The sequence below is a fragment of the Daphnia pulicaria genome, chromosome 1 (genome assembly GCF_021234035.1).
Source record: "Daphnia pulicaria isolate SC F1-1A chromosome 1, SC_F0-13Bv2, whole genome shotgun sequence".
NCBI classification, from domain to species: Eukaryota; Metazoa; Arthropoda; class Branchiopoda; order Diplostraca; family Daphniidae; genus Daphnia; species Daphnia pulicaria.
In genome coordinates, this window is record NC_060913.1 from 3,571,827 (window position 1) to 3,812,975 (window position 241,149).

Consider the following 241,149-nt stretch of genomic DNA (forward strand, 5'->3'; position numbering starts at 1 on the left):
GATTGGGTCAAAGACTCTGGCTGAAATGCTGAGAATCTTGCGTTTGGTGATGAATTCGCTTAAATCTTCGACTGCGGTGACGATGGTTGATGGATTGAACTTGAAGGTGTCGGATTCCGTATCCCAGGAGATTCCTAGGACCTTTTGCTGGCCATCCAAGGTTGGAGAAAGAATGCCGACTACTTTGTTGCTGAGTCCTTTCTCCGTCAGGAACTGGCGTGTTGTTTCGTCGTTGGTGGCCCAGCTTCGCATGTTAAGTTGAGGCTCCTTGAAAATTTCGTCCGTCTCTTCGACTCGTGTGATCGCGGCTGGTTCGTCGTTGGCTCCTCCAAGATCGTCGTCGACGTAAAGCTGCTCTCTTAACTGCTCCACGGTTTCTGGGAAACGAGATTCGACTGAAAGCAAATGCTTATTAACAGTAACTCCTAATAAAAATGGACTTGAACTGAGGCCAAACGGCACTCTTTTCCATTTGTATGCAATTAAAGGGGAGCCAGGAATAGCTGGCTCCTTTGGCCACATTAATCTGACGGCTTTGGAATCTTCCGGCTGCAGCGCGACGTTTAAAAACACTTTTTCGATGTCTGCAATTCACGCAATTATGTACATACGGAATCTCATCAGCTTGACAAGAGATCCGGGTTTAAATTGGGTCCAGTTTCTAAAACGTCGTTGAGGCTCGGACCGAATTTGGATTGTGCCGCTCCATCAAACACTGGACGAATTTTGGTGGTGTTTTTATCCGTCTGGTAGACTGGATGATGTGGAAGGTACGTGTGGAGTCCATCGTAGTTAAAATCGGCTTCTTCAATAAAATATTGATTTTTCAAAAGCTCGATCTCCTTGGTCTTCAAGATCTCCAGGTACTTTTCGTAATTTTCCCACCATACTTTCCAATCTGCCAGCTGCTAAATGAAAATTTCTCTCTAATCTCCACCGATCTGTTGACCATGGAATTGGTGTGCAGTATCTTCCGTCTTCAAGGCGATTGATTTCATCACTGAAGGAGTCGAATCGATTTTCCGGCTCTACTGCTCTTCCATCGTCTAGATTTGCAAAATTTTCTAATCGCCAAAATAAAGATAGATTGAAATTAGTTTGCTGTTTCAATTCAATTTTGAAGCTTTGTCCTTGTCCTTTTTTGTTGTTGGAGTTGCTGAGAAGTTAACATGCTCCTCATTGTAGTTGACTGCTCCAATTTCAGATCTTGAACGTTGGAGACTGTAAATTTCAGTTTCCTCGTGTCCAGGTAGGACTTCGGGCTTTCTAGAATGAACTTTCGTTGAACTGAAACTAGTTGTCGTGAAGGTAGTTACCAGTGGCATCGGATGATTTTGAACTTGAATTAGCTGCTGAATGACTTTCTGTCCTTGAATAGATGGCTTTTCTTTGGAGGGACCGGCAATCATTCGGCCAAGCTTCGTGTTGTAGGCTCTTAAACCACACGGCCTTTGAATGGCAGGTTCGTTGGTAAGAATCTCGAACATTTGATCGATGCCAACCAAAATTTCGACTGTGTCATCTTTTTTTTTCCTCTCAAAGCGATCGTCCGCCATTTTTTCATCCAGCATCCATAATTTTCTTGCGAAATTTTTCGTTCCGTACGGGCCTGCATCGGCTAAATAATCAGACTCTAATGCAGTGATTTTTAGCATTGGGGCTCCGAACCAGGTGCCCCGCACCGACATTTCCACGACGTTTGTGATTTCTGCCGGATTGATTTCCTTTTTCTTGAACACTCGGGTGGCAACATTTTTTACTGCAACAATAATCAGATTTAAACGTCGAGAGATTTCTTTGGTCATCCAGGAGCGATGACTCCCGTCATCCACGAATAAGATGGCGCGGGTTTCCTCTCCGTTCGGCCCAACCACTATCACCGTCGCCGTTTTGACTTTAAAGTCGGAAAATCCGTTGGCACAAGCGGTTGTGGTGATGGCGCTGCTTCCGGTCACTGTTGCGCCTGAAGCTGGCTGGCTGGAAAATCTCGCCTGTTGTTTGTCGCACAGGGCGGTATGATGACTGCCCTTGCATCTTCTGCACTCGTTGGTTGACGTGCAGTTGATTGTTTCATGCGTGTAACTGAAGCATTTGACGCATCTTTTCATGGCTGTGATGATGGCTTTTTTCTCTTTTAAACCCATCGTACAATGGGAAGGGTAGTGAATTTCCCCACAGTAGATGCACGGCCTGCTGCAATCCGGATACCGCTTCGGTCCAGTTTTAAGCGCTGCTGTGTTGTTCCAAGTCTTCTGTTTAAAAGATTTGCTGTTCTGTGGAGCTGGATCTGTTCTGGCTCCTGCCGCCAGTTGCGATGCTTTAACTGGATGCGATATGACGGGTTTGGGGTGCTGTGGAACTGTGGATGACTTTGTTTTTTTCTGGTTTCATCCTGCTGAGTCTTTCGACTGCCTCCACTTGCTCTCGGATGATTGTTATCACGCTCTCGATGTCCGTTGCGTCGTTGGTTGCTGACTTCACCCATTCCGCTTGAAGGTTTTGGGGGATCAGTTTTATCAACCTTGATCCAAGGAGACCTCCGAAGGTGGCTTTTGCTACTCCTAAAGTTTCCAAAGCATTAATGTTTGATTGAATTTGTAAATAAAACATTCTTAATGCTGCGACGTCCGTTCCATCCTTCACTGGTTGTAAGGAGTCCAGCTTGTTGAAGTGGGCATCAATAAGGACTTTTGGCTGACTTAGTTTCTCTTCAGTTCGGCAATGGCGATCGTGTAATTTGCATCTGTCAGCTCCAGATTTTCTACAATTAAATGGGCCTACCCTTTGAGATTATCCTTCAAATAATCAAACTTTTGCACTGCTGTTAGTGATGAACCGTGAATTGCTGCATTGAATGATTCCCAAAATTGGGTCCACTCAAGAACGTCTCCTTTAAAGTGCTTCATTTGTCTTTGTGGTAATTTCGTGGTGGCTGTTGTTGCTGGAGTGTTTGGCACTCCTGGTGCTGGATTGGCTGTTGGAATGGCGGCGATCAATTGCTGCATAGAAGCTGCATGTTGTTGCTGTTGTAACTGAAGAGCGGCTGCATTCTGCTGTTGTTGTTGTTGGAGAATGTTGAGGAGTCTCTGCTCCCTTCCCTCCTCCTCCCTCTTCTTTTGTTGTTCTTTTTCTTCTTTCCTGGTTCTCTCTTTTTCTTCTCGCCATTCTTTTGGTTTGTAGTCAATTATAACCTTTGCATCGCTTACTTCCTCTTCTGTGGCTGCGACGTAATCGATTTCAGCTTGCAATTCTTGATCTGTTGCTTCTTCCGTCACCATGTCTTCTTGAACCTACAGTGTTAGAGTTTTGAATGATTCAAATTTTTCTCTGAGCCGTTTCTCTTGTTCAGTCAATTCACTCGAGGCTCTTTCCGACATAGGGGTGGATTGGTAAGCTCTGATGAAGTTGATGATGCGGGTTACATGTCATTTTACTCCTTTTCTTGTGTTTTTGGCTGTTGGAGCCATTCTTCGATACGGTGGCTCCTAATTAGCTGATGCGATGAGAAATGTGAGAGAGAATTAGGTTTGATTTCTGACTTTACTGGGTTGATTAGCCTTTTGCTTTGTTGCTCTGCTGAATGCGTGCTGTATGGCGGTCTTCTGTTGGCTGCTTACAACTAGCAATAAGTGGTAGATCAAGCTTCCACACTGAACAAATAAGCTGCTGTTGGGTTCTCAGATCAAGCTGCTACTCCAACTGTCCGAGAGATTTGATTTGATTTTGATTTGATTTGATTTGATTTATTTATAACGCGCATTATCCAAATAAAGTTCTAATGACGCGGAAAGTACAGTCAGGCTAAGAGTCACAGAAAAAGCATAAGACACATCAATCGAAAAGGTGCTTGAATAAAAGAGAACGAAACTTGGGGAGTGTGGTGGCATTACGAACAGCAAGAGGGAGTCGGTTCCAGATGGAAGGAGCGACCTTTGCAAAAGATCGATCACCAAGATTAACATGGCGAGTGCGAGGAACGCGAAGTAGAGCAGATGAAGATGAGCGTAGGCTGCGTGAGTTTTCAAGAGGAATGATTAGACGAGTCAGGTAAGTAGGTGCGGAGCCATGTAAACAGCGATAGGTCAGGGTGGCAATACGAAAAGTGATTCTGTCGTTGACACAGAGCCAATTAAGGGAGCGCAGATGGGAACGAATGCTGTCTCTCTTCCTCACACGAAGAATGAGACGAGCGGAAGCATTTATCACGCGCTGCAGCTTAGAGAGCAAAGTGCCAGGAAGACCGGCGAAAAGAGAACAGGCATTCATCAGGCAGATTTAAAAGGAGTCTCATTGAACAGACTCCAGTTAAACTATAACTACAATGTTAGTGAAGACCGGCAAATCCGTGCTCTTTAAAAGAATTTTTTATGTGACACTTATTAAGCTTGAAAGCTAACAAACGTTTTTTTTAGGGAGTTCTATGGGATTTAATGGAAGAGCATAGTACTTTGCCGAAATATCACTTACACGCCAAACTTCTTTTTGTTTACTTAACTCAGAAGCACGATAAATGAAATAATCTGTGCTAACATACGGTTTACGAAAACCAAAATCCAGATTCATAAATTTCCGTTCAACTACTAATAGCGTATTGTTTTGAAACTCGAAGTCGGTACAAACAACCGCTGATCTATTTTTGATCAAACAAACATTGTTCGGAAATTTATTAGAAAGAGAATAGTTTTTGAAAATTAATTTTTTGGGCCATTTGTCACCATTATTCCAATACTTTGGACTTTCATCATCACTGCTGGAAAACCTTTTTGAGGCTTCAAGATCAAGTTTTATTTTGTTGTCGATAATAAGACCACAAGAAGTAGTTGGCAACTGATATTTGGATTTCTCAACTAGTCTATTTCTAATTTGTTCGGGTAGTAAAAATCCATTTCGAATTATTCTACGAAAGAAACTCAAAAATGATTCAAACTCAAATGCACTATTGGCTTCTACTGGGTTCTGAAAATTTGTCAAACCTTCATGTAAATGAATAATTTGGTGACTTACAAATCTGCAAGGAATACCCAGGCCAGTCAATTCCGAAGAATATCTCTTCAAAATAAATTCTGCCTTTTTTTATATCAGAAGGGTTTATTTTTGTGGAAGTTTTGTAAGCACCAAGTAACATCATTGCATATTGAAGAAGCATTATATGCTCTAGTTCGTCTTCTTCAACAATCCCATCAAAAACAGGGTACAACAAGTAATAAAGAAATTGACGTAGGACATGCCCTTTATACTTTCCACTTTGAGAAAATGAACCAACGTAACGATCAAACTCGTACGCTGCGGCAATGGCGATAGAATTTCAATCGCTTTTCTACTTGTGCTAATTGAGTTGAACTCAATTTCCCCTCAAGAGGATTCGATGCGAAACCACCAAGTTTTCTTAAAAATGCCGCAGATATCATAGTGTGCATACCTAGTATCATCTCTACATCTTTGACGTGTTCATCAATAGAAAATTCATTGGTGTGATAACTTAGGAAATCATCATCAGTACGAAGAGGAGCATCTACATCTGTCATTATAATAATTTTTTTAACCATTTCTCCCCTTTGGATGCACCTGTCACAAGCCCAATAACCACTATGGCCTTTGGTACCTTTTAAATAGCTTCTCATTGGGCTGTCGGCTATAACGCATCTTAGGCTGGCAGTGCAAGAACGTAGAGGAATAACATCGTCAATGTCAGGGCAGAGTCTGTCAAATTCATTCAACATTGGTTGCAAAAAAGAATGTACGTTTCGTGGTTTGTCCCGCCCATGATAGAATCCGATAATAAATGGTGTTCGTCTATCGTCATTTGGGTTGCTACCTGAAAGAATATTTAGTCCTTTTTGTTGCTTCAGGTTCATATGATTCAATCTAAAATATAAGTATTTGTAGACTATTTCATCAGACGTATACAGTATTTATGGATTTTTATATTAGCTTATACCTTTTCTCGGAATGGAATCGGTACCAATGGTGGATTTTCTCTGAAAATGCTGACAAACTGAAAGAGATTTGCGTCCTTGTGCAAAACACCCGGAGAATCACAGTTTAATGCGCTTTCTAATCCAAAATGGATGTACTTTCTTCCTTCCTCCAACTCCGTAGATTTAGGCAAAGTTCTAGTATTATTACTGCCATTCAACCAGTCCCGACCATCAATTTTCAACAGTTCTTGTCCAGTACGTGGCAGACAATCATAATTTGCTGGTGGTTTGTAATAGTTCAGTAATTTTAATAAATATGTCAAATGACTGTGTTTTTGATTGATGTATGTGGCAAAATGACGAAGAATTGTAAGCAAAGACAATTTCTCTTCTGTGTTCTCTTGCATTGCAATCAGCTCTTCGTCATCGTTCCAAGCGGTATATCAAAATCCATTAGTTCATCGTCCGAAATTGGCTCTAGCTGGAAAATGTCTTCGGTATTTTCTGTTTCAATTAATGGTGATGCACAGGCTTCATTGTTGTTGACGCGAATGCAGATGTTGTAACTACTGAGTAGTGATGGGCATTCCACCAAAAGTACCTCCCATTGGAGTTGCCTCGCCATTTTCACGCCATTCGCCTAGTAAACTTTCTGCCGTCTTGCGAATTTTCGTTTCATAATTAGGCATCAAGCTACCGAGTTCCCGTTTTCGACGACGCTTATTATTTCCACTAGCAATCAAAAATTGCGTTGACCTCTTCATCAAGAAGCTTGCCAGAGGGAAGAGGCATATTAATAGCTTAAGTTAAATTATAACGGTTAGTAAGTTCCTGTCACAGTGGAAGCTTGTTTGTTTAGCTATAATTTACTTCTAAATAACCGATATCCGTAAAAAAAGTTAAAATAAAGATATATTTCGTAACACAAATTTATTTACAATTAATACTAAATAAACTGAGAACAACGTAGAAACAATACGGAATGTTTTTAGATCTGTCAAATATTCACCGTAATATTAGGTTACAAATTGAACTGTTCGGAATTTACTTGATTGTCAAAAGTCAAATAAGGCCCGATAAATATATTTGTAATTAATTGTAAACATAAAGAATAATGCTTCTATCCGCTCCTATTATTGCTCAAATTGATTATGGTGACAATGTGCTACCCTCTATGAGGTATTTTTAAATTTTTTTATGCACCTGCTAAATTTTGTTGTGATTAGACCTAGCTGGGCAATTAGCCTATGTCAGCTAGGCTTCAGTACTTTCTCAGAATCTATTTAAAGAACAGATTAATTACAGTAAACCGGCCGCGTATCAACCATCATCCTATTTATAAGGTAAGCAATTCCCCTTTGATATTTTCTGAATTATTGAAAATTGCCAATATTTGATACCAAGCACATTCTAGTCATAATCATAACTAGTAAACGGGATGGAAACTTTATGGTAGTCGTGGGGCAAATTAAGGTTTCAGGCCGTTTTTTTAAATCAGTTGTCAGGACTAATTTTGCGAATGTATTTTAATTTTCTGAATTAATTCTTTGTAAAACTAATAAGAAAAAAAGATTGCTATTGAAATGCAAATGTCTTTGTATTGAATGATGTCACTGGTTATTAAAAGCATAGCCTATTTCAAACACGTTTTTATGGTTTACAATGTGGCCAAATGCCGTACAATGCTATCCATGCTATCCTAGTTAGGTCTATCCGATGTCCGATTAATTACTTTTTTCGTCCACAATATTCCAAGTTACCAAAATCAATTGACAGCAGCAGACTACACGACTAATGCACATATGCAGTCACTCATGAGTGTACACACAGCAGGTAAGGATTAGTTGTTTTCCCTCCCGCTGAGTGACGCATGCATCGTTGTAGTATTATTTGCGTAAACGATTTAATACTGCACCAAACAAACGATTTGAGTACTGCATTGAATTTTATAATGACCTCCACCTAATTTTATTTATATAATGAATGATATGATAAATATGATTTGTGTACTCTAAACAAACTTAAAAAGCCTTTTACAAGTAGTTGCAGAATTCAAAAATGGTGCGCTGGGAAGGAAAATATTATAACGTAGACGGCACTGGGAATGTCAAAGACCCTCTACTCTTTTTTATAGTCAACAGTCCTATTCATACAGCAAGTGCTCGTGGTTCCCATGACCGTCTTTTTTCCATACCCACTACCTGGATGAGCGACGACAAGTCGACTTTTCTACATCCACCAATGGATCTGAAGGTTGGAGGAATCAATTTTTGGGACTGGAGTTTAATAACATTGAAAAAAAGAAGGTTTCCGGAATCCAGGACCGAGCTTCAAATGTCAGACTTTTTAACAGAAGTTGACTTCCCAAGTAAATATTATATTGTATATTATTAGCTTGAGATATTAAAAAAATAAATATATTTTTTTCAATTTTCACCTAGATTCATTTGAAGATTCGAAAAATGAGATCTCGTCCATATTGAATCTCTCTCCGGTGGAATCAATTATGATTTAAAAGAGCGTACTACAACTCGGGAATACTCCCAAGCGTAAAACCACCAGCCCAGGAAACACCAAAGCCAGTGGAGAAGAGGAAAAACAAATATGAAGTTAACTTAGCTTCTCCTAATCATGGACCTTTGAGCAAGAGATTGGATAACACGTCCACTCCTATATTGGCGATCAAAAATTTTCAGAATCGAATGGCTGCGACATTTAATGCTAATAGTAGCGACTCAGAAGAAGCATACAACGAGGATTCTCAGTTTATTGGTAATTAAATCCTTTTTTGAATGCCTCGATTGCTTCTAGTTGGCTGTGTTTTAATCATATACTTGTATTGTACTTGTCATATTTGTAATTTTTTATCAAGAAAAATCCAAAGGTGAACAAGAGGGTCTCAAATCTGCTGCCAAATCAAAAAACATTTTCACATATCAATAATTCAGGCGATTCGGGTATGTCATCATATTTCGTTGATTTAAACGATCGTGATCTTGATGATATAGGTGATAACATTCTATTGGACCTGAATGTTAAAAGTAAGCAATTATTGTTCAATATTCCATATTGCTTTTTATAATTTTTTTTTCGTTATATAGCTTTACCCTCGGCTTTACCCAAAGAACCGTCGGTGAGTTTGGATGACGGAAACTTGACAAGTTACCGAAAACTCCTGTTTTCTAAATTAGACCTGATTGTAAAGGGGCTAAATAGTTTGCAAAGCGAAAAAACACGCAATGCCGTTATTTTTTAAGGGAATTTAGTCAACTTTACCAAGACTTTCACTGATTCCGTAACTCTGCCTTTGAACGATTATTCCGAACTAGTCGCCTTAGATTTGGCGCTTGGAAGTGTCGAGCTTTCCGTCAGCATGGTATGTTTTCCCTTTTCAATTATTTTACCACTTCAAATTTCTCATTTTTCTTGTTTTATCTAATAGGTTGGAGTATTCGTCCAACGCTTAAGAACTTACAATACAGAAAGCGGAGTTTCCAAAAAGTTGTGGAGTTCGATTTTGTCCGGAACCTTGGCTATAGGAATTACATGGAAAGTTAGGCTTAATGATGCCCGTCCAGCTTATGGGCACATGATAAATCTCGTTGCCGTCTTAGCTGGTTCGTTTCAGAATTCTATGACTAATAATGTGCTACATCTTAGTATAACCTTTTATTTTTTTTTATTAGTAATAATTCAATTGATTATGGAATCAACAGAGAAGACCCCAATTACAATATTGAAGATGATCAAAGTTATCCAAGATGGGCGCAGAAATGTTGCCTGGTCTTTCAATACAAAAATAGGAAACAAGCAGCGTAATGACCCCGTTCCAATGCGGGAGAGTTCTCTCAAAGATCAGCTTGACTCTGATACTGTCACCAAAATAGATGCACGGATTACAAAAATTACAAAATCCTTTAAGACGTTTGGACTAAATTAAATCAAATTATGTCCTACTGTGTTTCTTTGTTTCAATACATATTTGAAACTGAATCTATGTCTGTTCTTTGTGAGTTAACTTTTTTCGGTAAACCTGGCAACCGCGTCAAAACATCTTGAGTGAGTGAAGAACAGACGAATGAAGAAAAAGTGTTACGTTGTTTGATTTTGTGATTGTTTAAAGAGCAGAATTATACTAGTTAAAAAAACGAGTGTTTATAATTTACGCCATAGGTCCCTCGCTATTATTGTCATGAACTTGGGAAAATTTCTTCTTCTCTTTGCTGTTGGGAAATCTGCTGAGAATGGATCTGTTTACATTCAATTCAAAATCTAACTTCATTTTTATTGACCATATTGACATTTCTTTTCTTTTTCATCAAGTTACCCTACCGAACAGGACAACAAACATGACATGCACGTCAAATGGTGGAACAAAGTATGGAGTGTCTCATCCAAATCAGCAAATTTAAATTTTCTCTTGTGATATCAGGACTTACAAAGATTTTACAGAGGGTCAATGAATCAGTAAGTTTGACAGATTTCTAAATATCACCAAGCTCAGAAAATAAGCAAAGAAATCATGTTAATATGTCTATTTCGAACAGAGAACACATGGTCCTGACTATGAGAAAAATTATTATGAATCATTGCTAATTGTATTAGAAACTTTAGAGAAATTCCTAAGTGGCCAACCAAAAGATACAACAAGATTTGATGAAGCCATGAATGTTAAACTGTTACTGCGATAAATCTGCCAATTAATTGGTAAACAAACTTTGAAATTAAAAAAATATAATAATAATCAAGTTTTAACTATTGATGCAGTTTTGCCAAATGAAAATCCACACTCACCACCAACTTTTCACTATGTCCTTGTTGCTTCCCTCTACAGGTGAGTTCTACCCGTTTTTAGTGTTTTTTGGTTTCGTGCTCATAAAACTAAAATTTCACAAATCTTTTCTGTAGAATTATCACACAACAACTCTTTCATCCATCATGGACATATGTGCAGTTATGCCAGGTAACCGGCTTAATGTTGTAATTTTGTATCAAATTTCATGTGTATTAAAAACACTGTTTATAATACTGTTAATCGATGTAGATACATGCCGTTCATCAATTCACATCATTCAATGTTCACTAATGTTTGTTTTTCGTTTTTACAGAGTTTGACACTAAAAGAAAAAGTAAATCCACTGAAGAACTTCAAGGAGAAAGCGTCGGAAGAGGGTCCTTCTTACAAAAACTTGTTATTGTCCATGGTCCGATTGATTCACGCTAATCCACTGCTCATGTTAAACGTAATTTGTCTCATTTAAACTTAATTTAAAGAAATATTTCATTTATGTTATTGTTTAGAACCAAGGGAAAGCTGGACACGAATTTCAGAACTCTACACTAGAATGAATCAATGGTCTATTCTCGCTGGTTCATCAACCTAATATGACTGACATGGCACAGGAGGCCATGGACGCTTTACTAGTGCTTCATCAGCCAGAAAAGATTGAAATGTGGAATCCCACGTCCAGTTTTATCATCAACGTCTAACCCTTCAGGAGGAGTAATTGATCGCAAATCTAATGTATAATTATATAATTTGTTGTAAGATCAAATCAAATTGTATCAATATCAATTAACTTTTCTTTTCGTTCTAGCTTGTGGTGAACAATTTAAGTCAAATGCAAGATAATAATCAGTACTGCCCAGTGACTTCGTTTGTGGGACATCTCTGCGGCAGTTGTTGTGTGCCAACGAGAAATTAGGCAGAAAAATCCTTGAAGACGTTTGGACTAAATTAAACTATAAATGATGTCCTACTGTATTTCTTTTGTTTGAATACATATTTGGAACTGAATTTATGTTTGTTCATAATTTATCAAATTTAATCGTGAAATTCATTCATAATTTTTTATTAAAAAATAATCTTGCATAATGTTTCTAAAATAATAGAAATTAAAAATAACAAATAAGCGAATCATAAAAACTGCGTCCCAAAAATGCATATTTAACGTAATAAAAATTATTTTCGTTAAATAACCACAGCAGGAATTTACGATTAAAAACATAAACTAGTACAATTAATATGAAAATTAAACGGTTTTCTCCTTGAAACCATAAAATGGAATTTTCAAGTATTCGTACCATAAAAAACGGAAATTTTTTTTGAATCACAATGGAAAAAAATGGCGCGTTTCTGCTGGAAGAAGGGATTTTAACGTTTTCTCTAGACTGAAGGAAAATTTCCGCTCTCTAAATGCAATTTAGGGGTAAAGGGAACCCAATGCCAATGCTTTCACGTGATTCCAGAGAAACGAGGTATAAGAAAAAATTAGGCAGCTTTATCAAGGCCGTCTGACACGAGAAGGATGGGACAGAATGCTTGATATTGGTAGACTTTGGCAATATGACAATATTTAACGAATCAGGGCACTCACGTTTCGTGAGAAACGAAAATTCAAATAGCCCTTATTTGTTAGATACACAAAGCTAGCAACTGTGGTCCGTCCGGTGGGTCCGTTGATCTCTGGCAGCGCTTCTGCAGCATCATTTCACGTCCGTAAAAACTCCACGAGCCGAGTAAGCGACTGCTACTACTACTCCAACCACAGCATCCGACCCGGAGCTGCCTATGCGCCTGCCGCAGTCGCTCTGGTCGCCCGTACTTCAAACCTACTTAACGTTAGCAGCATAATCGAATCGACATTTCTTCCTTTCTTTAAAGTTCGTGGTATCGTGAACTTAGGTATCGTATCGTTTCTTTCACTTGTTTTGTCATAACGCAGTTGTTTGCTGGAACCTCTTATTCGTACTTCCACCTATCTTGTTTTTCATCTCTCGTTCCTATCTCCCAATTACCGTCACTCGTCTTTACGCTTTCAATCCCATACTCACATTCATTTGTCGTCATTCATCTCACATTCATATGTCGTCATTCATTATTCATTTGCATCAGCATTGTTTATCTTGTTCTTCTCATCCTCATTTCCCTCATGGCTACTGCCTCTCTCATACCTGTGCTTGTTTTCCTCTACTTGTTTTACCTTCACTGTTAAAAAAACCCACATAATACAATAAAACATAAGAATTTATTGATGATCGCCTGTATAGTCGAGTTATGAAACTAAGATACAATTTTCGAAGGCTGTACACAATATTGTTTAATTATGGCCTTTTAATCCTGTATCAGCTTATTCATTCTTCAAACCTGTCGGTGTGCTAGTCCGAGAATACAGTGGAAATGGCTCTTAAGCAACTGATTACTTGTAGTAGTTTATTGCAATGTATGGGAAAATGACACATGCTACCTTCGACAACCTCCTACGCATAGATGGTTACACTGGCTACCTCTTGCTCCTTCTCAAAGTATACTTAACACAAGAATCGTATGGCTTTTTATTTTTTGGTTGGCTTCAACACGATTCCGAAATGACCATTTAGATTCTGCTTCACCAAAAATTTAAATTCATTTTCTTTAATTAGCAGGAATCAAGTAGGTTAACATTTGGGAAGGATCGTGTAAAATGATTTGATCTTTATCCAAATAGGTTATGTGGATAGTATGCATGTAGGTTATTTGGCAGTATGCCAACTGAACATACTGCCAATTATTTGAATACGATATCCTTCTTTTATAAAATTATTTGAAGCAAATAAATAAGAAATTCATAGTCAAGTGAAAATATTTTGATATTCATGTACATTTTAAATATTATAGACCAAAACATACTTGGGATATTGAATGCAAACAAGAAGTATAGGGCTATAGGCATACTACCAATTTTTTGAGAGCGGTATTTTAATCAATGATTTGAACCAATCAAGTAAATTCAAAGCCACGTTAAAATATTTGGCAAAAAGCCTGTTCGTTGGATCGCCAAAATTTCAGCGTTGTTAGCAGCATTGTTCTATTCCGTTGGAGTAGCAGATTCTACGTGATGACAATCACGGCAATTTTAACAGCCAAATTTGGATCGGTGGATTTACATGCTCCACAAGATCAGCAGGATTAACAAGCTCCAAAGAAGGAACATGTCTGGATGAACCAGCTACATGTTGTTATCGCCTAGCCGGTGCCACAGGTTGCACAACACCCTCGAGTTGGTCTTGTTAGACTTAAACAAAGGCTTGGTCAAAGGCTTTCTTTACTGGAGTGGTGATGCAAATAAAAATAAACATTTAAAATAAAAATGCCTTTATATTAACATTTATCATTTGTTATTCACATCAGGTTTCCTGAAAGTTCTATCCCTAACGAGAAATCTACGCAACTTTTCCGCATTTCGATCCGACGCCATGTATACAACCTCTTGTTAGTCAGCAGTTTGGGAATTCCTTCGACGATGAAATGGTGTATTTGGTTTGACGAAATCAGTCCTTTAATTTCGTCTGCATGGTAATCATAATTTTTTTATTTTATAAAAAGTATAGTAGTTCAATAATTGACTTATAAATAAAATCCCGTCTGTTCAAATGGCTACCTCCACAGCGTTTATTAAACCAACGGTGCCATTACTCTACGATACTTTTGGTGTGGTTGGACATTTGGAATAGGCTAAATCCTTTCGGAATAGGCTAAATCCTTTCGGAGTAATGCTGTCAATTCAATAGTTGAATTACTAGTCCGTAAGTCGTTTGACCACTGTCTGGATCTCGATCGATTATCTCCTTAGATCTTCTTTATAAGATATTCTGCAAATAAAAATGCATTGTTGTTGCCGTTGGGATCATGATGCGATGAGTTTCATATCGACAAGTACACACATTCCAGCTATGGCGGAAAAAATGGGAGATTTTTTTTTTAAAAAATATGTCTTAACATCATGTTACCAAAGTTTTGGCATTTTTTTAGGGGTAGCAAAGTCAAGAGGCAAGTCGGGAGGTATTTAATTTCGCCATGTATAGGTAGCCAGTGTCGGCTGTATGCGTAGCCAGTGTCGAAGGTAGCGGGAGTGTTTTGGTGTCCAATTCATAGCTATAATTGGCCGTTTCCCGTATTTGGTGCAAACTGTCGGTTAATTTTTCGTTGACTTTTTCACGGAGCAGTCACCATTTGAACGAGATCCACAGTCTAAGGATGCGTCTGGCCATTTCAATGTTACCGTGCTATTTTGCCGGAATGGGACTTGGTGGCCTATCTTAATCGTGGTTTCAAAATTAAAATGTCGGAAGACGGAGAATGAATCTTCTTGAAGGTGATGACGGCTACGAGTATTACGATAATGGTCCACTCCCCCCACCACAAAAAAAAATAAATAAAATGGAGTGGTTCATGAAAAATTGGTTAACCAAAGCCCCATCTCCATCGAAGATGGAATCTCTGAGGACTGGAAAAACAACAGTCACTCAACCGTTAATCCGTTTCCCATTATCTGAGAGAATTCTTTTATAATGTTTAGATGACTGGAGAATTTCTGCTGGCAGCTTGGCTATAAGTTAAACGGTCGACAGCTGTTTAAGCCAGCTGTTAGCCTACAACAAAATTTGTTAACGAGAAGGAAAACAAGGAAGGAGAAAAAAAGAAAGGTAAGTTAAGGCATTAACTTTATTACAAGCAATCACACCATCAATTACTAATTGCATGTAAATCGCTCGACCTTAACTTAGTGATTTCAAAGCCAATCAACCATAAAGTTACTGACAACCGCAAATACTTGGCTTGTCACGCTTTCTTTCTCTACTGGCCGACTGTATAATGTTTGGCGAATACGCTGACCGAGCGTAAAATTGTTTCGATTGATGAGGAGGCGGCGAAGGCATTACAGAGGACGAAATCCTGGCCTAATACAGTTCTTACGTCAAAAGGCAATCATTTCGTTGTAACGTACATAGAAAATATTAGATAACGGTGGCCGGACTTTCGTATATCAGTTTAATTCGCCGTAGTTAGTAACATTTTTGGGCCGAAACATGGGGATTTCGTGCTACTTTCGTAAATTCCACGTGGTGGGATACGCCCCTATAATGCAATATATCTGTGAGTTTCGTTTAATAGTTACTATGCTGGTTCTTTAACCTTGTGGACGACGTGATGTAAAGAGAAAGGCCGCACAAGTTGCGAGGCCGTCTCTAACTGGAACCAATAAAAAATATATAATTATATCCTAATTATATTCTTGCTGTAGTTTGCAACTATTTTGATGAGAAACGAAGTACATGTAAAGTTAATATCTGGGGGTGACCAACTGCACCAGATTTAGACGGATCGTATACCTATGGTTTGAGAGCCATCCACGAATGGTGCTCTGGAACTCAAATTGCAAATGTGAGAATATTGTCACTGTCACCTTACGAGTACACTCTTCGAATAACTAATTCAGTGGAAGTACTCAAACTGGAGGAGAGAATACTTGTATTTACTACTATAACGTTTATAGAGCAACTACAAGAGTATCCTATTGAGGCTAGCGTAGGTCTCGCAAGGCAGTAGGCAATAGGCAGACGTGACTACGAAAGGACCACGTGGTCATTACATGGTCAAACAGATATCCATCTGTTTGACCAACCAGAAGAAGTGAATCGGAAGTAGACAAAGTCTACTTCTAGGCTGAAAACAACATGTGTTATGCCTGTATTTAAGTAAACTGGCCAGAACTACATAGATAACCACTAAACTCCTTATCCTACATGACAACATTATGTTTAACATTAAAGGTATAAAACTCAGATTATAAGTTGGTTTAAGTTGGCTAGAAATTTTGAAAATTTCTTGTTCATAATTCGAAACCGAAATGCGTGAAAGATCGACTCGATAATGTTAACTCGAAATAAAGCCACATTATAATCGCTTCTGAACGTCGTTCAAATTCAAATCTGCTGATAAATAACCTTCCGACTCGATCAAAAGAGGCAACCGTTGGGATCGTCAACAGGCGATCCTCAGTTGAATCGAAGTATTTTTAATTTTAACTATATGGTCGCTCGGTAATATTAAGAAAACATGTTCGCTTCTCAATATTGTTTTGGAAATTCGAAGCCAAAGGGCAAAGAAGCCAAGGCAACTGAATTTGATTCAGAAAATCGTGGACAGATACCGTAATATCAAGCGAATCTTAAATTCGCTGTGGTAAAATAACCATTTTAGTTTAATCATTCAGTAAATAAATTAACCGGTTTGGTCAACTTATGATTACGCTAAAGGTGTAGCGAATAATAAAGGGAAATGCGATCCAGCGAAAGTGACGCAGGCGCAGTCGATCCTAAAGTTGCCTTTGCAATTTGCACGATGGCGAATCGCGCTCATACCCAAAGAGCAAGTAAACTGAGCTTCTTGATCGAACAAGCGGCCTCTAATGAAGAAGTGGTGGTAGCTCTAGCTTGTGCTTGAAGAAACCTATGCTGAGGTGACTAAATTGAACGGCAAATACAAGCAAGCTGGGAACCTGAGCGAGCGAGGAGCAACAATTGGCAGCCACTCAATGGACGGCAGAGGTGTAAGAGCTGTTTAATGGATGCAAACATGTGGCAAAAGAATATCTAAGAAAGGAGAAAAGGGACAAGACGACAGATGGCGACGAAAGGGCGATAAATGCCAAGAAAAGAAGAATTGAGTTTCAAAATCAACGCCAAAAAGTGTTTATTAAAGAGCAGTCAGTGTTCATTAAACTGGCGGCGTAAAAGACGTGCGCCAACGAACAAGGGTAAACAATAAGACCATACCTTGCAGATCGAGTTCCAACACCAGCTGGAAGACTTTACGTCCACATTTACGCCGGGGTTATCATCAACCAGACTGCATTTTTAGCCGGATAAAGAGAAGATACCAAGAGGACATTTGCCCAAGACTACTACCAAGCCGTTCAACAGGGACCCTCGGAAATGGCGCGAATTTTCACTGATTTAACGTCATTTAAAAAATAGCGAAACTTTGACGTCATTTAAAGCTATCGTTCATGACAGTTACATGCCTGATGAAAATGATTGCACAGCGGGATTACCAGAGGTTAGGAGGAGAGTGTCAAATATATTCAATACGTCGGTCGTTTATAACGTAATTTAGGAAACACTCATTCGTCGATTCGGTAACGTACAAGGAATCATTCACGAGTACATTCAAGAATTGCTAGCGTTCTAGCCGTTTAATGCAGGAGATTTATGGGCTCTTATTAACATGGCTGCATTGTCAAAGAAGCAGTGACGATTGTTGATCAACAAGGTGGATCATCGTAAAATATTGTCAGCCAGTTGGTGTGAGTACTCCCAAATGAGTTTCAGAGAGAATGGGGCAGATTCGCTTATCCACTTTGACCTAGTATCCCTGGATTGGCAGAATTAGACAGATCAAAGGATCAAAGTAAGGTCCAGTCTATTTCGTGTACGCATGAAAGTGTACGTACCGTCTAAACGCGTGGCAACTACCGTGTATTTTATCATCTCCTCCTTATAGGGCCGTAGGGGAAGGGGATTTACATCACTAGACGACAACAGAAACTGTTTAAATCGTGTACTCTATGTTATGTTCAAGTTATTTAACCAATATTTAGAAGAGATAAACGATTTTTTTATTAAAATTTTTAGATAATCGAAATTAATAAATATACAGGGTTTTAATTATACATTAGAGTCCATCTTGCTTTTATATATAATATGTACCATTTATCTATATTATATCCTGTATACGATGTATATAATGTATAAGACGACATATGGAGTTTCATTCTGGAAATGCAGTTCTCTTTGTTGAATGTATTTCCTAAATCCATTTTGTTGAAAGGGAATACAACAAGACAAATCGAAACTCTCTTGAATTGCCGAGTGAAGGCTTTTACAAAAAGAAACTCCAATTTTCTTATATGTCTCTGTTGGTCCATATTTGTCCACGAACCACTTGTAAAGACCCCATTGAGCACACCACCCCAACCTGTGTTTGACGCGTTCAAATAGATAGTCAGATCCGGATCCTTAGCAACATCGGCCTCCCGTTACATTTCTTTAAATTAGAAAACCACATGGCATAAATCTTAGAGCAGTCATCTAACGAAATCAGTGAGCTTAAGTTATTTTTGAACCGGAAGAGACCGTCAATATACAACCTTTGCAATTCTATTTAATGCGGGTGGACAAAAGGAACGTTTGCCCTAATCGCCCAAGCAAAAATACCAATGACTTTGGCTATCTCCCATAGAGGGGACAAATTAAAAAAACATTAAAAAAGACGAATAATTTTGTCCACTTTCTCCGACCACAAGGAAAGTCAAAGGTTTTAATACTGCCATTCTCACAGGATGGCTCACGTTCTCACCATACTGACTTAACTTTATGTTTACCATTTTCCAGAGAGGATGCCAAATATAAACCGCGAGTTTAGTTTTTATCCGCTTTATTCAGGTTTGGTTTAGTTTATGGGAACACTTGAATACACATACTGTGAAAAGGCAAAATTGGAATATAAAATAGTTTCTCATTAATGTTTGTTAAGTAATCTTTTGGTAAATCTTTCTAAAAGTTCCTTGGTAACCAAAAACTCTCGCTTTGCCTCAACTTTGCAAGAATTCAAAAGCAAAATATTGCCCAAATAAATAAAAAGTCAATGACTGTGATTGAAGGAAACTCACAAGGTTTGTATTTTTTTTAATAAAAGGGGGTGGATGCAAGGCTAGCGCTTTGAATTGATAAAGCTTCACCCCACCTGAATTTGATGAATTTTTTGACTTCCTGGTGAAGAGGCACGGTAAGATACGCGTACGTCAGATCAATTTTTGTAAAAAATCCTTGGAACGAATTATCTCCTAATTAACTAACGCCTTCCGTTTGAAAATGAGGCTAACAGAGATATTTGTTTAAAGCCTTTAAATTTACTATCAGCCTTAAACCACCCGATTGCTTGTGATAATTAACACTCCACTGACAAAACACTGCTCTGAGTCCTCGACTGGCTCAATGGCTTCTTTTGTTACAAGGTTCTAAATTTCCTGATTGCAGAGGGCCCATTGACTTTCCGACATTTTTATGTTGATTTGGCTACTAGCCTGAAACGAGCTGACAAAAAATTCTAATTTCGTTCCCTGACTGATGCTCTGTAAGATCAAGGGAACTTTCGACAGTCATTTCCAAGATTCATCAAAATATCGTAATCTACCTCTCATAATAGACGGAGTACCTAAGGTACATTTCGGAAAAGTTAAAATTACTGGCCTGGTATATGAGTTGTTTTCTCTTTTCCTGTTGAAGGTGAAAGTTTATCCTCCATTATAGCCTTTGCTATAGCTTCCTTGTCCAAAACTTCCTCCACTATGATATCTTTAATTAAGTGCCACATTAACCATTGCCGCTCGCTCAAGGCCTTGATGAGATCCATGGTTGCTACCACTATTACTAATGCTTCTAAGGGTTTTGTTACCTCATTTACCATGCTCTGGATGAAGTGGCGATGATGAAAAGTGAACCGCACTGCTGAGGTTTGAAACGATCGGTCTCTTTCACAAAGAGGAAATTTAAGGTCCAAAACTTTAAGCAAGTTTTCCCGTCAACTGATGGTCACGTTGTGAAACGTGTGGGACAGAGACGAATAGGCGTAACCGCTGCTTCCGCCAACGGAGAATTAAATAACTTTCAAATCTGCAAATGCAGCGATTTTTCCTCTCAAAACAACAGAGGCCTCACTATATCTTAAATCTTGTACTGCTTTGCTTTCAGAGACCTTTCAGAATCTACTCATGCTTTAGATATCCTAGGAGTTTTTATGTATTTGAAGCGAAAAGAAGAAAAATAGATTGTACAGTGAAATCAATTTCGCTAGACTCTAAGGGTGTAGACACAATATATTCAGCTCTATAAAGATAAATAAAAAAAAAATGCTCTCTTCCTTAGACCTGGGCACGCCCCCTCATACTCAGACTTATTTCAGCTCTCGTAGAAAAAGGATGTCGGCACCTGGGAATTTCAATGGCAGGCATCAGAAAATTTTGATTGACCCACGTGCCTTGAATTACGTAGATAAAGAACGGGATAGAGATCGACAGCAACGTTTTCATTGGCGTGAGCATTCACTTGTACATTTCGAGACAGGGCAGTTTATGGAAAGATCAAGATCTCCTCTTCGTTACCCGCCGCGTGATTTCTCCCCCCCCCCAAGTGCGCCCTTTCACCAACGTTTTGCACAACCAGATTACGGTAGGCCCAGACTATGGGCGATACGAAGAAGACGGGTTTCGGAACGAGCGGGAGAGAGATTTTCGATATTCAAGGGAGGACTATGGTTCCCATTGGAACTATTTTGAGGCGAAGCCGCAGTATCAAAACGATTATGGACGAGACAATGAGAGGCCTGTCAACTATATCCAACCAGATTCGTTGGACTTTGAGCAGGGAGAAGAAGAAGAAGGGGAGGTGTATGTCGACGAGGAAGAATGGAACTGACAGCGGCAGTCAAGGCGACCGTGGCTACTGAGCAATCAAGGGCAAGACGAAAAGCGGAGCGATCAGCAATCGGAACAGAAGGCAGGAACTTCAACAGAGCAGGATGGGGCAGCTGAAGTCTTCCCTCCGTTAGAAGAGTCAAGTCATTCGAAGCCAAAAAAGTCGCGAGCTCAATCCCCGGAAGAAGGCAATGATAATGCCACGTCCCGTTCTGTTCGCCTTACTTTTGCTTACCAGCCTTGTGTCGCTTGGCGTCCTTAGATTTAGTCCAGATCTTACTTCACTTCTCGTCTGCTGAGCACGCTGAGTGGATGCTAGTTCTCTCTTCTCCTGTGTGTGAGTTAATCTCTTGCTTGTGTGCGTGTTAGCTCTAGCTTGTGTCTGAATGTGTTAGTTCCACTAGGGCACTATTGGTTAGGTTAGTGTAGTGTTTAAGACAATTAGTGTAGTTAGCCAATGGTGAAGGCCACCGTCTTGTTCTGTGCCGTGTCGTTGACCAGCATTATGGTGCTTTTTACAAGTGGTTTTCATCAACAAGTGTACTGAACTAGATTACCCGTGACAATGGTGGAGATGCAGGGTACAGTTAAACTCGTTGATTGAGAACAATTTACATTTGATTTTGTGTGTGTGAAACAAAACTTGAACAAATTTGTGTTGGAAGATTGAGGCGTCCCATAGTTAACGTTTATGTTACGTTGCATATATCGTTCGCCCGTTCAACATAAACACTTCGCTGCTTTTTGTGGTCATGTATCGTTCCAAATTATTTGTGTGGCACGATTATCTGTTTCTTTTTAAATTTTGTAGGTTCGTCATTGTGGAAAATTAAATTGATTGGAAATTTGGGAATCGACGTATCAACGTTGAGTACGTTGGCATGCTGCTGAGTCATCCAAGGGAGTTGGGCCATCCAACGTTTTTCCCAATTACGTCTTGCCGACGTTGGCCTTGTGTTGCGAGCGAAGAATTTTTGATTCATAAATTCTTTGATATTCGTTTATTAATTCTATTCTGCTTTTTATTAAGATTTGAGTCGAAGATTATTGGCTTTTGGGTCTTCTTTTTGGAAGTGGATAATCCCGTTTTGATTTGTTCGTGAACCAGACCCAAGGGCTGGTAAGTTGTGTCCCCTAACCCTCATAGACTTTTTCTTACAGGTACTTGAGGCTTGATAGCCGTTTTGATTGAGAGTGAGAGAGCATTGGTTCCTGTTTGTTTGTGAGTCTTTGACTCTTCTCTTGTTGATGGCCACTTGTTGAATACCCCCCACAAAACTTATTGATTGCGAGTAGCTTCCTCCCTATTTTCGACTATTAGTTGGGATTGGAATTGGGTGGCGTTCGGGGCGAATATTTGTCACATTTCCTTTGCTACAGTAAACGAATAAAATGACTGGTCAGGACCAAGCGGGTCACGGGGAATTTGTACTACCAGATAACGGGCCAGGCAACGACGTTCACCCTCCAAATCTCGAACAAAACGTTCCGCAAAACGTACTAGGCGCTCCCAACGTATCTCCAGTAATTCATGTGGGAAATTTTAGGGAGCGGGACCCTCCAGTTTTCCGCGGGTTGCCACACGAGGACGTGATGGAGTGGATCCATAAGTTCCAGCGGGTGTCGGCTTTTAATCAGTGGGGCCCTGTCCAACAACTTCGACACATTGAATTCAGTCTAGAAGGGTTGCGGCAACATGGATATCGGGACTACAACCTCGTCCACAAACGTATGACGGGATGATAGCAGCTTTGCAGGGAGCATTTTGGCACCACAACTATGCGATGGAATTAGAATCCCGATTGCGAGCTAAAAAACCCGATGAGCCGGGTCATACTGTTATGACATGATCTATCTATGCTCAAGAGTCGACCCGGGGATGACCGAAGAGCGTAAACTCCAATTTTTATTCCAAAACATGGAACTGGCGTTGATGCAAAGAGTGTTTCCCCAAATGGACCAGTTAACAACCAATGAGCTGTTCCGGCGTCTTCAAGCTCATTGCCAGGCCTCGCTTATTGCGGAGTGATCCATCCCTGTAAACAATATCGTCCCTGTGCCACCCGTAAACTCAAAGGAGGAAATCGAGAAACTCGTACGGGACGAGGTATCAAAGAGTCTGGATCCAATTGTACGTAGATTGGAGCAGACAACGCGTACAATGGGAACTGCCGGGGGATCGGGATTTAATTCAAGGATGCGGACACCAGAGAAAGGGCGAAATTCGCAGTGGAAAAATCGGGATTGTCCGAATAAACGGACATTAGACGGGCGGCCAATTTGTAACAATTGCGGGAGTCCAGGGCACCTCGCGCGTAGTTATCCAAAAGGGAAAGGCTGTTACAATTGCGGGGATCCCGGGCATTTTTCACGTCAATGCCCCAAACAAAAAAAAGATGGTGGGTCCCCAAACAAGCAATAGCCAAAAGATTTGACCCAAAAACCGGCCAATTCCCCTAAACGTCAGTCAAACTAGAACCGGTGGCAAGGGGGGAGCGTGCCACCGTTGTTTTGAATTTTCCCCAAACTGATTCTCGTCGCCTTATTCTCAAACAAGTTGATTGCCAGGGGCAGGGTGTTAAAGCCATCATTGATACGGGATCCGGAGCTTCGTTAATTTCTCCAAAATTTTTGCCGAGCGTTGGGGATTGAAAATTTTAGAGAATGGCAAGGACCTCGATTGTAACTTATGGATGGGAAGACGTTAGAACCGAGCGGAATGGTCAAGTTGAGAATCCATGTAGAAGGGCGTTTGATTTGGGTCATAGCGGCGGTGAGTGAAATGAATGGGTTTGATCTGTTGTTGGGGAATGACGCGTTATCGCAGTTGGGTTGCTTCTCGGTCCAACACAACGATGCTGGGGTGGGGTCCTTCTCGATAACGCCCACAACTAGCGAAGAGAGTCCAAGGGGGGAGGAAGGCTATATTGTGAATTCTGAAACTCTAAGCATCCCTGCGTTCTCAATGATGCACGTTGACGTTGTCGTTCCACAGTTGGGCGGGCAAAATCTAGGCCATATGGTAGAACCATCTCCGAAAGTGATGGCGGATCAGGGGTTTTCGATTGGGCGGATCTTGCTACCATCGCGTGTAACTGGTGGGACGCATCGTTTTCCCTTAACTAATTTCTCTTCGTCTACCCAATTCATTCCAGCGGGAATGTTCGTTGGAAAAATCCTGTCCGTTGATCAAGTCTTGGATGAAAATCGTGAAGGTGATCCCACTGCTGTCCCCACCGAACCGTCGTTACCATTCGCGAGTCGAGTCAATAAAAATCTGGGAGATGAGGATCGGGAAAAAACTGTCGCGTTGCTGAATCGATATCTGCGTTGTTTCGCCGCATCACCGCATGAGTTGAGTCGTTCGAACGTATTAGTTAGACACGTAATTGATACTGGGAACCATTTGCCCGTCCATCGGGCCCCTTATGCTAGTGCGTGGCGTGAGCGCGAGTTGATCAACGATCAGACTCAGACCATGATGCGGGGTAATGTTATCGTCCCTTCCAATAGCGCGTGGGCTGCACCAGTCGTTTTGGCCAGAAAGAAAGATGGGGAATGGCGTTTCTGCGTCAATTATCATCGGTTGAATGCGGTCACAAAGAAAGACGTGTATCCCCTCCCAACAATTGATGATGCCCTTAGTCGAATGGAAGGTTCGCGCTATTTCTCCATCCTAGACATGCAGGCGGGGTACTGGCAGGTCGAGGTCGACGAGCAGGATCGGGCTAAAACCGCTTTCATCACCGTGGATGGGCTGTTTGAGTTTCATGTGATGCCGTTCGGGTTAACAAATGCGTCGGCAACGTTCCAACGAATGATGGATGTCGTCTTGGCAGGCCTCAAGTGGAATTCTTGCCTTGTCTATTTAGACGACATCGTCGTCTTCGCGCCCACTGTTTCTCAACATCTAGAGCGTCTGGAGTCGGTCCTCCAACGTATTGAATGGGCGGGGTTGAAACTGAAGTTGTCAAAGTGCTCATTCCTAGAGCAATCTCTTTAAGTCTTGGGCTTTATTGTAAGTGGCGAAGGGATTTCTCCAAATCCCGAAAAGATCTCCGCCGTGCGTGATTTCCCTGTTCCGCAGAGTGTAAAAGAAGTACAAAGCGTCCTTGGTCTTATTACCGGAGATTCGTCCCTAATTTCACTGTCGTGGCCAACCCTCTCTCGAATATGACCAAAAAGAACCAACGTTTCTCCTGGGGGGGGGGGAAGAGCATCAGCGTAGCTTCGACGCTATGAAAACCATCCTGATTTCCCCTCAAATCTTGGCCCACCCACGGTACGATTTGCCGATGGAAATCAATTGCGATGCCAGTAATTATGGGGTGGGAGCCGTCCTTGTACAAAAAACGGAGATGAAAAACACGTCGTTGCGTACGCGAGCCGCCTTCTGAGCAACCCGGAAATTAATTATTCAGTATCCGAGAAAGAGTGTCTCGCTCTTGTCTGGTCCGTCCGTAAATTTCGATCCTACATCTGGGGGCTAAATATAAGAGTGGTGACGGATCATCATTCTCTTTGCTGAATATTGAAGAAACGGGATTCGTCTGGGAGGATTGCGCGGTGGAGCCTTCAGCTCCAAGACCTTGACATTGAAATAATGCACCGTAGCGGGCGCCTTCACTCCGATGCAGATGGGTTGTCACGGGCTCCAACGGGTTGTCCCAAGGAAGAAGAGGAGATTCTTCTCCTGAATGTCACTGTGGTTCCGTTTGCGTTGGATATCGGGTTGGCCCTACGGGAATCTGTGGTGGGAAGGCATCTTAAGAGGGATGAAAGATACACCGCCCACTCTCGGGATTAAAAAATTGATTCAACCCTATGAGCTGAGGGGGGATGTCCTTTATCGTCGTCGAATTCGTGGTGGGGTGGTATCGAATCAACTCTGTCTCCCCAAAAGCCTCATCGAACAAGTGCTTTTAGCCTGCCATAGTGACGTTACCGCTGGACACTTGGGAGTGACGCGCACGACGTATAAAATCCAACAGCGATATTACTGGCCGGGAATGCGACGTCAAATTACTCGTTTTGTGTTCTCATGTGTCGATTGCCAAACAAAAAAAAACAGGCTCAGGAAGCGCCTGCTGGTCTTATGCGTCCGATACGCGTTAGTCAGCCGTTTGAGAAAGTGGGGATTGACTTGATAGGCCCTTTCTCTCTCACTAGCGCCGGGAATCGACACGCCATTGTGGCTGTTGATTACTTAACGAAATGGACAATTTGCAAAGCTGTTCCTTCTGCGTCGTTCAAAGAAGTCGTCGACTTCTTTGTACGGAATGTAGTCCTCCAACATGGTGCCGTGCACCTGTGTTCCTAATCTCCGATCGCGGAAAATGTTTGACGGCCGATTTCTCTGAGGAGCTTTTCAAAGCCTTGCAGACCAATCACTTTGTTACGGCTGCGTATCATCCCCAGTGTAATGGGTTGATCGAGCGGTACAACCATACATTGTCGGAAATGCTCTCGATGTACGTAAATTCAGTCCATAACGATTGGGATGGGTTCATTGATTTCGTCACGTTCGCCTACAATACGAGTCGCCAAGAGACGACTGGGTTTAGTCCATTCTTCCTCTTATATGGGTGGGAGGCCGTACTGCCGATTGATGTTGCGTTAGGAAATAATCCAGAAAAAGATTTAGATGTTGGTGATTCCAGTGACCGTGCCCGTACGCTGACGACGAAGCTCTCCGCTATCCGTGAAAAGGTGAAGAAAAGGATGGCGATTGTTCAATCAAGACAGAAGAAACGGTATGATCGCCACCGCCGACAAGTGAAGTTTGCTGTAGGCGATCCGGTGCTCGTTTATTGCCGTATTCGGAAAAAAGGACGCACGACGAAGTTTCTGCATCGTTATTTTGGCCCCTACCGTATAGTACTGTACGTCGAATAAGCGATCTCAACTATATCGTAGAGCCACTGTATGGGAAGAAGAAGAATCAAGATTGTGTTCATGTGTCTCAACTAAAGCCGTTTAGGCATAGTGCGCCGAGTGGAAAAGTGAGCGTTAAATCACCTGTAGTCAAGACACCCGTTTCAATTATCAAGAAGCAGACATCGGAAAATCAAGTGAAAGAAAAGACGCCGAAAGTGGTGCGGTGGTATGATTAGCAATCTCGAGCTGTGGATCAAGAGCAGCATTGCGAAAAAGACACTTCATCAACAACTGGATGAAGTGACGAAAGAGTGGGCGGTCATGTTCTCCGCTCCCGCCGAAGATTGAAGTCCCCGACTTGAATTGACCTGTAGTTTGATTGTGTGATTTGTCGTGTGGCCAAATTAACGTGTTGATTGTAGTATCATGTATGTTTGGCTTGTTGAAATAATTTGATTTTGTTGTGTCGTGAAGAGGTTGGACCGTCACGACCGAGTGAAGCTGTGCCGTGAAGTGGTTAGACCGTCACGGCATAGGCTTTCACTGTGGGGATCCTGTGAGCGCGCGTGAGAGGTTGGAAGGTGGTTCCTTACAGTAATACTGGGAAGATGGTAACTTCCAACAGTGTGCGGAAGCTTCCGAGGAGGATGTGTCTTCCTGTGTGTGTGTGTCTGTTAAGTAAGATGTGCACTTAGTTTAAGCTAGTTTAAGTTTATGATAATTTCGGTGGTTGGGTAAAAAATCAAAAAAACAAAAAACAAAAAAATGGGAACTAAGATCATTTGCTTTTCGGTCGTATCCTCTATGTTCAATGATCAGGACGATCATTTTTTCGTAAGGGGGAAAATGCCACGTCCCGTTCTGTTTGCCTTACTTTTGCTTACCAGATGAGCGCTAGATGGCCTTGTGTCGCTTGGCGTCCTTAGATTTAGTCCAGATCTTACTTCACTTCTCGTCTGCTGAGCACGCTGAGTGGATGCTAGTTCTCTCTTCTCCTGTGTGTGAGTTAATCTCTTGCTTGTGTGCGTGTTAGCTCTAGCTTGTGTGTGAATGTGTTAGTTCCACTAGGGCACCATTGGTTAGGTAAGTGTAGTGTTTAAGACAATTAGTGTAGTTAGCCAATGGTGAAGGCCACCGTCTTTTTCTGTGCGTGTCTTTGGCCAGCATTACGGTGCTTTTTACAAGTGGTTTTCATCAACGAGTGTACTGAACTAGATTACCCTTGACAATATTCAAGAACCGTTAATTAATCCGTGGGAGGTCAGTGAATTAGTTGCCGGTTTGATGAGGAAAGGTGTCACGACCGAACAGTCAAAAGCTATTTCAAAAAAAAACATCCCCTGAATTTCAGCGACGAGTCATTTTCCCTTAGGCCGCCCAAACTCGATGGTTTCATGCAAAGGAGGGCTAAAGACAAAGATAGGTTGAAGGCGGTTTATGCGTCGGAAGAGCCGTTGGTCACGACTCAATTGAAGATCATGGACATTGCGCCTCCGCTGATCGATTTGTACACTCGAGTCTTATCCTTAGACGAAGGTGAAAAGAAGTCTATTGCGACGGAGAGTTTACTGGCCGTGTTGCAGCAGTGGGCACGAGCCTATCACCACATCACTAAGCAAAGAAGACGGGCGGTGGTGTCTTTGATAGAACCCAGCTTTGACTTTTTTTCGGCCGATCCTGAGGCCTTTGCAGCGGAGAGGGAGGCTCAAAAGCTCCTTTTCACCCAGAAATTCTTGGAGAGCATGTTGAGAGAGGCATCCCAGGATGCAACACTGGCCGCCACATCAAGGATTAGATCAGTAAAAAGGAGAATGGCGGGGCCACGTTCGGCCGATCCTGAGGCCTTTGCAGCGGAGAGGGAGGCTCAAAAGCTCCTTTTCACCCAGAAATTCTTGGAGAGCATGTTGAGAGAGGCATCCCAGGATGTAACACTGGCCGCCACATCAAGGATTAGATCAGTAAAAAGGAGAATGGTGGGGCCACCCCAGTCCAATCGTGGTCCGGGATCGAGAAGACCAGAGCAGCCCCAGCAAGACAGTCACGATGGCATTGGCAGCAGAGGGGGACGTCCGCAATACAGCAATTCGTGGTTAAGAGGTGGAAATAGGTAGGTCTTAATTCCCAAAGTAAGAATAGAATCAGTTCCCGTAGAAAAAGTAGGGGCCCGTTTATTGTTTTTTGCGGATCGATGGAAGGAGATAATGGATGACTTGTGGATTTTGGAGGGGTTGTCAGAGGGGGTCAAATTCTATTTTGCTAATTGTCCAGTCCAGCGTAGTGTCCCATGCCCAGTAGCTAAGTCAAGGGAAATGAAGAAAGTCTGCGACACGGAAGTAAGGGAGCTACTAGCTAAACAAGCAAAAGTAAAAGTCACAGACGGATCGCATGCGTAATGAAGCGTCCGCTTAGATAGCGCGCGCTGAATTATTATACTATTTTATTTGAATTTTTTTTACACATACCATACATAGTCATGTGCGAAACAAGCACTATAGTTATTTTGGCCAAGCTTTTATTGTATATGCTTCATGTACTGCGTCTTCCATTATTATAATTTTATTGTGCTTAAACCAGCTTAATTAGAATTATGAAGCTAGATTTAGAGCTACAAACACGTTCATTTGAAGCTGCCAATCTGGAATGTTTCTCACCTTTGTTCTCAATTTGCAAACATTTATCTATCTATATATAATAAAAGAACAAGCTTTTTTGGGGAGGAGCTTATTCATGTCACGGATAATGTGTCAACACAGGCTCCTCCCTCCAAAGCATTTGGGGGAGGAGCCTGTGTCTGTCACGAACATTTGGGGGAGGAGCTTATTCATGTCGCAATGCGAACGCTGTGATTGGTCAGTCGCAAAACACCAGATGTCTATAGCATCGCCGTGATGACGCAATCTTTGATGACGCAGCAACCAGCATCACCACCAGATGTCTATAGCATCGCCATGATGACGAAATCTTCAAGTAAGGTACTGGGCAGATTTCCCAAGATAAAATCTATTACGGGCAGATGATTAAGCTACAGAAAAGCGAATAGCAAAACAGTCCGACTTTACGCTAGACCAAAGTTCCCCGGATTTGACCGGGGTTCAGGTTACTCGTCTATATAATAAAAGAACAAGCTTTTGTGGGAGGAGCCTATGTCTGTGTCAACAATGTGTCAACACAGGCTCCTCCCCCAAAATAAAACATGCCCAAACATGCCCAAACAAATCACCACCAGATGTCGTCGCCGTGATGACGAAATCTTCAAGTAAGGTACTGGGAAGTTTTCCCACGATAAAATCTATTACGGGCAGATCGTGCTACAGGAAAGAGAATAGCAAAACAGTCCGATTTTACGCTAGACAACAGTTCCCCGGATTTGACCGGGGCTCAGTCTCTAGTCTATATAATAAAAGAACAAGCTTTTGTTGGAGGAGCCTGTGTCTGTGTCAACAATGTGTCAACACAGGCTCCTCCCCCAAAATGGAACATGCCCAAACATGCCCAAACAAATCACCACCAGATGTCGTCGCCGTGATGACGCAATCTTTGATGACGCAACAACCATCATCACCACCAGATGTCTCGCCGTGATGACGAAATCTTCAAGTAAGGTAGTCACTGACAGGTTTCCCACGTTACAATCTATTACGGGCAGATGATTAAGCTACAGAAAAGCGAATAGCAGAACAGTCCAACTTTACGCTAGACAAAAGTTCCCCGAATGGACCGGGGCTCAGGTTACTCGCTATTTAGCTATAACTACAGCTATACTATATGTTCCGGAGAAATTCTGTCTTTGAGCCGATTTATTGCAATCTGGCAACGTCCTCGCCTTTATTTCTCGCTATCACTATATTTTCCTATTAGTCGTCTGCTTCTTGCACGTTTTGAAGTCGAGTGTGACATTCTGTTCTCGAAAATCACCGTTACTTGTCTTTCTTTCTGTGATTTCTGTTCGGTCTTTGTCTCACAAGGTTAGTCCAACGTGTTGTGTTGTACAGTCCCCTCCATAAGTATGGGATCACCCCGCGCCGTTCCATAAGGCGGCGTGTATTTTTCATATGGGTTTTTCGGGTGGCAAAAATCGAAAAAATGACATAAATTCACCAAACTTGGAATTTATGTCATTTTACGTTTTTTCTATTGTCTGAATTTTTTTCAGATTTTTTCCCCTATTTTTTATGCCTAGAAAAGTGGCGCACAAAGTATCGGATCACTCCGACGCCGGCCGTGTTGTCTTATGGCGCAAATGGGCTTTTCATATTGCTTTTTATATAATTAATTTTCTAGAAGGAATTTTTATTTTCAAACCGTGTATACTATACCCTTTCATAAATTTACTGTCAGTTTTTCATGATGATATGAATTATTTTCGAATTTTCCCAGATTTATTCGTTTCCCGAGTTTCTGAAATAAGAGACTGCAGAAGACTTCATTTACGGTTTACAACCTCTATCAGCTGGCGTAGGCCGGAAAATTAGTGGCGCTCTGCTTCCTTTTTTACTTAAGGGGCGTATAGAAACGACACTAATTTTCCGGCCTACGGCAGGCGATAGAGGTTGCAAACCCTAAATGAAGTCTTCTGCAGTCTCTTATTTTAGCAACTGGGGAAATTAATAAATCTGGGAAAATTCGGAAATGGTTCAGATCATAATGGAATTCTTACAGTTAATTTATAAAAGGGAAATGTAAAAAGGGTTTGAATATAAAAATTCCTTCTTAAAAATTAAATATATAAAAAGCAATATGAAAAGCCCATTTGCGCCATAAGACAACACGGCCGGCGTCGGAGTGATCCGATACTTTGTGCGCCACTTTTCTAGGCATAAAAAATAGGGGAAAAAATCTGAAAAAAATTCAGACAATAGAAAAAACGTAAAATGACATAAATCCCAAGTTTGGTGAATTTATGTCATTTTTTCGATTTTTGCCACCCGAAAAACCCATATGAAAAATACACGCCGCCTTATGGAACGGCGCGGGGTGATCCCATACTTATGGAGGGGACTGTATGTACATACTATTTATTAATTTCGTGTCATTTTCTTATCGCAGTTCACTCTGGAACTATTCTGCCTTGCCTTATTTCTGTGGTCAAATAGCCTGTGAGCCATTTTGTTCTATTTTCTGCTTTGCAGGTATTGCCCTATTCTGTTTATCATGTTAGTCTTATTTTCTAAAATCTGTCTTTGCCTTTCAGGCACCATCGCTTATACCATTGCTACGTCAACATCGTTATCTCATGCATACAAGCATCCTGGCATCAAACATTTAACTCGCAATACATCCATAGAAAACCCCACTGCCAATTCCAGCTCTAATTTAGCTCCCGAACATTTTGGTCCTTCGAACCGGATCTTTAGTGAACCATTTGGAGTGGAGTTGTCACCAAGAAAGTTGATGCCATTCCACATGCTTCTGACTCGTTTACCCTTCTAGTCAAAGCATTCCAATGAGCTTGTTGTCAGCACTTGCAACGTTAGCCAGGCATTCTTCTGCTGTTCAGGTCTTGGTGGTCAGCTTCTTCTTCAGCCAACACCATCATCGTTGGCCAGTCATAATCCCGCTACACGAGTGTCGTAGCCAGCCCTCCACAGCCAACATTTACATAGTTGGCCTGTCATCATCCCGCTGTTCAACTCATCGTGAGCAGCCATTCAACCTTATTCAGCCATCATTTACATAGTTGGCCTGTCATCATCTGCTGTTCAACTCATCGTGAGCAGCCATCCAGCCTTATACAGCCAGCATTTACAACGCTGGCCTGACAACATCCTGCTGTTCAAGTTCATCGTGATAAGTCATCCAGTCCTATTCAACATCCAGCATTTACAACGTTGGCCTGACAACATCCTGCTGTTCAGGTTCATCGTGACAGTCAGCTTATTCAGCCATCATAATCATTGTTGGCCAGCCAGTAATCGTGCTGTTCAAGTTATCGTTGGCAGCTCTCCTACACAGTTCATCAATATTGAACCAAATGTTTTGACTCGTCTACCTTTCCAGTCAAGGCATTTAGCTCACCGATATTGAAACAATTGCTTTCGGATCGTCTACTCTCCTAGTCGAAGCATTCTATTCAGCATGACACCAGTATTATAAAATTTCAGTTTACTCATTCAGCCGTCTACGCCTCTAGTCATCTGCGGTTCATCTCTATTCGGCTCATCAATATTGAACCACTTGCCTTTCGACTCGTCTACCCTTTTACTCTTCCAGTCAAGGGCATTCAGTCCATCAACTGCTTGACTAGTCTACACTTCTGGTCATCCACAGTCCAGCTCTTCATGTTTCAGCCTCCTGGTTCATCAGTAAACCACTTGCCTTTCGACTCGTCTACTCTTCTAGTCAAGGCATTCAGCTCGTCAATATTGAACCAATGCAGTTGACTCATCCGGTCGTCTACCCTTCTAGTCATCTGCAGTAAAGCTCGTTCAAGTTTCGTCTCGCTTCGTCAGCTCTACTACTTCTACTTCCGTCAACGCAGCTCGAGCTTCATTTTAGTCGTTCCATTCCTCTAGTCAATCGCAGTCTGACTCGTCCTCTCTCCTACTCTACTGCATCTTGACTCGGGAACAATTCACTAGATTATCAGTCTATTATTTTTCTTCTGTCAATATCACCAGTCTATTATCCTACACTTCTGTCAGCGTGATTTGTGTTTTGATTTCAGTCACATGCCTTATTCGATTCAGCCAATTAAATCAGCTCAAGCCCAATCAGCCCAAGCCCAATCAGCCAAAGCCCAATCAGCCATGCCTAGTCCCGGTTTTAGATCCAGCCAAGAAGAAGAAGAAGGCCGAAAGGTTAATCAATCTGCTGGACATGTCGAGCTCACGAAGAGAAGGAGGACAAGCGTTCGCAGTCAGATCACCTCAACGATTCGTCAGATCCGAGCCAACATCGATCAGTGCGGATCACGGGGAGGTATAACCGGTCTAGTCAAACACCTCCAGGATTTAGCAACGACATCTACACTCTTGCATACCCTCTTGCTAACAGTAGAAGATGCAAATGAGAACGACAGGCAAGAGGAGAGGCATCGGTCGTATGTTCAACAGATTGGTGAAGCGGTTGCCGAAGCCGAAGAACACCTGAAGTCCAGAGCTGGGGAATCCCCTTCTGGAGTCAATAACAGTATCAATCAAGATTCGAAACGTGGAGTAAGAGCATCGTAAGAAGAAATCCGTGGGGCGCAACAGACCCGCACACAAGCAGAGCAGTCCAGAAGAAAAGCAGAAGATGCTTTACAGAAATTGCAGCCAGCCGATTCCGATCTCGACAAACTCTCTTCAGTCAGCAACGGAGGTCAATTTCAACCCTTTTCAAGATTGGCGGCTGAACCGACACCACCAATTCAGAAAGCCAGCGTATGTTTTGCTGCTCGTGTCAATCAAGTCTCTTCCAAACACTCGTCAATGTCACACATTTCATCTAAATCCGCTTCACACCCGTTCTGTTTCAAGTGTGAAGGGGAGCAAAGCCTGGAGAGCCATGGAGCTTTCAAATCATCTTCTGCAGGAGAACGTGTCAGCTTTCGCGTAAAGCATCGGCTGTGTTTCGGTTGTCTGAAACCAAGTCAGTCGATTCGTGTCTGCCATCCACGGAAGCTCTGCAGTCAATCCGGCCGCGCCTTACTCTGCGACGCGCTACTACCTGACGTCAAGCGAGTTAATTCCCACGCCTCCATCGTGGTATATCCAGCTACTCTACTCAGCTACAACAAAGGCTCTCAACGAGTGGAGATGGAAGCAACTCTACTTTAATGCAGCAAGGATTTCCCAGCCTCTTGAAACTTTGTGATGATCATCTTATTCTTTCCCGTTCGTCTCCTATCCTTAATGTCATCAGAGTTAGAAACGTCATAGACTACCCTTGCAGCGAAGCAGTTTCAGTATGGGAGGCTCAGTTCATCCTACCACATCCATTGTCTGCTCAATTCTGCCAACGGTGGCCACCGATACATCCATCACCGATTGGCCAGTTCCGAAGAAACATTGGAAGGATCATTTCAATCTATCAGTATCAACGACCTGTGGTATGGTAGCCATTTTGATCGGTGATGGTCTTCTTCCCCTAGTCACAGCTGTCAGAGCCAACACAATCATCAGATCAACCCGATTGGTCCAGCCTGCCGACGCGATGAATCAGTCCCGAGAAAAAGATAATTTCGACACCGAATACCAAGTCACGGGAATGTCCGAAGATCATCGAAAGGCCGTCTCAATTTTATATGGTGGAACCCGAAAGTTTAGTGCCGAGGTTTGCGTCAAGAGAACGCTGTCCGATGACAACCTGCTCCTCCAAGACTGGATTACAAATTCATCCGAGTTCATCCAGTCAGTCGTAAGAGAGCCACACATCCCCTGTATCTTCTGGAATGTGCGCTGAAGAATTGCTGTGCTGTGCTTTGCTGTGCTTTGCTGTGCTTATCCTTTTCAAAACGAAGCACAGTTTAGTATTTTGCTCTGTCTAAAGCTGGACTTAAATTTTTTCAAGAGGTAAAATGAAACAAATGCCCCGAGTGAGGTTCGAACTCACGACCTCGTGATTATGAGACTCGCGCGCTGCCTACTGCGCTATCGTGGCGGCCATCGTCCTTGAACGCTATAACAAAGTGGTACCAACTGTCTTCCTTGAAACGCAAGCAAATCGAGCTGCCAGGAGGCGAACCTGGGATCTCCTGATCCGTAGTCAGGCGCGTTATCCATTGCGCCACAAACCCATATTTTGCAACGAACAATACTAATTGAAAGAAACAACTACTTGTTTTGGAAAGAAAGCGATCAGGTTTGAATCATGTCTTTACTAGTGAAGTCATCTTTTAAGCCTTTAAACAAACCCCCTGTTACACGACGAACAATACTAATTGTAAGAAACAACTACTTGTTTTGGACAGAAAGTGATCAGGTTTGAATCATGTCTATACTAGTGAAGTCATGTTTTAAGCCTTTAACAAGAATTGAATTTATTATTACTGTTCATACGATCTTCACTGAATTGTTGATAGGGAGGTAATACAGCCGGGTTAGCTCAGACGGTAAAGCGCGGGACTTTTAAACTAGAGGTCGAGGGTTCAAGTCCCTTATCGGGCGTGAAACGTAGGTTGTGTACTAGATATGTGGTGGTGTTCGATACGGGATAATTATCCTGTAATTCAATGGTGCAGATAAACTGAGATAATCTGGCTTTAGATGAAAAACGTAAAGGGATAAGAGGTCGACGAGGTTACCGAGCGGTTAAGGTGATAAACTGCTAATCCATTGTGCATTGCACGCATGGGTTCGAATCCCATCCTCGTCGAAAGGAGTAGTTAGGGATATTGGCAACTGTAACGCACTCCAATTGCTATGCAGTGATCAGAGGTTCATAGCATTTCAATGTAGAAACTTAGTCTTCAAGCCACGGTAGGAAATTTATCAAGGTTCTATGGTGTAATGGTTAGCACTTCAGACTCTGACTCTGACAATCTGAGTTCAAATCTCAGTAGGACCTATTTTACTACATAGCGAGATCGTTGCAAGAAAGGCCAGTCAAGACTTTTTCCCACAGTGCAACCCTCTCTTTTATAGTTTATGCACTGCGTTGCTGATGGATTAGGGTACTTGATTATGGTGAGTTATTGTACAACAGTACGTTATTACGCCAGGCTGTCGGAGGGTGCTGTACATGTTCGTTGCAAATCGTTATTTCTTCAAGTCACCGCCATTGCCACTTCAAAGTATGTCTGTTTGCATCCATCCCCAAATACATCCGAGGGACACTATATCTTGCAAACAGCCTACAATAAGCAAACAACACTTTCGTAGTGGCGAGCACAACCCCATCGACGTAAAAACCATAATCGACGTAAACACCACAACCCTTTCTATCCTTTTCAAAACGAAGCACAGTTTAGTATTTTGCTTTTTCTAAAGTTTGACTTGAATTTTTTCAAGAGGTAAAATGAAACAAATGCCCCGAGTGAGGTTCGAACTCACGACCTCGAGATTATGAGACTCGCGCGCTGCCTACTGCGCTATCGAGGCGGCCATCGTCCTTGAACGCTATAAAAAAGTGGTACCAACTGTCTTCCTTGAAACGCAAGTCAATCGAGCTTGCCAGGAGTCGAACCTGGAATCTCCTCATCCGTAGTCAGGCGCGTTATCCATTGCGCCACAAACCCATGTTATACGACGAACAATACTAATTGAAAGAAACAACTACTTGTTTTGAACAGAAAGTGATCAGGTTTGAATCATGTCTTTACTAGTTAAGTCATGTTTTAAGCCTTTAAACAAACCCCATGTTACACGACGAACAATACTAATAGTAAGAAACAACTACTTGTTTTGGACAGAAAGTGATCAGGTTTGAATCATGTCTTTACTAGTGAAGTCATGTTTTAAGCCTTTAACAAGAATTGAATTTATTATTACTGTTCATACGATCTACACTGAATTGTTGATAGGGAGGTAATACAGCCCGGTTAGCTCAGACGGTAGAGCGCGGGACTTTTAATCCTGAGGTCGAGGGTTCAAGTCCCTCATCGGGCGTGAAACGTGGGATGTGTACTAGATATGTGGTGGTGTTCGATACGGGATAATTATTATGTAATTCAATGGTGCAGATAAACTGAGATAATCTGGATTTATATGAAAAACGTTAAGGAATAAAATGTCGACGAGGTAACCGAGCGGTTAAGGTGATGGACTGCTAATCCATTGTGCATTGCACGCATGGGTTCGAATCTTATCCTCGTCGAAAGGAGTAGTTAGGGATATTGGCAACTGTAACGCACTCCAATTGCTATGCAGTGATCAGAGTTTCATAGCATTTCAATGTAGAAACTTAGTCTTCAAGCCACGGTAGGAAATTTATCAAGGTTCTATGGTGTAATGGTTAGCACTTCAGACTCTGACTCTGACAATCTGAGTTCAAATCTCAGTAGGACCTATTTTACTACATAGCGAGATCGTTGCAAGAAAGGCCAGTCAAGACTTTTTCCCACAGTGCAACCCTCTCTTTTAGAGTTTATGCACTGCGTTGCTGATGGATTAGGGTACTTGATTATGGTGAGTTATTGTACAACAGTACGTTATTACGCCAGGCTGTCGGAGGGTGCTGTACATGTTCGTTGCAAATCGTTATTTCTTCAAGTCACCGCCATTGCCACTTCAAAGTATGTCTGTTTGCATCCATCCCCAAATACATCCGAGGGACACTATATCTTGCAAACGGCCTACAATTAGCAAACAACACTTTCATAGTGGCGAGCACAACCCCATCGACGTAAAAACCATAATCGACGTAAACACCACAACCCTTTCTATCCTTTTCAAAACGAAGCACAGTTTAGTATTTTGCTCTTTCTAAAGTTTGACATGAATTTTTTCAAGAGGTAAAATGAAACAAATGCCCCGAGTGAGGTTCGAACTCACGACCTCGAGATTATGAGACTCGCGCGCTGCCTACTGCGCTATCGAGGCGGCCATCGTCCTTGAACGCTATAACAAAGTGGTACCAACTGTCTTCCTTGAAACGCAAGTAAATCGAGCTTGCCAGGAGTCGAACCTGGAATCTCCTGTTCCGTAGTAAGGCGCGTTATCCATTGCGCCACAAACCCATGTTATACGACGAACAATACTAATAGAAAAAAAAACTACTTGTTTTGAACAGAAAGTGATCAGGTTTGAATCATGTCTTTACTAGTGAAGTCATGTTTTAAGCCTTTAACAAGAATTGAATTTATTATTACTGTTCATACGATCTTAACTTAATTGTTGATAGGGAGGTAATACAGCCCGGTTAGCTCAGACGGTAGAGCGCGGGACTTTAATCCTGAGGTCGAGGGTTCAAGTCCCTTATCGGGCGTGAAACGTGGGATGTGTACTAGATATGTGGTGGTGTTCGATACGGGATAATTATTCTGTAATTCAATGGTGCAGATAAACTGAGATAATCTGGATTTAGATGAAAAACGTTAAGGAATAAAATGTCGACGAGGTAACCGAGCGGTTAAGGTGATGGACTGCTAATCCATTGTGCATTGCACGCATGGGTTCGAATCTTATCCTCGTCGAAAGGAGTAGTTAGGGATATTGGCAACTGTAACGCACTCCAATTGCTATGCAGTGATCAGAGTTTCATAGCATTTCAATGTAGAAACTTAGTCTTCAAGCCACGGTAGGAAATTTATCAAGGTTCTATGGTGTAATGGTTAGCACTTCAGACTCTGACTCTGACAATCTGAGTTCAAATCTCAGTAGGACCTATTTTACTAGATAGCGAGATCGTTGCAAGAAAGGCCAGTCAAGACTTATTCCCACAGTGCAACCCTCTCTTTTAGAGTTTATGCACTGCGTTGCTGATGGATTAGGGTACTTGATTATGGTGAGTTATTGTACAACAGTACGTTATTACGCCAGGCTGTCGGAGGGTGCTGTACATGTTCGTTGCAAATCGTTATTTCTTCAAGTCACCGCCATTGCCACTTCAAAGTATGTCTGTTTGCATCCATCCCCAAATACATCCGAGGGACACTATATCTTGCAAACGGCCTACAATTAGCAAACAACACTTTCATAGTGGCGAGCACAACCCCATCGACGTAAAAACCATAATCGACGTAAACACCACAACCCTTTCTATCCTTTTCAAAACGAAGCACAGTTTAGTATTTTGCTCTTTCTAAAGTTTGACATGAATTTTTTCAAGAGGTAAAATGAAACAAATGCCCCGAGTGAGGTTCGAACTCACGACCTCGAGATTATGAGACTCGCGCGCTGCCTACTGCGCTATCGAGGCGGCCATCGTCCTTGAACGCTATAACAAAGTGGTACCAACTGTCTTCCTTGAAACGCAAGTAAATCGAGCTTGCCACGAGTCGAACCTGGAATCTCCTGTTCCGTAGTAAGGCGCGTTATCCATTGCGCCACAAACCCATGTTATACGACGAACAATACTAATAGAAAAAAAAAACTACTTGTTTTGAACAGAAAGTGATCAGGTTTGAATCATGTCTTTACTAGTGAAGTCATGTTTTAAGCCTTTAAACAAACCCCATGTTACACGACGAACAATACTAATTGTAAGAAACAACTACTTGTTTTGGACAGAAAGTGATCAGGTTTGAATCATGTCTTTACTAGTGAAGTCATGTTTTAAGCCTTTAACAAGAATTGAATTTATTATTACTGTTCATACGATCTTCACTTAATTGTTGATAGGGAGGTAATACAGCCCGGTTATCTCAGACGGTAGAGCGCGGGACTTTTAATCCTGAGGTCGAGGGTTCAAGTCCCTTATCGGGCGTGAAACGTGGGATGTGTACTAGATATGTGGTGGTGTTCGATATGGGATAATTATTCTGTAATTCAATGGTGCAGATAAACTGAGATAATCTGGCTTTAGATGAAAAACGTTAAGGAATATAATGTCGACGAGGTAACCGAGCGGTTAAGGTGAAGGACTGCTAATCCATTGTGCATTGCACGCATGGGTTCGAATCCCATCCTCGTCGAAAGGAGTAGTTAGGGATATTGGCAACTGTAACGCACTCCAATTGCTATGCAGTGATCAGAGGTTCATAGCATTTCAATGTAGAAACTTAGTCTTCAAGCCACGGTAGGAAATTTATCAAGGTTCTATGGTGTAATGGTTAGCACTTCAGACTCTGACTCTAACAATCTGAGTTCAAATCTCAGTAGGACCTATTTTACTACATAGCGAGATCGTTGCAAGAAAGGCCAGTCAAGACTTTTTCCCACAGTGCAACCCTCTCTTTTAGAGTTTATGCACTGCGTTGCTGATGGATTAGGGTACTTGATTATGGTGAGTTATTGTACAACAGTACGTTATTACGCCAGGCTGTCGGAGGGTGCTGTACATGTTCGTTGCAAATCGTTATTTCTTCAAGTCACCGCCATTGCCACTTCAAAGTATGTCTGTTTGCATCCATCCCCAAATACATCCGAGGGACACTATATCTTGCAAACGGCCTACAATTAGCAAACAACACTTTCATAGTGGCGAGCACAACCCCATCGACGTAAAAACCATAATCGACGTAAACACCACAACCCTTTCTATCCTTTTCAAAACGAAGCACAGTTTAGTATTTTGCTCTTTCTAAAGTTTGACATGAATTTTTTCAAGAGGTAAAATGAAACAAATGCCCCGAGTGAGGTTCGAACTCACGACCTCGAGATTATGAGACTCGCGCGCTGCCTACTGCGCTATCGAGGCGGCCATCGTCCTTGAACGCTATAACAAAGTGGTACCAACTGTCTTCCTTGAAACGCAAGTAAATCGAGCTTGCCACGAGTCGAACCTGGAATCTCCTGTTCCGTAGTAAGGCGCGTTATCCATTGCGCCACAAACCCATGTTATACGACGAACAATACTAATAGAAAAAAAAACTACTTGTTTTGAACAGAAAGTGATCAGGTTTGAATCATGTCTTTACTAGTGAAGTCATGTTTTAAGCCTTTAAACAAACCCCATGTTACACGACGAACAATACTAATTGTAAGAAACAACTACTTGTTTTGGACAGAAAGTGATCAGGTTTGAATCATGTCTTTACTAGTGAAGTCATGTTTTAAGCCTTTAACAAGAATTGAATTTATTATTACTGTTCATACGATCTTCACTTAATTGTTGATAGGGAGGTAATACAGCCCGGTTAGCTCAGACGGTAGAGCTCGGGACTTTTAATCCTGAGGTCGAAGGTTCAAGTCCCTTATCGGGCGTGAAACGTGGGATGTGTACTAGATATGTGGTGGTGTTCGATACGGGATAATTATTCTGTAATTCAATGGTGCAGATAAACTGAGATAATCTGGCTTTAGATGAAAAACGTTAAGGAATAAAATGTCGACGAGGTAACCGAGCGGTTAAGGTGATGGACTGCTAATCCATTGTGCATTGCACGCATGGGTTCGAATCCCATCCTCGTCGAAAGGAGTGGTTAGGGATATTGGCAACTGTAAAGCACTCCAATTGCTATGCAGTGATCAGAGGATCATAGCATTCCAATGTAGAAACTTAGTCTTCAAGCCACGGTAGGAAATTTATCAATGTTCTATGGTGTAATGGTTAGCACTTCAGACTCTGACTCTGACAATCTGAGTTCAAATCTTAATAGGACCTATTTTACTACATAGCGAGATCGTTGCAAGAAAGACCAGTCAAGACTTTTTCTCACAGTGCAACCCTCTCTTTTAGAGTTTATGCACTGCGTTGCTGATGGATTAGGGTACTTGATTATGGTGAGTTATTGTACAACAGTACGTTATTACGCCAGGCTGTCGGAGGGTGCTGTACATGTTCGTTGCAAATCGTTATTTCTTCAAGTCACTGCCATTGCCACTTCAAAGTATGTCTGTTTGCATCCATCCCCAAATACATCCGAGGGACACTATATCTTGCAAACGGCCCACAATTAGCAAACAACACTTTCGTAGTGGCGAGCACAACCCCATCGACGTAAAAACCATAATCGACGTAAACACCACAACCCTTTCTATCCTTTTCAAAACGAAGCACAGTTTAGTATTTTGCTCTTTCTAAAGTTTGACATGAATTTTTTCAAGAGGTAAAATGAAACAAATGCCCCGAGTGAGGTTCGAACTCACGACCTCGAGATTATGAGACTCGCGCGCTGCCTACTGCGCTATTGAGGCGGCCATCGTCCTTGAACGCTATAACAAAGTGTTACCAACTGTTTTCCTTGAAACGCAAGTAAATCGAGCTTGCCAGGAGTCGAACCTGGAATCTCCTGTTCCGTAGTCAGACGCGTTATCCATTGCGCCAAAAACCCATGTTATACGACGAACAATACTAATTGAAAAAAAAACAACTACTTGTTTTAAACAGAAAGTGATCAGGTTTGAATCATGTCTTTACTAGTGAAGTCATGTTTTAAGCCTTTAAACAAACCCCATGTTACACGACGAACAATACTAATTGTAAGAAACAACTACTTGTTTTGGACAGAAAGTGATCAGGTTTGAATCATGTCTTTACTAGTGAAGTCATGTTTTAAGCCTTTAACAAGAATTGAATTTATTATTACTGTTCATACGATATTCACTGAATTGTTGATAAGGAGGTAATACAGCCCGGTTAGCTCAGACGGTAGAGCGCGGGACTTTTAATCCTGAGGTCGAGGATTCAAGTCCCTCATCGGGCGTGAAACGTGGGATGTGTACTAGATATGTGGTGGTGTTCGATACGGGATAATTATTCTGTAATTCAATGGTGCAGATAAACTGAGATAATCTGGCTTTAGATGAAAAACGTTAAGGAACAAAACGTCGACGAGGTGACCGAGCGGTTAAGGTGATGGACTGCTAATCCATTGTGCATTGCACGCATGGGTTCGAATCCCATCCTCGTCGAAAGGAGTAGTTAGGGATATTGGGAACTGTAACGCATTCCAATTGCTATGCAGTGATCAGAGGTTCATAGCATTTCAATGTAGAAACTTAGTTTTCAAGCCACGGTAGGAAATTTATCAAGGTTCTATGGTGTAATGGTTAGCACTTCAGACTCTGACTCTGACAATCTGATTTCAAATCTCAGTAGGACCTATTTTACTAGATAGCGAGATCGTTGCAAGAAAGGCCAGTCAAGACTTATTCCCACAGTGCAACCCTCTCTTTTAGAGTTTATGCACTGCGTTGCTGATGGATTAGGGTACTTGATTATGGTGAGTTATTGTACAACAGTACGTTATTACGCCAGGCTGTCGGAGGGTGCTGTACATGTTCGTTGCAAATCGTTATTTCTTCAAGTCACCGCCATTGCCACTTCAAAGTATGTCTGTTTGCATCCATCCCCAAATACATACGAGGGACACTATATCTTGCAAACAGCCTACAATTAGCAAACAACACTTTCGTAGTGGCGAGCACAACCCCATCGACGTAAAAACCATAATCGACGTAAACACCACAACCCTTTCTATCCTTTTCAAAACGAAGCACAGTTTAGTATTTTGCTCTTTCTAAAGTTTGACATGAATTTTTTCAAGAGGTAAAATGAAACAAATGCCCCGAGTGAGGTTCGAACTCACGACCTCGAGATTATGAGACTCGCGCGCTGCCTACTGCGCTATCGAGGCGGCAATCGTCCGTGAACGCTATAACAAAGTGCTACCAACTCACGCAAGTAAATCGAGCTTGCCAGTAGTCGAACCTGGAATCTCCTGTTCCGTAGTCAGGCGCGTTATCCATTGCGCCCAAAACCCATGTTATACGACGAACAATACTAATTGAAAAAAAAACAACTACTTGTTTTGAACAGAAAGTGATCAGGTTTGAATCATGTCTTTACTAGTGAAGTCATGTTTTAAGCCTTTAAACAAACCCCATGTTACACGACGAACAATACTAATTGTAAGAAACAACTACTTGTTTTGGACAGAAAGTGATCAGGTTTGAATCATGTCTTTACTAGTGAAGTCATGTTTTAAGCCTTTAACAAGAATTGAATTTATTATTACTGTTCATACGATATTCACTGAATTGTTGATAGGGAGGTAATACAGCCCGGTTAGCTCAGACGGTAGAGCGCGGGACTTTTAATCCTGAGGTCGAGGATTCAAGTCCCTCATCGGGCGTGAAACGTGGGATGTGTACTAGATATGTGGTGGTGTTCGATACGGGATAATTATTCTGTAATTCAATGGTGCAGATAAACTGAGATAATCTGGCTTTAGATGAAAAACGTTAAGGAACAAAACGTCGACGAGGTGACCGAGCGGTTAAGGTGATGGACTGCTAATCCATTGTGCATTGCACGCATGGGTTCGAATCCCATCCTCGTCGAAAGGAGTAGTTAGGGATATTGGCAACTGTAACGCATTCCAATTTCTATGCAGTGATCAGAGGTTCATAGCATTTCAATGTAGAAACTTAGTCTTCAAGCCACGGTAGGAAATTTATCAAGGTTCTATGGTGTAATGGTTAGCACTTCAGACTCTGACTCTGACAATCTGAGTTCAAATCTCAGTAGGACCTATTTTACTAGATAGCGAGATCGTTGCAAGAAAGGCCAGTCAAGACTTTTTCCCACAGTGCAACCCTCTCTTTTATAGTTTATGCACTGCGTTGCTGATGGATTAGGGTACTTGATTATGGTGAGTTATTGTACAACAGTACGTTATTACGCCAGGCTGTCGGAGGGTGCTGTACATGTTCGTTGCAAATCGTTATTTCTTCAAGTCACCGCCATTGCCACTTCAAAGTATGTCTGTTTGCATCCATCCCCAAATACATCCGAGGGACACTATATCTTGCAAACGGCCTACAATTAGCAAACAACACTTTCGTAGTGGCGAGCACAACCCCATCGACGTAAAAACCATAATCGACGTAAACACCACAACCCTTTCTATCCTTTTCAAAACGAAGCACAGTTTAGTATTTTGCTCTTTCTAAAGTTTGACATGAATTTTTTTAAGAGGTAAAATGAAACAAATGCCCCGAGTGAGGTTCGAACTCACGACCTCGAGATTATGAGACTCGCGCGCTGCCTACTGCGCTATCGAGGCGGCAATCGTCCGTGAACGCTATAACAAAGTGCTACCAACTCACGCAAGTAAATCGAGCTTGCCAGTAGTCGAACCTGGAATCTCCTGTTCCGTAGTCAGGCGCGTTATCCATTGCGCTAAAAACCCATGTTATAACTACTACTACTACTAACAACTACTTGTTTTGAACAGAAAGTGATCAGGTTTGAATCATGTCTTTACTAGTGAAGTCATGTTTTAAGCCTTTAAACAAACCCCATGTTACACGACGAACAATACTAATTGTAAGAAACAACTACTTGTTTTGGACAGAAAGTGATCAGGTTTGAATCATGTCTTTACTAGTGAAGTCATGTTTTAAGCCTTTAACAAGAATTGAATTTATTATTACTGTTCATACGATATTCACTGAATTGTTGAAAGGGAGGTAATACAGCCCGGTTAGCTCAGACGGTAGAGCGCGGGACTTTTAATCCTGAGGTCGAGGATTCAAGTCCCTCATCGGGCGTGAAACGTGGGATGTGTACTAGATATGTGGTGGTGTTCGATACGGGATAATTATTCTGTAATTCAATGGTGCAGATAAACTGAGATAATCTGGCTTTAGATGAAAAACGTTAAGGAACAAAACGTCGACGAGGTGACCGAGCGGTTAAGGTGATGGACTGCTAATCCATTGTGCATTGCACGCATGGGTTCGAATCCCATCCTCGTCGAAAGGAGTAGTTAGGGATATTGGCAACTGTAACGCACTCCAATTGCTATGCAGTGATCAGAGATTCATAGCATTTCAATGTAGAAACTTAGTCTTCAAGCCACGGTAGGAAATTTATCAATGTTCTATGGTGTAATGGTTAGCACTTCAGACTCTGACTCTGACAATCTGAGTTCAAATCTCAGTAGGATCTATTTTACTAGATAGCGAGATCGTTGCAAGAAAGGCCAGTCAAGACTTTTTCCCACAGTGAAACCCTCTCTTTTAGAGTTTATGCACTGCGTTGCTGATGGATTAGGGTACTTGATTATGGTGAGTTATTGTACAACAGTACGTTATTACGCCAGGCAGTCGGAGGGTGCTGTACATGTTCGTTGCAAATCGTTATTTCTTCAAGTCACCGCCATTGCCACTTCAAAGTATGTCTGTTTGCATCCATCCCCAAATACATCCGAGGGACACTATATCTTGCAAACAGCCTACAATTAGCAAACAACACTTTCGTAGTGGCGAGCACAACCCCATCGACGTAAAAACCATAATCGACGTAAACACCACAACCCTTTCTATCCTTTTCAAAACGAAGCACAGTTTAGTATTTTGCTTTTTCTAAAGTTTGACTTGAATTTTTTCAAGAGGTAAAATGAAACAAATGCCCCGAGTGAGGTTCGAACTCACGACCTCGAGATTATGAGACTCGCGCGCTGCCTACTGCGCTATCGAGGCGGCCATCGTCCTTGAACGCTGTAAAAAAGTGGTACCAACTGTCTTCCTTGAAACGCAAGTAAATCGAGCTTGCCAGTAGTCGAACCTGGAATCTCCTGATCCGTAGTCAGGCGCGTTATCCATTCCGCCGCAAACCCATGTTATACGACGAACGATACTAATTGAAAGAAACAACTACTTGTTTTGAACAGAAAGTGATCAGGTTTGAATCATGTTTTTGCTAGTGAAGTCATGTTTTACGCCTTTAAACAAACCCCATGTTACACGACGAACAATACTAATTGTAAGAAACAACTACTTGTTTTGGACAGAAAGTGATCAGGTTTGAATCATATCTTTACTAGTTAAGTCATGTTTTAAGCCTTTAACAAGAATTAAATTTATTATTACTGTTCATACGATCTTCACCGAATTGTTGATAGGGAGGTAATACAGCCCGGTTAGCTCAGACGGTAGAGCGCGGGACTTTTAATCCTGAGGTCGAGGGTTCAAGTCCCTCATCGGGCGTGAAACGTGGGATGTGTACTAGATATTTGGTGGTGTTTGATACGGGATAATTATTCTGTAATTCAATGGTGCAGATAAACTGAGATAATCTGGCTTTAGATGAAAAACGTTAAAGAATAAAATGTCGACGAGGTGACCGAGCGGTTAAGGTGATGGACTGCTAATCCATTGTGCATTGCACGCATGGGTTCGAATCCCATCCTCGTCGATAGGAGTAGTTGGTGATATTGGCAACTGTAACGCACTCCAACTGCTATGCAGTGAACAGAGGTTCATAGCATTTCAATGTAGAAACTTAGTCTTCAAGCCACGGTAGGAAATTTATCAAGGTTCTATGGTGTAATGGTTAGCTCTTCAGACTCTGACTCTGACAATCTGAGTTCAAATCTCAGTAGGACCTATTTTACTAGATAGCGAGATCGTTGCAAGAAAGGCCAGTCAAGACTTTTTCCCAAAATGCAACCCTCTCTTTTAGAGTTTATGCACTGCGTTGCTGATGGATTAGGGTACTTGATTATGGTGAGTTATTGTACAACAGTACGTTATTACGCCAGGCTGTCGGAGGGTGCTGTACATGTTCGTTGCAAATCGTTATTTCTTCAAGTCACCGCCATTGCCACTTCAAAGTATGTCTGTTTGCATCCATCCCCAAATACATCCGAGGGACACTATATCTTGCAAACAGCCTACAATTAGCAAACAACACTTTCGTAGTGGCGAGCACAACCCCATCGACGTAAAAACCATAATCGACGTAAACACCACAACCCTTTCTATCCTTTTCAAAACGAAGCACAGTTTAGTATTTTGCTCTTTCTAAAGTTTGACATGAATTTTTTCAAGAGGTAAAATGAAACAAATGCCCCGAGTGAGGTTCGAACTCACGACCTCGAGATTATGAGACTCGCGCGATGCCTACTGCGCTATCGAGGCGGCCATCGCACTTGAACGCTATAACATAATAGTACCAACTGTCTTCCTTGAAACGCAAGTAAATCGAGCTTGCCAGGAGTCGAACCTTGAATCTCCTGATCCGTAGTCAGGCGCGTTATCCATTGCGCCACAAACCCATGTTATCCGACGAACAATACTAATTGAAAAAAAAAACAACTACTTGTTTTGAACAGAAAGTGATCAGGTTTGAATCATGTCTTTACTAGTGAAGTCATGTTTTAAGCCTTTAAACAAACCCCATGTTACACGACGAACAATACTAATTGTAAGAAACAACTACTTGTTTTGGACAGAAAGTGATCAGGTTTGAATCATGTCTTTACTAGTGAAGTCATGTTTGAAGCCTTTAACAAGAATTGAATTTATTATTACTGTTCATACGATCTTCACTGAATTGTTGATAGGGAGGTAATACAGCCCGGTTAGCTCAGACGGTAGAACGCGGGACTTTTAATCCTGATGTCGAGGGTTCAAGTCCCTTATCGGGCGTGAAACGCGGGATGTGTACTAGATATGTGGTGGTGTTCGATACGGGATAATTATTCTGTAATTCAATGGTGCAGATAAACTGAGATAATCTGGCTTTAGATGAAAAACGTTAAGGAATAAAATGTCGACGAGGTGACCGAGCGGTTAAGGTGACGGACTGCTAATCCATTGTGCATTGCACGCTTGGGTTCGAATCCCATCCTCGTCGAAAGGAGTAGTTAGGGATATTGGCAACTGTAACGCACTCCAATTGCTATGCAGTGATCAGAGGTTCATAGCATTTCAATGTAGAAACTTAGTCTTCAAGCCACGGTAGGAAATTTATCAAGGTTCTATGGTGTAATGGTTAGCACTTCAGACTCTGACTCTGACAATCTGAGTTCAAATCTCAGTAGGACCTATTTTACTAGATAGCGAGATCGTTGCAAGAAAGGCCAGTCAAGACTTTTTCCCACAGTGCAACCCTCTCTTTTATAGTTTATGCACTGCGTTGCTGATGGATTAGGGTACTTGATTATGGTGAGTTATTGTACAACAGTACGTTATTACGCCAGGCTGTCGGAGGGTGCTGTACATGTTCGTTGCAAATCGTTATTTCTTCAAGTCACCGCCATTGCCACTTCAAAGTATGTCTGTTTGCATCCATCCCCAAATACATCCGAGGGACACTATATCTTACAAACAGCCTACAATTAGCAAACAACACTTTCGTAGTGGCGAGCACAACCCCATCGACGTAAAAACCATAATCGACGTAAACACCAAAACCCTTTCTATCCTTTTCAAAACGAAGCACAGTTTAGTATTTTGCTCTTTCTAAAGTTTGACATGAATTTTTTCAAGAGGTAAAATGAAACAAATGCCCCGAGTGAGGTTCGAACTCACGACCTCAAGATTATGAGACTCGCGCGCTGCCTACTGCGCTATCCAGGCGACCATCGTCCTTGAACGCTATAACAAAGTGGTACCAACTGTCTTCCTTGAAACGCAAGTAAATCGAGCTTGCCAGGAGTCGAACCTGGAATCTCCTGATCCGTAGTAAGGCGCGTTATTCATTGCGCCACAAACCCATGTTATACGACGAACAATACTAATTGAAAGAAACCACTACTTGTTTTGAACAGAAAGTGATCAGGTTTGAATCATGTCTTTACTAGTGAAGTCATGTTTTAAGCCTTTAAACAAACCCCATGTTACACGACGAACAATACTAATTGTAAGAAACAACTACTTGTTTTGGACAGAAAGTGATCAGGTTTGAATCATGTCTTTACTAGTGAAGTCATGTTTTAAGCATTTAAACAAACCCCATGTTACACGACGAACAATACTAATTGTAAGAAACAACTACTTGTTTTGGACAGAAAGTGATCAGGTTTGAATCATGTCTTTACTAGTGAAGTCATGTTTTAAGCCTTTAACAAGAATTGAATTTATTATTACTGTTCATAAGATCTTCACTGAATTGTTGATAGGGAGGTAATACAGCCCGGTTAGCTCAGACGGTAGAGCGCGGGACTTTTAATCCTGATGTCGAGGGTTCAAGTCCTTTATCGGGCGTGAAACGTGGGATGTGTACTAGATATGTGGTGGTGTTCGATACGGGATAATTATTCTGTAATTCAATGGTGCAGATAAACTGAGATAATCTGGATTTAGATGAAAAACGTTAAGGAATAAAATGTCGACGAGGTGACCGAGCGGTTAAGGTGATGGATTGCTAATCCATTGTGCATTGCACGCATGGGTTCGAATCCCATCCTCGTCGAAAGGAGTAGTTAGGGATATTGGCAACTGTAACGCACTCCAATTGCTATGCAGTGATCAGAGGTTCATAGCATTTCAATGTAGAAACTTAGTCTTCAAGCCACGGTAGGAAATATATCAAGGTTCTATGGTGTAATGGTTAGCACTTCAGACTCTGACTCTGACAATCTGAGTTCAAATCTCAGTAGGACCTATTTTACTAGATAGCGAGATCGTTGCAAGAAAGGCCAGTCAAGACTTTTTCCCACAGTGCAACCCTCTCTTTTATAGTTTATGCACTGCGTTGCTGATGGATTAGGGTACTTGATTATGGTGAGTTATTGTACAACAGTACGTTATTACGCCAGGCTGTCGGAGGGTGCTGTACATGTTCGTTGCAAATCGTTATTTCTTCAAGTCACCGCCATTGCCACTTCAAAGTATGTCTGTTTGCATCCATCCCCAAATACATCCGAGGGACACTATATCTTACAAACAGCCTACAATTAGCAAACAACACTTTCGTAGTGGCGAGCACAACCCCATCGACGTAAAAACCATAATCGACGTAAACACCAAAACCCTTTCTATCCTTTTCAAAACGAAGCACAGTTTAGTATTTTGCTCTTTCTAAAGTTTGACATGAATGTTTTCAAGAGGTAAAATGAAACAAATGCCCCGAGTGAGGTTCGAACTCACGACCTCAAGATTATGAGACTCGCGCGCTGCCTACTGCGCTATCCAGGCGACCATCGTCCTTGAACGCTATAACAAAGTGGTACCAACTGTCTTCCTTGAAACGCAAGTAAATCGAGCTTGCCAGGAGTCGAACCTGGAATCTCCTGATCCGTAGTAAGGCGCGTTATTCATTGCGCCACAAACCCATGTTATACGACGAACAATACTAATTGAAAGAAACCACTACTTGTTTTGAACAGAAAGTGATCAGGTTTGAATCATGTCTTTACTAGTGAAGTCATGTTTTAAGCCTTTAAACAAACCCCATGTTACACGACGAACAATACTAATTGTAAGAAACAACTACTTGTTTTGGACAGAAAGTGATCAGGTTTGAATCATGTCTTTACTAGTGAAGTCATGTTTTAAGCATTTAAACAAACCCCATGTTACACGACGAACAATACTAATTGTAAGAAACAACTACTTGTTTTGGACAGAAAGTGATCAGGTTTGAATCATGTCTTTACTAGTGAAGTCATGTTTTAAGCCTTTAACAAGAATTGAATTTATTATTACTGTTCATAAGATCTTCACTGAATTGTTGATAGGGAGGTAATACAGCCCGGTTAGCTCAGACGGTAGAGCGCGGGACTTTTAATCCTGATGTCGAGGGTTCAAGTCCTTTATCGGGCGTGAAACGTGGGATGTGTACTAGATATGTGGTGGTGTTCGATACGGGATAATTATTCTGTAATTCAATGGTGCAGATAAACTGAGATAATCTGGATTTAGATGAAAAACGTTAAGGAATAAAATGTCGACGAGGTGACCGAGCGGTTAAGGTGATGGATTGCTAATCCATTGTGCATTGCACGCATGGGTTCGAATCCCATCCTCGTCGAAAGGAGTAGTTAGGGATATTGGCAACTGTAACGCACTCCAATTGCTATGCAGTGATCAGAGGTTCATAGCATTTCAATGTAGAAACTTAGTCTTCAAGCCACGGTAGGAAATATATCAAGGTTCTATGGTGTAATGGTTAGCACTTCAGACTCTGACTCTGACAATCTGAGTTCAAATCTCAGTAGGACCTATTTTACTAGATAGCGAGATCGTTGCAAGAAAGGCCAGTCAAGACTTTTTCCCACAGTGCAACCCTCTCTTTTATAGTTTATGCACTGCGTTGCTGATGGATTAGGGTACTTGATTATGGTGAGTTTTTGTACAACATTACGTTATTACGCCAGGCTGTCGGAGGGTGCTGTACATGTTCGTTGCAAATCGTTATTTCTTCAAGTCACCGCCATTGCCACTTCAAAGTATGTCTGTTTGCCTTCATCCCAAAATACATCCGAGGGACACTATATCTTGCAAACAGCCTACAATTAGCAAACAACACTTTCGTAGTGGCGAGCACAACCCCATCGACGTAAAAACCATAATCGACGTAAACACCACAACCCTTTCTATCCTTTTCAAAACGAAGCACAGTTTAGTATTTTGCTCTTTCTAAAGTTTGACATTAATTTTTTCAAGAGGTAAAATGAAACAAATGCCCTGAGTGAGGTTCGAACTCACGACCTCGAGATTATGAGATCCGCGCGCTGCCTACTGCCTATCGAGGCGGCCATCGCCCTTGAACGCTATAACATAATAGTACCAACTGTCTTCCTTGAAACGCAAGTAAATCGAGCTTGCCAGGAGTCGAACCTGGAATCTCCTGATCCGTAGTCAGGCGCGTTATCCATTGCGCCGCAAACACATGTTATACGACGAACGATACTAATTGAAAGAAACAACTACTTGTTTTGAACAGAAAGTGATCAGGTTTGAATCATGTCTTTACTAGTGAAGTCTTGTTTTCAGCCTTTAAACAAACCCCATGTTACACGACGAACAATACTAATTGTAAGAAACAACTACTTGTTTTGGACAGAAAGTGATCAGGTTTGAATCATGTCTTTACTAGTGAAGTCATGTTTTAAGCCTTTAACAAGAATTGAATTTATTATTACTGTTCATACGATATTCACTCAATTGTTGATAGGGAGGTAATACAGCCCGGTTAGCTCAGACGGTAGAGCGCGGGACTTTTAATCCTGATGTCGAGGGTTTAAGTCCCTTATCGGGCGTGAAACGTGGGATGTGTACTAGATATGTGGTGGTGTTCGATACGGGAAAATTATTCTGTAATTCAATGGTGCAGATAAACTGAGATAATCTGGCTTTAGATTAAAAACGTTAAGGAATAAAATGTCGACGAGGTGACCGAGCGGTTAAGGTGATGGACTGCTAATCCATTGTGCATTGCACGCATGGGTTCGAATCCCATCCTCGTCGAAAGGAGTAGTTAGGGATATTGGCAACTGTAACGCACTCCAATTGCTTTGCAGTGATCAGAGGTTCATAGCATTTCAATGTAGAAACTTAGTCTTCAAGCCACGGTAGGAAATTTATTAAGGTTCTATGTTGTAATGGTTAGCACTTCAGACTCTGACTCTGTCAATCTGAGTTCAAATCTCAGTAGGACCTATTTTACTAGATAGCGAGATCGTTGCAAGAAAGGCCAGTCAAGACTTTTTCCCACAGTGCAACCCTCTCTTTTATAGTTTATGCACTGCGTTGCTGATGGATTAGGGTACTTGATTATGGTGAGTTATTGTACAACAGTACGTTATTACGCCAGGCTGTCGGAGGGTGCTGTACATGTTCGTTGCAAATCGTTATTTCTTCAAGTCACCGCCATTGCCACTTCAAAGTATGTCTGTTTGCATCCATCCCCAAATACATCCGAGGGACACTATATCTTACAAACAGCCTACAATTAGCAAACAACACTTTCGTAGTGGCGAGCACAACCCCATCGACGTAAAAACCATAATCGACGTAAACACCAAAACCCTTTCTATCCTTTTCAAAACGAAGCACAGTTTAGTATTTTGCTCTTTCTAAAGTTTGACATGAATTTTTTCAAGAGGTAAAATGAAACAAATGCCCCGAGTGAGGTTCGAACTCACGACCTCAAGATTATGAGACTCGCGCGCTGCCTACTGCGCTATCCAGGCGACCATCGTCCTTGAACGCTATAACAAAGTGGTACCAACTGTCTTCCTTGAAACGCAAGTAAATCGAGCTTGCCAGGAGTCGTACCTGGAATCTCCTGATCCGTAGTAAGGCGCGTTATTCATTGCGCCACAAACCCATGTTATACGACGAACAATACTAATTGAAAGAAACCACTACTTGTTTTGAACAGAAAGTGATCAGGTTTGAATCATGTCTTTACTAGTGAAGTCATGTTTTAAGCCTTTAAACAAACCCCATGTTACACGACGAACAATACTAATTGTAAGAAACAACTACTTGTTTTGGACAGAAAGTGATCAGGTTTGAATCATGTCTTTACTAGTGAAGTCATGTTTTAAGCATTTAAACAAACCCCATGTTACACGACGAACAATACTAATTGTAAGAAACAACTACTTGTTTTGGACAGAAAGTGATCAGGTTTGAATCATGTCTTTACTAGTGAAGTCATGTTTTAAGCCTTTAACAAGAATTGAATTTATTATTACTGTTCATAAGATCTTCACTGAATTGTTGATAGGGAGGTAATACAGCCCGGTTAGCTCAGACGGTAGAGCGCGGGACTTTTAATCCTGATGTCGAGGGTTCAAGTCCTTTATCGGGCGTGAAACGTGGGATGTGTACTAGATATGTGGTGGTGTTCGATACGGGATAATTATTCTGTAATTCAATGGTGCAGATAAACTGAGATAATCTGGATTTAGATGAAAAACGTTAAGGAATAAAATGTCGACGAGGTGACCGAGCGGTTAAGGTGATGGATTGCTAATCCATTGTGCATTGCACGCATGGGTTCGAATCCCATCCTCGTCGAAAGGAGTAGTTAGGGATATTGGCAACTGTAACGCACTCCAATTGCTATGCAGTGATCAGAGGTTCATAGCATTTCAATGTAGAAACTTAGTCTTCAAGCCACGGTAGGAAATATATCAAGGTTCTATGGTGTAATGGTTAGCACTTCAGACTCTGACTCTGACAATCTGAGTTCAAATCTCAGTAGGACCTATTTTACTAGATAGCGAGATCGTTGCAAGAAAGGCCAGTCAAGACTTTTTCCCACAGTGCAACCCTCTCTTTTATAGTTTATGCACTGCGTTGCTGATGGATTAGGGTACTTGATTATGGTGAGTTTTTGTACAACATTACGTTATTACGCCAGGCTGTCGGAGGGTGCTGTACATGTTCGTTGCAAATCGTTATTTCTTCAAGTCACCGCCATTGCCACTTCAAAGTATGTCTGTTTGCCTTCATCCCAAAATACATCCGAGGGACACTATATCTTGCAAACAGCCTACAATTAGCAAACAACACTTTCGTAGTGGCGAGCACAACCCCATCGACGTAAAAACCATAATCGACGTAAACACCACAACCCTTTCTATCCTTTTCAAAACGAAGCACAGTTTAGTATTTTGCTCTTTCTAAAGTTTGACATTAATTTTTTCAAGAGGTAAAATGAAACAAATGCCCTGAGTGAGGTTCGAACTCACGACCTCGAGATTATGAGATCCGCGCGCTGCCTACTGCCTATCGAGGCGGCCATCGCCCTTGAACGCTATAACATAATAGTACCAACTGTCTTCCTTGAAACGCAAGTAAATCGAGCTTGCCAGGAGTCGAACCTGGAATCTCCTGATCCGTAGTCAGGCGCGTTATCCATTGCGCCGCAAACACATGTTATACGACGAACGATACTAATTGAAAGAAACAACTACTTGTTTTGAACAGAAAGTGATCAGGTTTGAATCATGTCTTTACTAGTGAAGTCTTGTTTTCAGCCTTTAAACAAACCCCATGTTACACGACGAACAATACTAATTGTAAGAAACAACTACTTGTTTTGGACAGAAAGTGATCAGGTTTGAATCATGTCTTTACTAGTGAAGTCATGTTTTAAGCCTTTAACAAGAATTGAATTTATTATTACTGTTCATACGATATTCACTCAATTGTTGATAGGGAGGTAATACAGCCCGGTTAGCTCAGACGGTAGAGCGCGGGACTTTTAATCCTGATGTCGAGGGTTCAAGTCCCTTATCGGGCGTGAAACGTGGGATGTGTACTAGATATGTGGTGGTGTTCGATACGGGAAAATTATTCTGTAATTCAATGGTGCAGATAAACTGAGATAATCTGGCTTTAGATTAAAAACGTTAAGGAATAAAATGTCGACGAGGTGACCGAGCGGTTAAGGTGATGGACTGCTAATCCATTGTGCATTGCACGCATGGGTTCGAATCCCATCCTCGTCGAAAGGAGTAGTTAGGGATATTGGCAACTGTAACGCACTCCAATTGCTTTGCAGTGATCAGAGGTTCATAGCATTTCAATGTAGAAACTTAGTCTTCAAGCCACGGTAGGAAATTTATTAAGGTTCTATGTTGTAATGGTTAGCACTTCAGACTCTGACTCTGTCAATCTGAGTTCAAATCTCAGTAGGACCTATTTTACTAGATAGCGAGATCGTTGCAAGAAAGGCCAGTCAAGACTTTTTCCCACAGTGCAACCCTCTATTTTATAGTTTATTCACTGCGTTGCTGACGGATTAGGATACTTGATTATGGTGAGTTATTGTACAACAGTACGTTATTACGCCAGGCTGTCGGAGGGTGCTGTACATGTTCGTTGCAAATCGTTATTTCTTCAAGTCACCGCCATTGCCACTTCAAAGTATGTCTGTTTGCATCCATCCCCAAATACATCCGAGGGACACTATATCTTGCAAACAGCCTACAATTAGCAAACAACACTTTCGTAGTGGCGAGCACAACCCCATCGACGTAAAAACCATAATCGACGTAAACACCACAACCCTTTCTATCCTTTTCAAAACGAAGCACAGTTTAGTATTTTGCTCTTTCTAAAGTTTGACATGAATTTTTTCAAGAGGTAAAATGAAACAAATGCCCCGAGTGAGGTTCGAAATCACGACCTCAAGATTATAAGACTCGCGCGCTGCCTACTGCGCTATCCAGGCGGCCATCGCCCTTGAACGCTATAACATAATAGTACCAACTGTCTTCCTTGAAACGCAAGTAAATCGAGCTTGCCAGGAGTCGAACCTGGAATCTCCTGATCCGTAGTCAGGCGCGTTATCCATTGCGCCGCAAACACATGTTGTACGACGAACGATACTAATTGAAAGAAACAACTACTTGTTTTGAACAGAAAGTGATCAGGTTTGAATCATGTCTTTACTAGTGAAGTCATGTTTTAAGCCTTTAAACATGTTATACGACATGTTATACCATGTTACACGACGAACAATACTAATTGTAAGAAACAACTACTTGTTTTGGACAGAAAGTGATCAGGTTTGAATCATGTCTTTACTAGTGAAGTCATGTTTTAAGCCTTTAAACAAACCCCATGTTACACGACGAACAATACTAATTGTAAGAAACAACTACTTGTTTTGGACAGAAAGTGATCAGGTTTGAATCATGTCTTTACTAGTGAAGTCATGTTTTAAGCCTTTAACAAGAATTGAATTTATTATTACTGTTCATACGATATTCACTCAATTGTTGATAGGGAGGTAATACAGCCCGGTTAGCTCAGACGGTAGAGCGCGGGACTTTTAATCCTGATGTCGAGGGTTCAAGTCCCTTATCGGGCGTGAAACGTGGGATGTGTACTAGATATGTGGTGGTGTTCGATACGGGAAAATTATTCTGCAATTCAATGGTGCAGATAAACTGAGATAATCTGGCTTTAGATTAAAAACGTTAAGGAATAAAATGTGGACGAGGTGACCGAGCGGTTAAGGTGATGGACTGCTAATCCATTGTGCATTGCACGCATGGGTTCGAATCCCATCCTCGTCGAAAGGAGTAGATAGGGATATTGGCAACTGTAACGCACTCCAATTGCTTTGCAGTGTTCAGAGGTTCATAGCATTTCAATGTAGAAACTTAGTCTTCAAGCCACGGTAGGAAATTTATTAAGGTTCTATGTTGTAATGGTTAGCACTTCAGACTCTGACTCTGACAATCTGAGTTCAAATCACAGTAGGACCTATTTTACTAGATAGCGAGATCGTTGCAAGAAAGGCCAGTCAAGACTTTTTCCCACAGTGCAACCCTCTATTTTATAGTTTATTCACTGCGTTGCTGACGGATTAGGATACTTGATTATGGTGAGTTATTGTACAACAGTACGTTATTACGCCAGGCTGTCGGAGGGTGCTGTACATGTTCGTTGCAAATCGTTATTTCTTCAAGTCACCGCCATTGCCACTTCAAAGTATGTCTGTTTGCATCCATCCCCAAATACATCCGAGGGACACTATATCTTGCAAACAGCCTACAATTAGCAAACAACACTTTCGTAGTGGCGAGCACAACCCCATCGACGTAAAAACCATAATCGACGTAAACACCACAACCCTTTCTATCCTTTTCAAAACGAAGCACAGTTTAGTATTTTGCTCTTTCTAAAGTTTGACATGAATTTTTTCAAGAGGTAAAATGAAACAAATGCCCCGAGTGAGGTTCGAACTCACGACCTCGAGATTATGAGACTCGCGCGCTGCCTACTGCGCTATCGAGGCGGCCATCGTCCTTGAACGCTAAACCAAAGTGGTACCAACTGTCTTCCTTGCAACGCAAGTAAATCGAGCTTGCCAGGAGTCAAACCTGGAATCTCCTGATCCGTAGTAAGGCGCGTTATCCATTGCGCCACAAACCCATGTTATACGACGAACAATACTAATTGAAAGAAACCACTACTTGTTTTGAACAGAAAGTGATCAGGTTTGAATCATGTCTTTACTAGTGAAGTCGTGTTTTAAGCCTTTAAACAAACCCCATGTTACACGACGAACAATACTAATTGTAAGAAACAACTACTTGTTTTGGACAGAAAGTGATCAGGTTTGAATCATGTCTTTACTAGTGAAGTCATGTTTTAAGCCTTTAACAAGAATTGAATTTATTATTACTGTTCATACGATCTTCACTGAATTGTTGATAGGGAGGTAATACAGCCCGGTTAGCTCAGACGGTAGAGCGCGGGACTTTTAATCCTGATGTCGAGGGTTCAACTCCCTTATCGGGAGTGAAACGTGGGATGTGTACTAGATATGTGGTGGTGTTCGATACGGGATAATTATTCTGTAATTCAATGGTGCAGATAAACTGAGATAATCTGGATTTAGATGAAAAACGTTAAGGAATAAAATGTCGACGAGGTGACCGAGCGGTTAAGGTGATGGACTGCTAATCCATTGTGCATTGCACGCATGGGTTCGAATCCCATCCTCGTCGATAGGAGCAGTTAGGAATATTGGCAACTGTAACGCACTCCAATTGCTATGCAGTGATCAGAGGTTCATAGCATTTCAATGTAGAAACTTAGTCTTCAAGCCACGGTAGGAAATTTACCAAGGTTCTATGGTGTAATGGTTAGCACTTCAGACTCTGACTCTGACAATCTGAGTTCAAATCTCAGTAGGCCTTTTTTACTAGATAGCGAGATCGTTGCAAGAAAGGCCAGTTAAGACTTTTTCCCACAGTGCAACCCTCTCTTTTAGAGTTTATGCACTGCGTTGCTGATGGATTAGGGTACTTGATTATGGTGAGTTATTGTACAACAGTACGTTATTACGCCAGGCTGTCGGAGGGTGCTGTACAGTATCCACCAAACTATTAGGTACACCCCCCTATTTTCAGTTTATTCTTATGGCACTACGTGTCCTAGATAAAATGCAATAACTCTTGAACCGCTTGGGCTAGATTTTTTCCCTTTGGCCCTGAGTAGATCTAATGATGATCTACATTTTTTCTACACATGAAGTTGTCGTAGGATTAACCCCCACGGCGCTACGGTATCGTTCAGTTTATTAGGTACACCCGTTTTCCCCCATATGCGCCGTGTTAAATACGGCGTTTTCAAAAATTTATAAAAAATACTAAAAGTAAAGCTAAAAATTTTTTCTTTGTGCCAAAAGAACCACAGTTTTTCACTCTATACGAATATAAAGAATGATTTACAATAAAATCAACTCAGAGAACCCTTCGCTATGCCTCAAAGTTTTCCACTTCAAAATTTGTCGAAATTTCTAATGCCTATGGGGGCGACAGTGCAAGTGTGTAGTAAAAAGTAAAAATTTTGAAGTGGAAAACTTTAGGGTATAGACCTTTTTAAGATTGCTCGGTGTAAGCAGAGCGAAAAGTCGTGCGGCTAGTCGACTAGTGCGCACCATGGCGGGGGATAGCCGTAACTAGCTGCAGACTTGGCTTGATTCTTCGAATCACCTTGTTGTTCTGCTCTATGTTACTGTAGTCTGCTAGTGTATTAAAAGATAAAAATGTCCGTTTTCAAGTTATTTTGTAATAAATGTGGGTGAAAACAATTTTGTTCATTCTTTATTATTTATTTAACACCCGCAATGCTTTTCTTTTCATACCGAGGCGGCTTACATCACTTAGAACATTTGGAGTATCACAGGCTTTATTAGGAACACAACCAACATTAGGACGGTTTGATAGACTTAGATTCACTAAATTACTTTCTGTGTTCTTATTTTCAGTTATCTTCTTTGGTCTTCCTCTTTTCCTAGAAGGATTTGGCAGCATTTGAGGTGGGACATTCTCCTCACTAAAGTGAGATTTAGATTGAAGTTGTTCGGTTGTGGAAGTATTATCAGGAACTACCATAACATCACAGGATGCAGTCTCACATTCATTCATGGTGTCTATGAAAGTCAAAAGAAAAAGTAGGGTAATGTAGTTAAACAAAAGAAATAAACTTTTTTAAAATTTACCATTCACTCTTGGAGATTGATTTAACGTATTATCTGTCAACTTCATGGTACTTGCACAACTTTGCTGATTGATTGGTCCACTTGTTCTTTTCCTTGTAGCTGAGTTGAGACTTTTCCTTGAGTTAGATTTAGATTGAAGTTGTTTCGTTGAGGAAGTATTATCAGGAACTGTCATAACATCACAGGATGCAGCCTCACATTCATTCATAGTGTCTGTGAAAGTCAAAAGAAATATGTAGGCTAATGTAGGTAAACAAAAGAAATAAACTTTTTTAAAATGTACCATTCATTCTTGGAGCTTGATTTAAGGTATTATCTGTCAACTCCATGGAACTTGCACAAGTTTGCTGATTGATTGGTCCAGTTTTTCTTTTCCTTGAAGCAGTTTCTTTTTTACAGAATATGCACATCCAACTTTTAGATAATCTTTTTGATCCGGTACAGGACTTGTGGAATTCGTTAATTACACAGAATGAACTTGCACAGATAATTGTTTCCTCAATTTTTTGTGGATCTTGACAATAACAAATAAATTGGTTTAAGTGATCACTGAGCGCACTTTGTTGAGAGGATGTAGCTGGTTGTGGAATGTCCTTCACGTAACTATATCTTTTTGCTACGAGTTCAGGAAGGATGAAGTTAACAAAGAAAAGTTTGCCTTTAGCTGCCATCATTTCAATTACATCTTCATTCCTTTGCACTGTAACGTATTCGACTACTTTGTTGCCGTTAAACACAACAAAAAGTGCAAGGGGCAGCTCTGATACAAAAAGCTGCAATTGAACCTAAGAGATTAAAAATAATTTAACATTGCAAAAAGTGTGAAATTTTGTTTGAAATTGTTGTACCTGAGAGTAATACTCATGATTGTGATCTAGGCGTAGTTCATTTGTGCTTTCGTCCAACAATAAGCAGAAACCTTTATTATTCTTAGCGTACTCCCTGATACTTTTCCCTTTTACTAAATAAGGACATTTTACTTCAACTAAACCACGGCCATGGCAGATGCAAGCGAAGATTCTATCAGGAGACGCAGCAAGATAGGGATGACTTTTTGAAATAATTAATCCCACAGGTTCGCACAGAAAGTTTTCGTGTGTCTTCCTTGAATTAATTGTACTTTCTAGCAGGCTAATAGCCTTTGGCTCATTTCGTTGACCATATCTAGAAAAAGAAAAGATATCAAACACCAAGTGCAATAGAATTGTAAATAAATGGTTTACCTTGTGTACATGTTTCCTTTAAATGTAATAATTTCAGGGTAACACATTTCTAAAAGGAACTTTATTTCCCCACCACTCACTTCTTTACTTGGATCTCTTTTTAAAATTTCGTGGATCTTAGTACCCGTAATTCTTCCACTTCGCTGCTGCTCCCACTCCTCACATTCACTTTGATTTTTGGTTACGATCTCAACTGAACGCTGTTCTTCAATTGAAATTCTGATCTCTGAAAATATTCTTTCACATTCTTCATTCACTTCAAGCTCATATTTTCCTTCAAAATGAGGATTGTACAATTCTGACAGTGCTTTTGGTAAAATATGTGTTTCAGCTGGAGGCTGAAATGAATGTGCGTACTCAGGTACACAGGACAGTACAACAGGCAACTTTTTTAGCTTTTTGAGAGCTTCATTTGTACGTTGATGTTCTACATCAGTAACCTCTAGGATATCATTAAGTGGAACTTCTTTCTTTCTGGGAATGTGTACATCTAAATCAGCTATTTTCCCAATTGTAACCTATGTTGACAAAAATCGAATGAGGCTTTGAATGAAATATATGTTAGCTGTCAACTTACTGGTCCTTTCCCAGGCTGATTCCAATAGCATGGTAGTGATGTAATCGGAATACCAACATCATTGTCATCAGCAGTGGTTGATGAATCCTGTCGTGCTGATACTGCTAATTGTAAAAGGGCACTTACATGGATACACACACTACCTAGCCTGAGAATTAGATTGTTGTCGGTATCAGTTAAATACAAACACAAAATTAGTACACAAATCAATAACACAATAACAAAAAAGTGTAAAGTTACCCAGCAGCACAATCACAAAAAGCACGAAGGATTTTTCCAGTTTGGTGAAGAGCTACCCATGGCCTTGCAGGTTTATTTGAAAGGGACTGTGAATGAGTAACATGTGTGCGTATAATCACAACACCACTGCAAAGAGGAAACACTAACAATTTGTCAGTAAATGTGTTTGTTAGATACTGTTCAGAATCAAGATTTTTGTAGGCCTCGTATTTTTCACTGTCAGTTATATCGCGTTCGTAAACAAGATAGAGTCTCAAATGAAATTTCTCTATGGGGGGAAGATACTTAGATGAAGATTTTCCACTTTTAAATAACTGTAGAGGTATTACGAGGGGATCGTGGCACTTCAGGAACTCTAGTGTTTTATAATACAAATCACGGTCCTCTTCAACTAAAGAAAGCACTAATTGAGACAACTGAAACTTGAAAACGGACATTTTTATCTTTTAATACACTAGCAGACTACAGTAACATAGAGCAGAACAACAAGGTGATTCGAAGAATTAAGCCAAGTCTGCAGCTAGTTACGGCTATCCCCCGCCATGGTGCGCACTAGTCGACTAGCCGCACGACTTTTCGCTCTGCTTACACCGAGCAATCTTGAAAAGGTCTATAGGGAAGGGTTCTCTGAGTTGATTTTATTGTAAAACATTCTTTATTTTTGCGCTATCGAGGCGGCCATCGTCCTTGAACGCTTTAACAAAGTGGTACCAACTGTCTTCCTTGAAACGCAAGTTAATCGAGCTTGCCAGGAGTCGAACTTGGAATCTCCTGATCCGTAGTCAGGCGCGTTATCCATTGCGCCACAAAACCATTTTATACGACGAACAATACTAATTGTAAGAAACCACTACTTGTTTTGAACAGAAAGTGATCAGGTTTGAATCATGTCTTTACTAGTGAAGTCATGTTTAAAGCCTTTAACAAGAATTGAATTTATTATTACTGTTCATACGATCTTCACTGAATTGCTGATAGGGAGGTAATACAGCCCGGTTAGCTCAGACGGTAGAGCGCGGGACATTTAATCCTGAAGTCGAGAGTTCAAGTCCCTCATCGGGCGTGAAACGTGGGATGTGTACTAGATATGTGGTGGTGTTCAATACGGGATAATTATTCTGTAATTCAATGGTGCAGATAAACTGAGATAATCTGGCTTTAGATGAAAAACGTTAATGAATAAAATGTGGACGAGGTGACCGAGTGGTTAAGGTGATGGACTGCTAATCCATTGTGCATTGCACGCATGGGTTCGAATCCCATCTTCGTCGAAAGGAGTATTTAGGGATATTGGCAACTGTAACGCACTCCAATTGCTATGCAGTGATCAGAGATTCATAGCATTTCAATGTAGAAACTTAGTCTTCAAGCCACGGTAGGAAATTTATCAAGGTTCTATGGTGTAATGGTTAGCACTTCAGACTCTGACTCTGACAATCTGAGTTCAAATCTCAGTAGGACCTATTTTACTAGATAGCGAGATCGTTGCAAGAAAGGCCAGTCAAGACTTTTTCCCACAGTGCAACCCTCTCTTTTAGAGTTTATGCACTGCGTTGCTGATGGATTAGGGTACTTGATTATGGTGAGTTATTGTACAACAGTACGTTATTACGCCAGGCTGTCGGAGGGTGCTGTACATGTTCGTTGCAAATCGTTATTTCTTCAAGTCACCGCCATTGCCACTTCAAAGTATGTCTGTTTGCATCCATCCCCAAATACATCCGAGGGACACTATATCTTGCAAACGGCCTACAATTAGCAAACAACACTTTCGTAGTGGCGAGCACAACCCCATCGACGTAAAAACCATAATCGACGTAAACACCACAACCCTTTCCATCCTTTTCAAAGCGAAGCACAGTTTAGTATTTTGCTCTTTCTAAAATTTGACATGAATTTTTTCAAGAGGTAAAATGAAACAAATGCCGCGAGTGAGGTTCGAACTCACGACCTCGAGATTATGAGACTCGCGCGCTGCCTACTGCGCTATCGAGGCGGCCATCGTCCTTGAACGCTATAACAAAGTGGTACCAACTGTCTTCCTTGAAACGCAAGTAAATCGAGCTTGCCAGGAGTCAAACCTGGAATCTCCTGATCCGTAGTAAGGCGCGTTATCCATTGCGCCACAAACCCATGTTATACGACGAACAATACTAATTGAAAGAAACCACTACTTGTTTTAAACAGAAAGTGATCAGGTTTGAATCATGTCTTTACTAGTGAAGTCGTGTTTTAAGCCTTTAAACAAACCCCATGTTACACGACGAACAATACTAATTGTAAGAAACAACTACTTGTTTTGGACAGAAAGTGATCAGGTTTGAATCATGTCTTTACTAGTGAAGTCATGTTTTAAGCCTTTAACAAGAATTGAATTTATTATTACTGTTCATACGATCTTCACTGAATTGTTGATAGGGAGGTAATACAGTCCGGTTAGCTCAGACGGTAGAGCGCGGGACTTTTAATCCTGAGGTCGAGGGTTCAAGTCCCTCATCGGGCGTGAAACGTGGGATGTGTACTAGATATGTGGTGGTGTTCGATACGGGAAAATTATTCTGCAATTCAATGGTGCAGATAAACTGAGATAATCTGGCTTTAGATTAAAAACGTTAAGGAATAAAATGTCGACGAGGTGACCGAGCGGTTAAGGTGATGGACTGCTAATCCATTGTGCATTGCACGCATGGGTTCGAATCCCATCCTCGTCGAAAGGAGTAGTTAGGGATATTGGCAACTGTAACGCACTCCAATTGCTTTGCAGTGTTCAGAGGTTCATAGCATTTCAATGTAGAAACTTAGTCTTCAAGCCACGGTAGGAAATTTATTAAGGTTCTATGTTGTAATGGTTAGCACTTCAGACTCTGACTCTGACAATCTGAGTTCAAATCTCAGTAGGACCTATTTTACTAGATAGCGAGATCGTTGCAAGAAAGGCCAGTCAAGACTTTTTCCCACAGTGCAACCCTCTATTTTATAGTTTATTCACTGCGTTGCTGACGGATTAGGATACTTGATTATGGTGAGTTATTGTACAACAGTACGTTATTACGCCAGGCTGTCGGAGGGTGCTGTACATGTTCGTTGCAAATCGTTATTTCTTCAAGTCACCGCCATTGCCACTTCAAAGTATGTCTGTTTGCATCCATCCCCAAATACATCCGAGGGACACTATATCTTGCAAACAGCCTACAATTAGCAAACAACACTTTCGTAGTGGCGAGCACAACCCCATCGACGTAAAAACCATAATCGACGTAAACACCACAACCCTTTCTATCCTTTTCAAAACGAAGCACAGTTTAGTATTTTGCTCTTTCTAAAGTTTGACATGAATTTTTTCAAGAGGTAAAATGAAACAAATGCCGCGAGTGAGGTTCGAACTCACGACCTCGAGATTATGAGACTCGCGCGCTGCCTACTGCGCTATCGAGGCGGCCATCGTCCTTGAACGCTATAACAAAGTGGTACCAACTGTCTTCCTTGAAACGCAAGTAAATCGAGCTTGCCAGGAGTCAAACCTGGAATCTCCTGATCCGTAGTAAGGCGCGTTATCCATTGCGCCACAAACCCATGTTATACGACGAACAATACTAATTGAAAGAAACCACTACTTGTTTTGAACAGAAAGTGATCAGGTTTGAATCATGTCTTTACTAGTGAAGTCGTGTTTTAAGCCTTTAAACAAACCCCATGTTACACGACGAACAATACTAATTGTAAGAAACAACTACTTGTTTTGGACAGAAAGTGATCAGGTTTGAATCATGTCTTTACTAGTGAAGTCATGTTTTAAGCCTTTAACAAGAATTGAATTTATTATTACTGTTCATACGATCTTCACTGAATTGTTGATAGGGAGGTAATACAGCCCGGTTAGCTCAGACGGTAGAGCGCGGGACTTTTAATCCTGAGGTCGAGGGTTCAAGTCCCTCATCGGGCGTGAAACGTGGGATGTGTACTAGATATGTGGTGGTGTTCGATACGGGATAATTATTCTGTAATTCAATGGTGCAGATAAACTGAGATAATCTGGCTTTAGATGAAAAACGTTAAGGAATAAAATGTGGACGAGGTGACCGAGCGGGTAAGGTGATGGACTGCTAATCCATTGTGCATTGAACGCATGGGTTCAAATCCCATCCTCTTCGAAAGGAGTAGTTAGGGATATTGGCAACTGTAACGCACTCCAATTGCTATGCAGTGATCAGAGGTTCATAGCATTTCAATGTAGAAACTTAGTCTTCAAGCCACGGTAGGAAATTTATCAAGTTTCTATGGTGTAATGGTTAGCATTTCAGACTCTGACTCTGACAACCTGAGTTCAAATCTCAGTAGGACCTATTTTACTAGATAGTAAAATAGATAGATTTCCCTTTGGCACTGAGTAGATCTAATGATGATCTACATTTTTTCTACACATGAAGTTGTCGTAGGATTAACCCCCACGGCGCTACGGTATCGTTCAGTTTATTAGGTACTCCCGTTTTCCCCCATATGCGCCGTGTTAAATACGGCGTTTTCAAAAATTTATAAAAAATACTAAAAGTAAAGCTAAAAATTTTTTCTTTGTGCCAAAAGAACCACAATTCTTCACTCTATACGAATATAAAGAATGATTTACAATAAAATCAACTCAGAGAACCCTTCCCTATACCTCAAAGTTTTCCACTTCAAAATTTGTCGAAATTTCTAATGCCTATGGGGGCGACAGTGCAAGTGTGTAGTAAAAAGTAAAAATTTTGAAGTGGAAAACTTTAGGGTATAGACCTTTTTAAGATTGCTCGGTGTAAGCAGAGCGAAAAGTCGTGCGGCTAGTCGACTAGTGCGCACCATGGCGGGGGATAGCCGTAACTAGCTGCAGACTTGGCTTGATTCTTCGAATCACCTTGTTGTTCTGCTCTATGTTACTGTAGTCTGCTAGTGTATTAAAAGATAAAAATGTCCGTTTTCAAGTTATTTTGTAATAAATGTGGGTGAAAACAATTTTGTTCATTCTTTATTATTTATTTAACACCCGCAATGCTTTTCTTTTCATACCGAGGCGGCTTACATCACTTAGAACATTTGGAGTATCACAGGTAAGAACTAAGAACTAAGAACACACTAATTGTAAGAAACAACTACTTGTTTTGGACAGAAAGTGATCAGGTTTGAATCATGTCTTTACTAGTGAAGTCATGTTTTAAGCCTTTAACAAGAATTGAATTTATTATTACTGTTCATACGATCTTCACTGAATTGTTGATAGGGAGGTAATACAGCCCTGTTAGCTCAGACGGTAGAGCGCGGGACATTTAATCCTGAGGTCGAGGGTTCAAGTCCCTCATCGGGCGTGAAACGTGGGATGTGTACTAGATTTGTGGTGGTGTTCAATACGGGATAATTATTCTGTAATTCAATGGTGCAGATAAACTGAGATAATCTGGGTTTAGATGAAAAACGTTAAGGAATAATATGTGGACGAGGTGACCGAGCGAGTAAGGTGATGGACTGCTAATCCATTGTGCATTGCACGCATGGGTTCGAATCCCATCTTCGTCGAAAGGAGTATTTAGGGATATTGGCAACTGTAACGCACTCCAATTGCTATGCAGTGATCAGAGATTCATAGCATTTCAATGTAGAAACTTAGTCTTCAAGCCACGGTAGGAAAATTATCAAGGTTCTATGGTGTAATGGTTAGCACTTCAGACTCTGACTCTGACAATCTGAGTTCAAATCTCAGTAGGACCTATTTTACTAGATAGCGAGATCGTTGCAAGAAAGGCCAGTCAAGACTTTTTCCCACAGTGCAACCCTCTCTTTTAGAGTTTATGCACTGCGTTGCTGATGGATTAGGGTACTTGATTATGGTGAGTTATCCCTGAGGTATATTTATCCCTGAGGTATATTTATATACGAAGGTCCTTAACAATATAGGGTGTGGGGTATAGGGGGTAAGGTAGTAGTAGCTAGTAGTGAAATTCAGAGGGTTTAATGTCCATTTAGTTATCCTTTATACGTTTCTTCCCTGAATGACCAATCGTCACCAAATTTTGTACATAATTCTGTCAAAATTTGATACATGTCCTAACGGGGTTTCATTTGTTTTCATTACTGTTTTAAAAATTTAATTTGCGTACTTGTTACCTAGCTGGTTGCCGAATCCTAGGCAGTGAATTCGCTTTTTTTGCGTAACCTTCCAACTGTCAGTGCATGCTCAGCAGTGTAAACAAAAAGAAAAAAAAGTTTGGATCTTCCCTAGCAAGACAAGTTTTCTGCTATGGGAGTGGAGAGTATTAATTATTTGATTTGGTTTTTGTTGTTCGATTTCGATTTCGTCTTTATTCATCTTTTTACTTTGTATTTTCCCACTTTTATTTTTTTAACCCTTTTTGTTTTATTATTAACTCTTTTTGTTTACTATTTTTTTCTTGATTTTAATAAATTTGGTTGTCAGTAAAATTTCTATGCCTCCTTTTTTAACAGTTAAGTCATCAACCAAGAAGTTGAGGAACATTTTAAAAATGTTAGATTATATTCATTTTGAAGCTCTGGGTCATCTCTCCCTTCTTCCTCTCTCCTCTCCTCGCCGTCCTCGGTCATCAAGATCTTCTTGCGGTCGTGAAGAGTTACCACCGATCTTCCACTTCCATTTACCTCCGAAAGCTTATTAAGAGGAATTTTTCAAAAATTACAAACTTAGTTTTCTTTTCCGACTTGATTGAGATTCGAACCCCGAACCATGCGAATGGCAGCCTGGGTTGATGACCATTAGACCATCATTGTTACATTAATAGAAGGGATAAAATAGGTATGATGGTAGTTCACTATCTATTAGCCAAGACTCATGTAATGCAACATGTGACCGCATGATATAATTGTATTGTTATTATAGTAATAAGTGTTACTTTAACTTAATCTAAACATGAAGTGCGACGTGGGGTAGTGGGGCGAATCCTCCGCCACACCTAAGTCGCACCACTCATAATATTATGAGTGGTGCGACTTCGAATATTACGAATATTATGATAATATTGACAGATTATTAGTCAATTAGTTATTAAGAATCAATTAATTTAAGAGAATAAAGGGAAACAAAATTTTCCAAACATAATAGTATGTATTTATCTACTATTTAACCTTGATTTTCTGTCTCTTTAACGTTTAAAAACATTCCCGAAGGACATTACCGAAAGAATCTTGTATACGAAGGTCCTTAACAATATAGGGTGTGGGGTATAGGGGGTAGGGTAGTAGTAGCTAGTAGTGAAATTCAGAGGGTTTAATGTCCATTTAGTTATCCTTTATACGTTTCTTCCCTGAATGACCAATCGTCACCAAATTTTGTACATAATTCTGTCAAAATTTGATACATGTCCTAACGGGGTTTCATTTGTTTTCATTACTGTTTAAAAAATTTAATTTGCGTACTTGTTACCTAGCTGGTTGCCGAATCCTAGGCAGTGAATTCGCTTTTTTGCGTAACCTTCCAACTGTCAGTGCATGCTCAGCAGTGTAAACAAAAAGAAAAAAAAAGTTTGGATCTTCCCTAGCAAGACAAGTTTTCTGCTATGGGAGTGGAGAGTATTAATTATTTGATTTGGTTTTTATGTTCGATTTCGATTTCGTCTTTATTCTTCTTTTTACTTTGTATTTTCCCACTTTTATTTTTTTAACCCTTTTAGTTTCATAATTAACTCTTTTTGTTTACTATTTTTTATCTTGATTTTAATAAATTTGGTTGTCAGTAAAATGTCTATGCCTCCTTTTTTAACAGTTAGTCATCAACCAAGAAGTTGAGGAACATTTTTAAAATGTTAGATTATATTCATTTTGAAGCTCTGGGTCATCTCTCCCTTCTTCCTCTGTCCTCTCCTCGGTCATCAAGATCTTCTTGCGGTCGTGAAGAGTTACCACCGATCTTCCCCTTCCATTTACCTCCGAAAGCTTATTAAGAGGAATTTTTCAAAAATTTAGTTTTCTTTTCCGTATTGATCGAGATTCGAACCCCGAACCATGCGAATGGGAGCCTTGGTTGATGACCATTAGACCATCATTGTTACATAAATAGAAGGGAAAAAATGGGTATGATGGTAGTTCGCTATCTATTAGCCAAGACTCATGTAATGCAACATGTGACCGCATGATATAATTGTATTGTTACTCTAGTAATAAGTGTTACTTTAACTTAATCTAAACATGAAGTGCGACGTGGGGTGGCGGGGCGAAGCCTCCGCCACACCTAAGTCGCACCACTCATAATATTATGAGTGGTGCGACTTCGAATATTACGAATATTATGATAATATTGACAGATTATTAGTCAATTAGTTAATAAGAATCAATTAATTTAAGAGAATAAAGGGAAACAAAATTTTCCAAACATAATAGTATGTATTTATCTACTATTTAACCTTGATTTTCTGTCTCCTTAACGTTTAAAAACATTCCCGAAGGACATTACCGAAGGAATCTTGTTGTTACGTTATTACGCCAGGCTGTCGAAGGGTGCTGTACATGTTCGTTGCAAATCGTTATTTCTTCAAGTCACCGCCATTGCCACTTCAAAGTATGTCTCTTTGCATCCATCCCCAAATACATCCGAGGGACACTATATCTTGCAAACAGCCTACAATTAGCAAACAACACTTTCATAGTGGCGAGCACAACCCCATCGACGTAAAAACCATAATCGACGTAAACACCACAACCCTTTCTATCCTTTTCAAAACGAAGCACAGTTTAGTATTTTGCTCTTTCTAAAGTTTGACATGAATTTTTTCAAGAGGTAAAATGAAACAAATGCCCCGATTGTGGTTCGAACTCACGACCTCGAGATTATGAGACTCGCGCGCTGCCTACTGCGCTATCGAGGCGGCCATCATCCTTGAACGCTATAACAAAGTGGTGCCAACTGTCTTCCTTGAAACGCAAGTAAATCGAGCTTGCCAGGAGTCGAACCTGGAATCTCCTGATCCGTAGTCAGGCGCGTTATCCATTGCGCCACAAACCCATGTTATAGGGTCATTCCGCTGAAATCGAATTAATTTTGGCGCTCAACATCACCGATTTTTTTAATTTTTTTACAGTGTGTTCATTGTGATCATATACAATTTTCTGTAAAGAGAAAAATTTTTCCCGTTTACAAAGTGGGAGATAAAAAATCCTAAAGTTTTAGTTTTTTTAATTTAAAAAATTGATTTTTTTCGTCAAAATTCAATTTGTTCCGATACCGTTTTTGCTATAGATTTAAAAAACAAATGAAAGATAGAGAATTTTTTTCTCTTTTTAATCATCTATTTGGAATTCAAAATAAATTAAATGAAAGTAAGGATATTGGGGTTTAAACATTTTTTTAAAAAAAGGTCTTAGCGAAGATATGTTAACTTCGATTTGAAAATTTTTTTTACTCATCAATAGCTCTAATGTGTGCGCATCTCGTGTAAAATTTTCAAGTTTTACCCACGCTTTGTTAATTAGTTATGCATGTTTAAATATTTTTTCAATTCTCCGTTTCAATTGCACAGACCCCTTCACTGTCATGGCAGGGTGTCCATAGAGTTGCCACCGTGCCCGTTGAGTGGCGCTAGTGTTCTCTGTGCAAAAGATATGGCGAATAAATAAATATTTAAAAATGCATTACTAATTAACAAAGCATGGGTAAAACTTGAAAATTTTACACGAGATGCGCACATATTAGAGCTATCGATGAGTAAAAAAAATTTTCAAATCGAAGTAACCATATCTTCGCTAAGACCTTTTTTTAAAAAAATGTTTAAACCCCAATATCCTTACTTTCTTTTAATTTAATTTGAATTCCAAATAGATGATTAAAAAGATAAAAAAATTCTCTATCTTTCATCTGTTTTTTAAATCTATAGCAAAAACGGTATCGGAACAAATTGTATTTTAACGAAAAAAATCAATTTTTTAAATTAAAAAAACCAAAACTTTAGGATTTTTTATCTCCCACTCTGTAAACGGGAAAATGTTTTCCCTTTACAGAAAATTTTATACGATCACAATGAACACACTGTAAAAAAATAAAAAAAATCGGTGATGTCGAGCGCCAAAATTAATTCGATTTCAGCGGAATGACCCTATACGACGAACAATACTAAATGAAAAAAACAACTACTTGTTTTGGACAGAAAGTGATCAGGTTTGAATCATGTCTTTACTAGTGAAGTCATGTTTTAAGCCTTTAACAAGAATTGAATTTATTATTACTGTTCATACGATCTTCACTGAATTGTTGATAGGGAGGTAATACAGCCCGGTTAGCTCAGACGGTAGAGCGCGGGACATTTAATCCTGAAGTCGAGAGTTCAAGTCCCTCATCGGGCGTGAAACGTGGGATGTGTACTAGATATGTGGTGGTGTTCAATACGGGATAATTATTCTGTAATTCAATGGTGCAGATAAACTGAGATAATCTGGCTTTAGATGAAAAACGTTAAGGAATAAAATGTGGACGAGGTGATCGAGCGGTTAAGGTGATGGACTGCTAATCCATTGTGCATTGCACGCATGGGTTCGAATCCCATCTTCGTCGAAAGGAGTATTTAGGGATATTGGCAACTGTAACGCACTCCAATTGCTATGCAGTGATCAGAGATTCATAGCATTTCAATGTAGAAACTTAGTCTTCAAGCCACGGTAGGAAATTTATCAAGGTTCTATGGTGTAATGGTTAGCACTTCAGACTCTGACTCTGACAATCTGAGTTCAAATCTCAGTAGGACCTATTTTACTAGATAGCGAGATCGTTGCAAGAAAGGCCAGTCAAGACTTTTTCCCACAGTGCAACCCTCTCTTTTAGAGTTTATGCACTGCGTTGCTGATGGATTAGGGTACTTGATTATGGTGAGTTATTGTACAACAGTACGTTATTACGCCAGGCTGTCGGAGGGTGCTGTACATGTTCGTTGCAAATCGTTATTTCTTCAAGTCACCGCCATTGCCACTTCAAAGTATGTCTGTTTGCATCCATCCCCAAATACATCCGAGGGACACTATATCTTGCAAACGGCCTACAATTAGCAAACAACACTTTCGTAGTGGCGAGCACAACCCCATCGACGTAAAAACCATAATCGACGTAAACACCACAACCCTTTCTATCCTTTTCAAAACGAAGCACAGTTTAGTATTTTGCTCTTTCTAAAGTTTGACATGAATTTTTTCAAGAGGTAAAATGAAACAAATGCCCCGAGTGAGGTTCGAACTCACGACCTCGAGATTATGAGACTCGCGCGCTGCCTACTGCGCTATCGAGGCGGCCATCGTCCTTGAACGCTATAACAAACTAGTACCAATTGTCTTCCTTGAAACGCAAGTAAATCGAGCTTGCCAGGAGTCGAACCTGGAATCTCCTGATCCGTAGTAAGGCGCGTTATTCATTGCGCCACAAACCCATGTTATACGACGAACAATACTAATTGAAAGAAACCACTACTTGTTTTGAACAGAAAGTGATCAGGTTTGAATCATGTCTTTACTAGTGAAGTCATGTTTTAAGCATTTAAACAAACCCCATGTTACACGACGAACAATACTAATTGTAAGAAACAACTACTTGTTTTGGACAGAAAGTGATCAGGTTTGAATCATGTCTTTACTAGTGAAGTCATGTTTTAAGCCTTTAACAAGAATTGAATTTATTATTACTGTTCATACGATCTTCACTGAATTGTTGATAGGCAGGTAATACAGCCCGGTTAGCTCAGACGGTAGAGCGCGGGACTTTTAATCCTGAGGTCGAGGGTTCAAGTCCCTCATCGGGCGTGAAACGTGGGATGTGTACTAGATATTTGGTGGTGTTTGATACGGGATAATTATTCTGTAATACAATGGTGCAGATAAACTGAGATAATCTGGCTTTAGATTAAAAAAGTTAAGGATTAAAATGTCGACGAGGTGACCGAGCGGTTAAGGTGATGGACTGCTAATCCATTGTGCATTGCACGCATGGGTTCGAATCCCATCTTCGTCGAAAGGAGTATTTAGGGATATTGGCAACTGTAACGCACTCCAATTGCTATGCAGTGATCAGAGATTCATAGCATTTCAATGTAGAAACTTAGTCTTCAAGCCACGGTAGGAAATTTATCAAGGTTCTATGGTGTAATGGTTAGCACTTCAGACTCTGACTCTGACAATCTGAGTTCAAATCTCAGTAGGACCTATTTTACTAGATAGCGAGATCGTTGCAAGAAAGGCCAGTCAAGACTTTTTCCCACAGTGCAACCCTCTCTTTTAGAGTTTATGCACTGCGTTGCTGATGGATTAGGGTACTTGATTATGGTGAGTTATTGTACAACAGTACGTTATTACGCCAGGCTGTCGGAGGGTGCTGTACATGTTCGTTGCAAATCGTTATTTCTTCAAGTCACCGCCATTGCCACTTCAAAGTATGTCTGTTTGCATCCATCCCCAAATACATCCGAGGGACACTATATCTTGCAAACGGCCTACAATTAGCAAACAACACTTTCGTAGTGGCGAGCACAACCCCATCGACGTAAAAACCATAATCGACGTAAACACCACAACCCTTTCCATCCTTTTCAAAGCGAAGCACAGTTTAGTATTTTGCTCTTTCTAAAATTTGACATGAATTTTTTCAAGAGGTAAAATGAAACAAATGCCGCGAGTGAGGTTCGAACTCACGACCTCGAGATTATGAGACTCGCGCGCTGCCTACTGCGCTATCGAGGCGGCCATCGTCCTTGAACGCAATAACAAAGTGGTACCAACTGTCTTCCTTGAAACGCAAGTAAATCGAGCTTGCCAGGAGTCAAACCTGGAATCTCCTGATCCGTAGTAAGGCGCGTTATCCATTGCGCCACAAACCCATGTTATACGACGAACAATACTAATTGAAAGAAACCACTACTTGTTTTGAACAGAAAGTGATCAGGTTTGAATCATGTCTTTACTAGTGAAGTCGTGTTTTAAGCCTTTAAACAAACCCCATGTTACACGACGAACAATACTAATTGTAAGAAACAACTACTTGTTTTGGACAGAAAGTGATCAGGTTTGAATCATGTCTTTACTAGTGAAGTCATGTTTTAAGCCTTTAACAAGAATTGAATTTATTATTACTGTTCATACGATCTTCACTGAATTGTTGATAGGGAGGTAATACAGCCCGGTTAGCTCAGACGGTAGAGCGCGGGACTTTTAATCCTGAGGTCGAGGGTTCAAGTCCCTCATCGGGCGTGAAACGTGGGATGTGTACTAGATATGTGGTGGTGTTCGATACGGGATAATTATTCTGTAATTCAATGGTGCAGATAAACTGAGATAATCTGGCTTTAGATGAAAAACGTTAAGGAATAAAATGTCGACGAGGTGACCGAGCGGTTAAGGTGATGGACTGCTAATCCATTGCGCATTGAACGCATGGGTTCAAATCCCATCCTCGTCGAAAGGAGTAGTTAGGGATATTGGCAACTGTAACGCACTCCAATTGCTATGCAGTGATCAGAGGTTCATAGCATTTCAATGTAGAAACTTAGTCTTCAAGCCACGGTAGGGAATTTATCAAGTTTCTATGGTGTAATGGTTAGCACTTCAGACTCTGACTCTGACAATCTGAGTTCAAATCTCAGTAGGACCTATTTTACTAGATAGTAAAATAGATAGATTTCCCTTTGGCACTGAGTAGATCTAATGATGATCTACATTTTTTCTACACATGAAGTTGTCGTAGGATTAACCCCCACGGCGCTACGGTATCGTTCAGTTTATTAGGTACTCCCGTTTTCCCCCATATGCGCCGTGTTAAATACGGCGTTTTCAAAAATTTATAAAAAATACTAAAAGTAAAGCTAAAAATTTTTTCTTTGTGCCAAAAGAACCACAATTCTTCACTCTATACGAATATAAAGAATGATTTACAATAAAATCAACTCAGAGAACCCTTCCCTATACCTCAAAGTTTTCCACTTCAAAATTTGTCGAAATTTCTAATGCCTATGGGGGCGACAGTGCAAGTGTGTAGTAAAAAGTAAAAATTTTGAAGTGGAAAACTTTAGGGTATAGACCTTTTTAAGATTGCTCGGTGTAAGCAGAGCGAAAAGTCGTGCGGCTAGTCGACTAGTGCGCACCATGGCGGGGGATAGCCGTAACTAGCTGCAGACTTGGCTTGATTCTTCGAATCACCTTGTTGTTCTGCTCTATGTTACTGTAGTCTGCTAGTGTATTAAAAGATAAAAATGTCCGTTTTCAAGTTATTTTGTAATAAATGTGGGTGAAAACAATTTTGTTCATTCTTTATTATTTATTTAACACCCGCAATGCTTTTCTTTTCATACCGAGGCGGCTTACATCACTTAGAACATTTGGAGTATCACAGGTAAGAACTAAGAACTAAGAACACACTAATTGTAAGAAACAACTACTTGTTTTGGACAGAAAGTGATCAGGTTTGAATCATGTCTTTACTAGTGAAGTCATGTTTTAAGCCTTTAACAAGAATTGAATTTATTATTACTGTTCATTCGATATTCACTGAATTGTTGATAGGGAGATAATACAGCCCTGTTAGCTCAGACGGTAGAGCGAGGGACTTTTAATCCTGAGGTCGAGGGTTCAAGTCCCTCATCGGGCGTGAAACGTGGGATGTGTACTAGATATGTGGTGGTGTTTGATACGGGATAATTATTCTGTAATTCAATGGTGCAGATAAACTGAGATAATCTGGCTTTAGATGAAAAACGTTAAGGAATAAAATGTCGACGAGGTGACCGAGCGGTTAAGGTGATAAACTGCTAATCCATTGTGCATTGCACGCATGGGTTCGAATCCCATCCTCGTCGAAAGGAGTAGTTAGGGATATTGGCAACTGTACCGCACTCCAATTGCTATGCAGTGATCAGAGATTCATAGCATTTCAATGTAGAAACTTAGTCTTCAAGCCACGGTAGGAAATTTATCAAGGTTCTATGGTGTAATGGTTAGCACTTCAGACTCTGACTCTGACAATCTGAGTTCAAATCTCAGTAGGACCTAATTTACTAGATAGCGAGATCGTTGCAAGAAAGGCCAGTCAAGACTTTTTCCCACAGTGCAACCGTCTCTTTTAGAGTTTATGCACTGCGTTGCTGATGGATTAGGGTACTTTATTATGGTGAGTTATTGTACAACAGTACGTTATTACGCCAGGCTGTCGGAGGGTGCTGTACATGTTCGTTGCAAATCGTTATTTCTTCAAGTCACCGCCATTGCCACTTCAAAGTATGTCTGTTTGCATCCATCCCCAAATACATCCGAGGGACACTATATCTTGCAAACAGCCTACAATTAGCAAACAACACTTTCATAGTGGCGAGCACAACCCCATCGACGTAACAACCATAATCGACGTAAACACCACAACCCTTTCTATCCTTTTCAAAGCGAAGCACAGTTTAGTATTTTGCTCTTTCTAAAGTTTAACATGAATTTTTTCAAGAGGTAAAATGAAACAAATGCCCCGATTGTGATTCGAACTCACGACCTCGAGATTATGGACTCGTGCGCTGCCAACTGCGCTATCGAAGCGGCCATTATATATAAACACTATAACAAATTGGTACCAACTGTATTCCTTGAAACGCAAGTCAATCGAGCTTGCCAGGAGTCGAACCTGGAATCTCCTGATCCGTAGTCAGGCGCGTTATCCATTGCGCCACAAACCCATGTTATACGAGGAACAATACTAAACGAAAAAAACAACTACTTGTTTTGGACAGAAAGTGATCAGGTTTGAATCATGTCTTTACTAGTGAAGTCATGTTTTAAGCCTTTAACAAGAATTGAATTTATTATTACTGTTCATACGATCTTCACTGAATTGTTGATAGGGAGGTAATACAGCCCTGTTAGCTCAGACGGTAGAGCGCGGGACATTTAATCCTGAGGTCGAGGGTTCAAGTCCCTCATCGGGCGTGAAACGTGGGATGTGTACTAGATTTGTGGTGGTGTTCAATACGGGATAATTATTCTGTAATTCAATGGTGCAGATAAACTGAGATAATCTGGGTTTAGATGAAAAACGTTAAGGAATAATATGTGGACGAGGTGACCGAGCGAGTAAGGTGATGGACTGCTAATCCATTGTGCATTGCACGCATGGGTTCGAATCCCATCTTCGTCGAAAGGAGTATTTAGGGATATTGGCAACTGTAACGCACTCCAATTGCTATGCAGTGATCAGAGATTCATAGCATTTCAATGTAGAAACTTAGTCTTCAAGCCACGGTAGGAAATTTATCAAGGTTCTATGGTGTAATGGTTAGCACTTCAGACTCTGACTCTGACAATCTGAGTTCAAATCTCAGTAGGACCTATTTTACTAGATAGCGAGATCGTTGCAAGAAAGGCCAGTCAAGACTTTTTCCCACAGTGCAACCCTCTCTTTTAGAGTTTATGCACTGCGTTGCTGATGGATTAGGGTACTTGATTATGGTGAGTTATCCCTGAGGTATATTTATATACGAAGGTCCTTAACAATATAGGGTGTGGGGTATAGGGGGTAGGGTAGTAGTAGCTAGTAGTGAAATTCAGAGGGTTTAATGTCCATTTAGTTATCCTTTATACGTTTCTTCCCTGAATGACCAATCGTCACCAAATTTTGTACATAATTCTGTCAAAATTTGATACATGTCCTAACGGGGTTTCATTTGTTTTCATTACTGTTTAAAAAATTTAATTTGCGTACTTGTTACCTAGCTGGTTGCCGAATCCTAGGCAGTGAATTCGCTTTTTTGCGTAACCTTCCAACTGTCAGTGCATGCTCAGCAGTGTAAACAAAAAGAAAAAAAAAGTTTGGATCTTCCCTAGCAAGACAAGTTTTCTGCTATGGGAGTGGAGAGTATTAATTATTTGATTTGGTTTTTATGTTCGATTTCGATTTCGTCTTTATTCTTCTTTTTACTTTGTATTTTCCCACTTTTATTTTTTTAACCCTTTTAGTTTCATAATTAACTCTTTTTGTTTACTATTTTTTATCTTGATTTTAATAAATTTGGTTGTCAGTAAAATGTCTATGCCTCCTTTTTTAACAGTTAGTCATCAACCAAGAAGTTGAGGAACATTTTTAAAATGTTAGATTATATTCATTTTGAAGCTCTGGGTCATCTCTCCCTTCTTCCTCTGTCCTCTCCTCGGTCATCAAGATCTTCTTGCGGTCGTGAAGAGTTACCACCGATCTTCCCCTTCCATTTACCTCCGAAAGCTTATTAAGAGGAATTTTTCAAAAATTTAGTTTTCTTTTCCGTATTGATCGAGATTCGAACCCCGAACCATGCGAATGGGAGCCTTGGTTGATGACCATTAGACCATCATTGTTACATAAATAGAAGGGAAAAAATGGGTATGATGGTAGTTCGCTATCTATTAGCCAAGACTCATGTAATGCAACATGTGACCGCATGATATAATTGTATTGTTACTCTAGTAATAAGTGTTACTTTAACTTAATCTAAACATGAAGTGCGACGTGGGGTGGCGGGGCGAAGCCTCCGCCACACCTAAGTCGCACCACTCATAATATTATGAGTGGTGCGACTTCGAATATTACGAATATTATGATAATATTGACAGATTATTAGTCAATTAGTTAATAAGAATCAATTAATTTAAGAGAATAAAGGGAAACAAAATTTTCCAAACATAATAGTATGTATTTATCTACTATTTAACCTTGATTTTCTGTCTCCTTAACGTTTAAAAACATTCCCGAAGGACATTACCGAAGGAATCTTGTTGTTACGTTATTACGCCAGGCTGTCGAAGGGTGCTGTACATGTTCGTTGCAAATCGTTATTTCTTCAAGTCACCGCCATTGCCACTTCAAAGTATGTCTCTTTGCATCCATCCCCAAATACATCCGAGGGACACTATATCTTGCAAACAGCCTACAATTAGCAAACAACACTTTCATAGTGGCGAGCACAACCCCATCGACGTAAAAACCATAATCGACGTAAACACCACAACCCTTTCTATCCTTTTCAAAACGAAGCACAGTTTAGTATTTTGCTCTTTCTAAAGTTTGACATGAATTTTTTCAAGAGGTAAAATGAAACAAATGCCCCGATTGTGGTTCGAACTCACGACCTCGAGATTATGAGACTCGCGCGCTGCCTACTGCGCTATCGAGGCGGCCATCATCCTTGAACGCTATAACAAAGTGGTGCCAACTGTCTTCCTTGAAACGCAAGTAAATCGAGCTTGCCAGGAGTCGAACCTGGAATCTCCTGATCCGTAGTCAGGCGCGTTATCCATTGCGCCACAAACCCATGTTATAGGGTCATTCCGCTGAAATCGAATTAATTTTGGCGCTCAACATCACCGATTTTTTTAATTTTTTTACAGTGTGTTCATTGTGATCATATACAATTTTCTGTAAAGAGAAAAATTTTTCCCGTTTACAAAGTGGGAGATAAAAAATCCTAAAGTTTTAGTTTTTTTAATTTAAAAAATTGATTTTTTTCGTCAAAATTCAATTTGTTCCGATACCGTTTTTGCTATAGATTTAAAAAACAAATGAAAGATAGAGAATTTTTTTCTCTTTTTAATCATCTATTTGGAATTCAAAATAAATTAAATGAAAGTAAGGATATTGGGGTTTAAACATTTTTTTAAAAAAAGGTCTTAGCGAAGATATGTTAACTTCGATTTGAAAATTTTTTTTACTCATCAATAGCTCTAATGTGTGCGCATCTCGTGTAAAATTTTCAAGTTTTACCCACGCTTTGTTAATTAGTTATGCATGTTTAAATATTTTTTCAATTCTCCGTTTCAATTGCACAGACCCCTTCACTGTCATGGCAGGGTGTCCATAGAGTTGCCACCGTGCCCGTTGAGTGGCGCTAGTGTTCTCTGTGCAAAAGATATGGCGAATAAATAAATATTTAAAAATGCATTACTAATTAACAAAGCATGGGTAAAACTTGAAAATTTTACACGAGATGCGCACATATTAGAGCTATCGATGAGTAAAAAAAATTTTCAAATCGAAGTAACCATATCTTCGCTAAGACCTTTTTTTAAAAAAATGTTTAAACCCCAATATCCTTACTTTCTTTTAATTTAATTTGAATTCCAAATAGATGATTAAAAAGATAAAACAATTCTCTATCTTTCATCTGTTTTTTAAATCTATAGCAAAAACGGTATCGGAACAAATTGTATTTTAACGAAAAAAATCAATTTTTTAAATTAAAAAAACCAAAACTTTAGGATTTTTTATCTCCCACTCTGTAAACGGGAAAATGTTTTCCCTTTACAGAAAATTTTATACGATCACAATGAACACACTGTAAAAAAATAAAAAAAATCGGTGATGTCGAGCGCCAAAATTAATTCGATTTCAGCGGAATGACCCTATACGACGAACAATACTAAATGAAAAAAACAACTACTTGTTTTGGACAGAAAGTGATCAGGTTTGAATCATGTCTTTACTAGTGAAGTCATGTTTTAAGCCTTTAACAAGAATTGAATTTATTATTACTGTTCATACGATCTTCACTGAATTGTTGATAGGGAGGTAATACAGCCCGGTTAGCTCAGACGGTAGAGCGCGGGACATTTAATCCTGAAGTCGAGAGTTCAAGTCCCTCATCGGGCGTGAAACGTGGGATGTGTACTAGATATGTGGTGGTGTTCAATACGGGATAATTATTCTGTAATTCAATGGTGCAGATAAACTGAGATAATCTGGCTTTAGATGAAAAACGTTAAGGAATAAAATGTGGACGAGGTGATCGAGCGGTTAAGGTGATGGACTGCTAATCCATTGTGCATTGCACGCATGGGTTCGAATCCCATCTTCGTCGAAAGGAGTATTTAGGGATATTGGCAACTGTAACGCACTCCAATTGCTATGCAGTGATCAGAGATTCATAGCATTTCAATGTAGAAACTTAGTCTTCAAGCCACGGTAGGAAATTTATCAAGGTTCTATGGTGTAATGGTTAGCACTTCAGACTCTGACTCTGACAATCTGAGTTCAAATCTCAGTAGGACCTATTTTACTAGATAGCGAGATCGTTGCAAGAAAGGCCAGTCAAGACTTTTTCCCACAGTGCAACCCTCTCTTTTAGAGCTTATGCACTGCGTTGCTGATGGATTAGGGTACTTGATTATGGTGAGTTATTGTACAACAGTACGTTATTACGCCAGGCTGTCGGAGGGTGCTGTACATGTTCGTTGCAAATCGTTATTTCTTCAAGTCACCGCCATTGCCACTTCAAAGTATGTCTGTTTGCATCCATCCCCAAATACATCCGAGGGACACTATATCTTAGAAACGGCCTACAATTAGCAAACAACACTTTCGTAGTGGCGAGCACAACCCCATCGACGTAAAAACCATAATCGACGTAAACACCACAACCCTTTCCATCCTTTTCAAAACGAAGCACAGTTTAGTATTTTGCTCTTTCTAAAGTTTGACATAGCTAAGGAATAAAATGTCGACGAGGTGACCGAGCGGTTAAGGTGATGGACTGCTAATCCATTGTGCATTGCACGCATGGGTTCGAATCCCATATTCGTCGAAAGGAGTAGTTAGGGATATTGGCAACTGTAATGCACTCCAATTGCTATGCAGTGATCAGAGGTTCATAGCATTTCAATGTAGAAACTTAGTCTTCAAGCCACGGTAGGAAATTTATCAAGGTTCTATGGTGTAATGGTTAGCACTTCAGACTCTGACTCTGACAATCTGAGTTCAAATCTCAGTAGCACCTATTTTACTAGATAGCGAGATCGTTGCAAGAAAGGCCAGTCAAGACTTTTTCCCACAGTGCAACCCTCTCTTTTAGAGTTTATGCACTGCGTTGCTGATGGATTAGGGTACTTGATTATGGTGAGTTATTGTACAACAGTACGTTATTACGCCAGGCTGTCGGAGGGTGCTGTACAGTACCCACCAAACTATTAGGTACACCCCCCTATTTTCAGTTTATTCTTATGGCACTACGTGTCCTAGATAAAATGCAATAACTCTTGAACCGCTTGGGCTAGATTTTTTTCCCTTTGGCCCTGAGTAGATCTAATGATGATCTACATTTTTTCTACACATGAAGTTGTCGTAGGATTAACCCCCACGGCGCTACGGTATCGTTCAGTTTATTAGGTACACCCGTTTTCCCCCATATGCGCCGTGTTAAATACGGCGTTTTCAAAAATTTATAAAAAATACTAAAAGTAAAGCTAAAAATTTTTTCTTTGTGCCAAAAGAACCACAATTCTTCACTCTATACGAATATAAAGAATGATTTACAATAAAATCAACTCAGAGAACCCTTCCCTATACCTCAAAGTTTTCCACTTCAAAATTTGTCGAAATTTCTAATGCCTATGGGGGCGACAGTGCAAGTGTGTAGTAAAAAGTAAAAATTTTGAAGTGGAAAACTTTAGGGTATAGACCTTTTTAAGATTGCTCGGTGTAAGCAGAGCGAAAAGTCGTGCGGCTAGTCGACTAGTGCGCACCATGGCGGGGGATAGCCGTAACTAGCTGCAGACTTGGCTTGATTCTTCGAATCACCTTGTTGTTCTGCTCTATGTTACTGTAGTCTGCTAGTGTATTAAAAGATAAAAATGTCCGTTTTCAAGTTATTTTGTAATAAATGTGGGTGAAAACAATTTTGTTCATTCTTTATTATTTATTTAACACCCGCAATGCTTTTCTTTTCATACCGAGGCGGCTTACATCACTTAGAACATTTGGAGTATCACAGGCTTTATTAGGAACACAACCAACATTAGGACGGTTTGATAGACTTAGATTCACTAAATTACTTTCTGTGTTCTTATTTTCAGTTATCTTCTTTGGTCTTCCTCTTTTCCTAGAAGGATTTGGCAGCATTTGAGGTGGGACATTCTCCTCACTAAAGTGAGATTTAGATTGAAGTTGTTCGGTTGTGGAAGTATTATCAGGAACTACCATAACATCACAGGATGCAGTCTCACATTCATTCATGGTGTCTATGAAAGTCAAAAGAAAAAGTAGGGTAATGTAGTTAAACAAAAGAAATAAACTTTTTTAAAATGTACCATTCATTCTTGGAGCTTGATTTAAGGTATTATCTGTCAACTCCATGGAACTTGCACAAGTTTGCTGATTGATTGGTCCAGTTTTTCTTTTCCTTGAAGCAGTTTCTTTTTTACAGAATATGCACATCCAACTTTTAGATAATCTTTTTGATCCGGTACAGGACTTGTGGAATTCGTTAATTACACAGAATGAACTTGCACAGATAATTGTTTCCTCAATTTTTTGCGGATCTTGACAATAACAAATAAATTGGTTTAAGTGATCACTGAGCGCACTTTGTTGAGAGGATGTAGCTGGTTGTGGAATGTCCTTCACGTAACTATATCTTTTTGCTACGAGTTCAGGAAGGATGAAGTTAACAAAGAAAAGTTTGCCTTTAGCTGCCATCATTTCAATTACATCTTCATTCCTTTGCACTGTAACGTATTCGACTACTTTGTTGCCGTTAAACACAACAAAAAGTGCAAGGGGCAGCTCTGATACAAAAAGCTGCAATTGAACCTAAGAGATTAAAATAATTTAACATTGCAAAAAGTGTGAAATTTTGTTTGAAATTGTTGTACCTGAGAGTAATACTCATGATTGTGATCTAGGCGTAGTTCATTTGTGCTTTCGTCCAACAATAAGCAGAAACCTTTATTATTCTTAGCGTACTCCCTGATACTTTTCCCTTTTACTAAATAAGGACATTTTACTTCAACTAAACCACGGCCATGGCAGATGCAAGTGAAGATTCTATCAGGAGACGCAGCAAGATAGGGATGACTTTTTGAAATAATTAATCCCACAGGGTCGCACAGAAAGTTTTCGTGTGTCTTCCTTGAATTAATTGTACTTTCTAGCAGGCTAATAGCCTTTGGCTCATTTCGTTGACCATATCTAGAAAAAGAAAAGATATCAAACACCAAGTGCAATAGAATTGTAAATAAATGGTTTACCTTGTGTACATGTTTCCTTTAAATGTAATAATTTCAGGGTAACACATTTCTAAAAGGAACTTTATTTCCCCACCACTCACTTCTTTACTTGGATCTCTTTTTAAAATTTCGTGGATCTTAGTACCCGTAATTCTTCCACTTCGCTGCTGCTCCCACTCCTCACATTCACTTTGATTTTTGGTTACGATCTCAACTGAACGCTGTTCTTCAATTGAAATTCTGATCTCTGAAAATATTCTTTCACATTCTTCGTTCACTTCAAGCTCATATTTTCCTTCAAAATGAGGATTGTACAATTCTGACAGTGCTTTTGGTAAAATATGTGTTTCAGCTGGAGGCTGAAATGAATGTGCGTACTCAGGTACACAGGACAGTACAACAGGCAACTTTTTTAGCTTTTTGAGAGCTTCATTTGTACGTTGATGTTCTACATCAGTAACCTCTAGGATATCATTAAGTGGAACTTCTTTCTTTCTGGGAATGTGTACATCTAAATCAGCTATTTTCCCAATTGTAACCTATGTTGACAAAAATCGAATGAGGCTTTGAATGAAATATATGTTAGCTGTCAACTTACTGGTCCTTTCCCAGGCTGATTCCAATAGCATGGTAGTGATGTAATCGGAATACCAACATCATTGTCATCAGCAGTGGTTGATGAATCCTGTCGTGCTGATACTGCTAATTGTAAAAGGGCACTTACATGGATACACACACTACCTAGCCTGAGAATTAGATTGTTGTCGGTATCAGTTAAATACAAACACAAAATTAGTACACAAATCAATAACACAATAACAAAAAAGTGTAAAGTTACCCAGCAGCACAATCACAAAAAGCACGAAGGATTTTTCCAGTTTGGTGAAGAGCTACCCATGGCCTTGCAGGTTTATTTGAAAGGGACTGTGAATGAGTAACATGTGTGCGTATAATCACAACACCACTGCAAAGAGGAAACACTAACAATTTGTCAGTAAATGTGTTTGTTAGATACTGTTCAGAATCAAGATTTTTGTAGGCCTCGTATTTTTCACTGTCAGTTATATCGCGTTCGTAAACAAGATAGAGTCTCAAATGAAATTTCTCTATGGGGGGAAGATACTTAGATGAAGATTTTCCACTTTTAAATAACTGTAGAGGTATTACGAGGGGATCGTGGCACTTCAGGAACTCTAGTGTTTTATAATACAAATCACGGTCCTCTTCAACTAAAGAAAGCACTAATTGAGACAACTGAAACTTGAAAACGGACATTTTTATCTTTTAATACACTAGCAGACTACAGTAACATAGAGCAGAACAACAAGGTGATTCGAAGAATCAAGCCAAGTCTGCAGCTAGTTACGGCTATCCCCCGCCATGGTGCGCACTAGTCGACTAGCCGCACGACTTTTCGCTCTGCTTACACCGAGCAATCTTGAAAAGGTCTATAGGGAAGGGTTCTCTGAGTTGATTTTATTGTAAAACATTCTTTATTTTCTGCGCTATCGAGGCGGCCATCGTCCTTGAACGCTTTAACAAAGTGGTACCAACTGTCTTCCTTGAAACGCAAGTTAATCGAGCTTGCCAGGAGTCGAACTTGGAATCTCCTGATCCGTAGTCAGGCGCGTTATCCATTGCGCCACAAAACCATTTTATACGACGAACAATACTAATTTTAAGAAACCACTACTTGTTTTGAACAGAAAGTGATCAGGTTTGAATCATGTCTTTACTAGTGAAGTCATGTTTCAAGCCTTTAAACAAACCCCATGTTACACGACGAACAATACTAATTGTAAGAAACAACTACTTGTTTTGGACAGAAAGTGATCAGGTTTGAATCATGTCTTTACTAGTGAAGTCATGTTTTAAGCCTTTAACAAGAATTGAATTTATTATTACTGTTCATACGATGTTCACTGAATTGTTGATAGGGAGGTAATACAGCCCGGTTAGCTCAGACGGTAGAGCGCGGGACTTTTAATCCTGAGGTCGAGGGTTCAAGTCCCTTATCGGGCGTGAAACGTGGGATGTGTACTAGATATGTGGTGGTGTTCGATACGGGATAATTATTCTGTAATTCAATGGTGCAGATAAACTGAGATAATCTGGCTTTAGATGAAAAACGTTAAGGAATAAAATGTCGACGAGGTGACCTAGCGGTTAAGGTGATGGACTGCTAATCCATTGTGCATTGCACGCATGGGTTCGAATCCCATCCTCGTCGAAAGGAGTAGTTAGGGATATTGGCAACTGTAACGCACTCCAATTGCTATGCAGTGATCAGAGGTTCATAGCATTTCAATGTAGAAACTTAGTCTTCAAGCCACGGTAGGAAATTTATCAAGGTTCTATGGTGTAATGGTTAGCACTTCAGACTCTGACTCTGACAATCTGAGTTCAAATCTCAGTAGCACCTATTTTACTAGATAGCGAGATCGTTGCAAGAAAGGCCAGTCAAGACTTTTTCCCACAGTGCAACCCTCTCTTTTAGAGTTTATGCACTGCGTTGCTGATGGATTAGGGTACTTGATTATGGTGAGTTATTGTACAACAGTACGTTATTACGCCAGGCTGTCGGAGGGTGCTGTACAGTATCCACCAAACTATTAGGTACACCCCCCTATTTTCAGTTTATTCTTATGGCACTACGTGTCCTAGATAAAATGCAATAACTCTTGAACCGCTTGGGCTAGATTTTTTTCCCTTTGGCCCTGAGTAGATCTAATGATGATCTACATTTTTTCTACACATGAAGTTGTCGTAGGATTAACCCCCACGGCGCTACGGTATCGTTCAGTTTATTAGGTACACCCGTTTTCCCCCATATGCGCCGTGTTAAATACGGCGTTTTCAAAAATTTATAAAAAATACTAAAAGTAAAGCTAAAAATTTTTTCTTTGTGCCAAAAGAACCACAATTCTTCACTCTATACGAATATAAAGAATGATTTACAATAAAATCAACTCAGAGAACCCTTCCCTATACCTCAAAGTTTTCCACTTCAAAATTTGTCGAAATTTCTAATGCCTATGGGGGCGACAGTGCAAGTGTGTAGTAAAAAGTAAAAATTTTGAAGTGGAAAACTTTAGGGTATAGACCTTTTTAAGATTGCTCGGTGTAAGCAGAGCAAAAAGTCGTGCGGCTAGTCGACTAGTGCGCACCATGGCGGGGGATAGCCGTAACTAGCTGCAGACTTGGCTTGATTCTTCGAATCACCTTGTTGTTCTGCTCTATGTTACTGTAGTCTGCTAGTGTATTAAAAGATAAAAATTTCCGTTTTCAAGTTATTTTGTAATAAATGTGGGTGAAAACAATTTTGTTCATTCTTTATTATTTATTTAACACCCGCAATGCTTTTCTTTTCATACCGAGGCGGCTTACATCACTTAGAACATTTGGAGTATCACAGGTAAGAACTAAGAACTAAGAACACACTAATTGTAAGAAACAACTACTTGTTTTGGACAGAAAGTGATCAGGTTTGAATCATGTCTTTACTAGTGAAGTCATGTTTTAAGCCTTTAACAAGAATTGAATTTACTATTACTGTTCATACGATCTTCACTGAATTGTTGATAGGGAGGTAATACAGCCCGGTTAGCTCAGACGGTAGAGCGCGGGACTTTTAATCCTGAGGTCGAGGGTTCAAGTCCCTTATCGGGCGTGAAACGTGGGATGTGTACTAGATATGTGGTGGTGTTTGATACGGGATAATTATTCTGTAATTCAATGGTGCAGATAAACTGAGATAATCTGGCTTTAGATGAAAAACGTTAAGGAATAAAATGTCGACGAGGTGACCGAGCGGTTAAGGTGATGGACTGCTAATCCATTGTGCATTGCACGCATGGGTTCGAATCCCATCCTCGTCGAAAGGAGTAGTTAGGGATATTGGCAACTGTAACGCACTCCAATTGCTATGCAGTGATCAGAAGTTCATAGCATTTCAATGTAGAAACTTAGTCTTCAAGCCACGGTAGGAAATTTATCAAGTTTCTATGGTGTAATGGTTAGCACTTCAGACTCTAATTCTGACAATCTGAGTTCAAATCTCAGTAGGACCTATTTTACTAGATAGCGAGATCGTTGCAAGAAAGGCCAGTCAAGAATTTTTCCCACAGTGCAACCCTCTCTTTTATAGTTTATGCACTGCGTTGCTGATGGATTAGGGTACTTGATTATGGTGAGTTATTGTACAACAGTACGTTATTACGCCAGGCTGTCGGAGGGTGCTGTACATGTTCGTTGCAAATCGTTATTTCTTCAAGTCACCGCCATTGCCACTTCAAAGTATGTTTGTTTGCATCCATCCCCAAATACATCCGAGGGACACTATATCTTGCAAACAGCCTACAATTAGCAAACAACACTTTCATAGTGGCGAGCACAACCCCATCGACGTAAAAACCATAATCGACGTAAACACCACAACCCTTTCTATCCTTTTCAAAACGAAGCACAGTTTAGTATTTTGCTCTTTCTAAAGTTTGACATGAATTTTTTCAAGAGGTAAAATGAAACAAATGCCCCGATTGTGGTTCGAACTCACGACCTCGAGATTATGAGACTCGCGCGCTGCCTACTGCGCTATCGAGGCGGCCATCATCCTTGAACGCTATAACAAAGTGGTGCCAACTGTCTTCCTTGAAACGCAAGTAAATCGAGCTTGCCAGGAGTCGAACCTGGAATCTCCTGATCCGTAGTCAGGCGCGTTATCCATTGCGCCACAAACCCATGTTATAGGGTCATTCCGCTGAAATCGAATTAATTTTGGCGCTCAACATCACCGATTTTTTTAATTTTTTTACAGTGTGTTCATTGTGATCATATACAATTTTCTGTAAAGAGAAAAATTTTTCCCGTTTACAAAGTGGGAGATAAAAAATCCTAAAGTTTTAGTTTTTTTAATTTAAAAAATTGATTTTTTTCGTCAAAATTCAATTTGTTCCGATACCGTTTTTGCTATAGATTTAAAAAACAAATGAAAGATAGAGAATTTTTTTCTCTTTTTAATCATCTATTTGGAATTCAAAATAAATTAAATGAAAGTAAGGATATTGGGGTTTAAACATTTTTTTAAAAAAAGGTCTTAGCGAAGATATGTTAACTTCGATTTGAAAATTTTTTTACTCATCAATAGCTCTAATGTGTGCGCATCTCGTGTAAAATTTTCAAGTTTTACCCACGCTTTGTTAATTAGTTATGCATGTTTAAATATTTTTTCAATTCTCCGTTTCAATTGCACAGACCCCTTCACTGTCATGGCAGGGTGTCCATAGAGTTGCCACCGTGCCCGTTGAGTGGCGCTAGTGTTCTCTGTGCAAAAGATATGGCGAATAAATAAATATTTAAAAATGCATTACTAATTAACAAAGCATGGGTAAAACTTGAAAATTTTACACGAGATGCGCACACATTAGAGCTATCGATGAGTAAAAAAAATTTTCAAATCGAAGTAACCATATCTTCGCTAAGACCTTTTTTTAAAAAAATGTTTAAACCCCAATATCCTTACTTTCTTTTAATTTAATTTGAATTCCAAATAGATGATTAAAAAGATTAAAAAATTCTCTATCTTTCATCTGTTTTTTAAATCTATAGCAAAAACGGTATCGGAAAAAATTGTATTTTAACGAAAAAAATCAATTTTTTAAATTAAAAAAACCAAAACTTTAGGATTTTTTATCTCCCACTCTGTAAACGGGAAAATGTTTTCCCTTTACAGAAAATTTTATACGATCACAATGAACACACTGTAAAAAAATAAAAAAAATCGGTGATGTCGAGCGCCAAAATTAATTCGATTTCAGCGGAATGACCCTATACGACGAACAATACTAAATGAAAAAAACAACTACTTGTTTTGGACAGAAAGTGATCAGGTTTGAATCATGTCTTTACTAGTGAAGTCATGTTTTAAGCCTTTAACAAGAATTGAATTTATTATTACTGTTCATACGATCTTCACTGAATTGTTGATAGGGAGGTAATACAGCCCGGTTAGCTCAGACGGTAGAGCGCGGGACATTTAATCCTGAAGTCGAGAGTTCAAGTCCCTCATCGGGCGTGAAACGTGGGATGTGTACTAGATATGTGGTGGTGTTCAATACGGGATAATTATTCTGTAATTCAATGGTGCAGATAAACTGAGATAATCTGGCTTTAGATGAAAAACGTTAAGGAATAAAATGTGGACGAGGTGATCGAGCGGTTAAGGTGATGGACTGCTAATCCATTGTGCATTGCACGCATGGGTTCGAATCCCATCTTCGTCGAAAGGAGTATTTAGGGATATTGGCAACTGTAACGCACTCCAATTGCTATGCAGTGATCAGAGATTCATAGCATTTCAATGTAGAAACTTAGTCTTCAAGCCACGGTAGGAAAATTATCAAGGTTCTATGGTGTAATGGTTAGCACTTCAGACTCTGACTCTGACAATCTGAGTTCAAATCTCAGTAGGACCTATTTTACTCGATAGCGAGATCGTTGCAAGAAAGGCCAGTCAAGACTTTTTCCCACAGTGCAACCCTCTCTTTTAGAGTTTATGCACTGCGTTGCTGATGGATTAGGGTACTTGATTATGGTGAGTTATTGTTACGTTATTACGCCAGGCTGTCGAAGGGTGCTGTACATGTTCGTTGCAAATCGTTATTTCTTCAAGTCACCGCCATTGCCACTTCAAAGTATGTCTGTTTGCATCCATCCCCAAATACATCCGAGGGACACTATATCTTGCAAACGGCCTACAATTAGCAAACAACACTTTCGTAGTGGCGAGCACAACCCCATCGACGTAAAAACCATAATCGACGTAAACACCACAACCCTTTCTATCCTTTTCAAAACGAAGCACAGTTTAGTATTTTGCTCTTTCTAAAGTTTGACATTAATTTTTTCAAGAGGTAAAATGAAACAAATGCCCCGAGTGAGGTTCGAACTCACGACCTCGAGATTATGAGACTCGCGCGCTGCCTACTGCGCTATCGAGGCGGCCATCGTCCTTGAACGCTATAACAAACTAGTACCAATTGTCTTCCTTGAAACGCAAGTAAATCGAGCTTGCCAGGAGTCGAACCTGGAATCTCCTGATCCGTAGTAAGGCGCGTTATTCATTGCGCCACAAACCCATGTTATACGACGAACAATACTAATTGAAAGAAACCACTACTTGTTTTGAACAGAAAGTGATCAGGTTTGAATCATGTCTTTACTAGTGAAGTCATGTTTTAAGCATTTAAACAAACCCCATGTTACACGACGAACAATACTAATTGTAAGAAACAACTACTTGTTTTGGACAGAAAGTGATCAGGTTTGAATCATGTCTTTACTAGTGAAGTCATGTTTTAAGCCTTTAACAAGAATTGAATTTATTATTACTGTTCATACGATCTTCACTGAATTGTTGATAGGGAGGTAATACAGCCCGGTTAGCTCAGACGGTAGAGCGCGGGACTTTTAATCCTGAGGTCGAGGGTTCAAGTCCCTCATCGGGCGTGAAACGTGGGATGTGTACTAGATATTTGGTGGTGTTTGATACGGGATAATTATTCTGTAATACAATGGTGCAGATAAACTGAGATAATCTGGCTTTAGATTAAAAAAGTTAAGGATTAAAATGTCGACGAGGTGACCGAGCGGTTAAGGTGATGGACTGCTAATCCATTGTGCATTGCACGCATGGGTTCGAATCCCATCTTCGTCGAAAGGAGTATTTAGGGATATTGGCAACTGTAACGCACTCCAATTGCTATGCAGTGATCAGAGATTCATAGCATTTCAATGTAGAAACTTAGTCTTCAAGCCACGGTAGGAAAATTATCAAGGTTCTATGGTGTAATGGTTAGCACTTTAGACTCTGACTCTGACAATCTGAGTTCAAATCTCACTAGGACCTATTTTACTAGATAGCGAGATCGTTGCAAGAAAGGCCAGTCAAGACTTTTTCCCACAGTGCAACCCTCTCTTTTAGAGTTTATGCACTGCGTTGCTGATGGATTAGGGTACTTGATTATGGTGAGTTATTGTTACGTTATTACGCCAGGCTGTCGAAGGGTGCTGTACATGTTCGTTGCAAATCGTTATTTCTTCAAGTCACCGCCATTGCCACTTCAAAGTATGTCTGTTTGCATCCATCCCCAAATACATCCGAGGGACACTATATCTTGCAAACGGCCTACAATTAGCAAACAACACTTTCGTAGTGGCGAGCACAACCCCATCGACGTAAAAACCATAATCGACGTAAACACCACAACTCTTTCTATCCTTTTCAAAACGAAGCACAGTTTAGTATTTTGCTCTTTCTAAAGTTTGACATGAATTTTTTCAAGAGGTAAAATGAAACAAATGCCCCGAGTGAGGTTCGAACTCACGACCTCGAGATTATGAGACTCGCGCGCTGCCTACTGCGCTATCGAGGCGGCCATCGTCCTTGAACGCTATAACAAAGTGGTACCAACTGTCTTCCTTGAAACGCAAGTAAATCGAGCTTGCCAGGAGTCGAACCTGGAATCTCCTGATCCGTAGTAAGGCGCGTTATCCATTGCGCCACAAACCCATGTTATACGAAGAACAATACTAATTGAAAGAAACCACTACTTGTTTTGAACAGAAAGTGATCAGGTTTGAATCATGTCTTTACTAGTGAAGTCATGTTTTAAGCCTTTAAACAAACCCCATGTTACACGACGAACAATACTAATTGTAAGAAACAACTACTTGTTTTGGACAGAAAGTGATCAGGTTTGAATCATGTCTTTACTAGTGAAGTCATGTTTTAAGCCTTTAACAAGAATTGAATTTATTATTACTGTTCATACGATCTTCACTGAATTGTTGATAGGGAGGTAATACAGCCCGGTTAGCTCAGACGGTAGAGCGCGGGACATTTAATCCTGAAGTCGAGAGTTCAAGTCCCTCATCGGGCGTGAAACGTGGGATGTGTACTAGATATGTGGTGGTGTTCAATACGGGATAATTATTCTGTAATTCAATGGTGCAGATAAACTGAGATAATCTGGCTTTAGATGAAAAACGTTAAGGAATAAAATGTGGACGAGGTGACCGAGCGGTTAAGGTGATGGATTGCTAATCCATTGTGCATTGCACGCATGGGTTCGAATCCCATCTTCGTCGAAAGGAGTATTTAGGGATATTGGCAACTGTAACGGACTCCAATTGCTATGCAGTGATCAGAGATTCATAGCATTTCAATGTAGAAACTTAGTCTTCAAGCCACGGTAGGGAATTTATCAAGGTTCTATGGTGTAATGGTTAGCACTTCAGACTCTGACTCTGACAATCTGAGTTCAAATCTCAGTAGGACCTATTTTACTAGATAGCGAGATCGTTGCAAGAAAGGCCAGTCAAGACTTTTTCCCACAGTGCAACCCTCTCTTTTAGAGTTTATGCACTGCGTTGCTGATGGATTAGGGTACTTGATTATGGTGAGTTATTGTACAACAGTACGTTATTACGCCAGGCTGTCGGAGGGTGCTGTACATGTTCGTTGCAAATCGTTATTTCTTCAAGTCACCGCCATTGCCACTTCAAAGTATGTCTGTTTGCATCCATCCCCAAATACATCCGAGGGACACTATATCTTGCAAACGGCCTACAATTAGCAAACAACACTTTCGTAGTGGCGAGCACAACCCCATCGACGTAAAAACCATAATCGACGTAAATACCACAACCCTTTCTATCCTTTTCAAAACGAAGCACAGTTTAGTATTTTGCTCTTTCTAAAGTTTGACATGAATTTTTTCAAGAGGTAAAATGAAACAAATGCCCCGAGTGAGGTTCGAACTCACGACCTCGAGATTATGAGACTCGCGCGCTGCCTACTGCGCTATCGAGGCGGCCATCGTCCTTGAACGCTATAACAAAGTGGTACCAACTGTCTTCCTTGAAACGCAAGTAAATCGAGCTTGCCAGGAGTCGAACCTGGAATCTCCTGATCCGTAGTAAGGCGCGTTATCCATTGCGCCACAAACCCATGTTATACGAAGAACAATACTAATTGAAAGAAACCACTACTTGTTTTGAACAGAAAGTGATCAGGTTTGAATCATGTCTTTACTAGTGAAGTCATGTTTTAAGCCTTTAAACAAACCCCATGTTACACGACGAACAATACTAATTGTAAGAAACAACTACTTGTTTTGGACAGAAAGTGATCAGGTTTGAATCATGTCTTTACTAGTGAAGTCATGTTTTAAGCCTTTAACAAGAATTGAATTTATTATTACTGTTCATACGATCTTCACTGAATTGTTGATAGGGAGGTAATACAGCCCGGTTAGCTCAGACGGTAGAGCGCGGGACATTTAATCCTGAAGTCGAGAGTTCAAGGCCCTCATCGGGCGTGAAACGTGGGATGTGTACTAGATATGTGGTGGTGTTCAATACGGGATAATTATTCTGTAATTCAATGGTGCAGATAAACTGAGATAATCTGGCTTTAGATGAAAAACGTTAAGGAATAAAATGTGGACGAGGTGACCGAGCGGTTAAGGTGATGGATTGCTAATCCATTGTGCATTGCACGCATGGGTTCGAATCCCATCTTCGTCGAAAGGAGTATTTAGGGATATTGGCAACTGTAACGCACTCCAATTGCTATGCAGTGATCAGAGGTTCATAGCATTTCAATGTAGAAACTTAGTCTTCAAGCCACGGTAGGAAATTTATCAAGGTTCTATGGTGTAATGATTAGCACTTCAGACTCTGACTCTGACAATCTGAGTTCAAATCTCACTAGGACCTATTTTACTAGATAGCGAGATCGTTGCAAGAAAGGCCAGTCAAGACTTTTTCCCACAGTGCAACCCTCTCTTTTAGAGTTTATGCACTGCGTTGCTGATGGATTAGGGTACTTGATTATGGTGAGTTATTAGTACAACAGTACGTTATTACGCCAGGCTGTCGGAGGGTGCTGTACATGTTCGTTGCAAATCGTTATTTCTTCAAGTCACCGCCATTGCCACTTCAAAGTATGTCTGTTTGCATCCATCCCCAAATACATCCGAGGGACACTATATCTTGCAAACGGCCTACAATTAGCAAACAACACTTTCGTAGTGGCGAGCACAACCCCATCGACGTAAAAACCATAATCGACGTAAATACCACAACCCTTTCTATCCTTTTCAAAACGAAGCACAGTTTAGTATTTTGCTCTTTCTAAAGTTTGACATGAATTTTTTCAAGAGGTAAAATGAAACAAATGCCCCGAGTGAGGTTCGAACTCACGACCTCGAGATTATGAGACTCGCGCGCTGCCTACTGCGCTATCGAGGCGGCCATCGTCCTTGAACGCTATAACAAAGTGGTACCAACTGTCTTCCTTGAAACGCAAGTAAATCGAGCTTGCCAGGAGTCGAACCTGGAATCTCCTGATCCGTAGTAAGGCGCGTTATCCATTGCGCCACAAACCCATGTTATACGAAGAACAATACTAATTGAAAGAAACCACTACTTGTTTTGAACAGAAAGTGATCAGGTTTGAATCATGTCTTTACTAGTGAAGTCATGTTTTAAGCCTTTAAACAAACCCCATGTTACACGACGAACAATACTAATTGTAAGAAACAACTACTTGTTTTGGACAGAAAGTGATCAGGTTTGAATCATGTCTTTACTAGTGAAGTCATGTTTTAAGCCTTTAACAAGAATTGAATTTATTATTACTGTTCATACGATCTTCACTGAATTGTTGATAGGGAGGTAATACAGCCCGGTTAGCTCAGACGGTAGAGCGCGGGACATTTAATCCTGAAGTCGAGAGTTCAAGGCCCTCATCGGGCGTGAAACGTGGGATGTGTACTAGATATGTGGTGGTGTTCAATACGGGATAATTATTCTGTAATTCAATGGTGCAGATAAACTGAGATAATCTGGCTTTAGATGAAAAACGTTAAGGAATAAAATGTGGACGAGGTGACCGAGCGGTTAAGGTGATGGATTGCTAATCCATTGTGCATTGCACGCATGGGTTCGAATCCCATCTTCGTCGAAAGGAGTATTTAGGGATATTGGCAACTGTAACGCACTCCAATTGCTATGCAGTGATCAGAGGTTCATAGCATTTCAATGTAGAAACTTAGTCTTCAAGCCACGGTAGGAAATTTATCAAGGTTCTATGGTGTAATGATTAGCACTTCAGACTCTGACTCTGACAATCTGAGTTCAAATCTCACTAGGACCTATTTTACTAGATAGCGAGATCGTTGCAAGAAAGGCCAGTCAAGACTTTTTCCCACAGTGCAACCCTCTCTTTTAGAGTTTATGCACTGCGTTGCTGATGGATTAGGGTACTTGATTATGGTGAGTTATTGTACAACAGTACGTTATTACGCCAGGCTGTCGGAGGGTGCTGTACATGTTCGTTGCAAATCGTTATTTCTTCAAGTCACCGCCATTGCCACTTCAAAGTATGTCTGTTTGCATCCATCCCCAAATACATTCGAGGGACACTATATCTTGCAAACGGCCTACAATTAGCAAACAACACTTTCGTAGTGGCGAGCACAACCCCATCGACGTAAAAACCATAATCGACGTAAACACCACAACCCTTTCCATCCTTTTCAAAACGAAGCACAGTTTAGTATTTTGCTCTTTCTAAAGTTTGACATGAATTTTTTCAAGAGGTAAAATGAAACAAATGCCCCGAGTGAGGTTCGAACTCACGACCTCGAGATTATGAGACTCGCGCGCTGCCTACTGCGCTATCGAGGCGGCCATCGTCCTTGAACGCTATAACAAAATGGTACCAACTGTCTTCCTTGAAACGCAAGTAAATCGAGCTTGCCAGGAGTCGAACCTGGAATCTCCTGATCCGTAGTAAGGCGCGTTATCCATTGCGCCACAAACCCATGTAATACGAAGAACAATACTAATTGAAAGAAACCACTACTTGTTTTGAACAGAAAGTGATCAGGTTTGAATCATGTCTTTACTAGTGAAGTCATGTTTTAAGCCTTTAAACAAACCCCATGTTACACGACGAACAATACTAATTGTAAGAAACAACTACTTGTTTTGGACAGAAAGTGATCAGGTTTGAATCATGTCTTTACTAGTGAAGTCATGTTTTAAGCCTTTAACAAGAATTGAATTTACTATTACTGTTCATACGATCTTTACTTAATTGTTGATAGGGAGGTAATACAGCCCGGTTAGCTCAGACGGTAGAGCGCGGGACATTTAATCCTGAAGTCGAGAGTTCAAGTCCCTAGTCGGGCGTGAATCGTGGGATGTGTACTAGATATGTGGTGGTGTTCAATACGGGATAATTATTCTGTAATTCAATGGTGCAGATAAACTGAGATAATCTGGATTTAACGAGGGTCGAGCGGTTAAGGTGATGGACTGCTAATCCATTGTGCATTGCACGCATGGGTTCGAATCCCATCCTCGTCGAAAGGAGTAGTTAGGGATATTGGCAACTGTAACGCACTCCAATTGCTATGCAGTGATCAGAGGTTCATAGCATTTCAATGTAGAAACTTAGTTTTCAAGCCACGGTAGGAAATTTATCAAGGTTCTATGGTGTAATGATTAGCACTTCAGACTCTGACTCTGACAATCTGAGTTCAAATCTCAGTAGGACCTATTTTACTAGATAGCGAGATCGTTGCAAGAAAGGCCAGTCAAGACTTTTTCCCACAGTGCAACCCTCTCTTTTAGAGTTTATGCACTGCGTTGCTGATGGATTAGGGTACTTGATTATGGTGAGTTATTGTACAACAGTACGTTATTACGCCAGGCTGTCGGAGGGTGCTGTACAGTACCCACCAAACTATTAGGTACACCCCCCTATTTTCAGTTTATTCTTATGGCACTACCTGTCCTAGATAAAATGCAATAACTCTTGAGCCGCTTGGGCTAGATTTTTTTCCCTTTGGCCCTGAGTAGATCTAATGATGATCTACATTTTTTCTACACATGAAGTTGTCGTAGGATTAACCCCCACGGCGCTACAGTATCGTTCAGTTTATTAGGTACACCCGTTTTCCCCCATATGCGCCGTGTTAAATACGGCGTTTTCAAAAATTTATAAAAAATACTAAAAGTAAAGCTAAAATTTTTTTCTTTGTGCCAAAAGAACCACAATTCTTCACTCTATACGAATATAAAGAATGATTTACAATAAAATCAACTCAGAGAACCCTTCCCTATACCTCAAAGTTTTCCACTTCAAAATTTGTCGAAATTTCTAATGCCTATGGGGGCGACAGTGCAAGTGTGTAGTAAAAAGTAAAAATTTTGAAGTGGAAAACTTTAGGGTATAGACCTTTTTAAGATTGCTCGGTGTAAGCAGAGCGAAAAGTCGTGCGGCTAGTCGACTAGTGCGCACCATGGCGGGGGATAGCCGTAACTAGCTGCAGACTTGGCTTGATTCTTCGAATCACCTTGTTGTTCTGCTCTATGTTACTGTAGTCTGCTAGTGTATTAAAAGATAAAAATGTCCGTTTTCAAGTTATTTTGTAATAAATGTGGGTGAAAACAATTTTGTTCATTCTTTATTATTTATTTAACACCCGTAATGCTTTTCTTTTCATACCGAGGCGGCTTACATCACTTAGAACATTTGGAGTATCACAGGTTTTATTAGGAACACAACCAACATTAGGACGGTTTGATAGACTTAGATTCACTAAATTACTTTCTGTGTTCTTATTTTCAGTTATCTTCTTTGGTCTTCCTCTTTTCCTAGAAGGATTTGGCAGCATTTGAGGTGGGACATTCTCCTCACTAAAGTGAGATTTAGATTGAAGTTGTTCGGTTGTGGAAGTATTATCAGGAACTACCATAACATCACAGGATGCAGTCTCACATTCATTCATGGTGTCTATGAAAGTCAAAAGAAAAAGTAGGGTAATGTAGTTAAACAAAAGAAATAAACTTTTTTTAAATTTACCATTCACTCTTGGAGATTGATTTAACGTATTATCTGTCAACTTCATGGTACTTGCACAACTTTGCTGATTGATTGGTCCACTTGTTCTTTTCCTTGTAGCTGAGTTGAGACTTTTCCTTGAGTTAGATTTAGATTGAAGTTGTTTCGTTGAGGAAGTATTATCAGGAACTGTCATAACATCACAGGATGCAGCCTCACATTCATTCATAGTGTCTGTGAAAGTCAAAGGAAATATGTAGGCTAATGTAGGTAAACAAAAGAAATAAACTTTTTTAAAATGTAACATTCATTCTTGGAGCTTGATTTAAGGTATTATCTGTCAACTCCATGGAACTTGCACAAGTTTGCTGATTGATTGGTCCAGTTTTTCTTTTCCTTGAAGCAGTTTCTTTTTTACAGAATATGCACGTCCAACTTTTAGATAATCTTTTTGATCCGGTACAGGACTTGTGGAATTCGTTAATTACACAGAATGAACTTGCACAGATAATTGTTTCCTCAATTTTTTGTGGATCTTGACAATAACAAATAAATTGATTTAAGTGATCACTGAGCGCACTTTGTTGAGAGGATGTAGCTGGTTGTGGAATGTCCTTCACGTAACTATATCTTTTTGCTACGAGTTCAGGAAGGATGAAGTTAACAAAGAAAAGTTTGCCTTTAGCTGCCATCATTTCAATTACATCTTCATTCCTTTGCACTGTAACGTATTCGACTACTTTGTTGCCGTTAAACACAACAAAAAGTGCAAGGGGCAGCTCTGATACAAAAAGCTGCAATTGAACCTAAGAGATTAAAAATAATTTAACATTGCAAAAAGTGTGAAATTTTGTTTGAAATTGTTGTACCTGAGAGTAATACTCATGATTGTGATCTAGGCGTAGTTCATTTGTGCTTTCGTCCAACAATAATCAGAAACCTTTATTATTCTTAGCGTACTCCCTGATACTTTTCCCTTTTACTAAATAAGGACATTTTACTTCAACTAAACCACGGCCATGGCAGATGCAAGTGAAGATTCTATCAGGAGACGCAGCAAGATAGGGATGACTTTTTGAAATAATTAATCCCACAGGTTCGCACAGAAAGTTTTCGTGTGTCTTCCTTGAATTAATTGTACTTTCTAGCAGGCTAATAGCCTTTGGCTCATTTCGTTGACCATATCTAGAAAAAGAAAAGATATCAAACACCAAGTGCAATAGAATTGTAAATAAATGGTTTACCTTGTGTACATGTTTCCTTTAAATGTAATAATTTCAGGGTAACACATTTCTAAAAGGAACTTTATTTCCCCACCACTCACTTCTTTACTTGGATCTCTTTTTAAAATTTCGTGGATCTTAGTACCCGTAATTCTTCCACTTCGCTGCTGCTCCCACTCCTCACATTCACTTTGATTTTTGGTTACGATCTCAACTGAACGCTGTTCTTCAATTGAAATTCTGATCTCTGAAAATATTCTTTCACATTCTTCGTTCACTTCAAGCTCATATTTTCCTTCAAAATGAGGATTGTACAATTCTGACAGTGCTTTTGGTAAAATATGTGTTTCAGCTGGAGGCTGAAATGAATGTGCGTACTCAGGTACACAGGACAGTACAACAGGCAACTTTTTTAGCTTTTTGAGAGCTTCATTTGTACGTTGATGTTCTACATCAGTAACCTCTAGGATATCATTAAGTGGAACTTCTTTCTTTCTGGGAATGTGTACATCTAAATCAGCTATTTTCCCAATTGTAACCTATGTTGACAAAAATCGAATGAGGCTTTGAATGAAATATATGTTAGCTGTCAACTTACTGGTCCTTTCCCAGGCTGATTCCAATAGCATGGTAGTGATGTAATCGGAATACCAACATCATTGTCATCAGCAGTGGTTGATGAATCCTGTCGTGCTGATACTGCTAATTGTAAAAGGGCACTTACATGGATACACACACTACCTAGCCTGAGAATTAGATTGTTGTCGGTATCAGTTAAATACAAACACAAAATTAGTACACAAATCAATAACACAATAACAAAAAAGTGTAAAGTTACCCAGCAGCACAATCACAAAAAGCACGAAGGATTTTTCCAGTTTGGTGAAGAGCTACCCATGGCCTTGCAGGTTTATTTGAAAGGGACTGTGAATGAGTAACATGTGTGCGTATAATCACAACACCACTGCAAAGAGGAAACACTAACAATTTGTCAGTAAATGTGTTTGTTAGATACTGTTCAGAATCAAGATTTTTGTAGGCCTCGTATTTTTCACTGTCAGTTATATCGCGTTCGTAAACAAGATAGAGTCTCAAATGAAATTTCTCTATGGGGGGAAGATACTTAGATGAAGATTTTCCACTTTTAAATAACTGTAGAGGTATTACGAGGGGATCGTGGCACTTCAGGAACTCTAGTGTTTTATAATACAAATCACGGTCCTCTTCAACTAAAGAAAGCACTAATTGAGACAACTGAAACTTGAAAACGGACATTTTTATCTTTTAATACACTAGCAGACTACAGTAACATAGAGCAGAACAACAAGGTGATTCGAAGAATCAAGCCAAGTCTGCAGCTAGTTACGGCTATCCCCCGCCATGGTGCGCACTAGTCGACTAGCCGCACGACTTTTCGCTCTGCTTACACCGAGCAATCTTGAAAAGGTCTAAAGGGAAGGGTTCTCTGAGTTGATTTTATTGTAAAACATTCTTTATTTTCTGCGCTATCGAGGCGGCCATCGTCCTTGAACGCTTTAACAAAGTGGTACCAACTGTCTTCCTTGAAACGAAAGTTAATCGAGCTTGCCAGGAGTCGAACTTGTAATCTCCTGATCCGTAGTCAGGCGCGTTATCCATTGCGCCACAAAACCATTTTATACGACGAACAATACCAATTGTAAGAAACAACTACTTGTTTTGAACAGAAAGTGATCAGGTTTGAATCATGTCTTTACTAGTGAAGTCATGTTTTAAGCCTTTAACAAGAATTGAATTTATTATTACTGTTCATACGATTTTCACTGAATTGTTGATAGGGAGGTAATACAGCCCGGTTAGCTCAAACGGTAGAGCCCGGGACATTTAATCCTGAAGTCGAGGGTTCAAGTCCCTCATCGGGCGTGAAACGTGGGATGTGTACTAGATATTTGGTGGTGTTCGATACGGGATAATTATTCTGTAATTCAATGGTGCAGATAAACTGAGATAATCTGGCTTTAGATGAAAAACGTTAAGGAATGAAATGTCGACGAGGTGACCGAGCGGTTAAGGTGATGGACTGCTAATCCATTGTGCATTGCACGCATGGGTTCGAATCCTATCCTCGTCGATAGGAGTAGTTAGGGATATTGGCAACTGTAACGCACATCAATTGCTATCCAGTGATCAGAGGTTCATAGCATTTCAATGTAGAAACTTAGTCTTCAAGCCACGGTAGGAAATTTATCAAGGTTCTATGGTGTAATGGTTAGCACTTCAGACTCTGACTCTGACAATCTGAGTTCAAATCTCAGTAGGCCTATTTTACTAGATAGCGAGATCGTTGCAAGAAAGGCCAGTTAAGACTTTTTCCCACAGTGCAACCCTCTCTTTTAGAGTTTATGCACTGCGTTGCTGATGGATTAGGGTACTTGATTATGGTGAGTTATTGTACAACAGTACGTTATTACGCCAGGCTGTCGGAGGGTGCTGTACATGTTCGTTGCAAATCGTTATTTCTTCAAGTCACCGCCATTGCCACTTCAAAGTATGTCTGTTTGCATCCATCCCCAAATACATCCGAGGGACACTATATCTTGCAAACGGCCTACAATTAGCAAACAACACTTTCGTAGTGGCGAGCACAACCCCATCGACGTAAAAACCATAATCGACGTAAACACCACAACCCTTTCCATCCTTTTCAAAACGAAGCACAGTTTAGTATTTTGCTCTTTCTAAAGTTTGACATGAATTTTTTCAAGAGGTAAAATGAAACAAATGCTCCGAGTGAGGTTCGAACTCACGACCTCGAGATTATGAGACTCGCGCGCTGCCTACTGCGCTATCGAGGCGGCCATCGTCCTTGAACGCTATAACAAAGTGGTACCAACTGTCTTCCTTGAAACGCAAGTAAATCGAGCTTGCCAGGAGTCGAACCTGGAATCTCCTGATCCGTAGTAAGGCGCGTTATCCATTGCGCCACAAACCCATGTTATACGAAGAACAATACTAATTGAAAGAAACCACTACTTGTTTTGAACAGAAAGTGATCAGGTTTGAATCATGTCTTTACTAGTGAAGTCAAGTTTTAAGCCTTTAAACAAACCCCATGTTACACGACGAACAATACTAATTGTAAGAAACAACTACTTGTTTTGGACAGAAAGTGATCAGGTTTGAATCATATCTTTACTAGTGAAGTCATGTTTTAAGCCTTTAACAAGAATTAAATTTATTATTACTGTTCATACGATCTTCACCGAATTGTTGATAGGGAGGTAATACAGCCCGGTTAGCTCAGACGGTAGAGCGCGGGACTTTTAATCCTGAGGTCGAGGGTTCAAGTCCCTCATCGGGCGTGAAACGTGGGATGTGTACTAGATATTTGGTGGTGTTCGATACGGGATAATTATTCTGTAATTCAATGGTGCAGATAAACTGAGATAATCTGGCTTTAGATGAAAAACGTTAAGGAATAAAATGTCGACGAGGTGACCGAGCGGTTAAGGTGATGGACTGCTAATCCATTGTGCATTGCACGCATGGGTTCGAATCCCATCCTCGTCGATAGGAGTAGTTAGGGATATTGGCAACTGTAACGCACTCCAACTGCTATGCAGTGAACAGAGGTTCATAGCATTTCAATGTAGAAACTTAGTCTTCAAGCCACGGTAGGAAATATATCAAGGTTCTATGGTGTAACGGTTAGCACTTCAGACTCTGACTCTGACAATCTGAGTTCAAATCTCAGTAGGACCTATTTTACTAGATAGCGAGATCGTTGCAAGAAAGGCCAGTCAAGACTTTTTCCCAAAATGCAACCCTCTCTTTTAGAGTTTATGCACTGCGTTGCTAATGGATTAGGGTACTTGATTATGGTGAGTTATTGTACAACAGTACGTTATTACGCCAGGCTGTCGGAGGGTGCTGTACATGTTCGTTGCAAATCGTTATTTCTTCAAGTCACCGCCATTGCCACTTCAAAGTATGTCTGTTTGCATCCATCCCCAAATACATCCGAGGGACACTATATCTTGCAAACAGCCTACAATTAGCAAACAACATGTACATAATCGACGTAAACACCACAACCCTTTCTATCCTTTTCAAAACGAAGCACAGTTTAGTATTTTGCTCTTTCTAAAGTTTGACATGAATTTTTTCAAGAGGTAAAATGAAACAAATGCCCCGAGTGAGGTTCGAACTCACGACCACGAGATTATGAGACTCGCGCGCTGCCTACTGCGCTATCGAGGCGGCCATCGTCCTTGAACGCTATAACAAAGTGGTACCAACTGTCTTCCTTGAAACTTAAGTAAATCGAGCTTGCCAGGAGTCGAACCTGGAATCTCTTGTTCCGTAGTCGGGCGCGTTATCCATTGCGCCAAAAACCAATGTTATACGACGAACAATACTAATTGAAAAAAAAAAAAAACTTGTTTTGAACAGAAAGTGATCAGGTTTGAATCATGTCTTTACTAGTGAAGTCATGTTTTAAGCCTTTAAACAAACCCCATGTTACACGACGAACAATACTAATTGTAAGAAACAACTACTTGTTTTGGACAGAAAGTGATCAGGTTTGAATCATGTCTTTACTAGTGAAGTCATGTTTTAAGCCTTTAACAAGAATGGAATTTATTATTACTGTTCATACGATCTTTACTTAATTGTTGATAGGGAGGTAATACAGCCCGGTTAGCTCAGACGGTAGAGCGCGGGACTTTTAATCCTGAGGTCGAGGGTTCAAGTCCCTCATCGGGCGTGAAACGTGGGATGTGTACTAGATATGTGGTGGTGTTCGATACGGGATAATTATTCTGTAATTCAATGGTGCAGATAAACTCAGATAATCTGGCTTTAGATGAAAAACGTTAAGGAATAAAATGTCGACGAGGTGACCGAGCGGTTAAGGTGATGGACTGCTAATCCATTGTGCATTGCACGCATGGGTTCGAATCCCATCCTCGTCGAAAGGAATATTTAGGGATATTGGCAACTGTAACGCACTCCAATTGCTATGCAGTGATCAGAGGTTCATAGCATTTCAATGTAGAAACTTAGTCTTCAATCCACGGTAGGAAATTTATCAAGTTTCTATGGTGTAATGGTTAGCACTTCAGACTCTAACTTTGACAATCTGAGTTCAAATCTCAGTAGGACCTATTTTACTAGATAGCGAGATCGTTGCAAGAAAGGCCAGTCAAGACTTTTTCCCACAGTGCAAACCTCTCTAAAATAGTTTATTCACTGCGTTGCTGATGGATTAGGGTACTTGATTATGGTGAGTTATTGTACAACAGTACGTTATTACGCCAGGCTGTCGGAGGGTGCTGTACATGTTCGTTGCAAATCGTTATTTCTTCAAGTCACCGCCATTGCCACTTCAAAGTATGTCTGTTTGCATCCATCCCCAAATACATCCGAGGGACACTATATCTTACAAACAGCCTACAATTAGCAAACAACACTTTCGTAGTGGCGAGCACAACCCCATCGACGTAAAAACCATAATCGACGTAAACACCACAACCCTTTCTATCCTTTTCAAAACGAAGCACAGTTTAGTATTTTGCTCTTTCTAAAGTTTGACATGAATTTTTTCAAGAGGTAAAATGAAACAAATGCCCCGAGTGAGGTTCGAACTCACGACCACGAGATTATGAGACTCGCGCGCTGCCTACTGCGCTATCGAGGCGGCCATCGTCCTTGAACGCTATAACAAAGTGGTACCAACTGTCTTCCTTGAAACTTAAGTAAATCGAGCTTGCCAGGAGTCGAACCTGGAATCTCTTGTTCCGTAGTCGGGCGCGTTATCCATTGCGCCAAAAACCAATGTTATACGACGAACAATACTAATTGAAAAAAAAAAAAAAACTTGTTTTGAACAGAAAGTGATCAGGTTTGAATCATGTCTTTACTAGTGAAGTCATGTTTTAAGCCTTTAAACAAACCCCATGTTACACGACGAACAATACTAATTGTAAGAAACAACTACTTGTTTTGGACAGAAAGTGATCAGGTTTGAATCATGTCTTTACTAGTGAAGTCATGTTTTAAGCCTTTAACAAGAATGGAATTTATTATTACTGTTCATACGATCTTTACTTAATTGTTGATAGGGAGGTAATACAGCCCGGTTAGCTCAGACGGTAGAGCGCGGGACTTTTAATCCTGAGGTCGAGGGTTCAAGTCCCTCATCGGGCGTGAAACGTGGGATGTGTACTAGATATGTGGTGGTGTTCGATACGGGATAATTATTCTGTAATTCAATGGTGCAGATAACTCAGATAATCTGGCTTTAGATGAAAAACGTTAAGGAATAAAATGTCGACGAGACGACCGAGCGGTTAAGGTGATGGACTGCTAATCCATTGTGCATTGCACGCATGGGTTCGAATCCCATCCTCGTCGAAAGGAATATTTAGGGATATTGGCAACTGTAACGCACTCCAATTGCTATGCAGTGATCAGAGGTTCATAGCATTTCAATGTAGAAACTTAGTCTTCAATCCACGGTAGGAAATTTATCAAGTTTCTATGGTGTAATGGTTAGCACTTCAGACTCTAACTTTGACAATCTGAGTTCAAATCTCAGTAGGACCTATTTTACTAGATAGCGAGATCGTTGCAAGAAAGGCCAGTCAAGACTTTTTCCCACAGTGCAAACCTCTCTAAAATAGTTTATTCACTGCGTTGCTGATGGATTAGGGTACTTGATTATGGTGAGTTATTGTACAACAGTACGTTATTACGCCAGGCTGTCGGAGGGTGCTGTACATGTTCGTTGCAAATCGTTATTTCTTCAAGTCACCGCCATTGCCACTTCAAAGTATGTCTGTTTGCATCCATCCCCAAATACATCCGAGGGACACTATATCTTACAAACAGCCTACAATTAGCAAACAACACTTTCGTAGTGGCGAGCACAACCCCATCGACGTAAAAACCATAATCGACGTAAACACCACAACCCTTTCTATCCTTTTCAAAACGAAGCACAGTTTAGTATTTTGCTCTTTCTAAAGTTTGACATGAATTTTTTCAAGAGGTAAAATGAAACAAATGCCCCGAGTGAGGTTCGAACTCAAGACCTCGAGATTATGAGACTCGCGCGCTGCCTACTGCGCTATCGAGGCGGCCATCGTCCTTGAACGCTATAACAAAGTGGTACCAACTGTCTTCCTTGAAACGCAAGTAAATCGAGCTTGCCAGGAGTCGAACCTGGAATCTCCTGTTCCGTAGTAAGGCGCGTTATCCATTGCGCCACAAACCCATGTTATACGACGAACAATACTAATAGAAAAAAAAAACTACTTGTTTTGAACAGAAAGTGATCAGGTTTGAATCATGTCTTTACTAGTGAAGTCATGTTTTAAGCCTTTAAACAAACCCCATGTTACACGACGAACAATACTAATTGTAAGAAACAACTACTTGTTTTGGACAGAAAGTGATCAGGTTTGAATCATGTTTTTACTAGTGAAGTCATGTTTTAAGCCTTTAACAAGAATTGAATTTATTATTACTGTTCATACGATATTCACTGAATTGTTGATAGGGAGGTAATACAGCCCGGTTAGCTCAGACGGTAGAGCGCGGGACTTTTAATCCTGAGGTCGAGGATTCAAGTCCCTCATCGGGCGTGAAACGTGGGATGTGTACTAGATATGTGGTGGTGTTCGATACGGGATAATTATTCTGTAATTCAATGGTGCAGATAAACTGAGATAATCTGGCTTTAGATGAAAAACGATAAGGAACAAAACGTCGATGAGGTGACCGAGCGGTTAAGGTGATGGACTGCTAATCCATTGTGCATTGCACGCATGGGTTCGAATCCCATCCTCGTCGAAAGGAGTAGTTAGGGATATTGGCAACTGTAACGCATTCCAATTGCTATGCAGTGATCAGAGGTTCATAGCATTTCAATGTAGAAACTTAGTCTTCAAGCCACGGTAGGAAATTTATCAAGGTTCTATGGTGTAATGGTTAGCACTTCAGACTCTGACTCTGACAATCTGAGTTCAAATCTCAGTAGGACCTATTTTACTAGATAGCGAGATCGTTGCAAGAAAGGCCAGTCAAGACTTTTTCCCACAATGCAACCCTCTCTTTTATAGTTTATGCACTGCGTTGCTGATGGATTAGGGTACTTGATTATGGTGAGTTATTGTACAACAGTACGTTATTACGCCAGGCTGTCGGAGGGTGCTGTTCATGTTCGTTGCAAATCGTTATTTCTTCAAGTCACCGCCATTGCCACTTCAAAGTATGTCTGTTTGCATCCATCCCCAAATACATACGAGAGACACTATATCTTGCAAACAGCCTACAATTAGCAAACAACACTTTCGTAGTGGCGAGCACAACCCCATCGACGTAAAAACCATAATCGACGTAAACACCACAACCCTTTCTATCCTTTTCAAAACGAAGCACAGTTTAGTATTTTGCTCTTTCTAAAGTTTGACATGAATTTTTTCAAGAGGTAAAATGAAACAAATGCCCTGAGTGAGGTTCGAACTCACGACCTCGAGATTATGAGACTCGCGCGCTGCCTACTGCGCTATCGAGGCGGCCATCGTCCTTGAACGCTATAGCAAAGTGCTACCAACTCACGCAAGTAAATCGAGCTTGCCAGGAGTCGAACCTGGAATCTCCTGTTCCGTAGTCAGGCGCGTTATCCATTGCACCACAAACCCATGTTATGCGACGAACGATACTAATTGAAAGAAACAACTACTTGTTTTGAACAGAAAGTGATCAGGTTTGAATCATGTCTTTACTAGTGAAGTCATGTTTTAAGCCTTTAAACAAACCCCATGTTACACGACGAACAATACTAATTGTAAGAAACAACTACTTGTTTTGGACAGAAAGTGATCAGGTTTGAATCATGTTTTTACTAGTGAAGTCATGTTTTAAGCCTTTAACAAGAATTGAATTTATTATTACTGTTCATACGATATTCACTGAATTGTTGATAGGGAGGTAATACAGCCCGGTTAGCTCAGACGGTAGAGCGCGGGACTTTTAATCCTGAGGTCGAGGATTCAAGTCCCTCATCGGGCGTGAAACGTGGGATGTGTACTAGATATGTGGTGGTGTTCGATACGGGATAATTATTCTGTAATTCAATGGTGCAGATAAACTGAGATAATCTGGATTTAGATGAAAAACGTTAAGGAACAAAAAGTCGACGAGGTGACCGAGCGGTTAAGGTGATGGACTGCTAATCCATTGTGCATTGCACGCATGGGTTCGAATCCCATCCTCGTCGAAAGGAGTAGTTAGGGATATTGGCAACTGTAACGCATTCCAATTGCTATGCAGTAATCAGAGGTTCATAGCATTTCAATGTAGAAACTTAGTCTTCAAGCCACGGTAGGAAATTTGTCAAGGTTCTATGGTGTAATGGTTAGCACTTCAGACTCTGACTCTGACAATCTGAGTTCAAATCTCAGTAGGACCTATTTTACTAGATAGCGAGATCGTTGCAAGAAAGGCCAGTCAAGACTTTTTCCCACAGTGCAACCCTCTCTTTTATAGTTTATGCACTGCGTTGCTGATGGATTAGGGTACTTGATTATGGTGAGTTATTGTACAACAGTACGTTATTACGCCAGGCTGTCGGAGGGTGCTGTACATGTTCGTTGCAAATCGTTATTTCTTCAAGTCACCGCCATTGCCACTTCAAAGTATGTCTGTTTGCATCCATCCCCAAATACATTCGAGGGACACTATATCTTGCAAACGGCCTACAATTAGCAAACAACACTTTCGTAGTGGCGAGCACAACCCCATCGACGTCAAAACCATAATCGACGTAAACACCACAACCCTTTCTATCCTTTTCAAAACGAAGCACAGTTTAGTATTTTGCTCTTTCTAAAGTTTGACATGAATTTTTTCAAGAGGTAAAATGAAACAAATGCCCCGAGTGAGGTTCGAACTCACGACCTCGAGATTATGAGACTCGCGCGCTGCCTACTGCGCTATCGAGGCGGCAATCGTCCGTGAACGCTATAACAAAGTGCTACCAACTCACGAAAGTAAATCGAGCTTGCCAGTAGTCGAACCTGGAATCTCCTGTTCCGTAGTCAGGCGCGTTATCCATTGCGCCAAAAACCCATGTTATACGACGAACAATACTAATTGAAAAAAAAAAACAACTACTTGTTTTGAACAGAAAGTGATCAGGTTTGAATCATGTCTTTACTAGTGAAGTCATGTTTTAAGCCTTTAAACAAACCCCATGTTACACGACGAACAATACTAATTGTAAGAAACAACTACTTGTTTTGGACAGAAAGTGATCAGGTTTGAATCATGTCTTTACTAGTGAAGTCATGTTTTAAGCCTTTAACAAGAATTGAATTTATTATTACTGTTCATACGATATTCACTGAATTGTTGATAGGGAGGTAATACAGCCCGGCTAGCTCAGACGGTAGAGCGCGGGACTTTTAATCCTGAGGTCGAGGATTCAAGTCCCTCATCGGGCGTGAAACGTGGGATGTGTACTAGATATGTGGTGGTGTTCGATACGGGATAATTATTCTGTAATTCAATGGTGCAGATAAACTGAGATAATCTGGATTTAGATGAAAAACGTTAAGGAACAAAAAGTCGACGAGGTGACCGAGCGGTTAAGGTGATGGACTGCTAATCCATTGTGCATTGCACGCATGGGTTCGAATCCCATCCTCGTCGAAAGGAGTAGTTAGGGATATTGGCAACTGTAACGCATTCCAATTGCTATGCAGTAATCAGAGGTTCATAGCATTTCAATGTAGAAACTTAGTCTTCAAGCCACGGTAGGAAATTTGTCAAGGTTCTATGGTGTAATGGTTAGCACTTCAGACTCTGACTCTGACAATCTGAGTTCAAATCTCAGTAGGACCTATTTTACTAGATAGCGAGATCGTTGCAAGAAAGGCCAGTCAAGACTTTTTCCCACAGTGCAACCCTCTCTTTTATAGTTTATGCACTGCGTTGCTGATGGATTAGGGTACTTGATTATGGTGAGTTATTGTACAACAGTACGTTATTACGCCAGGCTGTCGGAGGGTGCTGTACATGTTCGTTGCAAATCGTTATTTCTTCAAGTCACCGCCATTGCCACTTCAAAGTATGTCTGTTTGCATCCATCCCCAAATACATTCGAGGGACACTATATCTTGCAAACGGCCTACAATTAGCAAACAACACTTTCGTAGTGGCGAGCACAACCCCATCGACGTCAAAACCATAATCGACGTAAACACCACAACCCTTTCTATCCTTTTCAAAACGAAGCACAGTTTAGTATTTTGCTCTTTCTAAAGTTTGACATGAATTTTTTCAAGAGGTAAAATGAAACAAATGCCCCGAGTGAGGTTCGAACTCACGACCTCGAGATTATGAGACTCGCGCGCTGCCTACTGCGCTATCGAGGCGGCAATCGTCCGTGAACGCTATAACAAAGTGCTACCAACTCACGAAAGTAAATCGAGCTTGCCAGTAGTCGAACCTGGAATCTCCTGTTCCGTAGTCAGGCGCGTTATCCATTGCGCCAAAAACCCATGTTATACGACGAACAATACTAATTGAAAAAAAAAAACAACTACTTGTTTTGAACAGAAAGTGATCAGGTTTGAATCATGTCTTTACTAGTGAAGTCATGTTTTAAGCCTTTAAACAAACCCCATGTTACACGACGAACAATACTAATTGTAAGAAACAACTACTTGTTTTGGACAGAAAGTGATCAGGTTTGAATCATGTCTTTACTAGTGAAGTCATGTTTTAAGCCTTTAACAAGAATTGAATTTATTATTACTGTTCATACGATATTCACTGAATTGTTGATAGGGAGGTAATACAGCCCGGCTAGCTCAGACGGTAGAGCGCGGGACTTTTAATCCTGAGGTCGAGGATTCAAGTCCCTCATCGGGCGTGAAACGTGGGATGTGTACTAGATATGTGGTGGTGTTCGATACGGGATAATTATTCTGTAATTCAATGGTGCAGATAAACTGAGATAATCTGGATTTAGATGAAAAACGTTAAGGAACAAAAAGTCGACGAGGTGACCGAGCGGTTAAGGTGATGGACTGCTAATCCATTGTGCATTGCACGCATGGGTTCGAATCCCATCCTCGTCGAAAGGAGTAGTTAGGGATATTGGCAACTGTAACGCATTCCAATTGCTATGCAGTAATCAGAGGTTCATAGCATTTCAATGTAGAAACTTAGTCTTCAAGCCACGGTAGGAAATTTATCAAGGTTCTATGGTGTAATGGTTAGCACTTCAGACTCTGACTCTGACAATCTGAGTTCAAATCTCAGTAGGACCTATTTTACTAGATAGCGAGATCGTTGCAAGAAAGGCCAGTCAAGACTTTTTCCCACAGTGCAACCCTCTCTTTTATAGTTTATGCACTGCGTTGCTGATGGATTAGGGTACTTGATTATGGTGAGTTATTGTACAACAGTACGTTATTACGCCAGGCTGTCGGAGGGTGCTGTACATGTTCGTTGCAAATCGTTATTTCTTCAAGTCACCGCCATTGCCACTTCAAAGTATGTCTGTTTGCATCCATCCCCAAATACATTCGAGGGACACTATATCTTGCAAACGGCCTACAATTAGCAAACAACACTTTCGTAGTGGCGAGCACAACCCCATCGACGTCAAAACCATAATCGACGTAAACACCACAACCCTTTCTATCCTTTTCAAAACGAAGCACAGTTTAGTATTTTGCTCTTTCTAAAGTTTGACATGAATTTTTTCAAGAGGTAAAATGAAACAAATGCCCCGAGTGAGGTTCGAACTCACGACCTCGAGATTATGAGACTCGCGCGCTGCCTACTGCGCTATCGAGGCGGCAATCGTCCGTGAACGCTATAACAAAGTGCTACCAACTCACGAAAGTAAATCGAGCTTGCCAGTAGTCGAACCTGGAATCTCCTGTTCCGTAGTCAGGCGCGTTATCCATTGCGCCAAAAACCCATGTTATACGACGAACAATACTAATTGAAAAAAAAAAACAACTACTTGTTTTGAACAGAAAGTGATCAGGTTTGAATCATGTCTTTACTAGTGAAGTCATGTTTTAAGCCTTTAAACAAACCCCATGTTACACGACGAACAATACTAATTGTAAGAAACAACTACTTGTTTTGGACAGAAAGTGATCAGGTTTGAATCATGTCTTTACTAGTGAAGTCATGTTTTAAGCCTTTAACAAGAATTGAATTTATTATTACTGTTCATACGATATTCACTGAATTGTTGATAGGGAGGTAATACAGCCCGGCTAGCTCAGACGGTAGAGCGCGGGACTTTTAATCCTGAGGTCGAGGATTCAAGTCCCTCATCGGGCGTGAAACGTGGGATGTGTACTAGATATGTGGTGGTGTTCGATACGGGATAATTATTCTGTAATTCAATGGTGCAGATAAACTGAGATAATCTGGATTTAGATGAAAAACGTTAAGGAACAAAACGTCGACGAGGTGACCGAGCGGTTAAGGTGATGGACTGCTAATCCATTGTGCATTGCACGCATGGGTTCGAATCCCATCCTCGTCGAAAGGAGTAGTTAGGGATATTGGCAACTGTAACGCATTCCAATTGCTATGCAGTGATCAGAGGTTCATAGCATTTCAATGTAGAAACTTAGTCTTCAAGCCACGGTAGGAAATTTATCAAGGTTCTATGGTGTAATGGTTAGCACTTCAGACTCTGACTCTGACAATCTGAGTTCAAATCCCAGTAGGACCTATTTTACTAGATAGCGAGATCGTTGCAAGAAAGGCCAGTCAAGACTTTTTCCCACAGTGCAACCCTCTCTTTTATAGTTTATGCACTGCGTTGCTGATGGATTAGGGTACTTGATTATGGTGAGTTATTGTACAACAGTACGTTATTACGCCAGGCTGTCGGAGGGTGCTGTTCATGTTCGTTGCAAATCGTTATTTCTTCAAGTCACCGCCATTGCCACTTCAAAGTATGTCTGTTTGCATCCATCCCCAAATACATACGAGAGACACTATATCTTGCAAACAGCCTACAATTAGCAAACAACACTTTCGTAGTGGCGAGCACAACCCCATCGACGTAAAAACCATAATCGACGTAAACACCACAACCCTTTCTATCCTTTTCAAAACGAAGCACAGTTTAGTATTTTGCTCTTTCTAAAGTTTGACATGAATTTTTTCAAGAGGTAAAATGAAACAAATGCCCTGAGTGAGGTTCGAACTCACGACCTCGAGATTATGAGACTCGCGCGCTGCCTACTGCGCTATCGAGGCGGCCATCGTCCTTGAACGCTATAGCAAAGTGCTACCAACTCACGCAAGTAAATCGAGCTTGCCAGGAGTCGAACCTGGAATCTCCTGTTCCGTAGTCAGGCGCGTTATCCATTGCACCACAAACCCATGTTATGCGACGAACGATACTAATTGAAAGAAACAACTACTTGTTTTGAACAGAAAGTGATCAGGTTTGAATCATGTCTTTACTAGTGAAGTCATGTTTTAAGCCTTTAAACAAACCCCATGTTACACGACGAACAATACTAATTGTAAGAAACAACTACTTGTTTTGGACAGAAAGTGATCAGGTTTGAATCATGTTTTTACTAGTGAAGTCATGTTTTAAGCCTTTAACAAGAATTGAATTTATTATTACTGTTCATACGATATTCACTGAATTGTTGATAGGGAGGTAATACAGCCCGGTTAGCTCAGACGGTAGAGCGCGGGACTTTTAATCCTGAGGTCGAGGATTCAAGTCCCTCATCGGGCGTGAAACGTGGGATGTGTACTAGATATGTGGTGGTGTTCGATACGGGATAATTATTCTGTAATTCAATGGTGCAGATAAACTGAGATAATCTGGATTTAGATGAAAAACGTTAAGGAACAAAAAGTCGACGAGGTGACCGAGCGGTTAAGGTGATGGACTGCTAATCCATTGTGCATTGCACGCATGGGTTCGAATCCCATCCTCGTCGAAAGGAGTAGTTAGGGATATTGGCAACTGTAACGCATTCCAATTGCTATGCAGTAATCAGAGGTTCATAGCATTTCAATGTAGAAACTTAGTCTTCAAGCCACGGTAGGAAATTTATCAAGGTTCTATGGTGTAATGGTTAGCACTTCAGACTCTGACTCTGACAATCTGAGTTCAAATCTCAGTAGGACCTATTTTACTAGATAGCGAGATCGTTGCAAGAAAGGCCAGTCAAGACTTTTTCCCACAGTGCAACCCTCTCTTTTATAGTTTATGCACTGCGTTGCTGATGGATTAGGGTACTTGATTATGGTGAGTTATTGTACAACAGTACGTTATTACGCCAGGCTGTCGGAGGGTGCTGTACATGTTCGTTGCAAATCGTTATTTCTTCAAGTCACCGCCATTGCCACTTCAAAGTATGTCTGTTTGCATCCATCCCCAAATACATTCGAGGGACACTATATCTTGCAAACGGCCTACAATTAGCAAACAACACTTTCGTAGTGGCGAGCACAACCCCATCGACGTCAAAACCATAATCGACGTAAACACCACAACCCTTTCTATCCTTTTCAAAACGAAGCACAGTTTAGTATTTTGCTCTTTCTAAAGTTTGACATGAATTTTTTCAAGAGGTAAAATGAAACAAATGCCCCGAGTGAGGTTCGAACTCACGACCTCGAGATTATGAGACTCGCGCGCTGCCTACTGCGCTATCGAGGCGGCAATCGTCCGTGAACGCTATAACAAAGTGCTACCAACTCACGAAAGTAAATCGAGCTTGCCAGTAGTCGAACCTGGAATCTCCTGTTCCGTAGTCAGGCGCGTTATCCATTGCGCCAAAAACCCATGTTATACGACGAACAATACTAATTGAAAAAAAAAAACAACTACTTGTTTTGAACAGAAAGTGATCAGGTTTGAATCATGTCTTTACTAGTGAAGTCATGTTTTAAGCCTTTAAACAAACCCCATGTTACACGACGAACAATACTAATTGTAAGAAACAACTACTTGTTTTGGACAGAAAGTGATCAGGTTTGAATCATGTCTTTACTAGTGAAGTCATGTTTTAAGCCTTTAACAAGAATTGAATTTATTATTACTGTTCATACGATATTCACTGAATTGTTGATAGGGAGGTAATACAGCCCGGCTAGCTCAGACGGTAGAGCGCGGGACTTTTAATCCTGAGGTCGAGGATTCAAGTCCCTCATCGGGCGTGAAACGTGGGATGTGTACTAGATATGTGGTGGTGTTCGATACGGGATAATTATTCTGTAATTCAATGGTGCAGATAAACTGAGATAATCTGGATTTAGATGAAAAACGTTAAGGAACAAAACGTCGACGAGGTGACCGAGCGGTTAAGGTGATGGACTGCTAATCCATTGTGCATTGCACGCATGGGTTCGAATCCCATCCTCGTCGAAAGGAGTAGTTAGGGATATTGGCAACTGTAACGCATTCCAATTGCTATGCAGTGATCAGAGGTTCATAGCATTTCAATGTAGAAACTTAGTCTTCAAGCCACGGTAGGAAATTTATCAAGGTTCTATGGTGTAATGGTTAGCACTTCAGACTCTGACTCTGACAATCTGAGTTCAAATCCCAGTAGGACCTATTTTACTAGATAGCGAGATCGTTGCAAGAAAGGCCAGTCAAGACTTTTTCCCACAGTGCAACCCTCTCTTTTATAGTTTATGCACTGCGTTGCTGATGGATTAGGGTACTTGATTATGGTGAGTTATTGTACAACAGTACGTTATTACGCCAGGCTGTCGGAGGGTGCTGTACATGTTCGTTGCAAATCGTTATTTCTTCAAGTCACCGCCATTGCCACTTCAAAGTATGTCTGTTTGCATCCATCCCCAAATACATCCGAGGGACACTATATCTTGCAAACAGCCTACAATTAGCAAACAACACTTTCGTAGTGGCGAGCACAACCCCATCGACGTAAAAACCATAATCGACGTAAACACCACAACCCTTTCTATCCTTTTCAAAACGAAGCACAGTTTAGTATTTTGCTCTTTCTAAAGTTTGACATTAATTTTTTCAAGAGGTAAAATGAAACAAATGCCCTGAGTGAGGTTCGAACTCACGACCTCGAGATTATGAGATCCGCGCGCTGCCTACTGCCTATCGAGGCGGCCATCGCCCTTGAACGCTATAACATAATAGTACCAACTGTCTTCCTTGAAACGCAAGTAAATCGAGCTTGCCAGGAGTCGAACCTGGAATCTCCTGATCCGTAGTCAGGCGCGTTATCCATTGCGCCGCAAACACATGTTATACGACGAACGATACTAATTGAAAGAAACAACTACTTGTTTTGAACAGAAAGTGATCAGGTTTGAATCATGTCTTTACTAGTGAAGTCATGTTTTAAGCCTTTAAACATATTATACGACATGTTATACCATGTTACACGACGAACAATACTAATTGTAAGAAACAACTACTTGTTTTGGACAGAAAGTGATCAGGTTTGAATCATGTCTTTACTAGTGAAGTCATGTTTTAAGCCTTTAAACAAACCCCATGTTACACGACGAACAATACTAATTGTAAGAAACAACTACTTGTTTTGGACAGAAAGTGATCAGGTTTGAATCATGTCTTTACTAGTGAAGTCATGTTTTAAGCCTTTAACAAGAATTGAATTTATTATTACTGTTCATAAGATCTTCACTGAATTGTTGATAGGGAGGTAATACAGCCCGGTTAGCTCAGACGGTAGAGCGCGGGACTTTTAATCCTGATGTCGAGGGTTCAAGTCCTTTATCGGGCGTGAAACGTGGGATGTGTACTAGATATGTGGTGGTGTTCGATACGGGATAATTATTCTGTAATTCAATGGTGCAGATAAACTGAGATAATCTGGATTTAGATGAAAAACGTTAAGGAATAAAATGTCGACGAGGTGACCGAGCGGTTAAGGTGATGGACTGCTAATCCATTGTGCATTGCACGCATGGGTTCGAATCCCATCCTCGTCGAAAGGAGTAGTTAGGGATATTGGCAACTGTAACGCACTCCAATTGCTATGCAGTGATCAGAGGTTCATAGCATTTCAATGTAGAAACTTAGTCTTCAAGCCACGGTAGGAAATATATCAAGGTTCTATGGTGTAATGGTTAGCACTTCAGACTCTGACTCTGACAATCTGAGTTCAAATCTCAGTAGGACCTATTTTACTAGATAGCGAGATCGTTGCAAGAAAGGCCAGTCAAGACTTTTTCCCACAGTGCAACCCTCTCTTTTATAGTTTATGCACTGCGTTGCTGATGGATTAGGGTACTTGATTATGGTGAGTTTTTGTACAACATTACGTTATTACGCCAGGCTGTCGGAGGGTGCTGTACATGTTCGTTGCAAATCGTTATTTCTTCAAGTCACCGCCATTGCCACTTCAAAGTATGTCTGTTTGCCTTCATCCCAAAATACATCCGAGGGACACTATATCTTGCAAACAGCCTACAATTAGCAAACAACACTTTCGTAGTGGCGAGCACAACCCCATCGACGTAAAAACCATAATCGACGTAAACACCACAACCCTTTCTATCCTTTTCAAAACGAAGCACAGTTTAGTATTTTGCTCTTTCTAAAGTTTGACATTAATTTTTTCAAGAGGTAAAATGAAACAAATGCCCTGAGTGAGGTTCGAACTCACGACCTCGACATTATGAGATCCGCGCGCTGCCTACTGCCTATCGAGGCGGCCATCGCCCTTGAACGCTATAACATAATAGTACCAACTGTCTTCCTTGAAACGCAAGTAAATCGAGCTTGCCAGGAGTCGAACCTGGAATCTCCTGATCCGTAGTCAGGCGCGTTATCCATTGCGCCGCAAACACATGTTATACGACGAACGATACTAATTGAAAGAAACAACTACTTGTTTTGAACAGAAAGTGATCAGGTTTGAATCATGTCTTTACTAGTGAAGTCATGTTTTCAGCCTTTAAACAAACCCCATGTTACACGACGAACAATACTAATTGTAAGAAACAACTACTTGTTTTGGACAGAAAGTGATCAGGTTTGAATCATGTCTTTACTAGTGAAGTCATGTTTTAAGCCTTTAACAAGAATGGAATTTATTATTACTGTTCATACGATCTTTACTTAATTGTTGATAGGGAGGTAATACAGCCCGGTTAGCTCAGACGGTAGAGCGCGGGACTTTTAATCCTGAGGTCGAGGGTTCAAGTCCCTTATCGGGCGTGAAACGTGGGATGTGTACTAGATATGTGGTGGTGTTCGATACGGGATAATTATTCTGTAATTCAATGGTGCAGATAAACTGAGATAATCTGGCTTTAGATGAAAAACGTTAAGGAATAAAATGTCGACGAGATGACCGAGCGGTTAAGGTGATGGACTGCTAATCCATTGTGCATTGCACGCATGGGTTCGAATCCCATCCTCGTCGAAAGGAGTAGTTAGGGATATTGGCAACTGTAACGCACTCCAATTGCTATGCAGTGATCAGAAGTTCATAGCATTTCAATGTAGTTTAGTCTTCAAGCCACGGTAGGAAATTTATCAAGTTTCTATGGTGTAATGGTTAGCACTTCAGACTCTAATTCTGACAATCTGAGTTCAAATCTCAGTAGGACCTATTTTACTAGATAGCGAGATCGTTGCAAGAAAGGCCAGTCAAGACTTTTTCCCACAGTGCAACCCTCTCTTTTATAGTTTATGCACTGCGTTGCTGATGGATTAGGGTACTTGATTATGGTGAGTTATTGTACAACAGTACGTTATTACGCCAGGCTGTCGGAGGGTGCTGTACATGTTCGTTGCAAATCGTTATTTCTTCAAGTCACCGCCATTGCCACTTCAAAGTATGTCTGTTTGCATCCATCCCCAAATACATCCGAGGGACACTATATCTTGCAAACAGCCTACAATTAGCAAACAACACTTTCGTAGTGGCGAGCACAACCCCATCGACGTAAAAACCATAATCGACGTAAACACCACAACCCTTTCTATCCTTTTCAAAACGAAGCACAGTTTAGTATTTTGCTCTTTCTAAAGTTTGACATTAATTTTTTCAAGAGGTAAAATGAAACAAATGCCCTGAGTGAGGTTCGAACTCACGACCTCGAGATTATGAGATCCGCGCGCTGCCTACTGCCTATCGAGGCGGCCATCGCCCTTGAACGCTATAACATAATAGTACCAACTGTCTTCCTTGAAACGCAAGTAAATCGAGCTTGCCAGGAGTCGAACCTGGAATCTCCTGATCCGTAGTCAGGCGCGTTATCCATTGCGCCACAAACCCATGTTATACGACGAACGATACTAATTGAAAGAAACAACTACTTGTTTTGAACAGAAAGTGATCAGGTTTGAATCATGTCTTTACTAGTGAAGTCATGTTTTAAGCCTTTAAACATGTTATACGACATGTTATACCATGTTACACGACGAACAATACTAATTGTAAGAAACAACTACTTGTTTTGGACAGAAAGTGATCAGGTTTGAATCATGTCTTTACTAGTGAAGTCATGTTTTAAGCCTTTAAACAAACCCCATGTTACACGACGAACAATACTAATTGTAAGAAACAACTACTTGTTTTGGACAGAAAGTGATCAGGTTTGAATCATGTCTTTACTAGTGAAGTCATGTTTTAAGCCTTTAACAAGAATTGAATTTATTATTACTGTTCATACGATATTCACTCAATTGTTGATAGGGAGGTAATACAGCCCGGTTAGCTCAGACGGTAGAGCGCGGGACTTTTAATCCTGATGTCGAGGGTTCAAGTCCCTTATCGGGTGTGAAACGTGGGATGTGTACTAGATATGTGGTGGTGTTCGATACGGGAAAATTATTCTGCAATTCAATGGTGCAGATAAACTGAGATAATCTGGCTTTAGATTAAAAACGTTAAGGAATAAAATGGCGACGAGGTGACCGAGCGGTTAAGGTGATGGACTGCTAATCCATTGTGCATTGCACGCATGGGTTCGAATCCCATCCTCGTCGAAAGGAGTAGTTAGGGATATTGGCAACTGTAACGCACTCCAATTGCTTTGCAGTGATCAGAGGTTCATAGCATTTCAATGTAGAAACTTAGTCTTCAAGCCACGGTAGGAAATTTATCAAGGTTCTATGTTGTAATGGTTAGCACTTCAGACTCTGACTCTGACAATCTGAGTTCAAATCTCAGTAGGACCTATTTTACTAGATAGCGAGATCGTTGCAAGAAAGGCCAGTCAAGACTTTTTCCCACAGTGCAACCCTCTATTTTATAGTTTATTCACTGCGTTGCTGACGGATTAGGATACTTGATTATGGTGAGTTATTGTACAACAGTACGTTATTACGCCAGGCTGTCGGAGGGTGCTGTACATGTTCGTTGCAAATCGTTATTTCTTCAAGTCACCGCCATTGCCACTTCAAAGTATGTCTGTTTGCATCCATCCCCAAATACATCCGAGGGACACTATATCTTGCAAACAGCCTACAATTAGCAAACAACACTTTCGTAGTGGCGAGCACAACCCCATCGACGTAAAAACCATAATCGACGTAAACACCACAACCCTTTCTATCCTTTTGAAAACGAAGCACAGTTTAGTATTTTGCTCTTTCTAAAGTTTGACATGAATTTTTTCAAGAGGTAAAATGAAACAAATGCCCCGAGTGAGGTTCGAACTCACGACCTCAAGATTATAAGACTCGCGCGCTGCCTACTGCGCTATCCAGGCGGCCATCGTCCTTGAACGCTAAAACAAAGTGGTACCAACTGTCTTCCTTGAAACGCAAGTAAATCGAGCTTGTCAGGAGTCGAACCTGGAATCTCCTGATCCGTAGTCAGGCGCGTTATCCATTGCGCCACAAACCCATGTTTTACGACGAACAATACTAATTGAAAAAAAAAAACTACTTGTTTTGAACAGAAAGTGATCAGGTTGGAATCATGTTTTTACTAGTGAAGTCATGTTTTAAGCCTTTAAACAAACCCCATGTTACACGACGAACAATACTAATTGTAAGAAACAACTACTTGTTTTGGACAGAAAGTGATCAGGTTTGAATCATGTTTTTACTGGTGAAGTCATGTTTTAAGCCTTTAAACAAACCCCATGTTACACGACGAACAATACTAATTGTAAGAAACAACTACTTGTTTTGGACAGAAAGTGATCAGGTTTGAATAATATCTTTACTAGTGAAGTCATGTTTTAAGCCTTTAACAAGAATGGAATTTATTATTACTGTTCATACGATCTTTACTGAATTGTTGATAGGGAGGTAATACAGCCCGGTTAGCTCAGACGGTAGAGCGCGGGACTTTTAATCCTGATGTCGAGGGTTCAACTCCCTTATCGGGAGTGAAACGTGGGATGTGTACTAGATATGTGGTGGTGTTCGATACGGGATAATTATTCTGTAATACAATGGTGCAGATAAACTGAGATAATCTGGCTTCAGATTAAAAACGTTAAGGAATAAAATGTCGACGAGGTGACCGAGCGGTTAAGGTGATGGACTGCTAATCCATTGTGCATTGCACGCATGGGTTCGAATCCCATCCTCGTCGATAGGAGTAGTTAGGAATATTGGCAACTGTAACGCACTCCAATTGCTATGCAGTGATCAGAGGTTCATAGCATTTCAATGTAGAAACTTAGTCTTCAAGCCACGGTAGGAAATTTACCAAGGTTCTATGGTGTAATGGTTAGCACTTCAGACTCTGACTCTGACAATCTGAGTTCAAATCTCAGTAGGCCTATTTTACTAGATAGCGAGATCGTTGCAAGAAAGGCCAGTTAAGACTTTTTCCCACAGTGCAACCCTCTCTTTTAGAGTTTATGCACTGCGTTGCTGATGGATTAGGGTACTTGATTATGGTGAGTTATTGTACAACAGTACGTTATTACGCCAGGCTGTCGGAGGGTGCTGTACAGTATCCACCAAACTATTAGGTACACCCCCCTATTTTCAGTTTATTCTTATGGCACTACGTGTCCTAGATAAAATGCAATAACTCTTGAACCGCTTGGGCTAGATTTTTTTCCCTTTGGCCCTGAGTAGATCTAATGATGATCTACATTTTTTCTACACATGAAGTTGTCGTAGGATTAACCCCCACGGCGCTACGGTATCGTTCAGTTTATTAGGTACACCCGTTTTCCCCCATATGCGCCGTGTTAAATACGGCGTTTTCAAAAATTTATAAAAAATACTAAAAGTAAAGCTAAAAATTTTTTCTTTGTGCCAAAAGAACCACAGTTTTTCACTCTATACGAATATAAAGAATGATTTACAATAAAATCAACTCAGAGAACCCTTCCCTATGCCTCAAAGTTTTCCACTTCAAAATTTGTCGAAATTTCTAATGCCTATGGGGGCGACAGTGCAAGTGTGTAGTAAAAAGTAAAAATTTTGAAGTGGAAAACTTTAGGGTATAGACCTTTTTAAGATTGCTCGGTGTAAGCAGAGCGAAAAGTCGTGCGGCTAGTCGACTAGTGCGCACCATGGCGGGGGATAGCCGTAACTAGCTGCAGACTTGGCTTGATTCTTCGAATCACCTTGTTGTTCTGCTCTATGTTACTGTAGTCTGCTAGTGTATTAAAAGATAAAAATGTCCGTTTTCAAGTTATTTTGTAATAAATGTGGGTGAAAACAATTTTGTTCATTCTTTATTATTTATTTAACACCCGCAATGCTTTTCTTTTCATACCGAGGCGGCTTACATCACTTAGAACATTTGGAGTATCACAGGCTTTATTAGGAACACAACCAACATTAGGACGGTTTGATAGACTTAGATTCACTAAATTACTTTCTGTGTTCTTATTTTCAGTTATCTTCTTTGGTCTTCCTCTTTTCCTAGAAGGATTTGGCAGCATTTGAGGTGGGACATTCTCCTCACTAAAGTGAGATTTAGATTGAAGTTGTTCGGTTGTGGAAGTATTATCAGGAACTACCATAACATCACAGGATGCAGTCTCACATTCATTCATGGTGTCTATGAAAGTCAAAAGAAAAAGTAGGGTAATGTAGTTAAACAAAAGAAATAAACTTTTTTAAAATTTACCATTCACTCTTGGAGATTGATTTAACGTATTATCTGTCAACTTCATGGTACTTGCACAACTTTGCTGATTGATTGGTCCACTTGTTCTTTTCCTTGTAGCTGAGTTGAGACTTTTCCTTGAGTTAGATTTAGATTGAAGTTGTTTCGTTGAGGAAGTATTATCAGGAACTGTCATAACATCACAGGATGCAGCCTCACATTCATTCATAGTGTCTGTGAAAGTCAAAAGAAATATGTAGGCTAATGTAGGTAAACAAAAGAAATAAACTTTTTTAAAATGTACCATTCATTCTTGGAGCTTGATTTAAGGTATTATCTGTCAACTCCATGGAACTTGCACAAGTTTGCTGATTGATTGGTCCAGTTTTTCTTTTCCTTGAAGCAGTTTCTTTTTTACAGAATATGCACATCCAACTTTTAGATAATCTTTTTGATCCGGTACAGGACTTGTGGAATTCGTTAATTACACAGAATGAACTTGCACAGATAATTGTTTCCTCAATTTTTTGTGGATCTTGACAATAACAAATAAATTGGTTTAAGTGATCACTGAGCGCACTTTGTTGAGAGGATGTAGCTGGTTGTGGAATGTCCTTCACGTAACTATATCTTTTTGCTACGAGTTCAGGAAGGATGAAGTTAACAAAGAAAAGTTTGCCTTTAGCTGCCATCATTTCAATTACATCTTCATTCCTTTGCACTGTAACGTATTCGACTACTTTGTTGCCGTTAAACACAACAAAAAGTGCAAGGGGCAGCTCTGATACAAAAAGCTGCAATTGAACCTAAGAGATTAAAAATAATTTAACATTGCAAAAAGTGTGAAATTTTGTTTGAAATTGTTGTACCTGAGAGTAATACTCATGATTGTGATCTAGGCGTAGTTCATTTGTGCTTTCGTCCAACAATAAGCAGAAACCTTTATTATTCTTAGCGTACTCCCTGATACTTTTCCCTTTTACTAAATAAGGACATTTTACTTCAACTAAACCACGGCCATGGCAGATGCAAGCGAAGATTCTATCAGGAGACGCAGCAAGATAGGGATGACTTTTTGAAATAATTAATCCCACAGGTTCGCACAGAAAGTTTTCGTGTGTCTTCCTTGAATTAATTGTACTTTCTAGCAGGCTAATAGCCTTTGGCTCATTTCGTTGACCATATCTAGAAAAAGAAAAGATATCAAACACCAAGTGCAATAGAATTGTAAATAAATGGTTTACCTTGTGTACATGTTTCCTTTAAATGTAATAATTTCAGGGTAACACATTTCTAAAAGGAACTTTATTTCCCCACCACTCACTTCTTTACTTGGATCTCTTTTTAAAATTTCGTGGATCTTAGTACCCGTAATTCTTCCACTTCGCTGCTGCTCCCACTCCTCACATTCACTTTGATTTTTGGTTACGATCTCAACTGAACGCTGTTCTTCAATTGAAATTCTGATCTCTGAAAATATTCTTTCACATTCTTCATTCACTTCAAGCTCATATTTTCCTTCAAAATGAGGATTGTACAATTCTGACAGTGCTTTTGGTAAAATATGTGTTTCAGCTGGAGGCTGAAATGAATGTGCGTACTCAGGTACACAGGACAGTACAACAGGCAACTTTTTTAGCTTTTTGAGAGCTTCATTTGTACGTTGATGTTCTACATCAGTAACCTCTAGGATATCATTAAGTGGAACTTCTTTCTTTCTGGGAATGTGTACATCTAAATCAGCTATTTTCCCAATTGTAACCTATGTTGACAAAAATCGAATGAGGCTTTGAATGAAATATATGTTAGCTGTCAACTTACTGGTCCTTTCCCAGGCTGATTCCAATAGCATGGTAGTGATGTAATCGGAATACCAACATCATTGTCATCAGCAGTGGTTGATGAATCCTGTCGTGCTGATACTGCTAATTGTAAAAGGGCACTTACATGGATACACACACTACCTAGCCTGAGAATTAGATTGTTGTCGGTATCAGTTAAATACAAACACAAAATTAGTACACAAATCAATAACACAATAACAAAAAAGTGTAAAGTTACCCAGCAGCACAATCACAAAAAGCACGAAGGATTTTTCCAGTTTGGTGAAGAGCTACCCATGGCCTTGCAGGTTTATTTGAAAGGGACTGTGAATGAGTAACATGTGTGCGTATAATCACAACACCACTGCAAAGAGGAAACACTAACAATTTGTCAGTAAATGTGTTTGTTAGATACTGTTCAGAATCAAGATTTTTGTAGGCCTCGTATTTTTCACTGTCAGTTATATCGCGTTCGTAAACAAGATAGAGTCTCAAATGAAATTTCTCTATGGGGGGAAGATACTTAGATGAAGATTTTCCACTTTTAAATAACTGTAGAGGTATTACGAGGGGATCGTGGCACTTCAGGAACTCTAGTGTTTTATAATACAAATCACGGTCCTCTTCAACTAAAGAAAGCACTAATTGAGACAACTGAAACTTGAAAACGGGCATTTTTATCTTTTAATACACTAGCAGACTACAGTAACATAGAGCAGAACAACAAGGTGATTCGAAGAATTAAGCCAAGTCTGCAGCTAGTTACGGCTATCCCCCGCCATGGTGCGCACTAGTCGACTAGCCGCACGACTTTTCGCTCTGCTTACACCGAGCAATCTTGAAAAGGTCTATAGGGAAGGGTTCTCTGAGTTGATTTTATTGTAAAACATTCTTTATTTTCTGCGCTATCGAGGCGGCCATCGTCCTTGAACGCTTTAACAAAGTGGTACCAACTGTCTTCCTTGAAACGAAAGTTAATCGAGCTTGCCAGGAGTCGAACTTGGAATCTCCTGATCCGTAGTCAGGCGCGTTATCCATTGCGCCACAAAACCATTTTATACGACGAACAATACTAATTGTAAGAAACCACTACTTGTTTTGAACAGAAAGTGATCAGGTTTGAATCATGTCTTTACTAGTGAAGTCATGTTTAAAGCCTTTAACAAGAATTGAATTTATTATTACTGTTCATACGATCTTCACTGAATTGTTGATAGGGAGGTAATACAGCCCGGTTAGCTCAGACGGTAGAGCGCGGGACATTTAATCCTGAAGTCGAGAGTTCAAGTCCCTCATCGGGCGTGAAACGTGGGATGTGTACTAGATATGTGGTGGTGTTCAATACGGGATAATTATTCTGTAATTCAATGGTGCAGATAAACTGAGATAATCTGGCTTTAGATGAAAAACGTTAATGAATAAAATGTTGACGAGGTGACCGAGCGGTTAAGGTGATGGACTGCTAATCCATTGTGCATTGCACGCATGGGTTCGAATCCCATCTTCGTCGAAAGGAGTATTTAGGGATATTGGCAACTGTAACGCACTCCAATTGCTATGCAGTGATCAGAGATTCATAGCATTTCAATGTAGAAACTTAGTCTTCAAGCCACGGTAGGAAATTTATCAAGGTTCTATGGTGTAATGGTTAGCACTTCAGACTCTGACTCTGACAATCTGAGTTCAAATCTCAGTAGGACCTATTTTACTAGATAGCGAGATCGTTGCAAGAAAGGCCAGTCAAGACTTTTTCCCACAGTGCAACCCTCTCTTTTAGAGTTTATGCACTGCGTTGCTGATGGATTAGGGTACTTGATTATGGTGAGTTATTGTACAACAGTACGTTATTACGCCAGGCTGTCGGAGGGTGCTGTACATGTTCGTTGCAAATCGTTATTTCTTCAAGTCACCGCCATTGCCACTTCAAAGTATGTCTGTTTGCATCCATCCCCAAATACATCCGAGGGACACTATATCTTGCAAACGGCCTACAATTAGCAAACAACACTTTCGTAGTGGCGAGCACAACCCCATCGACGTAAAAACCATAATCGACGTAAACACCACAACCCTTTCCATCCTTTTCAAAGCGAAGCACAGTTTAGTATTTTGCTCTTTCTAAAATTTGACATGAATTTTTTCAAGAGGTAAAATGAAACAAATGCCCCGAGTGAGGTTCGAACTCACGACCTCGAGATTATGAGACTCGCGCGCTGCCTACTGCGCTATCGAGGCGGCTATCGTACTTGAACGCTATAACAAAGTGGTACCAACTGTCTTCCTTGAAACGCAAGTAAATCGAGCTTGCCAGGAGTCAAACCTGGAATCTCCTGATCCGTAGTAAGGCGCGTTATCCATTGCGCCACAAACCCATGTTATACGACGAACAATACTAATTGAAAGAAACCACTACTTGTTTTGAACAGAAAGTGATCAGGTTTGAATCATGTCTTTACTAGTGAAGTCGTGTTTTAAGCCTTTAAACAAACCCCATGTTACACGACGAACAATACTAATTGTAAGAAACAACTACTTGTTTTGGACAGAAAGTGATCAGGTTTGAATCATGTCTTTACTAGTGAAGTCATGTTTTAAGCCTTTAACAAGAATTGAATTTATTATTACTGTTCATACGATCTTCACTGAATTGTTGATAGGGAGGTAATACAGCCCGGTTAGCTCAGACGGTAGAGCGCCGGACTTTTAATCCTGAGGTCGAGGGTTCAAGTCCCTCATCGGGCGTGAAACGTGGGATGTGTACTAGATATGTGGTGGTGTTCGATACGGGATAATTATTCTGTAATTCAATGGTGCAGATAAACTGAGATAATCTGGCTTTAGATGAAAAACGTTAAGGAATAAAATGTCGACGAGGTGACCGAGCGGTTAAGGTGATGGACTGCTAATCCATTGTGCATTGAACGCATGGGTTCAAATCCCATCCTCGTCGAAAGGAGTAGTTAGGGATATTGGCAACTGTAACGCACTCCAATTGCTATGCAGTGATCAGAGGTTCATAGCATTTCAATGTAGAAACTTAGTCTTCAAGCCACGGTAGGAAATTTATCAAGTTTCTATGGTTTAATGGTTAGCACTTCAGACTCTGACTCTGACAATCTGAGTTCAAATCTCAGTAGGACCTATTTTACTAGATAGCGAGATCGTTGCAAGAAAGGCCAGTCAAGACTTTTTCCCACAGTGCAACCCTCTCTTTTATAGTTTATGCACTGCGTTGCTGATGGATTAGGGTACTTGATTATGGTGAGTTTTTGTACAACATTACGTTATTACGCCAGGCTGTCGGAGGGTGCTGTACATGTTCGTTGCAAATCGTTATTTCTTCAAGTCACCGCCATTGCCACTTCAAAGTATGTCTGTTTGCCTTCATCCCAAAATACATCCGAGGGACACTATATCTTGCAAACAGCCTACAATTAGCAAACAACACTTTCGTAGTGGCGAGCACAACCCCATCGACGTAAAAACCATAATCGACGTAAACACCACAACCCTTTCTATCCTTTTCAAAACGAAGCACAGTTTAGTATTTTGCTCTTTCTAAAGTTTGACATTAATTTTTTCAAGAGGTAAAATGAAACAAATGCCCTGAGTGAGGTTCGAACTCACGACCTCGAGATTATGAGATCCGCGCGCTGCCTACTGCCTATCGAGGCGGCCATCGCCCTTGAACGCTATAACATAATAGTACCAACTGTCTTCCTTGAAACGCAAGTAAATCGAGCTTGCCAGGAGTCGAACCTGGAATCTCCTGATCCGTAGTCAGGCGCGTTATCCATTGCGCCGCAAACACATGTTATACGACGAACGATACTAATTGAAAGAAACAACTACTTGTTTTGAACAGAAAGTGATCAGGTTTGAATCATGTCTTTACTAGTGAAGTCATGTTTTCAGCCTTTAAACAAACCCCATGTTACACGACGAACAATACTAATTGTAAGAAACAACTACTTGTTTTGGACAGAAAGTGATCAGGTTTGAATCATGTCTTTACTAGTGAAGTCATGTTTTAAGCCTTTAACAAGAATGGAATTTATTATTACTGTTCATACGATCTTTACTTAATTGTTGATAGGGAGGTAATACAGCCCGGTTAGCTCAGACGGTAGAGCGCGGGACTTTTAATCCTGAGGTCGAGGGTTCAAGTCCCTTATCGGGCGTGAAACGTGGGATGTGTACTAGATATGTGGTGGTGTTCGATACGGGATAATTATTCTGTAATTCAATGGTGCATATAAACTGAGATAATCTGGCTTTAGATGAAAAACGTTAAGGAATAAAATGTGGACGAGGTGACCGAGCGGTTAAGGTGATGGACTGCTAATCCATTGTGCATTGCACGCATGGGTTCGAATCCCATCCTCGTCGAAAGGAGTAGTTAGGGATATTGGCAACTGTAACGCACTCCAATTGCTATGCAGTGATCAGAGATTCATAGCATTTCAATGTAGTTTAGTCTTCAAGCCACGGTAGGAAATTTATCAAGTTTCTATGGTGTAATGGTTAGCACTTCAGACTCTAATTCTGACAATCTGAGTTCAAATCTCAGTAGGACCTATTTTACTAGATAGCGAGATCGTTGCAAGAAAGGCCAGTCAAGACTTTTTCCCACAGTGCAACCCTCTCTTTTATAGTTTATGCACTGCGTTGCTGATGGATTAGGGTACTTGATTATGGTGAGTTATTGTACAACAGTACGTTATTACGCCAGGCTGTCGGAGGGTGCTGTACATGTTCGTTGCAAATCGTTATTTCTTCAAGTCACCGCCATTGCCACTTCAAAGTATGTCTGTTTGCATCCATCCCCAAATACATCCGAGGGACACTATATCTTGCAAACAGCCTACAATTAGCAAACAACACTTTCGTAGTGGCGAGCACAACCCCATCGACGTAAAAACCATAATCGACGTAAACACCACAACCCTTTCTATCCTTTTCAAAACGAAGCACAGTTTAGTATTTTGCTCTTTCTAAAGTTTGACATTAATTTTTTCAAGAGGTAAAATGAAACAAATGCCCTGAGTGAGGTTCGAACTCACGACCTCGAGATTATGAGATCCGTGCGCTGCCTACTGCCTATCGAGGCGGCCATCGCCCTTGAACGCTATAACATAATAGTACCAACTGTCTTCCTTGAAACGCAAGTAAATCGAGCTTGCCAGGAGTCGAACCTGGAATCTCCTGATCCGTAGTCAGGCGCGTTATCCATTGCGCCACAAACCCATGTTATACGACGAACGATACTAATTGAAAGAAACAACTACTTGTTTTGAACAGAAAGTGATCAGGTTTGAATCATGTCTTTACTAGTGAAGTCATGTTTTAAGCCTTTAAACATGTTATACGACATGTTATACCATGTTACACGACGAACAATACTAATTGTAAGAAACAACTACTTGTTTTGGACAGAAAGTGATCAGGTTTGAATCATGTCTTTACTAGTGAAGTCATGTTTTAAGCCTTTAAACAAACCCCATGTTACACGACGAACAATACTAATTGTAAGAAACAACTACTTGTTTTGGACAGAAAGTGATCAGGTTTGAATCATGTCTTTACTAGTGAAGTCATGTTTTAAGCCTTTAACAAGAATTGAATTTATTATTACTGTTCATACGATCTTCACTGAATTGTTGATAGGGAGGTAATACAGCCCGGTTAGCTCAGACGGTAGAACGCGGGACTTTTAATCCTGATGTCGAGGGTTCAAGTCCCTTATCGGGCGTGAAACGTGGGATGTGTACTAGATATGTGGTGGTGTTCGATACGGGAAAATTATTCTGCAATTCAATGGTGCAGATAAACTGAGATAATCTGGCTTTAGATTAAAAACGTTAAGGAATAAAATGTCGACGAGGTGACCGAGCGGTTAAGGTGATGGACTGCTAATCCATTGTGCATTGCACGCATGGGTTCGAATCCCATCCTCGTCGAAAGGAGTAGTTAGGGATATTGGCAACTGTAACGCACTCCAATTGCTTTGCAGTGATCAGAGGTTCATAGCATTTCAATGTAGAAACTTAGTCTTCAAGCCACGGTAGGAAATTTATCAAGGTTCTATGTTGTAATGGTTAGCACTTCAGACTCTGACTCTGACAATCTGAGTTCAAATCTCAGTAGGACCTATTTTACTAGATAGCGAGATCGTTGCAAGAAAGGCCAGTCAAGACTTTTTCCCACAGTGCAACCCTCTATTTTATAGTTTATTCACTGCGTTGCTGACGGATTAGGATACTTGATTATGGTGAGTTATTGTACAACAGTACGTTATTACGCCAGGCTGTCGGAGGGTGCTGTACATGTTCGTTGCAAATCGTTATTTCTTCAAGTCACCGCCATTGCCACTTCAAAGTATGTCTGTTTGCATCCATCCCCAAATACATCCGAGGGACACTATATCTTGCAAACAGCCTACAATTAGCAAACAACACTTTCGTAGTGGCGAGCACAACCCCATCGACGTAAAAACCATAATCGACGTAAACACCACAACCCTTTCTATCCTTTTGAAAACGAAGCACAGTTTAGTATTTTGCTCTTTCTAAAGTTTGACATGAATTTTTTCAAGAGGTAAAATGAAACAAATGCCCCGAGTGAGGTTCGAACTCACGACCTCAAGATTATAAGACTCGCGCGCTGCCTACTGCGCTATCCAGGCGGCCATCGTCCTTGAACGCTAAAACAAAGTGGTACCAACTGTCTTCCTTGAAACGCAAGTAAATCGAGCTTGTCAGGAGTCGAACCTGGAATCTCCTGATCCGTAGTCAGGCGCGTTATCCATTGCGCCACAAACCCATGTTTTACGACGAACAATACTAATTGAAAAAAAAAAACTACTTGTTTTGAACAGAAAGTGATCAGGTTGGAATCATGTTTTTACTAGTGAAGTCATGTTTTAAGCCTTTAAACAAACCCCATGTTACACGACGAACAATACTAATTGTAAGAAACAACTACTTGTTTTGGACAGAAAGTGATCAGGTTTGAATCATGTTTTTACTGGTGAAGTCATGTTTTAAGCCTTTAAACAAACCCCATGTTACACGACGAACAATACTAATTGTAAGAAACAACTACTTGTTTTGGACAGAAAGTGATCAGGTTTGAATAATATCTTTACTAGTGAAGTCATGTTTTAAGCCTTTAACAAGAATGGAATTTATTATTACTGTTCATACGATCTTTACTGAATTGTTGATAGGGAGGTAATACAGCCCGGTTAGCTCAGACGGTAGAGCGCGGGACTTTTAATCCTGATGTCGAGGGTTCAACTCCCTTATCGGGAGTGAAACGTGGGATGTGTACTAGATATGTGGTGGTGTTCGATACGGGATAATTATTCTGTAATACAATGGTGCAGATAAACTGAGATAATCTGGCTTCAGATTAAAAACGTTAAGGAATAAAATGTCGACGAGGTGACCGAGCGGTTAAGGTGATGGACTGCTAATCCATTGTGCATTGCACGCATGGGTTCGAATCCCATCCTCGTCGATAGGAGTAGTTAGGAATATTGGCAACTGTAACGCACTCCAATTGCTATGCAGTGATCAGAGGTTCATAGCATTTCAATGTAGAAACTTAGTCTTCAAGCCACGGTAGGAAATTTACCAAGGTTCTATGGTGTAATGGTTAGCACTTCAGACTCTGACTCTGACAATCTGAGTTCAAATCTCAGTAGGCCTATTTTACTAGATAGCGAGATCGTTGCAAGAAAGGCCAGTTAAGACTTTTTCCCACAGTGCAACCCTCTCTTTTAGAGTTTATGCACTGCGTTGCTGATGGATTAGGGTACTTGATTATGGTGAGTTATTGTACAACAGTACGTTATTACGCCAGGCTGTCGGAGGGTGCTGTACAGTATCCACCAAACTATTAGGTACACCCCCCTATTTTCAGTTTATTCTTATGGCACTACGTGTCCTAGATAAAATGCAATAACTCTTGAACCGCTTGGGCTAGATTTTTTTCCCTTTGGCCCTGAGTAGATCTAATGATGATCTACATTTTTTCTACACATGAAGTTGTCGTAGGATTAACCCCCACGGCGCTACGGTATCGTTCAGTTTATTAGGTACACCCGTTTTCCCCCATATGCGCCGTGTTAAATACGGCGTTTTCAAAAATTTATAAAAAATACTAAAAGTAAAGCTAAAAATTTTTTCTTTGTGCCAAAAGAACCACAGTTTTTCACTCTATACGAATATAAAGAATGATTTACAATAAAATCAACTCAGAGAACCCTTCCCTATGCCTCAAAGTTTTCCACTTCAAAATTTGTCGAAATTTCTAATGCCTATGGGGGCGACAGTGCAAGTGTGTAGTAAAAAGTAAAAATTTTGAAGTGGAAAACTTTAGGGTATAGACCTTTTTAAGATTGCTCGGTGTAAGCAGAGCGAAAAGTCGTGCGGCTAGTCGACTAGTGCGCACCATGGCGGGGGATAGCCGTAACTAGCTGCAGACTTGGCTTGATTCTTCGAATCACCTTGTTGTTCTGCTCTATGTTACTGTAGTCTGCTAGTGTATTAAAAGATAAAAATGTCCGTTTTCAAGTTATTTTGTAATAAATGTGGGTGAAAACAATTTTGTTCATTCTTTATTATTTATTTAACACCCGCAATGCTTTTCTTTTCATACCGAGGCGGCTTACATCACTTAGAACATTTGGAGTATCACAGGCTTTATTAGGAACACAACCAACATTAGGACGGTTTGATAGACTTAGATTCACTAAATTACTTTCTGTGTTCTTATTTTCAGTTATCTTCTTTGGTCTTCCTCTTTTCCTAGAAGGATTTGGCAGCATTTGAGGTGGGACATTCTCCTCACTAAAGTGAGATTTAGATTGAAGTTGTTCGGTTGTGGAAGTATTATCAGGAACTACCATAACATCACAGGATGCAGTCTCACATTCATTCATGGTGTCTATGAAAGTCAAAAGAAAAAGTAGGGTAATGTAGTTAAACAAAAGAAATAAACTTTTTTAAAATTTACCATTCACTCTTGGAGATTGATTTAACGTATTATCTGTCAACTTCATGGTACTTGCACAACTTTGCTGATTGATTGGTCCACTTGTTCTTTTCCTTGTAGCTGAGTTGAGACTTTTCCTTGAGTTAGATTTAGATTGAAGTTGTTTCGTTGAGGAAGTATTATCAGGAACTGTCATAACATCACAGGATGCAGCCTCACATTCATTCATAGTGTCTGTGAAAGTCAAAAGAAATATGTAGGCTAATGTAGGTAAACAAAAGAAATAAACTTTTTTAAAATGTACCATTCATTCTTGGAGCTTGATTTAAGGTATTATCTGTCAACTCCATGGAACTTGCACAAGTTTGCTGATTGATTGGTCCAGTTTTTCTTTTCCTTGAAGCAGTTTCTTTTTTACAGAATATGCACATCCAACTTTTAGATAATCTTTTTGATCCGGTACAGGACTTGTGGAATTCGTTAATTACACAGAATGAACTTGCACAGATAATTGTTTCCTCAATTTTTTGTGGATCTTGACAATAACAAATAAATTGGTTTAAGTGATCACTGAGCGCACTTTGTTGAGAGGATGTAGCTGGTTGTGGAATGTCCTTCACGTAACTATATCTTTTTGCTACGAGTTCAGGAAGGATGAAGTTAACAAAGAAAAGTTTGCCTTTAGCTGCCATCATTTCAATTACATCTTCATTCCTTTGCACTGTAACGTATTCGACTACTTTGTTGCCGTTAAACACAACAAAAAGTGCAAGGGGCAGCTCTGATACAAAAAGCTGCAATTGAACCTAAGAGATTAAAAATAATTTAACATTGCAAAAAGTGTGAAATTTTGTTTGAAATTGTTGTACCTGAGAGTAATACTCATGATTGTGATCTAGGCGTAGTTCATTTGTGCTTTCGTCCAACAATAAGCAGAAACCTTTATTATTCTTAGCGTACTCCCTGATACTTTTCCCTTTTACTAAATAAGGACATTTTACTTCAACTAAACCACGGCCATGGCAGATGCAAGCGAAGATTCTATCAGGAGACGCAGCAAGATAGGGATGACTTTTTGAAATAATTAATCCCACAGGTTCGCACAGAAAGTTTTCGTGTGTCTTCCTTGAATTAATTGTACTTTCTAGCAGGCTAATAGCCTTTGGCTCATTTCGTTGACCATATCTAGAAAAAGAAAAGATATCAAACACCAAGTGCAATAGAATTGTAAATAAATGGTTTACCTTGTGTACATGTTTCCTTTAAATGTAATAATTTCAGGGTAACACATTTCTAAAAGGAACTTTATTTCCCCACCACTCACTTCTTTACTTGGATCTCTTTTTAAAATTTCGTGGATCTTAGTACCCGTAATTCTTCCACTTCGCTGCTGCTCCCACTCCTCACATTCACTTTGATTTTTGGTTACGATCTCAACTGAACGCTGTTCTTCAATTGAAATTCTGATCTCTGAAAATATTCTTTCACATTCTTCATTCACTTCAAGCTCATATTTTCCTTCAAAATGAGGATTGTACAATTCTGACAGTGCTTTTGGTAAAATATGTGTTTCAGCTGGAGGCTGAAATGAATGTGCGTACTCAGGTACACAGGACAGTACAACAGGCAACTTTTTTAGCTTTTTGAGAGCTTCATTTGTACGTTGATGTTCTACATCAGTAACCTCTAGGATATCATTAAGTGGAACTTCTTTCTTTCTGGGAATGTGTACATCTAAATCAGCTATTTTCCCAATTGTAACCTATGTTGACAAAAATCGAATGAGGCTTTGAATGAAATATATGTTAGCTGTCAACTTACTGGTCCTTTCCCAGGCTGATTCCAATAGCATGGTAGTGATGTAATCGGAATACCAACATCATTGTCATCAGCAGTGGTTGATGAATCCTGTCGTGCTGATACTGCTAATTGTAAAAGGGCACTTACATGGATACACACACTACCTAGCCTGAGAATTAGATTGTTGTCGGTATCAGTTAAATACAAACACAAAATTAGTACACAAATCAATAACACAATAACAAAAAAGTGTAAAGTTACCCAGCAGCACAATCACAAAAAGCACGAAGGATTTTTCCAGTTTGGTGAAGAGCTACCCATGGCCTTGCAGGTTTATTTGAAAGGGACTGTGAATGAGTAACATGTGTGCGTATAATCACAACACCACTGCAAAGAGGAAACACTAACAATTTGTCAGTAAATGTGTTTGTTAGATACTGTTCAGAATCAAGATTTTTGTAGGCCTCGTATTTTTCACTGTCAGTTATATCGCGTTCGTAAACAAGATAGAGTCTCAAATGAAATTTCTCTATGGGGGGAAGATACTTAGATGAAGATTTTCCACTTTTAAATAACTGTAGAGGTATTACGAGGGGATCGTGGCACTTCAGGAACTCTAGTGTTTTATAATACAAATCACGGTCCTCTTCAACTAAAGAAAGCACTAATTGAGACAACTGAAACTTGAAAACGGGCATTTTTATCTTTTAATACACTAGCAGACTACAGTAACATAGAGCAGAACAACAAGGTGATTCGAAGAATTAAGCCAAGTCTGCAGCTAGTTACGGCTATCCCCCGCCATGGTGCGCACTAGTCGACTAGCCGCACGACTTTTCGCTCTGCTTACACCGAGCAATCTTGAAAAGGTCTATAGGGAAGGGTTCTCTGAGTTGATTTTATTGTAAAACATTCTTTATTTTCTGCGCTATCGAGGCGGCCATCGTCCTTGAACGCTTTAACAAAGTGGTACCAACTGTCTTCCTTGAAACGAAAGTTAATCGAGCTTGCCAGGAGTCGAACTTGGAATCTCCTGATCCGTAGTCAGGCGCGTTATCCATTGCGCCACAAAACCATTTTATACGACGAACAATACTAATTGTAAGAAACCACTACTTGTTTTGAACAGAAAGTGATCAGGTTTGAATCATGTCTTTACTAGTGAAGTCATGTTTAAAGCCTTTAACAAGAATTGAATTTATTATTACTGTTCATACGATCTTCACTGAATTGTTGATAGGGAGGTAATACAGCCCGGTTAGCTCAGACGGTAGAGCGCGGGACATTTAATCCTGAAGTCGAGAGTTCAAGTCCCTCATCGGGCGTGAAACGTGGGATGTGTACTAGATATGTGGTGGTGTTCAATACGGGATAATTATTCTGTAATTCAATGGTGCAGATAAACTGAGATAATCTGGCTTTAGATGAAAAACGTTAATGAATAAAATGTTGACGAGGTGACCGAGCGGTTAAGGTGATGGACTGCTAATCCATTGTGCATTGCACGCATGGGTTCGAATCCCATCTTCGTCGAAAGGAGTATTTAGGGATATTGGCAACTGTAACGCACTCCAATTGCTATGCAGAGATCAGAGATTCATAGCATTTCAATGTAGAAACTTAGTCTTCAAGCCACGGTAGGAAAATTATCAAGGTTCTATGGTGTAATGGTTAGCACTTCAGACTCTGACTCTTACAATCTGAGTTCAAATCTCAGTAGGACCTATTTTACTAGATAGCGAGATCGTTGCAAGAAAGGCCAGTCAAGACTTTTTCCCACAGTGCAACCCTCTCTTTTAGAGTTTATGCACTGCGTTGCTGATGGATTAGGGTACTTGATTATGGTGAGTTATTGTACAACAGTACGTTATTACGCCAGGCTGTCGGAGGGTGCTGTACATGTTCGTTGCAAATCGTTATTTCTTCAAGTCACCGCCATTGCCACTTCAAAGTATGTCTGTTTGCATCCATCCCCAAATACATCCGAGGGACACTATATCTTGCAAACGGCCTACAATTAGCAAACAACACTTTCGTAGTGGCGAGCACAACCCCATCGACGTAAAAACCATAATCGACGTAAACACCACAACCCTTTCCATCCTTTTCAAAGCGAAGCACAGTTTAGTATTTTGCTCTTTCTAAAATTTGACATGAATTTTTTCAAGAGGTAAAATGAAACAAATGCCCCGAGTGAGGTTCGAACTCACGACCTCGAGATTATGAGACTCGCGCGCTGCCTACTGCGCTATCGAGGCGGCTATCGTCCTTGAACGCTATAACAAAGTGGTACCAACTGTCTTCCTTGAAACGCAAGTAAATCGAGCTTGCCAGGAGTCAAACCTGGAATCTCCTGATCCGTAGTAAGGCGCGTTATCCATTGCGCCACAAACCCATGTTATACGACGAACAATACTAATTGAAAGAAACCACTACTTGTTTTGAACAGAAAGTGATCAGGTTTGAATCATGTCTTTACTAGTGAAGTCGTGTTTTAAGCCTTTAAACAAACCCCATGTTACACGACGAACAATACTAATTGTAAGAAACAACTACTTGTTTTGGACAGAAAGTGATCAGGTTTGAATCATGTCTTTACTAGTGAAGTCATGTTTTAAGCCTTTAACAAGAATTGAATTTATTATTACTGTTCATACGATCTTCACTGAATTGTTGATAGGGAGGTAATACAGCCCGGTTAGCTCAGACGGTAGAGCGCCGGACTTTTAATCCTGAGGTCGAGGGTACAAGCCCCTCATCGGGCGTGAAACGTGGGATGTGTACTAGATATGTGGTGGTGTTCGATACGGGATAATTATTCTGTAATTCAATGGTGCAGATAAACTGAGATAATCTGGCTTTAGATGAAAAACGTTAAGGAATAAAATGTCGACGAGGTGACCGAGCGGTTAAGGTGATGGACTGCTAATCCATTGTGCATTGAACGCATGGGTTCAAATCCCATCCTCGTCGAAAGGAGTAGTTAGGGATATTGGCAACTGTAACGCACTCCAATTGCTATGCAGTGATCAGAGGTTCATAGCATTTCAATGTAGAAACTTAGTCTTCAAGCCACGGTAGGAAATTTATCAAGTTTCTATGGTTTAATGGTTAGCACTTCAGACTCTGACTCTGACAATCTGAGTTCAAATCTCAGTAGGACCTATTTTACTAGATAGCGAGATCGTTGCAAGAAAGGCCAGTCAAGACTTTTTCCCACAGTGCAACCCTCTCTTTTATAGTTTATGCACTGCGTTGCTGATGGATTAGGGTACTTGATTATGGTGAGTTTTTGTACAACATTACGTTATTACGCCAGGCTGTCGGAGGGTGCTGTACATGTTCGTTGCAAATCGTTATTTCTTCAAGTCACCGCCATTGCCACTTCAAAGTATGTCTGTTTGCCTTCATCCCAAAATACATCCGAGGGACACTATATCTTGCAAACAGCCTACAATTAGCAAACAACACTTTCGTAGTGGCGAGCACAACCCCATCGACGTAAAAACCATAATCGACGTAAACACCACAACCCTTTCTATCCTTTTCAAAACGAAGCACAGTTTAGTATTTTGCTCTTTCTAAAGTTTGACATTAATTTTTTCAAGAGGTAAAATGAAACAAATGCCCTGAGTGAGGTTCGAACTCACGACCTCGAGATTATGAGATCCGCGCGCTGCCTACTGCCTATCGAGGCGGCCATCGCCCTTGAACGCTATAACATAATAGTACCAACTGTCTTCCTTGAAACGCAAGTAAATCGAGCTTGCCAGGAGTCGAACCTGGAATCTCCTGATCCGTAGTCAGGCGCGTTATCCATTGCGCCGCAAACACATGTTATACGACGAACGATACTAATTGAAAGAAACAACTACTTGTTTTGAACAGAAAGTGATCAGGTTTGAATCATGTCTTTACTAGTGAAGTCATGTTTTCAGCCTTTAAACAAACCCCATGTTACACGACGAACAATACTAATTGTAAGAAACAACTACTTGTTTTGGACAGAAAGTGATCAGGTTTGAATCATGTCTTTACTAGTGAAGTCATGTTTTAAGCCTTTAACAAGAATGGAATTTATTATTACTGTTCATACGATCTTTACTTAATTGTTGATAGGGAGGTAATACAGCCCGGTTAGCTCAGACGGTAGAGCGCGGGACTTTTAATCCTGAGGTCGAGGGTTCAAGTCCCTTATCGGGCGTGAAACGTGGGATGTGTACTAGATATGTGGTGGTGTTCGATACGGGATAATTATTCTGTAATTCAATGGTGCAGATAAACTGAGATAATCTGGCTTTAGATGAAAAACGTTAAGGAATAAAATGTGGACGAGGTGACCGAGCGGTTAAGGTGATGGACTGCTAATCCATTGTGCATTGCACGCATGGGTTCGAATCCCATCCTCGTCGAAAGGAGTAGTTAGGGATATTGGCAACTGTAACGCACTCCAATTGCTATGCAGTGATCAGAGATTCATAGCATTTCAATGTAGTTTAGTCTTCAAGCCACGGTAGGAAATTTATCAAGTTTCTATGGTGTAATGGTTAGCACTTCAGACTCTAATTCTGACAATCTGAGTTCAAATCTCAGTAGGACCTATTTTACTAGATAGCGAGATCGTTGCAAGAAAGGCCAGTCAAGACTTTTTCCCACAGTGCAACCCTCTCTTTTATAGTTTATGCACTGCGTTGCTGATGGATTAGGGTACTTGATTATGGTGAGTTATTGTACAACAGTACGTTATTACGCCAGGCTGTCGGAGGGTGCTGTACATGTTCGTTGCAAATCGTTATTTCTTCAAGTCACCGCCATTGCCACTTCAAAGTATGTCTGTTTGCATCCATCCCCAAATACATCCGAGGGACACTATATCTTGCAAACAGCCTACAATTAGCAAACAACACTTTCGTAGTGGCGAGCACAACCCCATCGACGTAAAAACCATAATCGACGTAAACACCACAACCCTTTCTATCCTTTTCAAAACGAAGCACAGTTTAGTATTTTGCTCTTTCTAAAGTTTGACATTAATTTTTTCAAGAGGTAAAATGAAACAAATGCCCTGAGTGAGGTTCGAACTCACGACCTCGAGATTATGAGATCCGTGCGCTGCCTACTGCCTATCGAGGCGGCCATCGCCCTTGAACGCTATAACATAATAGTACCAACTGTCTTCCTTGAAACGCAAGTAAATCGAGCTTGCCAGGAGTCGAACCTGGAATCTCCTGATCCGTAGTCAGGCGCGTTATCCATTGCGCCACAAACCCATGTTATACGACGAACGATACTAATTGAAAGAAACAACTACTTGTTTTGAACAGAAAGTGATCAGGTTTGAATCATGTCTTTACTAGTGAAGTCATGTTTTAAGCCTTTAAACATGTTATACGACATGTTATACCATGTTACACGACGAACAATACTAATTGTAAGAAACAACTACTTGTTTTGGACAGAAAGTGATCAGGTTTGAATCATGTCTTTACTAGTGAAGTCATGTTTTAAGCCTTTAAACAAACCCCATGTTACACGACGAACAATACTAATTGTAAGAAACAACTACTTGTTTTGGACAGAAAGTGATCAGGTTTGAATCATGTCTTTACTAGTGAAGTCATGTTTTAAGCCTTTAACAAGAATTGAATTTATTATTACTGTTCATACGATCTTCACTGAATTGTTGATAGGGAGGTAATACAGCCCGGTTAGCTCAGACGGTAGAACGCGGGACTTTTAATCCTGATGTCGAGGGTTCAAGTCCCTTATCGGGCGTGAAACGTGGGATGTGTACTAGATATGTGGTGGTGTTCGATACGGGATAATTATTCTGTAATTCAATGGTGCAGATAAACTGAGATAATCTGGCTTTAGATTAAAAACGTTAAGGAATAAAATGTCGACGAGGTGACCGAGCGGTTAAGGTGATGGACTGCTAATCCATTGTGCATTGCACGCATGGGTTCGAATCCCATCTTCGTCGATAGGAGTAGTTAGGAATATTGGCAACTGTAACGAACTCCAATTGCTATGCAGTGATCAGAGGTTCATAGCATTTCAATGTAGAAACTTAGTCTTCAAGCCACGGTAGGAAATTTACCAAGGTTCTATGGTGTAATGGTTAGCACTTCAGACTCTGACTCTGACAATCTGAGTTCAAATCTCAGTAGGCCTATTTTACTAGATAGCGAGATCGTTGCAAGAAAGGCCAGTTAAGACTTTTTCCCACAGTGCAACCCTCTCTTTTAGAGTTTATGCACTGCGTTGCTGATGGATTAGGGTACTTGATTATGGTGAGTTATTGTACAACAGTACGTTATTACGCCAGGCTGTCGGAGGGTGCTGTACAGTATCCACCAAACTATTAGGTACACCCCCCTATTTTCAGTTTATTCTTATGGCACTACGTGTCCTAGATAAAATGCAATAACTCTTGAACCGCTTGGGCTAGATTTTTTTCCCTTTGGCCCTGAGTAGATCTAATGATGATCTACATTTTTTCTACACATGAAGTTGTCGTAGGATTAACCCCCACGGCGCTACGGTATCGTTCAGTTTATTAGGTACACCCGTTTTCCCCCATATGCGCCGTGTTAAATACGGCGTTTTCAAAAATTTATAAAAAATACTAAAAGTAAAGCTAAAAATTTTTTCTTTGTGCCAAAAGAACCACAGTTTTTCACTCTATACGAATATAAAGAATGATTTACAATAAAATCAACTCAGAGAACCCTTCCCTATGCCTCAAAGTTTTCCACTTCAAAATTTGTCGAAATTTCTAATGCCTATGGGGGCGACAGTGCAAGTGTGTAGTAAAAAGTAAAAATTTTGAAGTGGAAAACTTTAGGGTATAGACCTTTTTAAGATTGCTCGGTGTAAGCAGAGCGAAAAGTCGTGCGGCTAGTCGACTAGTGCGCACCATGGCGGGGGATAGCCGTAACTAGCTGCAGACTTGGCTTGATTCTTCGAATCACCTTGTTGTTCTGCTCTATGTTACTGTAGTCTGCTAGTGTATTAAAAGATAAAAATGTCCGTTTTCAAGTTATTTTGTAATAAATGTGGGTGAAAACAATTTTGTTCATTCTTTATTATTTATTTAACACCCGCAATGCTTTTCTTTTCATACCGAGGCGGCTTACATCACTTAGAACATTTGGAGTATCACAGGCTTTATTAGGAACACAACCAACATTAGGACGGTTTGATAGACTTAGATTCAATAAATTACTTTCTGTGTTCTTATTTTCAGTTATCTTCTTTGGTCTTCCTCTTTTCCTAGAAGGATTTGGCAGCATTTGAGGTGGGACATTCTCCTCACTAAAGTGAGATTTAGATTGAAGTTGTTCGGTTGTGGAAGTATTATCAGGAACTACCATAACATCACAGGATGCAGTCTCACATTCATTCATGGTGTCTATGAAAGTCAAAAGAAAAAGTAGGGTAATGTAGTTAAACAAAAGAAATAAACTTTTTTAAAATTTACCATTCACTCTTGGAGATTGATTTAACGTATTATCTGTCAACTTCATGGTACTTGCACAACTTTGCTGATTGATTGGTCCACTTGTTCTTTTCCTTGTAGCTGAGTTGAGACTTTTCCTTGAGTTAGATTTAGATTGAAGTTGTTTCGTTGAGGAAGTATTATCAGGAACTGTCATAACATCACAGGATGCAGCCTCACATTCATTCATAGTGTCTGTGAAAGTCAAAAGAAATATGTAGGCTAATGTAGGTAAACAAAAGAAATAAACTTTTTTAAAATGTACCATTCATTCTTGGAGCTTGATTTAAGGTATTATCTGTCAACTCCATGGAACTTGCACAAGTTTGCTGATTGATTGGTCCAGTTTTTCTTTTCCTTGAAGCAGTTTCTTTTTTACAGAATATGCACATCCAACTTTTAGATAATCTTTTTGATCCGGTACAGGACTTGTGGAATTCGTTAATTACACAGAATGAACTTGCACAGATAATTGTTTCCTCAATTTTTTGTGGATCTTGACAATAACAAATAAATTGGTTTAAGTGATCACTGAGCGCACTTTGTTGAGAGGATGTAGCTGGTTGTGGAATGTCCTTCACGTAACTATATCTTTTTGCTACGAGTTCAGGAAGGATGAAGTTAACAAAGAAAAGTTTGCCTTTAGCTGCCATCATTTCAATTACATCTTCATTCCTTTGCACTGTAACGTATTCGACTACTTTGTTGCCGTTAAACACAACAAAAAGTGCAAGGGGCAGCTCTGATACAAAAAGCTGCAATTGAACCTAAGAGATTAAAAATAATTTAACATTGCAAAAAGTGTGAAATTTTGTTTGAAATTGTTGTACCTGAGAGTAATACTCATGATTGTGATCTAGGCGTAGTTCATTTGTGCTTTCGTCCAACAATAAGCAGAAACCTTTATTATTCTTAGCGTACTCCCTGATACTTTTCCCTTTTACTAAATAAGGACATTTTACTTCAACTAAACCACGGCCATGGCAGATGCAAGCGAAGATTCTATCAGGAGACGCAGCAAGATAGGGATGACTTTTTGAAATAATTAATCCCACAGGTTCGCACAGAAAGTTTTCGTGTGTCTTCCTTGAATTAATTGTACTTTCTAGCAGGCTAATAGCCTTTGGCTCATTTCGTTGACCATATCTAGAAAAAGAAAAGATATCAAACACCAAGTGCAATAGAATTGTAAATAAATGGTTTACCTTGTGTACATGTTTCCTTTAAATGTAATAATTTCAGGGTAACACATTTCTAAAAGGAACTTTATTTCCCCACCACTCACTTCTTTACTTGGATCTCTTTTTAAAATTTCGTGGATCTTAGTACCCGTAATTCTTCCACTTCGCTGCTGCTCCCACTCCTCACATTCACTTTGATTTTTGGTTACGATCTCAACTGAACGCTGTTCTTCAATTGAAATTCTGATCTCTGAAAATATTCTTTCACATTCTTCATTCACTTCAAGCTCATATTTTCCTTCAAAATGAGGATTGTACAATTCTGACAGTGCTTTTGGTAAAATATGTGTTTCAGCTGGAGGCTGAAATGAATGTGCGTACTCAGGTACACAGGACAGTACAACAGGCAACTTTTTTAGCTTTTTGAGAGCTTCATTTGTACGTTGATGTTCTACATCAGTAACCTCTAGGATATCATTAAGTGGAACTTCTTTCTTTCTGGGAATGTGTACATCTAAATCAGCTATTTTCCCAATTGTAACCTATGTTGACAAAAATCGAATGAGGCTTTGAATGAAATATATGTTAGCTGTCAACTTACTGGTCCTTTCCCAGGCTGATTCCAATAGCATGGTAGTGATGTAATCGGAATACCAACATCATTGTCATCAGCAGTGGTTGATGAATCCTGTCGTGCTGATACTGCTAATTGTAAAAGGGCACTTACATGGATACACACACTACCTAGCCTGAGAATTAGATTGTTGTCGGTATCAGTTAAATACAAACACAAAATTAGTACACAAATCAATAACACAATAACAAAAAAGTGTAAAGTTACCCAGCAGCACAATCACAAAAAGCACGAAGGATTTTTCCAGTTTGGTGAAGAGCTACCCATGGCCTTGCAGGTTTATTTGAAAGGGACTGTGAATGAGTAACATGTGTGCGTATAATCACAACACCACTGCAAAGAGGAAACACTAACAATTTGTCAGTAAATGTGTTTGTTAGATACTGTTCAGAATCAAGATTTTTGTAGGCCTCGTATTTTTCACTGTCAGTTATATCGCGTTCGTAAACAAGATAGAGTCTCAAATGAAATTTCTCTATGGGGGGAAGATACTTAGATGAAGATTTTCCACTTTTAAATAACTGTAGAGGTATTACGAGGGGATCGTGGCACTTCAGGAACTCTAGTGTTTTATAATACAAATCACGGTCCTCTTCAACTAAAGAAAGCACTAATTGAGACAACTGAAACTTGAAAACGGGCATTTTTATCTTTTAATACACTAGCAGACTACAGTAACATAGAGCAGAACAACAAGGTGATTCGAAGAATTAAGCCAAGTCTGCAGCTAGTTACGGCTATCCCCCGCCATGGTGCGCACTAGTCGACTAGCCGCACGACTTTTCGCTCTGCTTACACCGAGCAATCTTGAAAAGGTCTATAGGGAAGGGTTCTCTGAGTTGATTTTATTGTAAAACATTCTTTATTTTCTGCGCTATCGAGGCGGCCATCGTCCTTGAACGCTTTAACAAAGTGGTACCAACTGTCTTCCTTGAAACGAAAGTTAATCGAGCTTGCCAGGAGTCGAACTTGGAATCTCCTGATCCGTAGTCAGGCGCGTTATCCATTGCGCCACAAAACCATTTTATACGACGAACAATACTAATTGTAAGAAACCACTACTTGTTTTGAACAGAAAGTGATCAGGTTTGAATCATGTCTTTACTAGTGAAGTCATGTTTTAAGAAATAACAAGAATTGAATTTATTATTACTGTTCATTCGATATTCACTGAATTGTTGATAGGGAGGTAATACAGCCCTGTTAGCTCAGACGGTAGAGCGAGGGACTTTTAATCCTGAGGTCGAGGGTTCAAGTCCCTCATCGGGCGTGAAACGTGGGATGTGTACTAGATATGTGGTGGTGTTTGATACGGGATAATTATTCTGTAATTCAATGGTGCAGATAAACTGAGATAATCTGGTTTTAGATGAAAAACGTTAAGGAATAAAATGTCGACGAGGTGACCGAGCGGTTAAGGTGATAAACTGCTAATCCATTGTGCATTGCACGCATGGGTTCGAATCCCATCCTCGTCGAAAGGAGTAGTTAGGGATACTGGCAACTGTACCGCACTCCAATTGCTATGCAGTGATCAGAGATTCATAGCATTTCAATGTAGAAACTTAGTCTTCAAGCCACGGTAGGAAAATTATCAAGGTTCTATGTTGTAATGGTTAGCACTTCAGACTCTGACTCTGACAATCTGAGTTCAAATCTCAGTAGGACCTATTTTACTAGATAGCGAGATCGTTGCAAGAAAGGCCAGTCAAGACTTTTTCCCACAGTGCAACCCTCTCTTTTAGAGTTTATGCACTGCGTTGCTGATGGATTAGGGTACTTGATTATGGTGAGTTATCCCTGAGGTATATTTATATACGAAGGTCCTTAACAATATAGGGTGTGGGGTATAGGGGGTAGGGTAGTAGTAGCTAGTAGTGAAATTCAGAGGGTTTAATGTCCATTTAGTTATCCTTTATACGTTTCTTCCCTGAATGACCAATCGTCACCAAATTTTGTACATAATTCTGTCAAAATTTGATACATGTCCTAACGGGGTTTCATTTGTTTTCATTACTGTTTTAAAAATTTAATTTGCGTACTTGTTACCTAGCTGGTTGCCGAATCCTAGGCAGTGAATTCGCTTTTTTGCGTAACCTTCCAACTGTCAGTGCATGCTCAGCAGTGTAAACAAAAAGAAAAAAAAAGTTTGGATCTTCCCTAGCAAGACAAGTTTTCTGCTATGGGAGTGGAGAGTATTAATTATTTGATTTGGTTTTTATGCTCGATTTCGATTTCGTCTTTATTCTTCTTTTTACTTTGTATTTTCCCACTTTTATTTTTTTAACCCTTTTAGTTTCATAATTAACTCTTTTTGTTTACTATTTTTTATCTTGATTTTAATAAATTTGGTTGTCAGTAAAATGTCTATGCCTCCTTTTTTAACAGTTAGTCATCAACCAAGAAGTTGAGGAACATTTTTAAAATGTTAGATTATATTCATTTTGAAGCTCTGGGTCATCTCTCCCTTCTTCCTCTGTCCTCTCCTCGGTCATCAAGATCTTCTTGCGGTCGTGAAGAGTTACCACCGATCTTCCCCTTCCATTTACCTCCGAAAGCTTATTAAGAGGAATTTTTCAAAAATTTAGTTTTCTTTTCCGTATTGATCGAGATTCGAACCCCGAACCATGCGAATGGGAGCCTCGGTTGATGACCATTAGACCATCATTGTTACATAAATAGAAGGGAAAAATGGGTATGATGGTAGTTCGCTATCTATTAGCCAAGACTCATGTAATGCAACATGTGACCGCATGATATAATTGTATTGTTACTATAGTAATAAGTGTTACTTTAACTTAATCTAAACATGAAGTGCGACGTGGGGTGGCGGGGCGAAGCCTCCGCCACACCTAAGTCGCACCACTCATAATATTATGAGTGGTGCGACTTCGAATATTACGAATATTATGATAATATTGACAGATTATTAGTCAATTAGTTAATAAGAATCAATTAATTTAAGAGAATAAAGGGAAACAAAATTTTCCAAACATAATAGTATGTATTTATCTACTATTTAACCTTGATTTTCTGTCTCCTTAACGTTTAAAAACATTCCCGAAGGACATTACCGAAGGAATCTTGTTGTTACGTTATTACGCCAGGCTGTCGAAGGGTGCTGTACATGTTCGTTGCAAATCGTTATTTCTTCAAGTCACCGCCATTGCCACTTCAAAGTATGTCTCTTTGCATCCATCCCCAAATACATCCGAGGGACACTATATCTTGCAAACAGCCTACAATTAGCAAACAACACTTTCATAGTGGCGAGCACAACCCCATCGACGTAAAAACCATAATCGACGTAAACACCACAACCCTTTCTATCCTTTTCAAAACGAAGCACAGTTTAGTATTTTGCTCTTTCTAAAGTTTGACATGAATTTTTTCAAGAGGTAAAATGAAACAAATGCCCCGATTGTGGTTCGAACTCACGACCTCGAGATTATGAGACTCGCGCGCTGCCTACTGCGCTATCGAGGCGGCCATCATCCTTGAACGCTATAACAAAGTGGTGCCAACTGTCTTCCTTGAAACGCAAGTAAATCGAGCTTGCCAGGAGTCGAACCTGGAATCTCCTGATCCGTAGTCAGGCGCGTTATCCATTGCGCCACAAACCCATGTTATAGGGTCATTCCGCTGAAATCGAACTAATTTTGGCGCTCAACATCACCGATTTTTTTTTATTTTTTTACAGTGTGTTCATTGTGATCATATACAATTTTCTGTAAAGAGAAAAATTTTTCCCGTTTACAAAGTGGGAGATAAAAAATCCTAAAGTTTTAGTTTTTTTAATTTAAAAAATTGATTTTTTTCGTCAAAATTCAATTTGTTCCGATACCGTTTTTGCTATAGATTTAAAAAACAAATGAAAGATAGAGAATTTTTTTCTCTTTTTAATCATCTATTTGGAATTCAAAATAAATTAAATGAAAGTAAGGATATTGGGGTTTAAACATTTTTTTAAAAAAAGGTCTTAGCGAAGATATGTTAACTTCGATTTGAAAATTTTTTTTACTCATCAATAGCTCTAATGTGTGCGCATCTCGTGTAAAATTTTCAAGTTTTACCCACGCTTTGTTAATTAGTTATGCATGTTTAAATATTTTTCAATTCTCCGTTTCAATTGCACAGACCCCTTCACTGTCATGGCAGGGTGTCCATAGAGTTGCCACCGTGCCCGTTGAGTGGCGCTAGTGTTCTCTGTGCAAAAGATATGGCGAATAAATAAATATTTAAAAATGCATTACTAATTAACAAAGCATGGGTAAAACTTGAAAATTTTACACGAGATGCGCACATATTAGAGCTATCGATGAGTAAAAAAAATTTTCAAATCGAAGTAACCATATCTTCGCTAAGACCTTTTTTTAAAAAAATGTTTAAACCCCAATATCCTTACTTTCTTTTAATTTAATTTGAATTCCAAATAGATGATTAAAAAGATAAAAAAATTCTCTATCTTTCATCTGTTTTTTAAATCTATAGCAAAAACGGTATCGGAACAAATTGTATTTTAACGAAAAAAATCAATTTTTTAAATTAAAAAAACCAAAACTTTAGGATTTTTTATCTCCCACTCTGTAAACGGGAAAATGTTTTCCCTTTACAGAAAATTTTATACGATCACAATGAACACACTGTAAAAAAATAAAAAAAATCGGTGATGTCGAGCGCCAAAATTAATTCGATTTCAGCGGAATGACCCTATACGACGAACAATACTAAATGAAAAAAACAACTACTTGTTTTGGACAGAAAGTGATCATGTTTGAATCATGTCTTTACTAGTGAAGTCATGTTTTAAGCCTTTAACAAGAATTGAATTTATTATTACTGTTCATACGATCTTCACTGAATTGTTGATAGGGAGGTAATACAGCCCGGTTAGCTCAGACGGTAGAGCGCGGGACATTTAATCCTGAAGTCGAGAGTTCAAGTCCCTCATCGGGCGTGAAACGTGGGATGTGTACTAGATATGTGGTGGTGTTCAATACGGGATAATTATTCTGTAATTCAATGGTGCAGATAAACTGAGATAATCTGGCTTTAGATGAAAAACGTTAAGGAATAAAATGTGGACGAGGTGATCGAGCGGTTAAGGTGATGGACTGCTAATCCATTGTGCATTGCACGCATGGGTTCGAATCCCATCTTCGTCGAAAGGAGTATTTAGGGATATTGGCAACTGTAACGCACTCCAATTGCTATGCAGTGATCAGAGATTCATAGCATTTCAATGTAGAAACTTAGTCTTCAAGCCACGGTAGGAAATTTATCAAGGTTCTATGGTGTAATGGTTAGCACTTCAGACTCTGACTCTGACAATCTGAGTTCAAATCTCAGTAGGACCTATTTTACTAGATAGCGAGATCGTTGCAAGAAAGGCCAGTCAAGACTTTTTCCCACAGTGCAACCCTCTCTTTTAGAGTTTATGCACTGCGTTGCTGATGGATTAGGGTACTTGATTATGGTGAGTTATTGTTACGTTATTACGCCAGGCTGTCGAAGGGTGCTGTACATGTTCGTTGCAAATCGTTATTTCTTCAAGTCACCGCCATTGCCACTTCAAAGTATGTCTGTTTGCATCCATCCCCAAATACATCCGAGGGACACTATATCTTGCAAACGGCCTACAATTAGCAAACAACACTTTCGTAGTGGCGAGCACAACCCCATCGACGTAAAAACCATAATCGACGTAAACACCACAACCCTTTCTATCCTTTTCAAAACGAAGCACAGTTTAGTATTTTGCTCTTTCTAAAGTTTGACATTAATTTTTTCAAGAGGTAAAATGAAACAAATGCCCCGAGTGAGGTTCGAACTCACGACCTCGAGATTATGAGACTCGCGCGCTGCCTACTGCGCTATCGAGGCGGCCATCGTCCTTGAACGCTATAACAAAGTGGTACCAATTGTCTTCCTTGAAACGCAAGTAAATCGAGCTTGCCAGGAGTCGAACCTGGAATCTCCTGATCCGTAGTAAGGCGCGTTATTCATTGCGCCACAAACCCATGTTATACGACGAACAATACTAATTGAAAGAAACCACTACTTGTTTTGAACAGAAAGTGATCAGGTTTGAATCATGTCTTTACTAGTGAAGTCATGTTTTAAGCATTTAAACAAACCCCATGTTACACGACGAACAATACTAATTGTAAGAAACAACTACTTGTTTTGGACAGAAAGTGATCAGGTTTGAATCATGTCTTTACTAGTGAAGTCATGTTTTAAGCCTTTAACAAGAATTGAATTTATTATTACTGTTCATACGATCTTCACTGAATTGTTGATAGGCAGGTAATACAGCCCGGTTAGCTCAGACGGTAGAGCGCGGGACTTTTAATCCTGAGGTCGAGGGTTCAAGTCCCTCATCGGGCGTGAAACGTGGGATGTGTACTAGATATTTGGTGGTGTTTGATACGGGATAATTATTCTGTAATACAATGGTGCAGATAAACTGAGATAATCTGGCTTTAGATTAAAAAAGTTAAGGATTAAAATGTCGACGAGGTGACCGAGCGGTTAAGGTGATGGACTGCTAATCCATTGTGCATTGCACGCATGGGTTCGAATCCCATCCTCGTCGAAAGGAGTAGTTAGGGATATTGGCAACTGTAACGCACTCCAATTGCTATGCAGTGATCAGAGGTTCATAGAATTTCAATGTAGAAACTTAGTCTTCAAGCCACGGTAGGAAATTTACCAAGGTTCTATGGTGTAATGGTTAGCACTTCAGACTCTGACTCTGACAATCTGAGTTCAAATCTCAGTAGGCCTATTTTACTAGATAGCGAGATCGTTGCAAGAAAGGCCAGTTAAGACTTTTTCCCACAGTGCAACCCTCTCTTTTAGAGTTTATGCACTGCGTTGCTGATGGATTAGGGTACTTGATTATGGTGAGTTATTGTACAACAGTACGTTATTACGCCAGGCTGTCGGAGGGTGCTGTACAGTATCCACCAAACTATTAGGTACACCCCCCTATTTTCAGTTTATTCTTATGGCACTACGTGTCCTAGATAAAATGCAATAACTCTTGAACCGCTTGGGCTAGATTTTTTTCCCTTTGGCCCTGAGTAGATCTAATGATGATCTACATTTTTTCTACACATGAAGTTGTCGTAGGATTAACCCCCACGGCGCTACGGTATCGTTCAGTTTATTAGGTACACCCGTTTTCCCCCATATGCGCCGTGTTAAATACGGCGTTTTCAAAAATTTATAAAAAATACTAAAAGTAAAGCTAAAATTTTTTTCTTTGTGCCAAAAGAACCACAATTCTTCACTCTATACGAATATAAAGAATGATTTACAATAAAATCAACTCAAAGAACCCTTCCCTATACCTCAAAGTTTTCCACTTCAAAATTTGTCGAAATTTCTAATGCCTATGGGGGCGACAGTGCAAGTGTGTAGTAAAAAGTAAAAATTTTGAAGTGGAAAACTTTAGGGTATAGACCTTTTTAAGATTGCTCGGTGTAAGCAGAGCGAAAAGTCGTGCGGCTAGTCGACTAGTGCGCACCATGGCGGGGGATAGCCGTAACTAGCTGCAGACTTGGCTTGATTCTTCGAATCACCTTGTTGTTCTGCTCTATGTTACTGTAGTCTGCTAGTGTATTAAAAGATAAAAATGTCCGTTTTCAAGTTATTTTGTAATAAATGTGGGTGAAAACAATTTTGTTCATTCTTTATTATTTATTTAACACCCGCAATGCTTTTCTTTTCATACCGAGGCGGCTTACATCACTTAGAACATTTGGAGTATCACAGGCTTTATTAGGAACACAACCAACATTAGGACGGTTTGATAGACTTAGATTCACTAAATTACTTTCTGTGTTCTTATTTTCAGTTATCTTCTTTGGTCTTCCTCTTTTCCTAGAAGGATTTGGCAGCATTTGAGGTGGGACATTCTCCTCACTAAAGTGAGATTTAGATTGAAGTTGTTCGGTTGTGGAAGTATTATCAGGAACTACCATAACATCACAGGATGCAGTCTCACATTCATTCATGGTGTCTATGAAAGTCAAAAGAAAAAGTAGGGTAATGTAGTTAAACAAAAGAAATAAACTTTTTTAAAATTTACCATTCACTCTTGGAGATTGATTTAACGTATTATCTGTCAACTTCATGGTACTTGCACAACTTTGCTGATTGATTGGTCCACTTGTTCTTTTCCTTGTAGCTGAGTTGAGACTTTTCCTTGAGTTAGATTTAGATTGAAGTTGTTTCGTTGAGGAAGTATTATCAGGAACTGTCATAACATCACAGGATGCAGCCTCACATTCATTCATAGTGTCTGTGAAAGTCAAAAGAAATATGTAGGCTAATGTAGGTAAACAAAAGAAATAAACTTTTTTAAAATGTACCATTCATTCTTGGAGCTTGATTTAAGGTATTATCTGTCAACTCCATGGAACTTGCACAAGTTTGCTGATTGATTGGTCCAGTTTTTCTTTTCCTTGAAGCAGTTTCTTTTTTACAGAATATGCACATCCAACTTTTAGATAATCTTTTTGATCCGGTACAGGACTTGTGGAATTCGTTAATTACACAGAATGAACTTGCACAGATAATTGTTTCCTCAATTTTTTGTGGATCTTGACAATAACAAATAAATTGGTTTAAGTGATCACTGAGCGCACTTTGTTGAGAGGATGTAGCTGGTTGTGGAATGTCCTTCACGTAACTATATCTTTTTGCTACGAGTTCAGGAAGGATGAAGTTAACAAAGAAAAGTTTGCCTTTAGCTGCCATCATTTCAATTACATCTTCATTCCTTTGCACTGTAACGTATTCGACTACTTTGTTGCCGTTAAACACAACAAAAAGTGCAAGGGGCAGCTCTGATACAAAAAGCTGCAATTGAACCTAAGAGATTAAAAATAATTTAACATTGCAAAAAGTGTGAAATTTTGTTTGAAATTGTTGTACCTGAGAGTAATACTCATGATTGTGATCTAGGCGTAGTTCATTTGTGCTTTCGTCCAACAATAAGCAGAAACCTTTATTATTCTTAGCGTACTCCCTGATACTTTTCCCTTTTACTAAATAAGGACATTTTACTTCAACTAAACCACGGCCATGGCAGATGCAAGTGAAGATTCTATCAGGAGACGCAGCAAGATAGGGATGACTTTTTGAAATAATTAATCCCACAGGTTCGCACAGAAAGTTTTCGTGTGTCTTCCTTGAATTAATTGTACTTTCTAGCAGGCTAATAGCCTTTGGCTCATTTCGTTGACCATATCTAGAAAAAGAAAAGATATCAAACACCAAGTGCAATAGAATTGTAAATAAATGGTTTACCTTGTGTACATGTTTCCTTTAAATGTAATAATTTCAGGGTAACACATTTCTAAAAGGAACTTTATTTCCCCACCACTCACTTCTTTACTTGGATCTCTTTTTAAAATTTCGTGGATCTTAGTACCCGTAATTCTTCCACTTCGCTGCTGCTCCCACTCCTCACATTGACTTTGATTTTTGGTTACGATCTCAACTGAACGCTGTTCTTCAATTGAAATTCTGATCTCTGAAAATATTCTTTCACATTCTTCATTCACTTCAAGCTCATATTTTCCTTCAAAATGAGGATTGTACAATTCTGACAGTGCTTTTGGTAAAATATGTGTTTCAGCTGGAGGCTGAAATGAATGTGCGTACTCAGGTACACAGGACAGTACAACAGGCAACTTTTTTAGCTTTTTGAGAGCTTCATTTGTACGTTGATGTTCTACATCAGTAACCTCTAGGATATCATTAAGTGGAACTTCTTTCTTTCTGGGAATGTGTACATCTAAATCAGCTATTTTCCCAATTGTAACCTATGTTGACAAAAATCGAATGAGGCTTTGAATGAAATATATGTTAGCTGTCAACTTACTGGTCCTTTCCCAGGCTGATTCCAATAGCATGGTAGTGATGTAATCGGAATACCAACATCATTGTCATCAGCAGTGGTTGATGAATCCTGTCGTGCTGATACTGCTAATTGTAAAAGGGCACTTACATGGATACACACACTACCTAGCCTGAGAATTAGATTGTTGTCGGTATCAGTTAAATACAAACACAAAATTAGTACACAAATCAATAACACAATAACAAAAAAGTGTAAAGTTACCCAGCAGCACAATCACAAAAAGCACGAAGGATTTTTCCAGTTTGGTGAAGAGCTACCCATGGCCTTGCAGGTTTATTTGAAAGGGACTGTGAATGAGTAACATGTGTGCGTATAATCACAACACCACTGCAAAGAGGAAACACTAACAATTTGTCAGTAAATGTGTTTGTTAGATACTGTTCAGAATCAAGATTTTTGTAGGCCTCGTATTTTTCACTGTCAGTTATATCGCGTTCGTAAACAAGATAGAGTCTCAAATGAAATTTCTCTATGGGGGGAAGATACTTAGATGAAGATTTTCCACTTTTAAATAACTGTAGAGGTATTACGAGGGGATCGTGGCACTTCAGGAACTCTAGTGTTTTATAATACAAATCACGGTCCTCTTCAACTAAAGAAAGCACTAATTGAGACAACTGAAACTTGAAAACGGACATTTTTATCTTTTAATACACTAGCAGACTACAGTAACATAGAGCAGAACAACAAGGTGATTCGAAGAATCAAGCCAAGTCTGCAGCTAGTTACGGCTATCCCCCGCCATGGTGCGCACTAGTCGACTAGCCGCACGACTTTTCGCTCTGCTTACACCGAGCAATCTTGAAAAGGTCTAAAGGGAAGGGTTCTCTGAGTTGATTTTATTGTAAAACATTCTTTATTTTCTGCGCTATCGAGGCGGCCATCGTCCTTGAACGCTTTAACAAAGTGGTACCAACTGTCTTCCTTGAAACGAAAGTTAATCGAGCTTGCCAGGAGTCGAACTTGGAATCTCCTGATCCGTAGTCAGGCGCGTTATCCATTGCGCCACAAAACCATTTTATACGACGAACAATACCAATTGTAAGAAACAACTACTTGTTTTGAACAGAAAGTGATCAGGTTTGAATCATGTCTTTACTAGTGAAGTCATGTTTTAAGCCTTTAACAAGAATTGAATTTATTATTACTGTTCATACGATCTTCACTGAATTGTTGATAGGGAGGTAATACAGCCCGGTTAGCTCAAACGGTAGAGCGCGGGACATTTAATCCTGAAGTCGAGAGTTCAAGTCCCTCATCGGGCGTGAAACGTGGGATGTGTACTAGATATGTGGTGGTGTTCAATACGGGATAATTATTCTGTAATTCAATGGTGCAGATAAACTGAGATAATCTGGCTTTAGATGAAAAACGTTAAGGAATAAAATGTGGACGAGGTGACCGAGCGGTTAAGGTGATGGATTGCTAATCCATTGTGCATTGCACGGATGGGTTCGAATCCCATCTTCGTCGAAAGGAGTATTTAGGGATATTGGCAACTGTAACGCACTCCAATTGCTATGCAGTGATCAGAGATTCATAGCATTTCAATGTAGAAACTTAGTCTTCAAGCCACGGTAGGAAAATTATCAAGGTTCTATGGTGTAATGGTTAGCACTTCAGACTCTGACTCTGACAATCTGAGTTCAAATCTCAGTAGGACCTATTTTACTAGATAGCGAGATCGTTGCAAGAAAGGCCAGTCAAGACTTTTTCCCACAGTGCAACCCTCTCTTTTAGAGTTTATGCACTGCGTTGCTGATGGATTAGGGTACTTGATTATGGTGAGTTATTGTACAACAGTACGTTATTACGCCAGGCTGTCGGAGGGTGCTGTACATGTTCGTTGCAAATCGTTATTTCTTCAAGTCACCGCCATTGCCACTTCAAAGTATGTCTGTTTGCATCCATCCCCAAATACATCCGAGGGACACTATATCTTGCAAACGGCCTACAATTAGCAAACAACACTTTCGTAGTGGCGAGCACAACCCCATCGACGTAAAAACCATAATCGACGTAAACACCACAACCCTTTCTATCCTTTTCAAAACGAAGCACAGTTTAGTATTTTGCTCTTTCTAAAGTTTGACATGAATTTTTTCAAGAGGTAAAATGAAACAAATGCCCCGAGTGAGGTTCGAACTCACGACCTCGAGATTATGAGACTCGCGCGCTGCCTACTGCGCTATCGAGGCGGCCATCGTCCTTGAACGCTATAACAAAGTGGTACCAACTGTCTTCCTTGAAACGCAAGTAAATCGAGCTTGCCAGGAGTCGAACCTGGAATCTCCTGATCCGTAGTAAGGCGCGTTATCCATTGCGCCACAAACCCATGTTATACGAAGAACAATACTAATTGAAAGAAACCACTACTTGTTTTGAACAGAAAGTGATCAGGTTTGAATCATGTCTTTACTAGTGAAGTCATGTTTTAAGCCTTTAAACAAACCCCATGTTACACGACGAACAATACTAATTGTAAGAAACAACTACTTGTTTTGGACAGAAAGTGATCAGGTTTGAATCATGTCTTTACTAGTGAAGTCATGTTTTAAGCCTTTAACAAGAATTGAATTTATTATTACTGTTCATACGATCTTTACTTAATTGTTGATAGGCAGGTAATACAGCCTGGTTAGCTCAGACGGTAGAGCGCGGGACATTTAATCCTGAAGTCGAGAGTTCAAGTCCCTCATCGGGCGTGAATCGTGGGATGTGTACTAGATATGTGGTGGTGTTCAATACGGGATAATTATTCTGTAATTCAATGGTGCAGATAAACTGAGATAATCTGGATTTAGATGAAAAACGTTAAGGAATAAAATGTGGACGAGGTGACCGAGCGGTTAAGGTGATGGACTGCTAATCCAATGTGCATTGCACGCATGGGTTCGAATCCCATCTTCGTCGAAAGGAGTATTTAGGGATATTGGCAACTGTAACGCACTCCAATTGCTATGCAGTGATCAGAGATTCATAGCATTTCAATGTAGAAACTTAGTCTTCAAGCCACGGTAGGAAAATTATCAAGGTTCTATGGTGTAATGGTTAGCACTTCAGACTCTGACTCTGACAATCTGAGTTCAAATCTCACTAGGACCTATTTTACTAGATAGCGAGATCGTTGCAAGAAAGGCCAGTCAAGACTTTTTCCCACAGTGCAACCCTCTCTTTTATAGTTTATGCACTGCGTTGCTGATGGATTAGGGTACTTGATTATGGTGAGTTATTGTTACGTTATTACGCCAGGCTGTCGAAGGGTGCTGTACATGTTCGTTGCAAATCGTTATTTCTTCAAGTCACCGCCATTGCCACTTCAAAGTATGTCTGTTTGCATCCATCCCCAAATACATCCGAGGGACACTATATCTTGCAAACGGCCTACAATTAGCAAACAACACTTTCGTAGTGGCGAGCACAACCCCATCGACGTAAAAACCATAATCGACGTAAACACCACAACCCTTTCTATCCTTTTCAAAACGAAGCACAGTTTAGTATTTTGCTCTTTCTAAAGTTTGACATGAATTTTTTCAAGAGGTAAAATGAAACAAATGCCCCGAGTGAGGTTCGAACTCACGACCTCGAGATTATGAGACTCGCGCGCTGCCTACTGCGCTATCGAGGCGGCCATCGTCCTTGAACGCTATAACAAAGTGGTACCAACTGTCTTCCTTGAAACGCAAGTAAATCGAGCTTGCCAGGAGTCGAACCTGGAATCTCCTGATCCGTAGTAAGGCGCGTTATCCATTGCGCCACAAACCCATGTTATACGAAGAACAATACTAATTGAAAGAAACCACTACTTGTTTTGAACAGAAAGTGATCAGGTTTGAATCATGTCTTTACTAGTGAAGTCATGTTTTAAGCCTTTAAACAAACCCCATGTTACACGACGAACAATACTAATTGTAAGAAACAACTACTTGTTTTGGACAGAAAGTGATCAGGTTTGAATCATGTCTTTACTAGTGAAGTCATGTTTTAAGCCTTTAACAAGAATTGAATTTATTATTACTGTTCATACGATCTTTACTTAATTGTTGATAGGCAGGTAATACAGCCTGGTTAGCTCAGACGGTAGAGCGCGGGACATTTAATCCTGAAGTCGAGAGTTCAAGTCCCTCATCGGGCGTGAATCGTGGGATGTGTACTAGATATGTGGTGGTGTTCAATACGGGATAATTATTCTGTAATTCAATGGTGCAGATAAACTGAGATAATCTGGATTTAGATGAAAAACGTTAAGGAATAAAATGTGGACGAGGTGACCGAGCGGTTAAGGTGATGGACTGCTAATCCAATGTGCATTGCACGCATGGGTTCGAATCCCATCTTCGTCGAAAGGAGTATTTAGGGATATTGGCAACTGTAACGCACTCCAATTGCTATGCAGTGATCAGAGATTCATAGCATTTCAATGTAGAAACTTAGTCTTCAAGCCACGGTAGGAAAATTATCAAGGTTCTATGGTGTAATGGTTAGCACTTCAGACTCTGACTCTGACAATCTGAGTTCAAATCTCACTAGGACCTATTTTACTAGATAGCGAGATCGTTGCAAGAAAGGCCAGTCAAGACTTTTTCCCACAGTGCAACCCTCTCTTTTATAGTTTATGCACTGCGTTGCTGATGGATTAGGGTACTTGATTATGGTGAGTTATTGTTACGTTATTACGCCAGGCTGTCGAAGGGTGCTGTACATGTTCGTTGCAAATCGTTATTTCTTCAAGTCACCGCCATTGCCACTTCAAAGTATGTCTGTTTGCATCCATCCCCAAATACATCCGAGGGACACTATATCTTGCAAACGGCCTACAATTAGCAAACAACACTTTCGTAGTGGCGAGCACAACCCCATCGACGTAAAAACCATAATCGACGTAAACACCACAACCCTTTCTATCCTTTTCAAAACGAAGCACAGTTTAGTATTTTGCTCTTTCTAAAGTTTGACATGAATTTTTTCAAGAGGTAAAATGAAACAAATGCCCCGAGTGAGGTTCGAACTCACGACCTCGAGATTATGAGACTCGCGCGCTGCCTACTGCGCTATCGAGGCGACCATCGTCCTTGAACGCTATAACAAAGTTGTACCAACTGTCTTCCTTGAAACGCAAGTAAATCGAGCTTGCCAGGAGTCGAACCTGGAATCTCCTGATCCGTAGTAAGGCGCGTTATCCATTGCGCCACAAACCCATGTTATACGAAGAACAATACTAATTGAAAGAAACCACTACTTGTTTTGAACAGAAAGTGATCAGGTTTGAATCATGTCTTTACTAGTGAAGTCATGTTTTAAGCCTTTAAACAAACCCCATGTTACACGACGAACAATACTAATTGTAAGAAACAACTACTTGTTTTGGACAGAAAGTGATCAGGTTTGAATCATGTCTTTACTAGTGAAGTCATGTTTTAAGCCTTTAACAAGAATTGAATTTATTATTACTGTTCATACGATCTTCACTGAATTGTTGATAGGGAGGTAATAAAGCCCGGTTATCTCAGACGGTAGAGCGCGGGACTTTTAATCCTGAGGTCGAGGGTTCAAGTCCCTCATCGGGCGTGAAACGTGGGATGTGTACTAGATATTTGGTGGTGTTCGATACGGGATAATTATTCTGTAATTCAATGGTGCAGATAAACTGAGATAATCTGGCTTTAGATGAAAAACGTTAAGGAATGAAATGTCGACGAGGTGACCGAGCGGTTAAGGTGATGGACTGCTAATCCATTGTGCATTGCACGCATGGGTTCGAATCCTATCCTCGTCGATAGGAGTAGTTAGGGATATTGGCAACTGTAACGCACATCAATTGCTATCCAGTGATCAGAGGTTCATAGCATTTCAATGTAGAAACTTAGTCTTCAAGCCACGGTAGGAAATTTATCAAGGTTCTATGGTGTAATGGTTAGCACTTCAGACTCTGACTCTGACAATCTGAGTTCAAATCTCAGTAGGCCTATTTTACTAGATAGCGAGATCGTTGCAAGAAAGGCCAGTTAAGACTTTTTCCCACAGTGCAACCCTCTCTTTTATAGTTTATGCACTGCGTTGCTGATGGATTAGGGTACTTGATTATGGTGAGTTATTGTACAACAGTACGTTATTACGCCAGGCTGTCGGAGGGTGCTGTACATGTTCGTTGCAAATCGTTATTTCTTCAAGTCACCGCCATTGCCACTTCAAAGTATGTCTGTTTGCATCCATCCCCAAATACATCCGAGGGACACTATATCTTGCAAACGGCCTACAATTAGCAAACAACACTTTCGTAGTGGCGAGCACAACCCCATCGACGTAAAAACCATAATCGACGTAAACACCACAACCCTTTCTATCCTTTTCAAAACGAAGCACAGTTTAGTATTTTGCTCTTTCTAAAGTTTGACATGAATTTTTTCAAGAGGTAAAATGAAACAAATGCCCCGAGTGAGGTTCGAACTCACGACCTCGAGATTATGAGACTCGCGCGCTGCCTACTGCGCTATCGAGGCGGCCATCGTCCTTGAACGCTATAACAAAGTGGTACCAACTGTCTTCCTTGAAACGCAAGTAAATCGAGCTTGCCAGGAGTCGAACCTGGAATCTCCTGATCCGTAGTAAGGCGCGTTATCCATTGCGCCACAAACCCATGTTATACGAAGAACAATACTAATTGAAAGAAACCACTACTTGTTTTGAACAGAAAGTGATCAGGTTTGAATCATGTCTTTACTAGTGAAGTCATGTTTTAAGCCTTTAAACAAACCCCATGTTACACGACGAACAATACTAATTGTAAGAAACAACTACTTGTTTTGGACAGAAAGTGATCAGGTTTGAATCATGTCTTTACTAGTGAAGTCATGTTTTAAGCCTTTAACAAGAATTGAATTTATTATTACTGTTCATACGATCTTCACTGAATTGTTGATAGGGAGGTAATACAGCCCGGTTAGCTCAGACGGTAGAGCGCGGGACTTTTAATCCTGAGGTCGAGGGTTCAAGTCCCTCATCGGGCGTGAAACGTGGGATGTGTACTAGATATGTGGTGGTGTTCGATACGGGATAATTATTCTGTAATTCAATGGTGCAGATAAACTGAGATAATCTGGCTTTAGATGAAAAACAATAAGGAATAAAATGTCGACGAGGTGACCGAGCGGTTGAGGTGATGGACTGCTAATCCATTGTGCATTGCACGCATGGGTTCGAATCCCATCCTCGTCGAAAGGAGTAGTTAGGGATATTGGCAACTGTAACGCACTCCAATTGCTATGCAGTGATCAGAGGTTCATAGCATTTCAATGTAGAAACTTAGTCTTCAAGCCACGGTAGGAAATTTATCAAGGTTCTATGGTGTAATGGTTAGCACTTCAGACTCTGACTCTGACAATCTGAGTTCAAATCTCAGTAGGACCTATTTTACTAGATAGCGAGATCGTTGCAAGAAAGGCCAGTCAAGACTTTTTCCCACAGTGCAACCCTCTCTTTTAGAGTTTATGCACTGCGTTGCTGATGGATTAGGGTACTTGATTATGGTGAGTTATTGTACAACAGTACGTTATTACGCCAGGCTGTCGGAGGGTGCTGTACAGTACCCACCAAACTATTAGGTACACCCCCCTATTTTCAGTTTATTCTTATGGCACTACGTGTCCTAGATAAAATGCAATAACTCTTGAACCGCTTGGGCTAGATTTTTTTCCCTTTGGCCCTGAGTAGATCTAATGATGATCTACATTTTTTCTACACATGAAGTTGTCGTAGGATTAACCCCCACGGCGCTACGGTATCGTTCAGTTTATTAGGTACACCCGTTTTCCCCCATATGCGCCGTGTTAAATACGGCGTTTTCAAAAATTTATAAAAAATACTAAAAGTAAAGCTAAAAATTTTTCTTTGTGCCAAAAGAACCACAATTCTTCACTCTATACGAATATAAAGAATGATTTACAATAAAATCAACTCAGAGAACCCTTCCCTATACCTCAAAGTTTTCCACTTCAAAATTTGTCGAAATTTCTAATGCCTATGGGGGCGACAGTGCAAGTGTGTAGTAAAAAGTAAAAATTTTGAAGTGGAAAACTTTAGGGTATAGACCTTTTTAAGATTGCTCGGTGTAAGCAGAGCGAAAAGTCGTGCGGCTAGTCGACTAGTGCGCACCATGGCGGGGGATAGCCGTAACTAGCTGCAGACTTGGCTTGATTCTTCGAATCACCTTGTTGTTCTGCTCTATGTTACTGTAGTCTGCTAGTGTATTAAAAGATAAAAATGTCCGTTTTCAAGTTATTTTGTAATAAATGTGGGTGAAAACAATTTTGTTCATTCTTTATTATTTATTTAACACCCGCAATGCTTTTCTTTTCATACCGAGGCGGCTTACATCACTTAGAACATTTGGAGTATCACAGGCTTTATTAGGAACACAACCAACATTAGGACGGTTTGATAGACTTAGATTCACTAAATTACTTTCTGTGTTCTTATTTTCAGTTATCTTCTTTGGTCTTCCTCTTTTCCTAGAAGGATTTGGCAGCATTTGAGGTGGGACATTCTCCTCACTAAAGTGAGATTTAGATTGAAGTTGTTCGGTTGTGGAAGTATTATCAGGAACTACCATAACATCACAGGATGCAGTCTCACATTCATTCATGGTGTCTATGAAAGTCAAAAGAAAAAGTAGGGTAATGTAGTTAAACAAAAGAAATAAACTTTTTTAAAATTTACCATTCACTCTTGGAGATTGATTTAACGTATTATCTGTCAACTTCATGGTACTTGCACAACTTTGCTGATTGATTGGTCCACTTGTTCTTTTCCTTGTAGCTGAGTTGAGACTTTTCCTTGTGTTAGATTTAGATTGAATTTGTTTCGTTGAGGAAGTATTATCAGGAACTGTCATAACATCACAGGATGCAGCCTCACATTCATTCATAGTGTCTGTGAAAGTCAAAAGAAATATGTTGGCTAATGTAGGTAAACAAAAGAAATAAACTTTTTTTAAATGTACCATTCATTCTTGGAGCTTGATTTAAGGTATTATCTGTCAACTCCATGGAACTTGCACAAGTTTGCTGATTGATTGGTCCAGTTTTTCTTTTCCTTGAAGCAGTTTCTTTTTTACAGAATATGCACATCCAACTTTTAGATAATCTTTTTGATCCGGTACAGGACTTGTGGAATTCGTTAATTACACAGAATGAACTTGCACAGATAATTGTTTCCTCAATTTTTTGCGGATCTTGACAATAACAAATAAATTGGTTTAAGTGATCACTGAGCGCACTTTGTTGAGAGGATGTAGCTGGTTGTGGAATGTCCTTCACGTAACTATATCTTTTTGCTACGAGTTCAGGAAGGATGAAGTTAACAAAGAAAAGTTTGCCTTTAGCTGCCATCATTTCAATTACATCTTCATTCCTTTGCACTGTAACGTATTCGACTACTTTGTTGCCGTTAAACACAACAAAAAGTGCAAGGGGCAGCTCTGATACAAAAAGCTGCAATTGAACCTAAGAGATTAAAAATAATTTAACATTGCAAAAAGTGTGAAATTTTGTTTGAAATTGTTGTACCTGAGAGTAATACTCATGATTGTGATCTAGGCGTAGTTCATTTGTGCTTTCGTCCAACAATAAGCAGAAACCTTTATTATTCTTAGCGTACTCCCTGATACTTTTCCCTTTTACTAAATAAGGACATTTTACTTCAACTAAACCACGGCCATGGCAGATGCAAGTGAAGATTCTATCAGGAGACGCAGCAAGATAGGGATGACTTTTTGAAATAATTAATCCCACAGGTTCGCACAGAAAGTTTTCGTGTGTCTTCCTTGAATTAATTGTACTTTCTAGCAGGCTAATAGCCTTTGGCTCATTTCGTTGACCATATCTAGAAAAAGAAAAGATATCAAACACCAAGTGCAATAGAATTGTAAATAAATGGTTTACCTTGTGTACATGTTTCCTTTAAATGTAATAATTTCAGGGTAACACATTTCTAAAAGGAACTTTATTTCCCCACCACTCACTTCTTTACTTGGATCTCTTTTTAAAATTTCGTGGATCTTAGTACCCGTAATTCTTCCACTTCGCTGCTGCTCCCACTCCTCACATTCACTTTGATTTTTGGTTACGATCTCAACTGAACGCTGTTCTTCAATTGAAATTCTGATCTCTGAAAATATTCTTTCACATTCTTCGTTCACTTCAAGCTCATATTTTCCTTCAAAATGAGGATTGTACAATTCTGACAGTGCTTTTGGTAAAATATGTGTTTCAGCTGGAGGCTGAAATGAATGTGCGTACTCAGGTACACAGGACAGTACAACAGGCAACTTTTTTAGCTTTTTGAGAGCTTCATTTGTACGTTGATGTTCTACATCAGTAACCTCTAGGATATCATGAAGTGGAACTTCTTTCTTTCTGGGAATGTGTACATCTAAATCAGCTATTTTCCCAATTGTAACCTATGTTGACAAAAATCGAATGAGGCTTTGAATGAAATATATGTTAGCTGTCAACTTACTGGTCCTTTCCCAGGCTGATTCCAATAGCATGGTAGTGATGTAATCGGAATACCAACATCATTGTCATCAGCAGTGGTTGATGAATCCTGTCGTGCTGATACTGCTAATTGTAAAAGGGCACTTACATGGATACACACACTACCTAGCCTGAGAATTAGATTGTTGTCGGTATCAGTTAAATACAAACACAAAATTAGTACACAAATCAATAACACAATAACAAAAAAGTGTAAAGTTACCCAGCAGCACAATCACAAAAAGCACGAAGGATTTTTCCAGTTTGGTGAAGAGCTACCCATGGCCTTGCAGGTTTATTTGAAAGGGACTGTGAATGAGTAACATGTGTGCGTATAATCACAACACCACTGCAAAGAGGAAACACTAACAATTTGTCAGTAAATGTGTTTGTTAGATACTGTTCAGAATCAAGATTTTTGTAGGCCTCGTATTTTTCACTGTCAGTTATATCGCGTTCGTAAACAAGATAGAGTCTCAAATGAAATTTCTCTATGGGGGGAAGATACTTAGATGAAGATTTTCCACTTTTAAATAACTGTAGAGGTATTACGAGGGGATCGTGGCACTTCAGGAACTCTAGTGTTTTATAATACAAATCACGGTCCTCTTCAACTAAAGAAAGCACTAATTGAGACAACTGAAACTTGAAAACGGACATTTTTATCTTTTAATACACTAGCAGACTACAGTAACATAGAGCAGAACAACAAGGTGATTCGAAGAATCAAGCCAAGTCTGCAGCTAGTTACGGCTATCCCCCGCCATGGTGCGCACTAGTCGACTAGCCGCACGACTTTTCGCTCTGCTTACACCGAGCAATCTTGAAAAGGTCTAAAGGGAAGGGTTCTCTGAGTTGATTTTATTGTAAAACATTCTTTATTTTCTGCGCTATCGAGGCGGCCATCGTCCTTGAACGCTTTAACAAAGTGGTACCAACTGTCTTCCTTGAAACGAAAGTTAATCGAGCTTGCCAGGAGTCGAACTTGGAATCTCCTGATCCGTAGTCAGGCGCGTTATCCATTGCGCCACAAAACCATTTTATACGACGAACAATACCAATTGTAAGAAACAACTACTTGTTTTGAACAGAAAGTGATCAGGTTTGAATCATGTCTTTACTAGTGAAGTCATGTTTTAAGCCTTTAACAAGAATTGAATTTATTATTACTGTTCATACGATCTTCACTGAATTGTTGATAGGGAGGTAATACAGCCCGGTTAGCTCAAACGGTAGAGCGCGGGACATTTAATCCTGAAGTCGAGAGTTCAAGTCCCTCATCGGGCGTGAAACGTGGGATGTGTACTAGATATGTGGTGGTGTTCAATACGGGATAATTATTCTGTAATTCAATGGTGCAGATAAACTGAGATAATCTGGCTTTAGATGAAAAACGTTAAGGAATAAAATGTGGACGAGGTGACCGAGCGGTTAAGGTGATGGATTGCTAATCCATTGTGCATTGCACGGATGGGTTCGAATCCCATCTTCGTCGAAAGGAGTATTTAGGGATATTGGCAACTGTAACGCACTCCAATTGCTATGCAGTGATCAGAGATTCATAGCATTTCAATGTAGAAACTTAGTCTTCAAGCCACGGTAGGAAAATTATCAAGGTTCTATGGTGTAATGGTTAGCACTTCAGACTCTGACTCTGACAATCTGAGTTCAAATCTCAGTAGGACCTATTTTACTAGATAGCGAGATCGTTGCAAGAAAGGCCAGTCAAGACTTTTTCCCACAGTGCAACCCTCTCTTTTAGAGTTTATGCACTGCGTTGCTGATGGATTAGGGTACTTGATTATGGTGAGTTATTGTACAACAGTACGTTATTACGCCAGGCTGTCGGAGGGTGCTGTACATGTTCGTTGCAAATCGTTATTTCTTCAAGTCACCGCCATTGCCACTTCAAAGTATGTCTGTTTGCATCCATCCCCAAATACATCCGAGGGACACTATATCTTGCAAACGGCCTACAATTAGCAAACAACACTTTCGTAGTGGCGAGCACAACCCCATCGACGTAAAAACCATAATCGACGTAAACACCACAACCCTTTCTATCCTTTTCAAAACGAAGCACAGTTTAGTATTTTGCTCTTTCTAAAGTTTGACATGAATTTTTTCAAGAGGTAAAATGAAACAAATGCCCCGAGTGAGGTTCGAACTCACGACCTCGAGATTATGAGACTCGCGCGCTGCCTACTGCGCTATCGAGGCGGCCATCGTCCTTGAACGCTATAACAAAGTGGTACCAACTGTCTTCCTTGAAACGCAAGTAAATCGAGCTTGCCAGGAGTCGAACCTGGAATCTCCTGATCCGTAGTAAGGCGCGTTATCCATTGCGCCACAAACCCATGTTATACGAAGAACAATACTAATTGAAAGAAACCACTACTTGTTTTGAACAGAAAGTGATCAGGTTTGAATCATGTCTTTACTAGTGAAGTCATGTTTTAAGCCTTTAAACAAACCCCATGTTACACGACGAACAATACTAATTGTAAGAAACAACTACTTGTTTTGGACAGAAAGTGATCAGGTTTGAATCATGTCTTTACTAGTGAAGTCATGTTTTAAGCCTTTAACAAGAATTGAATTTATTATTACTGTTCATACGATCTTCACTGAATTGTTGATAGGGAGGTAATACAGCCCGGTTAGCTCAGACGGTAGAGCGCGGGACTTTTAATCCTGAGGTCGAGGGTTCAAGTCCCTCATCGGGCGTGAAACGTGGGATGTGTACTAGATATGTGGTGGTGTTCGATACGGGATAATTATTCTGTAATTCAATGGTGCAGATAAACTGAGATAATCTGGCTTTAGATGAAAAACAATAAGGAATAAAATGTCGACGAGGTGACCGAGCGGTTGAGGTGATGGACTGCTAATCCATTGTGCATTGCACGCATGGGTTCGAATCCCATCCTCGTCGAAAGGAGTAGTTAGGGATATTGGCAACTGTAACGCACTCCAATTGCTATGCAGTGATCAGAGGTTCATAGCATTTCAATGTAGAAACTTAGTCTTCAAGCCACGGTAGGAAATTTATCAAGGTTCTATGGTGTAATGGTTAGCACTTCAGACTCTGACTCTGACAATCTGAGTTCAAATCTCAGTAGGACCTATTTTACTAGATAGCGAGATCGTTGCAAGAAAGGCCAGTCAAGACTTTTTCCCACAGTGCAACCCTCTCTTTTAGAGTTTATGCACTGCGTTGCTGATGGATTAGGGTACTTGATTATGGTGAGTTATTGTACAACAGTACGTTATTACGCCAGGCTGTCGGAGGGTGCTGTACAGTACCCACCAAACTATTAGGTACACCCCCCTATTTTCAGTTTATTCTTATGGCACTACGTGTCCTAGATAAAATGCAATAACTCTTGAACCGCTTGGGCTAGATTTTTTTCCCTTTGGCCCTGAGTAGATCTAATGATGATCTACATTTTTTCTACACATGAAGTTGTCGTAGGATTAACCCCCACGGCGCTACGGTATCGTTCAGTTTATTAGGTACACCCGTTTTCCCCCATATGCGCCGTGTTAAATACGGCGTTTTCAAAAATTTATAAAAAATACTAAAAGTAAAGCTAAAAATTTTTCTTTGTGCCAAAAGAACCACAATTCTTCACTCTATACGAATATAAAGAATGATTTACAATAAAATCAACTCAGAGAACCCTTCCCTATACCTCAAAGTTTTCCACTTCAAAATTTGTCGAAATTTCTAATGCCTATGGGGGCGACAGTGCAAGTGTGTAGTAAAAAGTAAAAATTTTGAAGTGGAAAACTTTAGGGTATAGACCTTTTTAAGATTGCTCGGTGTAAGCAGAGCGAAAAGTCGTGCGGCTAGTCGACTAGTGCGCACCATGGCGGGGGATAGCCGTAACTAGCTGCAGACTTGGCTTGATTCTTCGAATCACCTTGTTGTTCTGCTCTATGTTACTGTAGTCTGCTAGTGTATTAAAAGATAAAAATGTCCGTTTTCAAGTTATTTTGTAATAAATGTGGGTGAAAACAATTTTGTTCATTCTTTATTATTTATTTAACACCCGCAATGCTTTTCTTTTCATACCGAGGCGGCTTACATCACTTAGAACATTTGGAGTATCACAGGCTTTATTAGGAACACAACCAACATTAGGACGGTTTGATAGACTTAGATTCACTAAATTACTTTCTGTGTTCTTATTTTCAGTTATCTTCTTTGGTCTTCCTCTTTTCCTAGAAGGATTTGGCAGCATTTGAGGTGGGACATTCTCCTCACTAAAGTGAGATTTAGATTGAAGTTGTTCGGTTGTGGAAGTATTATCAGGAACTACCATAACATCACAGGATGCAGTCTCACATTCATTCATGGTGTCTATGAAAGTCAAAAGAAAAAGTAGGGTAATGTAGTTAAACAAAAGAAATAAACTTTTTTAAAATTTACCATTCACTCTTGGAGATTGATTTAACGTATTATCTGTCAACTTCATGGTACTTGCACAACTTTGCTGATTGATTGGTCCACTTGTTCTTTTCCTTGTAGCTGAGTTGAGACTTTTCCTTGTGTTAGATTTAGATTGAAGTTGTTTCGTTGAGGAAGTATTATCAGGAACTGTCATAACATCACAGGATGCAGCCTCACATTCATTCATAGTGTCTGTGAAAGTCAAAAGAAATATGTAGGCTAATGTAGGTAAACAAAAGAAATAAACTTTTTTAAAATGTACCATTCATTCTTGGAGCTTGATTTAAGGTATTATCTGTCAACTCCATGGAACTTGCACAAGTTTGCTGATTGATTGGTCCAGTTTTTCTTTTCCTTGAAGCAGTTTCTTTTTTACAGAATATGCACATCCAACTTTTAGATAATCTTTTTGATCCGGTACAGGACTTGTGGAATTCGTTAATTACACAGAATGAACTTGCACAGATAATTGTTTCCTCAATTTTTTGCGGATCTTGACAATAACAAATAAATTGGTTTAAGTGATCACTGAGCGCACTTTGTTGAGAGGATGTAGCTGGTTGTGGAATGTCCTTCACGTAACTATATCTTTTTGCTACGAGTTCAGGAAGGATGAAGTTAACAAAGAAAAGTTTGCCTTTAGCTGCCATCATTTCAATTACATCTTCATTCCTTTGCACTGTAACGTATTCGACTACTTTGTTGCCGTTAAACACAACAAAAAGTGCAAGGGGCAGCTCTGATACAAAAAGCTGCAATTGAACCTAAGAGATTAAAAATAATTTAACATTGCAAAAAGTGTGAAATTTTGTTTGAAATTGTTGTACCTGAGAGTAATACTCATGATTGTGATCTAGGCGTAGTTCATTTGTGCTTTCGTCCAACAATAAGCAGAAACCTTTATTATTCTTAGCGTACTCCCTGATACTTTTCCCTTTTACTAAATAAGGACATTTTACTTCAACTAAACCACGGCCATGGCAGATGCAAGTGAAGATTCTATCAGGAGACGCAGCAAGATAGGGATGACTTTTTGAAATAATTAATCCCACAGGTTCGCACAGAAAGTTTTCGTGTGTCTTCCTTGAATTAATTGTACTTTCTAGCAGGCTAATAGCCTTTGGCTCATTTCGTTGACCATATCTAGAAAAAGAAAAGATATCAAACACCAAGTGCAATAGAATTGTAAATAAATGGTTTACCTTGTGTACATGTTTCCTTTAAATGTAATAATTTCAGGGTAACACATTTCTAAAAGGAACTTTATTTCCCCACCACTCACTTCTTTACTTGGATCTCTTTTTAAAATTTCGTGGATCTTAGTACCCGTAATTCTTCCACTTCGCTGCTGCTCCCACTCCTCACATTCACTTTGATTTTTGGTTACGATCTCAACTGAACGCTGTTCTTCAATTGAAATTCTGATCTCTGAAAATATTCTTTCACATTCTTCGTTCACTTCAAGCTCATATTTTCCTTCAAAATGAGGATTGTACAATTCTGACAGTGCTTTTGGTAAAATATGTGTTTCAGCTAGAGGCTGAAATGAATGTGCGTACTCAGGTACACAGGACAGTACAACAGGCAACTTTTTTAGCTTTTTGAGAGCTTCATTTGTACGTTGATGTTCTACATCAGTAACCTCTAGGATATCATGAAGTGGAACTTCTTTCTTTCTGGGAATGTGTACATCTAAATCAGCTATTTTCCCAATTGTAACCTATGTTGACAAAAATCGAATGAGGCTTTGAATGAAATATATGTTAGCTGTCAACTTACTGGTCCTTTCCCAGGCTGATTCCAATAGCATGGTAGTGATGTAATCGGAATACCAACATCATTGTCATCAGCAGTGGTTGATGAATCCTGTCGTGCTGATACTGCTAATTGTAAAAGGGCACTTACATGGATACACACACTACCTAGCCTGAGAATTAGATTGTTGTCGGTATCAGTTAAATACAAACACAAAATTAGTACACAAATCAATAACACAATAACAAAAAAGTGTAAAGTTACCCAGCAGCACAATCACAAAAAGCACGAAGGATTTTTCCAGTTTGGTGAAGAGCTACCCATGGCCTTGCAGGTTTATTTGAAAGGGACTGTGAATGAGTAACATGTGTGCGTATAATCACAACACCACTGCAAAGAGGAAACACTAACAATTTGTCAGTAAATGTGTTTGTTAGATACTGTTCAGAATCAAGATTTTTGTAGGCCTCGTATTTTTCACTGTCAGTTATATCGCGTTCGTAAACAAGATAGAGTCTCAAATGAAATTTCTCTATGGGGGGAAGATACTTAGATGAAGATTTTCCACTTTTAAATAACTGTAGAGGTATTACGAGGGGATCGTGGCACTTCAGGAACTCTAGTGTTTTATAATACAAATCACGGTCCTCTTCAACTAAAGAAAGCACTAATTGAGACAACTGAAACTTGAAAACGGACATTTTTATCTTTTAATACACTAGCAGACTACAGTAACATAGAGCAGAACAACAAGGTGATTCGAAGAATCAAGCCAAGTCTGCAGCTAGTTACGGCTATCCCCCGCCATGGTGCGCACTAGTCGACTAGCCGCACGACTTTTCGCTCTGCTTACACCGAGCAATCTTGAAAAGGTCTAAAGGGAAGGGTTCTCTGAGTTGATTTTATTGTAAAACATTCTTTATTTTCTGCGCTATCGAGGCGGCCATCGTCCTTGAACGCTTTAACAAAGTGGTACCAACTGTCTTCCTTGAAACGAAAGTTAATCGAGCTTGCCAGGAGTCGAACTTGGAATCTCCTGATCCGTAGTCAGGCGCGTTATCCATTGCGCCACAAAACCATTTTATACGACGAACAATACCAATTGTAAGAAACAACTACTTGTTTTGAACAGAAAGTGATCAGGTTTGAATCATGTCTTTACTAGTGAAGTCATGTTTTAAGCCTTTAACAAGAATTGAATTTATTATTACTGTTCATACGATCTTCACTGAATTGTTGATAGGGAGGTAATACAGCCCGGTTAGCTCAAACGGTAGAGCGCGGGACATTTAATCCTGAAGTCGAGAGTTCAAGTCCCTCATCGGGCGTGAAACGTGGGATGTGTACTAGATATGTGGTGGTGTTCAATACGGGATAATTATTCTGTAATTCAATGGTGCAGATAAACTGAGATAATCTGGCTTTAGATGAAAAACGTTAAGGAATAAAATGTGGACGAGGTGACCGAGCGGTTAAGGTGATGGATTGCTAATCCATTGTGCATTGCACGGATGGGTTCGAATCCCATCTTCGTCGAAAGGAGTATTTAGGGATATTGGCAACTGTAACGCACTCCAATTGCTATGCAGTGATCAGAGATTCATAGCATTTCAATGTAGAAACTTAGTCTTCAAGCCACGGTAGGAAATTTATCAAGGTTCTATGGTGTAATGGTTAGCACTTCAGACTCTGACTCTGACAATCTGAGTTCAAATCTCAGTAGGACCTATTTTACTAGATAGCGAGATCGTTGCAAGAAAGGCCAGTCAAGACTTTTTCCCACAGTGCAACCCTCTCTTTTAGAGTTTATGCACTACGTTGCTGATGGATTAGGGTACTTGATTATGGTGAGTTATTGTACAACAGTACGTTATTACGCCAGGCTGTCGGAGGGTGCTGTACATGTTCGTTGCAAATCGTTATTTCTTCAAGTCACCGCCATTGCCACTTCAAAGTATGTCTGTTTGCATCCATCCCCAAATACATCCGAGGGACACTATATCTTGCAAACGGCCTACAATTAGCAAACAACACTTTCGTAGTGGCGAGCACAACCCCATCGACGTAAAAACCATAATCGACGTAAACACCACAACCCTTTCTATCCTTTTCAAAACGAAGCACAGTTTAGTATTTTGCTCTTTCTAAAGTTTGACATTAATTTTTTCAAGAGGTAAAATGAAACAAATGCCCCGAGTGAGGTTCGAACTCACGACCTCGAGATTATGAGACTCGCGCGCTGCCTACTGCGCTATCGAGGCGGCCATCGTCCTTGAACGCTATAACAAAGTGGTACCAACTGTCTTCCTTGAAACGCAAGTAAATCGAGCTTGCCAGGAGTCGAACCTGGAATCTCCTGATCCGTAGTAAGGCGCGTTATCCATTGTGCCACAAACCCATATTATACGAAGAACAATACTAATTGAAAGAAACCACTACTTGTTTTGAACAGAAAGTGATCAGGTTTGAATCATGTCTTTTTTAGTGAAGTCATGTTTTAAGCCTTTAAACAAACCCCATGTTACACGACGAACAATACTAATTGTAAGAAACAACTACTTGTTTTGGACAGAAAGTGATCAGGTTTGAATCATGTCTTTACTAGTGAAGTCATGTTTTAAGCCTTTAACAAGAATTGAATTTATTATTACTGTTCATACGATCTTCACTGAATTGTTGATAGGGAGGTAATACAGCCCGGTTAGCTCAGACGGTAGAGCGCGGGACTTTTAATCCTGAGGTCGAGGGTTCAAGTCCCTCATCGGGCGTGAAACGTGGGATGTGTACTAGATATGTGGTGGTGTTCGATACGGGATAATTATTCTGTAATTCAATGGTGCAGATAAACTGAGATAATCTGGCTTTAGATGAAAAACAATAAGGAATAAAATGTCGACGAGGTGACCGAGCGGTTAAGGTGATGGACTGCTAATCCATTGTGCATTGCACGCATGGGTTCGAATCCCATCCTCGTCGAAAGGAGTAGTTAGGGATATTGGCAACTGTAACGCACTCCAATTGCTATGCAGTGATCAGAGGTTCATAGCATTTCAATGTAGAAACTTAGTATTCAAGCCACGGTAGGAAATTTATCAAGGTTCTATGGTGTAATGGTTAGCATTTCAGACTCTGACTCTGACAATCTGAGTTCAATCTCAGTAGCACCTATTTTACTAGATAGCGAGATCGTTGCAAGAAAGGCCAGTCAAGACTTTTTCCCACAGTGCAACCCTCTCTTTTAGAGTTTATGCACTGCGTTGCTGATGGATTAGGGTACTTGATTATGGTGAGTTATTGTACAACAGTACGTTATTACGCCAGGCTGTCGGAGGGTGCTGTACAGTATCCACCAAACTATTAGGTACACCCCCCTATTTTCAGTTTATTCTTATGGCACTACGTGTCCTAGATAAAATGCAATAACTCTTGAACCGCTTGGGCTAGATTTTTTTCCCTTTGGCCCTGAGTAGATCTAATGATGATCTACATTTTTTCTACACATGAAGTTGTCGTAGGATTAACCCCCACGGCGCTACGGTATCGTTCAGTTTATTAGGTACACCCGTTTTCCCCCATATGCGCCGTGTTAAATACGGCGTTTTCAAAAATTTATAAAAAATACTAAAAGTAAAGCTAAAATTTTTTTCTTTGTGCCAAAAGAACCACAATTCTTCACTCTATACGAATATAAAGAATGATTTACAATAAAATCAACTCAAAGAACCCTTCCCTATACCTCAAAGTTTTCCACTTCAAAATTTGTCGAAATTTCTAATGCCTATGGGGGCGACAGTGCAAGTGTGTAGTAAAAAGTAAAAATTTTGAAGTGGAAAACTTTAGGGTATAGACCTTTTTAAGATTGCTCGGTGTAAGCAGAGCGAAAAGTCGTGCGGCTAGTCGACTAGTGCGCACCATGGCGGGGGATAGCCGTAACTAGCTGCAGACTTGGCTTGATTCTTCGAATCACCTTGTTGTTCTGCTCTATGTTACTGTAGTCTGCTAGTGTATTAAAAGATAAAAATGTCCGTTTTCAAGTTATTTTGTAATAAATGTGGGTGAAAACAATTTTGTTCATTCTTTATTATTTATTTAACACCCGCAATGCTTTTCTTTTCATACCGAGGCGGCTTACATCACTTAGAACATTTGGAGTATCACAGGCTTTATTAGGAACACAACCAACATTAGGACGGTTTGATAGACTTAGATTCACTAAATTACTTTCTGTGTTCTTATTTTAAGTTATCTTCTTTGGTCTTCCTCTTTTCCTAGAAGGATTTGGCAGCATTTGAGGTGGGACATTCTCCTCACTAAAGTGAGATTTAGATTGAAGTTGTTCGGTTGTGGAAGTATTATCAGGAACTACCATAACATCACAGGATGCAGTCTCACATTCATTCATGGTGTCTATGAAAGTCAAAAGAAAAAGTAGGGTAATGTAGTTAAACAAAAGAAATAAACTTTTTTTAAATTTACCATTCACTCTTGGAGATTGATTTAACGTATTATCTGTCAACTTCATGGTACTTGCACAACTTTGCTGATTGATTGGTCCACTTGTTCTTTTCCTTGTAGCTGAGTTGAGACTTTTCCTTGAGTTAGATTTAGATTGAAGTTGTTTCGTTGAGGAAGTATTATCAGGAACTGTCATAACATCACAGGATGCAGCCTCACATTCATTCATAGTGTCTGTGAAAGTCAAAAGAAATATGTAGGCTAATGTAGGTAAACAAAAGAAATAAACTTTTTTAAAATGTACCATTCATTCTTGGAGCTTGATTTAAGGTATTATCTGTCAACTCCATGGAACTTGCACAAGTTTGCTGATTGATTGGTCCAGTTTTTCTTTTCCTTGAAGCAGTTTCTTTTTTACAGAATATGCACATCCAACTTTTAGATAATCTTTTTGATCCGGTACAGGACTTGTGGAATTCGTTAATTACACAGAATGAACTTGCACAGATAATTGTTTCCTCAATTTTTTGTGGATCTTGACAATAACAAATAAATTGGTTTAAGTGATCACTGAGCGCACTTTGTTGAGAGGATGTAGCTGGTTGTGGAATGTCCTTCACGTAACTATATCTTTTTGCTACGAGTTCAGGAAGGATGAAGTTAACAAAGAAAAGTTTGCCTTTAGCTGCCATCATTTCAATTACATCTTCATTCCTTTGCACTGTAACGTATTCGACTACTTTGTTGCCGTTAAACACAACAAAAAGTGCAAGGGCAGCTCTGATACAAAAAGCTGCAATTGAACCTAAGAGATTAAAAATAATTTAACATTGCAAAAAGTGTGAAATTTTGTTTGAAATTGTTGTACCTGAGAGTAATACTCATGATTGTGATCTAGGCGTAGTTCATTTGTGCTTTCGTCCAACAATAAGCAGAAACCTTTATTATTCTTAGCGTACTCCCTGATACTTTTCCCTTTTACTAAATAAGGACATTTTACTTCAACTAAACCACGGCCATGGCAGATGCAAGTGAAGATTCTATCAGGAGACGCAGCAAGATAGGGATGACTTTTTGAAATAATTAATCCCACAGGTTCGCACAGAAAGTTTTCGTGTGTCTTCCTTGAATTAATTGTACTTTCTAGCAGGCTAATAGCCTTTGGCTCATTTCGTTGACCATATCTAGAAAAAGAAAAGATATCAAACACCAAGTGCAATAGAATTGTAAATAAATGGTTTACTGTGTACATGTTTCCTTTAAATGTAATAATTTCAGGGTAACACATTTCTAAAAGGAACTTTATTTCCCCACCACTCACTTCTTTACTTGGATCTCTTTTTAAAATTTCGTGGATCTTAGTACCCGTAATTCTTCCACTTCGCTGCTGCTCCCACTCCTCACATTCACTTTGATTTTTGGTTACGATCTCAACTGAACGCTGTTCTTCAATTGAAATTCTGATCTCTGAAAATATTCTTTCACATTCTTCATTCACTTCAAGCTCATATTTTCCTTCAAAATGAGGATTGTACAATTCTGACAGTGCTTTTGGTAAAATATGTGTTTCAGCTGGAGGCTGAAATGAATGTGCGTACTCAGGTACACAGGACAGTACAACAGGCAACTTTTTTAGCTTTTTGAGAGCTTCATTTGTACGTTGATGTTCTACATCAGTAACCTCTAGGATATCATGAAGTGGAACTTCTTTCTTTCTGGGAATGTGTACATCTAAATCAGCTATTTTCCCAATTGTAACCTATGTTGACAAAAATCGAATGAGGCTTTGAATGAAATATATGTTAGCTGTCAACTTACTGGTCCTTTCCCAGGCTGATTCCAATAGCATGGTAGTGATGTAATCGGAATACCAACATCATTGTCATCAGCAGTGGTTGATGAATCCTGTCGTGCTGATACTGCTAATTGTAAAAGGGCACTTACATGGATACACACACTACCTAGCCTGAGAATTAGATTGTTGTCGGTATCAGTTAAATACAAACACAAAATTAGTACACAAATCAATAACACAATAACAAAAAAGTGTAAAGTTACCCAGCAGCACAATCACAAAAAGCACGAAGGATTTTTCCAGTTTGGTGAAGAGCTACCCATGGCCTTGCAGGTTTATTTGAAAGGGACTGTGAATGAGTAACATGTGTGCGTATAATCACAACACCACTGCAAAGAGGAAACACTAACAATTTGTCAGTAAATGTGTTTGTTAGATACTGTTCAGAATCAAGATTTTTGTAGGCCTCGTATTTTTCACTGTCAGTTATATCGCGTTCGTAAACAAGATAGAGTCTCAAATGAAATTTCTCTATGGGGGGAAGATACTTAGATGAAGATTTTCCACTTTTAAATAACTGTAGAGGTATTACGAGGGGATCGTGGCACTTCAGGAACTCTAGTGTTTTATAATACAAATCACGGTCCTCTTCAACTAAAGAAAGCACTAATTGAGACAACTGAAACTTGAAAACGGACATTTTTATCTTTTAATACACTAGCAGACTACAGTAACATAGAGCAGAACAACAAGGTGATTCGAAGAATCAAGCCAAGTCTGCAGCTAGTTACGGCTATCCCCCGCCATGGTGCGCACTAGTCGACTAGCCGCACGACTTTTCGCTCTGCTTACACCGAGCAATCTTGAAAAGGTCTAAAGGGAAGGGTTCTCTGAGTTGATTTTATTGTAAAACATTCTTTATTTTCTGCGCTATCGAGGCGGCCATCGTCCTTGAACGCTTTAACAAAGTGGTACCAACTGTCTTCCTTGAAACGAAAGTTAATCGAGCTTGCCAGGAGTCGAACCTGGAATCTCCTGATCCGTAGTAAGGCGCGTTATCCATTGCGCCACAAACCCATGTAATACGAAGAACAATACTAATTGAAAGAAACCACTACTTGTTTTGAACAGAAAGTGATCAGGTTTGAATCATGTCTTTACTAGTGAAGTCATGTTTTAAGCCTTTAAACAAACCCCATGTTACACGACGAACAATACTAATTGTAAGAAACAACTACTTGTTTTGGACAGAAAGTGATCAGGTTTGAATCATGTCTTTACTAGTGAAGTCATGTTTTAAGCCTTTAACAAGAATTGAATTTATTATTACTGTTCATACGATCTTTACTTAATTGTTGATAGGGAGGTAATACAGCCCGGTTAGCTCAGACGGTAGAGCGCGGGATATTTAATCCTGAAGTCGAAAGTTCAAGTCCCTAGTCGGGCGTGAATCGTGGGATGTGTACTAGATATGTGGTGGTGTTCAATACGGGATAATTATTCTGTAATTCAATGTTGCAGATAAACTGAGATAAATTGGATTTAGATGAAAAACGTTAAGGAATAAAATGTGGACGATGTGACCGAGCGGTTAAGGTGATGGACTGCTAATGCATTGTGCATTGCACGCATGGGTTCGAATCCCATCTTCGTCGAAAGGAGTATTTAGGGATATTGGCAACTGTAACGCACTCCAATTGCTATGCAGTGATCAGAGATTCATAGCATTTCAATGTAGAAACTTAGTCTTCAAGCCACGGTAGGAAAATTATCAAGGTTCTATGGTGTAATGGTTAGCACTTCAGACTCTGACTCTGACAATCTGAGTTCAAATCTCAGTAGGACCTATTTTACTAGATAGCGAGATCGTTGCAAGAAAGGCCAGTCAAGACTTTTTCCCACAGTGCAACCCTCTCTTTTAGAGTTTATGCACTGCGTTGCTGATGGATTAGGGTACTTGATTATGGTGAGTTATTGTTACGTTATTACGCCAGGCTGTCGAAGGGTGCTGTACATGTTCGTTGCAAATCGTTATTTCTTCAAGTCACCGCCATTGCCACTTCAAAGTATGTCTGTTTGCATCCATCCACAAATACATCCGAGGGACACTATATCTTGCAAACGGCCAACAATTAGCAAACAACACTTTCGTAGTGGCGAGCACAACCCCATCGACGTAAAAACCATAATCGACGTAAACACCACAACCCTTTCTATCCTTTTCAAAACGAAGCACAGTTTAGTATTTTGCTCTTTCTAAAGTTTGACATGAATTTTTTCAAGAGGTAAAATGAAACAAATGCCCCGAGTGAGGTTCGAACTCACGACCTCGAGATTATGAGACTCGCGCGCTGCCTACTGCGCTATCGAGGCGGCCATCGTCCTTGAACGCTATAACAAAGTGGTACCAACTGTCTTCCTTGAAACGCAAGTAAATCGAGCTTGCCAGGAGTCGAACCTGGAATCTCCTGATCCGTAGTAAGGCGCGTTATCCATTGCGCCACAAACCCATGTTATACGAAGAACAATACTAATTGAAAGAAACCACTACTTGTTTTGAACAGAAAGTGATCAGGTTTGAATCATGTCTTTACTAGTGAAGTCATGTTTTAAGCCTTTAAACAAACCCCATGTTACACGACGAACAATACTAATTGTAAGAAACAACTACTTGTTTTGGACAGAAAGTGATCAGGTTTGAATCATGTCTTTACTAGTGAAGTCATGTTTTAAGCCTTTAACAAGAATTGAATTTATTATTACTGTTCATACGATCTTCACTGAATTGTTGATAGGGAGGTAATACAGCCCGGTTAGCTCAGACGGTAGAGCGCGGGACTTTTAATCCTGAGGTCGAGGGTTCAAGTCCCTCATCGGGCGTGAAACGTGGGATGTGTACTAGATATTTGGTGGTGTTCGATACGGGATAATTATTCTGTAATTCAATGGTGCAGATAAACTGAGATAATCTGGCTTTAGATTAAAAACGTTAAGGAATGAAATGTCGACGAGGTGACCGAGCGGTTAAGGTGATGGACTGCTAATCCATTGGGCATTGCACGCATGGGTTCGAATCCTATCCTCGTCGATAGGAGTAGTTAGGGATATTGGCAACTGTAACGCACTCCAATTGCTATCCAGTGATAAGAGGTTCATAGCATTTCAATGTAGAAACTTAGTCTTCAAGCCACGGTAGGAAATTTATCAAGGTTCTATGGTGTAATGGTTAGCACTTCAGACTCTGACTCTGACAATCTGAGTTCAAATCTCAGTAGGCCTATTTTACTAGATAGCGAGATCGTTGCAAGAAAGGCCAGTTAAGACTTTTTCCCACAGTGCAACCCTCTCTTTTAGAGTTTATGCACTGCGTTGCTGATGGATTAGGGTACTTGATTATGGTGAGTTATTGTACAACAGTACGTTATTACGCCAGGCTGTCGGAGGGTGCTGTACATGTTCGTTGCAAATCGTTATTTCTTCAAGTCACCGCCATTGCCACTTCAAAGTATGTCTGTTTGCATCCATCCCCAAATACATCCGAGGGACACTATATCTTGCAAACGGCCTACAATTAGCAAATAACACTTTCGTAGTGGCGAGCACAACCCCATCGACGTAAATACCATAATCGACGTAAACACCACAACCCTTTCCATCCTTTTCAAAACGAAGCACAGTTTAGTATTTTGCTCTTTCTAAAGTTTGACATGAATTTTTTCAAGAGGTAAAATGAAACAAATGCCCCGAGTGAGGTTCGAACTCACGACCTCGAGATTATGAGACTCGCGCGCTGCCTACTGCGCTATCGAGGCGGCCATCGTCCTTGAACGCTATAACAAAGTGGTACCAACTGTCTTCCTTGAAACGCAAGTAAATCGAGCTTGCCAGGAGTCGAACCTGGAATCTCCTGATCCGTAGTAAGGCGCGTTATCCATTGCGCCACAAACCCATGTTATACGACGAACAATACTAATTGAAAGAAACCACTACTTGTTTTGAACAGAAAGTGATCAGGTTTGAATCATGTCTTTACTAGTGAAGTCGTGTTTTAAGCCTTTAAACAAACCCCATGTTACACGACGAACAATACTAATTGTAAGAAACAACTACTTGTTTTGGACAGAAAGTGATCAGGTTTGAATCATGTCTTTACTAGTGAAGTCATGTTTTAAGCCTTTAACAAGAATTGAATTTATTATTACTGTTCATACGATCTTCACTGAATTGTTGATAGGGAGGTAATACAGCCCGGTTAGCTCAGACGGTAGAGCGCGTGACTTTTAATCCTGAGGTCGAGGGTTCAAGTCCCTCATCGGGCTTGAAACGTGGAATGTGTACTAGATATGTGGTGGTGTTCGATACGGGATAATTATTCTGTAATTCAATGGTGCAGATAAACTGAGATAATCTGGCTTTAGTTGAAAAACGTTAAGGAATAAAATGTGGACGAGGTGACCGAGCGGTTAAGGTGATGGACTGCTAATCCATTGTGCATTGCACGCATGGGTTCGAATCCCATCCTCGTCGAAAGGAGTAGTTAGGGATATTGGCAACTGTAACGCACTCCAATTGCTATGCAGTGATCAGAGGTTCATAGCATTTCAATGTAGAAACTTAGTCTTCAAGCCACGGTAGGAAATTTATCAAGGTTCTAGGGTGTAATGGTTAGCACCTCAGACTCTGACTCTGACAATCTGAGTTCAAATCTCAGTAGGACCTATTTTACTAGATAGCGAGATCGTTGCAAGAAAGGCCAGTCAAGACTTTTTCCCACAGTGCAACCCTCTCTTTTAGAGTTTATGCACTGCGTTGCTGATGGATTAGGGTACTTGATTATGGTGAGTTATTGTACAACAGTACGTTATTACGCCAGGCTGTCGGAGGGTGCTGTACATGTTCGTTGCAAATCGTTATTTCTTCAAGTCACCGCCATTGCCACTTCAAAGTATGTCTGTTTGCATCCATCCCCAAATACATCCGAGGGACACTATATCTTGCAAACGGCCTACAATTAGCAAATAACACTTTCGTAGTGGCGAGCACAACCCCATCGACGTAAAAACCATAATCGACGTAAACACCACAACCCTTTCCATCCTTTTCAAAACGAAGCACAGTTTAGTATTTTGCTCTTTCTAAAGTTTGACATGAATTTTTTCAAGAGGTAAAATGAAACAAATGCCCCGAGTGAGGTTCGAACTCACGACCTCGAGATTATGAGACTCGCGCGCTGCCTACTGCGCTATCGAGGCGGCCATCGTCCTTGAACGCTATAACAAAGTGGTACCAACTGTCTTCCTTGAAACGCAAGTAAATCGAGCTTGCCAGGAGTCGAACCTGGAATCTCCTGATCCGTAGTAAGGCGCGTTATCCATTGCGCCACAAACCCATGTTATACGACGAACAATACTAATTGAAAGAAACCACTACTTGTTTTGAACAGAAAGTGATCAGGTTTGAATCATGTCTTTACTAGTGAAGTCGTGTTTTAAGCCTTTAAACAAACCCCATGTTACACGACGAACAATACTAATTGTAAGAAACAACTACTTGTTTTGGACAGAAAGTGATCAGGTTTGAATCATGTCTTTACTAGTGAAGTCATGTTTTAAGCCTTTAACAAGAATTGAATTTATTATTACTGTTCATACGATCTTCACTGAATTGTTGATAGGGAGGTAATACAGCCCGGTTAGCTCAGACGGTAGAGCGCGTGACTTTTAATCCTGAGGTCGAGGGTTCAAGTCCCTCATCGGGCTTGAAACGTGGAATGTGTACTAGATATGTGGTGGTGTTCGATACGGGATAATTATTCTGTAATTCAATGGTGCAGATAAACTGAGATAATCTGGCTTTAGTTGAAAAACGTTAAGGAATAAAATGTGGACGAGGTGACCGAGCGGTTAAGGTGATGGACTGCTAATCCATTGTGCATTGCACGCATGGGTTCGAATCCCATCCTCGTCGAAAGGAGTAGTTAGGGATATTGGCAACTGTAACGCACTCCAATTGCTATGCAGTGATCAGAGGTTCATAGCATTTCAATGTAGAAACTTAGTCTTCAAGCCACGGTAGGAAATTTATCAAGGTTCTAGGGTGTAATGGTTAGCACCTCAGACTCTGACTCTGACAATCTGAGTTCAAATCTCAGTAGGACCTATTTTACTAGATAGCGAGATCGTTGCAAGAAAGGCCAGTCAAGACTTTTTCCCACAGTGCAACCCTCTCTTTTAGAGTTTATGCACTGCGTTGCTGATGGATTAGGGTACTTGATTATGGTGAGTTATTGTACAACAGTACGTTATTACGCCAGGCTGTCGGAGGGTGCTTTACAGTACCCACCAAACTATTAGGTACACCCCCCTATTTTCAGTTTATTCTTATGGCACTACGTGTCCTAGATAAAATGCAATAACTCTTGAACCGCTTGGGCTAGATTTTTTTCCCTTTGGCCCTGAGTAGATCTAATGATGATCTACATTTTTTCTACACATGAAGTTGTCGTAGGATTAACCCCCACGGCGCTACGGTATCGTTCAGTTTATTAGGTACACCCGTTTTCCCCCATATGCGCCGTGTTAAATACGGCGTTTTCAAAAATTTATAAAAAATACTAAAAGTAAAGCTAAAATTTTTTTCTTTGTGCCAAAAGAACCACAATTCTTCACTCTATACGAATATAAAGAATGATTTACAATAAAATCAACTCAGAGAACCCTTCCCTATACCTCAAAGTTTTCCACTTCAAAATTTGTCGAAATTTCTAATGCCTATGGGGGCGACAGTGCAAGTGTGTAGTAAAAAGTAAAAATTTTGAAGTGGAAAACTTTAGGGTATAGACCTTTTTAAGATTGCTCGGTGTAAGCAGAGCGAAAAGTCGTGCGGCTAGTCGACTAGTGCGCACCATGGCGGGGGATAGCCGTAACTAGCTGCAGACTTGGCTTGATTCTTCGAATCACCTTGTTGTTCTGCTCTATGTTACTGTAGTCTGCTAGTGTATTAAAAGATAAAAATGTCCGTTTTCAAGTTATTTTGTAATAAATGTGGGTGAAAACAATTTTGTTCATTCTTTATTATTTATTTAACACCCGCAATGCTTTTCTTTTCATACCGAGGCGGCTTACATCACTTAGAACATTTGGAGTATCACAGGCTTTATTAGGAACACAACCAACATTAGGACGGTTTGATAGACTTAGATTCACTAAATTACTTTCTGTGTTCTTATTTTCAGTTATCTTCTTTGGTCTTCCTCTTTTCCTAGAAGGATTTGGCAGCATTTGAGGTGGGACATTCTCCTCACTAAAGTGAGATTTAGATTGAAGTTGTTCGGTTGTGGAAGTATTATCAGGAACTACCATAACATCACAGGATGCAGTCTCACATTCATTCATGGTGTCTATGAAAGTCAAAAGAAAAAGTAGGGTAATGTAGTTAAACAAAAGAAATAAACTTTTTTAAAATTTACCATTCACTCTTGGAGATTGATTTAACGTATTATCTGTCAACTTCATGGTACTTGCACAACTTTGCTGATTGATTGGTCCACTTGTTCTTTTCCTTGTAGCTGAGTTGAGACTTTTCCTTGAGTTAGATTTAGATTGAAGTTGTTTCGTTGAGGAAGTATTATCAGGAACTGTCATAACATCACAGGATGCAGCCTCACATTCATTCATAGTGTCTGTGAAAGTCAAAAGAAATATGTAGGCTAATGTAGGTAAACAAAAGAAATAAACTTTTTTAAAATGTACCATTCATTCTTGGAGCTTGATTTAAGGTATTATCTGTCAACTCCATGGAACTTGCACAAGTTTGCTGATTGATTGGTCCAGTTTTTCTTTTCCTTGAAGCAGTTTCTTTTTTACAGAATATGCACGTCCAACTTTTAGATAATCTTTTTGATCCGGTACAGGACTTGTGGAATTCGTTAATTACACAGAATGAACTTGCACAGATAATTGTTTCCTCAATTTTTTGTGGATCTTGACAATAACAAATAAATTGGTTTAAGTGATCACTGAGCGCACTTTGTTGAGAGGATGTAGCTGGTTGTGGAATGTCCTTCACGTAACTATATCTTTTTGCTACGAGTTCAGGAAGGATGAAGTTAACAAAGAAAAGTTTGCCTTTAGCTGCCATCATTTCAATTACATCTTCATTCCTTTGCACTGTAACGTATTCGACTACTTTGTTGCCGTTAAACACAACAAAAAGTGCAAGGGGCAGCTCTGATACAAAAAGCTGCAATTGAACCTAAGAGATTAAAAATAATTTAACATTGCAAAAAGTGTGAAATTTTGTTTGAAATTGTTGTACCTGAGAGTAATACTCATGATTGTGATCTAGGCGTAGTTCATTTGTGCTTTCGTCCAACAATAAGCAGAAACCTTTATTATTCTTAGCGTACTCCCTGATACTTTTCCCTTTTACTAAATAAGGACATTTTACTTCAACTAAACCACGGCCATGGCAGATGCAAGTGAAGATTCTATCAGGAGACGCAGCAAGATAGGGATGACTTTTTGAAATAATTAATCCCACAGGTTCGCACAGAAAGTTTTCGTGTGTCTTCCTTGAATTAATTGTACTTTTTAGCAGGCTAATAGCCTTTGGCTCATTTCGTTGACCATATCTAGAAAAAGAAAAGATATCAAACACCAAGTGCAATAGAATTGTAAATAAATGGTTTACCTTGTGTACATGTTTCCTTTAAATGTAATAATTTCAGGGTAACACATTTCTAAAAGGAACTTTATTTCCCCACCACTCACTTCTTTACTTGGATCTCTTTTTAAAATTTCGTGGATCTTAGTACCCGTAATTCTTCCACTTCGCTGCTGCTCCCACTCCTCACATTCACTTTGATTTTTGGTTACGATCTCAACTGAACGCTGTTCTTCAATTGAAATTCTGATCTCTGAAAATATTCTTTCACATTCTTCATTCACTTCAAGCTCATATTTTCCTTCAAAATGAGGATTGTACAATTCTGACAGTGCTTTTGGTAAAATATGTGTTTCAGCTGGAGGCTGAAATGAATGTGCGTACTCAGGTACACAGGACAGTACAACAGGCAACTTTTTTAGCTTTTTGAGAGCTTCATTTGTACGTTGATGTTCTACATCAGTAACCTCTAGGATATCATGAAGTGGAACTTCTTTCTTTCTGGGAATGTGTACATCTAAATCAGCTATTTTCCCAATTGTAACCTATGTTGACAAAAATCGAATGAGGCTTTGAATGAAATATATGTTAGCTGTCAACTTACTGGTCCTTTCCCAGGCTGATTCCAATAGCATGGTAGTGATGTAATCGGAATACCAACATCATTGTCATCAGCAGTGGTTGATGAATCCTGTCGTGCTGATACTGCTAATTGTAAAAGGGCACTTACATGGATACACACACTACCTAGCCTGAGAATTAGATTGTTGTCGGTATCAGTTAAATACAAACACAAAATTAGTACACAAATCAATAACACAATAACAAAAAAGTGTAAAGTTACCCAGCAGCACAATCACAAAAAGCACGAAGGATTTTTCCAGTTTGGTGAAGAGCTACCCATGGCCTTGCAGGTTTATTTGAAAGGGACTGTGAATGAGTAACATGTGTGCGTATAATCACAACACCACTGCAAAGAGGAAACACTAACAATTTGTCAGTAAATGTGTTTGTTAGATACTGTTCAGAATCAAGATTTTTGTAGGCCTCGTATTTTTCACTGTCAGTTATATCGCGTTCGTAAACAAGATAGAGTCTCAAATGAAATTTCTCTATGGGGGGAAGATACTTAGATGAAGATTTTCCACTTTTAAATAACTGTAGAGGTATTACGAGGGGATCGTGGCACTTCAGGAACTCTAGTGTTTTATAATACAAATCACGGTCCTCTTCAACTAAAGAAAGCACTAATTGAGACAACTGAAACTTGAAAACGGACATTTTTATCTTTTAATACACTAGCAGACTACAGTAACATAGAGCAGAACAACAAGGTGATTCGAAGAATCAAGCCAAGTCTGCAGCTAGTTACGGCTATCCCCCGCCATGGTGCGCACTAGTCGACTAGCCGCACGACTTTTCGCTCTGCTTACACCGAGCAATCTTGAAAAGGTCTAAAGGGAAGGGTTCTCTGAGTTGATTTTATTGTAAAACATTCTTTATTTTCTGCGCTATCGAGGCGGCCATCGTCCTTGAACGCTTTAACAAAGTGGTACCAACTGTCTTCCTTGAAACGAAAGTTAATCGAGCTTGCCAGGAGTCGAACTTGGAATCTCCTGATCCGTAGTCAGGCGCGTTATCCATTGCGCCACAAAACCATTTTATACGACGAACAATACCAATTGTAAGAAACCACTACTTGTTTTGAACAGAAAGTGATCAGGTTTGAATCATGTCTTTACTAGTGAAGTCATGTTTTAAGCCTTTAACAAGAATTGAATTTATTATTACTGTTCATACGATCTTCACTGAATTGTTGATAGGGAGGTAATACAGCCCGGTTAGCTCAAACGGTAGAGCGCGGGACATTTAATCCTGAAGTCGAGAGTTCAAGTCCCTCATCGGGCGTGAAACGTGGGATGTGTACTAGATATGTGGTGGTGTTCAATACGGGATAATTATTCTGTAATTCAATGGTGCAGATAAACTGAGATAATCTGGCTTTAGATGAAAAACGTTAAGGAATAAAATGTGGACGAGGTGATCGAGCGGTTAAGGTGATGGATTGCTAATCCATTGTGCATTGCACGCATGGGTTCGAATCCCATCTTCGTCAAAAGGAGTATTTAGGGATATTGGCAACTGTAACGTACTCCAATTGCTATGCAGTGATCAGAGATTCATAGCATTTCAATGTAGAAACTTAGTCTTCAAGCCACGGTAGGAAATTTATCAAGGTTCTATGGTGTAATGGTTAGCACTTCAGACTCTGACTCTGACAATCTGAGTTCAAATCTCAGTAGGACCTATTTTACTAGATAGCGAGATCGTTTTAAGAAAGGCCAGTCAAGACTTTTTCCCACAGTGCAACCCTCTCTTTTAGAGTTTATGCACTGCGTTGCTGATGGATTAGGGTACTTGATTATGGTGAGTTATTGTACAACAGTACGTTATTACGCCAGGCTGTCGGAGGGTGCTGTACATGTTCGTTGCAAATCGTTATTTCTTCAAGTCACCGCCATTGCCACTTCAAAGTATGTCTGTTTGCATCCATCCCCAAATACATCCGAGGGACACTATATCTTGCAAACGGCCTACAATTAGCAAACAACACTTTCGTAGTGGCGAGCACAACCCCATCGACGTAAAAACCATAATCGACGTAAACACCACAACCCTTTCCATCCTTTTCAAAACGAAGCACAGTTTAGTATTTTGCTCTTTCTAAAGTTTGACATGAATTTTTTCAAGAGGTAAAATGAAACAAATGCCCCGAGTGAGGTTCGAACTCACGACCTCGAGATTATGAGACTCGCGCGCTGCCTACTGCGCTATCCAGGCGGCCATCGTCCTTGAACGCTATAACAAAGTGGTACCAACTGTCTTCCTTGAAACGCAAGTAAATCGAGCTTGCCAGGAGTCGAACCTGGAATCTCCTGATCCGTAGTAAGGCGCGTTATCCATTGCGCCACAAACCCATGTAATACGAAGAACAATACTAATTGAAAGAAACCACTACTTGTTTTGAACAGAAAGTGATCAGGTTTGAATCATGTCTTTACTAGTGAAGTCATGTTTTAAGCCTTTAAACAAACCCCATGTTACACGACGAACAATACTAATTGTAAGAAACAACTACTTGTTTTGGACAGAAAGTGATCAGGTTTGAATCATGTCTTTACTAGTGGAGTCATGTTTTAAGCCTTTAACAAGAATTGAATTTATTATTACTGTTCATACGATCTTTACTTAATTGTTGATAGGGAGGTAATACAGCCCGGTTAGCTCAGACGGTAGAGCGCGGGACATTTAATCCTGAAGTCGAGAGTTCAAGTCCCGGCGTGAATCGTGGGATGTGTACTAGATATGTGGTGGTGTTCAATACGGGATAATTATTCTGTAATTCAATGGTGCAGATAAACTGAGATAATCTGGATTTAGATGAAAAACGTTAAGGAATAAAATGTGGACGAGGTGATCGAGCGGTTAAGGTGATGGATTGCTAATCCATTGTGCATTGCACGCATGGGTTCGAATCCCATCTTCGTCAAAAGGAGTATTTAGGGATATTGGCAACTGTAACGTACTCCAATTGCTATGCAGTGATCAGAGGTTCATAGCATTTCAATGTAGAAACTTAGTCTTCAAGCCACGGTAGGAAATTTATCAAGGTTCTATGGTGTAATGGTTAGCACTTCAGACTCTGACTCTGACAATCTGAGTTCAAATCTCAGTAGGACCTATTTTACTAGATAGCGAGATCGTTTTAAGAAAGGCCAGTCAAGACTTTTTCCCACAGTGCAACCCTCTCTTTTAGAGTTTATGCACTGCGTTGCTGATGGATTAGGGTACTTGATTATGGTGAGTTATTGTACAACAGTACGTTATTACGCCAGGCTGTCGGAGGGTGCTGTACATGTTCGTTGCAAATCGTTATTTCTTCAAGTCACCGCCATTGCCACTTCAAAGTATGTCTGTTTGCATCCATCCCCAAATACATCCGAGGGACACTATATCTTTCAAACGGCCTACAATTAGCAAACAACACTTTCGTAGTGGCGAGCACAACCCCATCGACGTAAAAACCATAATCGACGTAAACACCACAACCCTTTCTATCCTTTTCAAAACGAAGCACAGTTTAGTATTTTGCTCTTTCTAAAGTTTGACATGAATTTTTTCAAGAGGTAAAATGAAACAAATGCCCCGAGTGAGGTTCGAACTCACGACCTCGAGATTATGAGACTCGCGCGCTGCCTACTGCGCTATCGAGGCGGCCATCGTCCTTGAACGCTATAACAAAGTGGTACCAACTGTCTTCCTTGAAACGCAAGTAAATCGAGCTTGCCAGGAGTCGAACCTGGAATCTCCTGATCCGTAGTAAGGCGCGTTATCCATTGCGCCACAAACCCATGTTATACGAAGAACAATACTAATTGAAAGAAACCACTACTTGTTTTGAACAGAAAGTGATCAGGTTTGAATCATGTCTTTACTAGTGAAGTCATGTTTTAAGCCTTTAAACAAACCCCATGTTACACGACGAACAATACTAATTGTAAGAAACAACTACTTGTTTTGGACAGAAAGTGATCAGGTTTGAATCATGTCTTTACTAGTGAAGTCATGTTTTAAGCCTTTAACAAGAATTGAATTTATTATTACTGTTCATACGATCTTCACTGAATTGTTGATAGGGAGGTAATAAAGCCCGGTTAGCTCAGACGGTAGAGCGCGGGACATTTAATCCTGATGTCGAGGGTTCAAGTCCCTCATCGGGCGTGAAACGTGGAATGTGTACTAGATATGTGGTGGTGTTCGATACGGGATAATTATTCTGTAATTCAATGGTGCAGATAAACTGAGATAATCTGGCTTTAGTTGAAAAACGTTAAGGAATAAAATGTGGACGAGGTGACCGAGCGGTTAAGGTGATGGACTGCTAATCCATTGTGCATTGCACGCATGGGTTCGAATCCCATCCTCGTCGAAAGGAGTAGTTAGGGATATTGGCAACTGTAACGCACTCCAATTGCTATGCAGTGATCAGAGGTTCATAGCATTTCAATGTAGAAACTTAGTCTTCAAGCCACGGTAGGAAATTTATCAAGGTTCTAGGGTGTAATGGTTAGCACTTCAGACTCTGACTCTGACAATCTGAGTTCAAATCTCAGTAGGACCTATTTTACTAGATAGCGAGATCGTTGCAAGAAAGGCCAGTCAAGACTTTTTCCCACAGTGCAACCCTCTCTTTTAGAGTTTATGCACTGCGTTGCTGATGGATTAGGGTACTTGATTATGGTGAGTTATTGTACAACAGTACGTTATTACGCCAGGCTGTCGGAGGGTGCTGTACAGTACCCACCAAACTATTAGGTACACCCCCCTATTTTCAGTTTATTCTTATGGCACTACGTGTCCTAGATAAAATGCAATAACTCTTGAACCGCTTGGGCTAGATTTTTTTCCCTTTGGCCCTGAGTAGATCTAATGATGATCTACATTTTTTCTACACATGAAGTTGTCGTAGGATTAACCCCCACGGCGCTACGGTATCGTTCAGTTTATTAGGTACACCCGTTTTCCCCCATATGCGCCGTGTTAAATACGGCGTTTTCAAAAATTTATAAAAAATACTAAAAGTAAAGCTAAAATTTTTTTCTTTGTGCCAAAAGAACCACAATTCTTCACTCTATACGAATATAGAGAATGATTTACAATAAAATCAACTCAGAGAACCCTTCCCTATACCTCAAAGTTTTCCACTTCAAAATTTGTCGAAATTTCTAATGCCTATGGGGGCGACAGTGCAAGTGTGTAGTAAAAAGTAAAAATTTTGAAGTGGAAAACTTTAGGGTATAGACCTTTTTAAGATTGCTCGGTGTAAGCAGAGCGAAAAGTCGTGCGGCTAGTCGACTAGTGCGCACCATGGCGGGGGATAGCCGTAACTAGCTGCAGACTTGGCTTGATTCTTCGAATCACCTTGTTGTTCTGCTCTATGTTACTGTAGTCTGCTAGTGTATTAAAAGATAAAAATGTCCGTTTTCAAGTTATTTTGTAATAAATGTGGGTGAAAACAATTTTGTTCATTCTTTATTATTTATTTAACACCCGCAATGCTTTTCTTTTCATACCGAGGCGGCTTACATCACTTAGAACATTTGGAGTATCACAGGCTTTATTAGGAACACAACCAACATTAGGACGGTTTGATAGACTTAGATTCACTAAATTACTTTCTGTGTTCTTATTTTCAGTTATCTTCTTTGGTCTTCCTCTTTTCCTAGAAGGATTTGGCAGCATTTGAGGTGGGACATTCTCCTCACTAAAGTGAGATTTAGATTGAAGTTGTTCGGTTGTGGAAGTATTATCAGGAACTACCATAACATCACAGGATGCAGTCTCACATTCATTCATGGTGTCTATGAAAGTCAAAAGAAAAAGTAGGGTAATGTAGTTAAACAAAAGAAATAAACTTTTTTAAAATTTACCATTCACTCTTGGAGATTGATTTAACGTATTATCTGTCAACTTCATGGTACTTGCACAACTTTGCTGATTGATTGGTCCACTTGTTCTTTTCCTTGTAGCTGAGTTGAGACTTTTCCTTGAGTTAGATTTAGATTGAAGTTGTTTCGTTGAGGAAGTATTATCAGGAACTGTCATAACATCACAGGATGCAGCCTCACATTCATTCATAGTGTCTGTGAAAGTCAAAAGAAATATGTAGGCTAATGTAGGTAAACAAAAGAAATAAACTTTTTTAAAATGTACCATTCATTCTTGGAGCTTGATTTAAGGTATTATCTGTCAACTCCATGGAACTTGCACAAGTTTGCTGATTGATTGGTCCAGTTTTTCTTTTCCTTGAAGCAGTTTCTTTTTTACAGAATATGCACGTCCAACTTTTAGATAATCTTTTTGATCCGGTACAGGACTTGTGGAATTCGTTAATTACACAGAATGAACTTGCACAGATAATTGTTTCCTCAATTTTTTGTGGATCTTGACAATAACAAATAAATTGGTTTAAGTGATCACTGAGCGCACTTTGTTGAGAGGATGTAGCTGGTTGTGGAATGTCCTTCACGTAACTATATCTTTTTGCTACGAGTTCAGGAAGGATGAAGTTAACAAAGAAAAGTTTGCCTTTAGCTGCCATCATTTCAATTACATCTTCATTCCTTTGCACTGTAACGTATTCGACTACTTTGTTGCCGTTAAACACAACAAAAAGTGCAAGGGGCAGCTCTGATACAAAAAGCTGCAATTGAACCTAAGAGATTAAAAATAATTTAACATTGCAAAAAGTGTGAAATTTTGTTTGAAATTGTTGTACCTGAGAGTAATACTCATGATTGTGATCTAGGCGTAGTTCATTTGTGCTTTCGTCCAACAATAAGCAGAAACCTTTATTATTCTTAGCGTACTCCCTGATACTTTTCCCTTTTACTAAATAAGGACATTTTACTTCAACTAAACCACGGCCATGGCAGATGCAAGTGAAGATTCTATCAGGAGACGCAGCAAGATAGGGATGACTTTTTGAAATAATTAATCCCACAGGTTCGCACAGAAAGTTTTCGTGTGTCTTCCTTGAATTAATTGTACTTTCTAGCAGGCTAATAGCCTTTGGCTCATTTCGTTGACCATATCTAGAAAAAGAAAAGATATCAAACACCAAGTGCAATAGAATTGTAAATAAATGGTTTACCTTGTGTACATGTTTCCTTTAAATGTAATAATTTCAGGGTAACACATTTCTAAAAGGAACTTTATTTCCCCACCACTCACTTCTTTACTTGGATCTCTTTTTAAAATTTCGTGGATCTTAGTACCCGTAATTCTTCCACTTCGCTGCTGCTCCCACTCCTCACATTCACTTTGATTTTTGGTTACGATCTCAACTGAACGCTGTTCTTCAATTGAAATTCTGATCTCTGAAAATATTCTTTCACATTCTTCGTTCACTTCAAGCTCATATTTTCCTTCAAAATGAGGATTGTACAATTCTGACAGTGCTTTTGGTAAAATATGTGTTTCAGCTGGAGGCTGAAATGAATGTGCGTACTCAGGTACACAGGACAGTACAACAGGCAACTTTTTTAGCTTTTTGAGAGCTTCATTTGTACGTTGATGTTCTACATCAGTAACCTCTAGGATATCATTAAGTGGAACTTCTTTCTTTCTGGGAATGTGTACATCTAAATCAGCTATTTTCCCAATTGTAACCTATGTTGACAAAAATCGAATGAGGCTTTGAATGAAATATATGTTAGCTGTCAACTTACTGGTCCTTTCCCAGGCTGATTCCAATAGCATGGTAGTGATGTAATCGGAATACCAACATCATTGTCATCAGCAGTGGTTGATGAATCCTGTCGTGCTGATACTGCTAATTGTAAAAGGGCACTTACATGGATACACACACTACCTAGCCTGAGAATTAGATTGTTGTCGGTATCAGTTAAATACAAACACAAAATTAGTACACAAATCAATAACACAATAACAAAAAAGTGTAAAGTTACCCAGCAGCACAATCACAAAAAGCACGAAGGATTTTTCCAGTTTGGTGAAGAGCTACCCATGGCCTTGCAGGTTTATTTGAAAGGGACTGTGAATGAGTAACATGTGTGCGTATAATCACAACACCACTGCAAAGAGGAAACACTAACAATTTGTCAGTAAATGTGTTTGTTAGATACTGTTCAGAATCAAGATTTTTGTAGGCCTCGTATTTTTCACTGTCAGTTATATCGCGTTCGTAAACAAGATAGAGTCTCAAATGAAATTTCTCTATGGGGGGAAGATACTTAGATGAAGATTTTCCACTTTTAAATAACTGTAGAGGTATTACGAGGGGATCGTGGCACTTCAGGAACTCTAGTGTTTTATAATACAAATCACGGTCCTCTTCAACTAAAGAAAGCACTAATTGAGACAACTGAAACTTGAAAACGGACATTTTTATCTTTTAATACACTAGCAGACTACAGTAACATAGAGCAGAACAACAAGGTGATTCGAAGAATCAAGCCAAGTCTGCAGCTAGTTACGGCTATCCCCCGCCATGGTGCGCACTAGTCGACTAGCCGCACGACTTTTCGCTCTGCTTACACCGAGCAATCTTGAAAAGGTCTAAAGGGAAGGGTTCTCTGAGTTGATTTTATTGTAAAACATTCTTTATTTTCTGCGCTATCGAGGCGGCCATCGTCCTTGAACGCTTTAACAAAGTGGTACCAACTGTCTTCCTTGAAACGAAAGTTAATCGAGCTTGCCAGGAGTCGAACTTGGAATCTCCTGATCCGTAGTCAGGCGCGTTATCCATTGCGCCACAAAACCATTTTATACGACGAACAATACCAATTGTAAGAAACCACTACTTGTTTTGAACAGAAAGTGATCAGGTTTGAATCATGTCTTTACTAGTGAAGTCATGTTTTAAGCCTTTAACAAGAATTGAATTTATTATTACTGTTCATACGATCTTCACTGAATTGTTGATAGGGAGGTAATACAGCCCGGTTAGCTCAAACGGTAGAGCGCGGGACATTTAATCCTGAAGTCGAGAGTTCAAGTCCCTCATCGGGCGTGAAACGTGGGATGTGTACTAGATATGTGGTGGTGTTCAATACGGGATAATTATTCTGTAATTCAATGGTGCAGATAAACTGAGATAATCTGGCTTTAGATGAAAAACGTTAAGGAATAAAATGTGGACGAGGTGATCGAGCGGTTAAGGTGATGGATTGCTAATCCATTGTGCATTGCACGCATGGGTTCGAATCCCATCTTCGTCAAAATGAGTATTTAGGGATATTGGCAACTGTAACGTACTCCAATTGCTATGCAGTGATCAGAGATTCATAGCATTTCAATGTAGAAACTTAGTCTTCAAGCCACGGTAGGAAATTTATCAAGGTTCTATGGTGTAATGGTTAGCACTTCAGACTCTGACTCTGACAATCTGAGTTCAAATCTCAGTAGGACCTATTTTACTAGATAGCGAGATCGTTTTAAGAAAGGCCAGTCAAGACTTTTTCCCACAGTGCAACCCTCTCTTTTAGAGTTTATGCACTGCGTTGCTGATGGATTAGGGTACTTGATTATGGTGAGTTATTGTACAACAGTACGTTATTACGCCAGGCTGTCGGAGGGTGCTGTACATGTTCGTTGCAAATCGTTATTTCTTCAAGTCACCGCCATTGCCACTTCAAAGTATGTCTGTTTGCATCCATCCCCAAATACATCCGAGGGACACTATATCTTGCAAACGGCCTACAATTAGCAAACAACACTTTCGTAGTGGCGAGCACAACCCCATCGACGTAAAAACCATAATCGACGTAAACACCACAACCCTTTCCATCCTTTTCAAAACGAAGCACAGTTTAGTATTTTGCTCTTTCTAAAGTTTGACATGAATTTTTTCAAGAGGTAAAATGAAACAAATGCCCCGAGTGAGGTTCGAACTCACGACCTCGAGATTATGAGACTCGCGCGCTGCCTACTGCGCTATCGAGGCGGCCATCGTCCTTGAACGCTATAACAAAGTGGTACCAACTGTCTTCCTTGAAACGCAAGTAAATCGAGCTTGCCAGGAGTCGAACCTGGAATCTCCTGATCCGTAGTAAGGCGCGTTATCCATTGCGCCACAAACCCATGTAATACGAAGAACAATACTAATTGAAAGAAACCACTACTTGTTTTGAACAGAAAGTGATCAGGTTTGAATCATGTCTTTACTAGTGAAGTCATGTTTTAAGCCTTTAAACAAACCCCATGTTACACGACGAAAAATACTAATTGTAAGAAACAACTACTTGTTTTGGACAGAAAGTGATCAGGTTTGAATCATGTCTTTACTAGTGAAGTCATGTTTTAAGCCTTTAACAAGAATTTAATTTATTATTACTGTTCATACGATCTTTACTTAATTGTTGATAGGGAGGTAATACAGCCCGGTTAGCTCAGACGGTAGAGCGCGGGACATTTAATCCTGAAGTCGAGAGTTCAAGTCCCTCATCGGGCGTGAAACGTGGGATGTGTACTAGATATGTGGTGGTGTTCGATACGGGATAATTATTCTGTAATTCAATGGTGCAGATAAACTGAGATAATCTGGCTTTAGATTAAAAACGTTAAGGAATGAAATGTCGACGAGGTGACCGAGCGGTTAAGGTGATGGACTGCTAATCCATTGTGCATTGCACGCATGGGTTCGAATCCTATCCTCGTCGATAGGAGTAGTTAGGGATATTGGCAACTGTAACGCACATCAATTGCTATCCAGTGATCAGAGGTTCATAGCATTTCAATGTAGAAACTTAGTCTTCAAGCCACGGTAGGAAATTTATCAAGGTTCTATGGTGTAATGGTTAGCACTTCAGACTCTGACTCTGACAATCTGAGTTCAAATCTCAGTAGGACCTATTTTACTAGATAGCGAGATCGTTGCAAGAAAGGCCAGTCAAGACTTTTTCCCACAGTGCAACCCTCTCTTTTAGAGTTTATGCACTGCGTTGCTGATGGATTAGGGTACTTGATTATGGTGAGTTATTGTACAACAGTACGTTATTACGCCAGGCTGTCGGAGGGTGCTGTACAGTACCCACCAAACTATTAGGTACACCTCCCTATTTTCAGTTTATTCTTATGGCACTACGTGTCCTAGATAAAATGCAATAACTCTTGAACCGCTTGGGCTAGATTTTTTTCCCTTTGGCCCTGAGTAGATCTAATGATGATCTACATTTTTTCTACACATGAAGTTGTCGTAGGATTAACCCCCACGGCGCTACGGTATCGTTCAGTTTATTAGGTACACCCGTTTTCCCCCATATGCGCCGTGTTAAATACGGCGTTTTCAAAAATTTATAAAAAATACTAGAAGTAAAGCTAAAAATTTTTTCTTTGTGCCAAAAGAACCACAATTCTTCACTCTATACGAATATAAAGAATGATTTACAATAAAATCAACTCAGAGAACCCTTCCCTATACCTCAAAGTTTTCCACTTCAAAATTTGTCGAAATTTCTAATGCCTATGGGGGCGACAGTGCAAGTGTGTAGTAAAAAGTAAAAATTTTGAAGTGGAAAACTTTAGGGTATAGACCTTTTTAAGATTGCTCGGTGTAAGCAGAGCGAAAAGTCGTGCGGCTAGTCGACTAGTGCGCACCATGGCGGGGGATAGCCGTAACTAGCTGCAGACTTGGCTTGATTCTTCGAATCACCTTGTTGTTCTGCTCTATGTTACTGTAGTCTGCTAGTGTATTAAAAGATAAAAATGTCCGTTTTCAAGTTATTTTGTAATAAATGTGGGTGAAAACAATTTTGTTCATTCTTTATTATTTATTTAACACCCGCAATGCTTTTCTTTTCATACAGAGGCGGCTTACATCACTTAGAACATTTGGAGTATCACAGGCTTTATTAGGAACACAACCAACATTAGGACGGTTTGATAGACTTAGATTCACTAAATTACTTTCTGTGTTCTTATTTTCAGTTATCTTCTTTGGTCTTCCTCTTTTCCTAGAAGGATTTGGCAGCATTTGAGGTGGGACATTCTCCTCACTAAAGTGAGATTTAGATTGAAGTTGTTCGGTTGTGGAAGTATTATCAGGAACTACCATAACATCACAGGATGCAGTCTCACATTCATTCATGGTGTCTATGAAAGTCAAAAGAAAAAGTAGGGTAATGTAGTTAAACAAAAGAAATAAACTTTTTTAAAATTTACCATTCACTCTTGGAGATTGATTTAACGTATTATCTGTCAACTTCATGGTACTTGCACAACTTTGCTGATTGATTGGTCCACTTGTTCTTTTCCTTGTAGCTGAGTTGAGACTTTTCCTTGAGTTAGATTTAGATTGAAGTTGTTTCGTTGAGGAAGTATTATCAGGAACTGTCATAACATCACAGGATGCAGCCTCACATTCATTCATAGTGTCTGTGAAAGTCAAAAGAAATATGTAGGCTAATGTAGGTAAACAAAAGAAATAAACTTTTTTAAAATGTACCATTCATTCTTGGAGCTTGATTTAAGGTATTATCTGTCAACTCCATGGAACTTGCACAAGTTTGCTGATTGATTGGTCCAGTTTTTCTTTTCCTTGAAGCAGTTTCTTTTTTACAGAATATGCACGTCCAACTTTTAGATAATCTTTTTGATCCGGTACAGGACTTGTGGAATTCGTTAATTACACAGAATGAACTTGCACAGATAATTGTTTCCTCAATTTTTTGTGGATCTTGACAATAACAAATAAATTGGTTTAAGTGATCACTGAGCGCACTTTGTTGAGAGGATGTAGCTGGTTGTGGAATTTCCTTCACGTAACTATATCTTTTTGCTACGAGTTCAGGAAGGATGAAGTTAACAAAGAAAAGTTTGCCTTTAGCTGCCATCATTTCAATTACATCTTCATTCCTTTGCACTGTAACGTATTCGACTACTTTGTTGCCGTTAAACACAACAAAAAGTGCAAGGGGCAGCTCTGATACAAAAAGCTGCAATTGAACCTAAGAGATTAAAAATAATTTAACATTGCAAAAAGTGTGAAATTTTGTTTGAAATTGTTGTACCTGAGAGTAATACTCATGATTGTGATCTAGGCGTAGTTCATTTGTGCTTTCGTCCAACAATAAGCAGAAACCTTTATTATTCTTAGCGTACTCCCTGATACTTTTCCCTTTTACTAAATAAGGACATTTTACTTCAACTAAACCACGGCCACGGCAGATGCAAGTGAAGATTCTATCAGGAGACGCAGCAAGATAGGGATGACTTTTTGAAATAATTAATCCCACAGGTTCGCACAGAAAGTTTTCGTGTGTCTTCCTTGAATTAATTGTACTTTCTAGCAGGCTAATAGCCTTTGGCTCATTTCGTTGACCATATCTAGAAAAAGAAAAGATATCAAACACCAAGTGCAATAGAATTGTAAATAAATGGTTTACCTTGTGTACATGTTTCCTTTAAATGTAATAATTTCAGGGTAACACATTTCTAAAAGGAACTTTATTTCCCCACCACTCACTTCTTTACTTGGATCTCTTTTTAAAATTTCGTGGATCTTAGTACCCGTAATTCTTCCACTTCGCTGCTGCTCCCACTCCTCACATTCACTTTGATTTTTGGTTACGATCTCAACTGAACGCTGTTCTTCAATTGAAATTCTGATCTCTGAAAATATTCTTTCACATTCTTCATTCACTTCAAGCTCATATTTTCCTTCAAAATGAGGATTGTACAATTCTGACAGTGCTTTTGGTAAAATATGTGTTTCAGCTGGAGGCTGAAATGAATGTGCGTACTCAGGTACACAGGACAGTACAACAGGCAACTTTTTTAGCTTTTTGAGAGCTTCATTTGTACGTTGATGTTCTACATCAGTAACCTCTAGGATATCATTAAGTGGAACTTCTTTCTTTCTGGGAATGTGTACATCTAAATCAGCTATTTTCCCAATTGTAACCTATGTTGACAAAAATCGAATGAGGCTTTGAATGAAATATATGTTAGCTGTCAACTTACTGGTCCTTTCCCAGGCTGATTCCAATAGCATGGTAGTGATGTAATCGGAATACCAACATCATTGTCATCAGCAGTGGTTGATGAATCCTGTCGTGCTGATACTGCTAATTGTAAAAGGGCACTTACATGGATACACACACTACCTAGCCTGAGAATTAGATTGTTGTCGGTATCAGTTAAATACAAACACAAAATTAGTACACAAATCAATAACACAATAACAAAAAAGTGTAAAGTTACCCAGCAGCACAATCACAAAAAGCACGAAGGATTTTTCCAGTTTGGTGAAGAGCTACCCATGGCCTTGCAGGTTTATTTGAAAGGGACTGTGAATGAGTAACATGTGTGCGTATAATCACAACACCACTGCAAAGAGGAAACACTAACAATTTGTCAGTAAATGTGTTTGTTAGATACTGTTCAGAATCAAGATTTTTGTAGGCCTCGTATTTTTCACTGTCAGTTATATCGCGTTCGTAAACAAGATAGAGTCTCAAATGAAATTTCTCTATGGGGGGAAGATACTTAGATGAAGATTTTCCACTTTTAAATAACTGTAGAGGTATTACGAGGGGATCGTGGCACTTCAGGAACTCTAGTGTTTTATAATACAAATCACGGTCCTCTTCAACTAAAGAAAGCACTAATTGAGACAACTGAAACTTGAAAACGGACATTTTTATCTTTTAATACACTAGCAGACTACAGTAACATAGAGCAGAACAACAAGGTGATTCGAAGAATCAAGCCAAGTCTGCAGCTAGTTACGGCTATCCCCCGCCATGGTGCGCACTAGTCGACTAGCCGCACGACTTTTCGCTCTGCTTACACCGAGCAATCTTGAAAAGGTCTAAAGGGAAGGGTTCTCTGAGTTGATTTTATTGTAAAACATTCTTTATTTTCTGCGCTATCGAGGCGGCCATCGTCCTTGAACGCTTTAACAAAGTGGTACCAACTGTCTTCCTTGAAACGCAAGTAAATCGAGCTTGCCAGGAGTCGAACCTGGAATCTCCTGATCCGTAGTCAGGCGCGTTATCCATTGCGCCACAAACCCATGTTATACGAAGAACAATACTAATTGAAAGAAACCACTACTTGTTTTGAACAGAAATTGATCAGGTTTGAATCATGTCTTTACTAGTGAAGTCATGTTTTAAGCCTTTAAACAAACCCCATGTTACACGACGAACAATACTAATTGTAAGAAACAACTACTTGTTTTGGACAGAAAGTGATCAGGTTTGAATCATGTCTTTACTAGTGAAGTCATGTTTTAAGCCTTTAACAAGAATTGAATTTATTATTACTGTTCATACGATCTTCACTGAATTGTTGATAGGGATGTAATACAGCCCGGTTAGCTCAGACGGTAGAGCGCGGGACTTTTAATCCTGAGGTCGAGGGTTCAAGTCCCTCATCGGGCGTGAAACGTGGGATGTGTACTAGATATGTGGTGGTGTTCGATACGGGATAATTATTCTGTAATTCAATGGTGCAGATAAACTGAGATAATCTGGCTTTAGATGAAAAACAATAAGGAATAAAATGTCGACGAGGTGACCGAGCGGTTAAGGTGATGGACTGCTAATCCATTGTGCATTGCACGCATGGGTTCGAATCCCATCCTCGTCGAAAGGAGTAGTTAGGGATATTGGCAACTGTAACGCACTCCAATTGCTATGCAGTGATCAGAGGTTCATAGCATTTCAATGTAGAAACTTAGTCTTCAAGCCACGGTAGGAAATTTATCAAGGTTCTATGGTGTAATGGTTAGCACTTCAGACTCTGACTCTGACAATCTGAGTTCAAATCTCAGTAGGACCTATTTTACTAGATAGCGAGATCGTTGCAAGAAAGGCCAGTCAAGACTTTTTCCCACAGTGCAACCCTCTCTTTTAGAGTTTATGCACTGCGTTGCTGATGGATTAGGGTACTTGATTATGGTGAGTTATTGTACAACAGTACGTTATTACGCCAGGCTGTCGGAGGGTGCTGTACAGTACCCACCAAACTATTAGGTACACCCTCCTATTTTCAGTTTATTCTTATGGCACTACGTGTCCTAGATAAAATGCAATAACTCTTGAACCGCTTGGGCTAGATTTTTTTCCCTTTGGCCCTGAGTAGATCTAATGATGATCTACATTTTTTCTACACATGAAGTTGTCGTAGGATTAACCCCCACGGCGCTACGGTATCGTTCAGTTTATTAGGTACACCCGTTTTCCCCCATATGCGCCGTGTTAAATACGGCGTTTTCAAAAATTTATAAAAAATACTAAAAGTAAAGCTAAAAATTTTTTCTTTGTGCCAAAAGAACCACAATTCTTCACTCTATACGAATATAAAGAATGATTTACAATAAAATCAACTCAGAGAACCCTTCCCTATACCTCAAAGTTTTCCACTTCAAAATTTGTCGAAATTTCTAATGCCTATGGGGGCGACAGTGCAAGTGTGTAGTAAAAAGTAAAAATTTTGAAGTGGAAAACTTTAGGGTATAGACCTTTTTAAGATTGCTCGGTGTAAGCAGAGCGAAAAGTCGTGCGGCTAGTCGACTAGTGCGCACCATGGCGGGGGATAGCCGTAACTAGCTGCAGACTTGGCTTGATTCTTCGAATCACCTTGTTGTTCTGCTCTATGTTACTGTAGTCTGCTAGTGTATTAAAAGATAAAAATGTCCGTTTTCAAGTTATTTTGTAATAAATGTGGGTGAAAACAATTTTGTTCATTCTTTATTATTTATTTAACACCCGCAATGCTTTTCTTTTCATACCGAGGCGGCTTACATCACTTAGAACATTTGGAGTATCACAGGCTTTATTAGGAACACAACCAACATTAGGACGGTTTGATAGACTTAGATTCACTAAATTACTTTCTGTGTTCTTATTTTCAGTTATCTTCTTTGGTCTTCCTCTTTTCCTAGAAGGATTTGGCAGCATTTGAGGTGGGACATTCTCCTCACTAAAGTGAGATTTAGATTGAAGTTGTTCGGTTGTGGAAGTATTATCAGGAACTACCATAACATCACAGGATGCAGTCTCACATTCATTCATGGTGTCTATGAAAGTCAAAAGAAAAAGTAGGGTAATGTAGTTAAACAAAAGAAATAAACTTTTTTTAAATTTACCATTCACTCTTGGAGATTGATTTAACGTATTATCTGTCAACTTCATGGTACTTGCACAACTTTGCTGATTGATTGGTCCACTTGTTCTTTTCCTTGTAGCTGAGTTGAGACTTTTCCTTGAGTTAGATTTAGATTGAAGTTGTTTCGTTGAGGAAGTATTATCAGGAACTGTCATAACATCACAGGATGCAGCCTCACATTCATTCATAGTGTCTGTGAAAGTCAAAAGAAATATGTAGGCTAATGTAGGTAAACAAAAGAAATAAACTTTTTTAAAATGTACCATTCATTCTTGGAGCTTGATTTAAGGTATTATCTGTCAACTCCATGGAACTTGCACAAGTTTGCTGATTGATTGGTCCAGTTTTTCTTTTCCTTGAAGCAGTTTCTTTTTTACAGAATATGCACGTCCAACTTTTAGATAATCTTTTTGATCCGGTACAGGACTTGTGGAATTCGTTAATTACACAGAATGAACTTGCACAGATAATTGTTTCCTCAATTTTTTGTGGATCTTGACAATAACAAATAAATTGGTTTAAGTGATCACTGAGCGCACTTTGTTGAGAGGATGTAGCTGGTTGTGGAATGTCCTTCACGTAACTATATCTTTTTGCTACGAGTTCAGGAAGGATGAAGTTAACAAAGAAAAGTTTGCCTTTAGCTGCCATCATTTCAATTGCATCTTCATTCCTTTGCACTGTAACGTATTCGACTACTTTGTTGCCGTTAAACACAACAAAAAGTGCAAGGGGCAGCTCTGATACAAAAAGCTGCAATTGAACCTAAGAGATTAAAAATAATTTAACATTGCAAAAAGTGTGAAATTTTGTTTGAAATTGTTGTACCTGAGAGTAATACTCATGATTGTGATCTAGGCGTAGTTCATTTGTGCTTTCGTCCAACAATAAGCAGAAACCTTTATTATTCTTAGCGTACTCCCTGATACTTTTCCCTTTTACTAAATAAGGACATTTTACTTCAACTAAACCACGGCCATGGCAGATGCAAGTGAAGATTCTATCAGGAGACGCAGCAAGATAGGGATGACTTTTTGAAATAATTAATCCCACAGGTTCGCACAGAAAGTTTTCGTGTGTCTTCCTTGAATTAATTGTACTTTTTAGCAGGCTAATAGCCTTTGGCTCATTTCGTTGACCATATCTAGAAAAAGAAAAGATATCAAACACCAAGTGCAATAGAATTGTAAATAAATGGTTTACCTTGTGTACATGTTTCCTTTAAATGTAATAATTTCAGGGTAACACATTTCTAAAAGGAACTTTATTTCCCCACCACTCACTTCTTTACTTGGATCTCTTTTTAAAATTTCGTGGATCTTAGTACCCGTAATTCTTCCACTTCGCTGCTGCTCCCACTCCTCACATTCACTTTGATTTTTGGTTACGATCTCAACTGAACGCTGTTCTTCAATTGAAATTCTGATCTCTGAAAATATTCTTTCACATTCTTCATTCACTTCAAGCTCATATTTTCCTTCAAAATGAGGATTGTACAATTCTGACAGTGCTTTTGGTAAAATATGTGTTTCAGCTGGAGGCTGAAATGAATGTGCGTACTCAGGTACACAGGACAGTACAACAGGCAACTTTTTTAGCTTTTTGAGAGCTTCATTTGTACGTTGATGTTCTACATCAGTAACCTCTAGGATATCATTAAGTGGAACTTCTTTCTTTCTGGGAATGTGTACATCTAAATCAGCTATTTTCCCAATTGTAACCTATGTTGACAAAAATCGAATGAGGCTTTGAATGAAATATATGTTAGCTGTCAACTTACTGGTCCTTTCCCAGGCTGATTCCAATAGCATGGTAGTGATGTAATCGGAATACCAACATCATTGTCATCAGCAGTGGTTGATGAATCCTGTCGTGCTGATACTGCTAATTGTAAAAGGGCACTTACATGGATACACACACTACCTAGCCTGAGAATTAGATTGTTGTCGGTATCAGTTAAATACAAACACAAAATTAGTACACAAATCAATAACACAATAACAAAAAAGTGTAAAGTTACCCAGCAGCACAATCACAAAAAGCACGAAGGATTTTTCCAGTTTGGTGAAGAGCTACCCATGGCCTTGCAGGTTTATTTGAAAGGGACTGTGAATGAGTAACATGTGTGCGTATAATCACAACACCACTGCAAAGAGGAAACACTAACAATTTGTCAGTAAATGTGTTTGTTAGATACTGTTCAGAATCAAGATTTTTGTAGGCCTCGTATTTTTCACTGTCAGTTATATCGCGTTCGTAAACAAGATAGAGTCTCAAATGAAATTTCTCTATGGGGGGAAGATACTTAGATGAAGATTTTCCACTTTTAAATAACTGTAGAGGTATTACGAGGGGATCGTGGCACTTCAGGAACTCTAGTGTTTTATAATACAAATCACGGTCCTCTTCAACTAAAGAAAGCACTAATTGAGACAACTGAAACTTGAAAACGGACATTTTTATCTTTTAATACACTAGCAGACTACAGTAACATAGAGCAGAACAACAAGGTGATTCGAAGAATCAAGCCAAGTCTGCAGCTAGTTACGGCTATCCCCCGCCATGGTGCGCACTAGTCGACTAGCCGCACGACTTTTCGCTCTGCTTACACCGAGCAATCTTAAAAAGGTCTATAGGGAAGGGTTCTCTGAGTTGATTTTATTGTAAAACATTCTTTATTTTCTGCGCTATCGAGGCGGCCATCGTCCTTGAACGCTTTAACAAAGTGGAACCAACTGTCTTCCTTGAAACGCAAGTAAATCGAGCTTGCCAGGAGTCGAACTTGGAATCTCCTGATCCGTAGTCAGGCGCGTTATCCATTGCGCCACAAACCCATGTTATACGACGAACAATACTAATTGTAAGAAACCACTACTTGTTTTGAACAGAAAGTGATCAGGTTTGAATCATGTCTTTACTAGTGAAGTCATGTTTTAAGCCTTTAACAAGAATTGAATTTATTATTACTGTTCATACGATATTCATTGAATTGTTGATAGAGAGGTAATACAGCCTGGTTAGCTCAGACGATAGAGCGCGGGACTTTTAATCCTGAGGTCGAGGGTTCAAGTCCCTCATCGGGAGTAAAACGTGGGATGTGTACTAGATATGTGGTGGTGTTCGATACGGGATAATTATTCTGTAATTCAATGGTGCAGATAAACTGAGATAATCTGGCTTTAGATGAAATACGTTAAAGAATAAAATGTCGACGAGGTGACCGAGAGGTTATGGTTATGGACTGCTAATCCATTGTGCATTGCACGCATGGGTTCGAATCCCATCCTCGTCGAAAGGAGTAGTTAGGTATATTGGCAACTGTAACGCACTCCAATTGCTATGCAGTGATCAGAGGTTCATAGCATTTCAATGTAGAAACTTAGTCTTCAAGCCACGGTAGGAAATTTATCAAGGTTCTATGGTGTAATGGTTAGCACTTCAGACTCTGACTCTGACAATCTAAGTTCAAATCTCAGTAGGACCTATTTTACTAGATAGCGAGATCGTTGCAAGAAAGGCCAGTTAAGACTTTTTCCCACAGTGCAACCCTCTCTTTTAGAGTTTATGCACTGCGTTGCTGATGGATTAGGGTACTTGATTATGGTGAGTTATTGTACAACAGTACGTTATTACGCCAGGCTGTCGGAGGGTGCTGTACATGTTCGTTGCAAATCGTTATTTCTTCAAGTCACCGCCATTGCCACTTCAAAGTATGTCTGTTTGCATCCATCCCCAAATACATCCGAGGGACACTATATCTTGCAAACGGCCTACAATTAGCAAACAACACTTTCGTAGTGGCGAGCACAACCCCATCGACGTAAAAACCATAATCGACGTAAACACCACAACCCTTTCTATCCTTTTCAAAACGAAGCACAGTTTAGTATTTTGCTCTTTCTAAAGTTTGACATGAATTTTTTCAAGAGGTAAAATGAAACAAATGCCCCGAGTGAGGTTCGAACTCGCGACCTCGAGATTATGAGACTCGCGCGCTGCCTACTGCGCTATCGAGGCGGCCATCGTCCTTGAACGCTATAACAAAGTGGTACCAACTGTCTTCCTTGAAACGCAAGTAAATCGAGCTTGCCAGGAGTCGAACTTGGAATCTCCTGATCCGTAGTAAGGCGCGTTATCCATTGCGCCACAAACCCATGTTATACGAAGAACAATACTAATTGAAAGAAACCGCTACTTGTTTTGAACAGAAAATGATCAGGTTTGAATCATGTCTTTACTAGTGAAGTCATGTTTTAAGCCTTTAAACAAACCCCATGTTACACGACGAACAATACTAATTGTAAGAAACAACTACTTGTTTTGGACAGAAAGTGATCAGGTTTGAATCATGTCTTTACTAGTGAAGTCATGTTTTAAGCCTTTAACAAGAATTGAATTTATTATTACTGTTCATACGATCTTCACTGAATTGTTGATAGGGAGGTAATACAGCCCGGTTAGCTCAGACAGCAGAGCGCGGGACTTTTAATCCTGAGGTCGAGGGTTCAAGTCCCTCATCGGGCGTGAAACGTGGGATGTATACTAGATATGTGGTGAGTTATTGTACAACAGTACGTATTACGCCAGGCTGTCGGAGGGTGCTGTACAGTACCCACCAAACTATTAGGTACACCCCCCTATTTTCAGTTTATTCTTATGGCACTACGTGTCCTAGATAAAATGCAATAACTCTTGAACCGCTTGGGCTAGATTTTTTTCCCTTTGGCCCTGAGTAGATCTAATGATGATCTACATTTTTTCTACACATGAAGTTGTCGTAGGATTAACCCCCACGGCGCTACGGTATCGTTCAGTTTATTAGGTACACCCGTTTTCCCCCATATGCGCCGTGTTAAATACGGCGTTTTCAAAAATTTATAAAAAATACTAAAAGTAAAGCTAAAAATTTTTTCTTTGTGCCAAAAGAACCACAATTCTTCACTCTATACGAATATAAAGAATGATTTACAATAAAATCAACTCAGAGAACCCTTCCCTATACCTCAAAGTTTTCCACTTCAAAATTTGTCGAAATTTCTAATGCCTATGGGGGCGACAGTGCAAGTGTGTAGTAAAAAGTAAAAATTTTGAAGTGGAAAACTTTAGGGTATAGACCTTTTTAAGATTTCTCGGTGTAAGCAGAGCGAAAAGTCGTGCGGCTAGTCGACTAGTGCGCACCATGGCGGGGGATAGCCGTAACTAGCTGCAGACTTGGCTTGATTCTTCGAATCACCTTGTTGTTCTGCTCTATGTTACTGTAGTCTGCTAGTGTATTAAAAGATAAAAATGTCCGTTTTCAAGTTATTTTGTAATAAATGTGGGTGAAAACAATTTTGTTCATTCTTTATTATTTATTTAACACCCGCAATGCTTTTCTTTTCATACCGAGGCGGCTTACATCACTTAGAACATTTGGAGTATCACAGGCTTTATTAGGAACACAACCAACATTAGGACGGTTTGATAGACTTAGATTCACTAAATTACTTTCTGTGTTCTTATTTTCAGTTATCTTCTTTGGTCTTCCTCTTTTCCTAGAAGGATTTGGCAGCATTTGAGGTGGGACATTCTCCTCACTAAAGTGAGATTTAGATTGAAGTTGTTCGGTTGTGGAAGTATTATCAGGAACTACCATAACATCACAGGATGCAGTCTCACATTCATTCATGGTGTCTATGAAAGTCAAAAGAAAAAGTAGGGTAATGTAGTTAAACAAAAGAAATAAACTTTTTTTAAATTTACCATTCACTCTTGGAGATTGATTTAACGTATTATCTGTCAACTTCATGGTACTTGCACAACTTTGCTGATTGATTGGTCCACTTGTTCTTTTCCTTGTAGCTGAGTTGAGACTTTTCCTTGAGTTAGATTTAGATTGAAGTTGTTTCGTTGAGGAAGTATTATCAGGAACTGTCATAACATCACAGGATGCAGCCTCACATTCATTCATAGTGTCTGTGAAAGTCAAAAGAAATATGTAGGCTAATGTAGGTAAACAAAAGAAATAAACTTTTTTTAAATGTACCATTCATTCTTGGAGCTTGATTTAAGGTATTATCTGTCAACTCCATGGAACTTGCACAAGTTTGCTGATTGATTGGTCCAGTTTTTCTTTTCCTTGAAGCAGTTTCTTTTTTACAGAATATGCACGTCCAACTTTTAGATAATCTTTTTGATCCGGTACAGGACTTGTGGAATTCGTTAATTACACAGAATGAACTTGCACAGATAATTGTTTCCTCAATTTTTTGTGGATCTTGACAATAACAAATAAATTGGTTTAAGTGATCACTGAGCGCACTTTGTTGAGAGGATGTAGCTGGTTGTGGAATGTCCTTCACGTAACTATATCTTTTTGCTACGAGTTCAGGAAGGATGAAGTTAACAAAGAAAAGTTTGCCTTTAGCTGCCATCATTTCAATTACATCTTCATTCCTTTGCACTGTAACGTATTCGACTACTTTGTTGCCGTTAAACACAACAAAAAGTGCAAGGGGCAGCTCTGATACAAAAAGCTGCAATTGAACCTAAGAGATTAAAAATAATTTAACATTGCAAAAAGTGTGAAATTTTGTTTGAAATTGTTGTACCTGAGAGTAATACTCATGATTGTGATCTAGGCGTAGTTCATTTGTGCTTTCGTCCAACAATAAGCAGAAACCTTTATTATTCTTAGCGTACTCCCTGATACTTTTCCCTTTTACTAAATAAGGACATTTTACTTCAACTAAACCACGGCCATGGCAGATGCAAGTGAAGATTCTATCAGGAGACGCAGCAAGATAGGGATGACTTTTTGAAATAATTAATCCCACAGGTTCGCACAGAAAGTTTTCGTGTGTCTTCCTTGAATTAATTGTACTTTCTAGCAGGCTAATAGCCTTTGGCTCATTTCGTTGACCATATCTAGAAAAAGAAAAGATATCAAACACCAAGTGCAATAGAATTGTAAATAAATGGTTTACCTTGTGTACATGTTTCCTTTAAATGTAATAATTTCAGGGTAACACATTTCTAAAAGGAACTTTATTTCCCCACCACTCACTTCTTTACTTGGATCTCTTTTTAAAATTTCGTGGATCTTAGTACCCGTAATTCTTCCACTTCGCTGCTGCTCCCACTCCTCACATTCACTTTGATTTTTGGTTACGATCTCAACTGAACGCTGTTCTTCAATTGAAATTCTGATCTCTGAAAATATTCTTTCACATTCTTCATTCACTTCAAGCTCATATTTTCCTTCAAAATGAGGATTGTACAATTCTGACAGTGCTTTTGGTAAAATATGTGTTTCAGCTGGAGGCTGAAATGAATGTGCGTACTCAGGTACACAGGACAGTACAACAGGCAACTTTTTTAGCTTTTTGAGAGCTTCATTTGTACGTTGATGTTCTACATCAGTAACCTCTAGGATATCATTAAGTGGAACTTCTTTCTTTCTGGGAATGTGTACATCTAAATCAGCTATTTTCCCAATTGTAACCTATGTTGACAAAAATCGAATGAGGCTTTGAATGAAATATATGTTAGCTGTCAACTTACTGGTCCTTTCCCAGGCTGATTCCAATAGCATGGTAGTGATGTAATCGGAATACCAACATCATTGTCATCAGCAGTGGTTGATGAATCCTGTCGTGCTGATACTGCTAATTGTAAAAGGGCACTTACATGGATACACACACTACCTAGCCTGAGAATTAGATTGTTGTCGGTATCAGTTAAATACAAACACAAAATTAGTACACAAATCAATAACACAATAACAAAAAAGTGTAAAGTTACCCAGCAGCACAATCACAAAAAGCACGAAGGATTTTTCCAGTTTGGTGAAGAGCTACCCATGGCCTTGCAGGTTTATTTGAAAGGGACTGTGAATGAGTAACATGTGTGCGTATAATCACAACACCACTGCAAAGAGGAAACACTAACAATTTGTCAGTAAATGTGTTTGTTAGATACTGTTCAGAATCAAGATTTTTGTAGGCCTCGTATTTTTCACTGTCAGTTATATCGCGTTCGTAAACAAGATAGAGTCTCAAATGAAATTTCTCTATGGGGGGAAGATACTTAGATGAAGATTTTCCACTTTTAAATAACTGTAGAGGTATTACGAGGGGATCGTGGCACTTCAGGAACTCTAGTGTTTTATAATACAAATCACGGTCCTCTTCAACTAAAGAAAGCACTAATTGAGACAACTGAAACTTGAAAACGGACATTTTTATCTTTTAATACACTAGCAGACTACAGTAACATAGAGCAGAACAACAAGGTGATTCGAAGAATCAAGCCAAGTCTGCAGCTAGTTACGGCTATCCCCCGCCATGGTGCGCACTAGTCGACTAGCCGCACGACTTTTCGCTCTGCTTACACCGAGCAATCTTGAAAAGGTCTATAGGGAAGGGTTCTCTGAGTTGATTTTATTGTAAAACATTCTTTATTTTCTGCGCTATCGAGGCGGCCATCGTCCTTGAACGCTTTAACAAAGTGGAACCAACTGTCTTCCTTGAAACGCAAGTTAATCGAGCTTGCCAGGAGTTGAACTTGGAATCTCCTGATCCGTAGTCAGGCGCGTTATCCATTGCGCCACAAAACCATTTTATACGACGAACAATACTAATTGTAAGAAACCACTACTTGTTTTGAACAGAAAGTGATCAGGTTTGAATCATGTCTTTACTAGTGAAGTCATGTTTTAAGCCTTTAACAAGAATTGAATTTATTATTACTGTTCATACGATCTTCACTGAATTGTTGATAGGGAGGTAATACAGCCCGGTTAGCTCAGACGGTAGAGCGCGGGACATTTAATCCTGAAGTCGAGAGTTCAAGTCCCTCATCGGGCGTGAAACGTGGGATGTGTACTAGATATGTGGTGGTGTTCAATACGGGATAATTATTCTGTAATTCAATGGTGCAGATAAACTGAGATAATCTGGCTTTAGATGAAAAACGTTAAGGAATAAAATGTGGACGAGGTGACCGAGCGGTTAAGGTGATGGACTGCTAACCCATTGTGCATTGCACGCATGGGTTCGAATCCCATCTTCGTCGAAAGGAGTATTTAGGGATATTGGCAACTGTAACGCACTCCAATTGCTATGCAGTGTTCAGAGATTCATATCATTTCAATGTAGAAACTTAGTCTTCAAGCCACGGTAGGAAATTTATCAAGGTTCTATGGTGTAATGGTTAGCACTTCAGACTCTGACTCTGACAATCTGAGTTCAAATCTCAGTAGGACCTATTTTACTAGATAGCGAGATCGTTGCAAGAAAGGCCAGTCAAGACTTTTTCCCACAGTGCAACCCTCTCTTTTAGAGTTTATGCACTGCGTTGCTGATGGATTAGGGTACTTGATTATGGTGAGTTATTGTACAACAGTACGTTATTACGCCAGGCTGTCGGAGGGTGCTGTACATGTTCGTTGCAAATCGTTATTTCTTCAAGTCACCGCCATTGCCACTTCAAAGTATGTCTGTTTGCATCCATCCCCAAATACATCCGAGGGACACTATATCTTGCAAACGGCCTACAATTAGCAAACAACACTTTCGTAGTGGCGAGCACAACCCCATCGACGTAAAAACCATAATCGACGTAAACACCACAACCCTTTCCATCCTTTTCAAAACGAAGCACAGTTTAGTATTTTGCTCTTTCTAAAGTTTGACATGAATTTTTTCAAGAGGTAAAATGAAACAAATGCCCCGAGTGAGGTTCGAACTCACGACCTCGAGATTATGAGACTCGCGCGCTGCCTACTGCGCTATCGAGGCGGCCATCGTCCTTGAACGCTATAACAAAGTGGTACCAACTGTCTTCCTTGAAACGCAAGTAAATCGAGCTTGCCAGGAGTAGAACCTGGAATCTCCTGATCCGTAGTAAGGCGCGTTATCCATTGCGCCACAAACCCATGTTATACGACGAACAATACTAATTGAAAGAAACCACTACTTGTTTTGAACAGAAAGTGATCAGGTTTGAATCATGTCTTTACTAGTGAAGTCGTGTTTTAAGCCTTTAAACAAACCCCATGTTACACGACGAACAATACTAATTGTAAGAAACAACTACTTGTTTTGGACAGAAAGTGATCAGGTTTGAATCATGTCTTTACTAGTGAAGTCATGTTTTAAGCCTTTAACAAGAATTGAATTTATTATTACTGTTCATACGATCTTCACTAAATTGTTGATAGGAATGTAATACAGCCCGGTTAGCTCAGACGGTAGAGCGCGGGACTTTTAATCCTGAGGTCGAGGGTTCAAGTCCCTCATCGGGCGTGAAACGTGGGATGTGTACTAGATATGTGGTGGTGTTCGATACGGGATAATTATTCTGTAATTCAATGGTGCAGATAAACTGAGATAATCTGGCTTTAGATGAAAAACAATAAGGAATAAAATGTCGACGAGGTGACCGAGCGGTTAAGGTGATGGACTGCTAATCCATTGTGCATTGCACGCATGGGTTCGAATCCCATCCTCGTCGAAAGGAGTAGTTAGGGATATTGGCAACTGTAACGCACTCCAATTGCTATGCAGTGATCAGAGGTTCATAGCATTTCAATGTAGAAACTTAGTCTTCAAGCCACGGTAGGAAATTTATCAAGGTTCTATGGTGTAATGGTTAGCACTTCAGACTCTGACTCTGACAATCTGAGTTCAAATCTCAGTAGGACCTATTTTACTAGATAGCGAGATCGTTGCAAGAAAGGCCAGTCAAGACTTTTTCCCACAGTGCAACCCTCTCTTTTAGAGTTTATGCACTGCGTTGCTGATGGATTAGGGTACTTGATTATGGTGAGTTATTGTACAACAGTACGTTATTACGCCAGGCTGTCGGAGGGTGCTGTACAGTACCCACCAAACTATTAGGTACACCCCCCTATTTTCAGTTTATTCTTATGGCACTACGTGTCCTAGATAAAATGCAATAACTCTTGAACCGCTTGGGCTAGATTTTTTTCCCTTTGGCCCTGAGTAGATCTAATGATGATCTACATTTTTTCTACACATGAAGTTGTCGTAGGATTAACCCCCACGGCGCTACGGTATCGTTCAGTTTATTAGGTACACCCGTTTTCCCCCATATGCGCCGTGTTAAATACGGCGTTTTCAAAAATTTATAAAAAATACTAAAAGTAAAGCTAAAAATTTTTTCTTTGTGCCAAAAAAACCACAATTCTTCACTCTATACGAATATAAAGAATGATTTACAATAAAATCAACTCAGAGAACCCTTCCCTATACCTCAAAGTTTTCCACTTCAAAATTTGTCGAAATTTCTAATGCCTATGGGGGCGACAGTGCAAGTGTGTAGTAAAAAGTAAAAATTTTGAAGTGGAAAACTTTAGGGTATAGACCTTTTTAAGATTGCTCGGTGTAAGCAGAGCGAAAAGTCGTGCGGCTAGTCGACTAGTGCGCACCATGGCGGGGGATAGCCGTAACTAGCTGCAGACTTGGCTTGATTCTTCGAATCACCTTGTTGTTCTGCTCTATGTTACTGTAGTCTGCTAGTGTATTAAAAGATAAAAATGTCCGTTTTCAAGTTATTTTGTAATAAATGTGGGTGAAAACAATTTTGTTCATTCTTTATTATTTATTTAACACCCGCAATGCTTTTCTTTTCATACCGAGGCGGCTTACATCACTTAGAACATTTGGAGTATCACAGGCTTTATTAGGAACGCAACCAACATTAGGACGGTTTGATAGACTTAGATTCACTAAATTACTTTCTGTGTTCTTATTTTCAGTTATCTTCTTTGGTCTTCCTCTTTTCCTAGAAGGATTTGGCAGCATTTGAGGTGGGACATTCTCCTCACTAAAGTGAGATTTAGATTGAAGTTGTTCGGTTGTGGAAGTATTATCAGGAACTACCATAACATCACAGGATGCAGTCTCACATTCATTCATGGTGTCTATGAAAGTCAAAAGAAAAAGTAGGGTAATGTAGTTAAACAAAAGAAATAAACTTTTTTAAAATTTACCATTCACTCTTGGAGATTGATTTAACGTATTATCTGTCAACTTCATGGTACTTGCACAACTTTGCTGATTGATTGGTCCACTTGTTCTTTTCCTTGTAGCTGAGTTGAGACTTTTCCTTGAGTTAGATTTAGATTGAAGTTGTTTCGTTGAGGAAGTATTATCAGGAACTGTCATAACATCACAGGATAAAGCCTCACATTCATTCATAGTGTCTGTGAAAGTCAAAAGAAATATGTAGGCTAATGTAGGTAAACAAAAGAAATAAACTTTTTTAAAATGTACCATTCATTCTTGGAGCTTGATTTAAGGTATTATCTGTCAACTCCATGGAACTTGCACAAGTTTGCTGATTGATTGGTCCAGTTTTTCTTTTCCTTGAAGCAGTTTCTTTTTTACAGAATATGCACGTCCAACTTTTAGATAATCTTTTTGATCCGGTACAGGACTTGTGGAATTCGTTAATTACACAGAATGAACTTGCACAGATAATTGTTTCCTCAATTTTTTGTGGATCTTGACAATAACAAATAAATTGATTTAAGTGATCACTGAGCGCACTTTGTTGAGAGGATGTAGCTGGTTGTGGAATTTCCTTCACGTAACTATATCTTTTTGCTACGAGTTCAGGAAGGATGAAGTTAACAAAGAAAAGTTTGCCTTTAGCTGCCATCATTTCAATTACATCTTCATTCCTTTGCACTGTAACGTATTCGACTACTTTGTTGCCGTTAAACACAACAAAAAGTGCAAGGGGCAGCTCTGATACAAAAAGCTGCAATTGAACCTAAGAGATTAAAAATAATTTAACATTGCAAAAAGTGTGAAATTTTGTTTGAAATTGTTGTACCTGAGAATAATACTCATGATTGTGATATAGGCGTAGTTCATTTGTGCTTTCGTCCAACAATAAGCAGAAACCTTTATTATTCTTAGCGTACTCCCTGATACTTTTCCCTTTTACTAAATAAGGACATTTTACTTCAACTAAACCACGGCCATGGCAGATGCAAGTGAAGATTCTATCAGGAGACGCAGCAAGATAGGGATGACTTTTTGAAATAATTAATCCCACAGGTTCGCACAGAAAGTTTTCGTGTGTCTTCCTTGAATTAATTGTACTTTCTAGCAGGCTAATAGCCTTTGGCTCATTTCGTTGACCATATCTAGAAAAAGAAAAGATATCAAACACCAAGTGCAATAGAATTGTAAATAAATGGTTTACCTTGTGTACATGTTTCCTTTAAATGTAATAATTTCAGGGTAACACATTTCTAAAAGGAACTTTATTTCCCCACCACTCACTTCTTTACTTGGATCTCTTTTTAAAATTTCGTGGATCTTAGTACCCGTAATTCTTCCACTTCGCTGCTGCTCCCACTCCTCACATTCACTTTGATTTTTGGTTACGATCTCAACTGAACGTTGTTCTTCAATTGAAATTCTGATCTCTGAAAATATTCTTTCACATTCTTCATTCACTTCAAGCTCATATTTTCCTTCAAAATGAGGATTGTACAATTCTGACAGTGCTTTTGGTAAAATATGTGTTTCAGCTGGAGGCTGAAATGAATGTGCGTACTCAGGTACACAGGACAGTACAACAGGCAACTTTTTTAGCTTTTTGAGAGCTTCATTTGTACGTTGATGTTCTACATCAGTAACCTCTAGGATATCATGAAGTGGAACTTCTTTCTTTCTGGGAATGTGTACATCTAAATCAGCTATTTTCCCAATTGTAACCTATGTTGACAAAAATCGAATGAGGCTTTGAATGAAATATATGTTAGCTGTCAACTTACTGGTCCTTTCCCAGGCTGATTCCAATAGCATGGTAGTGATGTAATCGGAATACCAACATCATTGTCATCAGCAGTGGTTGATGAATCCTGTCGTGCTGATACTGCTAATTGTAAAAGGGCACTTACATGGATACACACACTACCTAGCCTGAGAATTAGATTGTTGTCGGTATCAGTTAAATACAAACACAAAATTAGTACACAAATCAATAACACAATAACAAAAAAGTGTAAAGTTACCCAGCAGCACAATCACAAAAAGCACGAAGGATTTTTCCAGTTTGGTGAAGAGCTACCCATGGCCTTGCAGGTTTATTTGAAAGGGACTGTGAATGAGTAACATGTGTGCGTATAATCACAACACCACTGCAAAGAGGAAACACTAACAATTTGTCAGTAAATGTGTTTGTTAGATACTGTTCAAAATCAAGATTTTTGTAGGCCTCGTATTTTTCACTGTCAGTTATATCGCGTTCGTAAACAAGATAGAGTCTCAAATGAAATTTCTCTATGGGGGGAAGATACTTAGATGAAGATTTTCCACTTTTAAATAACTGTAGAGGTATTACGAGGGGATCGTGGCACTTCAGGAACTCTAGTGTTTTATAATACAAATCACGGTCCTCTTCAACTAAAGAAAGCACTAATTGAGACAACTGAAACTTGAAAACGGACATTTTTATCTTTTAATACACTAGCAGACTACAGTAACATAGAGCAGAACAACAAGGTGATTAGAAGAATCAAGCCAAGTCTGCAGCTAGTTACGGCTATCCCCCGCCATGGTGCGCACTAGTCGACTAGCCGCACGACTTTTCGCTCTGCTTACACCGAGCAATCTTAAAAAGGTCTATAGGGAAGGGTTCTCTGAGTTGATTTTATTGTAAAACATTCTTTATTTTCTGCGCTATCAAGGCGGCCATCGTCCTTGAACGCTTTAGCAAAGTGGTACCAACTGTCTTCCTTGAAAGCAAATTAATCGAGCTTGCCAGGAGTCGTACTTGGAATCTCCTGATCCGTAGTCAGGCGCGTTATCCATTGCGCCACAAAACCATGTTATACGACGAACAATACTAATTGTAAGAAACCACTACTTTTTTTGAACAGAAAGTGATCAGGTTTGAATCATGTCTTTACTAGTGAAGTCATGTTTTAAGCCTTTAACAAGAATGGAATTTATTATTACTGTTCATACGATCTTCACTGAATTGTTGATAGGGAAGTAATACAGCCCGGTTAGCTCAGACGGTAGAGCGTGGGAAATTTTAATCCTGAGGTCGAGGGTTCAAGTCCCTCATTGGGCGTGAAACGTGGGATGTGTACTAGATATGTGGTGGTGTTCGATACGGGATAATTATTCTGTATTTCAATGGTACAGTTAACTGAGTTAATCTGGCTTTAGATGAAAAACGTTAAGGAATAAAATGTCGACGAGGTGACCGAGCGGTTAAGGTGATGGACTGCTAATCCATTGTGCATTGCACGCATGGGTTCGAATCCCATCCCACATAGCACACTTCATCCGTCTGATGTCCGAATGAGAGCCGCATATCCGATTGACAGCCATGTCCCGTACGGGATGTTAAATGGATGTCCAATGGCTATACGTATTGGTTGTCCCTAGAATGAGTAAAAACAACATCCTATTGACATCCATAATACATCCAAGTATAGATATTTAATCACGTAACGTAATTTTCTTTGAAGACGTTGAATTTTTACTTGTTTTTACAAAAAATATCAGCCGCAAAGGCGCGATTTTAAAAATTCCTTTAGGTAGAAAAATTGTTTTCGAAATTTTGTTTGCCTTCAGACATGATATGGATGAGAAGAAACTTTATTTTTTAAAATAAAGTTAAAATAACATTAAATTTGCGTAATCGGGTTGTTTAAAATGAGTTCATAAACGAAATAAGTTTAACATACAAATTTCAGGCTATAAAGATATCACATCAGACACGTTAGTTTAACTGATTCCGTAAACGTTTCATTGTTGAAATTTAAAAAAGAATTATTCGGATTCTCATGAAAATGTGCCTTTATTGCGAACGAAGGCTTATTTCAAAGACTTAAAAGAATACTCGTAAGAATATGTCCCAAGACTTATATAATATTTATATCTAATAATGGCGTGACTGTTGAGACTAAATTGCAACGGTTCAGCAATCTATGGTTGCTGAACCATCCTGCCCAAAAAGAATGCTGTTTAGCTTCACTCCCTCTCTCCCTCTCTGTCACTCTCTTGCCCCATGAAGTTTCGTTTGAAGACTGTACTGTCTGTACTAGTTCTCATTTCGATATTCTTCCAAGTGAAATAAAAGGTATTGTGAGTCAAATGTGTTACAATTTAATAGGTTATGGGCCCAGGCTTCTTTTTAGCCGAATGTTACTTAAAAACTGATCTGATAACTAAAAAAGAGGGGGATAATTTTGCGAACACATGTTGAGACAATGTAGGAAACCTCTCTCCTTTTTTATTCACAGATCATCCAGCAGTACAACTGCTGAAGAAGTGACAGTATGGATCCAATACCACGTATTGATGTTAAACATATTGAGAAGTTTGATGGAACCAACTTTCAACAATGGAAGCATGGACTTACCATGCAACTCGAACTCAGTGGACTCCAAGACTTAGTCGAGGTAAATGTGCTGTCCTTCAACAAAGGAGATTCTCAATTTAAACTTAAACCACTTGATTACGATCAAATGCTGTTCATGATAAATTAATCGAACAATGTACCTTTTGTCCAACATGTCCTCTCCGACTTAAGACAAGTCTTTGTCTGAAACTTTTTCATGTAACAGACAAAGACATGTCTTTAGTTTTCCTTATTTTTATTACATTGCCTCCTTATATTTGTTATACATTTATTTTATCCCTTTTCAATTCACAGCATAAACGTCCAAACGTTTATATTCCCTTTCATAATTTTCTAAAAAAATTTCTGTTTTAATGGTATGGGTGACATAAAAAATTTCAGACAAAGACATGTCTTAAGTTTTCCTTATTTTTATTACATTGCCTCCTTATATTTGTTATACATTTATTTTATCCCTTTTCAATTCACAGCATAAACGTCCAAACGTTTATATTTCCTTTCATAATTTTCTAAAAAATTTTCTGTTTTAATGGTATGGGTGACATAAAAAATTTCAGACACAGCCTTATCTTAAGTCGCAGAGCATATGTTGAGGGTTGCACATTTTGAGAATTTTTTTTTCTTTTTAACTTAGCATTTCTTTAAAAAACTTAAACCTTAGCGTAAAGCAATTATCAAGTTTACTTCAAATCCAAGAATCTTTCATTTAAAAAATACTTCAGACAAAGCACCGTCTTAAGATTTTATCTATTTTTACGAAAGCGCTATTACCATGTAATTTTGGTGATTATGCAAATTTTTACTAACTAAGAATTTTTTAATTAAATGCGATTCCTTATAAAGATTCGCATTTAATTTAAAAAAATCTAAATTAACTCAAAATAGTACCGAAGTAGAAAAAATAATGTGGCTAAACAAGGAAAATCTTTGTTTTTTTGTAATTTAAGTTTTATTTAATAAAGAATAACACAACTTATTTCTTTTTTAGTAAAGCAATCTTTATTGTTGATTTTTTTAAAGCCAAAAAAGAAATTTAAAAAATTCAGACAAAGCATTTTCAGAAGAATTACCTTGTTGTTTCGATTCGTTCGTTCGGTTAACGGTTCTTTATGGGAACCCAAAACCGGCACTTTTTCATAATACAAATATTTTCAAAATATTTATATATAAATCAGAAAACAATTATATAAATAAAGATGTAAGATTAAAACTGGTAAAAAGTATTATATAAAGAATTATGATTTTCACGAAATTTTGACTTGTCTGAGTCATGGCTACAAAAACATAGGTCAAAACAATATTTATCCTTAATAAAGGTATACTTTAATGGGATGTGAACCATGATCCTCTTCATCATCAATCAGCGCTATAGATCTTATTGCAATTCAAAAGTAGTCAAGAGTATAGGATTAGTCAAGCATAAAACAATTTTTAGTTCGGCTATTGGCCACAGTGGTGCGCATTGGCGTAAGCTGCGCACGACATTTGGCTATGTCGCGTACTTTTGAATTGCAATAAGATCTATAACCACTACATTAGTTCTTTTATACCATGGGAAACTATTTTGAAACGGAATTGATTGTTGTGTGTCATTGTTTTTTGCGTGAAAAATTTTTTAATCGCGATATTCGGTCGTTACCAAACCTTGGCTTCATTTGCCCTACCCCACACACAGATGATCACGAAAAACAATGTTGTTGAAAGTTGGGCTTGAACCACTTTCCTTTAAGTCACATAGCCAGAGCTATAGCCATTATACCAACAGCAGTTTCCCTTAAACAACCTTTTCATAAGTGCAATGTCCTCCGGCGGTAAATTTGGTTTTCACGCATAGCCTCCGGCGGTTTGCACGACAGAGGTCCACGCATGGCCTCCGGCGGTATATTTGCAGGATAGAGAAATCCCGTACACACCTTTACATGACCTTGACATGGCAAGTCTCTGTAAAAATCAAAACGAGGGAAGCTATTGTGGAAAGTGGAATTTCGACCTAAGGTGGAAAAGTTGTAGTCACAACCGCCAGATGTCACCAGTCGTTAAGCAATTAGTTTAGCAGTTTTTCATTTTTTACGGGAGTACTAATTAAGTAAATGTATTTTTTTTTCTGGTCGCACCGCATATTTTTAGTCTAATTGTTAAGACGAAAAAGTCCGAAATCTATCGTAAAACGCCCGAGTTATGGAGTGTTACAGACAGACAGACAGACAAAGTGACATGGTTTTTTTTGCCCTTCAGGCTCGCAAAAAAAGGAGCAAGCGCTTAAATAACGCTACTTAATGCGCGTCGCTCTAAATTATTATTATTATTTTATTTAATGCGAAGAAAAACTACTGCGGCTGCCTGCAGCGAATGGTCAGACGAGTAACGCGAGCCCGTCCGTTTTTTCAGTGCTTGTCGCTGGTCCGTCCGCTATTTAGCGCTGTCGCCCGTCCGCTGTTTTCGGCGGCTCATTAATATATGCGAAAAATAATCCATTCAAATGTTTTGCGCTAGATCTAGCGCTTTCTAAGCGCGCGTGGCGCTAGCGATTTGTTTGCGATAAACTTGCGCACGATGCGCTAAATATATATTTAGCGCAATTTATTTCTTTGTATTATTTACGAAACGCGCAAGCGCTTCGTTAATTTAAATAAACGGTTGTGACAGGGAAAACGATTGCGGCGACTGGATCGACAAGTAGCGGACAAGCGTCCATAATTTTTGCGCTTGCCTCGTCGAGTCCGTTTATAACTTACGAAAAACGCAAGCTTTAAAATGAATGCTTAGCGCTTCTTGCGCGATTTGAGCGTATTATTTTATCATATATTTAAAAAAGCGCAAGCGCTTAGATAACGCTACTTAACGCGAATTGTTCTAAATTTATTTTTTCATTTAATGCAAAGGAAAATGACTGCGCTGAGTCGCTGACTGGTCAGACGAGTAATGCGAAGCCGTCCGCTATTTCCGCTGGTCCTTCCGGTGTTTTCGGCTGATCATTACGCGAAAAATAATTCATTCAAATGTTTTGCGCTAGATTTAGCGCTACCGAAGCGATCTATACTCAAAGTTTTCCACTTAAAAATTTGTACTTTTTTCAACAAACTTGCACTTTCGCCAGCAGAGGGCGCCCAATTTCGCCAAATTTTGAAGTGGAAAACTTTGAGGTATAGGGAAGGGTTCTCTGAGTTGGTTTGATTGTAAATTATTCTTTATATTCGCATAGAGTGAAGAATTCTGCATCTTTTGGCACAAAGAAAAAGATTTTAGCTTGATTTTTAGTATTTTTTGTAAATTTTGGAAAACGCCGTATTTAACACGGCGCATATGGGGGGAAAACGGGTGTACCTAATAAACTGAACGATACCGTAGCGCCGTGGGGGTTAATCCTACGACAACTTCATGTGTAGAAAAAATGTAGATCATCATTAGATCTACTCAGGGCAAAAAGGAAAAAAATCTAGCCCAAGCGGTTCAAGAGTTATTGCATTTTTTCTAGGACACGTAGTGCCATAAGAATGCATTGAAAATAGGGGGGTGTACCTAATAGTTTGGTGGGTACTGTATCTATTATATAAAAGGAATTGCGCTAAATTTAGCACATCGTAGTTTATCACAGGTAATTCACTAGCGTCATACGCGCTTAGATAGCGCTATAGATCCAGCGCGAACAGTTTAAAATAATTGGCCCAGCGAGCTTATTCATAATGTATGGGCTTATCATGTACGGGTGCACGCTTATCGTCCATTCAACGCAATCGTTTTCCCTTTCGCAACATTTTATTAAAATTAACGAACCGCTTGCGCGGTTCGTAAATAATACAATGAAATAAATTGCGCTAAATTTAGCGAATCGCGCGCAGGTTTATCGCAAACCAATAGCTAGCGCCATGCGAGCTTAGATAGCGCTAGAGATAGCGCAAAACTTTTGAATGAATCATTTTTCGCTTATAATAATCCGCCGAAAACACCGGAAAGGACCAGCGAAAATAGCGGACGGGCTCACATTACTCGTCTGACCAGTCAGCGCAGACGTTTTCCTTTGCATTAAATAAAAATATTTAATTCAGAGCGATTCGCATTAAGTAGGGCTATAGCGTTATTTAAGCGCTTGCGCTTTTTTAAATATATGATAAAATAATACGCTCAAATCGCGCAAGAAGCGCTAAGCATTCATTTTAAAGCTTGCGTTTTTCGTAAGTTATAAACGGACTCGAGGCAAGCGCAAAAATTATGGACGCTTGTCCGCTACTTGTCGATCCAGTCGCCGCAATCGTTTTCCCTGTCACAACCGTTTATTTAAATTAACGAAGCGCTTGCGCGTTTCGTAAATAATACAATGAAATAAATTGCGCTAAATATATATTTAGCGCATCGTGCGCAAGTTTATCGCAAACAAATCGCTAGCGCCACGCGCGCTTAGAAAGCGCTAGATCTAGCGCAAAACATTTGAATGGATTATTTTTCGCATATATTAATGAGCCGCCGAAAACAGCGGACGGGCGACAGCGCTAAATAGCGGACGGACCAGCGACAAGCACTGAAAAAACGGACGGGCTCGCGTTACTCGTCTGACCATTCGCTGCAGGCAGCCGCAGTAGTTTTTCTTCGCATTAAATAAAATAATAATAATAATTTAGAGCGACGCGCATTAAGTAGCGTTATTTAAGCGCTTGCTCCTTTTTTTGCGAGCCTGAAGGGCAAAAAAAACCATGTCACTTTGTCTGTCTGTCTGTCTGTAACACTCCATAACTCGGGCGTTTTACGATAGATTTCGGACTTTTTCGTCTTAACAATTAGACTAAAAATATGCGGTGCGACCAGAAAAAAAAAATACATTTACTTAATTAGTACTCCCGTAAAAAATGAAAAACTGCTAAACTAATTGCTTAACGACTGGTGACATCTGGCGGTTGTGACTACAACTTTTCCACCTTAGGTCGAAATTCCACTTTCCACAATAGCTTCCCTCGTTTTGATTTTTACAGAGACTTGCCATGTCAAGGTCATGTAAAGGTGTGTACGGGATTTCTCTATCCTGCAAATATACCGCCGGAGGCCATGCGTGGACCTCTGTCGTGCAAACCGCCGGAGGCTATGCGTGAAAACCAAATTTACCGCCGGAGGACATTGCACTTATGAAAAGGTTGTTTAAGGGAAACTGCTGTTGGTATAATGGCTATAGCTCTGGCTATGTGACTTAAAGGAAAGTGGTTCAAGCCCAACTTTCAACAACATTGTTTTTCGTGATCATCTGTGTGTGGGGTAGGGCAAATGAAGCCAAGGTTTGGTAACGACCGAATATCGCGATTAAAAAATTTTTCACGCAAAAAACAATGACACACAACAATCAATTCCGTTTCAAAATAGTTTCCCATGGTATAAAAGAACTAATGTAGTGGTTATAGATCTTATTGCAATTCAAAAGTACGCGACATAGCCAAATGTCGTGCGCAGCTTACGCCAATGCGCACCACTGTGGCCAATAGCCGAACTAGAAATTGTTTTATGCTTGACTAATCCTATACTCTTGACTACTTTTGAATTGCAATAAGATCTATAGCGCTGATTGATGATGAAGAGGATCATGGTTCACATCCCATTAAAGTATACCTTTATTAAGGATAAATATTGTTTTGACCTATGTTTTTGTAGCCATGACTCAGACAAGTCAAAATTTCGTGAAAATCATAATTCTTTATATAATACTTTTTACCAGTTTTAATCTTACATCTTTATTTATATAATTGTTTTCTGATTTATATATAAATATTTTGAAAATATTTGTATTATGAAAAAGTGCCGGTTTTGGGTTCCCATAAAGAACCGTTAACCGAACGAACGAATCGAAACAACAAGGTAATTCTTCTGAAAATGCTTTGTCTGAATTTTTTAAATTTCTTTTTTGGCTTTAAAAAAATCAACAATAAAGATTGCTTTACTAAAAAAGAAATAAGTTGTGTTATTCTTTATTAAATAAAACTTAAATTACAAAAAAACAAAGATTTTCCTTGTTTAGCCACATTATTTTTTCTACTTCGGTACTATTTTGAGTTAATTTAGATTTTTTTAAGTTAAATGCGAATCTTCATAAGGAATCGCATTTAATTAAAAAATTCTTAGTTAGTAAAAATTTGCATAATCACCAAAATTACATGGTAATAGCGCTTTCGTAAAAATAGATAAAATCTTAAGACGGTGCTTTGTCTGAAGTATTTTTTAAATGAAAGATTCTTGGATTTGAAGTAAACTTGATAATTGCTTCACGCTAAGGTTTAAGTTTTTTAAAGAAATGCTAAGTTAAAAAGAAAAAAAAATTCTCAAAATGTGCAACCCTCAACATATGCTCTGCGACTTAAGATAAGGCTGTGTCTGAAATTTTTTATGTCACCCATACCATTAAAACAGAAATTTTTTTAGAAAATTATGAAAGGGAATATAAACGTTTGGACGTTTATGCTGTGAATTGAAAAGGGATAAAATAAATGTATATTAAATATAAGGAGGCAATGTAATAAAAATAAGGAAAACTTAAGACATGTCTTTGTCTGAAATTTTTTATGTCACCCATACCATTAAAACAGAAATTTTTTTAGAAAATTATGAAAGGGAATATAAACGTTTGGACGTTTATGCTGTGAATTGAAAAGGGATAAAATAAATGTATAACAAATATAAGGAGGCAATGTAATAAAAATAAGGAAAACTTAAGACATGTCTTTGTCTGTTACATGAAAAAGTTTCAGACAAAGACTTGTCTTAAGTCGGAGAGGACATGTTGCTTTTGTCAAATCTCCCCAGGGCTACGATAGACACCCTGATGAACAATATGCTGAAGATGCAAATTTTGAGGATGAAAACAATCACCCGATTCCAATCAACATTGATGCAATCAGACAATTGAGACAAAGAGACTGCTTAGCTCGAATTATGATTTACCAAACTAATGATAAAGAACGTCAAAAAGGTATCTATCTTTGACAAGCAATAACTGAGACAAGAAACTAATTCTTCGTGTAAAACTTTAGGCCTCATGATATGTAGAACGGCTAATGAAATGTGGACTAGAATGTCCACTCAGTACCTCCAGAGAGCAGCCGATAATAAACATCTACTACACAGAGAATTCCTCTCACTGAACTATCAAGAAGGCACAGATATCATGACACACGTCACTGATATTGAAACAATGGCGTCTCAACTGAAGGAATTAGATGTTAACGTGAGCGACGACGAAATCGTGGCCAAGATCTTGTCCACCTTGCCAAAATCATTTGAGCATATGGAAACTGCATGGGACAGTATGCCAGTCGATGACAAGACACTTGACAATCTGAGAGCCAGGCTTATACAAGAGGAACGAAAAATAAAACGAAGGCAGTCTGAAAGCAACGTACCTCGGCACGAAGAACGAGAAGCTTTAAAAGCAAACTATCACCCTCCACGACGAGATGCACCCAACGGCCACCCAAGCAACAAAGCTCCGTTCAACCGATCTGAAAACCACCAGTACAGGCCAAACCGCTATTGTTCTGTATGTCACCGTACAAATCATTGGACCAGAGACCATCGACCAAGCAAACGCGACAGAGACACAGATGAAGAACAAGGTGGCTCACAGAACAAGAGAAACATAGCAAATGTACCCGAACCGAAGGCAAAGAATTTTTCCTTCGTATCTATTTTTGGTCTTGCATCATCGTCAACAATGAACTGGTTTGCCGATTCCGGGGCAACTCAACACATGTCCGATCAGAGACACCTGTTCACCAACTTCAACTCGATTACACCCGGAAAGCTGACCATAACCGGAATTGGCAAGAAGGTTATTTATGCCCATGGTAGAGGAGACATACCAATAAAGACCAAGATCAACGGCCAACTTATATCAGGAACCATCAAAGATGTACTCTTTATACCAGACATAGGTATAAACCTAATCTCCATTCCTGTCATCACTGAACTCGGGTACAAAGTCACATTCTCTGGTTCCGACGTCGAAATTGTTCATGGCGAATCTCTCTTCATGGTTGGAAGGCGTGTAGGCCAATCTCTCTATTAACTGGATTTATTGACTCAAGAGAAAGTAAATGCCAAAGCCGCGATCAGCAGTGGCGCTTCGTTCGATGTCTGGCATGAACGCCTAGCTCATGTCAATCATGACACGATAAGAAAGATGATTACATCTAACTCCGTCGTTGGACTGAATATAATTGGAGAATCATCTGCTGCACCATGTGACCCCTGTATTATAGGAAAAATGCATCGAATGCCATTTCCAAAAGGAAGAGAAAGAGCAGAAGAAGTTGGTGGAATTATCCACTCCGATCTTGTTGAGATGAACGTCCCATCATCCACAGGAAAACGATTTTATTGCATCTTCAAGGATGATTTCTCCGGATTTAAAGCTGCATACACCATGAAACACAAGTCGGAGACACCAGACTGCTTCAAAGCATTTGCCGAACGAATGTATACAGATACTCGCAAGAGACCTCGTATCTTTCGATCAGACGGTGGAGGAGAGTTTAAAAGCAACTCTTTCGAAAACTGGCTGTCATCACAGGGGATCTTGCACCAAACCAGCGCCGCTCATACCCCACAACAAAACGGTGTTGCCGAAAGGGATAATAGAACAACCGTTGAAGTAGTCCGAACAGCACTACATGCAAAGCAGATTCCTCTTCACCTGTGGCCAGCAGCAGTAAACTACACCATCTACACTCAAAACCGCATCCTCCGCGACGGATTCAAATCAACACCGTATGAGTTTTGGTACGGCAAGAAACCTAATGTATCGCATCTCCGTGCTTTTGGTACTAGAGCATTCGTACATGTCCCCGATGCAGACCGTCGCAAACTCGACCCCAAGGCCGTGGAAGGTTTGTTCGTCGGGTACAGTGAAACAGTCAAAGCGTATCTTGTATACGTTGCAAAAGACCGCAAAGTGATCACAAGTCGAGACGTTAAATTCATGGAAGAAGTTGCAAAAGACCGTAAAGTGATCACAAGTCGAGGCGTTAAATTCATGGAAGAAGTCACACATGTGACAAATATTGACCAACCACTACTGACTGAACACAAGAAAATTGATCAACACAACAGCACAGAACAATCCTCTCAGCCTCTCCCTCAACCGGAACTACGAAAATCGAAACGAGGACTCATCCCGAAGAAACAATGGCCCTCAGACAGCACAGGAGGTGAAATCCAAATCAAGACTTATCATTCCCAGGCAATGCAAGCTCTTGATCTTCTCTACAAAGAGCCTCAAAGCTACCAAGAAGCCATCGCGTCCCCTCGTGCTGAACAATGGAGAATTGGCATGGACAAAGAAATCGCCTCGTTAAAAGAAAACAACACCTGGACGCTGGTACCTGCTCCCCGCAACAGCGCAGTCATTCCATGCAGATGGCAGTACAAAGCAAAAAGAGACAAAGAAGGGAATGTTGTTATTTTTAAGGCTCGCTTTGTAGCGAAAGGCTTTAAACAACAACATGGGATCGACTACACTGAAACGTTTGCACCTGTCGTTAGATACGACTCCCTGCGATCCATCCTAGCGTTAGCAGCTTCACGTGACCTACACCTTCTGCAGATAGACGTCCAAACCGCCTTTTTGTATGGCGAAATCGACCAAGAACTATTCATCCATCAGCCGGAAGGATACGTCACAGAAGATTCTGAAAACTACGTGTGTCGCCTGAACAAAGGCCTTTATGGCCTTAAGCAAGCTTCAAGACTATGGAATAAGAAAATTCATCGATCTCTAGTCAACTTGCTGTTCACTCAAAGTGAAGCAGACCCTTGCGTGTACACTCGCCTGTCAGGAGGTGACATCATGATCCTGGCCATATGGGTCGACGATGGGCTATTCGCCTTCAGTGATAAGTCAGCAGGCCAATCAGTTATCGACCATCTACGAGAAGAATACAAGATGAAGGCAGGTCCGGCAGAACATTTCGTCGGCTTAAACATCAATCGAGACAGACCGAATAAGACGCTCCACCTATCATCGCCTTCATACATCGAAAAAGTACTGGTCAAGTTCAACATGACAGAATGTAATCCGGTCCGCATTCCCGCTGAACCCAGCCTTCGCCTATCCCGTGACATGAAACCTGCATATGTCGAGACAACAGCAAAAATGAGAAGTATTCCTTACCGACAAGTCATAGGAAGCCTCATGTACGCTGCCATCACTTTTTGTCCTGACATCACCTACGCGGTGAATCAGTTGGCCAGATTCTGCGAAAATCCAGGCGAGTCTCACTGGAGTGCAGCCAAGAAAGTACTCAAGTATCTAGCATCAACGCGCCGATTCGGGCTTCAATTTACTGGTGCAGGTATAGACATCGACACACTCTCTGCCTTCTCAGACGCAGACTACGCCGGAGATACGGATACAAGACGCTCCACTTCAGGATTCGTATTCATGTTCAACCAGGGAGCTATTACTTGGTCCAGTCGACGCCAAAACTGCGTGGCATTATCTACAATGGAATCGGAGTATATTGCGGCCAGCGACAGTTCAAGAGAAGCCGTTTGGCTACGTCGTTTAACAGCACAAATTGGAGCAGTTCAAAAATCCCCCACTAATCTTTATTGTGACAACAAAAGCGCCATCGCGATAACTCACAATCCAGAACATCATTCACGGTCAAAACACATCGATGTTAAGTATCATTTCCTCAGGGATCAACAGTCGAATGGAACAATTAATATCTCCCACGTCTCCTCAGAATCTCAACTAGCCGACATATTCACAAAGCCGCTGAGTGGCAACCGTTTTTGTATCCTTAGATCTCAACTTGGAGTCGTCGAGGGGCCAATCACAGGATCGCGATTCTAAAGTCTTCATTTCACCACAATGCAATTTAAGGAGGTGTGATGAGACTAAATTGCAACGGTTCAGCAATCTATGGTTGCTGAACCATCCTGCCCAAAAAGGATGCTGTTTAGCTTCACTCCCTCTCTCCCTCTCTGTCACTCTCTTGCCCCATGAAGTTTCGTTTGAAGTCTGTACTGTCTGTACTAGTTCTCATTTCGATATTCTTCCAAGTGAAATAAAAGGTATTATGAGTCAAATGTGTTACAATTTAATAGTGACGGTAAAGCACTGGGATTCCACTCAGTCGTTCCGGGTTCGAATCTCGTTAAAGTATAAACTTCTTTTAAAAAAAATTTCAAGTAAGAAATAGATATGCAATAAAGAACGAAATATAAAAGAAATGTTAGAGGAAGAGATAGAGACAGGAAATAAATATTTATTTCTACGGAGTGGAACTTGGATGTCCGTTCTATGTCCGTAGGCGCTGATTTGGGTAGGTCTTCTAACGTTAGGACGACCTCGGAACGCCCTCTTTTGCGGATGTCTGACGACATCTGTCAAACATCCGTAGGACGGTCCTGTGTTATGTGGGATCCTCGTCGAAAGGAGTAGTTAGGGATATTGGCAACTGTAACGCACTCCAATTGCTATGCAGTGATCAGAGGTTCATAGCATTTCAATGTAGAAACTTAGTTTTCAAGCCACGGTAAGATACTTATCAAGGTTCTATGGTGTAATGGTTAGCACTTCAGACTCTGACTCTGACAATCTGAGTTCAAATCTCAGTAGGACCTATTTTACTAGATAGCGAGATCGTTGCAAGAAAGGCCAGTCAAGACTTTTTCCCACAGTGCAACCCTCTCTTTTAGAGTTTATGGACTGCGTTGCTGATGGATTAGGGTACTTGATTATGGTGAGTTATTGCACAACAGTACGTTATTACGCCAGGCTGTCGGAGGGTGCTGTACATGTTCGTTGCAAATCGTTATTTCTTCAAGTCACCGCCATTGCCACTTCAAAGTATGTCTGATTGCATCCATCCCCAAATACATCCGAGGGACACTATATCTTGCAAACAGCCTACAATTAGCAAACAACACTTTCGTAGTGGCGAGCACAACCCCATCGACGTAAAAACTGTAAGGATCGGGTTAACTCACCGCTCTGGCAGAGAGTAGTACCCGAACCCAGCCACGGGAGGGCACCCGCAACCAGCAAACAAGCGGCGCATCTATAGCACAGTCAGCCATAAGCGCGCAATTCAAAAGACGTCTGCACAAACGAGTCCGTTGAGCAAATAGGATCCGCTCACGGACACCGTGATGCTGACTCACGGGAAGTATCCAGTGCCGACGCCGTGAGGCTGACTCACGGAAGGTATCCAGTGCCGACACCGTGAGGCTGACTCACGGGAAGTATCCCTTGCTGACACCCTGATGTCGACACACGGGAGGTATCCATTCCCAACACCGTGATATCGACATCAGCCAGAGTATCAATCCCAACACGGCAATAACGGCAATAAAGAGATCAATCTACGACGCTGACTTCCGCCTTGACCAGTATAAAAGCCCCCTTGTTTCCCTTGTATAACCAGTCTTCTCCGAGCAGGCCTTCACGCTGGTAAACTCTTTCTCTCTTATTATTCTGATATTGAATAGTCGCATTCGTGTACTTTTATGTTCAATCTCGTGTATTCAAATACAAACGTCATCCTCGTACAAGTCGTTGCGTCTCCATTTCTTACAAGTAAAGTAAGGCTGGAACGAGCCTTACAAGTGGTGAACGTGCCAAAATATTGAACCTTTCAATTTGTACAAGTGTCTTAACTCTATTGTGCAAATCTGAACATTTTGTGAACTATCTGGAGACAACGACAGTTCGACCCAGAAACGGAACATCGAGGACCCACATGACCGACAACAGACAACCCAAATTGGAGGTAAATATAAAATCAGACTCACCTTCAAACCAAGTGGTCCCGAAAGACAGCGTAGAAACAAAACCAGAGACAGAACTACGAAGATCACAAAGGTCAAGCCAAATTGCAGGACGTCTACAGCAATTAAGTACGAGAAGTTTCGAACTCAAGCACAAAGTACTAAAGCTTAAAGAAAAGCCAAAAAGCGATAAAAGAGAAGCAAAGATCGCTAAACTAGAAAAAGAAATAGCTGGCGTCGATAAAGAATTCATCGACATATACGAAAGAAACAAAACAGAAATCCCGGCATTCGACAAAAGCCTTTCATCAACCCAAGAAGATTACTCATCCGAACAGACAGATACAGAAGAGGAAATGCCGAATACCCCAACACCATCGCCAGGGCCACCAGGCCAACAAGGGCCACCAGGCCAACAAGGGCCACCAGGCCAACAAGGACCACCGGGACAACCGGGGCAAGATGGCCAGCCGGGGCAAGATGGACAACCAGGACAACAAGGCGCTCCAGGGCAAGTTGGCCAGCAAGGACCTCCAGGCAACCAAGGACCTCCAGGCAACCAAGGACCTCCAGGCAACCAAGGACCACCAGGACCCCAAGGCCCACCTGGACCCCAAGGACCTATGGGACAAGTAGGCGCCGGAGGAATCGATCCAGGAGATTTCCGAACATTTTCAGCAGCCATGACAACGGGAATGCTAAATCTAGCAGCCGTCAATTATAGAAAAGATATTCCAGAATTCAGTGGCGACCTCGACGACAACACTACATTTGAAAGCTGGCTAAAGAAAGCAAACAGAGTTGGCGTAGAAGCTGGATGGACCGAAGAGCAGAAGTTGAAATTTTTCCAGTCCAAACTAAGGAGAGCAGCAGCTGCATTTAATAATTCGCTAGGAGTAAATATCAAAGCGAACCTTGCAGCGTGGACAGCAGCCATGGAAGCGGGATTCGATGACGCGACGATACAAGATATGAGAAGAGCACAACTCAGCAAGGTAGAGCAGAAATTCAACGAACGTATAAGAGAATACAGACACCGCATCGATGAGCTATACAAATCGGCCTACGGAAGGGCAGCCGCAGAAAGCCAGGACGCTGAAGTAATTCAACTAAGAAACGCTGTTAAAAAGGAGGCTTTGTTGAAAGGAATGCGCCTAACCATCAGGACAAGCCTATGGAATAGCTTGAAAGCAACGGATACGTACGAAGAAGTAGTGGAAAAAGCACAAGTATGCGAACAAGTCGTGGACTTGCGACGCCTGACAGAGGAATCAGAAGCCCATAAAAAAGCGGAGCAACAAGAAAACGAGAAAAACAAAAACCCCGAATTGCAACAGATTATGCAAGCTATAGCTAACATACAGTTGTCTGCTGGCCCCGCAGGTGTAGCAGCAGGAACGGTAGCACACATATCCGAACAGAAGCAAGAGGGAGAGAAACAAGTCCGTTTTTCCGGAAGGAGCAGAAGTTATAGCCCAAGATATAGAGAAAGGCAAAACCCGGAGGACGTGGACGGACGCACGCGGTATTACCCGCTGGGACAAAGATCGCAAAGTGATAACGACTGGAGACAGAATCGCCGTCAAGGAGCACAAGAAACACAACCACAAAGGAGTAATTCGCTAAATCGTACTCCAGGAAATTGGGATAACCAAAGGAACGGAGGATTCCCGGGAGGACTAGAAGACAGAACCTGTTTCTTTTGCAAGAATAAAGGACACATAAAAAGAGCCTGTCGCAAATACCAAAGATGGCGCGAAGAAAATGTGAGAAGAAGTCAAGCTCCCAGAGACCCAACCAGGAGACCGTTCAACAACCACAAGAACGTACGGAAATAATCGCATTCGGACATGTATCAACAAAACAATGCGACCCATCCCAGTGTAAAATACAGTATAAGCCATTTACAATATTAGTGACAGTAGGCAGCAGACGAGTAGCAGCTTTAATAGACACGGGCTCCACGACGAGTGTAATCTCTTCCGACTTCGAAAAACAGATACCGCAAACAGCAAAGAAGGAAAGATCAATAGAGAACCTCAATCTCATTACAGCATGTGGGGATCCAATGCCAAAAGTTAAAACAGTAGAACTGCAAGTGAAATTACATTCGGTGGATAGCGACCCGATTAAAAACAACTTCCACGTAGTACCAAATCTAGCGGTTAGTTGCATCTTAGGGATGGATTTCATAACAAATCTGGAGTTTCGAATAAACACCGCCAGCAGGCGGATATCATACAAAAATAACGGCAAACAGTACCACATCGTGGCCAAGGTATCAGAAATTCAACCGTGTCAAGTATGCGTCATTATACATCAAAAACTCGAAGAAGAAATCAAAGAATTGATCGGAAAAACAGAAATCAGAAAAGAAGATCTCCGAAAAGTACTGGAAAGAAATAAACATATATTCGCCACTTCAGATTCGGACTTCGGCGAAGCCATTGGAGAAGAACATAGCATTCCGACAGTGGGCCCTCCAGTATATATACCACCAAGACGCCAGCCACGAGTGATGTTGCCGGTTATAGAAAAACATGTAGAAATGATGTTAGCAAACGATGTGATTGAAGAAAGTAAAAGTCCGTACAGTTCACCAATCCTATTAGTGAAAAAGAAGGATGGAACAATACGATTCTGTGTCGATTTCAGATTCGTAAATGATGTAACAATCAAGGACAAATTTCCAATCCCTAGTATCGAAGCAATAAAAGACGACTTGAAGGGAGCAAAATATTTCTCGACGCTTGATTTCATCAGTGGATACTGGCAAATACCAATAAAGAAGGAGGATAGGCACAAGACAGCCTTCACAACGCAAAATGGTCATTACCAATTCAAAAGAATGCCATTTGGTTTGACCAATGCACCTCCTTGCTTCCAAAGAATTATGACTGGAATTCTGAGGAAAGTTATTGGGAAATTTGCATTAGTGTACTTGGATGATGTGATCATATTCTCGAAAACAGAAGAAGAACACATCAAGCATATCGAAGAAATATTTTCCCTCATCGCAAAATCAGGGATGAAACTAAAACTCTCCAAGTGCTGTTTCTTCGAATTAAGTGTACTATACCTAGGACACATAATCTCAGAAGAGGGTTCCGCGACAGACCCAAAGAAAATTGAGGCAGTAAAAAATTACCCTGTACCAGAAAATAAACAGCATGTAAAAAGCTTTCTAGGATTTGTTGGATTTTACAGAAAGTACATAAGAAATTTCGGCAAAATCGCCCACCCACTCACAGAACTGACTAAAAACGACGTCGATTTTGTGTGGGGCACGGAACAAGAAAACGCGTTCCAAAAACTTAAGCTCAAATTGACTACGGCACCCATCTTAGCACACCCGGATTTCACGGAGGAATATATAGTGCAAACCGACGCGTCAGGATACGGCGTTGGAGTAGTATTGGGACAAACCCAATGGGTGGAAGGCAAGAGAAGAGACGTAGTAATTGCATACGGATCCAAACATCTGACTGACACTCAGGCAAGATGGAGCACACTCGACAAAGAACTATATGCAATAATTTACGCGCTAGAAAAATTCCACACATACCTTTACGGTCCAAAGTTTACAGTATATACTGATTGTCAGGCATTGGTGAAGATATTTAAAAACCCATTAAAAAACGAAACGGCCAAAGTAACACGGTGGGTCCTACAAGCACAAAAGTATAATCTGGAAGTGAAGTTTCGCCCAGGATCGGCAAACGCAAACGCAGACGGATTAAGTCGAATTCCACTCCCTACAAAAACGTATCTCCCTCCACATGTGACAACGGCGCCAATCTGTCTCATCGTGGAGAGTCTTACAACAGAACAAGGAAAAGATGCTTACTGCAAGGCAGCCCGGGAGACGTACGACAGACAAGTCAAGAGACTCGCAGTAAGGGAGGAAGTGTATCACAAAATACAAGGCAACACTAAAGAAAAGAAATCAGGTAAAAGAAGTACCCTCAACCCACCCACTTACGATTTGGCAACAGACCCGCAAGAATCGGATTCAGAAGAAGAGCAATTTACGGTGCTAAACAACGGATTATTAGCAACCAGTTACGGAAAGATACTAGCCCCAGAAGCGCTAAGAGAAAAAATCCTATTCAGATATCATGACGACCCATTGGCAGGCCATTTAGGAACAAAGAAAACAATAGGCAGAATACGCTGCAGGTATTTCTGGCCTGGAATGATTAAAGAGATAAAAACGTACGTAAAGAAATGTGCAATCTGCGAAAAGAGAAAAGCTTTAGGGTCAAGTAAAGCACCACTTAATCCCATAACACCTCCGGATAAGCCATGG

The 241,149-nt window shown here is 40.0% G+C and overlaps 4 long non-coding RNA genes and 232 other non-coding genes across 236 annotated transcripts; 165 read left to right on the plus strand and 71 right to left on the minus strand.

The window, feature by feature from the left end:
• Positions 1 to 7,159: 7,159 nt before the first annotated feature.
• On the plus strand, positions 7,160 to 9,905 carry LOC124325281. Its single transcript, XR_006915419.1, has 7 exons — positions 7,160 to 7,261; positions 7,962 to 8,286; positions 8,360 to 8,690; positions 8,791 to 8,959; positions 9,020 to 9,294; positions 9,361 to 9,535; positions 9,605 to 9,905. It is a non-coding gene; the product is annotated as an uncharacterized LOC124325281 (long non-coding RNA).
• An 84-nt stretch (positions 9,906 to 9,989) lies between these two features.
• On the plus strand, positions 9,990 to 10,752 carry LOC124338740. Its single transcript, XR_006917987.1, has 3 exons — positions 9,990 to 10,385; positions 10,466 to 10,625; positions 10,686 to 10,752. It is a non-coding gene; the product is annotated as an uncharacterized LOC124338740 (long non-coding RNA).
• Positions 10,753 to 10,825: 73 nt separating this feature from the next.
• Positions 10,826 to 11,712, plus strand: LOC124340297. Its single transcript, XR_006918032.1, has 4 exons — positions 10,826 to 10,881; positions 11,027 to 11,161; positions 11,220 to 11,442; positions 11,516 to 11,712. It is a non-coding gene; the product is annotated as an uncharacterized LOC124340297 (long non-coding RNA).
• A 19,278-nt stretch (positions 11,713 to 30,990) lies between these two features.
• LOC124342594 lies at positions 30,991 to 32,381 on the plus strand. The gene is made up of 3 exons (XR_006918915.1): positions 30,991 to 31,056; positions 32,138 to 32,220; positions 32,283 to 32,381. It is a non-coding gene; the product is annotated as an uncharacterized LOC124342594 (long non-coding RNA).
• A 3,217-nt stretch (positions 32,382 to 35,598) lies between these two features.
• Trnam-cau lies at positions 35,599 to 35,671 on the minus strand. The gene has a single exon. It is a non-coding gene; the product is annotated as a tRNA-Met (tRNA).
• An 834-nt stretch (positions 35,672 to 36,505) lies between these two features.
• Trnaq-cug lies at positions 36,506 to 36,577 on the plus strand. Its single transcript has one exon. It is a non-coding gene; the product is annotated as a tRNA-Gln (tRNA).
• A 460-nt stretch (positions 36,578 to 37,037) lies between these two features.
• Positions 37,038 to 37,110, minus strand: Trnam-cau. Its single transcript has one exon. It is a non-coding gene; the product is annotated as a tRNA-Met (tRNA).
• A 64-nt stretch (positions 37,111 to 37,174) lies between these two features.
• Positions 37,175 to 37,247, minus strand: Trnar-acg. Its single transcript has one exon. It is a non-coding gene; the product is annotated as a tRNA-Arg (tRNA).
• A 297-nt stretch (positions 37,248 to 37,544) lies between these two features.
• Positions 37,545 to 37,617, plus strand: Trnak-uuu. Its single transcript has one exon. It is a non-coding gene; the product is annotated as a tRNA-Lys (tRNA).
• A 126-nt stretch (positions 37,618 to 37,743) lies between these two features.
• Trnas-gcu lies at positions 37,744 to 37,825 on the plus strand. Its single transcript has one exon. It is a non-coding gene; the product is annotated as a tRNA-Ser (tRNA).
• Positions 37,826 to 37,945: 120 nt separating this feature from the next.
• On the plus strand, positions 37,946 to 38,017 carry Trnaq-cug. The gene has a single exon. It is a non-coding gene; the product is annotated as a tRNA-Gln (tRNA).
• A 460-nt stretch (positions 38,018 to 38,477) lies between these two features.
• Positions 38,478 to 38,550, minus strand: Trnam-cau. Its single transcript has one exon. It is a non-coding gene; the product is annotated as a tRNA-Met (tRNA).
• A 511-nt stretch (positions 38,551 to 39,061) lies between these two features.
• Trnas-gcu lies at positions 39,062 to 39,143 on the plus strand. Its single transcript has one exon. It is a non-coding gene; the product is annotated as a tRNA-Ser (tRNA).
• A 120-nt stretch (positions 39,144 to 39,263) lies between these two features.
• Positions 39,264 to 39,335, plus strand: Trnaq-cug. The gene has a single exon. It is a non-coding gene; the product is annotated as a tRNA-Gln (tRNA).
• A 460-nt stretch (positions 39,336 to 39,795) lies between these two features.
• On the minus strand, positions 39,796 to 39,868 carry Trnam-cau. Its single transcript has one exon. It is a non-coding gene; the product is annotated as a tRNA-Met (tRNA).
• Positions 39,869 to 40,501: 633 nt separating this feature from the next.
• Trnas-gcu lies at positions 40,502 to 40,583 on the plus strand. Its single transcript has one exon. It is a non-coding gene; the product is annotated as a tRNA-Ser (tRNA).
• A 120-nt stretch (positions 40,584 to 40,703) lies between these two features.
• Positions 40,704 to 40,775, plus strand: Trnaq-cug. The gene has a single exon. It is a non-coding gene; the product is annotated as a tRNA-Gln (tRNA).
• Positions 40,776 to 41,235: 460 nt separating this feature from the next.
• Trnam-cau lies at positions 41,236 to 41,308 on the minus strand. Its single transcript has one exon. It is a non-coding gene; the product is annotated as a tRNA-Met (tRNA).
• Positions 41,309 to 41,940: 632 nt separating this feature from the next.
• Trnas-gcu lies at positions 41,941 to 42,022 on the plus strand. The gene has a single exon. It is a non-coding gene; the product is annotated as a tRNA-Ser (tRNA).
• Positions 42,023 to 42,674: 652 nt separating this feature from the next.
• On the minus strand, positions 42,675 to 42,747 carry Trnam-cau. The gene has a single exon. It is a non-coding gene; the product is annotated as a tRNA-Met (tRNA).
• A 635-nt stretch (positions 42,748 to 43,382) lies between these two features.
• On the plus strand, positions 43,383 to 43,464 carry Trnas-gcu. The gene has a single exon. It is a non-coding gene; the product is annotated as a tRNA-Ser (tRNA).
• Positions 43,465 to 44,116: 652 nt separating this feature from the next.
• Trnam-cau lies at positions 44,117 to 44,189 on the minus strand. The gene has a single exon. It is a non-coding gene; the product is annotated as a tRNA-Met (tRNA).
• A 624-nt stretch (positions 44,190 to 44,813) lies between these two features.
• On the plus strand, positions 44,814 to 44,895 carry Trnas-gcu. The gene has a single exon. It is a non-coding gene; the product is annotated as a tRNA-Ser (tRNA).
• A 120-nt stretch (positions 44,896 to 45,015) lies between these two features.
• On the plus strand, positions 45,016 to 45,087 carry Trnaq-cug. Its single transcript has one exon. It is a non-coding gene; the product is annotated as a tRNA-Gln (tRNA).
• Positions 45,088 to 45,547: 460 nt separating this feature from the next.
• Positions 45,548 to 45,620, minus strand: Trnam-cau. The gene has a single exon. It is a non-coding gene; the product is annotated as a tRNA-Met (tRNA).
• Positions 45,621 to 46,233: 613 nt separating this feature from the next.
• Positions 46,234 to 46,315, plus strand: Trnas-gcu. The gene has a single exon. It is a non-coding gene; the product is annotated as a tRNA-Ser (tRNA).
• A 652-nt stretch (positions 46,316 to 46,967) lies between these two features.
• Positions 46,968 to 47,040, minus strand: Trnam-cau. The gene has a single exon. It is a non-coding gene; the product is annotated as a tRNA-Met (tRNA).
• A 434-nt stretch (positions 47,041 to 47,474) lies between these two features.
• Trnak-uuu lies at positions 47,475 to 47,547 on the plus strand. The gene has a single exon. It is a non-coding gene; the product is annotated as a tRNA-Lys (tRNA).
• A 126-nt stretch (positions 47,548 to 47,673) lies between these two features.
• Trnas-gcu lies at positions 47,674 to 47,755 on the plus strand. Its single transcript has one exon. It is a non-coding gene; the product is annotated as a tRNA-Ser (tRNA).
• A 120-nt stretch (positions 47,756 to 47,875) lies between these two features.
• On the plus strand, positions 47,876 to 47,947 carry Trnaq-cug. The gene has a single exon. It is a non-coding gene; the product is annotated as a tRNA-Gln (tRNA).
• A 460-nt stretch (positions 47,948 to 48,407) lies between these two features.
• Trnam-cau lies at positions 48,408 to 48,480 on the minus strand. The gene has a single exon. It is a non-coding gene; the product is annotated as a tRNA-Met (tRNA).
• A 64-nt stretch (positions 48,481 to 48,544) lies between these two features.
• Positions 48,545 to 48,617, minus strand: Trnar-acg. The gene has a single exon. It is a non-coding gene; the product is annotated as a tRNA-Arg (tRNA).
• Positions 48,618 to 49,116: 499 nt separating this feature from the next.
• Positions 49,117 to 49,198, plus strand: Trnas-gcu. The gene has a single exon. It is a non-coding gene; the product is annotated as a tRNA-Ser (tRNA).
• Positions 49,199 to 49,318: 120 nt separating this feature from the next.
• On the plus strand, positions 49,319 to 49,390 carry Trnaq-cug. Its single transcript has one exon. It is a non-coding gene; the product is annotated as a tRNA-Gln (tRNA).
• Positions 49,391 to 49,850: 460 nt separating this feature from the next.
• Positions 49,851 to 49,923, minus strand: Trnam-cau. Its single transcript has one exon. It is a non-coding gene; the product is annotated as a tRNA-Met (tRNA).
• A 753-nt stretch (positions 49,924 to 50,676) lies between these two features.
• On the plus strand, positions 50,677 to 50,758 carry Trnas-gcu. Its single transcript has one exon. It is a non-coding gene; the product is annotated as a tRNA-Ser (tRNA).
• A 120-nt stretch (positions 50,759 to 50,878) lies between these two features.
• Positions 50,879 to 50,950, plus strand: Trnaq-cug. The gene has a single exon. It is a non-coding gene; the product is annotated as a tRNA-Gln (tRNA).
• Positions 50,951 to 51,410: 460 nt separating this feature from the next.
• On the minus strand, positions 51,411 to 51,483 carry Trnam-cau. Its single transcript has one exon. It is a non-coding gene; the product is annotated as a tRNA-Met (tRNA).
• A 753-nt stretch (positions 51,484 to 52,236) lies between these two features.
• Positions 52,237 to 52,318, plus strand: Trnas-gcu. The gene has a single exon. It is a non-coding gene; the product is annotated as a tRNA-Ser (tRNA).
• A 120-nt stretch (positions 52,319 to 52,438) lies between these two features.
• Trnaq-cug lies at positions 52,439 to 52,510 on the plus strand. Its single transcript has one exon. It is a non-coding gene; the product is annotated as a tRNA-Gln (tRNA).
• A 1,165-nt stretch (positions 52,511 to 53,675) lies between these two features.
• Trnas-gcu lies at positions 53,676 to 53,757 on the plus strand. The gene has a single exon. It is a non-coding gene; the product is annotated as a tRNA-Ser (tRNA).
• A 652-nt stretch (positions 53,758 to 54,409) lies between these two features.
• Positions 54,410 to 54,482, minus strand: Trnam-cau. The gene has a single exon. It is a non-coding gene; the product is annotated as a tRNA-Met (tRNA).
• A 753-nt stretch (positions 54,483 to 55,235) lies between these two features.
• Trnas-gcu lies at positions 55,236 to 55,317 on the plus strand. The gene has a single exon. It is a non-coding gene; the product is annotated as a tRNA-Ser (tRNA).
• Positions 55,318 to 55,437: 120 nt separating this feature from the next.
• Positions 55,438 to 55,509, plus strand: Trnaq-cug. The gene has a single exon. It is a non-coding gene; the product is annotated as a tRNA-Gln (tRNA).
• A 1,165-nt stretch (positions 55,510 to 56,674) lies between these two features.
• Trnas-gcu lies at positions 56,675 to 56,756 on the plus strand. The gene has a single exon. It is a non-coding gene; the product is annotated as a tRNA-Ser (tRNA).
• A 652-nt stretch (positions 56,757 to 57,408) lies between these two features.
• Trnai-uau lies at positions 57,409 to 57,481 on the minus strand. Its single transcript has one exon. It is a non-coding gene; the product is annotated as a tRNA-Ile (tRNA).
• A 768-nt stretch (positions 57,482 to 58,249) lies between these two features.
• On the plus strand, positions 58,250 to 58,331 carry Trnas-gcu. Its single transcript has one exon. It is a non-coding gene; the product is annotated as a tRNA-Ser (tRNA).
• Positions 58,332 to 58,983: 652 nt separating this feature from the next.
• Positions 58,984 to 59,056, minus strand: Trnam-cau. The gene has a single exon. It is a non-coding gene; the product is annotated as a tRNA-Met (tRNA).
• A 633-nt stretch (positions 59,057 to 59,689) lies between these two features.
• On the plus strand, positions 59,690 to 59,771 carry Trnas-gcu. Its single transcript has one exon. It is a non-coding gene; the product is annotated as a tRNA-Ser (tRNA).
• A 4,728-nt stretch (positions 59,772 to 64,499) lies between these two features.
• On the plus strand, positions 64,500 to 64,581 carry Trnas-gcu. Its single transcript has one exon. It is a non-coding gene; the product is annotated as a tRNA-Ser (tRNA).
• Positions 64,582 to 64,701: 120 nt separating this feature from the next.
• On the plus strand, positions 64,702 to 64,773 carry Trnaq-cug. The gene has a single exon. It is a non-coding gene; the product is annotated as a tRNA-Gln (tRNA).
• A 460-nt stretch (positions 64,774 to 65,233) lies between these two features.
• On the minus strand, positions 65,234 to 65,309 carry Trnam-cau. Its single transcript has one exon. It is a non-coding gene; the product is annotated as a tRNA-Met (tRNA).
• Positions 65,310 to 65,939: 630 nt separating this feature from the next.
• Positions 65,940 to 66,021, plus strand: Trnas-gcu. Its single transcript has one exon. It is a non-coding gene; the product is annotated as a tRNA-Ser (tRNA).
• Positions 66,022 to 66,141: 120 nt separating this feature from the next.
• On the plus strand, positions 66,142 to 66,213 carry Trnaq-cug. Its single transcript has one exon. It is a non-coding gene; the product is annotated as a tRNA-Gln (tRNA).
• A 460-nt stretch (positions 66,214 to 66,673) lies between these two features.
• Positions 66,674 to 66,749, minus strand: Trnam-cau. The gene has a single exon. It is a non-coding gene; the product is annotated as a tRNA-Met (tRNA).
• A 431-nt stretch (positions 66,750 to 67,180) lies between these two features.
• Positions 67,181 to 67,253, plus strand: Trnak-uuu. The gene has a single exon. It is a non-coding gene; the product is annotated as a tRNA-Lys (tRNA).
• Positions 67,254 to 67,581: 328 nt separating this feature from the next.
• On the plus strand, positions 67,582 to 67,653 carry Trnaq-cug. Its single transcript has one exon. It is a non-coding gene; the product is annotated as a tRNA-Gln (tRNA).
• Positions 67,654 to 68,772: 1,119 nt separating this feature from the next.
• On the plus strand, positions 68,773 to 68,854 carry Trnas-gcu. Its single transcript has one exon. It is a non-coding gene; the product is annotated as a tRNA-Ser (tRNA).
• Positions 68,855 to 68,974: 120 nt separating this feature from the next.
• Trnaq-cug lies at positions 68,975 to 69,046 on the plus strand. The gene has a single exon. It is a non-coding gene; the product is annotated as a tRNA-Gln (tRNA).
• A 3,052-nt stretch (positions 69,047 to 72,098) lies between these two features.
• Trnam-cau lies at positions 72,099 to 72,171 on the minus strand. The gene has a single exon. It is a non-coding gene; the product is annotated as a tRNA-Met (tRNA).
• A 64-nt stretch (positions 72,172 to 72,235) lies between these two features.
• Trnar-acg lies at positions 72,236 to 72,308 on the minus strand. Its single transcript has one exon. It is a non-coding gene; the product is annotated as a tRNA-Arg (tRNA).
• Positions 72,309 to 73,768: 1,460 nt separating this feature from the next.
• Trnas-gcu lies at positions 73,769 to 73,850 on the plus strand. Its single transcript has one exon. It is a non-coding gene; the product is annotated as a tRNA-Ser (tRNA).
• Positions 73,851 to 73,970: 120 nt separating this feature from the next.
• On the plus strand, positions 73,971 to 74,042 carry Trnaq-cug. Its single transcript has one exon. It is a non-coding gene; the product is annotated as a tRNA-Gln (tRNA).
• A 460-nt stretch (positions 74,043 to 74,502) lies between these two features.
• Positions 74,503 to 74,575, minus strand: Trnam-cau. Its single transcript has one exon. It is a non-coding gene; the product is annotated as a tRNA-Met (tRNA).
• A 434-nt stretch (positions 74,576 to 75,009) lies between these two features.
• On the plus strand, positions 75,010 to 75,082 carry Trnak-uuu. Its single transcript has one exon. It is a non-coding gene; the product is annotated as a tRNA-Lys (tRNA).
• A 126-nt stretch (positions 75,083 to 75,208) lies between these two features.
• On the plus strand, positions 75,209 to 75,290 carry Trnas-gcu. The gene has a single exon. It is a non-coding gene; the product is annotated as a tRNA-Ser (tRNA).
• Positions 75,291 to 75,410: 120 nt separating this feature from the next.
• Trnaq-cug lies at positions 75,411 to 75,482 on the plus strand. Its single transcript has one exon. It is a non-coding gene; the product is annotated as a tRNA-Gln (tRNA).
• A 460-nt stretch (positions 75,483 to 75,942) lies between these two features.
• Positions 75,943 to 76,018, minus strand: Trnam-cau. Its single transcript has one exon. It is a non-coding gene; the product is annotated as a tRNA-Met (tRNA).
• A 431-nt stretch (positions 76,019 to 76,449) lies between these two features.
• Trnak-uuu lies at positions 76,450 to 76,522 on the plus strand. The gene has a single exon. It is a non-coding gene; the product is annotated as a tRNA-Lys (tRNA).
• A 126-nt stretch (positions 76,523 to 76,648) lies between these two features.
• On the plus strand, positions 76,649 to 76,730 carry Trnas-gcu. Its single transcript has one exon. It is a non-coding gene; the product is annotated as a tRNA-Ser (tRNA).
• Positions 76,731 to 76,850: 120 nt separating this feature from the next.
• Positions 76,851 to 76,922, plus strand: Trnaq-cug. Its single transcript has one exon. It is a non-coding gene; the product is annotated as a tRNA-Gln (tRNA).
• Positions 76,923 to 78,041: 1,119 nt separating this feature from the next.
• Positions 78,042 to 78,123, plus strand: Trnas-gcu. Its single transcript has one exon. It is a non-coding gene; the product is annotated as a tRNA-Ser (tRNA).
• A 120-nt stretch (positions 78,124 to 78,243) lies between these two features.
• Positions 78,244 to 78,315, plus strand: Trnaq-cug. Its single transcript has one exon. It is a non-coding gene; the product is annotated as a tRNA-Gln (tRNA).
• A 596-nt stretch (positions 78,316 to 78,911) lies between these two features.
• On the minus strand, positions 78,912 to 78,984 carry Trnar-acg. The gene has a single exon. It is a non-coding gene; the product is annotated as a tRNA-Arg (tRNA).
• A 376-nt stretch (positions 78,985 to 79,360) lies between these two features.
• Positions 79,361 to 79,442, plus strand: Trnas-gcu. Its single transcript has one exon. It is a non-coding gene; the product is annotated as a tRNA-Ser (tRNA).
• A 120-nt stretch (positions 79,443 to 79,562) lies between these two features.
• On the plus strand, positions 79,563 to 79,634 carry Trnaq-cug. Its single transcript has one exon. It is a non-coding gene; the product is annotated as a tRNA-Gln (tRNA).
• Positions 79,635 to 81,378: 1,744 nt separating this feature from the next.
• Trnam-cau lies at positions 81,379 to 81,451 on the minus strand. The gene has a single exon. It is a non-coding gene; the product is annotated as a tRNA-Met (tRNA).
• Positions 81,452 to 81,515: 64 nt separating this feature from the next.
• Positions 81,516 to 81,588, minus strand: Trnar-acg. The gene has a single exon. It is a non-coding gene; the product is annotated as a tRNA-Arg (tRNA).
• A 1,460-nt stretch (positions 81,589 to 83,048) lies between these two features.
• On the plus strand, positions 83,049 to 83,130 carry Trnas-gcu. The gene has a single exon. It is a non-coding gene; the product is annotated as a tRNA-Ser (tRNA).
• A 120-nt stretch (positions 83,131 to 83,250) lies between these two features.
• On the plus strand, positions 83,251 to 83,322 carry Trnaq-cug. The gene has a single exon. It is a non-coding gene; the product is annotated as a tRNA-Gln (tRNA).
• A 449-nt stretch (positions 83,323 to 83,771) lies between these two features.
• Positions 83,772 to 83,853, plus strand: Trnas-gcu. Its single transcript has one exon. It is a non-coding gene; the product is annotated as a tRNA-Ser (tRNA).
• Positions 83,854 to 83,973: 120 nt separating this feature from the next.
• Trnaq-cug lies at positions 83,974 to 84,045 on the plus strand. The gene has a single exon. It is a non-coding gene; the product is annotated as a tRNA-Gln (tRNA).
• Positions 84,046 to 88,221: 4,176 nt separating this feature from the next.
• Trnak-uuu lies at positions 88,222 to 88,294 on the plus strand. The gene has a single exon. It is a non-coding gene; the product is annotated as a tRNA-Lys (tRNA).
• Positions 88,295 to 88,420: 126 nt separating this feature from the next.
• Trnas-gcu lies at positions 88,421 to 88,502 on the plus strand. Its single transcript has one exon. It is a non-coding gene; the product is annotated as a tRNA-Ser (tRNA).
• Positions 88,503 to 88,622: 120 nt separating this feature from the next.
• Positions 88,623 to 88,694, plus strand: Trnaq-cug. Its single transcript has one exon. It is a non-coding gene; the product is annotated as a tRNA-Gln (tRNA).
• Positions 88,695 to 89,869: 1,175 nt separating this feature from the next.
• Trnak-uuu lies at positions 89,870 to 89,942 on the plus strand. The gene has a single exon. It is a non-coding gene; the product is annotated as a tRNA-Lys (tRNA).
• Positions 89,943 to 90,068: 126 nt separating this feature from the next.
• Trnas-gcu lies at positions 90,069 to 90,150 on the plus strand. Its single transcript has one exon. It is a non-coding gene; the product is annotated as a tRNA-Ser (tRNA).
• A 652-nt stretch (positions 90,151 to 90,802) lies between these two features.
• Positions 90,803 to 90,875, minus strand: Trnam-cau. Its single transcript has one exon. It is a non-coding gene; the product is annotated as a tRNA-Met (tRNA).
• Positions 90,876 to 90,939: 64 nt separating this feature from the next.
• On the minus strand, positions 90,940 to 91,012 carry Trnar-acg. The gene has a single exon. It is a non-coding gene; the product is annotated as a tRNA-Arg (tRNA).
• Positions 91,013 to 92,471: 1,459 nt separating this feature from the next.
• Trnas-gcu lies at positions 92,472 to 92,553 on the plus strand. The gene has a single exon. It is a non-coding gene; the product is annotated as a tRNA-Ser (tRNA).
• A 120-nt stretch (positions 92,554 to 92,673) lies between these two features.
• Positions 92,674 to 92,745, plus strand: Trnaq-cug. Its single transcript has one exon. It is a non-coding gene; the product is annotated as a tRNA-Gln (tRNA).
• Positions 92,746 to 93,198: 453 nt separating this feature from the next.
• Positions 93,199 to 93,271, minus strand: Trnam-cau. The gene has a single exon. It is a non-coding gene; the product is annotated as a tRNA-Met (tRNA).
• Positions 93,272 to 93,705: 434 nt separating this feature from the next.
• Trnak-uuu lies at positions 93,706 to 93,778 on the plus strand. The gene has a single exon. It is a non-coding gene; the product is annotated as a tRNA-Lys (tRNA).
• Positions 93,779 to 93,904: 126 nt separating this feature from the next.
• Trnas-gcu lies at positions 93,905 to 93,986 on the plus strand. The gene has a single exon. It is a non-coding gene; the product is annotated as a tRNA-Ser (tRNA).
• A 645-nt stretch (positions 93,987 to 94,631) lies between these two features.
• Trnam-cau lies at positions 94,632 to 94,704 on the minus strand. The gene has a single exon. It is a non-coding gene; the product is annotated as a tRNA-Met (tRNA).
• Positions 94,705 to 95,337: 633 nt separating this feature from the next.
• Positions 95,338 to 95,419, plus strand: Trnas-gcu. Its single transcript has one exon. It is a non-coding gene; the product is annotated as a tRNA-Ser (tRNA).
• Positions 95,420 to 95,539: 120 nt separating this feature from the next.
• On the plus strand, positions 95,540 to 95,611 carry Trnaq-cug. The gene has a single exon. It is a non-coding gene; the product is annotated as a tRNA-Gln (tRNA).
• A 460-nt stretch (positions 95,612 to 96,071) lies between these two features.
• Trnam-cau lies at positions 96,072 to 96,144 on the minus strand. The gene has a single exon. It is a non-coding gene; the product is annotated as a tRNA-Met (tRNA).
• A 633-nt stretch (positions 96,145 to 96,777) lies between these two features.
• Trnas-gcu lies at positions 96,778 to 96,859 on the plus strand. The gene has a single exon. It is a non-coding gene; the product is annotated as a tRNA-Ser (tRNA).
• A 653-nt stretch (positions 96,860 to 97,512) lies between these two features.
• On the minus strand, positions 97,513 to 97,585 carry Trnam-cau. The gene has a single exon. It is a non-coding gene; the product is annotated as a tRNA-Met (tRNA).
• Positions 97,586 to 98,218: 633 nt separating this feature from the next.
• Positions 98,219 to 98,300, plus strand: Trnas-gcu. Its single transcript has one exon. It is a non-coding gene; the product is annotated as a tRNA-Ser (tRNA).
• Positions 98,301 to 98,952: 652 nt separating this feature from the next.
• Positions 98,953 to 99,025, minus strand: Trnam-cau. The gene has a single exon. It is a non-coding gene; the product is annotated as a tRNA-Met (tRNA).
• Positions 99,026 to 99,829: 804 nt separating this feature from the next.
• Trnaq-cug lies at positions 99,830 to 99,901 on the plus strand. The gene has a single exon. It is a non-coding gene; the product is annotated as a tRNA-Gln (tRNA).
• Positions 99,902 to 104,440: 4,539 nt separating this feature from the next.
• Trnas-gcu lies at positions 104,441 to 104,522 on the plus strand. The gene has a single exon. It is a non-coding gene; the product is annotated as a tRNA-Ser (tRNA).
• Positions 104,523 to 105,173: 651 nt separating this feature from the next.
• Trnam-cau lies at positions 105,174 to 105,246 on the minus strand. The gene has a single exon. It is a non-coding gene; the product is annotated as a tRNA-Met (tRNA).
• A 434-nt stretch (positions 105,247 to 105,680) lies between these two features.
• Trnak-uuu lies at positions 105,681 to 105,753 on the plus strand. The gene has a single exon. It is a non-coding gene; the product is annotated as a tRNA-Lys (tRNA).
• Positions 105,754 to 105,879: 126 nt separating this feature from the next.
• On the plus strand, positions 105,880 to 105,961 carry Trnas-gcu. Its single transcript has one exon. It is a non-coding gene; the product is annotated as a tRNA-Ser (tRNA).
• A 120-nt stretch (positions 105,962 to 106,081) lies between these two features.
• On the plus strand, positions 106,082 to 106,153 carry Trnaq-cug. The gene has a single exon. It is a non-coding gene; the product is annotated as a tRNA-Gln (tRNA).
• A 425-nt stretch (positions 106,154 to 106,578) lies between these two features.
• Positions 106,579 to 106,651, minus strand: Trnam-cau. The gene has a single exon. It is a non-coding gene; the product is annotated as a tRNA-Met (tRNA).
• Positions 106,652 to 107,086: 435 nt separating this feature from the next.
• Trnak-uuu lies at positions 107,087 to 107,159 on the plus strand. The gene has a single exon. It is a non-coding gene; the product is annotated as a tRNA-Lys (tRNA).
• A 126-nt stretch (positions 107,160 to 107,285) lies between these two features.
• Trnas-gcu lies at positions 107,286 to 107,367 on the plus strand. Its single transcript has one exon. It is a non-coding gene; the product is annotated as a tRNA-Ser (tRNA).
• Positions 107,368 to 108,019: 652 nt separating this feature from the next.
• Trnam-cau lies at positions 108,020 to 108,092 on the minus strand. Its single transcript has one exon. It is a non-coding gene; the product is annotated as a tRNA-Met (tRNA).
• Positions 108,093 to 108,528: 436 nt separating this feature from the next.
• Trnak-uuu lies at positions 108,529 to 108,601 on the plus strand. Its single transcript has one exon. It is a non-coding gene; the product is annotated as a tRNA-Lys (tRNA).
• A 125-nt stretch (positions 108,602 to 108,726) lies between these two features.
• Positions 108,727 to 108,808, plus strand: Trnas-gcu. The gene has a single exon. It is a non-coding gene; the product is annotated as a tRNA-Ser (tRNA).
• Positions 108,809 to 109,460: 652 nt separating this feature from the next.
• Trnam-cau lies at positions 109,461 to 109,533 on the minus strand. The gene has a single exon. It is a non-coding gene; the product is annotated as a tRNA-Met (tRNA).
• Positions 109,534 to 110,166: 633 nt separating this feature from the next.
• Positions 110,167 to 110,248, plus strand: Trnas-gcu. The gene has a single exon. It is a non-coding gene; the product is annotated as a tRNA-Ser (tRNA).
• Positions 110,249 to 110,368: 120 nt separating this feature from the next.
• On the plus strand, positions 110,369 to 110,440 carry Trnaq-cug. Its single transcript has one exon. It is a non-coding gene; the product is annotated as a tRNA-Gln (tRNA).
• A 460-nt stretch (positions 110,441 to 110,900) lies between these two features.
• On the minus strand, positions 110,901 to 110,973 carry Trnam-cau. The gene has a single exon. It is a non-coding gene; the product is annotated as a tRNA-Met (tRNA).
• A 622-nt stretch (positions 110,974 to 111,595) lies between these two features.
• Positions 111,596 to 111,677, plus strand: Trnas-gcu. The gene has a single exon. It is a non-coding gene; the product is annotated as a tRNA-Ser (tRNA).
• A 120-nt stretch (positions 111,678 to 111,797) lies between these two features.
• On the plus strand, positions 111,798 to 111,869 carry Trnaq-cug. Its single transcript has one exon. It is a non-coding gene; the product is annotated as a tRNA-Gln (tRNA).
• Positions 111,870 to 112,329: 460 nt separating this feature from the next.
• On the minus strand, positions 112,330 to 112,402 carry Trnam-cau. The gene has a single exon. It is a non-coding gene; the product is annotated as a tRNA-Met (tRNA).
• A 626-nt stretch (positions 112,403 to 113,028) lies between these two features.
• On the plus strand, positions 113,029 to 113,110 carry Trnas-gcu. The gene has a single exon. It is a non-coding gene; the product is annotated as a tRNA-Ser (tRNA).
• Positions 113,111 to 113,230: 120 nt separating this feature from the next.
• Trnaq-cug lies at positions 113,231 to 113,302 on the plus strand. The gene has a single exon. It is a non-coding gene; the product is annotated as a tRNA-Gln (tRNA).
• A 460-nt stretch (positions 113,303 to 113,762) lies between these two features.
• Positions 113,763 to 113,835, minus strand: Trnam-cau. Its single transcript has one exon. It is a non-coding gene; the product is annotated as a tRNA-Met (tRNA).
• A 626-nt stretch (positions 113,836 to 114,461) lies between these two features.
• Trnas-gcu lies at positions 114,462 to 114,543 on the plus strand. The gene has a single exon. It is a non-coding gene; the product is annotated as a tRNA-Ser (tRNA).
• A 120-nt stretch (positions 114,544 to 114,663) lies between these two features.
• Trnaq-cug lies at positions 114,664 to 114,735 on the plus strand. The gene has a single exon. It is a non-coding gene; the product is annotated as a tRNA-Gln (tRNA).
• A 460-nt stretch (positions 114,736 to 115,195) lies between these two features.
• Positions 115,196 to 115,268, minus strand: Trnam-cau. Its single transcript has one exon. It is a non-coding gene; the product is annotated as a tRNA-Met (tRNA).
• Positions 115,269 to 115,894: 626 nt separating this feature from the next.
• Positions 115,895 to 115,976, plus strand: Trnas-gcu. Its single transcript has one exon. It is a non-coding gene; the product is annotated as a tRNA-Ser (tRNA).
• Positions 115,977 to 116,096: 120 nt separating this feature from the next.
• On the plus strand, positions 116,097 to 116,168 carry Trnaq-cug. The gene has a single exon. It is a non-coding gene; the product is annotated as a tRNA-Gln (tRNA).
• Positions 116,169 to 116,628: 460 nt separating this feature from the next.
• Positions 116,629 to 116,701, minus strand: Trnam-cau. Its single transcript has one exon. It is a non-coding gene; the product is annotated as a tRNA-Met (tRNA).
• Positions 116,702 to 117,323: 622 nt separating this feature from the next.
• On the plus strand, positions 117,324 to 117,405 carry Trnas-gcu. The gene has a single exon. It is a non-coding gene; the product is annotated as a tRNA-Ser (tRNA).
• A 120-nt stretch (positions 117,406 to 117,525) lies between these two features.
• On the plus strand, positions 117,526 to 117,597 carry Trnaq-cug. Its single transcript has one exon. It is a non-coding gene; the product is annotated as a tRNA-Gln (tRNA).
• A 460-nt stretch (positions 117,598 to 118,057) lies between these two features.
• On the minus strand, positions 118,058 to 118,130 carry Trnam-cau. The gene has a single exon. It is a non-coding gene; the product is annotated as a tRNA-Met (tRNA).
• A 626-nt stretch (positions 118,131 to 118,756) lies between these two features.
• Positions 118,757 to 118,838, plus strand: Trnas-gcu. The gene has a single exon. It is a non-coding gene; the product is annotated as a tRNA-Ser (tRNA).
• Positions 118,839 to 118,958: 120 nt separating this feature from the next.
• Trnaq-cug lies at positions 118,959 to 119,030 on the plus strand. The gene has a single exon. It is a non-coding gene; the product is annotated as a tRNA-Gln (tRNA).
• A 1,300-nt stretch (positions 119,031 to 120,330) lies between these two features.
• Positions 120,331 to 120,412, plus strand: Trnas-gcu. Its single transcript has one exon. It is a non-coding gene; the product is annotated as a tRNA-Ser (tRNA).
• Positions 120,413 to 120,532: 120 nt separating this feature from the next.
• Positions 120,533 to 120,604, plus strand: Trnaq-cug. Its single transcript has one exon. It is a non-coding gene; the product is annotated as a tRNA-Gln (tRNA).
• Positions 120,605 to 121,570: 966 nt separating this feature from the next.
• Positions 121,571 to 121,643, plus strand: Trnak-uuu. Its single transcript has one exon. It is a non-coding gene; the product is annotated as a tRNA-Lys (tRNA).
• A 126-nt stretch (positions 121,644 to 121,769) lies between these two features.
• Trnas-gcu lies at positions 121,770 to 121,851 on the plus strand. The gene has a single exon. It is a non-coding gene; the product is annotated as a tRNA-Ser (tRNA).
• Positions 121,852 to 122,636: 785 nt separating this feature from the next.
• Trnar-acg lies at positions 122,637 to 122,709 on the minus strand. Its single transcript has one exon. It is a non-coding gene; the product is annotated as a tRNA-Arg (tRNA).
• A 631-nt stretch (positions 122,710 to 123,340) lies between these two features.
• On the plus strand, positions 123,341 to 123,422 carry Trnas-gcu. The gene has a single exon. It is a non-coding gene; the product is annotated as a tRNA-Ser (tRNA).
• A 120-nt stretch (positions 123,423 to 123,542) lies between these two features.
• On the plus strand, positions 123,543 to 123,614 carry Trnaq-cug. The gene has a single exon. It is a non-coding gene; the product is annotated as a tRNA-Gln (tRNA).
• Positions 123,615 to 124,074: 460 nt separating this feature from the next.
• On the minus strand, positions 124,075 to 124,147 carry Trnai-uau. Its single transcript has one exon. It is a non-coding gene; the product is annotated as a tRNA-Ile (tRNA).
• A 64-nt stretch (positions 124,148 to 124,211) lies between these two features.
• On the minus strand, positions 124,212 to 124,284 carry Trnar-acg. The gene has a single exon. It is a non-coding gene; the product is annotated as a tRNA-Arg (tRNA).
• A 617-nt stretch (positions 124,285 to 124,901) lies between these two features.
• Trnas-gcu lies at positions 124,902 to 124,983 on the plus strand. The gene has a single exon. It is a non-coding gene; the product is annotated as a tRNA-Ser (tRNA).
• A 4,730-nt stretch (positions 124,984 to 129,713) lies between these two features.
• Trnas-gcu lies at positions 129,714 to 129,795 on the plus strand. Its single transcript has one exon. It is a non-coding gene; the product is annotated as a tRNA-Ser (tRNA).
• Positions 129,796 to 129,915: 120 nt separating this feature from the next.
• Positions 129,916 to 129,987, plus strand: Trnaq-cug. The gene has a single exon. It is a non-coding gene; the product is annotated as a tRNA-Gln (tRNA).
• A 460-nt stretch (positions 129,988 to 130,447) lies between these two features.
• On the minus strand, positions 130,448 to 130,520 carry Trnam-cau. The gene has a single exon. It is a non-coding gene; the product is annotated as a tRNA-Met (tRNA).
• A 434-nt stretch (positions 130,521 to 130,954) lies between these two features.
• Trnak-uuu lies at positions 130,955 to 131,027 on the plus strand. Its single transcript has one exon. It is a non-coding gene; the product is annotated as a tRNA-Lys (tRNA).
• Positions 131,028 to 131,153: 126 nt separating this feature from the next.
• Trnas-gcu lies at positions 131,154 to 131,235 on the plus strand. Its single transcript has one exon. It is a non-coding gene; the product is annotated as a tRNA-Ser (tRNA).
• A 1,158-nt stretch (positions 131,236 to 132,393) lies between these two features.
• On the plus strand, positions 132,394 to 132,466 carry Trnak-uuu. Its single transcript has one exon. It is a non-coding gene; the product is annotated as a tRNA-Lys (tRNA).
• Positions 132,467 to 132,592: 126 nt separating this feature from the next.
• On the plus strand, positions 132,593 to 132,674 carry Trnas-gcu. The gene has a single exon. It is a non-coding gene; the product is annotated as a tRNA-Ser (tRNA).
• Positions 132,675 to 133,459: 785 nt separating this feature from the next.
• On the minus strand, positions 133,460 to 133,532 carry Trnar-acg. The gene has a single exon. It is a non-coding gene; the product is annotated as a tRNA-Arg (tRNA).
• Positions 133,533 to 134,163: 631 nt separating this feature from the next.
• On the plus strand, positions 134,164 to 134,245 carry Trnas-gcu. The gene has a single exon. It is a non-coding gene; the product is annotated as a tRNA-Ser (tRNA).
• A 120-nt stretch (positions 134,246 to 134,365) lies between these two features.
• Positions 134,366 to 134,437, plus strand: Trnaq-cug. The gene has a single exon. It is a non-coding gene; the product is annotated as a tRNA-Gln (tRNA).
• Positions 134,438 to 134,897: 460 nt separating this feature from the next.
• Positions 134,898 to 134,970, minus strand: Trnai-uau. Its single transcript has one exon. It is a non-coding gene; the product is annotated as a tRNA-Ile (tRNA).
• A 64-nt stretch (positions 134,971 to 135,034) lies between these two features.
• Trnar-acg lies at positions 135,035 to 135,107 on the minus strand. Its single transcript has one exon. It is a non-coding gene; the product is annotated as a tRNA-Arg (tRNA).
• A 617-nt stretch (positions 135,108 to 135,724) lies between these two features.
• On the plus strand, positions 135,725 to 135,806 carry Trnas-gcu. The gene has a single exon. It is a non-coding gene; the product is annotated as a tRNA-Ser (tRNA).
• Positions 135,807 to 140,536: 4,730 nt separating this feature from the next.
• Trnas-gcu lies at positions 140,537 to 140,618 on the plus strand. Its single transcript has one exon. It is a non-coding gene; the product is annotated as a tRNA-Ser (tRNA).
• A 120-nt stretch (positions 140,619 to 140,738) lies between these two features.
• Trnaq-cug lies at positions 140,739 to 140,810 on the plus strand. The gene has a single exon. It is a non-coding gene; the product is annotated as a tRNA-Gln (tRNA).
• A 460-nt stretch (positions 140,811 to 141,270) lies between these two features.
• On the minus strand, positions 141,271 to 141,343 carry Trnam-cau. Its single transcript has one exon. It is a non-coding gene; the product is annotated as a tRNA-Met (tRNA).
• Positions 141,344 to 141,976: 633 nt separating this feature from the next.
• On the plus strand, positions 141,977 to 142,058 carry Trnas-gcu. Its single transcript has one exon. It is a non-coding gene; the product is annotated as a tRNA-Ser (tRNA).
• Positions 142,059 to 143,216: 1,158 nt separating this feature from the next.
• On the plus strand, positions 143,217 to 143,289 carry Trnak-uuu. Its single transcript has one exon. It is a non-coding gene; the product is annotated as a tRNA-Lys (tRNA).
• Positions 143,290 to 143,415: 126 nt separating this feature from the next.
• Positions 143,416 to 143,497, plus strand: Trnas-gcu. Its single transcript has one exon. It is a non-coding gene; the product is annotated as a tRNA-Ser (tRNA).
• A 785-nt stretch (positions 143,498 to 144,282) lies between these two features.
• Trnar-acg lies at positions 144,283 to 144,355 on the minus strand. Its single transcript has one exon. It is a non-coding gene; the product is annotated as a tRNA-Arg (tRNA).
• A 631-nt stretch (positions 144,356 to 144,986) lies between these two features.
• Trnas-gcu lies at positions 144,987 to 145,068 on the plus strand. Its single transcript has one exon. It is a non-coding gene; the product is annotated as a tRNA-Ser (tRNA).
• Positions 145,069 to 149,797: 4,729 nt separating this feature from the next.
• Trnas-gcu lies at positions 149,798 to 149,879 on the plus strand. The gene has a single exon. It is a non-coding gene; the product is annotated as a tRNA-Ser (tRNA).
• Positions 149,880 to 149,999: 120 nt separating this feature from the next.
• On the plus strand, positions 150,000 to 150,071 carry Trnaq-cug. The gene has a single exon. It is a non-coding gene; the product is annotated as a tRNA-Gln (tRNA).
• Positions 150,072 to 151,814: 1,743 nt separating this feature from the next.
• Trnam-cau lies at positions 151,815 to 151,887 on the minus strand. The gene has a single exon. It is a non-coding gene; the product is annotated as a tRNA-Met (tRNA).
• Positions 151,888 to 151,951: 64 nt separating this feature from the next.
• Trnar-acg lies at positions 151,952 to 152,024 on the minus strand. The gene has a single exon. It is a non-coding gene; the product is annotated as a tRNA-Arg (tRNA).
• Positions 152,025 to 153,484: 1,460 nt separating this feature from the next.
• Trnas-gcu lies at positions 153,485 to 153,566 on the plus strand. The gene has a single exon. It is a non-coding gene; the product is annotated as a tRNA-Ser (tRNA).
• A 120-nt stretch (positions 153,567 to 153,686) lies between these two features.
• Trnaq-cug lies at positions 153,687 to 153,758 on the plus strand. Its single transcript has one exon. It is a non-coding gene; the product is annotated as a tRNA-Gln (tRNA).
• A 453-nt stretch (positions 153,759 to 154,211) lies between these two features.
• Positions 154,212 to 154,284, minus strand: Trnam-cau. Its single transcript has one exon. It is a non-coding gene; the product is annotated as a tRNA-Met (tRNA).
• A 434-nt stretch (positions 154,285 to 154,718) lies between these two features.
• Trnak-uuu lies at positions 154,719 to 154,791 on the plus strand. Its single transcript has one exon. It is a non-coding gene; the product is annotated as a tRNA-Lys (tRNA).
• A 126-nt stretch (positions 154,792 to 154,917) lies between these two features.
• On the plus strand, positions 154,918 to 154,999 carry Trnas-gcu. The gene has a single exon. It is a non-coding gene; the product is annotated as a tRNA-Ser (tRNA).
• Positions 155,000 to 159,729: 4,730 nt separating this feature from the next.
• Positions 159,730 to 159,811, plus strand: Trnas-gcu. The gene has a single exon. It is a non-coding gene; the product is annotated as a tRNA-Ser (tRNA).
• Positions 159,812 to 159,931: 120 nt separating this feature from the next.
• On the plus strand, positions 159,932 to 160,003 carry Trnaq-cug. Its single transcript has one exon. It is a non-coding gene; the product is annotated as a tRNA-Gln (tRNA).
• A 460-nt stretch (positions 160,004 to 160,463) lies between these two features.
• Trnam-cau lies at positions 160,464 to 160,536 on the minus strand. The gene has a single exon. It is a non-coding gene; the product is annotated as a tRNA-Met (tRNA).
• Positions 160,537 to 161,169: 633 nt separating this feature from the next.
• On the plus strand, positions 161,170 to 161,251 carry Trnas-gcu. The gene has a single exon. It is a non-coding gene; the product is annotated as a tRNA-Ser (tRNA).
• Positions 161,252 to 161,371: 120 nt separating this feature from the next.
• Trnaq-cug lies at positions 161,372 to 161,443 on the plus strand. The gene has a single exon. It is a non-coding gene; the product is annotated as a tRNA-Gln (tRNA).
• A 453-nt stretch (positions 161,444 to 161,896) lies between these two features.
• Trnam-cau lies at positions 161,897 to 161,969 on the minus strand. The gene has a single exon. It is a non-coding gene; the product is annotated as a tRNA-Met (tRNA).
• Positions 161,970 to 162,602: 633 nt separating this feature from the next.
• Trnas-gcu lies at positions 162,603 to 162,684 on the plus strand. Its single transcript has one exon. It is a non-coding gene; the product is annotated as a tRNA-Ser (tRNA).
• Positions 162,685 to 162,804: 120 nt separating this feature from the next.
• On the plus strand, positions 162,805 to 162,876 carry Trnaq-cug. The gene has a single exon. It is a non-coding gene; the product is annotated as a tRNA-Gln (tRNA).
• Positions 162,877 to 163,329: 453 nt separating this feature from the next.
• Trnam-cau lies at positions 163,330 to 163,402 on the minus strand. Its single transcript has one exon. It is a non-coding gene; the product is annotated as a tRNA-Met (tRNA).
• A 633-nt stretch (positions 163,403 to 164,035) lies between these two features.
• On the plus strand, positions 164,036 to 164,117 carry Trnas-gcu. The gene has a single exon. It is a non-coding gene; the product is annotated as a tRNA-Ser (tRNA).
• Positions 164,118 to 164,768: 651 nt separating this feature from the next.
• Positions 164,769 to 164,841, minus strand: Trnam-cau. The gene has a single exon. It is a non-coding gene; the product is annotated as a tRNA-Met (tRNA).
• A 434-nt stretch (positions 164,842 to 165,275) lies between these two features.
• Trnak-uuu lies at positions 165,276 to 165,348 on the plus strand. The gene has a single exon. It is a non-coding gene; the product is annotated as a tRNA-Lys (tRNA).
• Positions 165,349 to 165,474: 126 nt separating this feature from the next.
• Trnas-gcu lies at positions 165,475 to 165,556 on the plus strand. The gene has a single exon. It is a non-coding gene; the product is annotated as a tRNA-Ser (tRNA).
• A 120-nt stretch (positions 165,557 to 165,676) lies between these two features.
• Positions 165,677 to 165,748, plus strand: Trnaq-cug. The gene has a single exon. It is a non-coding gene; the product is annotated as a tRNA-Gln (tRNA).
• A 4,538-nt stretch (positions 165,749 to 170,286) lies between these two features.
• Trnas-gcu lies at positions 170,287 to 170,368 on the plus strand. Its single transcript has one exon. It is a non-coding gene; the product is annotated as a tRNA-Ser (tRNA).
• A 120-nt stretch (positions 170,369 to 170,488) lies between these two features.
• On the plus strand, positions 170,489 to 170,560 carry Trnaq-cug. Its single transcript has one exon. It is a non-coding gene; the product is annotated as a tRNA-Gln (tRNA).
• Positions 170,561 to 171,020: 460 nt separating this feature from the next.
• Trnam-cau lies at positions 171,021 to 171,093 on the minus strand. The gene has a single exon. It is a non-coding gene; the product is annotated as a tRNA-Met (tRNA).
• Positions 171,094 to 171,527: 434 nt separating this feature from the next.
• On the plus strand, positions 171,528 to 171,600 carry Trnak-uuu. The gene has a single exon. It is a non-coding gene; the product is annotated as a tRNA-Lys (tRNA).
• Positions 171,601 to 171,726: 126 nt separating this feature from the next.
• Positions 171,727 to 171,808, plus strand: Trnas-gcu. Its single transcript has one exon. It is a non-coding gene; the product is annotated as a tRNA-Ser (tRNA).
• Positions 171,809 to 171,928: 120 nt separating this feature from the next.
• Trnaq-cug lies at positions 171,929 to 172,000 on the plus strand. Its single transcript has one exon. It is a non-coding gene; the product is annotated as a tRNA-Gln (tRNA).
• A 4,538-nt stretch (positions 172,001 to 176,538) lies between these two features.
• On the plus strand, positions 176,539 to 176,620 carry Trnas-gcu. Its single transcript has one exon. It is a non-coding gene; the product is annotated as a tRNA-Ser (tRNA).
• Positions 176,621 to 176,740: 120 nt separating this feature from the next.
• Trnaq-cug lies at positions 176,741 to 176,812 on the plus strand. The gene has a single exon. It is a non-coding gene; the product is annotated as a tRNA-Gln (tRNA).
• Positions 176,813 to 177,272: 460 nt separating this feature from the next.
• Positions 177,273 to 177,345, minus strand: Trnam-cau. The gene has a single exon. It is a non-coding gene; the product is annotated as a tRNA-Met (tRNA).
• Positions 177,346 to 177,779: 434 nt separating this feature from the next.
• Positions 177,780 to 177,852, plus strand: Trnak-uuu. The gene has a single exon. It is a non-coding gene; the product is annotated as a tRNA-Lys (tRNA).
• A 126-nt stretch (positions 177,853 to 177,978) lies between these two features.
• Trnas-gcu lies at positions 177,979 to 178,060 on the plus strand. The gene has a single exon. It is a non-coding gene; the product is annotated as a tRNA-Ser (tRNA).
• A 4,847-nt stretch (positions 178,061 to 182,907) lies between these two features.
• Positions 182,908 to 182,989, plus strand: Trnas-gcu. The gene has a single exon. It is a non-coding gene; the product is annotated as a tRNA-Ser (tRNA).
• Positions 182,990 to 183,109: 120 nt separating this feature from the next.
• On the plus strand, positions 183,110 to 183,181 carry Trnaq-cug. The gene has a single exon. It is a non-coding gene; the product is annotated as a tRNA-Gln (tRNA).
• Positions 183,182 to 183,634: 453 nt separating this feature from the next.
• Trnam-cau lies at positions 183,635 to 183,707 on the minus strand. Its single transcript has one exon. It is a non-coding gene; the product is annotated as a tRNA-Met (tRNA).
• A 434-nt stretch (positions 183,708 to 184,141) lies between these two features.
• Positions 184,142 to 184,214, plus strand: Trnak-uuu. The gene has a single exon. It is a non-coding gene; the product is annotated as a tRNA-Lys (tRNA).
• A 126-nt stretch (positions 184,215 to 184,340) lies between these two features.
• Positions 184,341 to 184,422, plus strand: Trnas-gcu. The gene has a single exon. It is a non-coding gene; the product is annotated as a tRNA-Ser (tRNA).
• A 651-nt stretch (positions 184,423 to 185,073) lies between these two features.
• Trnam-cau lies at positions 185,074 to 185,146 on the minus strand. Its single transcript has one exon. It is a non-coding gene; the product is annotated as a tRNA-Met (tRNA).
• Positions 185,147 to 185,779: 633 nt separating this feature from the next.
• Positions 185,780 to 185,861, plus strand: Trnas-gcu. Its single transcript has one exon. It is a non-coding gene; the product is annotated as a tRNA-Ser (tRNA).
• Positions 185,862 to 186,513: 652 nt separating this feature from the next.
• On the minus strand, positions 186,514 to 186,586 carry Trnam-cau. The gene has a single exon. It is a non-coding gene; the product is annotated as a tRNA-Met (tRNA).
• A 633-nt stretch (positions 186,587 to 187,219) lies between these two features.
• On the plus strand, positions 187,220 to 187,301 carry Trnas-gcu. The gene has a single exon. It is a non-coding gene; the product is annotated as a tRNA-Ser (tRNA).
• Positions 187,302 to 192,032: 4,731 nt separating this feature from the next.
• Trnas-gcu lies at positions 192,033 to 192,114 on the plus strand. The gene has a single exon. It is a non-coding gene; the product is annotated as a tRNA-Ser (tRNA).
• Positions 192,115 to 192,234: 120 nt separating this feature from the next.
• Trnaq-cug lies at positions 192,235 to 192,306 on the plus strand. The gene has a single exon. It is a non-coding gene; the product is annotated as a tRNA-Gln (tRNA).
• Positions 192,307 to 192,766: 460 nt separating this feature from the next.
• On the minus strand, positions 192,767 to 192,839 carry Trnam-cau. Its single transcript has one exon. It is a non-coding gene; the product is annotated as a tRNA-Met (tRNA).
• A 627-nt stretch (positions 192,840 to 193,466) lies between these two features.
• Positions 193,467 to 193,548, plus strand: Trnas-gcu. Its single transcript has one exon. It is a non-coding gene; the product is annotated as a tRNA-Ser (tRNA).
• A 120-nt stretch (positions 193,549 to 193,668) lies between these two features.
• On the plus strand, positions 193,669 to 193,740 carry Trnaq-cug. Its single transcript has one exon. It is a non-coding gene; the product is annotated as a tRNA-Gln (tRNA).
• Positions 193,741 to 194,200: 460 nt separating this feature from the next.
• Trnam-cau lies at positions 194,201 to 194,273 on the minus strand. Its single transcript has one exon. It is a non-coding gene; the product is annotated as a tRNA-Met (tRNA).
• A 633-nt stretch (positions 194,274 to 194,906) lies between these two features.
• On the plus strand, positions 194,907 to 194,988 carry Trnas-gcu. Its single transcript has one exon. It is a non-coding gene; the product is annotated as a tRNA-Ser (tRNA).
• A 4,731-nt stretch (positions 194,989 to 199,719) lies between these two features.
• Trnas-gcu lies at positions 199,720 to 199,801 on the plus strand. The gene has a single exon. It is a non-coding gene; the product is annotated as a tRNA-Ser (tRNA).
• A 120-nt stretch (positions 199,802 to 199,921) lies between these two features.
• Positions 199,922 to 199,993, plus strand: Trnaq-cug. Its single transcript has one exon. It is a non-coding gene; the product is annotated as a tRNA-Gln (tRNA).
• Positions 199,994 to 200,453: 460 nt separating this feature from the next.
• On the minus strand, positions 200,454 to 200,526 carry Trnam-cau. The gene has a single exon. It is a non-coding gene; the product is annotated as a tRNA-Met (tRNA).
• Positions 200,527 to 201,159: 633 nt separating this feature from the next.
• On the plus strand, positions 201,160 to 201,241 carry Trnas-gcu. The gene has a single exon. It is a non-coding gene; the product is annotated as a tRNA-Ser (tRNA).
• Positions 201,242 to 201,361: 120 nt separating this feature from the next.
• On the plus strand, positions 201,362 to 201,433 carry Trnaq-cug. The gene has a single exon. It is a non-coding gene; the product is annotated as a tRNA-Gln (tRNA).
• Positions 201,434 to 205,523: 4,090 nt separating this feature from the next.
• Trnar-acg lies at positions 205,524 to 205,596 on the minus strand. The gene has a single exon. It is a non-coding gene; the product is annotated as a tRNA-Arg (tRNA).
• A 297-nt stretch (positions 205,597 to 205,893) lies between these two features.
• Trnak-uuu lies at positions 205,894 to 205,966 on the plus strand. Its single transcript has one exon. It is a non-coding gene; the product is annotated as a tRNA-Lys (tRNA).
• A 126-nt stretch (positions 205,967 to 206,092) lies between these two features.
• Trnas-gcu lies at positions 206,093 to 206,174 on the plus strand. The gene has a single exon. It is a non-coding gene; the product is annotated as a tRNA-Ser (tRNA).
• Positions 206,175 to 206,294: 120 nt separating this feature from the next.
• On the plus strand, positions 206,295 to 206,366 carry Trnaq-cug. Its single transcript has one exon. It is a non-coding gene; the product is annotated as a tRNA-Gln (tRNA).
• Positions 206,367 to 210,456: 4,090 nt separating this feature from the next.
• On the minus strand, positions 210,457 to 210,529 carry Trnar-acg. Its single transcript has one exon. It is a non-coding gene; the product is annotated as a tRNA-Arg (tRNA).
• A 376-nt stretch (positions 210,530 to 210,905) lies between these two features.
• Trnas-gcu lies at positions 210,906 to 210,987 on the plus strand. The gene has a single exon. It is a non-coding gene; the product is annotated as a tRNA-Ser (tRNA).
• Positions 210,988 to 211,107: 120 nt separating this feature from the next.
• Positions 211,108 to 211,179, plus strand: Trnaq-cug. Its single transcript has one exon. It is a non-coding gene; the product is annotated as a tRNA-Gln (tRNA).
• A 460-nt stretch (positions 211,180 to 211,639) lies between these two features.
• On the minus strand, positions 211,640 to 211,712 carry Trnam-cau. Its single transcript has one exon. It is a non-coding gene; the product is annotated as a tRNA-Met (tRNA).
• Positions 211,713 to 216,667: 4,955 nt separating this feature from the next.
• Positions 216,668 to 216,749, plus strand: Trnas-gcu. The gene has a single exon. It is a non-coding gene; the product is annotated as a tRNA-Ser (tRNA).
• A 120-nt stretch (positions 216,750 to 216,869) lies between these two features.
• On the plus strand, positions 216,870 to 216,941 carry Trnaq-cug. The gene has a single exon. It is a non-coding gene; the product is annotated as a tRNA-Gln (tRNA).
• A 460-nt stretch (positions 216,942 to 217,401) lies between these two features.
• Trnam-cau lies at positions 217,402 to 217,474 on the minus strand. Its single transcript has one exon. It is a non-coding gene; the product is annotated as a tRNA-Met (tRNA).
• A 434-nt stretch (positions 217,475 to 217,908) lies between these two features.
• On the plus strand, positions 217,909 to 217,981 carry Trnak-uuu. The gene has a single exon. It is a non-coding gene; the product is annotated as a tRNA-Lys (tRNA).
• A 126-nt stretch (positions 217,982 to 218,107) lies between these two features.
• Positions 218,108 to 218,189, plus strand: Trnas-gcu. Its single transcript has one exon. It is a non-coding gene; the product is annotated as a tRNA-Ser (tRNA).
• Positions 218,190 to 218,309: 120 nt separating this feature from the next.
• On the plus strand, positions 218,310 to 218,381 carry Trnaq-cug. The gene has a single exon. It is a non-coding gene; the product is annotated as a tRNA-Gln (tRNA).
• Positions 218,382 to 235,622: 17,241 nt separating this feature from the next.
• On the plus strand, positions 235,623 to 235,694 carry Trnaq-cug. Its single transcript has one exon. It is a non-coding gene; the product is annotated as a tRNA-Gln (tRNA).
• Positions 235,695 to 241,149: the final 5,455 nt, after the last annotated feature.